This window comes from Gobius niger (assembly GCF_951799975.1).
Source record: "Gobius niger genome assembly, chromosome: 20".
In the NCBI taxonomy this organism is placed as follows: Eukaryota; Metazoa; Chordata; class Actinopteri; order Gobiiformes; family Gobiidae; genus Gobius; species Gobius niger.
Window position 1 is genome coordinate 22,556,185 of NC_136871.1, and position 288,358 is coordinate 22,844,542.

At 41.2% G+C, this 288,358-nt stretch overlaps 6 protein-coding genes across 11 annotated transcripts; 4 read left to right on the forward strand and 2 right to left on the reverse strand.

The window, feature by feature from the left end:
- Positions 1 to 7,185: 7,185 nt before the first annotated feature.
- Positions 7,186 to 16,448, forward strand: LOC306979633 (uncharacterized protein; the record flags this gene model as incomplete). Its single annotated transcript, XM_079578656.1, has 11 exons — positions 7,186 to 7,570; positions 7,653 to 7,821; positions 7,908 to 8,073; positions 8,341 to 8,580; positions 8,996 to 9,085; positions 13,604 to 13,611; positions 14,146 to 14,531; positions 14,606 to 14,774; positions 15,283 to 15,448; positions 15,862 to 16,101; positions 16,254 to 16,448. The coding sequence occupies 11 exons, from the start codon at positions 7,186 to 7,188 to the stop codon at positions 16,350 to 16,352; spliced, it is 2,118 nt and encodes a 705-aa protein (XP_079434782.1). The 3' UTR covers positions 16,353 to 16,448.
- LOC306979661 (green-sensitive opsin) lies at positions 10,692 to 12,967 on the forward strand (the record flags this gene model as incomplete). The annotated part of the gene is made up of 5 exons (XM_079578699.1): positions 10,692 to 11,076; positions 11,154 to 11,322; positions 11,433 to 11,598; positions 11,883 to 12,122; positions 12,869 to 12,967. 5 exons carry the CDS (start codon positions 10,692 to 10,694, stop codon positions 12,965 to 12,967), a joined length of 1,059 nt encoding a protein of 352 aa, XP_079434825.1.
- Positions 16,449 to 21,360: 4,912 nt separating the features above from the next.
- Positions 21,361 to 23,272, forward strand: LOC306979660 (green-sensitive opsin-like). Its single transcript, XM_079578698.1, has 5 exons — positions 21,361 to 21,898; positions 21,991 to 22,159; positions 22,235 to 22,400; positions 22,502 to 22,741; positions 22,837 to 23,272. The coding sequence occupies exons 1-5, from the start codon at positions 21,514 to 21,516 to the stop codon at positions 22,933 to 22,935; spliced, it is 1,059 nt and encodes a 352-aa protein (XP_079434824.1). The 5' UTR covers positions 21,361 to 21,513; the 3' UTR covers positions 22,936 to 23,272.
- A 2,377-nt stretch (positions 23,273 to 25,649) lies between these two features.
- Positions 25,650 to 30,776, reverse strand: LOC306979687 (synaptoporin-like). Its single transcript, XM_079578771.1, has 5 exons — positions 30,647 to 30,776; positions 29,803 to 29,927; positions 28,750 to 28,948; positions 27,521 to 27,712; positions 25,650 to 26,666 (listed from the first exon to the last, which is right to left on the reverse strand). Exons 1-5 carry the CDS (start codon positions 30,668 to 30,670, stop codon positions 26,289 to 26,291), a joined length of 918 nt encoding a protein of 305 aa, XP_079434897.1. The 5' UTR covers positions 30,671 to 30,776; the 3' UTR covers positions 25,650 to 26,288.
- Positions 30,777 to 39,437: 8,661 nt separating this feature from the next.
- Positions 39,438 to 99,825, forward strand: cadpsb (Ca2+-dependent activator protein for secretion b). Of its 5 annotated transcripts, XM_079578185.1 has the most exons (31): positions 39,442 to 40,188; positions 56,305 to 56,418; positions 57,077 to 57,409; positions 68,117 to 68,197; positions 68,625 to 68,858; positions 70,324 to 70,445; positions 72,687 to 72,798; positions 74,180 to 74,319; positions 74,560 to 74,626; positions 74,754 to 74,862; positions 74,987 to 75,199; positions 79,866 to 80,002; positions 80,075 to 80,262; positions 80,929 to 81,030; positions 81,101 to 81,164; positions 81,247 to 81,370; positions 83,042 to 83,074; positions 86,089 to 86,195; positions 87,925 to 87,954; positions 88,485 to 88,496; positions 91,076 to 91,232; positions 91,701 to 91,842; positions 92,496 to 92,657; positions 93,815 to 93,970; positions 94,104 to 94,251; positions 94,673 to 94,747; positions 94,840 to 94,923; positions 95,012 to 95,044; positions 95,165 to 95,272; positions 99,262 to 99,366; positions 99,566 to 99,825. In XM_079578185.1, exons 1-31 carry the CDS (start codon positions 39,856 to 39,858, stop codon positions 99,737 to 99,739), a joined length of 3,999 nt encoding a protein of 1,332 aa, XP_079434311.1. In that variant the 5' UTR covers positions 39,442 to 39,855; the 3' UTR covers positions 99,740 to 99,825. The 5 variants fall into 5 exon arrangements, with proteins under 5 accessions (XP_079434313.1, XP_079434315.1, XP_079434311.1 ...); XM_079578187.1 differs by lacking the exon at positions 83,042 to 83,074 and having other exon boundaries at positions 39,438 to 40,188; XM_079578186.1 differs by lacking the exon at positions 88,485 to 88,496 and having other exon boundaries at positions 39,444 to 40,188.
- Positions 99,826 to 100,438: 613 nt separating this feature from the next.
- ca16b (carbonic anhydrase XVI b) lies at positions 100,439 to 240,551 on the reverse strand. Of its 2 annotated transcripts, XM_079578180.1 has the most exons (30): positions 239,797 to 240,551; positions 210,895 to 210,996; positions 160,120 to 160,299; positions 153,841 to 153,989; positions 145,428 to 145,523; positions 143,027 to 143,093; positions 138,581 to 138,738; positions 136,522 to 136,714; positions 127,508 to 127,692; positions 124,346 to 124,454; positions 122,560 to 122,609; positions 121,713 to 122,436; positions 121,070 to 121,208; positions 119,860 to 119,898; positions 119,015 to 119,106; positions 115,914 to 116,005; positions 113,453 to 113,549; positions 113,258 to 113,340; positions 112,894 to 113,028; positions 112,214 to 112,348; positions 111,129 to 111,301; positions 110,882 to 111,017; positions 109,085 to 109,231; positions 108,039 to 108,132; positions 107,114 to 107,190; positions 106,896 to 107,024; positions 105,253 to 105,399; positions 104,818 to 104,960; positions 103,536 to 103,671; positions 100,439 to 102,986 (listed from the first exon to the last, which is right to left on the reverse strand). In XM_079578180.1, exons 1-30 carry the CDS (start codon positions 239,879 to 239,881, stop codon positions 102,840 to 102,842), a joined length of 4,239 nt encoding a protein of 1,412 aa, XP_079434306.1. In that variant the 5' UTR covers positions 239,882 to 240,551; the 3' UTR covers positions 100,439 to 102,839. The 2 variants fall into 2 exon arrangements, with proteins under 2 accessions (XP_079434306.1, XP_079434307.1); XM_079578181.1 differs by lacking the exon at positions 119,860 to 119,898.
- Between the last annotated feature and the right edge of the window lie 47,807 nt (positions 240,552 to 288,358).

The window sequence follows — 288,358 nt, forward strand, 5'->3', positions numbered from 1 at the left end:
GCAATGCAAACAGGTCTCTGAAGGGAATCACGCAATTGTTAACTGAGATGAGATGGAAAATTTAAAGAAAGTGTTAAAACTGGCTGAAACATCAGAGAAGTCTTTGAAAAAATAGGCTGCATGCGGTAAGGGAATGGAACTCTCCAGCAAAGATGAAAATAAAGCAGGGATGTTGATAAATTGATACATTTCAGCAGTACATATTCACAGCAAAAAAAAACACGTCTGCCCTTTGTGTCATTGAAATGGAGGTCAGTGGGAGAGCGTAAATTGAAAGTGACATTTGTCAAGCCTGGTGGTGACGTTCAGCTCGTGCTTTGACTTCCTCAACACCTTGGTATTAAGTACAAAGTGTGAATCCAATTTGTGCATCCTGTGGATTAGAATGGACAAACCCCTCCGGCTTAACAGGTTTCTAGTGACAATTTTTGGACCCTAAGGCGATGAAAGGAAAGCTTCTTGGTCTGAAATCCCAAAGCCGAGAGACAGATGGTTTCCTGTTTGCAGAGCTGGCCTATAGTCACATACACTGTTTATTAAGGAAGACATTCACACTTTCTCAACTACAGCAGTGTCAATCTACAAGCACAACCTACTGAACACAAGTGGACTTTTTATAAAACACTTTAGAATAGTATGTAATAATGATTAAACCTTCACTTTGTAAAGGTTATCTTAGAAAAAACAAGTATGGACTCTATTCATGTCAACCTGTTATAATTGTGTGCCTGTGTTAATTATAGTACTTTAAGTAAGTACTATAATTTTGTAATTGGCAATATTTGTTTTGTGTGAATGTTGCAATGAGAAAATGTCCTGGTGTAGCATGACCTGCATTGCTTTTAAAATGGTTTTGTTTTCTATGCTTGATGTGTTGGAAAATGAGTTACTGATGAGTTGGATGAGTGTTTGTTGATATTATTTTTGGTGCAAATAGAAAGAAGAGGACTGGAAAAACCATGGCAGTGTCTGTCTTAATGTTTTTATACAAGTGTCTCAATTAAAGGGTGACTTTATTGGGTAAATAAGTATAAGTGAAGCCACTTAACCCCGGGGTGGAGCTACGCAGAGAGGCTGTAGTCACATGACAGCTTATGTTTCCTTTTAGAGAACGACTGACTCCACCCACTTTCAGAGGCCTGAAAAGTGAAAATAAATAAATAAATAATACACTTGTCATCTACTCTAGAAAGGCTATACAAAATTGTATTCTGGTAAAACAAAAAAAACAAAAACAAAAAAACTATGTTTAGAGTGGTGTACTGACTTTAGTTTTTGATTTTTGTTCTTAGACCTCTTTAATGTTCATGTGCCATTTAATTCTGTACATTCAACTTGTAAACAACAATCAGACTGCTTTAAGATATCTTATTATTGTTACATTTTCTCACTCCCACAACAGAACCACCATGATCTGTCCATGATATATGTTTGAATTTTTCCACAGTTTCTATTTGAATTCCCCATGTACAGTGATTTTAGAGTTCCATCATTGGGTGCTTGTAATTTCCTGTAATTTTCTTAATTCAGATGTATGTATGCATGTATATATATATATATATTAAAAATGAGACATTATTTATTATAACAATTTAAAGGATGCTAAATGGATTGTGGCTTAATGACAGTTATAACTGTTTAATTTGATTTCCTATTGTTCCCTAATATTTTCCCTCTTATTGTGTCACCAATGAAATATAGAATAAATAAATACAAAATTACTTTATTTTCAGGCAAATATAATATGATGGACATCAACAGGAATAATAGAAATAAAAACCTGTCATATGCACTTTAGGCTGTGTTCGACACATATCCAGTGTTAGTGGTTCTCCGTGAAGGCCCAGCCCCTGGTCCTCTGCCCCTTTGTCCTCTCACTGACTCTTTAGACTAAACTAAAGTCTGAAACCTCTGTCAGGACTCCCAGCCTAACGTTTACAATGTGCTGATTCTACAGTGGGTCATTCACCTGAAACACAGCGAGAAATGCATTGCGATTGAATGCACAAACATATCTGTTCATTAGCTGTAACTCCATGTAGATGAGACAGATTTTCACAAAATAAAAACTGGATGTGGAGAGCCTCTTTATAGCACCTACAAAGTTCCTACAACCATTATTCACTCCCTGTTGAAGACCAGCACCAAGGTTTAAACTCCAGGGAGAGACGACATAATAAAGCAATGAGTCATGAATCATCCCATTAACACGTATTACCCCAGAGGGACTACAAAAAGGATTTATTAAAGTAAACCAGTTACTTAGTACTACTTTTAACATCATCAGAGCTCATGCGCTAATCCACTTTTAGGTCTACCTGCTGTCTGTGCGAGTAATTGGCAAATTAGAGAAGATCTTGTTAATAATTATGCATGCAGCAAGCAGTTGTCTGATTTCTTCACTAAATTCTGCTTCTATGAGAGTGAGAATACTTTTAGGTTACTTATAGGGCCATTCAGCAATATTTTGTTTTATTATAAATTGTCTTTGCCATCATATTTTCCTCCTGATAAACCATTTATTCCTTCATTTAGTATATGTGCAATGAACAAACAAGTTCAGGAGGAAGTGGATTCTCGTCTTGGATTAAAATGTGACTTATAATGTATTTATTATTATTTTAACTATATGGTCAGGAGTTTGTGTGCACACATTGGCCGTGTGCATAAACATGGCCCAAAACTCTTACCTTGTGAAAATATCTGTTTTGGTTTGTATTGAACTTAATTCATTCATTAAACCAAAGTTCTGTACATATCATGATATAGTATTAGCAAAGTTAGTTTATGTGGAGGTGGCTTGATCATCTGTGTTGAATCCCTCCTCGTCACCTCCCTCCCCCTCGCAGAAGACCGAGGACACGCTGGAGGGACTATGTCTCTGAGTTGGCCTGGTGTCGCCTCGGGGTCCCCCCCAGAACAGCTGGAGGAGGTGTGCGTGGTTTCGGAAATCGGCGCTTTAAAAATAAAGTTTGATTTGATTTGATTTTGTGCATCTCTGCTGAGACTGATGCCTCCATGACCTCGCCCCGGATAAAGCGTTAGACCATGGAAGGAATGGATGGATGGCAATTTACTCCAAATAAGTAATTTTATGTGGTTAGGAACAAAAATGTAAATTTTCCTGTTTAATAAAACAAGTAGCATTTCAATTGAATGATTTATGGTATTATTTCTGTTCGTACAGCATGTATGTTTTTTGTCTTGCATATGTAGTTGTCAACTGATTGCTGAAACCTACTTTGTGTTAGAGGAAAACAATAAATCGCTATTTATCATACTGGGTCAGGCTGTACAGTCGTGCTATCTCTGTCATAGCCTTGACTGTGGTGCTCAGGCGCCCACTCTCAGCCACTGAATGTTTGCTTGCGCATCAGTATGACGCTCTGAGCGGGTATTTATCCCTTTTCTGTGGAAGCATGGACAGACTTGAATGGTAGGACCAGCGCAATGTCTCGGGTCCCGCACCGATGGTAAATCAACTTCTCCTGTATAAGATATCCAGACTGCTGCCTATTCTTCATCTATCCTTTCAAACACCATGGTTAATTCTCTAACACTTAGCTCTTAGCGTGCAACTCTAGCTATATCTAAATACAATATATCACATGAAGCAGAGTAAAAATGTTTCACAGTGAAACTCTCAATCTTCCTTAACAATGTTAAAATAGGCCTGGAGTTCTTGCTGTTTCACCTCCTAATCCATAGGTTCAAAGCAGAATTACCAGCGATGCTGAAGTGTTGATGGGCTCAGTGATTGGATGAAGCCTACTCTAATTTAGTTAAAGAATTAATTAGTGCAATTTGCACTTCCCTACTGCTGGGTCAGACTGAAGGATACAGATAACAAGCTCTTTAGTCGAAGGAGCTTTGTTAGTGTTGCGAGGGCAGCACCTTAAACTGGCTAACGCCGTGCTGCTGTGTGCGCTCGAATCATTTCGAACTGCACAACAGCCTGGGGACCATGGCCGAAATTTTCGCATGGATTTGGGAACCAATCACAGAGCGAGGAGGGACGGCAAGACGATGACGCACTTCGATATACGGAAGCTTGTAGTTTATTTACGGATCCAACATGACAGCAGCAGACACATGGTATTTTGCGATCAAGCTTTAGACCTTGTTCTAAATAGTTTATCTCAAAAGTTTACAGTGGGTACGTCATACGTCATCTCATACGATGATTGGCTGTGGCGACGTGCAGACGCATGATGACGCATGACTTTTTTTTTTTCTTCGTATCGCCCAATAAACGACTATGGACGATCGTAAACCACACCTCTCCTACGAGAAAATGAATTGGTGTTCCCCAGACTAAATATCACTTGTGATTTTAGTCTGGTGTTAGCCAGGCTAGCACCACCCACTCACACAGGCTAATTTTGAGTCTCAGGCCCAACTTCAGACAGTGTTCATGAATTGAACATCTCCCAAAACTCCCAGTCTTCAGGAAAAACAGTGTTCAAGCTTATGACCGCAGTGTGAAATGCCTGAGGTCAGTTGGGGGCTGTTTGCATTTAGTGTTTAGGAATTTACTGTCTTACTAATTGAGAAAAACTGCAAAACCTTTTGAAGGGCCAATTTAAGCCCCGTTAAGCCGAGTCTAACTTGGATTTCTATGCTCTTTATACGTACCATAAGTACAGTTGAAAAACAGAAAATTAGAATATCGTTCATTCATTTCTGTAATACAACTTAAAATGTGAAACTAATATATGATACAGACTCATGACATGCAAAGTGACATATGTCAAGCCTTTATTTGTTATAATTTTGATGATTATGGCCTACAGTCCATTTTAAAAATATTCTAATTTTTTTTTATATTTTATTTGGGGATTTTACAAGCTTAGCCATAATTATGGTAGTGTTTATTTCAGTCTTCACATAGACACGATTAACTACAAAACTTAAAAACAATGAAACAATGACTGAAAAGGGGTTTTGTTGAAGTGAAACACTTATCTAAAACCAAACCCTATTACAGTTTAATTACAACTTAAAGCCCTAAGCATGTTTAACATCTGCAAGATGAGGACAAAATAATTTGTGTCAATTGATCACAAAGTAAATTAAAACGAGTCACACATTTCATCAATAGATTTGGCTTGAATCAATCATTTATATCGTGAAGACAAGATAGACTTTACACAGGAGTGTTTATTTGTGATTTCGTTCTAGTGCTGTATAACTGCTAATTACATTAGATTTTAACTTTTTTTTTTTTTAAAGTGTTTTAGGATGTAGAGTTTTTTAAGGTGTCATTCAGATTATTCCATACATTTACTCCTCTGACTGAGACACATCTGGCTTTGGTGTTTGTTCCAAATATACATGAATTCCTCTTAGATTAGAGCCAGTCTCTCTGGGTTTAAGCCTTTCTTGAATACATTTAGGAAGCTTATAGTTATGAACCTTGTACATAACAAGAGCTGCTGAGATCAACTAAATCGTTTTTTTTTTTATATTATGATTTAATGAACAAGGGATTTGTTCGGGCAAAATAATCTGCATATCTGACTATTCTGACCACTTTAAATGCAGAATAAAAATGGGTTGGATTGTACTTTCATAATTATTCCCCCAAAGATCCACATCATAATTTAGGTATGGAAGAATGAGGGCGTTGCATAATAAATGGAGTGATGCTTTTGATTTCACATAATTTACATGCACTTTCCAATTGAGTGTTTCATTAACATGCACTCCCAAAATGTTGCATGACACACTCTCTCAATTTGTGCATTTGTCAGTATGATTTAACCAAAAATGTAATCTCAATTCACAGGAATGCTCCTGTCCTGTTTAACACAATCAGTTGTTTCCAATTGGTTTCAGGTGACGTCACAGCGTGCTAAAGGCCTCTAATATTATATAGATGTAGAATTATTTTGCTTTTGAGGACGTGTTCTCAGAGAGATCATGGACCCAGTGACTGATATTAATGATAATTTTTGTAATTCATGAATTATCTTTTTAGATACGACTTCTGAAAGTGTTATGCAGTTAATGGGAAAAACTGGCTCCTGCCCCGAAAGTGACCTTGACACCAATAAAGGTGTCAAGGTCACTTTCCTTTTACTCCGTCCAAAACGTAAATCCATAAAATAGATATTATCCGTGCATAATCCACGTGAATTAGGTATCCAATCCATTTCCACGCGTCGTCAAAAAGCAGATAAATAATCCATCGCCCCACACGCTCAAAGTTTGTTTGATTGCATAATTTAAACTCCAGTGGAAGACAGTAAGGTCTATTCAGTATAAAAAATAAAGGCTTGATATATCTCACTTTGCACGATGATTTTGCCTCAAAAACAAGTTAAAAATCTCATAAGATTAGAATATTGTGAAAAGTGGTTATACTGTCGGCACAAAGTTTCACCCTTTCATCAGCTAATTCATCCAAAACACTTGCAAAGGGTCCCTGACACTTTAAATGGTCTCAGTCTGGTTCAGCAGAATTCACCGTCATGAAGAAGACTTTTTATTTCACATAATATTCTAACCTTCTGAGATTTTGAATTTGGGGTTTTTACAAGCTTTACGCCAAAATCATCATAACTGCTCACAAATGCTTACCATAATTATGTCATTTTGCTTGTCATGAGTCTATATCCTACACTAGTTTCACATTTTAAGCTGAATTGCAGAAAAAAATGAACTTTTTCACGATATTCTAATTTTCCGAGTTCCACCTGTGTTGCGGTGTGTGTTTGTTTTGACAACAAATTTCCCAATCTCCTTACAAGAATCTTCAACTGACCCTAACTTGAACTATGGGTGAACTATCCCTGCCCCTTCCCTTACACTGTCTGCTCTTCAATCCTCTTAGGAATGTTTGATATCTTCATAGCACTGTGGGCTGTCTCTTTTTAACGGTTTCATGCTTTTATCAATGCTCAAGCAGTTAAGCAAGATTTTGTTTTTTAGTGTCCCTACTAGAACGGGTCATTTGTAGGCACATTTATGCACCAAAGCAATCTTCAAGTAGGTAATTAAAATGATTATCCTTACTCACGCCAGATTACAGGCTAGTTTAGGATCCTCTTTGGTCATCTTATGGGGCTGAGTGGAAACTATATAATGATCACACAAGTATTTATGGGGTGTCAGATGGTCGTCAGGAGACAGACTCACTGTAGCTCTGGCCGTTGAGAGAGCTTCACTGAACAGAAAGCAACAATGGGCTGGGAGAGCGGAAACGAGCCAAATGGGACAGAAGGGAAAGACTTCTACATCCCCATGAACAACCGCTCTGGGCTGGTCAGAAATCCCTATGAGTACCCACAGTATTATTTAGCCGAACCATGGATGTTCAAGATGCTGGCGTTTTACATGTTTTTCCTCATCATTACTGGATTCCCCATCAATGCCTTGACACTGGTGGTGACAGCACAAAACAAGAAGCTAAGGCAACCTCTCAACTTCATCCTGGTCAACCTGGCAGTGGCTGGTCTCGTCATGGTGTGCTTTGGACACACAGTGGCATTTTTTACTTCGTTTATGGGCTATTTCGCCTTGGGTAGAATCGGATGCACCGTTGAGGGATTCATGTCTACACTCGGAGGTACGTTGCTGAATCATTTCATTTATGAATGTTTTTTTTTTTGTTTTAAATAAATTATCAAATACAATTTCCAAACGTTTAGGTCAAATTTCCCTGTGGTCTCTGGTCATCCTGGCTATTGAGCGCTACATTGTGGTTTGCAAGCCAATGGGTAGTTTTAAATTCACCGCCACACATGCTGCAACGGGCTGTGCATTCACCTGGATCATGGCGCTGTCCTGTGCGGTCCCACCTCTGGTTGGTTGGTCAAGGTAATTGAATCAACCAATTAACTAATTATGATGTTGTCAAGGTCAGAGCGGTCAGGGCACTGTCTGATGTATGTGTGTTTTTGCAGATTCATCCCTGAGGGTCTCCAGGTCGGGTGTGGACCTGACTACTACACTCAGACTCCTGGATACAATAATGATTCCTTTGTTATGTATTTGTTCACCTGCCACTTCCTCGTGCCTGTCTTCATAATACTCTTCAGTTATGGAAACCTGGTCTGCACAGTGAAGGCGGTGAGACATCTGACAGCATCTGCACATAAAACACATCAGAATCAAGCACAACAGCTGATGATGCGCTAATATGTTATTTATTATGGATATTCCTTGAGGAGGTCAGGTTTGACTTGTAGTTTTCAATATCACCAACACACTTCACCTTTCCTATACCTTTGTTCACTCTATAAGTCTTGATAAGATGGGTTTAAAGTTCTAAACCAAGCAATTGACAAAGTTATATTGTCCATATTGAACTGGTGTCTCTGTCACACCTGCCTCCAGGCTGCAGCCCAGCAGCAGGACTCAGCCTCCACTCAGAAAGCAGAGAAGGAGGTGACCCGCATGTGCCTCCTGATGGTGCTGGGTTTCCTGGTGGCCTGGACTCCTTATGCCGCCTCCGCTGCATGGATCTTCTTCAACAAAGGAGCTGCTTTCTCTGCCACAGCCTTGGCCATTCCTGCCTTTTTCTCCAAGAGCTCTGCCCTGTTCAACCCTTTCATCTATATTTTGATGAACAAACAGGTAGATTATTGTCCCTCTGTATCTCTCCATATCTGTGTTACAATGTACGGTAATATGGCTTAGTGCCTCTAGAATACAAGAAGCTGAGATTGATATACTGTAACCCTTACACACTGTTTGTCTTTTTCCAGATACTAATATGTGGTCATGCACATTCAAATGGTCCTCTTAATAACATCTGAGCTCTGCTCACTTATAGAACCACTCAAGTTAAACCAATTACAGCATGACCTGGGATTTGGATTTTTCTATTTCATTTCTTTTTCTTTTTAACTTTGAGCTCCTTGTTGGTTAAAACAAAACAAAAACGGAATAAAATGAATCTTTATCTAAAATAAAAATGTTTACAAACAGATCTTTACTCGAAAACAATGAATAGCGCTTTAATCACTTTTTAAACCCCTTTTTGTTTCAGTTCCGTACCTGCATGCTCAGCACTGTTGGTATGGGAGGCATGGTGGAGGATGAAACCTCCATGTCTACAAGCAAGACAGAAGTGTCCTCTGTCTCTTAAACAGAGAAGAACTACAGCTTAGATGGATTTCTCTTTTGGACTATCCAGCTGCAGAGGCTCAGTGCTGCATCTCAGTGAAATATTTAAACAAATGTATTTATTTTAGTAAAGTTTCCTCACTGTGTTCCATTGTACCTGTGTCTAGCCGATTACAGACTGTTACTTTTAACTTGTCTGTCACAATGGAGCCTTTTTAATAAAATGATTCAAATCATTTCAATAATCTTTGTATAAATGTTTCTCTTCTTGTATACATGCTGTATAATTATACTCACATGGTTATGCCGTCCACATCACTCAATAAATATCCCAAAGATGACGTGATTACAATGTTTTAACATTCATAAATGTTTATTGTTTATTAATGGATCCCCATTAGTCTTTACCATATAACAGTAAAGACTACTCTTCCTGGGGTCCATGAAACATCTTGACAATCTTGGTGAAATTGTCTGATTGTTTGTCCATCATCTCATTGTAGTAGGCTTTTTGTTGACATAATGCCTCTTTTATCATATCTTTAACTACATTGAGAGAAACAAAGTCACTGTCGTCATCTATCTTGTCAGGATGAGTAGTCAAAGCTCCCTCATGCCCGATGGCTAGTCCAGAAGACTTGTCCTTGTTTTTAGGCATTTTTCGTGTGATTATACACTGATATCCAGAAACACAGGCCTGAGGCCTGTCCACTCAAGCAGGAAGGGAGCCCAGGATAAAAGGAATCCCTTCAGTATCAGCACCAGCACAAGCAATCCGTCTGCAATTTTTACTTGTCTAAGCCAGATGAGAGTAGCCAATACTTTACTAAAAATATTAAGGCAATTGTTAGATAAAAAAGGGTATAAACAGGTCTTATACAAAGAGCACAAAATCCGGCAGCAGCATACAGGATAACCTTCCAATGTAATCTTCCAATTGTTTAAGTGAACAAGGCCTGAAGATATTACTGTTTTAGCTCCAAGCCCTAACAGAATTACCAGAGGCGTTGAAGTGCTGATGGGCAAATTAATTGAATGAAAGCTACTCTAATCTAGTTATTCAATTCTCTCACAGTGTGACCGGGCCAGACTGAAGGCTGATAACACAGCTCTTTACCAGCAAGTCACAATCCCTAAATTCAAAACAAAAGAAGAGCAAATATGACACGAACAAATCTTCTTATAAATCTTAATCTGACCCTGACTTGAACTATGGCTAACCTTTCCCTGATAATCTGTCCCACCTTGTACTGTTTGCTCTCCAATCTTCTTAGGTTTGTCTACTAACAAAGCAAAACCTTAACCTTTAACTTTTTCAAATTCTTTTTTAACAGACATTAGGATTTCAACAAGTGTCCACTCTAACTGTGTTTAGGCACATTCTTTTTGCACATTGTTTTTGCACAAAGGTCAAACTCATGTTGGTTATCACAGTACATGATTATCCTTACAGCTGCCAGATTACAGGCTAGCTTATGATCCTCTTTGGTCATCTTATGTGGCTGCCTGAAAACTATATAATGATCACACAAGTATTTATGGGGTGTCAGATGGTCGTCAGGAGACAGACTCACTGTAGCTCTGGCCGTTGAGAGAGCTTCACTGAACAGAAAGCAACAATGGGCTGGGAGAGCGGAAACGAGCCAAATGGGACAGAAGGGAGCAACTTCTACATCCCCATGAACAACCGTTCTGGGCTGGTTCGGAGCCCTTTTGAATACCCACAGTACTATTTAGCCGAACCATGGATGTTCAAGATGCTGGCGGTTTACATGTTTTTCCTGCTTTGCGCTGGATTCCCCATCAATGCGTTGACACTGGTGGTGACAGCACAAAACAAGAAGCTAAGGCAACCTCTCAACTTCATCCTGGTCAACCTGGCAGTGGCTGGTCTCATCATGGTGTGCTTTGGATTCACTGTTACACTTTATACTTCGCTTATGGGCTATTTCTCCTTGGGAACAATGGGATGCGCTATTGAGGGATTCATGGCTACACTGGGAGGTCAGCTGTCAAACCATACAGTTTTGTTTTTGCACTTTCTTTAAAAAACTAATTTGCATTATTTCCGTTTCGTTTAGGTCAAGTTTCCCTGTGGTCTCTGGTCATCCTGGCTGTTGAGCGCTACATTGTGGTTTGCAAGCCAATGGGTAGTTTTAAATTCACCGCCACACATGCTGCAACGGGCTGTGCATTCACCTGGATCATGGCGCTGTCCTGTGCGGTCCCACCTCTGGTTGGTTGGTCAAGGTAATTGAATCAACCAATTAACTAATTATGATGTTGTCAAGGTCAGAGATTCTTGGTCATTTTGATTAGTATATCTCATTCACACACTGGTTTATAATATGTTTTTGCAGATACATTCCAGAAGGTATCCAGGTCTCGTGTGGACCCGACTACTACACTCAGGCTCCTGGATACAATAACGAATCATTCGTCATGTACATGTTCACCTGCCACTTCTGCGTGCCTGTCTTCACCATCTTCTTCACGTACGGGAATCTGGTCTTCACAGTGAAGGCGGTGAGACATATGACAGCATCTGCACATGTCATCATAATATCAAAATATATCATCATAAACACATGAGAATTGAGCTGACGTACAGCTATAGCACAGTGCAAGTTCTCTGGGTTTTACCTTCACTTTAATAATTGTATTTTACATGGGATCACCTTGTTGTGCATACAAGTCTCAGTATACTCTACATGTCTTTCCTTACACTGACAAACTAAATTTTAAACCAAGCAAATGACGTTGTTATATTTTCCACATTGAACTGGTGTCTCTGTCACACCTGCCTCCAGGCTGCAGCCCAGCAGCAGGACTCAGCCTCCACTCAGAAAGCCGAGAAGGAGGTGACCCGCATGTGCATCCTGATGGTGATGGGTTTCCTGGTGGCCTGGACTCCTTATGCCAGCTTCGCCGCATGGATCTTCTTCAACAAAGGAGCTGCTTTCTCTGCCACAGCCATGGCCATTCCTGCCTTTTTCTCCAAGAGCTCTGCCCTGTTTAACCCAGTAATCTATATTCTAATGAACAAACAGGTACAGTATACTATTACCCATTCATCTTTGACGTATATGCTACATCACAGGTCACCAACATTTTATAGTCAAGGGCTACTTCAAGCGCATAAAGTTGAACATTTCCCTTTTAAATTGTCCTTAAAAAGATTTAATGTTACATCATTTAGGGTGTTTGCCATCATATCACGTTGCACATTCGTTTTACACAGTGTGTCGCAAGACTGTATTCAAGAAATCAGATGCAAGAAAGTGAACAGTCCCATGGGTTTACTGTGGAAGCCGAGTTCCTGTGAGACACCTGTTGTGCAGATTTCAAGAACCAAAGCTTTACACAGCTTGACCCAAGGCAGTGGCAATCCTTTAACCCACATTTTTAGACATAAGTCTTGCTCTTTTATACAACAGGACAGGGCAAGACCTTTCAAGAGTGTATGACCCTTTCAAACGGTGGTGCCCTCTTAAACGTGTGTGTAAATAACATTATTGTGTTTTAGAATCTGCTGGAGCCGGCCATGCAAGCTAAAACTTCAGTGCAGCTTTACCCTCAGTATACTCAAATATGACATGTGCTTGATATCTTTAATATTTTATTGAATTATAAATTTACAAATTACTTTTTGTTCAACTGGAAAATAAATAAATAACTTATAAACAACCTTCAATCCCTACCTTAAAAACAAAGTATGAACTTTTTCCCCCCTTTTTTTTAAGACTGTGGCTTTCATGTCAATCTGACACCAGATCCTTTCGTTTTGTGATTTCAGTTCCGTAGCTGCATGCTCAGCACCGTAGGTATGGGAGGCATGGTGGAGGACGAGACCTCAATGTCGACAAGCAAAACAGAAGTGTCCTCTGTCTCTTAAGCAGAGAAGCACAGCGGGTTTTGGACTAAGATGGTTTCCTTTGATTGTAAATGTAGATTTGTTTTATCATTGCAAAATGCAAACAATTTAATAAAAATAACTGATTGCATGCTCATGCCGTGTGTCATTTCTCCTGTGAGAGTGTTTGGTCATTCCTTGTGTGTGTCAGAGTTCTGTTCCATGCAGTCCACCACAGCCACTCTTTTAATATTGTCAAATCATTAGGAACAATGAGTACAGTATGTGTACTAATAGTAATTTTACATGTTGTCTGCAGTACCTCTGCCTCTGTTCCAGTACAGGCCTCAAGTTTTAGGGGGTGGAAATTGTCACCAACGTGTGAAGTGTAAGTAAAGTGTTTTTGAAATAAAACTTAATTTTGATCATAACTGGTTTTGAGACAAAAAAAACTAGTGTAGAATGATTGTGATTTTGTGTGATTGTGTGACATTGTTATTCCATGTTAGTAACAAAAAACAATTTCAAAGAACTTAAAACAAGTAAGTAAATAAAAATAACAAATCAAAATTGAATAATATTTACCATGTGGATATTTATACATACCAGTGAAACAGTGTATACATTGCTACTTTGGTAAAGTGACTTGATTGTTGTACATTGTCCGTCATGTTTTAGTTTCACAAGTTAGTTACATTTATGTGCTTAATAGAGTATGCACATCTAATTTTTGATTCTGAACCACCAAGTGTCAAAACAAATAACACTACTATCCTCATTGACATACGCCTGTTTAACCTAACTACAGACTGTTAAACCAACACAGTATAATTCACCACTCAAGACAACCCGAGCTGAGGTTGAGGCAATTATGGGGCAGGAAATCCCGTCAAAAAAAACAAAACAATTGTGACTTTTAACCAGTGGCACCTTTGCGCATTGTTTTAACCTGTTAAGGACCACCTATTTTGATGTAATGTTTGTGGAACTGGAATCAGTTCCTGATCAGGGACGACGGTCCTGACCAGGTTAAAGTCTTTAAAGTCTTTAAGATTTAAGATGAATTATGGTAAGTTGGGAGGGGCAAAAGCTCCCAATCCCTCTTATCCCCTCCATGGCACACTATATAACCACCACCTGACAATGAGCTGAACTGGAGACAGAAAATCAAACTCCAGGCTGTTAGTTCATCCACTTGCCACCACTTCTGCGGGTGTAAGGAAAGAAATGGGCTGGGACATGGAGCCAAATGGAACAGAGGGCAAAAACTTCTACATCCCCCTCAACAACCGTTCTGGGTTGGCGAGGAGCCCCTTCGAATACCCACAGTACTACCTCGGAGCACCATGGATGTTCTATGCGCTGGCAGCCTACATGTTTTTTCTCATCTGCACCGGTTTCCCCATCAACTTCCTCACACTTTTTGTGACAGCGCAGAACAAGAAGCTACGGCAACCTCTTAACTTCATTCTGGTCAACCTAGCCGTAGCTGGTCTCATCATGGTGTGCTTCGGATTCACAATCACATTTGTTACCTCCATAAACGGCTACTTTATTTTCGGGCCGATGGGATGTGCGGTCGAAGGTTTCATGGCTACGCTGGGAGGTAAGTGGTGCAGAGTTCGAGTTCCATCTTAAATCAAAACATCTGCTTGCTTTATCATGCCTTTCTGTCTACAGGTCAGGTTGCCCTCTGGTCTCTGGTCGTGCTGGCCGTTGAGAGGTACATTGTTGTCTGCAAACCAATGGGAAGCTTCAAGTTCACTGGAACCCACGCTGGAGCTGGAGTTGTGTTCACTTGGATCATGGCCTTTTCCTGCGCTGCTCCTCCTCTGGGCGGCTGGTCGAGGTAATGACTTACAGATGCAGATTACTTTAATTAGACATGTTGGTGCAAGTTGTCCAGGTATTGTTAAAGCAAGCTGGTCCAGATGACTATTTAAGAAAACCTTTCGCTATGACCTTTGCACTGCACCAAGAAGACAGAGGAAATGAAATTAGCTTATGGAGATATGACAGAATCAAATGTATTGCCTCAAAATTCCCTCTAGCTAAAGAGCATAAGTTGTTAAAGCTTGACCAAAACCTCTGTAAATAGAAATTCCGATGACAACGATGACAACAACGATAACAACCACAACCACCACAACAACCACCACCACCACCACAGAAACAACAACAACAACAACAACCTTTAATTTCCATACAAATAGAACGATATTGTATCAAAAGCTAGGTCCCAAAGGATCTTGTCAGTACTTACAAAAATCAAGCAGTTATCAAGCAGAAAAATGTGCGTAACTGTATGACATGACATAAGCAACAAATTTGATCCACACTGTCTGTTTTGTCTGCAGGTACATCCCAGAGGGACTGCAGTGCTCATGTGGACCCGACTACTACACCCTGGCCCCTGGCTTCAACAATGAGTCCTACGTGATGTACATGTTCGTCTGCCACTTCTGTTTCCCAGTGTTCACCATCTTCTTCACATACGGCAGCCTCGTGCTCACTGTCAAAGCGGTAAGTTCTGATGGACTAGTGCGCAGTTTTTCCATTGCAGACCAACAAATGTACATTTCTCTTCTTTTGTAAAGAAATCTGCACTGATTACCCAAATACATTTGAATGAACATACTTAACAGTAAAGTTTATAAAAAGTTCATAAAGTACTCACTCTACACAACAGCTGCATATCTAATCCATTGCATTGCTTCAGCCTATTCCTTTAGAGAGGTACAGACTCTTATCAGATTCAGTACTGTACATTAACATAATAGAGAGAATAAATAGTGGTAGAAATACTTCCTGGACACTGTATGATAAAAAAAAAAATGCTTCTCTCCATACAAACTATATCAAAGTAACATAAACATGATAAAACCTATAGCCCATGAAACTCACTGAAGCAAAACCTCTGTCTTTTCTATCTCCAGGCTGCAGCCCAGCAGCAGGACTCAGCCTCCACTCAGAAAGCTGAGAAGGAGGTGACCCGCATGTGCATCCTGATGGTGCTGGGTTTCCTGGTGGCCTGGACTCCTTATGCCAGCTTCGCCGCATGGATTTTCTTCAACAAAGGAGCTGCTTTCTCTGCCACAGCCATGGCCATTCCTGCCTTTTTCTCCAAGAGCTCTGCCCTCTTCAATCCTATTATCTATGTGCTCTTTAACAAACAGGTCAGTACAATTCACATATTGTGCAAAATTGCCTTTCTTTTTTTCCTTTCATGCATTTCTTTCATAAAAGTTTCAGCAACCTATCTGCTGGTGGCATATCGGTTGTACATGCGAACTGGACTAATCTCTAACATATGTTTCTTGCTCCACAGTTCCGTAGCTGCATGCTCAGCACTGTGGGAATGGGAGGCATGGTGGACGATGAGACCTCAGTGTCAGCCAGCAAGACAGAAGTGTCCTCTGTCTCCTAAAAGCTTTCTACGGGACGTTTTACACTCATTTGTGCTGGATTACTGCTCCAACAAATGGACTGCCTATTTTCTATTCTGAGCAAGGTAGCTTGGCTTCTCATGGTTATACGTCACTGTGACCCAAACTGTGTATTTCTTTGATGATGTGAATGAGCAAATGAAAAAGCAAAATTAAAAGTAAAACTGGAAGTTGTTGGTTGATATGATGTACATATTTTGTAAATGTAGAAAATAAATGCATTCATGAAAAAGATTTATTGCTGTTTCTGTGTATTCCTAGAAGTCACTTTTTGTATTGCTATTACACATTTGAATGCCCTTTTACTCTTTAACAAACAATAATCACCACTGAAGTTGGTGATTTATAATGGTTGCACTAGCAGCCATGCAAAGTGACCTACTTAGACAAGGACAGTCTTATTTATACATAAACGCTAGCCTCATGAAAATACATATTCTGTCTCTTTGAATAAAACTAAAGATAAAGTGGCTACAGACTCGATCGGAATCGGACCACACCTCCCGATCAGGACTCGGATATTTATGCGTGTCCATTCTCGTTACTTTTGATCAGATTTCGAGCTACCGCGACCCACTTTCTGTCCTCTCCCCCTGGCCCTCTCTTCGCTTATCCCCGCGCTATGTTCAGGAGGTGAAGTGAAGCACTTGTTGTCACTCCTGGTTGTCTTAAGCCTTTGGTAAAACACACGCACTCTGTACACGCCCACAGTTGGTGACACGACATGTGGTCACCATATATCTAAAGAGACTGTTATCATGTTAACATGGCACACTTAGCTTTTGGCCAAATACATTGTGTTATTTAACCACATTACTGCTGTGTTTTTTTTCTGTGCTGCCAGACAGTTTTTTTTTTTACATTGCAGTGCATAAAAAATGTATTGCCCAAGTTTTGTTTTCATTGCCAATCAACAAACACATTTAGTAACAAATGGGATTTTAGATCAGCCTCTCTGTGTAAAACTATATTACACTGTACAGACTAGTCTTGCTTACTTGAGAAAAAACGAACAAAGTAGAGTTACTCTCTATATCCAAAACCATGAATGTAAACAAGTGGAATAATATAGTTTTTTTTCTTAATTTTTAAAACAATGTATTAGGTATCGGATCGGGACTCGGTATCGGGCAATTCTCAAAATCAAATGACTCGGACTCGGATCGGGGCAAAAAAACCTGATCGGGACATCCCTAGTTGTGATGCACAGTAAGAGTTGCACACTTGCAGGCACCATAAACCTGTACCAAATTATATAGAAATAATGTAAACATATATAGTAAGGTCCGGACAAAACAACAAAACAAAAACGATCCTAATAACCTAATAATCATAATAACCTGTCTAGAAATATAAATAATAAATATATATATATATATATATATATATATATATATATATATATATATATATATATATATATATATATATATATATGTGTGTGTGTGTGTGTGTGTGTGTGAGTGTGTGCGTGTGTGTGTGTGTGTGTGTGTGTGTTGTGTGTGTGTGTGTCTAAATAAATAAATAAATAAATGTAAAAATATATATATACAGCATATATTTTTTATTTATTTATTTATATATATACACAACAACACAACTCTTCCTCACCCTCACCCTATATATATAATTTTATATTTTATTTGTATTTTTTTTTATTTGTATTTTTATTTATTTGTATTTATATTTATAGACTCAGGTTATTATGATTAGGTTATTATTTGTTTTGTTATTTTGTCCGGACCTTATTATGTTTATATTTTGAAAGTCTAAACTTCAGGCTTTTACCAGTCTGGTCGCTTTACCTTTTAACTCCCACTAGTGGGCGCCCGAGGACAAAGGACCCGATGTTCTGACCAGTGTTGCTTTCTTTTAAGTAGAAGTAGTGAGTAGCCGACCTCCATGGATATACTACATCAAGATTTACCTTACAATAGCACCAAGTATACTTGAATTACGACAAAACAGTAATAAAACCAGGTTCCAAATTTAACGGAACTGAATGTATTAAGTTCATGCTTAATAATAATCATAATAATCATTATAATCATAATGCAATAGTTTGAAGTGCATGAGACAGATTTGACTTTTCACCAGAACATATTTTACATAATTATATTTAAGATTTTTCATAAAAAATAAATAAATAACATTTTTTGTGATTTTTATTATTTTATTGATCCTTGGGTACAGGACAACATGCATAAAGGGTTGCTAATGTTTTAGAACATTTTAACTTTAAAATGACAACATTGACTGGTAAAACTTTAATCATTAGTCACAATAATGGTCATAATCTCTTAACTATAAAATTGTTAGAAAAACACAACATATCATAAGCATTGAAGTGTGTTTAAAGCCAAGCCAATGCTTGCTTTGTTTATATATAGAGTAGTATGTACAGCAGTGCAACATATGCAAACGTTTTGTAGCATTATTTTGCTTGGCCACTTTCAAATACATATTTTGTCTTGGGCACAGCATACTGTCTCTGTTGGAACTGATCCTGCTGAATCAGCTCCCTTACCAAACCCCTAAAGATATCCACGCCACTGAAGCAGAAATAATGCCACTCAATGAAATAAAGCTATTGTTTGAACCCATCACAAATTAAAAATTATTTAGCCTATAAATTCATAATCTTATGTATATCTCAGACTGTAAATGGGCAATTTTCACCTCCAACCTATTTGTGGTCGGCGGTAAAAAGTGTTGGTTCCTACTGTAGTTACAGTAGTTGTTTTATATCCAGTTGTATACTAAAATGACACCGTTAACGTTGTAATAGGATTATAGTCCTTGTACTTGAGCAGATATTATCATAGATCTATGTTTCTGACTTTTACAGTCTACAGTTTTGCAGGTTACATACGATACAGCAAATGATTTGAGTAGTAAGATACACTGCTATTGTGAAACGCTCTCGAGTTGATTAATGCAATTACATGTTACTTTTTTATTTCATTTTGGCTTGTTAACACTACAACAATCTAGATACATAGTACACAAAAGTGTTATTGCACATTGATGTCTTTGGGAAGATTTTTTTCTATAGCTTTTGCCATTTGTCTAGAAACAGAAAAATCCAGCATCGATTGTGAAATGTTTAAGGAGGTGTTAGAATAGGTCCATAGATTCAGTCAAGGAAATCAGGATTATCTCCAGTAATGTTATTGCATCCATGGTGTGCAAAGACATCCGCTGCAGTGGAAATTGAATTAAGGAAAAGACAGGATAAAAGTCGATAAATGATGATGAAGAATTTGTACGGTCCAAGTCCTAGTTTACGTGTCCACTATCCATGGAGGTTTTGTCATGGAATTAGGTTCCAAAATGACGCTCTCTCCCCCGCAGCCACCTTTGTTGAAGACTGTCCGAGTTGCTGCCCGTCTTTTGCATTCTCTCTGCTGTCAAAATTAGATTGGAGGATTGTAAAGTGCAGTAGGCCAATTATTTCCCTTTAATCTAATTTAGTAAACTCCGGAGAGGGAATGTTAATCCCAATCAAAAGATTTGACTGCAGGTGCTATGAATAAGCTTAACCTGATTCCAAGGTGCCTGAAGGGGTTAATACAAAGTGTCATATAAATAATAAAATCAAATGAGGTGTTTTGAGACATCAGTTTATCCACAATATACAGTCTAGCTAGCACATTATTGACTCTTGACTGTAAACAGAGCTTTGAGAGTGCACACAGACACTGACTGTTCATACGTCACAGTGCATCCATCTGGTGTGTGCTTCGGTCAAGGTGTGAGTATCCTTATTGGATTACTCTTAAGTTTATTGCCCTGACATGCCCTGGCTGTTAGACGACAAAAGCTTACCGTCACTCTAGGAACTGAGGCCAGGATCCTGCTTCATCAACAATCTTACAGTCCAAAAAGAAATTGATATAACCTCCCGTATACTGATGGAACAATAAGTACATACAATTACTAAAAGAAATGTGATTGCTATTTCCTGTCTGAAATACTATGAGACTATGAAGTTATACAAAAATAAAAAAAACAAGTCATCTGTGACATTCTTAAGGATCATGAGGGTCATCTACTGTTAAATCATAGATCCTAATGATGAATAATAGAAAATATATATTTCTCTTCCATTTTTTAGTAATACATTGGTTGTTTTGCAAGGGGTGGCAAGGCACGTTTATTTGTAGAGCACAACAACTCATACACAAGGAAATTCAAAGTGCTTCACAAATGACCAGAAAGTGTTGAAGACGATGAAGAGACTTCGGGAAGCCAGTGCGGTGGAGTGACCACCTGTCCCTCTTTTGGTTGCACTGCACATATGTTGGTTTTCTGATAACAAATTGAACGTTGCTTTGTTTACAATAAAGAACATTAACTTGTTTTGAATTCTCAAACTTATCATCCTGTCAGAGAGTGAAATTAGGCCATTCTTTAAATGGTCATATATATGTCTAAAACCAAGTATGAACATATCCAAACAATGACTTTAAACATTTCCCCTATGCAGTATGAATGCTAGTGCATTAGTTCAGTTCAATGGCTGTATTCATGAGATTGAAGCCAAACTGTCTTTCCTATTTAATTCAAAGAAGTTTGAGATCTCTACCCTCGGCGTGATTGAAAAGTGGGTTGACCAACCGAAGCAAGACATAATGTACCAATACAAGCCTGGTGGTTTAAAAAAATGAAATAGATTATACAGATAAGAGAGAGCGAAGCATCAATACTGTTCATCAGAGGTGAGTGGGCCCTGCATGATGTGGAGATACAGGGATGATACTCTGCATTTGAGAAACATATTACAAATAAACTGTAATTGGATGCCATAATATTATGAGTATTTCAGATGCTCCTGCTTTTGAACAGAAAGTAGTGGCTGGCCAGCTAGGCTAGAGGCTTTAGCTTTGAAATTATCAATCTTCTGTAGTTAGCCAATTTGCTCACTCTCTGTCCTGCCTAAGAGTAGGTCACCTAAAGTCGATTAGTCTTACGTGAGCCGTCCATTTCCACTGAGCCAATCCACTTATCTATTTATCTAACAATTTAAGGATAAAAGTAAGAGAGTATATAACGACACACACCACAGCCTGTGCTGTGAGGACTTACTGACACCTCTAGTTTCAGATCGCTGCGGACTGTAGCTGACTTAGACATCTCGATATGGGCTGGGACGGAGGCTTTGAGCCAAATGGCACAGAGGGAAAGAACTTCTACATCCCCATGTCCAACAGGACAGGGATTGTTAGGAGTCCTTTTGAAGCCCAACAGTATTATTTAGCAGATCCTATAATGTTCAAACTGCTGGCATTCTACATGTTCTTCCTCATCTGCACTGGGACACCAATCAACGGCCTGACCCTGCTGGTCACTTTCCAGAACAAGAAGCTGCGGCAGCCCCTGAACTTCATTCTGGTCAACCTTGCAGTTGCTGGTCTCATCATGTGCGGTTTTGGCTTCACCATCACTATCACCTCTGCTATAAGTGGCTACTTCATCCTGGGCGCGACTTTCTGCGCAATTGAAGGCTTCATGGCTACACTGGGAGGTATGTTTACAGATGAAGAAGGCAAAAAATGCTACATTAATGTTCAGTGAATTTGTTTCAAAGACTTACTCTTCTTGTCTTTCTCTGATCAGGTGAAGTTGCCCTCTGGTCTCTGGTTGTGTTGGCTGTTGAGAGATACATCGTTGTGTGCAAACCCATGGGGAGCTTCAAGTTTGGTGCAGGTCACGCTGGTGCTGGAGTTGCCTTCACTTGGATCATGGCTCTTGCTTGTGCTGCTCCTCCTCTCTTTGGATGGTCCAGGTACAAGCAGACTTATTCTCAAAGCTTAAATTATAAAAAGAAAAAATCTGACTGTAATATTTTTTCATGACATAGATACCTCCCAGAGGGCATGCAGTGCTCGTGCGGACCTGACTACTACACTCTGGCCCCAGGCTTCAACAACGAGTCCTATGTAATTTACATGTTTGTTGTCCACTTCTTCGTTCCTGTCTTCGTCATCTTCTTCACCTATGGAAGCCTTGTGCTCACTGTCAAAGCAGTAAGTGAAATATTTTAAACTATTAAGTAAAATTTCAGTAATCTATTACTTCAAACAATAGTCATAGAAAGTTGCTAAAGCCTTTTTATGTTGAACTTTAGGCAGCTGCCCAGCAGCAGGACTCAGCTTCCACTCAGAAAGCAGAGAAGGAAGTCACCCGCATGTGCGTCCTGATGGTCTTTGGCTTCCTGGTGGCTTGGACACCTTATGCCACCTTTGCTGGATGGATCTTCATGAATAAGGGAGCAGCATTCACAGCCATGACTGCAGCTATCCCTGCCTTCTTTGCTAAGAGCTCAGCCCTGTACAACCCTGTCATCTATGTGCTCATGAACAAGCAGGTGTGTATTTTGTTCCATTCCAGTAACTTTACCTTTTTCTTGTGTTATGTTATCATGAATTACAATCTGCACTCTCTTTTTCCACCTAATTTCAGTTCCGTAACTGCATGCTTGGAGCAGTTGGAATGGGAGGCATGGTGGATGATGAGACCTCAGTGTCTGCCAGCAAGACAGAAGTGTCCTCTGTCTCTTAAACATCCTCACAACATCAAACCTTTGGACACTTTAATAACGGCTTCCAGATTGAAACAGATCCCAGGAAAGTCTGTTGCCAAATGGAAAATGGGTTTTGGAATTGGAGAGTGGACAACACACAGGACTCATGTGTTTATTTGTGTAAATATGTGTATGTGCAGAGAAAATGAGACTAAGTATGTGTGAAGGAGCCTCAACTCCAAGGTACAGCTTTGATGACGACACAGACACTCCTGACGCTCCCGTCACACTGTGGATGTGTGATCACCAGAGCTGTGTGCATGTACTTATGTGAAGCGCATGTGTAGTGCTGGAATACCAGTGCTATGATTTTTATGTACATTCAATGAAAAAAAATCCAAAAAAAATCAAGATGATTAGATAAATTATCATGCATTGAAAAAGAAACATGCTGTGTGTCTTTTCATTATACTGGTTTTGTGGTCATCTCTATGACAAACAAGAACATTATTATGATGATATCTTAATGTACCTAAAAAAAACTTGGAAACACCTTATCTATCAAAAGGGCCAGGGAAAAATATCGTCATCTGACTCGTGCGATCATGAAAATTACAAAAAGCGAGAAACATGTGTGCAACAACAAATGGCTAATGTCTTTAGCGATTATTTTTGGAATTGTTGCTCCAAATGATCGGCATCACATTCTGATTTGTCTTTTTATACTTCTTCTGTGGAGAAGTCTTTTTTCTTTAACAATGTTACTCCACTCGAGGTTCAGCAGATAATTGACAGCTTTAGTCAGAACCTAGAACTGGCCAAGATGAATTGGAGGTTAAATTCTTAAAAATGGCCTCATATGTCTTGGACGACCCATGTACAACCCCGCGTTTTAAACTAAACTTTTCCACAACAAGCGCTCTTGTAAAATTTTCAAATGACATATTCCCTTCATTCAATTCAAATGAGAAAACAAGCACCATATTCATTGATTTATCCAAAGCACCTTTTTTTCGAATTGGGTTTAAAATACAAAGAATCAAGATTAGTACTGGCCAATATGAATCACTATACTATGCTAATCTGGAGCTCTGCACTAAGACTGTGCTAATCTGAAATCCTGTAACAACAACACCCTCCAAGACCTAGTGCAGCTTCAACGTAGTAAGAGGTCTTTCACTTAGGCTACATTAATACCATGTCTGTTGACCAGCACTAATCTTGATTCTTTGTACTTTAAACACAATTCGAAATAAAGGTCAATTAACTACCCCCATTCATGCTCCATTGTTTGTGGAGGATGATAGTGGAGTCTATACGCCGAAGATACTACTGTAGGCAGCCTCGTTCCCTACACCAATATGTTTGCGTTATTTAGCAACAATTGTGTTTTATAGCGCAATTATTATTGCGATATAGCGCAATTATTATTATTGCGTTATATCAGAAGAAGAAGAAGATCTTTATTTATATAGCACCTTTCACAGACATGGTCACAAAGCGCTTTGCATGAGACAATTGTACATTCACTCCATACTGGGTGGTGGAAAGCTACATTTGTAGCTTCAGTTTCCCCAGAAGCGCTTTCGCAACTACACACGTCAGCGCCAACGGACCCTCTGACCACCACCATACATTCACTCACACACATCATTCATCCTGGCCTATTGTGCATGTTTTTAGTGGTAGGGGAAACCGGAGTGCCCGGAGGAAACCTACGCAGACACGGGGAGAACATGCAAACTCCACACAGAAAGGCCCCGTGCAGGTGGGAATCGAACCTTCTAGCTGTGAAGCGAGAGCATAGACTGTAGAAAATAAGAGCGAGAGCACTAACCGCTGCGCTACCGTGCCGCCCATCACAATAATTATTGTGTTTAATTGCAAAACTATTGCATTATGTTGCAATACTTTGCGAAAAAAAATCTCGTAATGTCCCTTGGCGGTCTCCATACCATTGTGTGTTGAGGAATACAGCATAGACTTACAGTGTCCTCATGTGTACCTTTGTTTGTTTGTTTCACCACCTGTAAGCTGGCTGACTTAACGTCTGCAAGTCTGCTTCTACCTGGGCTGTACTACTTTTTTTATTTGAGGAGGAAATGAAGCATAACAAACAATAAAGATCTTGTCCGAATCACAGTTTATTCATACGTCGCTTTCATGAATTTCAGTAATTCTACATGTGTTCCTCAACAAGTAACACCCACAAGTCTTCCTGTCAGTTTTACACATAAGTACATGCTGGAGCCTTAAGTAATAATTATTGGGAAGTGTGGCCTTCTTTAGCAGCTGATAGGCGGCCCACTGATGTAACCCTTTATTTCCTGCTGATAGCCTGACCTAATTGCCATGCTCTGTGCTCATCCACTGTAATTAGCTTCAAAGCACTGGCATGAACACCTGCATGTGCTTAGATTCTCTGCATCGCCTTTTAGGTCTTGTTGCCCTTTAGATAAGAGAGTGCCTATAAGAGGGCTTAAACTTACTTAAAGAACGCTGGTATGTAGGGCAGCAGCAAACTGGTGTGTTTTAGGCTAATTTACTCTGAAATACCAGTACTTGATTTTTCTAAAGTAAATTTGAATTGCATAGAGCGAGACATGACTATCTGCTCATACAATAATTGTTAAATCAACTGCTAGCAATAGTGATTGAAATACATTTTGATGAATCAAAAGCAGTTTATTAACACAAAACCAAAAAACAAACTAATCCAAACATGTTCTTATAATTCTTGAATAATACATTATAAATATTAACCAGCACGTGCACATATCATGAAGCAAACATTTTAAACACCTTAATGATTATTTTACATCCTTCAGTATTAAGTCGAAACTTGGACACAGCTCGGGAGTCACCAAACACGCAACAAGTCTTTCAACCAAGTTCAAGTGATTAGTGTCTGAGCTGGTATTGAGTTAACTGGCTTAGACAGGATCCAGGATTATCCCGTTGGCCTTTCACGCCATCTCAGACAGAAATGTCTAAGATGGCACACAGAATTGAATGTGATTATTTCACAGACGCAATGACTATTTGCATTTACTATATTATATTACTTCAGGGAATTACTAGTTATAATCAATTTAATCCTTTTTCTTCCCTTGATTGCTCTCTTGCCTTTATGCCTCAATGCTCATTTATTTGACTTTCCCTTTTTAAGCTTCCTAAATCATTGTAACCACTGAAGAGGTGTGTCTTGTGTAGCTTTGTGAACAACATCAATGCACAAACAGTCTCAATCAATTGTGGTGAAACATCATCAACAATGCAATACTTAAAATTTCACCAAGTACTTTCACCAATTATCAGAAACCACTTTCCCAATCTATACTTGTTCAACACTGTTTCTAGAAAACACCTGACGTTGTTATGTGTGGCCTGTTCATATCTCATTGACAAATATGACTGGCCCTTTTGTCCTGACCGTATTGTCTCTCTCTTGGGGTTTGCTCACAATTGTCTGAGGCAGGCTGAGGCCCACAGGAGCCTGGTGCATGCTGCTCTGCCTCTGCAGCTCTCTGGCCTGACTGAATGGGTCAAGTCGGACCTGGTTGAAACTGTCTTGTCTCAAAGGTTGTGGTCCAAAGTCGTCCGGCTGATCAAAGCTGCTCTCGCTGTACAGCCTCTGCCGCATCTCACTGGCTCGTTTCCCAGAAGCACTCCTGGTCGGGTATCTCTGACCGCTCTTGTACCAGCCTGTCTCTTTGAACACAAACCAAATGTTTCCAGCCCACAGGACCAGGTTCACAAAACCAAATACCTGCGCACACACACAAGGGGTATAGTTATACTTTAAAACATTGATAATATGAAACAATATTGGAAATCTACATATTCTGAAAAACGAATTGGCTTCCAAGTACGGGCTGTGGATGGGCTCACAAATGCATTTGTCACTAAATGACCTAGTGGTAATTATATTGTACAGTTTCATCCCTGTGTTATTTCTTTTTTTTCCCGAACTGCCTCAGAAGCACAAAGGTAGTTATTCACCCAAGGTCACCAAACTAAATTAATGTAGAGGGCGGAGATTTGCACATTAATTTGTCTGTTACCTTTTATGACACTAATCACAATGTCCTCACAAACCCTCTCCATCAGAGACTGAGAAAAGCACAGTACAGCTTTAGTACTTATCTTGCTTTATATCCATTTTATAGTATATTATTTATTATTTACTTCGCAGATATTCTACGCAAAGGAAGAATGACAGACACTAATAGACAATACCAATATTGCCACACATAAGAAATACTGAATGAACAAAGCTCTCTTTTTGGAGCACTTAAACCTGGCAGTTCCACGCTCATCTTTGACCACTTCCTGTACTTTTGCCTATTGACCGTGACCCTTTCCAACTGTCGATGCCATGGTAGCTGTGGATTAATAAGTAGCTTGCCACCATTGAGGGCAGGAAGAGAGAGAAATAATTCACGATATCACAAAAGCCTGTAAAGTCTGTGAAGGATGGTTCCAGTAGCTCCAAAAATATCCCCAAAATCACTGCCAAAGAACTAGAAATATTAGTTTAATTGTGGGAGTCATGAAGTCATCACTCTGGGTTTCATGCCAATATCAGTCGAGGGAGCCTTAAAGGTGAAGGTTTATATTTACCACAGAGGTGTTGAGGCGGGACCAGCGTGGCTCCTGTGTTATGGTACACTTGTTTTCTGGAGCTCTGCAGGCCGAGATCAGCCGTAAGACCTGGGACGGATTTGTCGCACTTTTGAGGTCCGACAGTGCTTTGGCCCAACAACACGTGCACACCAACCACATGAAGGAGAAGACCACTGTCACCACGAAATCCTGCAAAAAATAAACAATGACAATTAGATTTACATCTACAAATAAAACTAATTTACATTTGTAAATCATCCCCCATTGGGAGTGATGGGTTGAAAGGGCAAGATTAGATTAATGATCATATTGGCCAGATTAAGAGGAGGCAAGATTGTTTAATGATAAAAGAATAAAGTGAAGACACAGACCACACAACAACCCAAAGAATTAAAGTGGGTCTAAATAAAACCCTTCACTTTGGGAGGGCAGTGGAGTGTTACAGAGCTTGACCACAGAAGAGACCAGGTCCCCCAGGCCTTGGTATTTTAAAACTTGTCTTAGGAACCAAAAACTGGAGCTGGCCCTTGGACATGAGTGTTGGTAAATTTGGATGAGGTCAGATATACAGTATCTTGTGGCTCAAGTCATGTGACAATCCTTTGAGTGTGCTCGCGGCGTGCAGGTAATTTGAAGTTAATTTATCTCTGGCTTCCAAGTTAGACAGATGAAAAAAAAAACATATTCTATTTAGAAGTAAATGTATGCATTACAACACTTTTACATTTGTTGTGCACCTAAGCCTTTAGTTAGTCTTCTGTTGCCCACACGCTTAGTGTGAACCGGCTCCTGCTCAGCAGTTGAGCCTCTGTGGTTCTTATGTTGTTCTCTCATTGATTTATAACATAATTTGTTCTCTCATTGAACATTTGACAGCACCAACTTGATTTCCAGCCTTCAAGGACACCTGGAAACACTGCATATAAATACAGTATATTAGGTCCTCTTCCAAATGCTTCATACTGATAATACACTGCAAAAAAGTCAATCATTATGAGTATGTTTGCTATCGCTGACATATTCGGTTATGTTGTACACCAATTTAGTCAAGCACTTATGACTCAGCAACTTTTGTGGTCCGCAGTGTGGCTTTAATATGTTTGCAATATGATGAAAGAGGTCATGAATTTTGTCTGGTGGAAGGAGAGAGGGTGTGTAAGGTTAACTAGTACTCCATGTAACACCTAAAGGGAATCACCAAAAGAAGAAAAAATGTATAGACTAACCACAAGTGGCCCTCTGTTGTTCCTCACGTAAGTGTTCTGGTAGAACACGTACACCACAGTTGCCAAGAGTGAATAGAGAAAGGCAAATACTCCAACCATTACGAAGAACTGGGCTGTCAGAGACATATCGCCGTCCAGGAAGTAGACCTCATGTCTCCTAGCTTCACACAGGGGAGCTCTGAAATGCACCTGCTGTAGTCTGGAGGAGAAAGTGTGTTGCATCAAATATTGGCGAAAAAATAGAGGCAAACTTATGTATGGAAACTGAAATATATCTTACTGAGGGGGGTTAAACACAGGCAAGGGGCCGCCCACACTGATGCATTAACCCTACTGAAACTGACCTAGTGGTGATGTTCCTTAATTATTTTTCTCTTTCTGAATGCAAGTGTGCAAGCAGGACCCTGGGAATTAATATGCATGGTCACATGATCACACATCAGAGACGCCACAGCCTTTGAAGATTGCCCAATTTAAAATCAGGAAGCTGTGCCGCCGAACAGGAGGTCACCCCAATATAAAATCCCTTAGTAGAAAATGTCTCATTGCATCATTACACAGCGGAGACTCTCAGCAATGGAGATTTTCTCGTTAGTCATTAAGCCGCTCTTGTCGGAAGCCTACATCTTTTTTTCTTAACACAATAATTTGTTTTTGATGTTTACTTTCTTTGAACTTAACGCCTCTCACATAATTTTATTCATGAGATTCAAGCTAATATTAGCGAAAGGAAAAAGTTCTTGTTTAACCTGTATACGGCAGCACAGTCCACACTCTCGTCTCACAGTAAGAAGGTCCAGGTGGGGAGAATGGAGTTTGCATGTTCTCCCTGTGCCTGAGTAGGTTTTCTTTGGGTGCTCCGGTTTCTCTCCTAACCCAAAACATGCACAGTTACCTACCCCTCCAGCTACTCTCCCAGGGTGCTGCACTCCAGTTGCCCACTGCACCTGACATGCTGCCCTGAGAAACTGACTGAAGAGGGATGGAAAATATTTCCCCCAAAGTCTCCAAATACAAACATGATGAAATGAGAAAGGTTTTGCGTTCAGGCACCTGAATGGATAGCTGAAGTCAATGTTGATGGTGCGATTGCTCGGTCTTCGCTCAGCACAGTCCACTTTAACCTGGAGATGACCATAGTAACCTCCGCATGTTGCAAATGCGCACACTGCAAAAATCTACACAACATGAAAGAAGCATGATGAGTGCGTCACCATACATAAAACATGCTTAACTTCATTCACTTCCCCCCCAGTTCAAACCATTCGTATAAGCTCTAGATTTCTTCGTGCTATAGGCCTGAATAAATAGATCTAATAATTGTGTTGTTGTGTAGTTCAAGTTGGATGTAATCATTTCGTTTTCTGTGAAGCCCCTCAGTTATAGTGTTGCTGTAAAGTGCTGTATAAATAATCAATAATAATCTGATTGAGTGATTGATTGAAGTTAATGGTGGTGTTAGCTTAGGCATGTTATGTGATGTAAATAAACTCTACTTACAATGTTACTTAAAGGCAACAATAAATGAGATAGATAAAAATGAAATCAATAACTTTTTGCTGCATTTTCAATTGGCCACACTGATAGTACAGAATTATAGGCTGTGTGATGTAAATAGGCCAATACAAAACGTGAATAATTTAAAGGTAGAGGCAGAGGAGCTAACTGTGCTCTGGAGGGTGTCCCAGCTGTCCAAGTCACCAGTCTCTATAGTCCACACGAAATCAAATCCAATTAGAAAATCCAATTATAAAGTTTTTTTTTTGGGGTCAAAACTCCACCACGTGACACAAGCCGAAAAAGCTATATTTTTTGTTTATTTTTTGATATTAAGAAAATATTAAGCAGTTTTGATAACATCCAATTACAAAAAATAAATCGTAAACAATGCACTTACCGGAGCAAATATGACCATACACATTTAAAATGTGGATCGGAGACAAATCCTCAGCGTTTTTGGAGACTGCAGGTGTTTGGTCAGATGCGATGCCGCGGATGAGAGGGTTGAAGCAGCACTGGTGCCAGTCGAGAAGAGAGGGGGGCGGGGGGGCTGTGGGGGGGTGGGGACCTTTCTTACGGTAGCCTATTCTTGGTATTATGATTATTTTGGCAACTGTTGGCAACTCGACCGATGGCCTTCGCCTGGTAATGTTTTCTTGTCCCTTTTGTGGTTAAAGGTAAATCACGGTTGTTTAAACATTACTAGTTTTGAAATTCTTCCTTAAAAAAAGAATAAAAAGAAATGAATGAATGGCAGGGAAAATAACAAAACTATTAGGCCCAGCATTTCGATCATGTTACATTTTGATGGAGTCTAGTGCCCTCTTTTGGTCATTTGTGTCTACTACACGTTCGTCACAGAGATGGAAGAAATGGAAGACTTTATACAAGCAGGGGTGGACTGGCCATAGGTCCATTCTGGAGGAGCACAGAAGGGCTGCTGGCTTGAGGGCCATCAGCATGTAAGGGGGTGCTGCTATCCGGCCTTGCAATTGCACAGGGAAGCAGCAAAAAAAAAAAAAAAAAAAAAAATCTCTATTCTATTTGTTTAACAGCTCTATTGTTCATTGGTGAAACAGCAATTGCGCAAAAAAAAAATTATGCCTATTATACATTGATGTCAAAATATGTCTTTGTGGACGTGTGTGTTTACACTAACTTGAGTCCAGGGCCATTTTTTAGTCCCAGTCCGCCCCTGTATACAAGTAAATAAATTACTTTAAAAAAAAGAAAAGAAAATGCTGTTGTGAATTCAAGGCTATCGTAGCATAAAGACAAAAACATCATTTACATAAATGAGTTTTTACAGTACATAAAGAGGCAGTAAACCGCATCATTGTCATTCAGTCAGCCAGGCATTCAGTCATTCATGCCGTTTTCACACACAAACCCTTTCAAAAACAGCTGGGCCTGTTCAGGCTCCTGGTAAAATCATTGTAGGAAATACAGGTAAGTTAAAGGAAAAAGGTGAAAGGAAATGAGCGCTAAATTCTGCTTTTTGTTGTTGACTGCTTTGGTCTTCATCATCAAAGCAACATGTTAGCTGAGGAGGTCTGTTTAGACCACACCTGAGCCCTAAAAGACTATGAAGGGCTCAGGTCATTACAGAGATGCAGCCCAAACCAAGGGACTTGTTTGATCATCATACTACAATCCACTCGATATCGTGAACAAAAACTCAGTTTTGGAGTCAGTCCACATATCACAATCCATCCAATTCATGTGTTTTCTTCCACTTTACCCAGGGCTGGGTCACAGAGATAGGCTCTCCAGTGTTCCTTGGTTTTCCCCAGGGCCTCCTCCCAATAGGACATGGCAGGAATACCTCCCCAAGAAGGTGATCGTGAGTCATCCGAAATAGATGCTCAGTGCCACCTGAGTGGCTCCACTCAGAGCTCCAACGCCACTCAAAGCCCCAGCGTCAGGCCTGGCTCCAGGGTGAGGCGAGTATGACACATACTGGGATTGTTCATGAACTGTTCATTGGCGTTTTATGAACCGCTCCTAGTCTGTCCCGCCAACTAGGACATGTTGGGGAACCCAATGCCCCTGACAACATAGGATCATTTGGATGTTCAAGCTCACCGACCACCATAAGGTAGCAGTTCTGTGGCTGTTCAGTGTCTGTGTGCCAAAGATGAATGAAAAAGGAAAAACCCTTCAAAAAGAAAGAAAGACAGAAACAGCCTGCATAAATTAAACAGAACGAAATAACTCCAAAGATGTGGGGGGACAATATTGTAACTGTTGGGTACAGCCAAATTTGGGCCCTTTACACCTCTTTTTTTGACCATCCAAAATGAATGTATTTGTTTGAATTTAAGCAGTGCATGTATGTCATTTCACACCCAGATGGAATCCACTTGGTGTCTTGACTGAAACAACAAAGCTTTGGTAATTGCCTGGAACTCCCCAGGCAGCCCTTCGACGCTAATGACACAGTAGCCAATCATCATTTGTTTTCAACAAGAACAGATTGGAAAACAGACAGAGGGGGCACTGCCACTGCTCAATATCCTGTTATAACTCAGGCTCGGAAATGGTGAGGTGAAAGTATTTTATTTATGGTTGAAGTTACATACGTACGGTGAAGCTCGGAAAATTAGAATATTGTGCAATAGTTCATTTATTTCTGTAAAGCAACTTAAAATGTTAAACTAATATATGATAGCTATAAACTCATGACATGCCAAGTGACATAATGTTGAGCCTTTGTTTTCTATCATTGTTATGATTATGGCTTACAGTCCATTTTCAAAATATTCCAATTTTCTCAGATTTTTAATTTGGGTTTTATAAGCTGTGAGCCTCATAAATCTAAATTATAGCAAATAAAGACAATACATATCTAACTTTGCAAGTAATGAGTCTATCATATATTAGTTTCACACTTTAGTTTACATCATCCCACGGTTAAATAGTGAATCTCCGCTCCGCCACTAGAGGGCAGTACCCACCCACACCGCTAATGAAGAACATCACAGGCGCTGCAGTGATTAGATCCTTTTTGCATTTGATTTCTTGTTCATTTCATTTGCCAAACGTCACTATTGTCTGGTTGCACAATCAACTTAAAACATCCAATCCAGATCTACTGCTGTCAACAGTGAAATTAAACCATACGTAATCTGTAAGAGAGTCCAAAGCATGTTGGACAGAGCTGTATGAGGGTTTCAGCATGGTTAAGACTCCAGGCAGCCTTCTCGTGCATTATTGATGAAGTCTATTTGAGCGTCAACTCCTCTCCCTATCCCGAAAAGAAATAGATATTGTACTATGGTTGTAACTGCTCCACTGTAAGCAAAAGCACAACTGGACTGCCGGAATGTGTCTTTTCATCTATAACGTTATCCTCATAGGACTTCAGGCCCAGGGCTGAAATCCACACAAGTGTCTTATTGGCAACCAGATGGGACAAAAAACAAACAAACACAAGAAATCAACTTCTAGATTGCGGTGGGTAAAGCACTTAATCCACATTTACACAGTTTCTAGTTCCTATGCATGGCCTTATCCCCTAGACTGTCAGCTGCGCCATTGCTTAATTTTTGTGCAAGCAAGGACCTCGTCTCTACAGCTTGGCAAGAGAGTGCTGAGCTTTTGTGTTTGAAAGATATCCAGAGTAAAAGCAAAGCGTACGAGTATACTGGCGCATCTGAGGGAACTACAGGCCAGTGTGTTTTTTGAATGCGTTGGATTTATTACATCGTATTTGTATTTGTAGTTATAGACCTATTGTCCCCAAAGGAAAAGTGTCCTCTGCTTTTGACCCATTCATAAACTAGTGCCTCTGTGCAACCTGTCAGGAGCAGCTTGCGGCTTTATCCAGAATTTGAGCCAAGATCTTTGTCGCTTGTAAGGTTGGCCTCATTTGTGTGTTATGGAAATGAGAACAAAAAAGGCAAAACATGTTTTTCAAGTATTTGCTTTTGTTTTGTTTTGATTTTCAGTGACACTTATCCCTCAAAAAGCTTGCGTGACTCTCTCCTTCCAGTACATACTCGGTCCTCGATCTAAAGGCATTCCTGGGGAACAAATATTAAGTGGTATCCCATGGTATTTTGCTGGGTGACGGCCTCTTGGAGAGCCTGCTGTAGTAGCTACGTTGCTGACCTTATTCCATCAATCTCACATTAAAACGCTTGCAGCATTTAAATATTTCAAAGAGCTCCCCAGTCTAACTCCAAAGAAGCCGTGCATCTCTCTCTCTGTATGTGCGTCTGCTCTGCCTACAATCAAACAAAGCCAAATGAAAGATTAATGGGGAAAATAGACATCAATATCAAGAACTAAATGCACATAACTCATGTGTACAAATGCATTGCCATTGTCCATGTGTTGTTCTGGTGTTACCAGGCAGTACTTCACTCTCTGTATTGTTCTTTTGGCTGGCTAATACAATCTATACATACAGTACATATCATATAAAACACTCACCATTTTGGTTGTGTTATATTAACCTGATTTGTTTTAGCTCCCAGTGGCCAACTAAATGTTTTTGTCACTGCAAATATTCTTGCCGCATTATTATCACAGCATAGGTTTCCAACGGGTGCTCCGGTTTGGTTTTCGCTATACCTCTAGATAGAACGATAGACAGATGAATACTTTATTGTCAGATGCGAGGATCTGAAATTTGCTTCCCAGTTCAGCAGCTCCGTATCAACACAGAATACAGACAAGACATACAAATGTAAGACAATTCACAAAGACATTATACATAATTGTCTACTCATCATAACACACTTTGATTTTATGACTTAGCTCCTCATTTAGTTTCAGTTTCAGGAAACAAAGGAGTTCCTCAATCTGACCTTAAAATGTGGCACTGATGGCAACAGCACATATTCAGGGTTCAGAACATGGCTGGAGTCTGAGGTGATGTTCTTCGCCAGCCCTAATGTGTTGTTTTGCTAGGCGGCATTGTACAGTCCATCCAGGGGCTGTCCTACAATCTTTGAGCAGATTTTAAACAAGTGTCTCAGTCCAGATTTGGCAGTGGCAGAGAGACAGCTGCACCACACAGCGTTACAGTACTGCAGGACACTGAGAATCACAGAAGTGAAGAACATAAGCAGCACCTGACCAGACGCTCTAAAAAACATCTTTCTGCCCACATGCCTGGCTCCGTGGGTCCCTGGGCACCAGCCTACACCGGCTGCTCGCTGCTCCTACAGGTTGCCCCGACCGCATTGAGGATGGGTCAAATGCAAAGAAAGAATTTCCGTACAGGGAAGTATAACTTAACCTATTCTAGCTGTTTGTTTTTATGCTGTATATCCACATGTGCAGAGCTTTCCTTCTAGCCTCTTTAAGAATATATACCTGGTAAATTAAACATTACCTGTATGGTGCTTATAGACTGGCTGGAAAAGAGAAAGAGATGGGGGAGAGGCGTAGAGAGAGAGAGGAAGTCATGAATATATTATTGTGCAGCACTTGTGATGGTTGGGCTGTGTGCAGGGCTGTACAGTCTGGTGCGTCACTGTGTACTTTACATATGCCGTCTGTATCACTCCCCAGAGACGCACAATATACACATGCTTACTGTATATTCCCAACACCAAAGAAAAAATAAATATCACACATACATTTACTAGTGCTGCTCGGTATCTAATCTATGCTTGGCTCAGATGAAGAAGAGACTAGCGTTAGATATGGGATTAATAATGAATCTTCTAGCCAGAGGTCACGCTGAGTTCAAAAAATTCACTTTTGATCTGCCTGGCCTCGTTTTATATAACGTTGTCCAACAAAGCAAGGATTTACTTACAGGTGTGATGACTGATAAAAAGTTGGAATACCACCAGTAGCCTGATTCCTTTATTTGCTTGACACACTTTGGATGATAGATTTGCTGATTTACATGGCCATTTGGTAAACCTCTTGTTTTAGCCTACTACCCTGTTTTTAGCTTGATAAAGATGTCATTTCTTCATTCAAATCAACTAAAGTCCAACTTTATGAGGTTGATGCAAAGATTCTTCCCCAGAGCACAAACAAAACATAGTGACAGAGAGCAGAAAATGAGGGAGTGTTTACACAGTGCAAACACATTACCCTTGCTTTAGGCCATACTTGTTGTTGAGTGATCATTTTCTTATGAGAAAGTGGGCTGTGATGTAGGACCCAACATGAAGATTTAATGTGTACACACTGTTGAGTAGGCAGCAGAGCACGTCAGTCAATTATTCATGTATAATAGGTTTGGAGGGGCCTGCTGCTGAGGTTAGAGCTGGACCTCTCACTGGTGTATCAACAACAAAAAAGCGTACTCTAGTTAATGTACATATGAAGCCTTGGCTATATGACCATGTAGTAGGGTAAAGCAAAAGACCAAAGCAACTCACTATTACGTATTACTAAACCTCACAGCATTGCTATTATTTGTATTCATTGTAATGGAAATGAGAGTAGTTTGTGCTAATCAAATAAAAAAAATAAAAAAATCTGCTCAAGTGTTGGGTTAGTCATGAGCCAAGTAGCTTTTACTCAAAGGCTTGTGATAAGGTCGTTTGTCTGTAATGCAGCCTCGACTCCAAACAATCATAAGGATGGGCAGCAACACAGCGTTTCCATCACATTAAAACAACATTCACACACAGATAGTCTGGACAGGACTGACATACCAAGAAACTTGAAACAATTCAAAGAAATCTTCATGGACATTTCTCCTTAGAGTCATGCCATGTGCCAGCCTGCTGGTGCCTGGACTTCCCAGGAACCTATATGCCAGGATCCTTTTTGTGGACTTCAGCCTGCCTTCAACACTATTCTCCCTGGACTGCTACGAGACTCTGCAGGTTGATCCCTGACTTCCTGACAGATCGGAGGCAGCACATGCGGCTGGGGAAAGTCATCTCGGACACTCGGACTACAAACAATAGAAACCCTCAGGGCTGTGTACTTTCCCCCGGGCTCTTCTCCCTGCTGCATTTCCAGTCACCAGTCCATAAAACTGATCAAGTTTGCGGATGACATCACCCTCATGGGGTCTCGGATGGTGATTAGTCTGCCTACAGGAGCGATTCTCTGATTCTGCACTACGCTCCATGTGAATTCAGCCTGCACTTTAGGAAAAACAAACTACAAGATTTCTTTAGAATGAAGACTACGTTGACACTGCTTCATGTTAAAAATACAAGATAAAGCAGGCAGCTTTCCAAGAATCGTTTTGTAAATTATTATTATTATTAAAATATACAAATAAAAGAGTCGACGAGCCCAAAGTTCAACCCATTTCCCTTTGGAATATAACAAACAGTGGTGCGTAAGAGGCCTACGGTTGTGAAGCACAGAGCTCCATGATGCATGCTCCAACATCCCAAGACACTGTACGGGAGCAGTGAAAGAAAAACATAATTTATTTCTAGAGTAAAAATGTCAACGTGTTGGATAACATTACTGCCCTGACGAAGGCCCAAAACGGCTGAAACATGTAGGCAATGTTTTAACCTAATAGCCATGCTGCAATAAAGGCCTTTTCTTTGAGTGCCTCAGTTTTGTATCTTTTTAAAGTGTTGGATAACATGTTGGATCTGCAATATACATAAAACTCAATACCAATTAAATTTTATGGCCAGATTTAGAATACAGTAGATTGACTCGGACACATTGATTTTCTCTTTAACAAAAAGAAAACTTTTGTCTTTTTCTGCTTACGTAGATGGCACAATTCTGCACTTGATCAAAAGCTGATATTTTAAAGACCTTGGCAGAACTGTGAGCGGAACAATAGATCATTATATCATCAGCGAAAAAGTAAAATTTATCTTTCATAATATTTTGTCCAATGCTATTTACTGTTTAAAAAGCAGGGGCCCAAGCATGGACCCTTGATGCACTCCCTTTTGGGCGAGCAGAGCATCAGAAGCCGAATCCTCCAATTGAACACTCCGGGTTCTATTAGACAGATAATCTTTGAACCACACAACTGCCAGGTCTGACAAACCACACAGGTTCATCTATGTTCATTCACACACACACATCAAAAATAGGTGAAGTTGGGTCTCACCGTTAATTCATTCAACAATCCAATCACGTGTTATCTCACTAATTCCTTCACCAAAATAACCGCAAGCGAAATTACATTTACAGAATTCAGTGTTGAACACTGAGAGCAGGTAAGTGGTTCATATTATGAAGATTTAAGAGTGACGTGTAGATAAGGTGCATCTCATGCTGGCTACTTTTCAAGTGTCTTTATTTGATTGACAGCACAAAAACAAAAGCAAACACCAAAGGGCGTGTTCAAATAATCTAGTCTTTGTCCTGGGATGGAGAAAAATCAATAAATCCATGAGCAAATCAATGAAATCAATTAAAGATCAAATCCATCAAATAAAGATCATTTAGTGAAATACACTAACAATAGGCTCTATGTGGCAACAATTCCAGCAAAAGTCACATATTTACATCAACTGTTAAAGCTTTTATTTTGTTTTTTTGTATTTTTGTTTTACAACAATACAATTAAAATGTAAATCTGAATTTGCTAAAGGTATGGGCAAAGGGTCTGACTTCTTGTGGACAGTGGACATGGTGCTCGTACATGTGAATCAACAAATCAACAGGATGATTGTTAATATTACCAATTAATTCACCATTGTGTGCTAAGTCCTAAATAGAAGACTCTTGACTATGATCTTTCATAAAGTCACAAATGGTAGTGTTATGTCACTGCCTTATGTGCTGTATTGTAGTATTTGGGTTGCGGGGATTTATTTTTGTTGGCTACGGATTTAGTCTCACGTGACCACTTAAAACAACACATGACAAATCCTACTATCCTGGGTCATGATCCACAAAAAAAAAGTGTGTGTGTTTTTTTTGGCCACAAAAACATTTCTATTCTGTGTGTTTCAGCAGAAGACCCTCAAATAACTCAGTTAAAACTGCCCCGTTTAAAGAGTTGTCTTTTCTGTGAAGAGAAATTACAGCGTACTGCAAAAGTAGGTAGTGTATAGCAGCTCGCAGGCGGATAATTAAACAGTATTTTATGGTCCACCCCACCCTACAATCGAGCCACGGTGAGATTGACTGTGCGATCAATGGGACTTTTAACTCATCTATGTTCACATCCTGTGCACCCCCAATAACGCTCCCAGTCTGAATGAGAGTCCCGTGGCAGCCATCTTAGGTGTAGCTCTGCAGACCGTGGTGAGGAGCTCCAAACAGGACGCATCCTTCACTCTCCACCCTGTGCTCCTGCTGCTCTCATTTCAGCACCGCGGCCAGCTCCCTGCGCCTGCGTCGTAGCGTCACGCTTTCTCCCTCTCTCGCGCTCACTCTCGGCAGGCTGGGAGAGGCCATCTCCCGCTTTAACCTTCCCTCATCTGTGCACTGGCCCCTCCCATCTCTTCTCACATCCGCAGCGCTCTGACTGGACGCTCAAACATAGAAAGCACGTAAGCGTCGACGAGTGCTCGACGCAGGCGGAGAATGCTCATTGTGAAGCAGGCTACGAGTACTGCTGACATCCACCAGCGAGCTGCTACAACCGGGGCCTGTATCTGCTACTCTTCAGGCTCGTCCCACTGCCAGCACAAGCCAGCATCACCAAGAGCAGCGAGCAGTAGAAGACGGACAAGTCGCCCGTAGAGCAAGATGCTCGACCCGTCGTCCAGCGAAGAGGAGTCTGATGGGATACTTGAAGAGGAGAGTAAGGAGGCGAAGGCTCCCCAGGCCGGGTCCCGTGTCTCCCCGAGCAGGACCAGCAGTAGCTCAGGGGGCCTGGCTCCGAGCAGCAGCCGCAGCAATGCCCGTCCGACCAGCCCTAGTCCCTCGGCCGCCAGTGAGGAGAAGGAGGACATGGAGAAGATGCAGCGAGAGGAAGAGGATCGCAAGAAGAAGCTGCAGCTGTATGTTTTTGTCATGCGGGCCATCGCTTACCCTTTCAACGCCAAGCAGCCTACAGATATGGCCAGGAGACAGCTGAAGGTAAGGACATAGTAATGAGCACGCTCTGGTAAAGCGCGTCTTTGCGTTTGCAGATGTTGTCATTGATGACCTACATAAGGCTGAATACACCAGGCCCATCACACAGCCCATAAATCACAGGCATGCCACTTCGAGCCTCATGCAGCTGTGGATTTGACGCAAAATGTTGAATGTCCCGTGCATGACAGTGGCACAAAGCGAGAGAGAGGGGGAGTAAAAAGGCTCACATGGCACTGCAGAGCTCCATTCACAAGCTCGCACTTAAATCAATGCCAGCAGCGGTAGAAGGGCGTTCTGGAGCTACTCTGAGCAGGCACTTTGAAACAACACACTGTCCTTGCTGGCCTGCTCCTCCCTAGGCTCCTCATACATGCCTGCCTACTGGGCTGGCCCTGTCCCAAGCCGCTAGCGCCATCACTTATCCCGTCAATCTGGCCTCCCAAGGTGACTTTTAGGCACAGACCTCAGGAGGAGAGCTGCTTAATTGCCTGTGTCCTTTACAGAGGAGAGAATGGCCGTCCTAATGGCACAGAGTCAATTACCCGCAATTGCACTCTGCACATACATGTTTGGACTGTGAGCCTCTCCTGTGCAAGACCCTCTGCATGCAGGGGTGAAGCTCCTCCTGGGGACAGGCCTACATCCTGGTTTCATGTTGCTGCTCTGCGCCTCGCCAAGGAGGGAGCCACTTTTGGGTCATACTGTCCTTACTGTCAAAGTCACCACTGTAGGAGCCAGTATATAGTACACTCTGCCAGACCTGATTTAAATGCCCTGTGTTTTTCAGGAGCAGCAACCATTTATCTTCCCACTGCCTTTTAATGAATAGCTTTTTGGACAGGCCTCAGTGCAAACAGTCCGGATGCCAAAAAAGACAATGTACTATCGGTAGCAGATTTCTGAATGACTTGAGAGCTGTTTTTTTCCGCCTCAGTTTATTTCACATTCGTCATGCCATACTCAATGCATATAAGGAGTAGATTTGTCCTTTGCGGCAGCTTCCTTTTGTGTAACCTGTAGACTATTTGTCTTTCCTTGGACACAGTTAAGCCATATGGTCATGTATTTCTGCTGAGTCATGCACTGGAGCGTGTGGGAGGCTCAAACTACTGCCTTTCCGACTATTGGTTTATTTCGTAGTGCTGATCCGAGTGGGTTACTGCCTGGTGGACTTCAACATGGTTACGTCTCTAAACTAGGCATGGAGGTCCATTGTTTGAGAGTGAAGGAGCTGAAAGTGATGTAAACTCCAAAGGGTCTGTTTCCAACAACAGATAAGACCTTATATTGTACACGTGTGACCGAAACCCACATTTGTCATCAACATATTTAAGTGCCTCAATTAAAACGCTAATGGAAATCCTCACAAAAAAAGGGAAATCAATCAGAGAAGATTATTGAGGAAAAGTGACATTTTGTCCATAGGTTGGTGCGAGAAGTATTCCATGCATGAATTATTTGTATTGTAAAGATTATAATTATTATGTCATTTGTCTATCAACAAATAGATCCAACACTGGAATAATGGTACTTGTTGTAGCTGCTGTAAAAAGTAGGACTAAAGAGTTTTGAATTTCTGAACATATTTGATGTCCAAACCACAACGTTCGCAGGCTGTTTAATTGCTTTTTGATAATCGCAACCCTCATATTTCGATTATGATAAATTATGAAGCCCTACAGCAGGCCTTGAACTTTCACAGTCTGACTTTTACTAAACATTTACTTTCTTGCACTTACATGTGAAAACCCCGAATTTTCACATTACTTTGCGTTGTTGTGTGACTAGTGTGAGATTTCGTCATGTCTTCTAATAGTCCTACGATCCAAAAATGTATCTCCACCCGTTCAATTTCTAGGCAAGACCCAGAACTATGTCATTGGGCTAATAAACAGGCTTAAAAGCCTAGCAGAACATGCAGAACGGCTCCACCATAATCCGTTATTAGGGACTTTGGCATCAAAATAACATTGATGGTTTAACACAGCCAACCCACCCACCCACCCAAGTGTGTAGTGGGCAAACCAGTTCTATTCGTAAATGGTTTAGAGTTGGACAATTCAGACAACAATAAAGAGCTCTTTCTTTTCTGTAGCCATTGTTACCAAACATTTCTACACAATGTATTGCCGAGCTCATATTCTAGTATTGCACAAACACATCACAAAAACCTTCTGAGTAACTAGATGCTGCTGGTTGTTGTTTGCATGAGGAAGGTTTCCCGTGACTGTAACGCTTTAGACGAATGGCACTCTTTCTCCAAGGTTGTTATGTAGGGGAGAAATTAGGTTTATTGACACTTATGGATCGTTTTAGTTTAATTTATGGAAATATACACTTATTGGGATTGTTCCAGAGGGCATAGTAAGGGTATGGCGTGGCGTTATAGTCTTGATAAGTGCAGTGTCTCCGCAGAGGGACGGACAGCCTAATGTAGTGAGAAAGTTTAATTTCATTTTGTTTGATGTTGGTTTTGCTCTCTTATTGCATTGTTCTTCCTTCCGGATTAAAACTCCCACAATGAAATTGATCAGTAAAAACTATTCACCGGGATTATGCTTTGCCAACAACGAAGTATCCTGACTGATGCGAGAATCATATGCAGGTTTTATAACACTCCATCAGTCTTGTCTCAAATATTACTGATGTAAATATGTCATAAATTAGCACAGTGTACTGAATCTTACAAAGTCCTCGTGTGTATACCTTTCTTTGTGATAATAATGATAATACACCACTTAAGGCTGGTAGTTGTTGTCTTACTTTTCTCCGGCAGGTGCCTGTTGGATCTGCGTTTGAGCGTGCTGTTAATGCCTGTGGTGCAACGCTGCAAAGTGCGCCGCTCGTGTTGTGACGTGAATGCTGCGCAGTAGTTGCAAATCGGCGAGAGTCTAGGTGGAAGTTTGCGGCTTTATTGTTTGAGGATGGCTTCAGTCCACAGACGGAGCAGACAAAGTGCTTCGTCGCTCAGGGCTGCGTAACCTTGCAACCTTTAGACTGACTTTAAGTTTTGAACAGAATCATCTTCAAGTTCTGCATTAGTGTCACATTACGTTTGAATTAGAACTTCTTCTCATTCGCTGCGATGGCAAACTATCGGTGTCCTCTACGCACACGAGTCTATCGGCAGAAGGGTCATCCATCGCCAGTTCGTCCATGGGAGTTGAATCTCCCCTTCAGTGTGGTTCTTCTTGTCGTGAATTAGGGCCTCAGGACAGAGAACCGGCACTGCTGTCCATCTCAACTAGTGCCCATCTCAGCGCTGTTCATTTTCATTTCATTTGTCTGTTTTATTGTTTAATGTCTGTGTCTTTGCCTATTTTTAAATCAGTAATATTCCTGCAGCCGTGTGAGACAACCTATGTTCAGATCAGGCTGTAACAAAACAACTCGATTTGAATTAAGTGTTATTTTGCCACTAGATTTGCCAATGATTTTTAAGTAAGTTCAATGAGAACAGTTTAGTTATCAAATTAGTGAAGGCTGCAAAATAATTCCAGTACAGTTTAAAGTAGAGGATTAAATGATTTGGGATGGTGGGTTTTATATGTATTAAAGGGACTAGATGCAAGTTGGTCATTTTAATACTCACTACTGCCACCTCTGGTCTTACGCGTAACTGCAGGCTCTATATTAAGCTTGTGCATGACGGCACTTCAGACCCAAATTAACACCTTTTTGAGTGACAGTGCAGGATTTTAGAGGTAGTTGTGGTGAATATGTCTGAGCTCATTCACACATTAGGACATTGCTGGAAAATTTTAACTCTGTATAGTCCCCTTAAGACTTCCCAGAAACATTCAATCCTTGTGTTACCAACCGCAACGTTACCTTTCCTGACTCTTCACTTCCATTCCAAAGAACGCCCTTTGTGAGTCTTTGTGGCTGAATCATTTTTCCAGGTATATCTCACCACAGCAGTGTCAGACTGGATTTGTTGTTTGGTTCAGTTATAATGGCTACGGGTCATTACAAATTGTTAAAGGAATAGGCCACCGTTTTTACATAATGAGATATGTCCGTTTAGCCTCTCCCAGCATGTTCCTATAGCTCCAAACTGGGGTGAAGTTAGAAGCTACTAAGTTCATCCACATGTTCCCTATTTATATACAGTTGAAACGTGAAAATGTATAATATATTTTACAATATATTACTCCTTTTAATCCGCTTAGAATATCGACATGCTTTATTTTGTGTAACGAGACTCGGATCGTGCAACTTTTCGCTTCTAACTTCACCCCCGTTTGGAGCCATATGATATAATAAGGAGAGGCTAAATGCTAACAACGTCTTTGGTCTATTTGTGTGACTGAGCGCACGCACAAAGACCAGACAGTTACGTATCAACTCGTCTAAGCACAGGTAAGAACATTTCTCAGTATGGGCAAGACGGTGGCCTGTTCCTTTAAAAGCAAGTGAATGAACTGTGTCAAAATTAAATAGTAAAATATAAGGCTTGCCACCTGCATAAACCCCGTTATTAGAAGTGTTTTGAAGTTCCCTCGATGTGAACACAGAAGATAGGGATAAATGGAGACTGTCACATAGTTTAACACTGCTCGATTGTAATAAATTGCTTTCCTCTGGACCTTTCACTTTTTTTTCTTCTTGATGCTGCTGCCAAAACCAGCTCAGAGCCTCACTGTGGGGACATGGCGTGCATGTGAAGTTCAAAGAGTGGCAGCAGAGAGCCAGCAGGACCTCGTGTCCAGGCGCCGCAAGCTTCTGCTCAATGTATAAATAAATATATTAGATCAATTAAAATCCCTCACACTCACACCCCTGTCCGTATGTAGGAACACTCTGTGGTTTGTTAGAACTCCATTTCCCAGAAGCCACTATGAAGGCAGCAATCATGGTCGGGATCAAAATGACCCGCATTTGTTGTGTGTACGCGATGCCATACAGCTACCTGGCGTTTGGTGTGCACAGAAACAACTGCAGCTAGCAACAAAATGTAAATGCTTAAGGATGTTAATGAAGGCATGCTGATAGAATTTATGGAAAGAGCAAGGAATCATACACTTTCCTGTGCTTTTATGGCAGCACAAATGAACTGCTTTTCTTTAGAATCATACATAAAATGACATCGCAGCTTCTCCCACAACTGGTTCCTCTGCCATACTTTCGACATTTTTGTAGTTGAAGGTTTAAGGTTTATGTCAAGGTCCTGTGGAAATCTGTACACTGCCTTCTTTGCCGCTGGGGCAAACTGTCAGGAGCAGTAAGCAGTACCCGGGGACCCACCTCCAGATCTTGAGCTTGGTTTGCACCTCGCTGGAGAATTCGTCGATCGTGCATGCACTGGGTCGGTGAGAACGCAGAAAAAAAGTCGGGGAATCGTGTGACCAAAGACTGTCTGTATTAACACTTCAGCCACGGCGCTCACACCAGTCTGTCTCAGTAATCAGTCCTGGCTTTTATTAGTGCCTCTTCATGTTCATTACAGTCCATTGTTCCTCACAGACGCTGCTCCCGTTCAGCTCAGTTGACTAAATCCAGTGATCTGTGCAAATGTGTCAGCTCAGATCCACTGCGCCAGAGCTGCCTTTGCTGGGGACACATCAATAACATTACAGACATGACACACACCGGCCCCGCTCTGCATACATACATACATACACACACACATACATACACATACACACACACGCTGATGAAGAGATTAATCTAAAGGTCTCTCGTCTACTTTTCCCGGCGCACGTTGAATAATCCCTGCTCCCATTGCTGGTCTAAGTTAATCACATGCTGGGAAATGACTTCACAATGTCAGTGTTGCTGTGGTGGTGTTTTATACATTTTTGTACCAAATTGTTAGATATATCAATTTTGTTAGAAAATAATCCTGTAAATTAAAGCAGTACTAAGTAACGTGTTTACCTTAATAAATCCTTTTCGTAGTCCCTGTGGGGGTAATACAAGTGTTTATGGGATTATTGGAGGGTCTTTCATCTCCCCCTGTTGTCTCTGGCCAGAAAACCATGTTTAAACACCGGAGCAACCAATACACACTAATGGAATCACGAAGAAGAAGCTGGCTAACGGGCAAAGCTAACTGCGGGCTAATGTAACTTTAAACAGTATTTACAGCTAAGTTTGACTGAAAAAAAAAAATTCCATTATATAATTGGATAAACAATATCCCTCTCCCCCTTCACCTTTCCAGTCAGCGTAGTATTTACTCTCCAAGACATTTATAAAGTTAAAAAATCGTAACTTGCCACGACACCTGCAGTTGCGCTTATGGCCTCTAGGGACAAGAGATACTTAGTACTGCTTTAAAATGATTTGCAGTGATGTATTCTTGTGCGTGCACAATTCTGGAAAAAGAAATATGTGTGCAAATGTAATTTGTCGAGTTTAGATTTATCTTTTAAAGGAATAGCTTCTATTGACGGAAGTGAGCGGGGAAGTCTTTAGAAGTTACTGCGCGGACGTTTTGCTCCTCGTATCATTACGCCTCACAACATATAGTACCCCTTTTTATCTGCTTATAAAATCGACATGTTACATTTCTGTGTAAATATACTTTGCATGAAAACACTTCACGTAACTTTATTTAAATAGGGAACACGTGGAAGAGCTTGGTAGCTTCAATTGTGAGCTTTTTTGGAGCTATATGACATGTGGGAGAGGCTGCGTATGTGCTCCGTTTGCGTGACAGAGCGCACGGACAAAGACCAGATGGGGATATATTAACTCGTCTAAGGTTAGGTAAGAACATATCTCAGTATGTAAAAACGGTGGCCTATTCCTTTTAGATCAAGATTCCTTCCATCAGAAAGTGATATCTAACTCTAGAACATGAATGCTTCCTCTGATGTGATTGTTTTATCTGTTTATCTCTCTCTTCTTCCTTCTTTATTTAATGACTTATGTTTAAAGTGATAGTCTGTAAGTTTGCAATGTGAGGATAGAACATTTTACCATTTTAAAGTAAGCAATTAAATTCCTCCCCTCTTTAACCAGAAAGCCCTTCTTCATTTGCCAAAGGAGGAGAGCAGGAACAGAACTTTCAGTAAATGATCAAGCTCCTCCCCCTCCCCTCTGATTGGACCTGACAGGCTGGTTCTCAGGAAAACCTCGTGTTATTGGTCAATGCGGGAGGAAACTAGAGTATGATTAGACGCTGAGATCTGGGAAGGAGGGACTCAACACTTAATAGTCACACAAATACGATTGCAATCATCACTCAAGTAGTAATTTGACTTTATTGTGACTAATTTTCCCAACCCACACTAATGGAGATGGCTGTCTTTGGAAGGGCATCTGTTGTATGATGCTACCAGTGCTTAACCTTTGGACCGGTGTGATGGATTCGGGAAACAGGCCAAAACACTCTCATCATCTCAAAAAATCTCAAATCTTTGCTGCATCCTCCAGAACAGTTCCTGGATCCTTTACCCTGAAATCCTGAAAGGGGGTGAACAGGGGATCAACTTAAGCACTGGATATTACCAAATCAATATGTCAATCACGAGGCAAATTCATCTCTTTAACGACGCATTAGGGGAAAGCTGCTAGAAAGAATAAGCCGCAATCATTATTAAGCCATTCAAATAATCTCTCTCTAAAAATAACCACAGCGCAGATCAAATTGCGATTTTTTTTAATTTTTATTTTTTTAAATTTATGAAGTCATTTTTTGTCACATTCAGGAGAAATATGTCGCTTCTAATTTAAGGGAAAGCAAAACAGGCAATACTTTTCCACTTTTCACCAAATTTCCATTTTCCATTCTGGCATTGCACAGGATTTTGAAGGATTTTTAAACAGTTCAAGTGCATATGACACATTAGACACATGTTTTAACACAATTGTATTTAAAATTTTGCTATAGATTGCACCCGGCTTCCTTTAGTTTGGCCATTTTTGTGATGTTTATCGTTTCACTTCCTGATTGGACAGGAAGTGACATAGATGGAGGCAAACAATGTTAAACTGTTGCCGTGCCAACCATGCTATGTCAATGGGAAATGAGTCAAACGGCTATGGAGCTTTACCTTCTTCATCTATGTCACTTCCTGTCAGCAGCTTAAACATTCAAATATAAACAACTTTTCTGCCCAACATTTCTTCATTAAAATTGCTGCTACACTGAAATATAACGATAATTATGCAACTGACAAACTTGCTCCTGATGTTATTCTTCTAAACAAGTCATATTGTCCAAAACCATTAAATCCTGTCATGTGCACTTTAATCCCTAGATTAATTTATTCACCTTTGAACCCCAAAAAACACTGTGCAACATGGCAAAACGTTTGCATTTTTTTTCCAGTTATAGCAAGTCCATTCGAAGACCAAACCAGATCATTAGCAAATCTTTACATGTCAACAAAATAAACCCATCAGTTTAAACTTGGCTTGATCAATTATTCAGATTTTTTTTTCTTTTTTTTTTCATGCAAACAATGCCTTTTCTCTAGATAGTTTATTTCCTCCTGTCGAAGTTAAGGCTTGCAAAACCATGTCACAGCATTTCTGTTATATGACTATCACACGTGAAAAAAATCAGTGAGATCTTTTTTAATTTTCGACATCAAACGAACCACTCCCCTGTGTGTGTGTGTGTGTGTGTGTGTGTGCGTGTGCGTGTGTGTGGGAGGGAAGAGGGGGGGTGGGAGGGGATTGGTGCACAATGGCAAAGACAGTAAGTGATTTGTGATGGGGGTGCAGATTAAAAGGATTTATGCCTTTTCCTTCAGAGAGTAATGGACTGCTACAAACAGGGATACAAGCCGGGCCCCGCGTGCTCACCGCGCTATGAAATGACAGGCAGGTGCTGCAGATTTAAGAGCCAACTTTTGCAAATGTCAACATGAGCAAGAGGGATATTGTGTGGCGTTTCGGCTCAGAAGTTCATCCGTTCTTTCACAACATGCTGAAAGCTACTACAACATAAAAAAAAAAACACAACAAAACTTGCCAGTCAGGAAATAATCAAAATGAAAAATGAAAAAAAAAAGAAAAAAAAAGAAATAAAAAACGAATCCGTTTCCTGTCGTGATTTCCCATTTGTGAACTAATTTATGCTCCAGTCTAATGAGAAAACCAAATGATGTTCATGTATTCTCACAGTGGCCTAATGTCTTTTCCATTTCAAACATCTAATCATTAACAACAGCAGCATTAAGGAAAAACTCCCAAAACACCCACACACAAACACAAACACAAACAGATTGCCCAGTACTAAAAACACTAGTGTAATTGATCGAGTTTTGTGCCACTATGACCATGAAATTAGGCTAGACAATACAGCAAATTAATGGCAGGTTAAGCTCATCTGATAATGTAATATAGGCCCCAGAAGAAAAGATGATCAGGGCAGGATCGGAGTAGGTTTTGGGGAAAAAAACCTGGAAAAAACAATATAGAACCCTTGTGACTTAGACAAAAGGGGTTTGTAAGGGGATAGTAACAAGCCTTAATTGGCTGAGGTCAAAGCCGATGATCGATGAAGATGTAGTGTTGCTTGGGGAGTAGAATGAAACCAAAAAAAAAATGGTCCTAAAAAAATGTGGGCATTATACAGGCAAAACGGTATGTCTTTCTGATCTGCAGGTTAGTCTCTACGGAAAGCAGCTTAGGAGAGAAAGACAAGTTCAAGAACATCACATTTTGATTTGTCCTTATTGAAAGATGTCAGAACAGAGTTACATAATTCGGCTCCACGGGCACACACTGGGTGTTATTGTGTTATGCCCTTTTGGTGTATTTTGTTTTACATTACACAAGACCGTTTTTCAGATTTGCCAGCAACAGTTTTGACCTTTTACCTTGAAATGTTAAGTGTCAAACTGAATTGTGTTTTGTGGAATGGGAAAATATTAGCACATAAGCCTTTCTTTTTTTCTCTCCAGTGGCGGGAGAATCCCTTTAACATATAGGGGAGATAGAAATAGATAGAAAGAAATAGAAAAAATGACTTGAGGAGTGCATGACATGAGAAAAACAAGTGATGTTCGGTAGCTGTCTTAAACATCAGGACGTCGCAATGCCATGCCATGCGGTAAAAGGAACCGCTATATGAAGCCCTTCATCCCTGACGCTATACGACTCCTGAACTCTCTTTAACTTGAGTTTGTCTTTTCCCGGTTGTAATCTGTGAGCACGCTCTGCTTGTTTGTTTGTGTGACTGTTTTTATATTGTGTGTTCTGAAGGAATAGCCCCATGTGGGATGAACAAAGTCATGCAGTTCGGAACATGTTTGCAGAGGTGAAACGAGACCGAACGAAAGTCTATAGATAAAATGGAAGTCCAGTAATTTGTTAGATGCTTCCTTTACGGTCCTTGCCATGTGCAGCCCTACAGTATCTAAGGATCTTCTCCCTTTATACAGACTAACTACAGCTCAGTGCCTTAGATACATGCTGAAATCCAGGGATCAGGGCTGCTAAAAACAGACTTCTGCTTTCAAATAGAGTAGGTGCGCCGGACAAAGTGGCGACTGGGCGTGTGTGTGTGTGCCTACGTTGTGTGGGGACGGTTTCTCTGAGCTCACTGAAAGTCCCTGTTTGTCATGGCGCTGCATCTGCACACTGTACACCTGGATGTTTGCTAACCCGCCCTGCGCTATTTATCCACTCTGTTTGTGCGTCCCCAGAACAAATTGAGCTGAATGTCTGGCTCTGGATAACAGCTGGTGCATCTGTCTTTGTACAGTGGTGCTTTTGACCCCGCGCAGACACTATAGGACATTATGTTTGATGAGGCCAATAACCGGCAGCTTTCGAGCAGCTGTCAGTCAGGATGAACTTGTAATTGCTGTTTACTCAGATGGAGATGATGGTGTCACGTACAATAGGGCGGCATGAAGCCGGTTTGCATGAAGTAGCAGCAGTTAAACCCTACCTGGAGCGTTAAGGGGATGGGAGATATTCCAACAATGTTACTTAAGTCTGTAATGATGTGATTCTTGAGCTAAAGAAAAATAAAAAGCAGTCAGTTCTCAAAGTTCGCATAAACACACTTCTTGCTCCACTACTGCCACTTTTACGTACTAATTTTTCTGCTGCCTAGGGGTTGACTCAGACCAGCTACGAGGCAGATCGCTCAGAAAGAAGGGAGTAATTCGATAGAAAAGCAATAACTGCAGGACTTGACCCAAAAATGTTAGAGTGGCCTCACCTGCGAAGAAGTCACTGAGGCTCTTTGTAATGGGCTGCGGGATCTGATCTTTGCTTGTCATATCTAGGAAGATGTTCAGTGACACATTCAGGCCCCCGGCGTCTTCCTGGATTTGCTTCATCCACTGGTCCACCCTCCGGTCTCTTTAGCTTCCGTTCTGATATAACCTTTCAGATCCTTGAATCTAGTGAACCTTTCCCCCAATACATCGCTCCACTCTTAGCAAAGACTCCCAGGTTTTTGGGGGCGCTTGCATTTCTGTAAGTTCTTCAGATGTCACATGGGCATTGACTGGGACACCGGTTATCCTTCTGAGCAGAGGATTATGGAATGAGCTTCGTCGCCCATGTCTTTTCTCGATGCTCCATGTTTCCGAAACATAAAACACGACGCTAAGCACTAGAAACTTGTATAGGGCTATTTTTTGTTCCCTATACAATCAGTGTTGTGTCCCATTGGCTATTTTGTTCATTATTTGTAATGGTTTTGAATTCTTTTTTCTTCGGATTTGCCTCTCTTCACTTTTACTCACCAAACTCGGTTGTGAATTTTATACGGAAACACCTCCATCTACCTTTCCTATGTGCTATTATGTAACTACTAGAGGAAACCCAAGAGTGAGTCAGCAGAGGCTCTTCCTGTGCTGAACTTTGCCAGCTCTACTACTGCTTAGACGGCATCCAATTAGCTGATTACTCCACTTATCAAAGCAGTGCTAGACCAGCTGATTTGGACTGAAGCTACCCGCATGCCATGGACTTCTGAATGCTAATTCTCTTCTGATCCTTTTATTTATTGGATTTTGGCTCTGCATGTTAATGGGCATACAGGCAGCACAGGCAGCACGTGCCAATGTCGGGTTATATCCCTGCTTTTCACTCTCAGTTTTTTTTAGTTCACTTATTTTGGCACTCTCAGGAACAGTTCAAATTTGACATTTTAATGCACCTTTTCCCCACATTTGAAGGACAATAAGGGATCACGTGAAATTTGTATTGGTGTTTCTAAAGTAACAGCGGCGGTGGCGTTGCTAGCAGACACTAGGATCTTTTGTATAGGCTGGACAAAAATGTGGCTCCGGTGACAAATTTCTGACCTCGGGAAAAGTGGAGCATAACGTTCCTTGTATTGACAGGGCGATATGAGAGAGACCGGTCTGCGCGGTCCGTTGAAGAATCACTAAAGACAGCTTACATTTAACTGCAGTGGTGCCGCAGGGGCTTACTTGACCCTCCATTGGAGTCTCAAGTCGGCTTTGGGCTGGGTGAAGGCATATTTTGCAGAGCTGTCGAGGTTAACTCTGCCCCCCTTACATAGACTGTACAATCAAATACACTGCTAGAATGAAGCAAAGTTTTATAAAAAGGGATTGGTTCATTTGCGCTCTTTATGTGTTGCCATTTTTTTTTTTATGCAGACAAAACTTTCCCAAAGTCTATTAAGCTTCAGAAAAAAAATTACCAAGTGTTTGCGTGGGATCACTTTCACATTTACAGCGTTATTGCGCCTCTGCTCTAACCAATGTGAGATCGTCCGGAAGCAAAGTTACTTGATAAAGCGTTTTATCACAGTCTATTATTAGCCATCATCAGAAATGCATAGGAACTGTAATGACCTTATTGTACAGTACAGCGGCCCCTGCACTGTGAAAATGCGCCGTATTGAAGTATTGATATGTGAAGGGTGATTAATGTTACCGCCTACTCCATCTCGAGCCAATGAATCACGGTTACACTCCAATCTTGATAAGAGCCACAGAGAGAGAATCAATAAAAGCAAAGCAGAAAAGTATGTCTGGGGGAGTCTGGCCCATTCTGATGGAACTGGACACGTTTTCTTGCATCCATCAGAGTTGTAACTAATCAGGCTGCTCTTTGAGTCAGCAATCAGCCTCTGCCACACTGCAAATGCTTTATGCAGTTGATTTGGTAATTGAAGGCTGCACGTCAGGTCCTCGCGCAGATATTTTCTTTTTTCTTTCGCTCATTAAGCCAGTCGGCACAGATGATCTGGGTTGAAAATGAACTCCTATTTTTTCCCCCAACAAAGTGTACGTGCATATTTCCTATATTGGCGTGAGTCAAATCTATCATGCATTGACTTGCAGAGCTGCACAATTAATGAAATTGTTCTTTGGATAGTTGAGTGCAGGGTAGTCTTTGTTTTAAGACATTCTTCACAAATCTAAACACAGTCACAGTAGTTCCTGTCTTTGTGGATTCAAAATAATAAACCTTATTCCTTTGTAAACCTCAACATATACTGTACATACCATTGAATAAAATGTAGGGATGCAACAATCCCATACCGGTGTTGGTTATCGGAGCCGATACTGGAAAAAAATACGATATTGGGTACCGGCGGCAACAAATACCTGATACTGAACCAATACCAGTTTTGGCTCTCAATGCCTTAAAAACACAACTTTTACCAAGTGAAAAAAAGTGAATATGGGCATGCGAGTTTCAACCCCCGCATTTTTGATCCCCGCGCAAAATGCCGCGGTTAGCATCAGTATGCTAAAGCTAGCATGCTAGCAAAAACGATTCAAGGCTGGGACAGAAACTAACATAAAAATACCTAAAGTAGCCTAATAAAATAAAATAAACCACTGCTGAAGCCAAATGTTTGTATTTTAGTTTAAGAAATAACTGATCTAACATATTTGTAATGATCAGATCACTTCATGTGAGGTGTTTATATTATTGTAACCTAAAGCCTGTCATATACCCAAGGATAATTAGTGTAGAAAAGTCTAGTGGTTCTTGTTAAATGTTTATCCAAGAGTTTATCAATACATGTAATTGACTCTTGATCCGACAATAAAATATGACTTTATTGATCTTAAAATGGAGAAAAGAGTCAATTAAATTTTTCACTCAGAGGAAGCCACTTTTAAGAAAGTGGTATTGGTATCGGCAGATATCGGTAGCAAAAAAGCGCGACCGGTGCGTCTCTAATTAAATTCATGTTTGCGTAATCTCTCGGGAGCTTTATATTTGTTCTCTATTGTGGAGGTGGGTTGTTGAAAAATATCCCAAGGCTAAGGGAAAAGGGACATGAGCCTTACGTTGATTTCCGAGACACCAGAGTAAAGCTGCATAAATAGAAGTCCCGGCCTGTGCTGAAAGATGACTTGAGAGTCTCCACAGACTCGTGTAATCTGCACACTGTCGTCAATATTATCACACCTTGCCTGTAGACGCACCTCGAACATTATGGCGTCTTAAACCGAGCTCAGGCGCTTCTTATTTGCCTTTAATCTCACATGTAGCTGCTGCATGAAGAGGAGAGCGCGAGGCAGGAGCCACCGTATTGATTGCTCATGTGTTGTGATGTGCTTTAAGAGGACAATACTTTATGGTCGGACGTTAAGGAACCAATTTACAAGATTACAAATGTTGCGTTGGGTTTACTGTACTGCTCAGTGACTGCCTGACTTCCTGTGTGATTGACGGTGGGTAGGAAATCTTTGCTCTGCTCATCTGGGTTTGCTACAGCTCTCATGCTGCTGCTGTTAGTGGGCAGTAGAACAGTTTGTACTTGGACGCCTGGTCAGCACAGCAATTTGTCTTCATATTACAAGAATACACACAGGCTGCTGCAGTGATTGCTGACTATTGCTATGAATGCAATTTTTGATTATGATTTTGATTGGGATAAATTTTGCAGCCCTGATTGTTTGTTTGTGTTGCTATGTGTCCCGGGGGTTGAAGTTGGCAAGTCCCTGACCCCATTAGCGCCCTTTTTGGTTCCATGATGATGGGCTCCTCCCGTGCTGCTGCTGCTAGTGCTGCTGCTGCTGGTGGTGAAGGGAACAGTGATGGACACACAGATGGTGCAGGGACTGCCTCACAGGCACATGAGAAGGATTTTTCCACTGCACTCCTACACTGAAGTCTGTCACTTGCTATGTGCGGACTGTGCTCACACACCAACACGCTTCAGCAGCAGGTTCCTGTGCCGGCGAGATGTGCTGTATATAACATGGCTAACTGGACGGGGAGTTTGGCAGGAGCCTGGAGACATAACGTCCTGGGCATTTGAGATGGGGTGGAAACTGTATGGGGGAAAACAGATTCTATCATTACTCTGTCAGTTCCCTGTATATACGTCTTTTTCTTTTTGTAAGGCAAGGCGAGGCAACTTTATTTATACCGCGCATTTCGTACACAAGGCAACTCAATGCGCCTGTACAATTGGAATCGTCCCACCGCTCAGGAAAGAAAAAAAATGGGACACAGAAATATGTCCTTTCTGAGTCAACCCTCTTGATTTATCTTCAATCAGGGGACAGTTCATAAGATAAAGCTAATGTATTTCTTTGCATCTGAAGCTTCAAAATACACAAACCCAAATGGACTGGCCTCATGAGACGACTCCTGCCAGCTTTTCTATTTGTGATATTTACAATGGGCCATAAATAGCTGTGGCGTGAACCTGGCAGTGACACGAGTGTGTACAGTAATGTCCGTGTGCTGCAGCGGTTTACTTCTGGTGACATTTACAAATTCTCAAAACTTCTTTATCTTGCAATGCGTGGTTAAAGACAGTAAAATGTGTGCCCGGGACGTCTACCAAACTGTTTTATTATGTAAATACTTTGTGACCCTCAGAGGCATGCTTTATGCCTAAATGTGTGTACAGTAGTAGCAGCTTCCTTTCCTGCCATCTCCATAGATCATCAGCTAGTAAACCCAAATTATTTTCTGCTTCCTTGCCCCAGAGGATTCTAAACAGAAGAAATATATGGTTTCTGTTTGCAGTGCACCCATGATTTCTTAAGACTTCAGGGACCTAAATCTTTGGGGAGAGTTAATCCATAATACACTACAGGGATTACGTCTCTCTCTCGGGGAGTCCTCAGATAACCTGCAAACTTAGGAAAGGTGTCACAAAAGAAGACTCAGTACGCTCATGTTTGTGGTGATTTTTGTCCTTTGTTGAAATCCTAAATGCGTTTCCTGTTTTCCTGTTCCTTTCAGATAACCAAGCAGCAGCTTCAGCAGACCAAGGACCGCTTTCAGGCCTTCCTCAATGGAGACACACAGATAGTGGCTGACGAAGCCTTCATCAACGCCGTGCAGAGCTATTCTGAGGTACAGTTTGGTTTGACCACGTCGCCGCTTCACAACTGGACAGAAAAGGATTCAGACGTCCGTATGTCGCTGCATCTGTGCCCAACCGACCACACCATCAGGGCTATTGTTGATGTCTGCGCACAGATTAGTTAGATTGCGGTAAAAAAGCCTGTTGTGAATGTGACATGTTCAAAATGCCTGCTTTTCCCGTTTCTGAACGTGTGTATTGAGAGGCTCCGGAGTGAAATGGTGCTGAAGCCTTTCACAGCACAGATTATGAGTCAGAGCATGTGGCTGACACAGCTATCCTTCCAACGTACTTTTTCAATCCCAGATGAAAAGTCCCTATTACCAACACATTACCGCCATATATCCTACAAAAAAACACAGCTGATATCTTGACATGTCTGGGCTTAATCCACCGGTAATCCGTTATTTTTTTTTAAATGAACTGTTGAGGGGAGAGCCGTTTGGAAATTACTTTCAGATAATTAACTGCAGAATAACCCGCAGTCGATGTGGCAGCTGACCTGAATTATGAGTTTAATATACATGGCTTTAAGTGCGGGATGAAACTGTACATTTACTTTATCTGCAAAATGAAAAAAGTAATGACACTGCCCCCCCTCAATGTGTTCCCCTGCATTACACACTGACTGCTCCTCAATGCCCCCAGGTGTTCCTGAAGAGCGACCGCGTGGCCAAGATGGTGCAGAGCGGGGGCTTCTCTGCGGCAGATTTCAGGGAAGTGTTCAAGAGGCACATTGAGAAGCGAGTGCGTAGTCTGCCGGAGATCGACGGCCTCAGCAAGGAGACGGTGCTCAGCTCGTGGATGGCCAAGTTCGACACCATCTACCGCGGAGACGAGGACCCGCGCAAGGCCCAGCAGCGCATGACGGCCAGCGCCGCCTCCGAGCTCATCCTCAGCAAGGACCAGCTGTACGAGATGTTCCAAAACATCCTGGGCATCAAGAAGTTTGAACACCAGCTGCTGTACCAGGCCTGTCAGGTGAGATGGCGCGAGACCGGTGTCCGCCATTTTCTAATTTGTTTATTTCATTCATTATTGACACAAAATACACACGGCAAAAGTGTGAAGTCAGTCCAGGTTGAATGAAATGGAGCAGACACAAGAGCCATCTTTGAATATCTGTCACAACATTTTCTGAAAGCATATTGACAAGTGAGGTGAGTTTATGCACAAATGTTTGTCAAGTCATTGGACACATTAATATATACAGTTTAGCAAACACCCATATGAGGAACTGGGACATTATAGCTTACATATCCTCAGCTTTCCAGCATTATTGGAAAATAAATGTTTTGGCCAAGTCATGCTCATTCCAGGCTCTAAACACAAGTAAAAATTAGCACCATCTAAGTCAAGTTTTCCCCATTTTAAAAAAAATATGACTTAAAGGGGCTAGATGCAAGTTAGCCATTTTATACTCAATACTGTCACCTCAGGTCAAATGCGTAACTGCAGCTTCTATATTGAGCTCGTGCATGACGGCACTTCGGACCCGAATTAACACCTCTTTGAGTGACAGTGCAGGATTTTAGAGGCAGTTGTGATGGACAGGTCTGGGCTCATTCTACACATTAGGACATTGTTGGAACATCTAGGGGGGGGGGAATACTTACTTTTAACATTTTTAAACTCTGTATAGTCCCTTTAAGCAATCATGCAAGGAGGCTAACAATATCAGCTTAAAAAAATCGATGACAATTCAGAGTACATGGCTCTAAATGTGTAGTAGTATTTGGCCTGAATATTTAAGATTTGATTAGATGGGACTTTCATTCACAATCATCATATGTTTTACAGAGAATGGTCCATAAAAATAAAGACACAAACAGTAAACAGTTCTGTGGCCCCTTGAAGAGAAAAAACACTGTGATATGTTCTGGTTTGAAGCGTTCAAACTGTATCTAATAAAGTGGCCTGTGTTTGTATTTTTAGTATGGCCTTTTTTTTTAACATAGTGTCTGCGTGTGGAAGCAAACCCTCACTTACCCAGCGTGAGCTAGATTTTACAGGCCTGCACAGCCATTGCAGTGATCCCCCGTAAGATAAAACCTGCTTTATGTTTCCAGAGCATCAATACTTGATTAGATGGCGGACTGTGTAGAGATTGCAGGGAGACATTTAAGTGCACATGTGGAACAGTGCAATCCTTCGCCTTATTGTCTTTAGTGCGGGGGTTATAGCAGCAGTAATGGTTTCTCTCTTCAGGAGCTGGATTAAAAGTTTAATCACAGCAGGGTAGAAAGGGAGCCTTTCTCCAAATTTGCATCAACTAGTCATTTCAAGTTCAATGAAAATGGCACTATTTTGTTTCTTTTATGACTCCACAGTCCTGCAGTTGAATCAAACTCTCTGGTTGTTAAGTTAAAATGTAAACACTCCCATCTGCTTCTAAATGTGGAGTTAGCCTGCAGAAAACAAACAAACAAACAAAGCTCCTCAAACCTAGCATAATAAGCCTGAATAACTGTCCCTTTAGCAGAAACTATTTTCCTGCTCTGCCTTTAAAGAAGCTTACGTCAGTTGTGCCAGCTGCAGATTTTCTTGGAGGTCAGAAATATAGAAGAGGAAGAAAAACAACAACTAGTATTTCTTTTCACACATCCCACACTAAACATGGAGACACGACTAAAGAATGGCCCAGGCTAAACAAACAGTCGCAAAACATATGCAGTTTTCTGGCCTGTTGTTTAGAAGCGAGTTTAAAAAAAGCGACTTTGTGTTTGCCTTCATGAATGATCTAGCCCTCAGTTAAAGCTAAAGAGGCGCAGGCGGTCGACAGGCGGGTGTCTGGGAATTTGATGAAAGGTTTCCAGGGATTGGCTCAGTTTCAGAGGCCATGGTTATCAACACTGCATTTACATTTATGCAGTTACATCAGAGTGGTGTGACTGTGGTAACCACCCTCTGGACTCTTGTCTCCAATGACTATGTATTTTGCATTTGTTTTGTTTTTTAAGTATTTCAGTAGTGCAGGTTCGAGGTGGCAGAAATAGCGTCCTGCTTTGCTGTTACACTCTCATTAATCTCTTCTTTCAACCTGAAGCATTCAGATTCAAGCCACCATTTTCATTTCCCATAATAATGACCTGTATGGATATAGATAGAATTGCTTCCTCCTGTGCAGCTGATAGCCCAGTGGGTGAGTTTGCTGCACATAACACTGTTCTGTCCTGAGTGTCATGGGCTTGAGTCCCGGCCCTCGATCCCCATCCGCCCTTCTGTCAGCTCTAAACCATGAAAGCAGCTCATTTACACAAAACCCTTTTCATTCAGATATGGGGCTATTAAATTACCTTGACCAGACTGGAGTAGGCTTCATCATCGGGTTCAGACTTCCCCTAAACGAGCCGTAAAGCACTGCCTGTGGGCTCTCCGCCTGACAATGCATACTCAAATCAGCTTTTTCTCCGGGGCATTGAAAAAGAGCCCCCCCTTTCCACTTTAATTTGTCTTGTCAGCAACTGTTAGTTGGGAAATGAGGCTTGAGCCCTTCCTGGTTTAGCCCTCAGCTGATATAATTGTGTAATGGAGCCCCTTCGCTGCACACAGGATTGGGAAAGGATGAACGCATTTATGCCTGCCCAGCCCTGTTCAAGCAAAAAAGAATCATGCTCAAAATGCAGAGGGATACATATCCTGAAATCTGAACCGTGGGCATCGGAAGAAAATAACACCGAACTCATTTGTGCAATTTTAAGTAAGAATGTGTTATTTGATCTATTTAACCAGGAAATGTCTCATTGGTATGAAAATATCTTTTGCAAGAGCATCCCCTGCCAAGGCAAGCAACAGCAAAAATTTCATGGCACTTACAATCGGCACTCTGTCACATTCACAGAAAATGTGTTAAAAATTAAGCGCTACTGTATCTGATTCTTAAAAGTAGAAGCAAAATGAAAAATATTCTGTGTTAGTTTCAGTATATTATCCCTGCCTAAAGAAAATTGCATTAATGTTGTTCTGGGTTTAAATATGTTTCTTAATTATTATATATATTATTAAACTATTGGCTCAATTTGGGTGGAATACACGAAAGTCATTTAGAGTGAATAATTCTATATACGTTTCAGGGCGTTTTGAACCTGCTGTGTTAGGGCCAAATGGAGGTCAACCGTCCCGCCAAGGTTCAGGAAGTAATAATTCTATTCAAAATCTCCATAGACCTGTCATACCTTGTGAATGTCTGATCTCGTCAGATCTCAGAAGCTAAGCAACAGCAGCCGTGGCTACATACTGTAAGTTACTTTCCTCCAACATGTGTAAGAGGAATGACAATCATTCCTTGTAAAGTTCTTTGTGACTGTGTCTGTGAAAGACGCTACACAAATAAAGTACAATACGTACCGTTGTATTAAGTATGCTTGAAGTATTCTGGAGAATATTATGATCAAAGTTTCAAATAACCTATAGGCTAAATATGTTAAGAATTAGTAATACAAATTTTAGTTACTTAAAGGAACAGGCCACGGTTTTGTCCATACTGAGATATGTTCTTAACTGAGCTTAGACGAGTTGATGCATAACTGTCTGGTCTTTGTGCGTGCACTCAGTCACGCGAAAAGACCAAAGATGTTGTAAGCATTTAGCCGCTCCCAGCCTATTCCTATGAGCCCAAACGGGGGTAAAGTTAGAAGCGACCAAGCTCTTCCACGTTGACCCTATTTAAATATGGTTATGTGAGTAGTTACACGATCCAAGAATAGAACAATTTTCTAAGCAGATAAAAAGAGGTACTATATTGTAAGCTGTAATAATACTTTAGGAGCACTTTGACGTTCGCTATTACAGCTCCCCGTTAGGAATAGGAATTATGAATATGCTTGGAGAGGCTGAATGCTAACAACATCTTTGGTCTTTTTGCATGACTGAGTGCACGCGTTAAGACCAGACGGCTACACATCAACTTGTCTACTAAGAACATATCTCAGTATGGAAAAACAGGGGCTTGTTCCTTTAAGCACTCTTATATATATAGAAGCTGCAGTTACGCATAAGGCCTGAGATGGCAGTAGTGAGTATAAAATCCCAAACTTGCATCTAGCTTCTTTAAATATACTACCTTTTGGCAGGGGATCATAGAAGAACAGTCAGAAATGTCTTGCTTTCTGTGCCAGTGGCTTTGTTGAGTAGAATTACTAATTTATTGGTTCTAACAGATTCTCCATGTTTACCATTGCAAGATGCCTTATTCCCAGTTACCTGCCTCGGTGTGTTTGAGCGATCTGTTCTGTTTGATCAGTTTTTGAAAATCTTTGAAGAACATTCCCTGTGTAATATCCTAAACAGAGAGGACTATTTTGTTGACAGGAGCATCATCTGACGGTTGAGCACATGCCCTAATTAGCATGTTGTGCTTGTGGATTCAACTAAAGCATTTCCAAACAGAGACATCACACAGAGCGCACATCTAAATATAGCACAGATGTTGAAATTCCAGCCCTCGTTCTGGTTTACCCAGGCACGGCATTGCCCACTCTGTCAGCCTTTGTTTTTTATCCTTTGTATGAGCTAGCTGCTAATATTTCAGTGTCCTCCAATTATGCTGCCGCGAGCTGCGCCGTTCAATAGCGCCTTGTTTGAGCTGTGTCACCTTTAACCTGCTGTCAGTTTGGTTAATTGTGAGCCTGTGTCACATTTATTTAGCCACTGTCCACTTTGGTTAGTGCAAAACCTGTATGATTTTTATTTTTATTATTATTTTTATTATGGTAAGTCTGGCAATTTGGATCAGAAATTAAGAAATATTTTAAAAGCAAGGTTAAAAAATCTAATTGACAAGATTATGTGAAAATACTAATAATGCATGCCATTTCAAAAGGAAATATAGCCGCAAAGTAGGGCTGCACGATTTTAAAGTAACATGCGAAAGGTGACACAGCGGTGCAATATTTCGAAAATGATGTTATTGCGATATTTTTCTAAACCATTTCAACACGACATTTCAAATTAAACACAAATCACAACTTCTTTAGCTAGGAGGAATGATCACAAAACACAAAATCAGGATCACAACAAGGACAAATTGTTCTGTCCATTGTTTGCTCTTGGCTGAGTTTGCATTAAATGTGTCTGTCTCAGTCAGATGAGGACTTAAGTGATGTTGTGATATATTGTGGCTTCTTGCGATACAGATCTTGCATCACCCAACATTGTGATACGATATTTTTTGCGATATATTGTGCAACCTTACTGCGATTATTGTTTTTTAATGTGATATCATGGTGATTGCAGAGTTATTCTTTTAGCTAGCGCATCCTTTCTGTTCCTGACGAAATGGAAACACGTTTTTTTTACACTGTTTTGTTGACCATATACAGGGCTCTCAGTCGTCCATTGACCTTTATGGGCTCTGTACAATTATAATGTTGATTTTTGCATTACACATTATGTGCACGGGAAGTGCATGATGGGAAGAGTGTTTGAGGGGATAGCTTAACACTACATTTTTCCATATATAATTGGACAGCAGTGTGCGAAGCGAAGAGCTGCTTTGTGCTCATTTTATGCGCTCCGCACACTTTGGGCACTGTGCAGAGTGAAGCGGAGAGCACTGTGCAGAGTGAAGCGGAGAGCACTGCTGTATTATAAGAGCCCCTTCGCCAATCCTGATGGCGCTCGGGCCTGAATATAGTTGCAACATAGGCTATTTTCCAGCTTGCTCTCACAATTTAGTAGGTCTTAATATATTACCCCCAAAGTAATTAAAAGTGCTTTACAGAGAAAGAGGAAAAGAAAATGTATTGAAAGTACATTATAAAATGCTCAAATTATAAATCGTACATTTGGGGGGCAAACCTACTGCGCCTCACCTCTTCAGATGATTAACTGACGTTTCACGTTAACCTCAATGTATGTAATTTGATTTCCAATAGCATAGTGTGTTATCAGTTCCTCCACAGTCTCCCGTTATTCTCATGCCACCGCCATTAAGTAACACAGGGGTAACAACAGCAGGAACAAGCCCATCCCCCCTTTACTGTACATTACATGCTCACTTCCCCCATCTTCCTATAAGCTGCAACATTCCAAACTGCAGTGTAAGGCTAAAAATGCTGGCTTTCCGGACAGAACAGTGACATTTCTTTTGGGATTCGGATGTCACCCGCTCAGCGGCCCATTCTTGCCCACAGTTTTTTGGTAGGATGTTTTGACAGTTAGTGCAGTATCGCTAGGAGCAGGGGAAAAGGTCAGCTTTTACCACATACTCGTGGCAGAAACGCAATCAGCATCAGTCACAGTTATAGCTTGGCTTGAATCTGCCTTTTATGGTGTGAGACAGGCAGGGAAGTTGGTTGTAAGGGCTCCCCTCGTGAAGATGCCTCGCGCCGTTTGCGTGTGTCATTGTGTGTAGGAAGAGCTCAAGAGCCTATATTCTGTTGCAGCTGGTGGCAAAGTCAAATTATGTGCTCTACTAAACAGGAACTCTGGGCTTTGGAGCAGAGTGGCGGAGGACTGGACAGCATTGGTTACACGGCAGAAGCAGACTTTTACAGCCTCCTTTGAAAGTGCCATCTGGTCAACAGTATTCTACAGTATAGCTAACCCGCACGTGAGAGGGCAGAATCAATTACATAAGTGCTCCAGACAGAAAAATATATGGATTTGAAACTCAGAAGGCTACTTCTCTTACTGCCTTCAAGTGGATCAATATCGATTTGGGTTCACATATTAAGAATCTGATGATGCTAAATCTCAGAAGGGTGGGAGCTAGTATACTGTACATAGATGTTTTTTGGAAGATATCACCAAAAGGAAAACTAACTTAAATCTTATGTCAAAAAGTTTTGTCAACTTACTATGATTGACCCTATTTGATTTGAGGCTATAGCGTCTTCCTCCAAAGAATCAAGTGTCCTCCATCTGCTTAGCGTCCGTCTATAACATCATGTAGAGTATGCACGCACACGTTTGTCATTCTAAACAGAACCCTCAACAATTCTGCCTGAGAAGGGCTGCACAATTTTGAGAATTTTTTATTTTTTTATTTTTCTGAAAGATATTGCTATAGTGACTTGAGTAGAGGCAAAAGTGGGCAGGGCGGAATAAGGTGAATAGAAAGTGGTGAACGAAAGGAATATATTTTTACCATAGTTTTAATGCTCACCAATCCGTGTATCATTCGTTCAATCATTATCAATGACATTTCCTCCTCCACAGTCTCTCTGTCCACTGGTGTGCCACAGGGTTCCATTTTAGGTCCGGTTTTATGTTCACTTTACATGTTGCCCCTGGGTTCAATTATCTATCGACATCCTTTCACATGTATGCAGACGATATATATGATTTTAAAGGTTCTAATTGTCCCATAAATGTATTGTAGAAGTAACACATACATGTCCTTTTTACTATGTGCTATTGAGGGATCAATACCTTCACTGATCTCTTTGGGCCTCTGCTCTCACTGTTCCTTTTTGACCGTCCTTGCTCCCCCTCCCCTTTGTTAACAGCTGCCCATGGCCTTTTTTCCACTTGCTTCTCTTTTAAAAGGATCTCCGAAAGGGGCAGATAATCAATATGATAAATCCAGAAGGACAGGCCTTTTTAAATGTAATCAAAGTGGGTGAAACACCACAAAGCCGAAAGCCAATGAGAGGTCAACCCTGGCTCTGCTCCCAGTGTCAAAAACTATTTCAACAAAAAGAAAAAGAAAGAAAAAGCCAAGTACAATAACTTTGACCTTGCATATTTGGACATTTTATTGTATTACGAAAAACTGATTTCTAATGAATGAACGAATTCTGAATAAAAAAGTCATTTTTTTCATAACTGCATTTCTTGGAGCTAGATGTCATTGGAATATCCTTGTCAAGTTGGAAAAAAAAGAAATGCTGAAGTACACTACAAGCGTTGTTCCCTGTTTGCACATTCAGCAGCATTCAGATGTAAAAATGTCGGATTTGCTGTGTACTGTGTCGTGTACAGCACAGCTCAGAAACCCAGCTGTGGGTTTTACAATGCAGTGAAAAAGCATTTATAGGCTGCTTCATGTGGCATCAGAACCTTCTAAAGAGCCCGTCATATTGAGGCCAGAAATCTATGGTAGCCTAAAATGTGTCTTTTAAATTAACTAAGGTGAACTCTCTACAGCCTACTTCAAAAACTGGGAGCATTTGTTCTCAGTTGAAAGGAAAATAGAGAATGGGAGTGAAATAAATTGAGCATTACCATAGAAACCTGCCATTTTAAGGGGATATTGCAAATGTCCATAGACCAACGTAATATAATTTTGTAGGTTCTTTGTCGTCCAGGAAAAAAATATGTGAGTGGAGAATATTTTTCTTTATGGCAAGAAGAAAGCTTCTCCTCGCTCTTGTAGTTAAATGCGTGTGTACGTGTAGGAGATGGCAGTCCTGGCAGAGTTTTAGGCCTTTCGCTTGTTACAGTGTTATTACTGAAAGAGCGAGAAAGAATCTTCTAAAGAGAAGAGAAACGTTCTCTGCTCTGTCAACCCTGTACAGTTGATGATATTTTAAATCTCGGCAACGATAAGCTAAAAACAACAACAGGCAACAAGATTTAGGGAAAACAGGATGCTCGTAGGGTCAGTCGCTCAACTGGGCACCCACAAAGAACAACATCACTCGGCACCTATGATTTGTTTTAATCATGTCGACCGTCTTGGATAAATGAGACAGCTTGGCTTGGGAAGTAAATGAGCCACAATAAAACAGAAGGCAGAAAGTCGAGAAGAAGACATGAGGGTTCTATTCTGTTTCCTTGTGTCAGCTAATATAAAACTCTCATTCATTATTGATGTGTCAGAGGGGCCTGAATTTCTCTGCGGGGCAAAAACTAGGCTAACTGATGTCAGATGTCTCCTCATGAGATACGGCTTTGTCCAACATCGGACAGCTTTTTTATTTAAAGTTATGGTACAAAAATTACATTGGATGATGGATTCAATTGTTTCAGCACATTCAGTGATCTTGTAAACTTTTGGGGTTGTAAAATGTATATTGATTGTGCATATTAGTTGTTATCTAACTTTTACTGTATTGAATGCTGGTCCAAGACTGGATAAATACATGAAACGTGACACATTAATAGTCTTATTTTTAAGGTCCTATTGTTCCTAATTGAAATGGAACTGTCAAAATGCATTTTCAAACACAAATTCCAAAAAATGAATTGATGGAAAATCAATGAAAGAACTTAAAGCCACAAGAACAGTATGGAAAGTGCAGACTGAACAATGAGGTACACTTGAGGCTTCTCTTTTAAAACAGTGCCGACAAAGCTCAAAGCCCCTGTCCTCCATCTGTAACTGTGGCATCAAATTCTATCATTTGTGAACACAGCCTATTGCATGAGGAAGGGCATCGACCTTAAAAGCGATACCACAATAATATGGAGATGGCTGAATGCTGGGAGGCAGATGATTTGACTTTGTGGGGTGAGTGAAATCAGCCCCAGTGCATTGGTCCATTCATGGTCTCTATGGTGATGGTCCCTGCGAGGCTTGAGTCACTCATGTGCACTGCCACACCAGGCTGCTGTGATTACAGCTTTCAACAAATCATTTTGGAGCTTTCAAAAAAGCACTTCCAATGTCAGACTCAAGGCCTGCTTTGGTTTATCACATGGTTTTTTTGGCCATCTAATTAAAATAATATTTTAGCCTATTCATCGGTAGCTGATTGTAATTCATCGAACACTTTATATTCTTCCACACTTTGACACAAACAGTAAAGTTCACCAAGACATTTGTGCCATCTTAGTTCAGCAGTATTTTAGAAGCTTTAATAGCAATATCAATATAAATGTAATATATAAATGGCTCGAAAAGTGTCTTGTTCTGACAGTTCTGTGTGTTTACAGTATACATTTCCTACAGTCCCTTGTTGTGTTTAGAATCATTGAATTGAACGGTTGGGTTATACAGGAAAAAGGCGCTGAATAATTTAAATGCAATAATTAACTTGTTTGTTGTGTTACCTTGTTAGTCTTACATAATCTTCATGAAAATGCTTTCTAAATATATCACTGAATGCAGTACATACATTGGAATCGGCTCAATCAGCTATGCATATGGAGATCCTGTGTGGAAATGCAAGCTCTTATTTATGCCAGCTACTTCTTTTAGTTAGATATAGTTCACTTCACAACAGAAAAAAATACAGATCTGTGTTATGTGAATAATGTACAGTAGTAAAAAAATATTCCAAGTTTCAAACCAGATGTCATTTATTTGGACTGATTTTTTCTTTTTTCATCAAATAATTACAGGTGGGTTTGCTGCTGGGATATTGAAGGCATCAATAGTTAGTCTCACACAGGGCTATTGCAGACACTGAACATTTCACTATATCATAAATCTGCCAGTCTGCGTCTATAACCCCCTCGACCACCGCCCGTCACTAACTTGCACCCCACGTTCAAACATAGGCGAGTCCAGTCTCCCCTGAAAAATATGCAAAGCGCTTCTTAAATTCTGTGGAGTTTGCACGTTCTCCCCAAGTTTCCTCCGGGTACTTAAAAACAGGCCGGGATGAGTGAGAGTGTGAGTGGGGGACAACGGATGTGCTCATTAACATGCGCTGCCCCGGCCAAACAAACAAACAAACCTATAATCTGCCCTATTTGGATCCACGGACAAAACGCTCGTTCACTTGCTCATCGTCACCGCCGCTATTGCCCCACTGTGTGACCCCCGTCGGCCTCTGCCTTTGTGTTTTGTCTCTGCAGTTGGACAACCTGGACGAGCAGGCAGCACAGATCCGGAGGGAGCTGGACGGCCGTCTTCAGATGGCAGACCAGATTGCCAGAGTGAGTCAGGCTCTGCAGGAGACTCTTCACATTCCTCTAATAAGCTTTGCTATGTAGTTGGTAGTATGTCAGTAATATGGTGATGCTTGGTGTTTGCGACATGCTGCGAGCTGCCGCCCACGGTCATGCTCTGCTTCGAAACCGATGCGGCTATTGCCACATGACACACAATTTCGAAACCACAAATATTCGCAAACTGTTTAAAGGAACTGAGCACACGTTTGTTCTGCAAAAATGGCACCTAATCATTTTTCTTGGGACAGCACTAATGGATGCTACAAGTACACGATTTCCATTTTATTGTTTTATGGTCACAGTACGGTATATACTACAAACTACCAACCACTTTTGGTATTGAAAAAAAGTGCAGCACTAGATGAAAGTTAGAAGACTGCTTTTTAAATTTCTTCCTTTATCTTGTCACCAGGGCGGCAAGTTTCCAAAATTTGTGTCCAAAGAAATGGAGGCCATGTACATCGAGGAGCTGAAGTCATCCGTGAACCAGCTAATGGCCAATTTGGAGAGCATGCCCGTGTCGAAAGGAGGGGAATTCAAACTGCAGAAGCTGAAGCGTGGACACAATACCTCCATCATCGACATGGGACAGGAGGACGAGAACACGCTGTCCAAGTCTGACGTGGTGCTGTCCTTCACACTCGAGGTATGCACATTTTGAATTCGGGCTGCATGATATAGGGGAGAAATTAATTCGATGGCAGTATTATTCCAATCATTTACTTTTCGCACATTTTAATATAACATCATTTGATTCAAACAATAGATAATAAGAAAGTGTCCATTACCAAGATACTTTTTTTTGTGCTTTTTTTTTTACTTTCAAACTTAGCATTTTTATATTGAAGTAAGAATTTAGTGTTGATACGCTCTGAGATGATCACCCATTACACATCACTCGTATCTGCTAGACGCCGGCCGTGTCTACACTTGTGAAAAGTAGACATAGACACAGCCCTTTTACCTGCTCCCTCACTGTGGAATGTGAGTCATCTTATTATCGGCTTGTCTGAGAGCAGCCATCACCCCCGAAGAGGAGCGATCGCGCCTCCGTTCCCCCCGATGCAGTGTGATTTCACTATAATCTCACGTGCAGGGAAAGTGACGCTGATCTCAGCCTCAAATACACCACCACGAAGTCAAAGTTTCAAAGTGACTGGTGTAATTCCACCAGCAAGTTTCCAAAAATGACTTTTCTGGTGGAAATCACGCCGGTCAAGCTCTTCGATCATGTGTAAAATATGTTCTTTGAAGCAACATTAAATGATATAGTATTAAGGATGGTATCTTCATTGCTTGGCCGAGTCATTTTAATCAGCCTTACCTTAGAACATTGTATTTTACAATTTGGTTATGCCGTGACTGGCTGATTTTCCTTGGATATTTTACTTCCCTAAAGTGAGCATGATTCAACTACTTTAAACTGAAATTACAAAGCCAAAATATGAATAAAACATCTATCTACTGCTTTTGCATATTGCATTTACTCTGGTGATATTTTGCAACGACCCCATGTGATATTTGTCATTATGTTTCTGTTACATTATTCATGGGGCACGTACAGTTACTTTTTGTGAATGAGGTATGAACAGACAGCATCATCATTTCTGCAAATATGTCTCCGGCTGGTCTACCTTTGCAGACTTTGCTGATCTTCACAGTCGCACAGTGTGTTCTGGACCAACTATTCACTTTACAGCACCATAGAAACAAAACAAAATATGGAAATAAGATGGTAACAAGAGATAAATGATCTGTCACTATCATAATGTATTTTGAATCCCGTTTTTTTTTTATATATATACATTATGACCTAGGATCTTTGAATTGTTTTTCCTTGTAACTCACAGTCTATTCTGGGTTATGGTTATCATTATTAAGTATTACCTGGAAATAAAAGAGTTACTATTTCCACCCTCTTACCATGCTGTGCTGTGCAGTGCTACTGACTTATGTTTTGGGGAAATTGGTCAATCTAAATTGGCCCCACCCAACCTGATGCCCCAAGCAGCAGATATAAAGTATGCTCCAACATCTAAGCAGTGTAATATGAGTGGATGTGACATGACATGCTGGGAGTGAGTCATTGCTTGTGGCGTGTGTGTTTGTAGGTGGTGATCATGGAAGTGCAAGGGCTCAAGTCACTGGCCCCTAACCGGATTGTGTACTGCACCATGGAGGTGGAGGGAGGAGAGAAGCTTCAGACCGACCAGGCCGAAGCATCTAAGCCCACGTAAGCCTTCATTCCATAAGCATCTCAAATCAGGCCCAGAACTGCTGTCAAACGGAGGAGACCATACAGTAGCATTAATAAATAAATACATCCCGCTCCCTGCTGCCCATGGTTATTGCATGGGCAGCAACAAACGCAAGGGGTTTACTAGCACCAGCAGTGTGTCCCATTAGTCACTGCAGACACCTGAGGTTAACACAATGTCATCTTTTCGTCAGTCCACCTATGCGCCTCCTGTGAAATAGTTCAAGCAGAAAGGGCATCTGGCATTCTGCACCAGATCGCTACGGCAAGTTATTGCTCGCTGGAGGTAATTTTCTGTGGGGACCCCAGAGTGGAAAAAGGCTAAAAGGACAGAACATTCTCGTCGGCTGAAAGTTTAAAGAGCGAACCTCCAGGACTGAACGTTTTCTGTTCAGCGAGAAAATGTGACTTTTCAAAAAGGTCTCCGTCATTTTTCTCGAAATTGAACGGCAGTTTCTATCTCAACTTGCTTCCTTGACCTTGAATATCTTGTGTCGCTCTTTCCATTCAGCGTTTGCTCTCGTGTGTTCCATCCGATTAAAAGTAGTTTTTTCGAAAACTGCTGCCATCAAAATCTAAATGCTAATTACAGGTGTCATGAATCAATCAGAAGGTCAAGGTACTAATTATTTAAAGCTGAAATGTCCTTCAACATCAAAATGCAAATGTCTTACTATGATTTAGTCCATTCAAACCGTACATCGCACAGATTCTATGCCATGACTGGGGAGGGGATTAGATGTGTAAGAATAAAGGGAGGAGGTACAGCGTGGGAGAATACGTACACGCAAACAACACTCTGGTTTGGTATAGCATCTAAAAAAGACTTCACATGCACATCTTTTCCCTTTGCACAGTCCGTAATTGTGAGTAATTTGACCCGCTTGAGCTTCAATACCATTTAGAAGAAGAGTTTCAGAGCGATGTCACGGCTATTAATAGAGCCCAGATTGATCCACAAGGTCACCTTCATAGTGTTACAATGGCTCCATTTGAAATGAGCACAGTCAGTGGCTGCTGCTCGCCATGTGGGAAACTGCAGTGTCCGGGGTTTGCATTCATCACCATTACAAAAAAACACCACGCTGCAGTCTCCACAAATACATTTCACATAAAAGCCAGCGTCATAAGTGACAATGGAAGATGAAATTAAATAGGCAGTCTTATACAGTAGGCTGTTTATATTCATGTGGAAGAGAAATGACGGTTATTCAAAACTAACAAATAATCAAACATAAAAAACATCAACGTCGAGTTATTGTTTGTACTGACACTTTATATTTTGTATTCTTTGCTGTCTTGCCTACAGCAATGTTTACATGTGTATGGACTGTTTTATTACCCAACCTTGTCTATTGATCAAGGTTTAGTACCGGTACAAAACCAGCAGTGTGATCTTTAATGGCCTCACATTATTCTGTTTAGGGTATTCTTTTAGCTTAGTTCTCCGGTAACGTCCATACCTTCAGCCAGTGCTAATAGTACATTAACAATTCTGAATTCGTCTTGTTCCTGCAGTATGTTAAACTGCTGCAGGGATACAGTATTCTTTTAATTCCCTGTCTAAGCATCTTGACTTGCTTTCATTATAAGTCATGGGCGCACATGTTTCAGTAATGCTGCATAAGTTGACGTAACAAGTAAAGCAGCGAACATGGAACAGCGGACTATGCCATACAGTCGTTATCGTTACCGCTTCACCTTATAATGGTCTTCATTTTCTTTCCCAAGCGAATCGTAAAGTATATAAATAATCCTACCATTTTTGTTCCAAAACAGAACATTAGTGACATTCTTAGGTTAATTTTAGGATCTTTGTCGACGCTTGTTTTGTTCTTTTTTCTGTGGCTGACACATTCAATAGATCTTGTTGATAGGATGAGCGCTTTGTTACAGGGAAATCATGCAGGTTCTGAAATGCTTGTCTTATAAATAGATAGGAGATGGGACGGTGTTATCTTTCATTGTCTCATCCTGCCTCTACCGCCGCTGCGGTGTGCCTCCGTGTGACATGAACTACATAAATGTGTTATATCTCTGGTCTACTGCAATGTTAACTGCAGTCCCCGCGTGTCAGCTGCTGTTGTGTGTTTGTGGAGATGCTCTTGTCTGTTCCTTTTTATTTATGAGTGAAGCAGAGCCATACAGTAAAAACATATTCGCCTTGTGGATGATGTCATGGAATCTACGAGCTCACGAGAGTGTTGTGTCTTTCAGCTGGGGCACACAGGGCGACTTCACCACCACGCACCCCCTGCCTGCCGTCAAGGTGAAGCTGTTCACGGAGAGCACTGGAGTCTTGGCGCTGGAGGACAAAGAGCTGGGCAGGGTGACGCTCCTTATTTCTGCTTTTTACATGCGTTTACATCTTACAGGAAACATTCCCAACGGGAGACATTACCACTTGTCAATCGAAAACAAGCTTATAGAACCTATCTGTGGAAATCCAAAATCATGACTTTAAACAGTTTGGCTGAGTGTATAAAAATAGTGCATAATCTCTCTCTTTTGTGGCGCAGACACCGAAGGGGACAGCAGGACTCTATTTGTTTCCTCCGTCCTTAGGCAAATGTTTATTTTTGGCGAGTTTTCGCATCTCCTGTTGTTATAAGTTTATCAAAACTAGATCTCTCTGATAGATAGAGCCGGACGGATCAAAAGGATCCTAAGGACAGAGTTCAACAATTCACTGTTTATGAATTATGATCATGTTTTTCAAATAATCGTCTACATTTTACACAATAACAATATAATTTGGCTTAAAATAAAGGGTACAGACGTGCAGTTTTATTTGAAGGGATTGCTTTCCCTCGATATATTACAAGATTACACAGGTTTATACTGAACATCTCCGGTTCCATTGGAAAACAACATGTTCCTTAAACCTGAGGTAAAAAAAAAAGAGTGAGTGTAGCAAGTAGGGGGCGTAGTGAGGAGTCGTAGTGGATGGTAGTGGCAGTTGCAGTAGCTTGGAGCGGGACTACCAACTCCCACTCCCACTACTAGTTGCCGTGTTAATCTTTGCTTAGTCCTAAATTAGTCCTGCTCACTATTCTCTACTTTGCCTGGAAGCCTTTAGGCAACGTAGAGCATAGTTAATATTTACTTTGCCATAGCAACGTTTCTGGCATTCTTTAGAATACGTACAGTAAATATCTTTGCCTTTAACAGAATATTTATGACTACACTTAGTTGTATACACCTCATGATTATTGCAATAACTGTAACGGTTTGTATGTACACTTATACAACAAAACTTTATGAATGATTTGTTAAACGTGGTTTGATAAATCTAATATTACACAGTCATATGCACAAAATAATATAATTACATGCAGTGATAATCTGGACAGTAATTTATTAGTTAATGTCGTAGAATGAGACTCAATGAACGCACTTTGTCAAAGCTGGCGTTACTATTGTTTTCAGTGAGTTGTATGAGTCGTGACTCTGACCTTGTCTTTTCCTGTTTGAGATCCCGTTGCACCAGTGATGGCACAAAGGCAGCTTTCCTGAAAGCTCTTTAACTTGGCAAAGGGAGATTAGGTCTCCTCTTCAGGAAGCCACAGCAAAGCATCACTCCCACTTTAACACTTTACCCATAAAACTCAAATACTCACATCACACAGCTCTAAAGCAGCCTCCTTGCCGGAGAAGGTCGTTTATTCAATCTGTAACCTCAGCTTTGTCTGATTTGTCTTTGAGTGCAGGTTGTGCTCCACCCCACTCCGAACAGCCCCAAACAATCGGAGCTCCATAAGATGACTGTTACCAAGGCATGTCCGGACCAGGACCTTAGGATCAAACTGGCCATTCGCATGGACAAGCCTCAGAACATGAAGCACTGCGGGTGAGACAGGCCTTTCTACCGGAGCTACGGCTCACACTGCTCCTTGGCCTCATTTTCTAGTCACGTCCCATGGAAAATTACTGTCAAGTGCACTACACCCCCTGGTGGATGCTTGTGTGTACTGTAGTCGTTTTAAATGAAGGTCTTCATCATTAGAAAACTGAGAAACTATTCATTCACAAAACTATTTTACAGATAACCTTAAGTAAAGAATTTTAATATCGGAATTTTCTGCTGCAGGTATCTCTGGGCATTTGGGAAGAATGTTTGGAAGCGCTGGAAGAAGCGTTTCTTTGTCCTTGTACAGGTTAGAAGGAAAAAAAATCCAATCTGCTACTTCATTGTGAAAGTCTATGTTTGCCCCAATGTGAAGGCTGCTTCGTTGGGTCAGATTTGTAGTTTCTCTCATTTTTCAATGCCGTCTTTTTTTTTAGGTAAGCCAATACACATTTGCCATGTGCAGCTACAGAGAGAAGAAGTCAGAACCACAAGAGCTTCTTCAGCTGGACGGGTACACTGTCGACTACAGCGACCCACAACCAGGTGCGTGCAAATAACATATCCAAAACTGCAACTTGCCTTCTGTTTTGCAGTATAACGTCAGCTGGTCATAACTTATAAAACAACAAACAAACAAAAAACATCTAAAATAAATGTACTTGTTCAGGTTTGGACGGGGGCAGGGCCTTCTTCAACGCGGTAAAGGAAGGGGACACTGTGATCTTTGCCAGTGACGACGAACAGGATCGCATCTTGTGGGTCCAGGCCATGTACCGCGCCACGGGCCAGTCCCACAAGCCCGTGCCGCCTACTCAGGTCCAGAAACTCAACTCCAAAGGCGGCGTCTCCGCTCAGATGGACGCTCCCATTTCTCAGTTCTGTGAGTAGTCCCACCTGTTTGCCTCACCCATAATAAGTTCACCTAATGTAGACAGCTGTGTCCATCCACAAATCAATGTTAAGGTCTAACTCATTGTTGTCTCACGCCATGCGCTCCACACTGCCGTCACCTATGTGCTGGTAGAACTAACACACAAGCACGCACACACAACTCACGGCAATCCCATAGCATCTGATGGACCTCTACTGTTTACGGTGCAACCCCATCATTTATTTACCATCACGAGTCTTTATGAATTCGCCTATCAGTGTGCCAAACGTGGATTTTGTAAGAACTGCTTGAAGCGAATGGGGTTGGATTAAGACAGTACAACTTTTATTCATAGCTGTAAAGAGAAGTTGTAGCACATGCTAACCACTCTGCTAATATACCCTTAGCAGCGCCACTCATGTAGCAAAGGTGAAGGTAAGACCGTGTACAGTACTGTGGCATCTGTACAAACCTCTGTCTGTTCAGTCTACTGTGTCCTAGATCACTACAGAGAGATAGACATTTAGCAATAAAAGTAATCGCTAGAATAATATTTAATAATTAAAGAGTAATACTAGCTCGGAACAGCTTTTATGCTTTTTTTTTGGTTTTGTTCTTTAGTTTGTTTGTTTTTATCAATTGGCTCTCCGTCCCATTACGGATCCCTACGATTGCGTTTACGTACTAGTAACTCTAAAGACATGAACTGTAAGAAACTTAAACCACATAAAATCTATGTTGTTTCTCCATTGGTTTCTTTGTCCAGTATGTGATCGTTCTTGTGGTTAGTTGACTTCTCTGATGCCAGCTGTTGCCATTCAAAGCGTCCTCCTCACAGTGGCACAGACCCTCCTCTTCCTCCCTGAAACATTGTGGCACACCACGCAAAACATGTTTCAACCCCGGTGTTCTTGAATGGCACCGGGACCATAACATACACAGCCTCCTCACTCTGCTGCGGGAAGTCTATTGAGACATTCAGATGGGAAATAATGACCCCCATGGCCGCCGGTGTTGCGTGCGGTTAATATGACCTTGCATTTAAATTTCCTGGCCTTAGAGTCGACTGCTACAAATGGTTGGTTTACGACTATTCATCGGATTTTCAGTCAAAATTCATATTATTATCTTGCATTATCTTATATTTTAGTTCTTTCAACCCGCTGTGTCAGTATAAGTGTATACTTCCACACCTTTTTAATGCTATACCGACATACACTATTACCTTCGTCAAAATATGTACACATTAAATGAACACATTGAACGACATTTTAATGATTTGATGAGCCCGGACAAAAGTGTGATAGTCGCCCTGGTTTACATACATGTGCCTTTGAAAGTTTATTTGTCAACTTGGTCTGGATAATGCATGTTGATGAACACACATGGGACTCATGCATTTAAAGCATGCAATGTCGGATTGTAACCACAAGCTTAAAGAAGAACTAAGTAACTTATTAACCTTGATAAATCCTTTCCGTAGTCCCTCTGGCGGTAATACAAGTGTTGATGGGATGATTGGGGAGGTCTTTCATCTCCACCTTGTGTCTCTGACCAGAAAACCACCCATGCAACTTTCCCCGCGCGGAGTCGGAGGCGCAATACACACTTATGGAATCACGAAGAAGAAGCTAACAGGCTAACGGGCAAAGCCAACTGCGGGCAAGCGCCACTTTAGCAGTATTTACAGCCAAGTTTGAGTGACAACAATTACCTCCATTGTGTAATTGGGTTGTGGCACAATGTACAACACCCCTCTCTCCCTTTGTCTTTTCTGTGAGCGTAGCATTCACTCTCACGGACAATTAATGAGAAAAAAAAAGCTGCAACATGCTACAACATCTGCAGTGGCGCTTATGACCTCTAGGGACATGAGTCACTAAGTTTTGCTTTTACTGCAACCGTTGTCCCACAGTCGCACACACAAAACACTCGCATTCATCCTGGCTTATTGTCCATGTTTTTAGCGGTGGAGCAAACTTACCAGCTCCAGACAGAAATGCCCTATACCCAGGCAGAGAATCGAACTCGGGGGGGCCTTTCTGCTGTGAGGCAAGAGCGCTAACCACTGGCGCGCATGCAAAGTAAAAGCACTTACTTTGATCTTAGGCTCAGAATCCTACTTAGATCCTACAGATTCATGTACTGCAGCAGAGTGATGAGGACGGCACATAGCTTCTTCTCTTTCTGTCTCTGTTGCTCTCTCTAAATCTCCCTCTCTCTGTCTTTTCGTCTCTATAAAATGTCTCTCGTCACATGTCCACCACACACTCTCATGTCGGTATTTAGGCTGTTGTTTTTTCAGTTGTGTTTTCTACTACTTTCTCATGCTTTGTGCCTGTTACCCTTCTTGAGTGATGCTAGTAGCTGCTAGGTCAGGGTTTCTCTCGTGACTGCTCTTCCTTCAGCCTTGTTGCTAGTCTTTATGTTATATTCTGGTTTGTCCCTTCTTACCCTGCTGTCTTCTAGCTGGACTCAAGGGTAAGTGCTTCCCTGTAGCCGGCACAGCTCAGATAATCCCCGCTGATTATCTGACCAATGCAACGTTCTCTATCTCTCTTGACTTCCCCCCCTCCTCCTTTCTCTTCTCCTTTCACGTCTCGCTTCATGTCTTCTTACTAGATCTTAGTTTATTTCTTTTTGAATTTTTGTTTCTTTTTTTCCCGACGACCTCTACTTGAGGATCGAAGTATAAGCATCCATTTGTGCCAATATAGGATGCATGTAAGAAGTTTTTGGTTTGATTCAGCAATGGTTGAAGTTGATCTTACAGCTGTTTATGCATAATTGCCTTCTCTCTTTATTCTCATTGGTGAGCGGACCCCTCAGAGTAAAGCGTTACGTAATGTTCTCCCTTTGGCTTGTTTGTTAAAAAAAAAAAACAAGAAAAATGTCTATTAAACTTTCAGCTGCTTTACTTCAGAGGGCTCAATCTTTTTGCGATTATGTTTTTCTTTGAGAGTCGGCAAATATGTACGCGGAGTATTCGGAATGCCCCATAGAGAGAGTATAGCCAATGCCGCCCCCTTCTTCCAGTACAATACTCCGGACCTAACCCACTAGTAGTGCAGCCGCTTGTAGACATAGAAGCCACAGTTATACCTCCTGCAAAGGCCAGAACTCATTTTTGTTTTTTGACTGCCCTTTTGTTTTGCCTGTACAGGACCACACCTGTGTCATGTGACCATACAAAAACATTATCAAAACTCTTATCCTCCCCATATACCCCCCGGAGAATGTCAAGCTTCATGCTATTTTTTTACCCATGCACCAAATTGTATTGCTACCCCCTTTGATAGACTTTCTCCAGTAGTGGTATGCCTTGTTACTGTGCTCTGTAGAGAACCATGAATACACCGCAACATATTCCAAGTATTGTCAACTTGCAAATGCGTATAGAAAACAAAACTAAAAAATTAAAAAAGGGAAGGAATGCCAGAAAAAAAAAGAGATATCACTGAATCTGCAAATGTGCATGGTGTTTAAAAGTTAATGAGAAGTCACACTGAGCTCTAGCATGTAACGATTTTTTCAGAGTATGCCAACAGTTTTTTTGCCTATTCACAATATTTTACTCATGGGTGATCATTGACAACTGTTCATTTCACTGTAGTATTGACTTGTATTCTTGAGTGCTATTTCTCCCCCCCCCTCAACCAGCCAGAGGAGTGTTTCAGCCTATAGTCTCTTGTCTCATAGCTCATCCTTTTGCATTTCACTCTATGGACGTGTCCCCATCTCCATCACTTTTGCACCACTTCCTCTTCAAGTATTTCTTTGCACTCACTAACACCACTTTTTAATCGAAATGTTTTTGCACAGTAGCGCTTTCTACCTGTCACTTGTCCATGTTTTACCTGTTGTCACGTTTTCTGTGTTCCTTAGATCAACTAAAACAACTGACAGCTCATACTCTATTGTAGACATTGCCCCTGTAGTTGCCGTATGACTCTCCCAAACCTTTAGGGTAGACAGATGCTTGGTGCTTGATTTGGTCCATCAGCCTATAGCCCCCTACAAAGAAATCTTTCCGCCTCCACGCTCCAGTCATCGTCATTCACATTGAGTGTTTCATGACTTGACGCCTGTCTCTCACGGAGGACGCCACTGCATCTCTCTAAAGTTTGCCTGAATGTCCTCATCATCTTGTGTATTGCTTCAAGATATTGATGTTAAGCTAATCTTCAGATGTGCTACTAATTTTCATGTTACTGAGACAACAAAAGATTTGTAGAATTAGACATTTCCTAAACCAAGACTATTAACTTGTTCTCTTTCCAATCACTGTTTGGCTATGTTCTTTAGCAAATCAGAATGGCAGATCTGTTCCGTATAGTTAGAGTGCATTTCAGCTTATCTTAGAGTGTTTTTTTCTTTTTTCTGAACATGGATTTTGACTTTTAAATAACGCCCTGAACAACTTCAGGCAATGAGAAAGTCAAGCATGCACATAGCATCCAAGCAGCTGTCCCTTGTAGCGTAGTTGTAGATATCTAATCTCTACGCTGGCTTGACACAATGCAAGTTGACAATGTAAGCTGTAAGTGTTTATAATTTGCCCGTAGAAGTAGCCAAATAGCTCCCTGGTGTTTGTGCTGTGTTGAACTAACTGTCTGGCCTCACTCATGGCTCTCCTCTGAACCATGTGCTTCTCCCTGTGCCGTTGGCCGGATAGATGCTGACAGAGCTCAGAAACACGGCATGGATGAATTTATCTCGGCTAACCCATGTAGCTTTGACCACGCCTCCCTATTTGAGATGGTGCAGCGGCTCACTTTGGACCATAGACTCAACGACACCTTCTGCTGCTTGGTAAGAGCCTGGACTAATCCTGGGTCATGGTTCATGTGTAGATTACACTAATATAAAATCTCTTTTCTGTAGGGATGGTTCAGCCCAGGCCAGGTCTTTGTGCTGGACGAGTACTGTGCCAGGAATGGGGTGCGCGGCTGCCACAGGCACCTGTGCTACCTGCGGGACCTGCTTGAGAGGGCAGAGAATGGGGCCATTATCGACCCCACTCTGCTCCACTACAGCTTTGCTTTCTGTGCGTCCCATGTCCATGGGAACAGGTGTGCACAACCCTCTGACAGAACACACTCACATGGCACACAAATCAATCCACTGACCTCTGCACATGTCCTCAGTGATTTGAAAACCCAACATAGGACAAGCTGCTACCATAAAGCAAACAGTCTTCTGTGTCATTGTTCATCTGTTTAATTTATGATTTATTTTTGTTCTGTTTTTATGTTGGTGTTTTATGTTGCTTTTGTGTTATGTTTTAATCAAATGCATTTTTCTACGTGTTCTTGTTTCTACCATTTTCTTTGTTTTCTTTTCTCTGTATTCTTTGTTGACATAGTTTCTTACTGTCCATATTATTCATCCTCCCATGCGTCTGTAAAAGTCAGAGAGGGCAGCTACTGGGGGCCGCTGGGCTATGAGGCCCTCCAGTCCCCAAAGTGCAGCCCCAGTCCAGACCCCAGCACTGCCACTAAACCGGCACGCATGTTCAAGTTTAGAAAGAGAAAGGATCTCAAATTTCCTTTCTTTCAAGTGCCCAAAAGGTGAGCCCAATCATATTTTCTGATTGTTACTAAGAGATCTCATCACTCCATGTGCTCCTGTGGAGTTTAAAGCTGGCAGCACATTGCTCATGTCAGACTCAGACTAAGTTGCATAACCGAAACCTCAACGGGACGTCTGCTCACTTCAAATGTGTGTGATCTTCACAGGCCCGACGGGCTCAGCACAGTCATCGTGGATGAGAAGGACCGCTTTGAAGACATCAAGGAGCGGTTGCGTGTAATTTTGGAAAACCAGATTGTAAATTTCAGGTGATTAGCTAATCACTCATCTTACAACTTTAAGCCCCTGAACGTTCTCAACCTGTGGCCTCTCTTGTAGATATTTTTTCCCTTTTGGCCGTCCAGAAGGGGCGCTGAAGGCAACTTTATCTTTGCTTGAGAGGGTTTGTAGATTTGGTATTTTATGTTTAGCATGGGTCGTAGGGGAATCAAATAATCCAGTTGCTGTTAAATTGTGGTCTGCAGGTCCTGATGAAAGACATAGTGACTCCAGTTCCTCCAGAGGAAGTGAAAGGAGTAATCCGCAAATGTTTGGAGCAGGCAGCTCAGCTCAACTATCAGCGGATTAAAGACTACGCCACAGTTGAAGGTAAGGAACATACAGTACATAATGTTATGTTTAATGTATGTACCGCAGCTCAAGAGTAACTGTAATTGCCTGTAAGGGGACATTGTTTACAGTATAGTCATGGTTGAGTAAAATGACACGTTTTTACAGTTATTCTTGCAAAGTGACGTGTTCTTGTCATGACTACTTTCTGAGCACGTAGTGAGTTCACTTGGCATATGGTATTTTTGTGTCCATATCCCAAATGACCTGCTGTGACAGTGTGTGGGTCCTCTCTGTCTCTCAGTCCAATAACTTTCTCCTTTGTTTCAGGCCCACTTTAGCTCTGTGCTGTTCTGTAGGTCAAGTTGGCTTTTGTGTAGAGGTGTGTGAGTAAAAATGCATTCAAATCCAAAGCCCTGAAATCTGTTGATTGATGTGCTGATCTCTCATTGTGCCTTGACTGTATGGACTCCAGCTGTGTCTTTGGCCCTTAGACATTAGGTGACTGGACTGCCTTTTGCCCCTTTGACAATTCTCTCTCCTTTCACCTCTGCCTTCACTTCCTTCTACTTGTATACGTTGCTTCCCTCCCACACAAACTAAAGAAATGCTGGGATTTAAAAGCAACAGACCAGCATCCCTGCACTGCTTGCATGTGCTTCGACACAACATGACAGCATGGATTACACATAAAAATGATCAAAGACATTTTCCATGTCTTTTTTAAGCTGCGGGGTGCTAAAGATACTAAGGACTTTAGTATCTTTTCTAATGATTCCCATGTTCACTGTGAGGCCACTTTACTAGGTGCCTCCTGAACTCAACTTCCCATTATCCCCCTCACTTGTAGCCTTCTCTTGTCTGACCCTAGCTTCCTCTTGCATGGTCCCATCCTTTTTTATAGGCAAAAAGAGGGAAATGTTTGAGCACCCTGTCTTCTGCTTGGCGTCTCAAGTGATGGATTTAACCATCCGTGAGTACCTCCATCATCCTGCCCATGCACCTTCTCAACCTCAAGTTTTTTTTTTTCCTTTCCTTCCTTTCAGTTCACCTCATATCCCTCCCTCTCTCTTCCCAAACTCTTCGACATACAGTATGTGTTAACATGCGTCTCTTGCCTGTGAGAGTGAGTGACGGGGGTGAACTGCCCAAAGAGCAGCACTAGTCAATCAGTGGACACGAATGAGCATGTCTGTAAGCTTTTTTGATTTTGTTTTGGATTCCACTGTTACTTTGACTTGAATGCATTTTTACATTGCTTACATTGTGATCTCCTTCAGTCATTTGGTTCGGTTCATGTGTCAGTGGCGTGTTGTGGCCAGCAGGTAGGAAGCACAGTACTTCTACAATGATATTTATTCCATCACACAGAGAAGACAGAATAGGTATTATTATTATTTTGAAATATCACTCAGTGTCTTGTCTCTGATGCCGACAGCTTTCCGTGTGTCTCCTGTGTAAATGGACGAGTCCGAGCTTCTTTGTGTCTGTGATCATCTCTTTTAATTTGACTTTTCACAGGCGCTGTTTTGATTGTATGTTGTGTGACGTTTGTTGTCTGTTGCCTAGAAGCCCCACTCTCCCCGGATCAGAGAGCGGTCCCAGCAGATCTCAGTGACTCTCCCCTGTAACCCGACAGACAACCCTAGAGCGTGCTAATGCTAAACATCTCCTCTTTATCTTTTCTCTCTTCCTGTTCGGTCGCTGAAGTTGAGAAAGGGCAAAAGGATCAAAAGGATCCAGGTGAAGATATGATTAGCTTGTGGTCTAACCCCAAGCACACACTATGTATTTAATGCACAAAACACGTCTAGGTTATCCCATGTAACTGCTAGTATTTGAACTCAAGATGCATGCTTAAAAACAAAACAAAAAAAAACATACAATACATGTTAATACAGTTACCGTATTCAGCACACATAAGCTGTTTGTCATGCTTTAAGCGTTTCCTACAAGGTATTTATGTTGGAGATTGTATTTTTGTATTATAAGAAATCCCCGTGGCAATATGGTACACCAGCATTGAATATACCAGATGATCAAATCAATTGTATGACTGTAAAGTAATACAGTCCTGCACATTTGCAAATTATAAAGCAGCACTATGACAGTTACCTCTGGCTACTGAGCTTCTTATGGCATCTAAATAACATTGTGATTGAAGTTAGTTGTAAGTCATGAGGCTTGCTATCATCTAGTGTAATGGAAACTTACATAGCCTTGTTTTAAGCCGACAAGGAGGGCAGGGCATACCGAATTTAGTAGATTAGTCAGATACAAAAATAGATAATGTCATAGATAATAGATAATGTCATGATTGCACACGAAAAATTGTTGCAGTACTGTACATTATGTATTGCAGCTTTTGCAAATCTAAGGCGCTTCCATGCAATTTACAATACAAAGTGAGCAATTGTATTTTTGTGAACCATGGCTTAAAAATCAAACTCTATGTGAAATCCTTGCAAACGCCTTTATAGACTTATCCCTAAGCCCTCTATCCAACGACACATCTCAAAGTATTACCACATTTATTCTCCTGCTTGTGATGTACAGCAGCTGCTATCATAAATACCCAAGTTTACTGAAACATAAAAAAAGAAAAAAAAAGAAGCCCCGATCAAAAACAACAACAACAATGAACGGATTTAGTGCCAGAGCAGTTACTGTTTCATGTAGAGTTATGTATATTTGTGCTTTTGATTTGAGATGTGTGTAGCCATCTGGTCTCATGTCCATGTTCCAAATTACACATCTGCCATTTTACAAAGTTTTACGATCTGGTAAATCATGTTCATGTTCAGCTGTGTCATTCCACATTCTGTCAGCGAAAAACGATTTGGAGCTTGATTTAGCAACTAACACGCAGGGAAACAAAGATGAATTCTCAGTTCTGGTATCACAAACAACTCGCTGCATGTATGTCAGTGTAACAAATGTGAACCTTCATTTGTCAGTCTCCAAATAATCAACCCTAATTTCTGTCAGTTCCAAGCCTGATAGAAAAGAACAGGATTTTGTCGTAAGGGGGGAACTAGAATCAAGTCTAAGGCAAATTGATTCGCACAAAGCAGTTCAATGGAGTTACGCATATTAGCTTTTTTTTTTTTAAAGGGTGGGTGTTAAGAACAATCTTTGAATCTTGGCCTTCTGAGGTGATACGAACCCAGGAAATGCTTTGCCCACCTCTTGATCTCTTGCTGTAGTGCAGTGTATTATTTTCTTTTCTTTTTTGAAACAACTGCACAGCAAAGAGGAGCAAGAGGACAGGGTGGAAGGGGCTTATTTTAGCTGGTTCAGAGGGAAGTGAAACTACTGGACATTCTGTTTCAGCTGTTTTAGATCAATAGTGTGTTTTCTAACTAGAGGTATATGGACGATTTTTTGGGATTTTTTTGACTGATGCCTATATGCTTGGCCGAAATTTTTGACCAATATTTTTGGCTGACTTTTCCAAATATCCAATCTATAATCCTGTAAAAACATAAATATTTGGCCACTCCACTCCAGTGACCCATTTTGTTTTATTACTTTAGGTGATTCAGTCATAGTTTCTGTCCCAGCTTTGATTAGCTGCCGTTAGCATTATCTTGCTGCCGTTAGCATTAGCTTGCTGCCGTCAGCATTAGCATACTGTTGCTAGCCGCCGCCTTTTGCGCGGCGACCAAAAACACAATTGTGGAGATTAAAACTAACTCAGCAATTGGGTTATCCAGGTTCTGAGCTTCAAAATGATATGCAGCATGTCCATATTGACTGAGGTTTAGTGAAACGTATTTAACAAAACCTGTTGCTAATATTTTCATTGAGACGTTTTTCCGTTCCCCTGAAGCCTAGAGAGTTTTAAAGCCATGACTTTGCTCTTTCCAATGTTAAAAAAAAACCCGGAAATCTCTATCACCTTTGGTCCAGGAGATATCGGCTTTTTGCAGTGCTAGATTGTCCGATAGCCCATATTGTAAAATCGTCAATTATCGACCTCTATTTCTAACAGTGTAAGATAGTGATCAAGATGTGTTTAACATTATTACCAAATACCAGGAAAAAGCATAAACTCCCCTCTTTAACTATTTGGGAAAAAACACAGAAGTGGTAAAGTTGAAGTTAAAATTCCTCAAGTTAATCGACTGACAGTGATTGCATTCATTTTACACTGCTAGACACAATCAATATCTTTATATTAAATCCCATATAAAACAATTTCTTCCTTAGAAAGACCTGACCTCTCTGAGTATAGGCCAGATCCGTCTAAACCATAGGTATTTCTAAACAAAGACTAACTCAAAACAATTAAACTGGTCTTATTGAATTACTTGATAGCCAGGAACCGCCCAAGTACAACCAGCACTACCCACACCACAGTTTGAGAACCACTGATTTAGCATAGCGTCGCTCTGCCCAGAAACGACATGCCACCAATCACACTATTGGGCATCAAACAGCTTATTTAACGCTGCTCCATATTCTGCATGTATTCTCCATCTCCATTTCAATGCCACTATTTTTGTGCCTGCCTCACCTCTGAATCGTATCAGCTCTATTAATGTTACTACAGCACACCATTTCTACTTGTCCAATAGGGCTGGTCAAAGCTAAACATCACAGTGTAGGTGCTGTGATGCTGTTATTAGATCATTAAATATAGAGTAAAAAAAACTTTAAAAAAAACTCATGTGAATAGTCATACAAACCCCCCTGGAAATCCTTATGTGTGCTTGACTAACTGCTCATCCCTCACCCTCATCCTTTTGTCTCAGAGAACGTAGGCCGCTTAGTCACGCCTGCCAAAAAGCTGGAGGAATCAATTCGCCTGGCGGAGTTAGTCATAGAGGTCCTCCAGCAGAACCAGGAACACCACGCGGAGGTGAGTGAGCCCGCCCCTCCCTCTCACCCCCCTTTCCCCCAACGCCTGCACTCTTATCGCACTCTACCCAGTTAGCCTTATGATGATCAGCCTTTACTATAAATAAAGCCGCTTTCATCTACAGCTAAGTTAGGGGGGGGAATAAAAGAGAATTTAATTTAGAGGAGAGGCTCTAATTGCTGTGCAGCCGACCGTGCCAAAATGAGCCGCAGTAATGTGTTTGTGCAAAGAATGTAAATTTGCTTCTGCATGATAACACGTGCGCAGTTCTCTGCCCTGATTACAGCGCAGAGCTCAGGAGCGCAGTTACGTAAGCCGCTAAAAGCCCAGGGTGATGGCTGTGTGTGTGTTTTAAAGATATGAATAAGTAAAAGTTCGGAAGGTTGTGTGGTAGAAGAGGTAAAGGAAAGCAAAGCACAGGTTAAGCCATGCTTGCAGATTAGCAGAATAGCGCAACCCGTTTCGTATGTTTCCCTGCAAACTACAAACCTGAGTTCATACGATAGGGACATTGAAAAAAATTGTCACATGATATACACTCAACAAAAATGTGAACGCGACGCTTTTGCTTTTGCTCTCATTTTTCTTTGGGTGAACTAAAAGACTTACAGTATTTTTCGGACTACAAGTCGCACTATCCAAAGAATAATGAAGAAAATAGTCACTCTGGAGTATAAGTTGCGCCAACTATCTGGGTATGGAGGCGTAACTGCACCGTTGACAAGCCTCTCCCGGCATCACGTTGTTCACCCATCTGCTAACTAATTTCTCTAGCTGTGGCATCAAGCTTTAAGCCCGTGATTACCTTTTTTTGTTTTCTTCATTGGAGTAAGAGTTACCTCTGCTTTTTGACAGTCCGTCACAAGTTTCTTGCTCACTCTAAACGCTACAGTTTTTAAAAAATATATATTTTCAATGGTACAGTAAGTAAATAAGTGCTTTATTTGTCATCGTACAACCATAAAAGAGTAGCAGATACTGGTACACAAGCCTAGAGCGCCCTCCAGCGGCTGTCAGTGTGAAAATAGCACAAATTATATATTTTGATATATAAGTCGCACTTGAGTATAAGTCGCACTCCAGCCAAACTATGAAAAAGGTGCGACTTATTGTCCGGAAAATACAGTACAACTTTTTATATGTACACAGTAGACCCATTTCTGCCACATATTGTTCACAAATCTGGCCAAATCTGTTAATGAGCACTGCTAGAATATTGCCCATCTGTCTACAATGAAAAGAGGCGGCTTTCAGAGTGTTTCAGAGTGTCCTTTTTATCTTAGACAACCTCATTCACACCTGTGTAATATCCATGGGGTCTAATCAACATAAAAAATGAGAGCAAAAATAAAAGCATTTACATTATTGTTGAGTGTAACTCCAACAACATACCAAGTCGTTGGCCTACTGTTATTTGACAGCAGCAACACCTCTCAAAGAACTTGGAATAGGGGAGCAAAAGCGCCATACTTTGCAAAGATTTTAGATTAACATTTTTTTTGTTTCTGTTCTACCGTTTGTTGTCCAACTCCTTGGGGACATGTTGCTCCTGTTAAATTGAAATGAATAGGTTCATGTTGTATTGTGAATGAAATATCGGAACTGGGTTTGTACTTTCCCCTTTAGCCCCTTAGTTAGCTACAATGAGCATGTGTAGACCTGCCTAGAATAATCCAGTGTGCTCGTAGATAAAGCAGATTTATTCTATCTCTTTGAATATGCTTGACAGACGGCAGTCACAAGTTCTGGAGATCAATCGGTACAGTATTTTTGTTTCTTTTTTTCCTCTTCTGCCCCCCATCACGACCCCCCTGAACGGCATGTTGCGCCACTACTGCTAAAGGCACTTCCTTGAGCACAGATTCAAGCCATAGACACTGCCATACAACGTAATGGGTTGGGGTTTTTTGTGTAGGCGTACGACTGAGACAAACTGAAAGAAATTGAAAAGGCACTGTAGCTTGCACCGACATAATTGTGACCATAAAGCATGTTCATCGGGCCATAAAAGAGGATTTTCTTCAAGCATGCCAGACCAATATATATTCTGACGTATGCTCATGTGAACCTGAAGTTTGATCTTCCATAAACATTTCTCTGCCTCCTCCATCCTGACAATTATTTTCACAGTCCGCCCTTGTTCAGGCATTACCTTCCCTTGGCTTCCCCTCCATCAGTCTCTGCTGTCCGAGTTTTACGATCCCTGTTTCGAGAAATGCCTCAAAGATACATATTTGTTTGTACGTTTTCTTGTTGTTCTCACTGTCATATGAATGATGACTATCCCAGCAGGGAAAAGAGGTATGTAGTGAAGTTGCCCCGCCCTAAATGCTCTGTGCATGTCCCGTAGATGGAGTTATGATGTCATGCCCCTTATACCCACCGGCACTTATACCGCCCCCTGCAGACTGCTCCCTATATGACACTATTGCCTTGATAACAGCACTGTTGAGCGTGTATGGCTGAGCACAAGGTCAAGGGTCCTGAATGTGTTGCCCCGTCTGCTATCAAAGGTCACCCCCTTTCTGCCCCTTCTTGACCCCTCATGACCTGACTCTGATTGAATCAACTTTCAATGTGATGGAGAAAGAGCTGTGTTTGCTGCCTGTTTTTTTTTTTTTTTTTTTTTTTCTACATTTGTGTGTGTGTCTCAGGAAGGTAAGTAGTAGGTAAGTAACAGTTTGTGATGGTTTCACACGAGGGTTACATAACGACAGGTCAGTAAATTAAAATGTTGAAAAATTGAAATAAAACATCAATTCAATTCAAGTTTGAAAAATAAAGCATCATTGCCTCTTTAGGTATTTCATGGTTTAATCAATTTATTCAAATTACTCTGAATAATTGTAATTATGAACTTCCAGACCAAGCGATTTTTTTGTGACTGTGCCAAGCCGGGATAAATGGAGGTTACCCCCATCACCTCAGTGTACAGTGTAAAACCTATTACTTTGATGTGCCAGTTAGACCATTTGTTTTTGTGTCCCTTTAGTGCAGGGATGTCCAAAGTGCGGCCAGGGGGGCAAATGCGGCCCTCAGACCAATTTTTGGTGGCCCACTGCCTTCTTGGACACATCATCAGAGATAGTCCTTTTTATTTGAAATGTAATAATTCTACACAATTCTAACCAAACAACTAACCTTGTACTGTGAGACAGAGCTGGCATGAAGGTTTTGAGCATAAATAAAGGTGTGGGGCGCAATTTAAACCTCTGCTAGTCAAAGGTTTTGCGGCACTAACCACCGATCTATGGACCTTCACCCTGCGTACGCTTCAGTATGCGGCCCCACAGGAAAAAAGTTTGGACACCCCTGCTTTAATGGAACAGCTTGCTATCAGGGATAAAATTTGTTTCATTTCCCCTAAATGCAAAAGTAGTTTAGATCCCTTTCTTTTTAAATGTGTGTTACATCTGCATTATATACTTGAATTGAAGCACTATAAAATTTGACTTTTTACAATGTTCTAATTTATTGACCTGGGCCTGCCTGACAAACAAAAAACTATTAAATGCAAGTATAAGCATGCGGCACCATTCAAAAAGATTAAGTTTGGATTTTTGAACTTGGCAGCGTGAATGCACAGCAGCCAAGCCGAGACTGTCAGCAAAGCAGCTGCTGTGCTTTAAAGGGCGACGAGGCCTCGGCTGTGCCAGGACACAGTCAGCTGAATCTCAAACACTACTTTGTTAATTGGAATGGACACACTATAAGAAATTATGCTATGTGCTGCAGTCTTTGGCGTGCCTAATAAAACGTGCATGACTTACATTCACATCAGGTGGGAGATGCAGAGTTTGGCAGTGATGTGAATGGTTGAAGCCTTGTCTCTTAAATGACTGAGGAAAGCATGGAGCATTTGCATGAGGGAAGCAAGCCTGAATACAAAACATACAACCACACTGCGATTCTCATGTTCCATATGCAGCAGTGCAGTGATTTACCTAATAATCCCTCCTTGAAGTCTTAATCAATGCGAGCCGTGAATTCAGAGCAGAGTGGGGAATACTCCGTGTACATGTACAATGAGAACATGTACATGGAGTACAGGCTCTTCCTCTCAGTGGAGATTTGTTTAAAAGGAATAACCCTAGCTTAACGCTCACTGACAGAATGCACTTCACAGATCAATGCAAAACAAAAACACACAGTATTTCCGTAAGGTTTTAAACATTTAAACACAGGGCTTGTCATGGACTTTTTATTTATCATCACTGTGGCTGGACTTTTCAAAGGACACTAGCCACATTGTGTCCACGCTGCAATTTAATTTGGTAGTTACATTTCTGCTTACTTATAATCAAAGCCTATGCTTCTAAAGGAAATGTTGGCTTTGGTTTTACGGTGGGATCTAGAGTGTTTCAGTTGGTTCAGTGGTTAGCTTGCCTATGTATGAATGAGCTGAGTGAGGGATTAGTGGTGGTTAGAAAGGCTTCTGCCGGAGACTGACAACTATGTTTGCATCAGCCAGCCCCATGGCAGCTTTGGCTACAATAGTAGCTATCCACCAAAGCGGTTGAGGAGTAAATTATTAATGCTACTGAAATCCTTACTGTCTTGAAAGGCCCTATAACTATAAGGCATTATTATCATACTTAACAGAGATTTGGTCTGTCCATTAGTAGTATGTTTTTTCCTTATTCTAGTACATCGGGTGGGGACACCATAAATTTGCAACTAACTAGAATGTTCATATCTAAGGACGCACAAGACTGAATTGGCCAAGCGGTTAGTGAGAGTAAAAGAGTTGTAGCCAACGTGTTGCTTGTGTTATTGTCGCTCTATAGAACAGACCAAACTTTAACTTTACAGACGCAGTGCTCCCATCTCTGCGTCACATGTGTCACATTTCTCACGAGTCCTCTCGTGTATCCCTGCAGGCCTTTGCGTGGTGGACAGACTTGATGGTAGAACATGCGGAGAACTTCCTGGCCCTCTATGCCATCGACATGGATGCTGCGTTGGAGATCCAGTCACCCGAGAGCTGGGACAGTTTCCCCCTCTTTCAGCTGCTCAACGACTACCTACGGACAGACTGTGAGCTTCAGAGGCTTTAATATCACTCAAATATAATTCAGTCCTCCTATTATTATTATCATTATTATTATTATTATTATTATTATTATTATTATTATTATTATTATTATTATTATTATTATTATTATTATTATTATTATTATTATTATTATTGATCTTGAAGTTTGTCTTCATTATCTTTATTTCTTCAGTTTGAGAATTCTATTGATATGAAGGTAGCCTGTAATTTACAGAGTGGTGCAAGTGCTCTATCAAAACCAATATTCAAGCATAATATGTAATTAAAACATAGACCAACAACCTTGAGCATCGCATTTCTACCAAGGCTAATTAATCGTTTCCCACATTCTCAAACTCAAATGAATATGCAACCATTTGCACTTTAAAGCCACGATGTAAAGCCCCTATAATCTTGTTTTGAGCTCAGATCTCTACATTATTTAACAAATGCGTTTTGTTCCTCCTCAGTCCATCTGTGCAACGGAAGGTTCCACAAGCACCTGCAGGACCTGTACGCCCCCCTGGTGGTTAGATATGTGGATCTGATGGAGACCTCCATCGCACAGTCAATTCACAAAGGCTTTGACCGCGAGTCCTGGGAGCCCGTCAAGTAAGGAGCCTGTAGTTTCTAGCTCAGCTTTGTACTGCGATGACAGGCCGACTGCATGGAGGCGTGAGAAAGTGGGAGAGAAGATTCACCCAGCCGGTCTGTGGGTTCACTTCTTAATAACCTATTTTCTTTGCCTGGAAAAAGAGGAAATGGGTTGTTTCGTTTTAAATAGCTTTGACTAATGTATATATATATCGCACACCGACACATTCAGGTCAGGGAAATATTTCAGTTGTTCTGTTGTGTGCACTTACTAACCTTCATAATGTGTGCTTTGACGTGTTGCCAGATACAAATGGCCTCCTGTAGTTACGTCAGCGCTCTGATTTATTTGCTGTTGCTTTATTTGATGTTTTTCCTTTTGCATATTTCATCACGAGTGTTATTCTAAGATTGATCAGGCAAGAAGCTAGTTCGAAATGCCTCATATAATATTATTATCTGTATTACTACCTGTTCTCATCCAGTCCAGCCGTTTTTTGACCGTGTTCCTCTCTGCGCAAAATACGTACGTCTTTCTTATTGTCCCGCTGCGTCTCTGTCCTTCTGCTTTGGCCTCACGATGAATGTTTTACATAGCTTTGTGCCGCTCTCACCTCACTGTTATGGATTCTTTATACTTTTTTCTTTTTTGTCTGTCTTTTTTTCCGCAGGAGTTTAACAAGTAATCTGCCCAATGTGAACCTACCAAATGTGAACCTCCAAATTCCCAAAGTACCAAATCTGCCCGTTCCAGTAGCAGGACTATCAGTTAACCTTCCACAAATGCCTAGCTTTTCTACCCCGTCATGGATGGCCGCTATATATGACTCTGAGTGTGTATTCAATACCAGTTCACTTGATATACAGTGGGTTTAGGAACTATTCATACCCCTCTATTTATTCCCATCTTATTTTATTGATGTTAGATTTCTATCATTATTATTATTGTATATATTGAACAATAATGATCGAGAGCATAACAGTGGGTCTGCACTTGTTGTGTAAGAAAAGTTTGGATTGCGGTTACTTAAATGCTTTATTGACGGGTAATAGAAAACACATTTTTAGCATCACACTGCTACATGATAAAATTGAAATAAATATGAGTGGTCTGAAAACTTTCTTAACCCACTGTAACACAACCGGAGGCATGCCTTGGTATGAAGATGTCCCTCCCAAAAAAAAACATCAAGTACTGCATAATGACATTGAGGAAATCACCGAAGCATGTTTCGAAATGTACACCACACGTCTTCATGCCAAGGACTCTCTGAGAGGTGCTGTAGACTAGATGGGGTTTGGGAAATGAGTGGCTGAAATGCGCTCATTTGCCTCGACTTGCATGCTGCGTGGAGATAACGTTCGGGTTTTTTCCAATACACTGCACTTGTGTATCTCCAGTGCTTTAAAAAAAAAAAAAAAAAAATGAAGCCTGGCAATAGAGGCACAGCTTATGACCTTCCTGGTAGTGGTTTGATCAGGATTGTTGGAAATGACGTACGCCTCAATCCAACCTTCCCGAGCAGCGCTGCGCAGGGACGTCAAAAAGACTGCATGATTTCTCTTTTTTCAAATCTATCAGGAGACTCCACCAGCTTTTAGAGACATGGAGAATGAGAGAGGGCTTGTGATATTGCGAGTAAATTCTTCACGAGTTGAAAAAAAGATCAGCACGTATTTCAGTGTTTTTTACATGCCCTCGCTCACTGCTCCGTTCACTGTTTTCCCTTTTCTGTCTTGGCACACTGTGACTCGAACTGCAGTGACTTACCTGCATGTGGCCACTTCACACCTCATAACAATAACCATCCAACTCAGCATGGTTATTGTGTTACACTGAACCCCTGCCAACTCGTATTCACCCATACGCTGACTGTCAGAGAAAGAGAGTCAGTGTATGGCGGAAATAATGCACCACCTCCACTCCCATGATCCTAGTGAGTTACACAAATGACTCTTTGTGACATAATGTGTGTGTTGTTGCTGGCAGTAACGGCTCCGGGACGTCTGAGGACCTCTTTTGGAAGCTGGATGCCCTGCAGACTTTCATCCGAGACCTACACTGGCCCGAGGACGAATTCGCCAAGCACCTGGAGAGCCGCATTAAGCTCATGTCCAGCAACATGATCGAGAACTGCGTCAAGCGGTGGGTTGCGCCAATACCAAGCCAAACAACATAATCCACAGCAAGAGTAACTTTGCTCCGAGGCAGCTATGTCCAAGAGTGAATGCATTTTTCATAGCACAGTGGACATAAATATTTTACTTTCACACTGCAGCACCAGGATGGCCTTCGAGTCAAAGCTGGCGAAAAGCAGCAAGTCCACAGATTTCCGCATCTCCCCGACATTATGCACCATGTTCAACGTGATGGTGGACGCCAAGGACCAGTCAGCCAAACTGTGTGCCATGGAGATGGGTCAGGAGGTATAAAAAAACCAAATAGGCCACTTTATATTCCACAAAAGATTTTATACATCAGCAGTATGCGCTTCTGTCTGTATGTGTAAGCAATTGCCACAGCAGGGAGAGATTCTGCCTCAGAAATAGTCATTAATGCAATGTTGACTAGTCAATAATATGGTAATAATTTACACTACATTTGGGATAGTTTGAGACCATTTAGCTTTTGCATCATTCAAGTCCATGATACAAATTTAATTAAATCCATCACTCATTGGGTTTACTTGGGTACTTGAGGAACAACTACTATTATTTCACTTTCTATTTTTTTTTGCTGCTATTTGCCAGGAATCATTTTTGTCAGTAGTAAACACTGTTCTGCTCAGAGCCTTAATCATTGTGATGTTATTGTTCACAAATCAACCGTTTCTCTCTTGTTTTGCAGAAACAGTCTGCCGCCCAAATAGATGAACTGATTGAAGAAAGTGTGAAGGACATGATTCAGCTTCTCATTGCAAAGGTTCGACACTTCAACAACATATCAAAACAGTTCAACTGCAACTGTAGGGCAATGGTCAAAGACGTTTGTTTTCGGCCTTGTTTTTTTTTTAGTTCGTTGCAATATTGGAGGGTGTCCTGGCGAAGATTTCCAGATATGATGAAGGAACACTCTTCTCCTCATTCCTCTCATTCACGGTGAGACTTCAGAGTACAATATTCATCACAATGTGCTGATAAACGAAACATAAATAATAGATCAAGCTAAATGGTTGTCTAATTTCAGGTGAAAGCAGCCTCTAAATATGTGGATGTACCTGTAAGTTGCTCGTTGCGTGCTCTGACACAGCATGTCGCTCTGGTTTATCCCTCCCTGCCTTTTCAATACAGAGCTCAGTGATGTGCAGCCTAACTTACTCTGTTGTGTTTGCGCCTGCAGAAGCCGGGGATGGACGTGGCTGATGGCTACGTGACCTTTGTGCGGCACTCTCAGGATATGCTTCGTGATAAGGTCAATGAGGAGGTGTATATAGAAAGGTTATTTGATGTAAGTAATGCCTTCTCCTCCTCACACAAACGGGAGGGGCCTTCCAAAATGTGGCAAAACAATCAGGGCAGAGAGGGATAAGTCCCATTTTGAACAGGAGATGTTTCTGTGAGCTCTACTTCCTCTGTCTTTCTCTGTCTGTCTCTCTCAGCTCTCTGCTGCTGCCCTCTACATTAATGTTGTACATTGCCACAGTGCTTTTGGGCCTTTGTGTATTCGAAAAGTAATGACTTTTATTTACAAAGAGTCCATAAAAGCATCCTCAGAAAGGATTATCACAAGCAGTGCTTTCTGGAAAGAACAGAACAACTGTCCATATAGTGAAGCTCTGATAGTGCACCACTTGTACCCCTCTGTGCTTTCACACCTGTATACAGCAAACATGGCAGCCTCCAGGAGAGTAGACCGCCCACAGTGGAGCACCCAGGCTATTTGTGCCTCAACTCAAAATGCTGGGTGACCTACACACTGCTGGACACTCCTGGTGCAACACAGAGAGGCTGACATGTTGTATACCCTCTGTCATGTGCTTCCCAACCTGTGCAGTCTCAGATGCACTTTGCTAAGAGGCTTCAGTGGTTTTTGGCACTAGTCTTATTTTGTCTTTTTGTAACCACACCTTGTTTGTCCTTCCACTTAGCCACATAACACTGAGATTGTCTTCACCCACGGCTGCTCATACAGAATTACATCAAAAACAAAAAAATATGACAAGTAAAGTAAAGTAATGCACAAATCAAACAACATTTGCTAAAAAGCAAAGCATAGTACAAAGTGTCATTATCCAAAAACAGAACAGACTGAACTGAGCTGAAGGTTGGGAACCCCTGGCACAGAGGGTCAAGAGAGCACTGTCTTCCTCCCACATAATCCTGTCGGGATACATCATGAATGTGTCCTCCATGTGTACTACTGCGCATACAGCTGTGATGTCTGTGCCTCATGTTCATCTGAGCGGCCCGCACAGATCCGGGTCTCTGTTTTCAGACCTGGTTCTGTGAAGAGGCCTCTGAAAATGCCGTGTTTGGTTTGATGTTTTGTCTTCTGCACTGGGAGTTAGATCACTGGTATGTCAGAGTCAGGACTGTTGTCTATGACGCTTACTGTATGTCTATGAGGTCCACTCCTCTCATTTGCTTTCTCCCCCGAATACCTCGTCCGCACTGTCATGTTTACTTTGGAGAAACACTCGATCTTGTCACTGTTTTAGGTTTAGACAATGTTCTCCAGTCCGTCGCTTCCAGGATTTCATTTGAGTCCATCCCTCCATCTGCATGCCGACTAAATGTTGCACTAAATGTTGCATAAGGCTCTTCCTGGTCTCTCTTTCTTTCACTGGTTTGGATCTTTTTCTTGATTCTGTTTCTTATTAACTCCATTCCTGCTGCCTCCTCTCTTCAAAAAGTGGCACTTATCTCTAGTGTTGCGTTGCGTTGTTTTATCACATTATGTTGGTTGGCATGAGTTTTAGAGTCAGATAATCTTCCTGTGTACATCTCTTAGCATGACCCTCCTCCTCAGAGCATTTTGTACATACTCTACATAGAACAGTGTTTCCTGCCCGCGTGTGGATGGCACCCCTTCAGACGCAAGGCTGCTGGAAAAGTCTGTCAGTCATTTGGGCTTTGTTTGGGACATAAATAGACAGTCTTTGTGCTGTTAAAATGGATGCTGTGAGTCTTATGGCAAGAAATACCATATGCCCTAATAAGACCTTTCATGTTTAGAAGTTCCACATCTTAGGTAGTTGTGCTGGACTCAGGCTTTAGAGTTTTGAGCTACATTTTCTTTGTGGAATTTCCCCCACGGCCACTGTGGATCACAGTACAAATGAGTTTTTGAGAGCTAAACAGGGTTTATGCTCTGAACTATCCCAAATGGCTGAGACACTCCTCCTGTAGCTTTCAGTTTGCTGGGGTGACTCTTTCATGCAGGTGTTTCCTCTCTCTTCCGCACGTCCCACCTGCCAGGTCTGCATGCACTGCACGCTCAACTGGACTGTGAAGTGGACAGGCATCAACCAAGTATCAACTAAACTTAACACAAAAAAACACACCAAAGAGATCCGAAATCAACTTCATTCATATATTTGGGCCGTAAATATTTGCATTCCTGCCTACTCACAAGTTAAAAGTTGACTTATTTTATTCCAGTATGACAGCGTATGTTTCTTCGACTTTTGATGGTGCTGTTCTCTTGTAACTAAATGGAGCTGATAGATCATTAGTCTGGGGGAAGCTAAGCCAACCCTCCAACAATTCTTAAACAGGACCTATACAAGAAAATAGCACCTGTGCTCCCTGCCTGCCGACCATTTGCTCACTCATTCTACTTTCTTTTGCTAATGAACTCTTGTTAAAACTACAGTTTAATTTCAATCCCCGGTAAAGGTTTTCCATCTTTCACATAGATGAAATATATTATAAATAAGAGCTAAGTTTCCTACCGCCGTAGGTCTTAAGCTATCACAAGTTCAGACATACTCTGATCAGGCATAACATTTGTGACCAAGGACAGTAAAAGTCAATAGCGCAGAAAAGTCTCCTTTGTGGTGCTAATCCTTTAAAGACATTGTTTTATACTGGACCTGAAAAGTTAAGGCCACAAACATAGAGTCATACTGTAATGTTTTGCCTGATCTTTGTATTTTAAAACCATATGTTAATTTTCCCCTTGATATTTAGTTGTTGCATTGTTGCTAAAGTTGTTAAAACCCCTCTCTTCTCTAGCTCTTTTCAGTACAGTAGAGGTCTGTGTGAACGAAAAGTCTCCTGGTATGAGTGTGCGTGTCTTTGTGTATGTTTAGAGGAGCAAACAGTAAAATTTCAAACACGCCGCGGCAGAACTCTGGAGAAGTTTGCGTTCTCCCACAGGTGCAGTCCCAGAGCTATAGGCTCTGATGTTTTATTTAGTCAGAGGAGCTGTGCCAGAGATGAGAAGTACCGGTTATAAAATAACGCCATAATAAGCAAACAGCAACATCAACATTAACACTATTCATTTGCCTCTGTTTTTTGGAGAAGAAAGGCGTCACTCAAAACTCAATGTTTCTGTTTTTTAACATGCCTTTGTGTTATTTTACAAATCAGAAAGTATTCATATTATATCCCTCTATTTGTTATGTTGAAGTCCAATTAGGACAATGATCCAATTAGTATTTATTTATTCTTTTAAAAACAAATCCACTCTCCTTTCTGCATCCAGAGCAGTGAACAGAATTTACCACAGACATTAATCTTTATAAATGTCCCAAAACTGCATTCATGGAATTGATCTGCATTTGTTGTATTGGGTCTGACAATGAAACTTTACTATTACTTTTTTTACATTATCCCAAAAACATTTCGCAAAACATTTTAAATGTAGGGTACATTTTCTTCTTAGGGAGTTTTTCCTCCCAAGAAATTGATATCATGCAGCCACATGATAAATTGACTAAAATATAATTAGTTTTTTAAGCCGCTGAAATCAAGTTTGTATAATTAGGTGAACTAAACTACGGTAATGATGCAATTTTATTTGTTGGATTGACAAGCCTTAACAAACAGTCAGTCAAAAAACGTGACATATTTTCAAAAACAACTAAACCAAATCCTGAATAACTACCTCAGCTTCCTGGTTCCCAATGATGTAGTTTAAGAGATGTTATAAAAAGCTGCTGCCCATATAGAATTTAAATTTCAACTAATAAAACATTTCCCAGGTTGACCCCGTTAGTATATCAACGTTGTAGTTCCTCATAGCGTTGTGTTAATTGTGTTGACTATATATAATATTTCAATCATTGATGTTCCTCTTCCTTAATGTTCATTTGGAATATGAGCCTAGTTGTGTTGCTTTACAATTTCAACTTTCAACTTCAGCCTTTATTCCTGCCCCATAAAGTATTCTTTGCTGTAGTGTGTGTAGGCCTAAAGCTGTCAGTCTGTTGTGTCCATGTCCTGTGTGGGGTGAGTGTTTTGCTGGAGAGTGTCATGTTTGTGTTGCAGCAATGGTACACTGCCACGATGAACCTGCTGGGCACCTGGCTTACCGAGCGCATGGACCAGCAGCTGCACGTCTACCAACTCAAGATCCTCATCCGGATCACCAAGGTAATCCCAGAGCGCAGTATGTGTTTTATCCCACTGTCAAGCACAAATACAATATTAAAAGAAATTGTACTTTTAACAGTAGTTCTTGAATGCACTGCCTTTCCGTGACTATACAGAATATAGCTTATTCTCCTCTGCTCAAGTTTCTTGAAATGCCTGACGACTCACTTTGATTGAACCTTTTTTTTTGTGTGTGCAGAAAAAGTACCGGGACTTCCGTCTGCAGGGCGTGCTGGACTCCACTCTGAACAGCAAGATGTACGACACAGTGCGTAACCGGCTGACGATGGAGGAAGCCTCGGCATCGGTGCGGGAGGGCGGCATGCAGGGCATCTCCATGAAGGACAGCGATGAGGAGGATGAAGAGGACTAGACACAGCCCTGCCCTGCCCTCGCCCTCGAACACCCCCCACTTTTGACTTTAGCCTGGTTACCGATGCATGTACCAACTCAGATAGCCACTCTAGGACCTCTTTGTCAGCTCGAAATGCCTATGAAGGAACTAATAACTATTAAAAAAAAAGTACTTATACTGAGGAAATAAAAATGTAAAAAATAACCATGATTGGCAGTTTAGCTGTGTCATGATAAAGATAGCACCTATCTTTGATTCATTCATTTCTAAATTCATTTCTATGTGTTACTAAGCAATATGGAGAACCATTTGTTTGACGATGTTGAGTGAGATTAATAGTGTCCCTGTCCAATGCAAACCTATATGGCGCTACTTTGTCGTATCTACATTCATAATGGTACATTGTCGTGAAAATGAGTGTGTGGACCCTTTTATTTGTCTCGTCTGTTTTAAGTGAATGCCAACTGCTTCAAACTGAAAAAGAAAACTTCTGTATTTATTTAAGGCTGTCGCAGATAAACTGTCGTCTACTGTTAACATCAACAGTAACTTTTTATCATGTGTCTGCGCTCTGTGCTCATCTCGATGACCAATTAGATACTGAACTCCAGTTCTATATGAGATGCAATATTGTCATAGCTCCATTTTGATAACGGGAGATTATATTTTTATTTCAACATGTAAGTTGCGTTGCACTTTTACAGAGAAAATGGCAAAATATTTTTTTTTTTTTTATGAAAAAAGTTGGTCTGTCTTTGTTCTGTAACTGTGTCGAATGAGATGTCTGGCATTTGTTTGGGTCTCACTGTTGTTTTGTATATATGATATAAATATATATAAATATAAAATGCTGTACATTGCATTCTGAGCCATTGCTGCATGCCTGTGGGTCCCCGCCCTCCCCCAAACGCTTTCTGTTTTCTGTGTCAACTAGCTGGTCCATTCATTCTTGCTTTTGCCTTATGAAAAGCCAACAGTTGTTATATGCAAGAGCTGTGGCCTCAAAATAAAACCATTGTACATGTGCATCTTCTCCTTTATGTTTGCTGCCAGCAGGGGGCGCCAGAACAACAGGCTGGAGGCAGAAGTGCCATTGCATCGCCAGTACATTGACGCATCCAAAACTCTTTATTTCGTGTACAGCGGTACAAATGACCTTTCAAATAACACCAGCATCATATCTCATACCATCTCTGTATGAACAATCTGCTATTATGTCATAAAAACGGGAGATATTAAGGAGAAAACATGTACATATTCATTACAAAATAGACTTTGAACCTGGCTCAAGTACTGGAAATCTGTGGAGTCATTTAGGTGGTCGATCTAAGGAGACCTGTGGACAAGGTACATTCTGTTAAGGTCCACATTACAAACAACTGCTTTGTATAAAAATATAAACTGATAAAAGCGTAAATTTACAGGTAAAGCCACCAAGAATGCACAAGTCAACAAAGCAACCAATGTTTACTGCAAAGTGGGAGTAACTATATGTTGAAGAAAATAAATTAACTGTGGACAAAATTACACAGGTGCCAATAGAAAGGAATGCTTAAGGTTAGTGTGGATACAGACTTTTAGCCTAAATAAATCAAAAATAAATCAATAGCATGCCAGCTTCCAATATCTGCACTAACATGAAACTGTTTTCAATTGTTGCCGATAAATAGACCACATAATAACCACATCTTTGGTTACAAATAAAGCATAAACCCGAGTAATAGCAGCAGTGCCTGTGCAAAATAACTCCTCTCATCGACCAGTCCTGGGCTCTTTGCAACGTCAACTTACAATGGACGTCCATAATCCAAAAAAATGACATGGAAAGCGCTTCCTTGTGATGAGGATCAATAGAAAGTAGATTGAAGGTGATTTTTGGCCTAAGCAAGCACCATAAATGTAAACAGACAAGGCACTGAATATTTCCAACGCAACTTCGAAAAAGAAACACGTCACAGCAGAGAAAGTAAGAATGAAGCCAGTGGCCAAAAGAAAAAGAAGAAAGCAATAGCCATGCAGAAAAGACTCGGTTACTAATAGAAATGTAGGGCTCAAAACAGAGTGGAACAACCAAAATATAATCTACAACTTGGAAATCAGTGACACTGACCAACGTAAAGCAAGACAAGTATTTGATTATATCATGTATGTACAGTAGCTTGTGATAATATATTAAATGGATTAGTAGCATGAAAAGAAGCAGGGATTACTTTGTGCTGGCCGGATCTCATCCGAAAACAGCGACGTTTGTAAAACCACATGATATGTTGCCAAAAACGAACACACTGTAGGCGTTGCGCTTAAACAAGGTTACATTTTGCATAGGCACTGCTCTGTGTAAATAGGTGACCATTGACTGTTGAGGTTAGTAACGTGGCAAAAAAAACATTAGATAATTAGATATATTTATAATGAGTTACAAATTAGGACTTTACAAAAGGGTCAGTGGACAAATAGATAAAACTACAAAGAAAAAAATACACTGGCTGAATATAATAAGATATTATATATATATGTATATATATATAATTTACAAAACAAGATAACAATATACATAAATCCCTGCTAAAGCAATAAATGTTCACATTAGATGCAGTAACACATTTAACATAAGCAATAATAATAATAACTACACGTTTTACAAGACAGTAGTGAGTTTTGGACCATATTTCCATCATATTAAGTGACATGTGATAAAACGAGGAGTGGCTGTGACTGAATGCATGCGCTGGGCTGCAGTGGTGAAGTGTGGTTAGACTGATTTAAATGGTCCTTCTGTGGTCCTCGTGGGTATCCGGGTTTGTCATTTTGGGGGTCATGAACCCAGATCTGTTGCCACGGCGATTGTTTTTTAGGCAGTAACACTGATAGGATAGTGCAAACTGGACAAAGTCGTTTCATCCTCGGTCGATCTTCAACTTAAAACAGGTGCAAACGCTCAGCAGGGTTACGCTTAAGACAAGAAGTAAAGGACGAAAAAAAAAAAAAGCATAAATATCAAAAAACTTCATCAGTATAAAAGTAATAAGGTTATTTGTTTTAATCAATAGTCTGGCAAAAAAAGGCCTCCGAAAAGTCATTGGATTTTTTTTTTTGTACAAATAAGTGCGAAATGTCCTCAGACGAGTGACTCCATGCTCTCAGCAGGGTCCGACTCATCCGCCATCACCACCAGCCCGTTAGTGTCCATGTGTAGCGGGCTCAGGTCGCTCTCCCGGTGGCTCACCAGGCTCAGCATGGCTTTGTATAGGTACTGATACTGCTCCTGTACACAGAAAAACACTCATCATTATTCAGCAGGGCAAACCTAGATCAATAAAGACACAGCTTTGGGTTGCTTGTTTAGTGAGGTTTGCATGGAAAAAGCAAACAACTTTTGATGTAAATCTACTTGTTTTTGTGCTGCCAAACAGAATGAAATATGCAGCTCGAGGCACTATAACGTCAGACAAAAAAAAGAAAAAAAAGATTTCAAAGTCAACTCTACTACAAGTAAAAAAGATTCTGGCAACTTGAATAATGACTTAAAACATTGTCTGTTGTTTATGTGGAAAAGTAGTTTACTGTTGTGTCTCAATCAATCAATATTTTAAGCAATACAAACAACAATCAACTGTTAACCAATGACGTGATGTTAGTATTGCACTAAAAGTAAATTATATTTATTATACAGGAATGATCTGCTTTTGTTATGTTTATTTGCCCTTAATTCTGTTTTTAATCGCCATAATGGTCCGTAACACCCCAATGTGGAGACAACCTGTAATCAGTAACTATTAATTCTACTAATGCTGCAGAGGAAGTAACTTCTTACTATATCAGTGAAGACGCCCGGTCTCATGAGGTTGATCATCTTGGCGACCTGATAGATGTCCACCGATCCCTCATTCTCCAGCTGCTGAGACAGAGTGGTGAGGGCACACAGCATCCCCGCAGACACTGCCCCATACCTGAAGCAAAAACATATCACTCAGGCTGTGCAATGCATTGAATTTGACTCAAATCATGGTTAAATCTACAATTAATATTCATTATGAGCATGGAAGATTTCCCCATTGACAGGTCTAAATCTATTCTGTAGCAGCAGTTGCTTTTTGGAAGGAAGTTTGGACTTTGGAGGAATAAATTGGAAACTACTTTGGGTTAAATGTATTACATTTTTATTCAATTGGTTTAGCTTTTTTTTTGATAAGTTCATTACTAAAGTTCTACAAATTCAACTAAATCAATTCAAATTGAAAACTGAGATCCATGAATAAGAGATAATAATAAAAACACATCTACAATGCCTGCCCTCCCCTTTAAAATCTTTACTGTCCTGTTGACCTTTTATGGTTGCTAGAGTTGTCAGCATCCAAAACATTCAGCAATTTTCAAATGAATGATCTGACAACTCTTTTTGCTTTTCCTGTCTGGGACCGGCACGGGCAGATTGTAACCCCCTGTTGCAGGACAGATCCCAAGATGCCATTATCTCATGACATTGATGAAGTCATTTCCCAGCCATAAAAGATGGCAAAAGTTTAACGTCTAAATTAAAACGCAGATTAGCATCTCGGTGTGCATGTGGCGTGTTGTAAATTACAGCAGAAAGCAGCCTGGTGGTTTAAATGGAGCACTAATTGTCAGGGTATCCCGTAATGAAGACAACATGCTGATGCTGCCACTAATCACGGTGGAGCACTGGGAGAAAGTACATTAACTAAAACTAGAGCTTGAGCACAATTACACGCAGGCCAATGCTGATTAGGCAAATGTTGGTTTTGTTAATAGATCAAATACACTATTCAAACGGCATTATATCCACTACGGTATACACTCATTCAAAAGTGCCAACGAATATAAAACAAAACTGAAACTATATATTGCCAGTCAATCACTACAGGACATTACAATTGCCCTGCACAGCGTCCTGACCCAGTATCTTTGGATTAAATTATAGTTGAGACTTCAAGCAAGACCGTCTCATCCCACATAAGTGACCTAACAAATGCGCTAAGTGTGAGTGATGAGCAAAAATCCCCACAAACACACCCCTTCCTCCGTCGGGACTGAGAGAGTACCCGCTTGTAGGTGCCGGGATAAGCTCCACTTACTCGTCATGTACAATAGTGGGACCGTCCCGCGTCATGGCCTCCTCCTTGATGACACTGATGAGCTCGAATGCGCTGCTGAGCGGGGCATCGGGGTTTGGCCACTTAGGGCACTGGAAATGTCTAACCTCTAACACATAGTCATCCTGCAAAAGGCACCAAATACATTTCAGTAAATACAAAGGGGATACAGCATTTACAGTTTTCAGACGTCTTGATCCTTTTAACTTTATTACGGATAAGCCAAACATTAAAATCACAAAATCTAAACCCTTCAGTGATGCATATAATATAAAAAAGGGGAATAAAAGACTTCATAGAGATAGAGAATCTTAAATAAACCTTATACAACTACAGCAAATCTCTTTCATTTACTGGAGGGGTATAAATAGACTTCCTGCATTCCCTGTAAGAGCGGCGAGTGAATAGATTGTTTACCTGCGTGGCCTCCAGGATGAAGTCGTGGATGATGATCTGCTCCTCGTTTGACAGGCACAGTCTGTCTTTGCTGATCAGAGTGACGGTGAAGGCAATACAGTTCATGGCCTCCTCACGACTGGGCCAGTACACAAACTCATCCTCTGCCTAGACACAACGCACGCAATGCACATTAACCGATACAATGAGCGTCAAAAACATTATAAAGTCAATCAAATAAATGTAATTTCAATCCAGGGGGAAAAGTGCGAATAAAAAATCAATACATGTGATATGAATAAACTGTCACCATGTTTTCACTGTTAAGTTATTCAGTTATGCAAATTGTATTTCACATGCGAAAATGCACTTTACAGCACAGTAATAGCATAGTAATAGGATGGAAATGGAAATTTACATAAAAGTAATTACATTATAACTACTAGAGATAAAGCACTAATTCAGCGTTGTTTGCTTCCGCTATCGATACTGGGGATTTGAGTATCTGCCGATATCCGATATTAACCAATAAAGTAAAAGAGGCTGCTGTGAGTGAAAAAGTGAATATTTCTCTTTTCTCCATTTCAAGATCAATAAAGTAAATAAATAAATAAATAGTTTCTTATGATGTTACAGATCAGTTGTCAGTTATATCTATTAATAAACTAACAACGATCATTGGACTTTTAGGTTGCATTTACATAAACAACTCACATAAAGTGATCCAGTTACTACAACTTGTGCATTAAAAATATGTTAGATCAGTTATTAATCAACAGCACATTGTGAACTAAAATACCAACACTTGACCACTCCAGCAGTGGTTATGTGATTTTAGTAGACTTCTTTAGGCATTTACATCCTGTTTTTTGACCCAGCGCTAGCATGCTCCTGTTAAGCATTAGCATGAAGTTTCTAGTCACGGTTTTGCGCAGCGATCAAAAATACATTTGCGGAGGTTTAAACTAACTCAACGATTGAATTCTCCGTGTTCTAAGCTTAAAAATGACATAGCCTGCAGCACGGGTAGGCAAGTTTGTGTCATGGAAGGACGATTTTCTTCATTTCCAAAACGCCAAGGGCCGAAACTCACAATTGTAGCCCAAAATAAAGCCTATTTTTTCTACAAATATACTTTTTGCACATAATATATGACCTAATGGGGTGTTTTGCTGGGAAATGTGAAAATATTGACATTGACACAGTCCTTTTCACGTATTTGGTCTCTGATTTATGAATAAATGTTTCCTCAAAATTCTCTTGGGGGCCAAATGTTTTATGCTGGAGGGCCGAATTTGCCCCCCGGGCCTGACGTTGCCTACCCCTGGCCTACAGCGTGCCCATATTCACTTGATGAGTGCCAAAAAAGGTATTGGGTCAGTATCAGATATTGGTAGCTGATACCCAAAATCATGTTTTTCCCAGTATCAGCTCAGATATCCAATTCCAGTATCAGTGCATCCCTAATAATTACAAGGAGAAGGGGCACACCTAATCTATTTCAAGGTCATGTGATTTTAATAGATTGTAAATGATCAGTAAACACAGTAAGCGTTCTCCCAATAAGAGCATTAAGAACAATACATTATCCCTCTTTATCTTTAGTTACTGTGCTATTTACTCCCCCCCCCCCATGTTATTCAAGTGTGACCACAAACACATACCAGTCCTTGGTTGTCAGGCAGCATTACAATAATCTGAGCATTATGGTCCCAAATCATCCGCCAGAAGTCCGTGGTGGTGTGCGGCAAAGGATGCTGGGTAATTATGAACTCATTACTGCGGTAGTAGCCCTGAGAGGTAAGAGGTGAAATGTCAGCAGTTAGGTAAGGGGCTCTATTATGTACGGCACAGTAAAAGCAGGGGAAACTGGGGACTGTACCATTATGTAGGACGCATTAATATAATCTGTTCCCTTCATCCCGGGCAGAGTGGTGAGTCCCACCCTGGCTCGCTCCGCTGTGGAGACAACGCAGATTGAAGAGAAAAAAAAAACAAAAAAACTCCTCGATATTGTTCGGCTGATAATGCACACATTCATTACCGCTCCTGCTGTTGCTATAGAAACAAGTATCTCATTCTTACCCCGACCAGGGTTAGAGCCGAGGACGCACGGAAAGATTAACTTATAGGATTATGGAAATGGTTTCTAATTTAGGAACGGTCCTTAAAGATTTAGGCTGGAAAAAATGGGAAAGAGCGGGGAAGCTATTCTTAGAAAATCTCGCTACCTCTTACGAATATCACTGCAAAAATGATAAAGCGACAATAAACAGAGGTGTACATATCCTGAATTTAAGACACCTGCCTTTCACTGATGGTCATGTATAGACACCCATCCTAATAATTAACATGTTTTCCATTCGAACTTGATAAAAATGTGCCTACTATATGACTTATGATTGTAATGAATATGTCAGCCCTAGCTCTATCCCTGTGATCTAGGCTTTGCATATTGTCAGACTAAAATAACTGCACCTTCACATATTCTGTCAATGTCTGACTGTTTCGTTGTACTTTAAAGTGGCAATCATACACCAAACCACTGCTGACTAATCCTTTGCTAAAACCGATATGCTTTTGGCGAGACATTTTCTCAATCAACCTGTTTATTGTCAAAGTGAACATTTGCAGTTTAAATTATGTTTTTTAACCTTGTAACACTATCTAAACAAACCTATGTTGCTGTTTGAAAACCACCATCAGAGATAGCTGCGCGTCTTTTACAGCTCAGAGCGTTGAACATGGCCTTGTATGCATAAACCGCAGCCTATACGCTATAGTTAATGTGCACACACTCCACTCACAGGGAACCACGGAGGAGTTGCGGTTCTTCTCCTTGTTACTGTCTTTGTGGGCGCTGAAGCACTCCACGAAACGAGTGTTGCACTGAGACAGCAGCTGCAGAGAAAAAAAACATACAGGGGGAGAAAAAAAAAAGATGAGAGGAAAGAAAAGTACAGTGTTTGAGTCTCCAGAGTCACTGTTTAAGCACCGTGCTGCCAATATGTCAACAAAAAAACAAATGAGGACGTGCGTGTGGCTTCTTAAAATAGTTGAAATAGATTACTAATTAAAGTACAATCCCATAGTTTGTGTGCTTCTGATAGACACAGTGATCGTAGACGTGGTGGTATAGCTAACTAACGCACTGTATTAGAAGAATGTCGAAGGAAGCAACATGAATTGACTTTGATAAAAGATACTGAGTCAATCCCCAAAGTGCATCTAAAGATTCAATAGATGTCAGCTAAAAAGAAGCAAAGAAGACTTTAATGTTCTGAGCTTGAGTGCATGGAATATTTCCTAATTAAAACGACCGTGTACAACCTCTCATCTCAGGTTTGGTCAAAACATAGTATACATCCATTTAGATAGACTATTGTTGAGATTAATTTGTGGTACAAAGCAGTGAATATATAAAGCAAAGATATCAGTCAAACGACTTCAAATACTGCTGTTGGTATTTGGTCTCGGAAGCTTCACAGCATCAAAAGATCAGCGTTTAATTAGTTATTCCTGATTTTGGCGAGGCTCAGTAAAACATTTATTAATGCCGTAGCTCATCATGCCAGAAATAACTCAACAGCTACATATCTTATCTGTGTTTTATTCATATGGGGTGTGGTTCAGTCTAATAAGGTCATTTGGATATATATATATTATGTATCTATATTTCTGCTGTTGTAGCATAGTTGCAAGTAAAAATGAAAATAACTTTTTTCGGTATTGGACTTGAGAGGTGCTTCGTGAAACCATTGAGCACGCTTCTAACAAGGCTCAGATCTGAAGGATACCTCTCCTCTGTCAGTGGTGTATGGACAGCTTATCTAACGCACAGCAGAGCACTCACCCTGAACTGCTTCTCCAGTCGAGTGCGGCCGGACGAGTTGGGCGTCAGGATGCTGTTGACATAACTGTGCAGCTGACAGGCTGGCACCTCCGTCTCCAGGCCCAAAATGGCCTCCATCAGAGCATCGTGGATAAAGATGTACTGCTCCTGTAGACAAAATATACACGTTTTGAGAGTGGCACGGAGCAAAACCAGAAACGGATTCATAGGAAAAAATAGAGTCCAAAATTGAGATAACATTAATGCTTTCAAAACCCCCCAAAACAAAAAAAACTTACTAACCCACCTTACTAAACTTACTAACCCAAGCAACACAGTAGGTAATGTGGCTCTTTGGACACTGTGTGCTACAAATACAGGCGGATTAGACTGAAAATGGATAATGCTTTTCTTTTTTAACCCATACGATTCAACGCTCAGTCCCAACAGAATGAAAAGCAATAAAAGAAGATATTGACTTTAAGAACTTCTTTTGAAGACAAACTGCATACACGGCCATGTTTACATAAATAAAAAGTGAGCACTGAAAGAATTGGTTCAATATCTCGGTAGGTTAGAATCAGGGCAACTAATGAACTCTACAGAGACCCATTTAGGAGTAGTGAAAGTGCTTATACGTAAGAAATGATCGCTTAAAAGGGGTATATCTCACAAATGACTACATTGTACTACGCAGATACAGAAGAGCCTCCACCTACTTGAGTGGAAATTGCTCAGTGGAAATGTATATAATCCCTTGTAGAGTTGACTTTAGACTTCATTGTCCCCGTAGTGAAACTGAACTGGCTGGCAAAGCGCCCATAATTAGTATGTAGTGTAACTAATACAAAATGCGGCGATAACAACATAATGGCTGATTGACATTTCTCCAGTTTACTTCTTTGCCAAACAGTTGAAATGATGATGCACGAGATTTAGCCTAAGCTTACAGTTTTCATTGTGCTGTTTAAGCACACACTTGTCGGTTAAGTACGTGTTTGCTGTAAAACAAATTCTGCTGCAACACATTGAGTAATTACGAGATGATTAAACTCAGAAACATCTGTGTATTGTAAATGAGAGAATGCAGCGCTCGGCAATGACTTTTTAATGCTTACAGAAGTATCCGGCCTAATGAGGACACCCTCCTGACAGTGCAATCAAAGTAATAACGGATGCGCTGATTCATCAATTATTTAAATCAGCCAATAACAATGATAACTTTAGAGTGTATGGTGTGTGCAACGGACGCAAGGCCCAATCATTCTAACCAACACAAAGTCTGGAAGTCTCTGGCAATTTTGTGACACAGTTTGTACTTGACTTGTGAAGTTTGTCTACATAAAATATGCCTCAGCAAATCACGTACATAAGAAGTGGTTTACAGCAATATAAAATGGGTGTTGTAAAGTAGCCATCTGGACTGTACAGTTTACCGAAGCTTCTAGTAGTGTTGTGACTCTTGACTAGCTTTTCCTTGGCACCTTTTCCCATCTTGCGCATTCATGAATTTGTAAAACATCGTCTAGCATGTTAGCAGTAGCCTTGATCTTTGGACTTAAGTCAAATAGCTGCGACCAACGCTTACAATCACAAGAAAAGAACGTTTTCCTGACCAACCCCCTGGGCCAAAATGTTTCTGTTCTACATTCCGTTGCTGTTTGTTTGCAACAGAACTGGTGCAAGCGTGACCTTTAGCTGCGCTCGGAGCCTTTAACGAAATAGCTTTCCAAAGCCCCACATCCATCTTTAATCACACATGACCTTTTCAGCATTAAAAGCAGTAATGTGCCCCCCCCCCCAGCCTGCTTCTCTTACCTCTGTTTGGACCAGGTAGTTGCGTTGTGTTCGGATGTGTTTTAGGAAATCCAGGACGCTCACTGTGCTTTTGTCCTTGATCTGTTGCAGCATGCTGTCAATGACGATGTATGTTCCCGTGCGGCCCACCCCTGCACTGGAAAGCACATAGGAAAGCTTTTACGCACCAGAATGCACCTACAGGGGGAGCTCTTAACCACCAAGTGCGTTATATTAAGAGGGGAGTTAATTTGTCTCCGGGGGGTACCTGCAGTGCACCAGGACGGGGCCCATGTCCGCAGTGCGAGCCGAAGACGAGCGCTGGATGAAGGTGAGGACGGGGAGTGTGTACTCCGGGACGCCCATGTCAGGCCACTGTGTGTAGTGATACTGCACCACGGTCCGCTCGTTCTGGCGCCCTTTCGGGTTCCCCTTCTGACCCTATGAACATAAATATACACACAACTTAGACTGGAAATGAAGCTGTTTTGTATTATCTTAAGTGAATGTGCTGCTACATAATGAGTCAAGATTAAATACAGTACTATTTGGATACAATAATTCACTTATTATATCATTATTATTTTATCAAGGATGATGCCATCAACATAGTTACAATTCAGGTTTGCTGCTGATGCGACACATAAAGAGCTTCTAGGTTCTTCTGGTTGGGCCTTTCTACACATTTAAAAACACTCTAGAGAGGTGGTTTTATGCTTTTTCCAGGTATTTAGTAATAATTCATCTTTATCACTATCTTACACTTGTTGGTTAGAAACTGTAGTAGTTTAACTTCACAATCCTCTGAGCGAACAAAAATAGGCTACTCCCACTCCTCCCCTCCTCTTGCTCCCCTTTGCTGTGCAGCCGTTTCAATGAAGAACGAAGACAAACCACACTGCTCGGCACGTGTGGCTGCATTGATACTACGACAAGTCTTTTCATTTTGCGAGGAAGGAGATTAAACATAGCAAGAGATGAAGAGGTGAGGAAAGCATTTCCTGGATACGTGCGACCTCAGGAGGAGCTTTTTAGAAAAACATGTTTTTTGGGAATTGCCGCCGTGATGCTAATAAAAGCCACTGGAGGAGATCCTAAGATCCAGCAGCTCGAAAGACAACTCCTGGTTTGTTTTTTTTGATGAGAGAACAGAATTGTAAAAAGCTCTAAAAAGGTCTTTTGCAAAAAAAATCCTTCTCCTTAAAAACTAAATTTCATGCAATGTGCAAGAATAATAAGTCACAACTACAACCTATCTACAACAATAACAGACAGGTATTATCTTGTTAAACTAAAAACAACAACAATATAATATCAGAGCAAGGGTTTACAGATTTCTGATAAAATCCTTACCTTTTTCATTTTTGTGTTCCTTATAAGGAAACGCCTCAGTGTGTAACAGGCGTGGACTTTGGTGATCTTCAGTGTCACTACTATGTTTCCATATTGCTCGCTGTTCTCAGTTGGCCAGTACTGGTCACATTTCCGCTACAAGACGAGAAAAATGAGTTAAAGCTAAGCAGGTTTCAATATGGCTCTACACTGGTCATACATTTTCGCTAGTTTCAGCCAAAATGTCTGGCATACCAAAGAACACAGCCATACGCATTCTGTTTGGACAAATGGTGGGAGTCTTAAGGCTGAATGTGTAAAAGCAATTCACTCTGTGCATAACTTCAAATCATAACAAAACCGCCCAAGAAGTGACTTCCTGTTTCGATCAAGCATGCTAAAATAAAAGCACACATCGTCTCATTGACTGGTTCAGCAGGTACTTGCAACATTACAAGGATGTAATTAAATACACAGATTTTAAGTGTGTTGTCTGTTAATAGTTAGGCAGAAAGAAAGTTGAACTAATGAACTGCTGAACTAATGAATAAGATGGTGCTTTTATTTTGGTGTGCTGGATAGAAACAGGAAGTCACTTCTTGGGCGGCGTTGTTATGATGAGGTTATGCAAAGAGTCAATTCTTGCTTGCCCTTCCATAACACTATTAAGCATGGTGAGAGAAACTGCAACTAAAACATACCCGCCCTTTTTCCACTAGGTTGGTGATCATGACAATAATGCAGGTGTTCTGCTCCCAAACCATCCTCCAGAAGTCTTCAAAGGTCGACTTCAGGGGGCCTTGAGCTGCGATGTAAGCTCTGGGCTGGTTGTAGCCCTGAAACGAAACATAACAACTGATTTTCAGAAACATATGTGATCAATAACCCGCAAACCAAAAACTGCCAGTGCATTTCCAAATCCGATGGTGAACTTCTGCAACTTTCAAAAACCGCTAAAAGACACGCTCGATAAAATAACTCAAGCGAAAGTGTTTGTAGGTGTCTGAGAGCGAGACAGATTCTTCTCAAACTAAAGTCTGGGTCATGTTGATAGTCAGTACTCACATCCACATAGTTGCCGTTAATATAATCTGAGTGCTTGGCATCTTTTCCTGCTAGAGCCCGCAGCTTCACTCGGCTGTGGTCGTCTGGGGACAGCAAAGATTAGGGAGAATAAGTGCTTCTATACAACATACTGTGGGGCGCCACTTGTACATAATTGAATTTTGCCGAAATAAAGGCGTTTTGCAGCCGACTCACAGGCCACGATGTTGATGTATCTGTTTTTGTGCTTGTTGTCGAGATGATTGGAGTGCTCCGCTGTGATTTTCAGGTCTGCTGTGCAGCGCTGGACCTCCTGGCGAGAGGAAAAACACACGTATTAGGAGCATTTTAATACTGTTAACTGTTATGAATCAAATCCGCCAATGTGAACCGTAGCATAAAGCTCTGCACTGCTGTTTTTTAATACCATGGGTCCAGGATTAGGCTCCCTCATTAGCTTGGATTTAGTACATGAATTAAAAGCTCCATTCTTTGCTAACGTTTACCTTTTTGAGCTTTTACGTAATGCTTTATTCATGTTTGAGTAATCTTGCATATTCAGTCACCTTCCCAAGAGACAGGGAGACTGAATAAGCATACGTTCTTTGAGATCCATTTTTATCCATAAATAAATATTGGGATTAAGTTAAGTTTTTTTTTAATCATTATCATGCAACAACCTGGCCCAAAGCATCATTCATCCTCATCTTGGTCAATGAGATATTGTGCGGTCCCTTTTGAAAATAAACATCACACCATAATATGGGCCGAGAGGTAAAGCCACAAGAGATTTGAAGTTCTGAACTATTTCGCCCCTTTTCTTTCCATAGAACAACTCAGAAAACAACTCGACTGCATCTTTAACAGGAGGTGTGGAGCACGTGTTGTTTTGCATCAAATGACCCCAATTAGCAGGCCTCCCCTGGGACGGGCCTTGTGCCCTTGTTTCCTAACCTGGTGGAACATCGGAGTGTGTTTTCATCCCGAAACACAGCAGACAGTGCGGCTCTAATTAACCTCCGTCTCTCTTGATCTTTCTCCGTGTCATTCTAGCCGCCATATGCTAACGATCGCTAAATGTCCTCGCACACGAGCAGGGTCTCCAAACCAGGCCAAATATGTGCAGTTTATGTATGTATTGTGAAGTGAGGCAGGATACTGTCAACTAAAAAGCATTTAAACTGTAAATATGTAACGGCTGCAGCTACTTCTGGTTTAATGACCGTCAATTGCAGCTCATTTACTTTCAAACCAGAGCTCAAAGATGTCATTTGAGCTATAGAGACGACATAGAATCAAGATGGGGAAGTCACTGAAAAGAGAACACAACTCTTCACCTGCCATGTATTTTAATGCCAGTCTCGAACACAGGGCGGCACAGTGTGAAAAAAAGGTGGTGTACGATAACTTTAAAAGGAACAGGCCACCGTTTTTCCATACTGAGATATGTTCTTATCTGAGCTTAGACGAGTTGATGCGTAACTGTCTGATCTGTGCGTGCGCGCAGTCATGCAAATGTTGTCGGCATATAGCCTCTCCCAGCAAAGGTGTAGCTCCAAACTGGGGTGAAGTAAGAAGCGACCAATCTGTTCCATGTTTTCCCAATTTAAATACAGTTACATGAAAAGTTACACGATCCAAGTCTAGTTACACAAAATTAAACATGTCGATTTTCTAAGCGGATAAAAAGGGGCACTATATTGTAAGACGTAATAATATTAGGAGCACTTTGATTTTTTTTTTCATCAGCTTAGAAAATCAACATTAATTTTGTGTAACGAGGCTTGGATCGTGTGAATTATCATGTGACTGTATTTAAATAGGGAAAACATGGAAGAGCTCGGTCACTTCTAACTTCACCCCGTTTGGAGCTATAGGGATATGCTCGGAGAAGCTAAATGCTGACAACATCTTTGGTCTTTTTGCGTGTATGAGCGCACGCACAAAGACCAGACAGGTACGCATCAACTCGTCTAAGCCCAGGTAAGAACTCAGTATGGAAAAACGGTGGCCTGTTCTTTTGTTTTTGTTTTTTTGCATTTAAACAATTTCCAATATTATGTTTTATTGAGGCTTTTTTCTACAATTTAATACCCCCTTAGCCTTCACATTTCTTGTACTGCAACTTCAAAAACAAAAACAAATTCTTATATTTAATTACATTACTCCTCCTTTTGGACAGCGATGCCCAGGGCAGCAGTGCAGAAAGGAAACTTAAAAGAATGTATGTGCCGGCAAACATGCCAATCAGTGCGTGGAAGGAAAAAAACAACAACTTCTAAAACAGGACCGGGGCAAAAATGCAAATAAATTATGAAAATCATAAGAACTGAACTTTACAAAACTTTTAGTCAGATGGAAGATGATGTAATTTTGGAATACATGATGAGCTAATATTGCATCAGCTGATATTGCATTTTAATGACCACATAATTAGAAAAGACTAGTCAATTTACATGATCATAATCACGTTATTCCAGGAATTTTTCCCTCTAATAAAACAGGCAAATCCCCCAAGATAGCAAAACTAGGGCTTAAACTGTGAAAGACATCCATTTGATAAAAGAGCTCTTCTTTCCCCCGAATCACTGACCATTGAACCACGTGTCAGTGAGATCACACCAATCCATCAGCCGCCAAACAAAACCACAGTGTAAATGTTACAGACGGGACGTACCTCAAACTCCTCGGAGAAGCCTTGCAGGTTGTTCTTGTATAGCTCCATCACGTGTTTAACAAACTGCTTCACAGGGACAGCCTCCATGTCATCTGCAGCATACACACATACAGTTAGCGTGCTGCAATGTGCCAAATCCTCGCAAGCTATGTACTGTATTTTCCTTGTTGTTTGCGTGCGTGACTATGTCTTCTGGCGACACACAAGAGTCTGACGCCATAAATCATTTTTCGATTCTTATGCAACCAGCCAGCAAATGTACAGCACGGTTTGTTAACCCCTAATCAGACGCCCGCAGTGACTTGAAATGAAACACAGAGAAAGAAAGAAAAGAACTGCTGTCATTTTGAGTGCAGCAGGCGCTAGCTTCCAAATGCTGCCGACTCATAATGGAACATAATATTAACTTTCAGAGCAGGATCTAATGACAATACTTCAATCATAAAGGACAGAGAAGACAATGAAACTGCTTTAAAGGGATATTTCAGGATTTTTGACATCGGGCCTCATTTCCTAGTTAACCAGAGTGTTGCTGATTTCAGGAGATTTTATTAATTTTAATTCATGCAGTCCTTATATTTGAAGATTTTAGTGGCGCTAGGCTAGTGCTAGGCTAGCGCATGTCTATGGTAACTAGTAGCCTGCATTAAAAACCTCTTCAAAATCATCGGATCGTCCTCCAAACGTTAAACTGATTGGTAGAAAGCCATTGTAGTGTAGTAATGCAAACTACTGTACTGTAGATCCGGTAACCTAGCAGATCACTCCGCCGCTGCGTAGCTTACAACTAGGGATGGGCGGATCGATACCAAAGTATCGATATATCGATACCAAACGGCTACTTTTTAAGTATCGATATTGGGCAAAAAGTATCGATACTAATTTGCATATGTAAAAGGAAGGCGGGGCAGCAATTGTCAACACAAAAGGAGGATTTATTTCTTTGTTTTGAGCCAAAACAGTTCACAACAGCAAAGGATTGAACTGAGCCAGGCATATCATTCTGGTTTAGGTTCTGTTTGTCATTTAAGTATTAATTTTAAATGTTGTTTATGTATTTAATTTCACATTAACATTGTTTAATTAACCAGTTAAAGTAATATAATTTTAATTGACCAATTAATTATATAAAACAACCAGTTTTAGAAATGTATATTGATTGAAATACATTCACCCATATGAAATGACCAGTATTGGTATCGGTATCGACAAAAAAGACCCCAAATATATCGGTATCGTATTGATTTCAAAAAATGTGGTATCGCCCATCCCTACTTACAACCAGGAAGCTGATGCTGCTCAAATATAAGTTCTTCTAAATGCAAAATGGTTATATTTTTAAAAATTATTCAGTCAACACAGACATTTATATCGGTAGTCTGCTGTTGTAAGTGATTTGCCTCAGGTGCTCTGTGCTGGGGTCAGACTGTTTTAATTCTGGCTACTAGTTACCATAGACATGCGCTAGCCTAGCAGTAGCCTAGCACCACTAAACTCTTCAAATATAAGGCTGCATGAATAAAAAAAAAATAATAATGATCTCCAGAAATTAACAACACTCTGGATAACTATGAAATGAGGCCCTGTGTTAAAAACAAACTACAATGTGGGAAATCACTACATGAGCATCAACTAGTAATGATGCATGCTGTACATTTCTTTAATATTATATAACTGCAGAGCATGTGGTTGCGTTGTTTGGTCTACAATATACACCTTCCATCTTCAATAAAATGTGAACTGCTCTAACTTTGATAAAACATAGCTTAGTTCTTGCTTAAATTTGCTCCGTGCACATTTATCCTATTTGCATTTTGGCTTTACACAGCATCTTAACTTTTGTCAAAGTAGATATTTGAAGCATTCATAGCAGGGATCATCTGGAGCCATCAATCAAATACGAAGGTACATTGCACAAAAGCCGATGTTTGATCAGTCTGGTCATCATTATTCGAGCTCAATAACGCAGAGGACCCAGGTGCCGGTCCTGGGCAACGCTTAAAGTAATACGTCCACACAGCTGGGCCCTGAAGGACTCCTGTTTGCCTCAGCGGTTTCAATAGAAAAGGTGACATTGTGGTCATAAATCTGTTCATTTATCAAAACGTCTCGGCTCTATTAGAATAAAGGGCTTTTGGAGTCTGATGAGTTCACAGAATCACATAGGGTGAAATGTGGCTCCAGGACTAAGACATTAAGACGAACTCGGCTTCATTAGTCAGCTAAATGCTTTACAATAGATAAAATAGAACCGCACTATGTTCTTCACACTTCAGGAGGATCATTAATTCACTTTATTCTGTCATTGACTTTTCCAGTGTCTGTCATGAATAAAGCAAACCGGTGGTAAAAGCCGTGACAATTTTACACATCAACATTCTTTTTTCCTCCATGAGCTCGGACTTAAAATTGCTCTTGCCCTGTTGAACTAAAAAACATGTGAAGGAGGATAAAAGAGGACAGATAATAAAAGGTATGGATGTGGAATCGATACGGGCATCATCACCACTCTGATATCACTGAGCCGAGACGTCCCTGAGCACAGGAGAGTAAAGCTTCATATTGACCAGCTGCCTACACTTGCCTTTCTCAACACTAAAGCTTAGAGAAGACACTCGCCACAGCTACAAAAGAGGAATTCTCTGTGGAGGCAACAAAGACTTTGTGTTTCAATTTAGATCTAACATAAGTTTGTTATATCCCTTTTACACATTATACAAGTGGCGTATAAACTTTTGCACAATTGATTTCTTACTGAACTAAAGAGACTGTCTAATGTTTAGTTTCCATGAAAAATTAAAGTAATTTCACTTTCATCATTCTCAAGTAGATTCTTCTGCTTGAAGTAAGTTTGACTGAAACGTATGCTAGTCGTTCCCCAACATAAATAGAGAAGACTTCCAAATAATTTACACACAAATAGGAACTCGCATGTGATTGAGAAAAAGACAACACCAAGCACACTGTTGAAATGTATTCAGTTTTTAGCCACATCACTAAGCTCTAGCTCAACGTAATATAATAATATTGAAAGGAGGGCATAAAACATTAAAACAACATATTTCACGATTCTCCAACTGCAAAGTAAAAAGCCGTCTTACCTGGGATCGGGATGACAGGTATGCTCTCATTGGCCACCACCCGCGGGGAGCTGCTCTCCTCCACATAAAAGTGAGCAGTCTGGAAAAACCTCCTGCAGGGACACACGGAGAGACGCAGTGAAACCAACACCCGCAGCCACGCATGAAGTAACAGCTAAGTCTATTAGGGATTCGTTATCCCATTGTTCTCAGATCTGGTCTGTCAACATGAGCAGCTGAATGCTGAGTACAATGACATGGGAAAGGAGCAAACTGCTAATGAAAAGTCCCCAGTATGCAGGGCACAGCTGATTGGGCACAGATAGGGCTGTTGTCGATAAGGAGACAGAAGGAACGCTTTCTGAGCCACTACAGGGACCAGGTAAACAAACCACAGCCACACAACAACGCCGCCGCTGCTGCCGTCGCAGCTAAAATTAGCTTCTCTCAAACTAATCCAAACACGATCTGTCTGCAGGCCATCAACAACCCACTAAGAATGTGGCTGTCTGGTCCATGAGGAAAAAAGAAGCATTTCAGCTGGACAGTTCTTTTGGACTGCTCAGTGATGCTCAAAGAGGAGAATTAGAAAGTTAAAAGGTATGAAGTTTGAGATAAAAGTTCATGATGTGAACCTAACTTCAGGCAAGAAATAGTAGTCTCTAAAGTGGGATTTGCCAGATGGATTGCAAAAGCTCAAGGGAATTTCCCGAAGAGCAGAGTGCAAAGACCATTCAAGCATTCCAATAAGTGAACAGATTTTGACCAGTATGAGACAATACTTTCTCTATCTCCAAGTATCTAATTGTATATACTGTACATGCAAAAGACTTTTAAAATATGATTCTAATCTGGTGCAGTCCTACCTGTACTTGATGCAGAGCAAGGAGCAGATACTGGTCATTCTTTAAAACAGACAGGACAGAAGGACGTAGAGGAAACAGAAAGATAGAAAGGAGTAAAGGGAGGAGGGGGAACACAGTGGTTTGCATCACTACCTCTGGTCTAATGGCTCCCTGTGGGCGCACATGAGCTGGTGCTAACTAGCTGCACACGCTACACCAGCTCCTCTGAGGGCAGAGGTGCAGCATGCACAATGAAAACTACAGAATGTCTCACTTTGCATGCACAGCATGTCTGATCTATAGACACCAAGTTCATATCAGGCCACTCAAACTATGAAATAACAAAGTAGTCCACTTCAGACACGGTCAGAGAATGTATAAGTTTGTGTTTTACAATAGAAGGAGTGAAACATCTGTGCACAGCTGAAATGCTGCAGTTTAATGGCTGCACTGTCACCAAGGAAGGCTTTCAGAGCATGAAGAGAGTGAACGAGTTATTTCATCCTCAATCATGCTCTGGTCCCTGGGGGAAGCGCACGTTGTCTGAACTGTCTGGACTGTCACAACAACAGCTGTGATGGCCATGTCTAATATCCCAGCAGCCCCGGCTCTTAGCACCACTACAATCTAGTTTGCCAGTCATGCTGTAAACTTAATTTTTTTTAATCATAAATTATACTTGAATAAACTGATGTATTTGTAATGATCATAATTTCTCAAATCTTAGGCTGAAGTCATTAGTTAAATAAACAGCAGTTTTCCACAGACAGAGACCGGCTGAGGAAATGGTCCGTAGTGCTGTTTGTAACTCATTAACAATCCCACATGTGCCAGTGGCTTGGCCTGTGTAATCACTGGGCGTCCAATGGCAATGCTGGAAAGCAGCCCAGCAGAAGAAGACACAGCTGGGTCGCCAGTGGAGAGCCTTCAGGACTCTGTGATAACTGAGGTGGATGATCGGCCTCATGCTCAGAGTGCAAGTCAGTAAACAGATAGGTGTGAATACGGCGGGAAAGCTGGAAAATCCGGTAATTTAAGCAGGCATAACACTTTTGTCATGAACACAATGTATGAGCAAATCAGTCACTGATACCACAGTTAGCTGTAATGAGAATAGGGCTACGAGGAGGCTCTGTGTCTGGGATGAGCGCCAGTTTGTGGCCCTTCAGGTTTGACTGTAAACTGACCTCTGTAAAATCAGGTTAGACATACACAGAGTTTGTACACTTACCTCCAGTAAACCATAACAACAAGCAGCATTATGAGGCAGAGTAGTGTGAGAGCAGACACCACCACGAGGGGCACAATCCACACCATCCGCCCCATCCCAGGCTGTGGGATCCGGGTCACATTCGATAAACTTGTCCTGTCTAACAGACAAATTCAACCAAATATTCTGTTGAATTTGTTGGTAATGTGGAAATACATTGTTGTAGCTGTCAGATATTGTACATTCCAATTATTCACACAACATTTGATGGAAGACCGACGTCTTGTGATAATAAGTAAATACATTGTGTAAAGCAGAGGCAGCTTCTATGCAGAATGCGTGGGAAAAGTGGGTATTGGAAGGGCTATAAATAATTCTGAATGTCATAGTAAATGATTTGTTTGAAAGTGCTCTTCTTGAAGTGCACTCTACTAAAACACACGGCAGGCTGAAAGGTATTCCTTGCGGCACAGTGCCTCTGGCACAGCTTAGTTTTGCCTGCAGGCCTCAGCGTTATAGTGACAAAAGCCTGGAGCAGTGTCTTTGACTGGAAGGGGAACAGTGAAGTCATACTCTTAAATTGAGTTATTAGTTGTGCCATGTTGGCCTGTACATTTCTGTCAAAAGAAGTTGGGTATCGCATGCATCAGTTTTGTGCTCTTACCGGTGTGCACTGAGAAAGGCCAATTGTTATTGATCTTTGGGGCCACAGTGGAGCTCTTTGGGATCTGCATCTCTCCACTGTCGCTGTGCGTCTGGAGGCTGGGCTCGGTGTGAGAGACTGTAGGCTGCAGCTCTTGCCCCACAGTACTGTCCCGTACAGAAGTGGAGGGTTCAGTTGTTGGACCTGGTCCTTTCTGCTTGGCAGTGGGAGCAGGGGGGGGCGCAGCAGGCTCCTGGACTGCAGTGCTGTTGTCCTGTCTCTCCTCATTGGTGGGCGCAGGTTTGGGCTTTTTCTTCTTCTCCTCTTCCTCCTCGTCCCCCTGCTCGCCCTCTCTCTCTCCCTCATCGTCCTCTTCTTGGTCACCCTCCTTTTTGTGCTCCTCTGTGGGGGCGTCCGTCTCTGGGGCCGTCTGGGGTGGCACCTGCTCCGTGCTGGAGTGTGTTGTGGCTGGGGCCCTAGAGGTGCTGGGGGTCTGAGTGGCCTGGGGCGCGTGGGTAGGCCAAGCTGAACTGGGCAGAGAGGAGATGACCCCTCCGCCCACACCCAAACCCGCCAGAAGGGTGCTTGTCACCACTGATGCCACGGTGGCCTGAGAGCCACTGGAGGAGGGCCCCATCCCTGTTGCCATGGAGACGATAGAGAAATGGATGCCAGAGGACGTCCATGTGGACGAGCCTGAACTTATAGGAGCCATGTCTGCTGAGGAGGCTGGAGACAGGGTCGGCTGTGGACAACAGGAGAACAATGTGTGCCAATGATGCAAGACAGAGTGACTCACTGTTATGCAACAGTGACAAAACTCCCTTAAAGAACCATAACTAATGTCTAACTTTACTTTCCAACTCACCATTCCAGTTTTGACGATGCGAGAGCCCTCAAAAATTCTTGTTGTATTTGCTGTAAAACATATGAAAAAAGACAGTAATTAATGTGCAGAATGTGCAGTAATGAAACCAAGTGAATTATAATTAACATTTCCACAGATATAGAACAGATTCAGCAACGAGAAGAATTAATGAGGGAAAGGTAACAGTATATATCAACCCAGCGAACTTATTTTTGGTCAGGGCCTTTTCAAAGAATCATATTAATTGACATCAAATACTTCATACAACTTTAATAACTAAGAACAGACTTTCCAGGAAGTTGTTGAAAGAGCAGACATGTATGTGCAGACATATACATATATATACATATATACATATATATATATATATACATATATACATATATATACTCTGAGATTATGAGTTATTACAAAGTATAGGCCCTATATCCCGTCACTCAGTATAGCTGTAGACCCGCAGTAAGTAGACCAGTGGTTCGCAACCCATTCCAAAAACTATGGCCACTACAAATGTTTAAAAGAATGAATGCTAAAAAATAATGTCAAACAAACTGCAATTGGAGTGTTTGATGCACCCGTACTCCTCTCTTATATTTGATGATTGTTACTCTTGACCCTTTGACCAGACAAAGCTCTGAGCCTGTGCAATCCCAGAACCACTGTAGTGACTGTATAGTCTAGTGCAAAGTTACCTACTCCTGCATTGTGTAGAATGGAGTGAGCCCGTTGTCCAGAACACCAGCAGAATGAGCGACTACAACAGCAATATGTTTGATAAACTCAGGGAATAGAATTCAAGAGACAGTGGAATATTTATAGATAAATATTTGGGGTTCAGCTGTCACGGTCCGGTTCACGGTGCAGGACCCGCGGTTTGGAGCATCATGGTGCAAGTATAATGTAAAAAATAATAAGTTGGTTTTGAAATGAAATAGCCTAATGATCGTTATTAGACAGTATTTATATCCCTAGAATACAATTGGCAATGCCTTCAAAGCTGCTTTATAAAATGTAAAGAAAAAAATAGAAAACAAATGGTACAGCACCAAAGTAAAAAAAAAAGTGCAGGCCATGCGCTCGTTTAGTGGTAGTTTCATTTTCGCTTTCCGCACACAGAGGCTGAAGCACTCGGAGCAGCGCGTCTGATGTGAGGCTCGTGTTTGGCCAGTTGTTTGACAACATTTTGCGTGTACTTTTGTTCGGAGACAAAGCTTTGGAGACGGAATATGGCCAGGATTGGATCTTACGCATTTGTCTGCGCCTCTGACATTACGCAGCACTGGATCTATAATGAACCACAGCCACGGTCACTGCAGGAGAAAGTTAAACAAAGACAAGCAGATGTTTTGGAGGATGTATCTGTACTGGTGCGGCGTCTACAGAGGTGAGTAACGATGACACACGTCGGGCCCGTTTGGATGCGTGCACACGCAGGGCAGTCAGATCTCGTTCACTCGCGTTGTTGTGATGCCGGGTTGTCCCTGGTACAGCAGTACAGCAATGCACTGCGGTCCATATGGACGCGTGGCCAATGCCCGCGGCCGGTGGGACAGCCACGTGGTGGCCCCTGGCCAATGCCCGCCGGCGGGGATATATATATATATATATATATATATATATATATATTTTCTGTGTTTTTTTTGGGCTTTTAATTCCAAGAGGTTCAACTAAAGAATAATAATGTTGTAGTATAAAACTTTCAAAATGGTTGGATGTGAAATATTTCTGCCAACGCTTATGTAGTACAAATTCAGCAACAATAGCACATTGAAGGTTAGCGGTTTACCTCTAAAGAGCAGTGTCTGGCTGAAGTCGCTGCGCAGGTCGTGCTGACACACTGCCTGTACTCTGAACAGGTACAGGACGTCAGGGGACACGTTGGTGATGATCGCTCTCTATAGAAAAAAGGAAATAAAGTCATATAAATAGATTAATAAATATATTGATTGTCTTAAAAGAGCATCAATCTTTCCAAATAATTGATTTAAAATCTACTTAAATTATTTGGAGATATTGATTCAAAGTAAATTCTGCAGAGTTGCAAAAGGCCCAGCATCTGCCGTAATATGCCTGATTCATACACAAACCACTCCATGTAGGTAAACAGGGGATTTGCAGCATACATAGTTTATCCTCCTTAACGTGGTGAAGGGGTTTGAGCACCCCGAAGAGCCTGGGACCTCTGTTGTCGGGGGCTTCGTGCCCCTGGTAGGGTCTCCCAGGGCAAACAGGTCCTAGTTGACGGGTCAGACAAAGAGCGGTTCAGAAGCCCCAGTTTGAATCATGAGGCCGTCCTTTCGGTGAACCCACCACCTGCAGGAGGAGCCACAAGGGGCTGGTGCAGTGTGATTTGGGCAGCTCCAAAGGCTGCTCCCACCACCCGGCAACGGACAAGTGGAAGAAAATGGATGGATGGATGAACATTTCCAAAGATAAAGAACTATGACTGACACACCAACTCCCATCTCTAAAATATACATTTAAATTCAAAAGGAAAAATCTCAAATTTGGAAATATCTAAACGGATGAAAGCAATCAGTTTGTGTACAGCTGCTTTCACTTCCACATTCTTCTGGAAAGACCAAGATGTCGGAAACAGTGACAACACAAACAGGGACTCGAAAGCTGACGATAAATGATCAAACTGAGTTGATAGTATTTGATTGTGGGCCTACTGATCAACGCAAGAACGATAACACAACAGAGTCAAACCACTAAATGTTTCAATTTAGACTTACGATTTACATTTTAGGTAGATGTTGACTTGTGATGCAAGGTTAAAGGTCAGTCCTCTCAGTGTGTGAATGAATTCCATTTTCCATCATAAAACCTTCATAAAACTGCTTTATATACTCCCTCACAAAGACACTGTCTCTTTAATTCACCTCCTGTACCTTTACAATGTCATATACAGAAAGACAATCGAATAGATGGAGTCTGGCCCACTGCACTGGCTTTGGAGAAAAGGGAGGGGTAATTGAAAAATCACATTACACGTGGACGCTGTTCCTTTGACCCACCAGTAGAGGGTGGTAGTGTGGTGCCCATGTCCCCACATACAACATGATGGGACTCAATAAAACGTATGATGGAGCAACATGCACTGCCACTAGGAACATGATATGCACCGTCGGAGGCTGTTATACACAAGTGTGACTTTTTCTTTTTTATTATAAGGACGCGGTCATGCACATAGCAAGGACAAGTTAGGGGTCAGCAGGCTTTCAGATGGTGCACAGATGGGGCCCTAGAATCCCACAAGTGGAAGAAGATATAAAATACAACTGCTGCCTGAGTGACTGTATGTTCGGTGGCGTGAAGACGAGGTGCTGGAGGTGTAGCGTCTTCCTATAGCGAGAATATATTTCTGAGTCGATCAATGTTGTGTTCAGCGTATAGAAGCGGACAGGCAGAATCCAATGATCGCTGGTGTCAAAAAGTGCACACGGATCTGAGAGACTAACATCTTGCTTCCTGCAGCGATCAGCTAAAAGACAGTGAGCCTTCAAAAGGACTCTTCAGGCGAGGGCTGTTTCTTTAATGATTAAGGAATTTGGAGCTAATATCAGAATAGAAATTTGCCTTTGAGTCAAGCGACGCGACCCTACAGTATGCAGACTTTGATGAACAACAACAAAAGACCGAACAGAAAGTATGCAGTTGTTTTTCTTGTGTTAAAGGAACACGGATGAGAACACATTTTTTGTCAAGACAAATGATGAAGCAAATTGATTTGCCTGCACTAGTGAGACCCAACAAATGGCTCAGATCCAAAAAGTGACTCATGGAGAAAATACTAATTTGCCATTAGGTCAATAAACAGGATGATGAAGAGATACATTGCTGGGACTGCAGCAATTAGCTCAAAATGGCACAAAAAACAATATACCTTTAATCATATTGATGAAAAGTACACTCATTTCCAAATATTATTCATCAAGAGATATTCAGTTGGCATATCTTAAAAAAGAAGAAGAAAAAAGGCACAACAGAAGTAATTGACTTGGTTGGCTGCTGAAATAGTCATTAATTGCAACCCTATTGATTTGACAGAGAAAGCGACAGCACATACCTCAACAGAAATAACCCAAACAGTAAAATTAGAGGCTGGGGGGGGGAGATATGATAGATTTTCACGCTTTTAATTGCAATGTGACATTTTCTAATGGTTGGAGTTTTTAACTTACGCCGTATTCAATATCAGCTAATGAGTTCAGTGCATTACAGGAAGGAAATGTAGTTAATGAGGAACGGGTTGTATCAGGGCGCGTAGAATGTGGCAGTGCTAATGTAAATGGCTGGATGGATAACGTGGGAGCAGCAGGTGTTTTGGCCGCTGCTTAAAAGGTTTGGCCAACACTGACACGTCGTATTAGAGAGCGCAGCGTGTGGCGTGTCTATTTCGGGGCGGACGAGTGTCGAGCCCTTGTACCGCGGCTGCATGCAGAGTCCGTCACCAGCTGTCACCGCTCCTGCTGCCCTCTGATCCTGCCAACCACATCGCCACCGTTTCAAGTCCGGCCAGTCGTTCAACAGAAGTGCGCCGAAAACTTCCCCCAAGTGAATACGTTCCACTTTTTGGTTGTAGGGATGTAAAAAAAAAAAAAAAAGTGTTGTTGTGACAGCATCAAAGGAAAACAAACAAAAAAGTGCCAAGTGACAACCGCAATGAATTACCATAATGTGTCTTGTTTCTTAGTTTCAGCACAGCCAACATGAAGCAACTATTGCGGGTAAACCATCTTAATCTCTTGAAATACGACAGCAACAATGACTACTTAAAAGAGCTGTCTAACAGTGCCGAGCAAAGTGCAAGCATTCAATTGTCCACAAGGGGTCAGTGTTCAAACGCAACAAAGCAGCTCTGAAGCTTCCAATCCTTAGTGATAGTTTTGCAAGGAAGGACCATTGAAGTGCCACAAGGCTTCATTCGCCCGTCACTACTCACCATGCTCTGGTCGCCCGTCTCTGTGAAGGCCTTCTCATCGGGGACGTCGCCCTTCACCCAGCTGTAGGAGACCATGTAGCTATTGATGGGCGCGTGGTAGATGGTCAGAGGGCGCTCCCAGCTCACCACCAGCGCAGTCGTGTTCAGAGGCTGGATCTTCATGTTCAGCGGGGCACTGCTGCACACTGAGAACATCGAGTGAATAAACTAGTGAGGAATCGGTCTTGTCATGTTGGCACCTGTTATATGGAAATAGAAGCAGCAAGTGAAACATTTTGTCCTCAAAGTTGTGCGTTAGCAGCAGACATAAATTGGCACGCATGGTGTGTTGAGAGAGTTTCAGACGACGCCCTCAGTGATGGCTTTAATAAGGGATGATCAGTGGCGCTTCACTAGAATGGAGAGGTGTTTTAAATGACACATGCTACCACAAACTGGAAAGTTATCAGGTAGTTTTTGTTGCCAAGTAATGAATGTTACTGAAGATCAAACTGCTATGTCTGTGAGGATTTCTACAGTAAACAGCTGCTTCCTTTCATACACTTCTTTAAAACGTGTGATAATAAATACAATTAAATCATATATGTTGTAAGAAATGTAGAATGTACACTCATTTATTCACAATTTGTATAACTAGTTAGTCCATTCTGCTGCTGTGTAAAAACTCAGTTTAAAGATAACAGAATAGAAGTGTCAGTGAGTTTAAGTGTAACAGGAGAGACAGTAGAGAGGCACTTGACCATAAAGGTTTATGTCTGTCCAAAATACGAGTCTTTTTAACAATCCTATCATTACTCTGTGCTGCTGACTCGACTTTAGCCCTTCAGTGGAGGAGCCTTAGAGGATTCGCAGATACAGTAACTCAATAACAGAAACACTCCAGGAGGCTTTGGCCCGGGTCACTCACAATCTTTGCTATCTGTCAGCTATCTGCACGCCTGTCTGCCGCGCTCAAGGAAACGGCAAACAAGAATTTGGAGAGGCGTGTGAGACAATGTCTTTTGCAAACACAAAATAAATTCTGAAAAAGTTGTGAATTTCGCGTAAATGCAATGCTGTGCACGACTTGTGAATCGAGGGTAAATCTCTATACAACACAAAAATCGAGTTGATAGAGGTGTAGAAAATTGAAGAGGTGCTTTTTTATACTCAAAATACTTCCTTTCTTTCTTGCTTTCTTTAGCTGTTGTAGCAGTTTCAAAATAATACAAAAATACAAAGCATAACGCAATATCTATAGAAAACATAGCCGTTTAATATTTCAAACTAGTTCAATCTTTTAGTCGCCTTGAGTTTAAAACACACATTGCTTCAACTTTTTCCATGTCCAAGTCGATGTTAACGTGCAGTTTATAAAGATGAGACAGTGTCGCCTGTAGGGGGCAGTATTGTCTGGGGCACCGGCACACACATGAGGGTCTGTCACTCTGACTAAGGGACAATCTGGACACGGTTGCCGGCACATCAGGGCAACAGCAATCAGAATATGTGTCGGCTGATTATGCACATTCGGGGGTTAGTGCCAAATTGAAATTGTCACCACAATTTTCTCCATTTGCGCAGGGAAGGTATGGTGCGAATGATGTGACTCGAGATGTGCAAAAGAGCCATCAGTCAGAGGAGCGTAGGGGACTCAAAAACAATCGCAAAGGAAATCTGGGGGTGTTGATGAGGTGTGAAAGGTGTCAAATGCATTATAACACATCAAACGGCAGGAATCAACAAGACGCAATGAGTAACAGCTGAAGATATCATCGTGTGTCATTATGGATAAACCAGCCAACAGGCTCGGCTACGGCGGCACCAAAATCCACATCTGGCAAGGCACCCAGTGTAGGCAGAACATCTCTAATAAACAGATGTTGTGCTAATCTCCCAGCACATTAATGTTTATGCATCTGGTGACAATTTAACAGCCTTTGTAAAAAGAAAATACATTTCCGGTGAAAGCCCATTGTAAAACTTTTGCAATGATTTAACAAAGACGATCCACGGGGCCCGTGCATTTTAATGTTGATGGAACATCTCAAAAGACTTTGGACAAGGGCTACAAAAAACTGGATATTGCTTTAGATTAAATATCAATAAGCATTAGTAATCATTTTAGGGTTAGGGTAAGGGTTAAGGTGAGGTTAAGGATTGTCTATGAATAAGCGTATTATTCATTGCTTAATACTTAATAATTACTACTTTACAAGCATATTATTAATGCTGATTAATACCTTATGAATTAACTTAATGAGCACACCTTAATATAAAGCGTTACTGAAAACGGTAAATAAAATGACAGTCACAGAGCCCATAGTGTAAACTTCATTCAATTTGACAATATTTAAACGTACACCTGTATAAACAAACTACTACTTTTAGGGCTGTATAATATCGAGACAAAAATGCAACTTTTGGGCAACTGGCCTGATCATTGTGATAATATTATAGAGATGTTACCATTCCCATTAAATAAAAAAGTAATTTGTTCATTCATTAAATTGTGTCAAGAGTAAATAAATAAATATAAATCCAAGGCTTCGCACATTATCAAGTTACTATGCAGTTTGCTTTCAGGCTGTAAGTAAATCTCAGTCAGTTGGAAGACCTTAGCGAAATATCGTGGCTTATAAATCATTGCTGCAACAATAATTTGGACATGTTTTGCGCCGCTCTATTGACAAGTACAGAATCAAAACTGTCCACAACTTTGTTCCCGCTTTGTTCAGGCTCAGGCTTGTAAAGCGCGTGCCGGTATTATTATATTTTGTAAAACATTCCCCTTTACGGTAGCGCAAGGCAAAAGCAGAAGAAAAAAACAAATAACAAAAAGACTATTTCAAAAATATATAAAGTCAGTACAGATTCCCGGCAAAATGCACAGCTCCTGTTTTATGCACACCCGTGTCTGCGTGTCTTCACCTCAGCAGTACTCAGAGCAGAACACAAATCCTTCTCCTGGCAGGTTTTACCACACGGGGATGAACCCGAACCCACTGTTGTCAACAAGCACATTCATTCCCTCTCACTTCTTGCGCTGAAAATGCCACAAAAGCTAATACGGATCAACAGTTAATATTTCATGCCTTCCCTTTTCCGGCTGTGTTTTCCCTGATACTTATTACTGTGGATATAGCCCGGTGCAGCTCTCCTCATTCTCCTAATTGCATGTGTATTTCCTTCACTTGTGTCATTCTCTCCCACAAGCGATAGATGGAGAAAAAAAAAAAAAAAAACATGCCGGCAGAAAGAGAGGGATTCTTTTTTTAGATAAATAAGACGTCCTTGTGGCTGTGTTGTAACACGAAGCGGCGTCTCTTAATGACAACGCCTGCGCGGCTGATCAGCTGTCATTTGGCTTTGAGATGCTCTCTGGAAACAAGGGAAATGATCTCCCAAAGCACAGGCTTCTCGAAGAGGCCTCCTGCAGAATCCACTTGGGAGACTTCAACTAGGGACGGGTAGTGGTGTTAGAGGTAAAAGGCATACTTAAGCTACACGCAATGGTAGTATGCAGACCGAAAGCTTCGAAAACAAGAACAAGCAGCAATTTCATAGTCCTTACTCTAGATAGACGAGTTAATGCAAGTAATACAGCATTTTTCCTTTAACATCAAATTTCACCTATGAATAGATTTGCAATTTATGCTTTGAAATCAACATTAGTTCAAAGTGCTAATTTGAAACATGTGAGTGTGTCAAAGTTGATTTCATTGCGATCAATTGTGCATTAACAAATGAATCTATTATGGCTACTTATTTATGCAGTAGTTAATTAGTTTACTACTAATAATAAATATGTTATAATATAGATGCAAATTTGGTCACGGGGTTAGAAGGTCGATGTGCCCGCGTTAAATCAAAATGAATAAACTACCGCGAGACAAACTGTACAAACTATAAAAGTAGATGAATAAATCTCAAGACTAATGCTAAGATAGCATATTGGAAGGCGCTTCAGTGGCAGAACTTGCTGTTGTTCACGGAACACTGTCCAAACTGATATTGTAATTACATTGACTGAGGCAAGTGATTTCTTTCCTCCTCATCTCAGTCTTTCTAACTGCGTACGCAAACTCAACTTTAATTGCACCCATGTGCTTTTAAATGCAAATATGAAATACACAAGGCAAGGACAGGAATACATATGCATCACTTTCTGCCGCCATTGTATCAAAGGTACGAGATGTTACGAATGTGCTGTTCTTGTCCCAGTCCCGACACATCTGCTGTTTTCTCAATATTTACACAGGGACTGTAATTACTCAACAGCACCAATAAAAACTACCACTCAACCTTCACAGATGTCACCCCTGACGACAAGCTCCGCCCCTCCCACTTTTCACAGCTTATATACAGTTTTGGGCAAACTCGTAGAGTGAGAAGAGGATAAATGGGCTTATTGTTCATTTGAAGAAGGTTCCCAGTAAGTAAATGCCTTTGTATTCTGGTTGCTCTGATGTGTTTGACTTTGATTCATTAATTAAGCATTTTGAAGTGGTTAAATGTAACATGACTAGGAAAAAAACCTGCAATTAAAACAAATAATGGTAACTAACAATTCACATCACTATGCTGTTTTAGGAGCTTCAATGCTATTGAGCGGTGCTGTATTCACCTTATTCCGGAGGTTCGTGTGGGCGCCGCCATGAATTGTGCCCGCCCCTTTTCTCCTATGTGTTAACATGGGGCTGGAGAAGTCCACATATAAACAGTCACTACACGAAAACAAAGCCGTTTTCAGGCCGCACAGAGAAACGGTGCAATGTTGACTTGTTGGTGCAAATGAACATTGGCCATTTTACACAAATCAATCGACTAAACATCAGATTTGAGCGGAGAATATTTTCCCTCGTTCTCCGTTAAAATGAACGGGCTTCGCGCTCCACCGGAAGTGTCTGGAAAACGAGGTGCCGAGACAACGCAAAAAGTGGCAAAAGTGGGCGGGGCGGAATAAGGTGGATAATTGCCTCGTGGCTCAGAGAATTTGTCCCAGAACTAAATGATCTTTAAGAGATATTTTATTTGTAAAGGACAATTAAATATGGTTCACAAGGGACTAGGGATGCACCGATCCGATACTGGTATCGGAAATTAGAGCTGATAGTGAAAAAAAATGCGATATTGGGTATCGGCTACAAATATTCGATACTGAACCGCTACCAATTTGGCTTTCACCGCTTTAAAAAAAACAACTTTTACCACCGAGATCTAAGTGAACATGGACATGCTGTATCATTCGCTGAGTTAGTTTCACCATTTACAAATGTATTTTTGATCGTCGCGCAAAATGCCGCGGCTAGCATCAGTAAAGCTGCTAAAGCCAGCAGAGGCATAATAATGTTAACGTCAACTAATCAAGGCTGGGTCAGAAACTATGGTACAAATACCTAAAGTAGCCTAATAAAATTAAATCGGCCACTGCTGAAGCCAAGTGTTTTTATTTTAGTTTAAGAAATAACTGAAATTATAATCTAACATTGGTAATGATAAAAATCACTTCATGTGAGTTGTTTATATTGATATAATCTAAAGCCTGTCATATACCCAAGAATATTTAGTGGAGAAAAGTCATCCTTGTTAAATGTTTATCCAAGAGTTTATCAATAGCTATGATTGATCATTGATCTGTAACCTCATGACAATAAAAGATGACTCTTTTCTCCATTTTAAGATCAATAGAGTCAATTCAATCTTTCACTCAGAGAAAGCCATTTTTAAGAAAGTGTCTTGGTATCGGTAAATATCGGATATCGGCAGACACTCAAAACCTAGTATCGGTATCAGTATCAAAAAAGCTGGATCGGTGCATTTCTACATGGGACCGTTTTTTAATTAACTCCAGCCCACACTTGTCACACCAGGCTATATTGCCCTGATGGAAGCATGACTGCTCACTATCGAACACGATTCATATAAGGTGGGTCTTGCTCAAGGACGAAGCAGATCGAAGATAGATTCAAACGGCCAACCTTTGGATCCGTGAAGGACTTAGCCCTGACCTATGAGGCCTCTCGGCACGCGTTTCTATTTTTCTATTTCTGAGATCATGTATTGTCATCTGCAGCCTTTCCTAGAACAAGCTGTGAAAGGTTTTTTTTGTTTTTTTGCGTGGCACTAAACAACAGACACCAACAGCGAGCAGGAAGAAAGTGTGAGAGCTACAAAATACATATCTGGGGTCGACATTTCTCCAGCTGCCTCCTGACACAGTGCCACAAAAGCAATTTCACGACTTAATTTGTACGGGTCTATTTTAGCCGTGCCACGTATTAATGATGATTGCTGATCAGGCTGGTTCGAGTGCTTCCAACTTCATCACACGCATTCCCAATCAATTTTACGCGCCAGACACCAACAACACCACTTTAAGAAGCAGCAGCCGTTCTCATTAGTCTCCATATTTCCTGTACGGTTGGCTTGAAAAATGAACCCCAAAATGAACACAACAAACCAACCAGACAAACAAACGAACGAACGAAACCAACGAACGTGCGCTTATGAAGGTCCTGCATGGAATTGTTTTTAATATCACACGTAATTTCGGATTAAGTCTCGACAGAGCGAGACGAAAGGAATTTGCTTTTGCTTGCCCTCTTGATTTAGCATGCTTATCCATCACAACTCGCGGAGACTTAAAAAAAAAAAAAAAAAGAAAATGAAAAAAAAAAATGCTATCAATATGCTCATTATTCATTCCCTGTCCTGACCGAGAACAAACAGTGCAGGAAAAAAGCCCCAGAAAAATATAACTTGAGCTTGAAAGCTAATAGGGAACCAATTAGGACGAATACTGAAGACCGTGAATTTAACATTGGGCGGAAAATAATCAGTCTTTTTCGCTTGTGACGCAGCGTGAGATTTGGGAGATTAGATCAAGAAAAGACGTTGGCTATATAAGCTACAGGCTACAAGCTTGAAGTCGCAGCATAAAAACACAAACTGTTTCTTTATGGCTGATCAAAACATTACTTTAAAGACGAGTGCAGAAGCGACCATGCCATGCCTTGTTTTGTCTGGGTGAAACTTTGGATTTACAACCCGCAAGTTCCATGTTCCAAGAAAGTAATGACACGTTAGGTTTAATGAAGGTGTCCAGAGTGTAACAAAGGTGTGACGTTGCAGATGTTTTGGTTGTAATATAGTTTCATCAATTGGGAGAAATTACAGCAACTAATGCGCAAATTACACTGTACCTAATACAGGGTTTATACAGGCAGAAGCAAATGTAATGCTTTTTAATGCCATTTCTAAAGCCTATATAGTGAATAAAAACGCAAACGCAAGATTTGCAAAGATTCTACAGAGAAAAGAGGATTGGACAAAGCGGGAAACCTTTGAGCAACAAAAATATGTCAATTTCAGCCCAAACTGTAGTATGGATGTGTAGTCTGTGTATGGATTAGTTTAGAAAAAGTATTAGTTTTCATATTTTCAGTGAAATGTAGATTTGCGGTCACAGGCAACAGCCACAACAATCAATCTTAAGACTGATTTACAACAGAGCATTAAAAGTATTAGATAAAACATCTGTCAGAACGCGGTTAAACTTTCTTAACTTTGAAAATTGTATTAAATTCTGTAATTTTAAATGAATGTATAAATGTTTGGCTCATAGTCCCACTTCGATCAGTGGCTCCATCACACGAGGAGCTGCTAATGGAAATGTGAAAGTGCCCGTAAGAAAAAAACCTGGACAGTCGGCCTTTATTGTCGACTCTGGAACTCCTTGTCTCCTGAGCTGAAACAGGACTTAGACCTGGGGGCTTTTAAAAATGAACTAAAGCATGTTTAAAAAAGTGCACTAATTGTATTTGCACTTCCTTTGTGTAATGTCGGAATTCATTAATGTTACTGCAAATGTATTTTCTGTATTTCTGTGTGCGTTTGAAAAGCCCTTCTAGGGACGGACACTGCAAATTAGCCTTGGCTATAAATGTTGTAGTGTGATACATGTTTATTGTTCACACAGGTCCCAATCAAATATGAATGAATAAATAAATAAATAATCTAAAGCACCTTTAATACACCTTGTGCCCCCTTCTTACTCATACACCTACATGTTTATACACCTTCATTACTCCTTTACATTACACCGTTATTAAACCTTGCACTTTAATGTGTAATTACATGTACTATGTTACCCGTATCCCACACATGGAACTTGCGGGCTGTATATAAAGTGTTACCTTTGTCTTTAACACCCTAGTATTGTTTTGCATGTACAAAGCAGTACTAAGTAACTCATGCCCTTAGAGGCGCCACTGCAGGTGTTGTAGCATGTTATGCTTTTTTACTCATTAATTATCCGTGAGAGTAAATACTACGCTGACAGAAAAGACAAAGGGAGAGAGGGATATTGTAAATCCAATTACACAATGGAGATCATTTTTTTCACTCAAACTTGACTGTAAATACTGTTTAAGTGGCGGTGGCCGTAGTTAACTTTGCTCGTTAGCCTGTTAGCTCCTTCTTTGTGATTCCATTAGTGTGTATTGGTGGCTCTGTCCCGGTGGCAGGGAAAGCTGCAAGCGTGGTTTTATGGCCAGAGACACCGGGCGAGATGAAACCCCCTAATCCTCTCATCAACACTTGTATTACCCCCAGAGGAACTAAGAAAAGGATTTATTAAGGTAAACAAGTTACTAAGTACTGCTTTAACTTACAGTAATGCAGGGAAAACTTGCAGACGTTACTATGGAAACTGCCAGCTGTCAGATACAGAATCATCACAAAATGATTTGTAGTAGAGGCAATTTGAGTGTTGAAAGGATCAGAAGCTTTCTAAACCCTGCCTAACATTGGGACATCAGCGTTTGAGAGAACTGACTACATACGTGAGTGAAACAAAACATAGAAAGAGCATTTGGCATAAAACCATGTGAGACTGGCTCTCTGTGGCAACCCTGAAAATAAGTGGAGAGATTAAAAAAGAAAAGAAAAAGTCATCTAAAAATATTCTCGTCAAACGGACTGGGATCGACTGCTACAATCAATATCAAAAAGCACTTATGAGCTTGTCTCACCTTTGGAGGCCTCTGTGCTTTGAGGATTTCCTCGGATCTCAGTCAGGTCCTTCTGCCAGGCGTCTTTCACAGCAGACTTAAAAACCTTTCTGCCGTCCAGAGCCTGCTGTGGTCGGAAGTTGTTCCTCAGATACTCCACAGACTTCACATGGTCCTGCTGCTCCGTGGTAAAAATGGAATAAAAGGACTCCAGCTAGAAGAGAAACAAAAACAGCATTTGAAGAACAACACTTGAACGATTTAGTCAGTGTGAAGACGCCGCTGTATCCACATGCTAGACCGAAGCTCTGTATTTGCTTGGAATATGCACACCACAGGAAGCGATGGGCAGCAGCTCCATCATTCTAGCTACTGCCCGAGCCGTAACTTCTCAATGGGGCAAATTTGTGGCCATCGATTGCCGTGAATGATCCCCCGCCGTGTGCCGTAATGACTACACATTACCAATACTGCAGAATCAATGTGTCCTATGCGAGGCTCGGCGAGAAATGAATTACAGGTTCATAAAAGACTATCTGAGAGAGTCACCAACACAGCGGCCCTGGTCAATATTCTGTCGCGGCGCAAAGTCATTTCAAAACAAAAGATGTGTTCTGCCGCCGCAAGCTGATAGATATTCCACCAAGCCCTGCACTTTTCTGTGGCACTAGAGGCTCTGCAGCTGGAGAACTGGATGCACTGTAAGAGATCAGCAAAAAAGCACTGGGCATGATTGAGCATATCCTGTATTAGCCCAGCAAACCGCAAAACACGGTGAGTCTGAGGTGAGCTAGCCTTGTGGCGTGATGGAGAAAAGTTCATAAAAACAAGTCCTATAATTGCTAAAAAAACAAACAAACAAAAACCTTTAAGCAAGTGCAAAGAAATGTTTCAGATCCATGCATCTGTACGAGACTTTTTAACCATTTCACAGTCAATCCTGTCACAGCAACAGCTTGTTTCATTGAATACAATGTTTCCTTTAAGGGGAAAAAAACAACAATCTCAAATGGTTCTGCAGAGTAAACTGTTCTTTTGCTATTTGAGATGTGTGTTTAAAACATCCATTTGTCTACGTTCTTAAAATACATTAGCAACAAATTCATTTGTTAAATTAAGAAACAATAAATTACCTTGCTGTCAGCTGAATGTGGTTTTAGAAGATTATAAAATACTTAGTTTTCTAATGTCAAATATTTTATATTATATTTATATTTGATACAGTTCTCTACTTTCCACTGTGTGTCTACAGCAGGCATGTCCAAAGTGCGGCCCAGGGGCCAAATGCAGCCTCTGACCCAATTTTTTTCTTGTTTTATCACCAGATATGGTACTTTTGTCTGCAATATTAATAATTCCACACAATTAAAACCTCAAAAAGCAACATTTATTGTGAGACAGAGCTGGCGTTATGGCTCCAAGCCTAAATAAAGGTGTGGGCCATGGTTTAAACCTCTCTTAAATACACCCATATTTGAAGGCACTGACCACCATGCTGTGGCCCTCCATGCTGTACACATGTCAATATGTAGCCATCTGTGAAAAAGGTTTGGACACCCCTGGTCTACAGTCAATATACTGTATCATGGTACATAAGGTACATATTTGCCAACACTTGCGATCTGTTTTCATTTATATTTCGCATAGCATCTTTTTTGGCATTGAAGCAGGATTCATCTCAAACATGTGCTCTGCAATCATGCAAAATGAATATTTAAATTAATATTAACAGAGCCAACCAACTTTTAAAGCCATTTCATATGTAGGAGCTCGCAGGCATCGTTTCAGGCCAGCAGTATATGCATATAAGCGTCACAGACCCACGGTGCTCGCCTTTTCCCCCATTGTAGAGTGATCATCCACTACACATTTGCTTGTGACGTTGTATACGCAGGAGCTGCACTGGAATATAGGGAGATGGGAAAAATGGAGATACTGTATATGGGGGGAAAATTACAGTATTTCTTTCAATGGGTTGGCGAGTGGTGCACTGACAGGAGACAGATGTTATCTCAATGAATGTGTGTGCAGCAGACATGGGCTTTTGACTGTGTTAGTATACAAATATAGTCTAATGCACCTGTGAATGGGAGAGATAGACCGGCCGGGAGAAAATGATCCATTCCACCACTTTGCTGCACGGAGGAGTGGTCAGAGAGCCGGTGTATCTGTAGTAGCTGTCCACTGATGACGGCAGTAGGTCCCTCAGGACAAAAGACCGCAGGTTGGTCTCTTTCTCTGCAGAGAGAAAAAAAGGGTAAGGGATTATAATTGTACACAAATATGGTGTAACTTCCCCTCTCTCCCCATGAGACTTGTGCACTAGAAACAAATAGCATTACAACATTTATTGGGATCAGTGTGTATTTCTAGCAAAAATTAGTTAAACGTGATATTTGCTCTTTACAGCAGTACTAGGCTGTACAGGGGAGCTGTTGAGATGTGTCATCTATTGTTAAAATAGATTGTTAAAATAGATGACACATCTCAACAGCTCCCCTGTGCTTGCAAATACAGAGACATAAACAGCATTGTGTGGCGTCCACTCAAATTGTCCACATTTTTTTTAGATTACTACAGGTGCTATTCTCTATCTAACACATCCGCATACATTTGAGAGTACACATTTGCATATAATGGCCATACTTGTACTTCTCATTCACACTCCTCGCTGCTTTTATCCTGCAAGTTTACACTAAGCTACGTTTCCACCAACAACAAGGTCATTCAATTTAAACTGTCCCAGTGGCATTTCACAGCCCTCCCTGCGCTATCCCGAGGAATGCTGGTGGCGACGTTTAAAAGGCTTCAGCAGTTGTTATCACCGTGCCTAGATCAGTGTTCCCAGATGGGCTGCACAGAGGAGGGGAAGGAGGGAGGTGGAGAGGGACAAGTAGAGAGACAGGGCGAGAAAGAGAGAGAGAGGGCGATAGAGCGGGCGGAGGGGAACGTAGATAGATAAAATGGCCAGACAGACAGCTGATCTCTTGTTGGGTGGCATCCCGCACCGCTTCATGTAACAACTGTGGCACAGACTGCCGGGATTTCGCCGTATTCCAATGATTACCACAGCGGTTCGGGGCAAAGCCGTGTAAACCAGACAAGTCACCGGGATCACCGCATCATGCTGGGCATAGACCTTATGAGCAGTTCAAATTAGCTCTTCTACTTGGGATGGGAAAAATTCAGTGATGCAAGAAAAAATGTCCAATGGCAGTTCAAGATCACAGATGAGAACCAAACTTGTATTAAAGTAGAAGTAATTATGTTAAAATGATAATTACACATGGTCCTTATGAGTAATTGTTTATGTACAATACATAAACAATGTATTGCAAGTATTGTGTTGTGAAATATGACAAGTAGAGTTTAAAACTAAGCATCTGGGATGTTCCCATTTATTTATCACATTTCACATTTTTTTTATTATTTCTTCATGGGCGATACCACATTTTTTGAACCGATATGTTCCTAACACTTTCGCGGTCATTTCAGCAGATATCCATCCCGATACTAATCATTTCATACGTGTCAATGCATTTTAATCAGTATACATACTGATTATTTAACATTGTTAATGTGTACATTAAAATGTTGTTTAACAATTGTTAAATTAATTGCATTAAGTATAAAATAAGTATGAAATTTAAACTTTAATAACAAACAGAACAGGAACTTGCCCTGTTATGTGATAGCTCAGTTTAACAGTCTTCTGCTGTGGAGGGTTTTAGTACAGAACAATAAAGTCAATCTACACATGCTATGTAACGGAGTATTGATACTTTTGTCCTGGTCCCCAAAAAGTTACTTTTGAGTGACTGCTTATTGATTTTATTGATAATATTGGCAAAATGTTTACTTAAGTATTGTTGAAAGATTTGTGGGGAAAAAACACACTTTTTTTTTAAGCTACAACATGTAGCAAAGTAACAGCCACTTTCTACTATGCCCTTATCTCAAACCTGCAGAAGCCAAGGGTGTGGTTTGATAGCGGCACTACTGAGACACTGGGCCTCAGATTGAGTATTCACGCGCTTTCTCCTCCTCGACTACAGACAGCGTACGTGCCCTATCGCTATCGGGCCAGAGAGATGCTGATGGATGGATGACTGTGGGATAACGAGCTTGTGGAAAACCAAACCGTTCTAACGAGGGAGGAGGCGAGCAGCGTTTAGCAGCCAGCATGAAGACGGCTATCCAGAAAAAAAAGGAAAAAAAAGCACCCCTGCACCCACACGCACGCACAGATGAGAGATAGTGGGGGGTGCTAGGACAAACATCTGTGGAGAGCTGCACTGCATGAGTAAAAAAATGCAGACTTAGCCGGAGACAGATAGGGCTTCATAACAGGCTATAGCATAAGCAATACTCTTCATCACATTCATATTTAAGCTCCGCTGTGCTTTTGGCAGCTGTGAAATTAAAATCACATCCAAAATGGCCTCCCAACTCATAATCAGCGAATCGTATTAATCAAAGCAACTCGCTATTACGTTCGGTACTTCCAATTATCTCCATATAATGTTAAAGGTTGCCTGTGAACCTTGCTGTTGAGGACAGACAAACCATTAGGGGAAGTGCAGCAGCATTTCTCCTTCATCTTAGCTAAGTTTTTGTTGGAGACCGGTTTGTTTGGCTAATGATATCTGGCCCAAAATGCATTAAGGCACTTAGAAGAGAGTTTCCCTCATTATTTACTGTGACAAAATGTATTCACACACAGCATTATTAGCAAATTTGGTTGAATAAATAGTTTAAGTTTAACAATTTGATGTTTTATTTCATGGTCTGGAGCTGTTTTAAAGCAGTACTAAGCAACTCATGCCCCTAGAGGCCAGAAGCTGCAGGTGTCGTAGCATGTTGCGGTTTTTTACTCATTACTCACCGTGAGAGTAAATACTACACTGACAGAAAAGTCAAAGGGAGAGAGGGATATTGTACATCCAGTAACACAATGGAGACATTTTTTTTCACTCAAACGTGGCTGTAAATACTGGTGCTAGCCCCCCGCTAGCTTTGCCCATTAGCCTATCAGCTTTTCTTCATGATTCCATTAGTGTGTATTGGTGGCTCCGATCCGGTGCAGGAACGCTGCAAGTGTGGTTTTCTGGCCAGAGACACCAGGGGGAGATGAAAGACCCCCCCCAATCATACCATTAACACTTGTATTGCCCCCAGAGGGACTATGGAAAGGATTTATTAAGGCAAACAAGTTACTTAGTATTGCTTTAATATTGTATTCTCACTAAAATACATTTCTATTCATGTGAGAAAAAAAACAAAAAACTCTGTAAAGTAAATTTTGAGATTGACTTTTGACATTGATACTTCTTGGAGCATGAACTATCTAAATATAAGTGTAAGCTCTGAGCCAAGGCGAGCCCATACAAGGAGAATTGTCAAAAACAAGAACTTTTTTCTCTCAAAACCACTGGGCAAGCCCGGTTCTTCAGCTAAACCAGGAAATCAACAATCGTTATTCAAAGTGCAGTTCCCGTTAATCACCATCAGTGTCTCATGCATAAAATCACACGTTAGCAGCCCTCAGGAGAGGCGCCGCGACCAACCTTGATATTATTTAATCGGACCCAGATACGCTCCTTCAGTTTATGATGCCCATGTTAAAAGTGCCGACAGCAGCTCGTCAAGCGAGTGGTTCACATGCATGTAAACACGCCGGCAGACCCCTGGATGCTGTGAAGGATTACACACTTAGGACTAAAACAGATGCTTATGGCCATATAAGCAGTAATGCATAACACTTTGCCGTGAAGTACGCGCCGCAGCATAAAGAGCATCTTAAACAAAAAGGTAATCATAATGAACATGAAAGATGCAAAGCGAAGGCATCTACATACACGGCGGGATAAACCAAAGTGCTCTCTAATTGATACACCAATGTAATTAATAGTTGTGTCTTTTTGAGCGGTGCTCCTTGGAGGTCTACGTAGGCAAAAGAAGAGGAGGTATCTCGCTAAATTTGCCTCCTTTTGAAGTTAAATTGCTGCTCGTTGCTTTCATTTGCATTCTAATTTGTGATTTTTTTTTTTCTTTCTCATCGCTAATCTCGCTGCTTTTGACTGAATATAAAAATGCCTTTGTTTGGGGATCTGTCAAAACGGAAGAGAGGAAAATAGTTTTAGATTTTCTTTGAAGCAAATGCAAATATTTTCCGTTTATGGCACAGCACAGGCATAGCTTGCATAATTGTGGCTTATAAACTTTCTTTTGGGGACCTTGATATTTATGTTTCACAATTTGAAATAATGTTTATGAACGGAAAAGAAAGTTTAAGACTCTGCAAATCTGAGCATCCTCTGCAGACAGCATTGGGAAGACATGCAATAGAACAGTACAAGCTTTCATTTCGAGCAAATGGCGTGGTAACAATGCTATGGCTCTGAGTGAGGAATGACGAGAGAATACTTCTGTGTTTAAGCAGCAAAAACGTGGATGTACCGACCACAGAGCGAATCTAAAACGGATCTAAAATGATGCTACTAAAACGTTGTGAGCACAGTGTTACCATGATGGACGACTCCCTTCAGCCCCTGGATGATAGGCTCCACAGCTGGATTGTCTTTCTGTCCCAGCTGCAACAGAAAAACGGATTACATAGAGATTACAAGGCCAGGCAGCATAATCTGACATAATAACTGAAGTGGGTCAATATAAACAAATCAGAGTGTCAACACAATATGAGCAACGTCCTGGCAATTCAGGCAACACTGTCGGCAGCAAAAGAAATGAGGCATTTGCTGTCAATTTAATGTTTAATGGTGCTTTGTTCGGGGAATCATTCACGCAAGTTGGTTTTGGAAAAGAATTGCATCCATAGTTAATTGTAATATTTCTTAAGAGATACAAAAGGTTGCAAAAGGTGAAACAAAACAAAATGTATTTTTAAAAGCAACACTTTTTTTGGTCTGTTCGAGAAAAAAAAGTGTATAAAGAAAGCTATTTACTATGACAACATAAATGTTTAATTGTGCGCCCATTTGTGGGGCCTATAGCATCAATTTGCTTTAAGTAAAACGAAAGTGGGAAAGCTTATTTCAATATACGGCATCATTACTAATGTTGGACGCTTGGAATAATTTTGCATTTCCCCCCAAATGTATGATTTTTTCAGATTTGTCATAATGTGCTGGTATAATCTTAATCTTCCAAATAATCTGCAATAATGTTAATCTTGCAAAATGTAACAATAACACACCCGGAGCTAAAGTGTCTCCAGAGAGCACCAGCGGATACCTTTTAAGTCTCTTTATGACTCCCTCTACTACACACCATTACTGTTTAGCCCCATATTTTACATTATTCCCAATGTCCTACTTAATAGACAAGGCTGGACAAAACAGTGCTGGGACGTGGGGACCCACTCTCCCCTGCCGAACATTAATTCAGGTCAGTCAAAGGAGAATAATTGTGTGAGAATGAATGCTGAATGTGGATAATATGCGCACCTTAGAGGCCATTAATAGGCCTTTGGGGAGCATCTAAAGAAGTCCCTCCATTGATTAGAACTGGTAAATCTCAGTCCATGTGTGTGTGCTGGCTTGAGAGTGTCCCACAGTAAACTGCAGCGCAGCGGATTGTGTATGTTGGTGCTAATTGCAGTAAGCAATAGGGCTGTCAGGATCCAGCGGAGGCATTTAGGTGCTGCTTACGTGCATGGTCCATCACTGTCTAAGAGCAGACCTACATTGGAAACACCTGTGTCCCCATTCCAGCCTCGCTTTGCAGGAGAGCTGACCTCGGCCCGAGTACCATTAAGTCCAATAGGGGCTGCTATTGATCACATGGGATTAATCTCACACTTACTTTGAACAGAAAATTAGGGGGACAGCCAGGGCTCTGTACTCGCCACGGTTCATGAATTGCAGAAGTGGCTTAACTCAAATTGGGAGTGCTCGTGTCCAACTTGGGAAAAGACCTTTCAGGGCAATTTGTAGTATTTTAGATATGCACTTATGGGCTACAAGAGAGCAATAACAATATAGTTTACTAAGCTGTAAAGGATAATTAATATTATTCCTGTGAGGGAACACAAGCGGCTGAAGCCTATCCAATCATGGGCTGTCGGAGGGGTGCACCCTAATGGCTATGGCCAGTTAATCACAAGGCTGATCCAGAATGACAAGTTTACTCTAATGTATTCAATAGAGAAGTCTAAAATTCACCAAAGCATGGATGTATGTTGGTGGTGGCAGGATGGGAAGAAAGCTCAAAGAAATAATAGACAGGACATGTTAATATCATAGATGAGGATTGTGTAATCTGAAATACATGTGAATGTGCTGTACATCTGGTCCCATCTCTTTGTAATCCAGCCCGAACCAACCCCAGCCCCACCAATTAACTTGAATCTTAGGCCCGAGCCTGAAATAAACGCGACATAGATAATTATTTTATCTAAGCTATTAAGGCCGGTCACACTCGCACAGCGCACTCAGCAGGCAGCTGGTGGTCACATTCTGCTGCACCAGTGCGGGCCAAAAGGTGCACGACATGTGGGACAGGTTACATGCATGCCGCACGAGTAGGCAGCAGTACAGGCAAGGGTGCCTCCTCTTTGCAGTCTCTCTTCTCATCTTCGCATCCCTCGTTGTTCATAAATATGGCAATGGCATGACATGGCATTGAATTTACAATAGGCTACTTTACGCACTAACCGGAACAGCTGTTTTTAGCCTACTGTGAGTTGCATTGTCCACAGAGAAAGAGTATATAGTGCTATGCTACTATGGGACAAATCCTCCATTTCATAATAAGAATAATAATTTTGCATCCAATAGATTTCAGGTTCAAGATCTATTTAATTCTAATATATTGTAAACCTATATGAAGAAACCTGTATTTTCTCTGCATTAGATGTGAATTGTTTCCCAGCATCACTTGTCTCTGGCCTAGATCTCGTCTTTTACCTCAAAGAAGATGGCCATGGCGGCGATGATGCGTCTCTCCTTGATTGCTGCGCTGAGGCTGTCGAAGTCGTCCGAATTGTACAGGTAGATCTGCATCTGCGAGAGGGAAGAGAGCAGAGAGTAAATAAACAGCTGAGCTAAAGGAATGGACAAGGAGAGGCCCGAGCCCTGCCATCAATCACCCAGACACAGTGCTAAGGAGCTGATGAAAAGCTCTTTGGAGGGGCATAAAAGGGGCTGTATTTACCACTGTTATAAATCTCCCATAATCTGTGTCATTTCTTTTTGTGCTCTGCCACTCCAAGGATGCAGGAGAAATACGGCTCCAGTGTCCTCAAACGCGCCGAGAGTCAGGAGCACGGCGCACCATTTTCTCTGTGATCAGATCTGAGAGAATAATACCCTTCTAATCATTACCTAAAATCCTCCAGCACACAGCCACGCTAAGGATGTGTAAGTACAATGCAGCGAGCACAAAATAAATTAGTCCTGTCACGGCATTGGATATTTTTTGAAAAATGCATTCCTCTCCTTTCAAAGCAGATATTATGGTAGAGCTGATTAGAATCTGCAAATGATTCTAAAGCCAGCAATTGGAGCCGTCTATCATGCCACAGGCGCACCCCTCTCGAAATAAAAAATCCCTTCATGTCTCTAAACAGAGTTAATTGCCAATAAAAAAAAGGTCCTAGATGTTGATTTAATTAAAGCTCGCCTATTTTCTCTTTCAAAAGGAAAATTGCGATGACAAGTCCTCAGTGAAATGGCAGAGCTAACGACAAAAACGCAAATATTAAAATACGAACTGTTGTCTAAACCGCGGACAGAGCAACTCACGCCACAGTTTTTTGGGGATTAAGGCGAGACACTTTAGGTGAAAAGGGAGAAAATGTAAATTTACAGATATCAATTTGAAACTTTTGCTGTAAATCACTGGCATAAATGTGAGAAAAAAATACATTGCAAGTTATCTGTCATTTTATCTTTTCATATAAGAACAAGGTGTTTTATGCCTAAAAATTCCCAAAATTTCCAAAATTTTCGGCGACAAAATCTGAATTAGATAGAGCTACATTCAAATTTATGGTTTCATTTTATTGATAAATGAGTTACCAATACTTTTTCAGAGGGGATTTTGGATTTCTTGTTTAGTTTTAAAATAAGCTGTTTGTTAGTGGAAAAATGTGTAAAAATTTAATTTTCGCCTTATTTTTTGACATTCAAAACTCAATAAATGGGGCTTAAGGGATTAAATAATAAAAAATCCCTCTGAAAAAATCTTGTAAAATCTTGTTTAGTCCAAGGCTGGAAAATGTGAAGTCTTAAGGTCGTACTGACGTGGACATGGTGTCGCCACAATGACAGAAAAATGTGTTTTGAGAAAAAGGCCCTTGAAATTGCATTCTCCCATATAAGTCTATGGGGGAACATTGAATCAGCGCAATATTTAAACATGTTATTGTGAAGATTAGGTATATTTTTGGTTTCCGGGTGAAAGTTTATATGTTCAGAGACCAATTTGGCCCAAAACCTGAAAACTGAAAAAATTGAGTTTTGCCTTAAGCCCACTTTGTGAGACACTCAAAGCAATGGACCACACAGATAGACAACATAGAATGAAACAATCACTCGCACCCTACTTTGAGAACCCACCCATATCCCATATTGATTTAATGCCTCGCGCTCGCACAGTTAATGATTTGCCAACAATGTATGCAAAGAGCCACCGTTACAAGCACACGCCGAGCATCCATTAACTGGGCCTGAACCAGCTTCACATGGCTTTATCCAGATAATTTGGGTTAATCACTTTCTCCCAGAGTTCCTTTAACCGAGCTTTTAATGGGACTAATTTGTTGTGTGAGAACTCAGCAAGAAAGAGCAGTGGCCATTCATCAGCCTTCAGATGTTATTAACTACATTAGCCAATTACGCTGCCCCCCCCTAAGGCTTCATTTACTCTTTCAGAGTGACTCACGTGACCCGTACACTGCAGCGCTACGGGGGGAGGAAAAAAAAATAGAAGAAGGAAAAAAAAAAAAAAGTGACGTTTAATTATCAAACCGTTTCAGAGAGCAGCCACTAAAACTATAACCGGCTGCCAAAAGCTTCTCTCAATAATAACTGCAGTTCATTTGTCTCTGCCATCTCGACATAAAAGCGATCGAAAAGAGGAGACGGTGAGTAAAGTGCCGGACATAACACACTCTCAAATCTTTATGGACATGTTTATGCGTGATTAGTTTGCGCGGATACGATCTGCACGCGCCGGCTGTGTGACTGATGTAAAGGTAAATTTGAAAATGATAAGCGGAGATAAACAACGTCTGCTTGCAAGGAACAGGTGGAACGTAATGACAGGAAAACATCATTTAAGCTTTGTCATTTTGTCAGAGATTTCTCCACGGACCGCACACAGCAGCAGCCTGTCCACGGGCTTTCTCTGCAGTTGCCGTCGAAAATCGTCTCATTTCTTTCCGCTTTCTTGTTGTTGTTTCTCGAGAACAAAGTGGAGGCAAACTCCAAGCCGAAAGCCGTTCTGCATCCCCAGGTTCGATTTAAGCACAGTCGTGTTTAGCATGATTTCCCCAGACGACCGAAATATTGAGGCAAAACAAGAAAGTTATAAAAAGAGGTTTTTGGAGTAGGTTTCGCCAAGGCAGACGTGTCCTCTTTTACACTTTTATTCCCCTCCATACGGTACAGCGCGGCAGAGAACATTCAAGGTTTCCCATGTAAAATGCAGAACTTTTTAAGATTTCATGAGTGAATATCTACCAGCTTCTCTCAAAAAATGAAAAAAAAATTATGAAATTAAATCTCCAACATGTTTTATTTAGCGGAACATGTAGCTGCTTGTCACTTCTAACACTTTAATTTTAAGAAAAAGTAAAAGTTCAGTAAAATCAGGTCAAAATTGACTAATCACAATCACACTGCACAAAGTTTAGTTATATTAGTTCACACCGTTCACACAGCAAGCCTTGTAATTGACCAGTCGCAAAAAGCCCCGCCCCCTTTAAGAAATGTTAGCTCGCTCCGAGTTGAGCATTTGTCATAACTGGGGGAGAAGCGCGTGTTAGTGACTCTTTTTGGTGCAATTCCCGCGCGTTGTCCTCCATACTGAGGCAAAATGGGTTGCAATGTGCAGTAGAAGAATATATTTAATATATGCAACGAAGGGGAAACTAAAATTATCGAGGCTAAAGCGCCAGCATGAAAGGAAATCAGAAAATATCCCGGGAGCTTCCTTAAATGCAACCAGCACTGTGATGTGGACTAGTAATTCTCTTGCACTATTAGCACACATTAGTTTAGTATTGATAAAATGAGCGTTCTTGTTACGCAATTCTTACTTAGATCTGAAAGCTACGACTTCCTCATTTTTACGACCTGTCACCACTCAGGCTTAAGCCCTCTGTGCCCAACACCTAAGTAAAACAGACCGATACCGGAGGAGACTGCCTCGTGCTGAGAAAATAATCGTGCCAGATATTCCAGAGGCAAAAACAGCTATTTGTCCAGCAACGAAAGCTCATGAAAGTCTTGATAAACGACAAGATGGATGGCAAATGAGTCTTAGCTGGGCTCCAAAGTTAGCATGTGGTGTTTTTCAGCAAATTTTATCGGCTGTGAGAGGGAAGAAACAGGCCCCGCTCCCCTGTGGAGACTAGTAGCTGGTATCCCACCTCATGAGGTCTGTCTGCCCGTCTCTTGTAACAACTGAGTTTGCCATTTTTAAATCATATTGAAAAAAGAAAGCACCAAAATGACCGTGATTGAAAGTTCACAGACCCCAGTTCTTAATACTGTGCATTTCCCCCTTTAACATCAATGACAGCTTGGTGTCTTTTGTGGTAGTTGTGGATGAGGACTGGACTGTCTTGCTTGAACTGCATGTTTGAGCTCTCTCCACAGTGGTCTAATGATGTTGAGGTCAGGAGACTGAGATGGCCACGGGACCCTCACTTTTGATAATTTCTTTTTTCATCATCATTTCAAAATGGCAAACTCAGTGGGTGTGTGAAGCCATTTATGGTCAAACAACTAACTATGAGTGATTTTTGTTTGTTTGTGTTGTCTTTCATATATTCTGGAAAAATAGCCAAAAAATAAATAAAAAAATCTGCCAGGGTATGTAAACGCTTGAGCACAACTGTATATTATATCTGTGGGTATGATTGGACAATGAACAATGACCATTTTGGGGCAGGGTTCAGGTCAATTGCATTGATTGGCTGGAGAAAAGGATTGATGAACTAACCTGGATCTTCTCTGAATTATAAAATCAAAATGGTAAAGAATAATACAGTGAAATAATAAGGATCCTCAGTTTAAGAACCAATGCTTCTTGGTTCTGGTATTTCAAGCAAAACTTCTCGAGGATGTCACACTGATGGGATAGTGACTAGTGGGACAAGTGATTTTATACATAAGGGCGAGACACAAATAGCTAATAAAGTTGTGGTTTTGGAAAAACTGGAAAAAAACGTTTTTAAAAAAGTAAACATAACACTAAATCTGGCCATATAAGTCACGATGTCATGAAGAGGAACAGTTTTAAACCAATGAATGAAAAATTAGAGCCATGGAAATACATGGGCATGCGAACCAAACACCAATTAAGCGTATCAGAATACTTCAGCCTAAATGTTTCTAAAACGTTCCCATTATGTGAAGTAATGTCCCCACAGTCGAACCTCTTAATACATGAACAGACCAGCCTATCAAAGTATGATTTGTAATCCATGTATAATTAATCTAACCCCAGCGACACCATCATATATTATTAGAAAGATCTCCCCGCGGTGGCCTAAGGGGGGAAAAATTCAGCGCTTTCATTTTTCATTACGTTGTTTGTGCGAACAGGTGGTCTATCTATCGATTTCCCCACTTCACTCGGGTGGAGAGAGCGCGTGCTTAGATTAATGTTAAGCTTTAGAGCCACAGCCCCAGTCCACTGCTGTTCGGTTTTAAATATGATCAGGTGAGGTGACAAAGAAAACACAGTTCAAGCTGCACTTTAATACAGTCATTCTCAAACTACTCTATCAAATACCATCTCCAGATGTGTCAAATAGTGATTTTACATATACATTTTTGTAACAATATAATCCTTAGCAATTCATATTTAACTCTATATTATTTGGTCTGATTTTCTCGTTCGCCTTTTATGATTTAATATTAACATAATATTGTTTGCAACATCAAAACATCACAAAAATTAAGCTATTTAAAGGAGAACTAAGTTGTTTACCTTAATAAATCCTCTCCGTAGTCCCTCTGGGGGTTATACAAGTGTTAATGGGATGATTGGGGAGGGTCTTTCATCTCCCCCGGTGGCTCCACAGAAAACCACAATTGCAACTTTCCCTGCTCCGACCCGGAGGTGCAATATACACTAATGGAATCACGAAGAAGAAGCTAAAAGGCTAACTGCAAAGCTATCTGTGGGCTAGCGCCACTTAAACAGTATTTACAGCCTTTGAGCGAAAAAAAAAAGATCTCCATTGTGTAATTGGATGTGTAATATCCCTCTCTCCCTTTGTCTTTTCTGTCAGCGTAGTATTTACTCTCACGGACAATTAATGAGTAAAAAAAAAAGCAACATGCTATGACACCTGCAGTGGCGCTTATGGCCTCTAGGGGCACAAGTTACTTAGTTCTACTTTAAAATTTTATGAAACTTCTTTTTATACAGAATTTTGACAGACTAAAATGAGCACCACAACTCAATCAGAACCACAAAACCACCACTTAACTAGAACTAAGTCTAAAATTAATATAACGCCAGGCTCACACCAGGACTTGATCAGCTCATTATGAGTTAATCTTACTATCCAACTCCACCAGGATTATATAGAACACCAAATCGGGCCCTGCCAAACTACATAATATATGTGTATTTAGTATCACCAATAAGACGCTGGATAACACTAAAGTTACTTTTAATCCCGTTTGAGAACCTCTCCTAAGAGACACATAATTATGTGACTCATTAGGATTCAAAAACTTCCAGGGAGGTGCAGATATTATAGTATTACATGGAGCTGAAGGAAATACTTGAAGAAATCCATATCGCATGGGACTGCATGTGACTCATTTGTTGAAAAGAGAAAATTAGGCAGCAGATGAGCAGATTGGAGTGTGTCTGTTTGCTGTAGACAAATGAACCGAGGGGCAGGCAGAACCTCCAAGGTTAGACGGCTAAACCTTCTCCAGCAGGCAGCAAAACAGACCAACGAGCATGAAGCATCTCCCAAACATAAACAAGACCTTTGGAAACGCGCAGAGTAATGGTGAGCCCGAATGCATCGTGCTACATTAAGGTACACAGGATGGAACAGATAAACAGCCAGCGGCTAGAGTAGATCCATATTACTACGTTCCCTTCAGCTATCCATCATTCGTGTTCACTTTCACCAGGACCCTGCTTCTCAATAAGAAATAATGCATCACACTGGATACATGAACGTGATTTATTAATGACGAGAATAGTATAAAGGTAGAGCAATGCGAGCCATTTCTCTGAATCCAGGCAAAACAAAAAATATATACAATATAATACTTTTACTTATTGCTGGTGTGTGTGTGTACAGAATGCTCCCAGTTTCATTTTCTACAGAAAAGGTCAAACCCAGTGTACATTTGAATACGTCACTGTCTGACACTGGGCTGTTTTTAAAGAAATGGTAATATCTTTCAGCGCGGGGTCCGTGGCGTTTCATATAAATCTCCAATATCCATCATACGTCAGGCCTGGTCTATGTGCCTGTTCTTGGCGCTGATGTTAACAGGATAAATGGGGAACGCAGGCCTTGCGATTATGAAAAATCTTCCTAAGACTTTTTCTTCTTTTTTTTTTTTGCATCCAAATAGAAAAGCTTCAATCACCACCAGCAGAAGGTCAGCAGGTTTGTCTTTACCTTTCACATCCTGTTGTCCTCAGATCTTTGATAAGGATAAATGTCACCCAAACAAATGAAACAAATGAATGGAAGTTTTCTTTCTTTGGCCGTTATTGGTCAAAGATAAGTAATAGCACAGCTGTAATTAGGGGTGGCTGATACGGTTAATCTCAGTTTTAGTTGTGTATTTTTTTTGGATTGGCAATAGACCTGTCCGTCAAAAAACACCACGCCAGTATTTGCATCTGACCACCATTATACCATTTTATAACGTACATATTTGACAGGCTGGAGGGCATGCCTTCTTCACAGCTGCAGAGTTGATCATTAAAGCTAAAACCTGCAATCTTAAACAGCCGCTCCCCGTCACAGCAGCCATATGCACATCAGCTCTATAATGGCCCTCTATAACGCGGTGCCCTTTAACACAAGGCTGAACACAAAATGATGTGGTGATAATAAAAGTAATTACTCAGGCATTTGGCAGAAAAAGACGCAGTGGAGCCAGAAACAAACAATTATTTAGGCTGCCTATGTCACGTCATGTTGACCAAGTATATTACTCATAATATTTAATTTTTTTTTATAAAAGTAGAGCTACATGGCAAAGAAAAACTACACAACCAACTTAAGTGGCATGCTAGTAATAAGAGGGATTTGGTCTTAAATCCTCATTAAATCCTTACATGAAGTAAGAAAAGGAGGAACAACATAAATCTTTAAGTCTTAATAACCTTTGTATCGGGATATAAGCCTTGGCGATGTCTATTGACTTCACTCTCCTCCTTCCCTCAGTCAATCTCTTCTGCTTGTGTCCATCCTTTTACTTAAACTAATCTTGGGCAATAAAAAGCATTTGAAGTGACAGCTCTTCGCTTCACTCTTCTTATCAAAAGCTATTTTTTTCTATTCATAGCCTTAATTCGCCACTGTGTTGTTCTTGATGATTAAATATCTAATTGCTTGAAATGATTTGACTTCAGACAGTTTTGAACATCCCACTTGTTAGTGAGTACTTCACATTAAGATTGGTTGTTGTCAGATTCCCACATTGTGTTCCTCTTACAGACGGACAGCAGAAGCCGGTAATTCAGCATCAATAATAATAATAATAAGAAACTATTTTTTTGTATCTGAAATATCTGAAAGGCAAAAATATGCTGAAATGGACATTTCTGTGAGCAAAAAAACAATTATTCCACAATCCGTATATCAACACTGGATTTCTTATTCCTCTTTGTCATGTCAATCCCAGCAATGGCCACATATGGGACTGCATGATTTGGCATCGTGAGCATGATTGGATTTATTCTTAATGTTTTAGAATCAATATTAACAGATACAATAAAAAACAGAACATATAAGCCATATCTAAACTACAGCAAGTTTTATTCAAAATGGATAACACATTTTTTTAATTGTTTTGCAATTTTGTGTTGTTGCCCTAGTATCATAGTCCAAGGATGATAACAGTATAATAAGAGCAACAAAGCCAATGGCCTTACCTCGACTGGAAAGGTTTTGCCATTGATGCTGTGCTCAGAGCCGGCCGATCCATCAGCCTGGCCCCAGTGAAACTCCATCTTCTCGGCTTTAAACCTTCCTGGCAGCCCCGCCCCGAACACAAAGAAATCATCCTTCAGATGAATGGCAACTAAAGAAAGAGAGGAAAAAGTCCATATTAATGATGCGTAACATTTGTGCACTTACACAGTCTATTGTTCTTGGGTTTATAGAGTTTCTGGTCAATAAACAGCCAAATATTTTCATGAAGGAGCAGCAGAATTAGCTAAAATGTCAATCCTATCACATGTAGTGCTCATTGGCTACTGTCGATTGACATTAAGTGCATCAAACCCTTGGTGCAAAAAGACAATAGTTAACTCTATAAGGGAGCATCACCAAGTGGATGAGAAGCTCATCAAGTTTCTTTGCCTTGTTCAGAAACAACCCTGCCACCACGGACACTCGCTCTTCTCCCTGCCCTCTGGGCAGCGCTACCGCTGCCGCAGGACTCAGACTGAGTGATTAAAAAGGAGCTTTAACCCACACGACATCCGTGCAAATCTGAGGCCTAAACTTCATAACCACCAATATTGTTAAATTACTGCAAGGACTGCACTATTTACTATCACACTGTCCTGACTTGCACTGTACTCCTGCTACGACAATTTACTCCATTCTCTATTGTATCTTTCAGTCATCCTAAATACTGTATTTTATATATTGTGCATTTCTGTATGCATATTTATCCTATTTTTGCTATTACTGTGCGCTGTGGGATCTGTTATACTTATTGGGAGAAAAGTACAAAAACATATGTACAATGTATGATAAAGCATGTGACAAAAAAACTGCAAAGGGAGGGACGGGAAGACTTCAGCTTCTTGTCAGCCTTATGGATGAAGCAGTCTTTTAATTAGCTTTTTTTTTTTCTCTGAGGTAGGTCTGAAGACCAAATAAACAAACAAATAAATACAAAACTAATGTGGTATCTCCCTCCGGCTTAGCGGGCCCTTGTTGAGCCAAAACACAGCAGTCTTTCAAAGTCCAATGAGAAGAGTGTAATCTAGACTGATATCCAAAAAGCACACTCTACAAGTAGGATAAGCCACTGGACAGACTCAGATACTGTATCTCTGCTATTTACTCTTCCTTCGTTTTCGGTCACACCACTTGTAACTTAAATGTTAAATGTTGAGAGCCTGAGCTGGTGACATACCCATAAATCTTACACTTAACTGCACTTAATATACATTAAAACATTTGTTTTGCTAACAAAGACATGGCTCTCCAGTTCATAAAGACGTGATGAAACACCACAAAATAATTCAGAGGCACAAACTCCTTGCAATTCACTAGAAAAAAATGGCCACAAAAACATCTTAGTTTTTTGAGAGAAAAGCAAATTCTTGCAATGCCATGTTTCCCTGTTGTCTAGGAGAGTTCATATTTGGGAATTATAGAAAATATGCCATACACATTAGCCTCAAAACATTTCCAAAGCTTCAGAATCAGCCATTAAAAAGACAAAACAACAAAACAAAACATCTCGGTTTAGCTCAAGCAGCGTGTGGTTGATCTTCCAAGAACTACTTGTAAAGGTCACGTGTTTAAAGCATGTACTGTGCAGTCTTCATGTTTGCCTGTTGCCCTTACAGTCCCAGCGCATCACCATCTTCCCCTGCCATCATTAGCCAGATTAAACCACTGCTCTTTCCACTCATCCCCAGTTATACGGAGGGATTTAGCCTGGCCTCAGCGGCACATAAGGCCCGCCTCTCCTGATTGCACCACAAAGCAACCTGCCAGAATGAGCATGTGTATACAGCCAGAGCACACAACAGACAATGAATCCGACAAGGAGGGAGCCATGTTGGTTTGGAGCAGTGGGACGCGGAGGAGCGAGACATGACAATCTGGACAGAAGGGGGGAAAATCTGTAAAGTACGTGGAGTGATGAGGATGGACCCTGTAGTGAGGAGGAGAGCATTAACATGCCAGCGCTGCTTAAGACCTCAACATGAAAGGTTTAGGTACAAGATGAAAGAGATTTGGTTAGGGCTGTGCAATATTAAAGGAAGGTGTAACACACAGCCAGGCATAATAATATGATCACACACTGTTGAAGTAAATCACAAAGATTACCTCTAGATGGGACACCTGTTAATGGGTGGAACTACATTAGAAAACAAATTAATACCTTACCGTAGAAGACAAAAAAAAAGCTTAATAAATTAGTCCAAGATGTGTTTTCTGAACACAATCTAAATTAGCAATATATGCCTGAAAAATGGCTATTATCTATCTTCCAAAATTGTGCAGCTCTGATTCAGAAGCTTGTTCATTTAATCATTTCACACTCATTTGTTTTGTGCACAACATTCACTCACTGCCTCATAATATACATCTGAATCACAATGAAGAGCTAGTGTGCGCTATTCACTTCACCTGTCAGTGGTCATATTGTTACGCTTGATGTGTGCATTGTGCATTGTGAGTCTCACTTCAGAGAGATAATGAGCCTACAAGGGGGAGAAGGACTAGCTTGTCACTAGAGCCTAAATGTGCATCCTTCTTGTATACACAAAGCACATTTTAGAGCGATGCCCTATAATAATCCTTGCAGCTGGTATTGTCAGAGCAATGTAATCCAACGCAACAACACAGCGAAAGTCAAGTAAAGGGGATACTCATTGGCCTTGGGAGTGTTTCATTAGGATCAGGCCCAGGGTGCGTGTGAAGCCCTCCAACAGCAGTGCAGGAATTAGACGCTAAGCCAAAAAGACCTTGAATCAGAGGCTGCGAGAGAGGAGTAGTGTGTGTGAAAATAAATCCGTGATCAATGCACACGTCTCAGGGGGGCCTCGCGATTCCTCATGAATTCAGTTGAAGTGGTTGTTTGAAAATTTCATGGTGAAATGTTTTGTTAAAAGAAAAGGCTTGCCTGAATAGGCGGCCAATCAACTCGTGTTTAAAGCGGGTCAAGGCACAAGGGAATGCTGGGAAATCAATCCCTATGAAGCCGAGATCTATTCACTCCGTTTTTAATTACGACATTGGCTTTTAAATAGTGTGGACCATGTCGAGGCCCCTGTACGCGTCCTGCTAATCAAACAGACTAGTGTTTGTTCAAATGTTTATTGACATCAGGTAAATAAACAGGGCAAATGTCATTGCAAATGCAAAGCCATGTGGCTGTGTGTGGCTGAAAAGAGAGATAAAAGACCCATCGCGGGTACAGGCCTTTTGTCTTTCTTTTTTCCCCAAATACTACTATGTTACCTTAAAGCAGAACTAGTAACTCATGCCCCTAGAGGACTACGCTGACAGAAAAGACAAAGGGAGAGAGGGATATTGTACATCCAATTACACAACGGAGATCATTTTTTTCAGTCAAACTTGGCTGGAAATACTGTCTAAGTGGCGTTAGCCCACAGTTAGCTTTGGCCGCTAGCCTGTTAGCTTCTTCTTCATGATTCCATCAGTGTGTATTGGGCCTCCAACCTGGAGGCAGGGAAGTTGCAATTGTGGTTTTCTGGCCAGAGTCACCAGCGGGAGACCCCCCAATAATCCCATTAACACTTGTATTACCCCCATAGGGACTATGAAAAGGATTTATTAAGGTAAACAAGTTACTTAGTACTGCTTTAAACCCACCCCTACATCTGCGTAAAAATGTTGGGGGGGTATTAGCTTAGCACTCAAGACTTCCCTTTCGGCCATTTCTGTTTCTAGAGTTGTCACAGTGAATCATCTGCCCCGATCTCAATGCAAGATCTCCATGTGCAGTTTGACCAATCGATCTCCTGTATATGGTCTTCCTCAGGCTAATGCTTGTCTATTTATGTTCCCCATATTATCCCCCTCATTGTTCCCTATTTTTCTACATTCAAACCATCTCAATTTGGTCTCTCTAACGTCACTCCAAAGCATTCTAGAGCTGTCCTGGTGATGCACACTGTTTGAAGTAGGTGAGTAAGTAGTGTTAGGCCAGTTTAGTAAAATCAAAAACAAAAATGCAATTCTTTTCTGACAAATATTGCAATTACAATTAGTTTCTGATCTATATTTTTGATCTTTGTTTTTGAGAGGAGATTGAACCATTAGCTGCACTCAATAAAAAGAAGGGTTTATACAAAATAAGATGCCATTGAGACTTATATTTGACACTGACACTATACTATGACCCAAATGACAACTCAATTACCATGAAGCATATTCTGCACCATATGCATCCAAGTCTATTATTGCTGGTCTGTTATAATTCTGAACAAAATCTATGAACTCTAAAAGAGCCCGTACGGATTCTTGAAATTGTTTCATAACAACGTCAGACTACAGAGTGGTTTGTGTGGCAAACAGCGAAAGCTAACATCAATTCATTTCTTTTATTTCCACTCAGTCAAAGCTGACATTTTTGATGTAGAAAGCTTGGAGGGAACTAATCGCAAAGCTTTTGCAAAACTGTTGAATTCCCTGCGTATTGGTCCAAATTACAGGCCACCGTGTTATTTCCATCTTTGTAAATAAGCAGCCTAAAGCATGAGTCGTCTGTCCCAGTGGCCCTGGTTGCCATGGAAGCTAACAACTCTCATTATGAACAAAGAAAAGAAGAAAAAAAAAAAAAAGACAGGATTCTGAGCAGCCCGCGGCACTCTGGATCAATTCAGGTCAAAACGCTCTGAGCATCGGTTCAATAAATAAGTGAGTGTGAGATGTGTGAACGACCAAAGTGTTGATGATACTGTAGGTTAACCAATTTACTTTCTAATTTACTACTTTGACAGAAGCGCGGCCAAAAAGAAACAGACCAGGCAACTGTCAAGGGCTTTGCAACTACTAAAACATGATCAGAATTAGAACATTTTTGATGACACTGGTTGTTCCGCGGTAGAACATTCCAGGTTAAAAGGTGTGTCACAGGACTTGAGTGACATGTCAGCGGTACCAATGTGACTCTAATGGTTGACTAAACACCAACAGTGCTCATTTTGCAGTGGGTGTGTTTGGCTGCGCTTAGGGTATGTGTCAGGAGTCGGCAAGTTTGTGTCATAAAGGGACTATTTTCTGTATTGCAAATGACCTCACAATTGTTGCCCACGTAAAGCACCTTTTTCTACAAATATCAGTTTTGCCCATCATTTATGACCTAATGGTGTCTTTTGAAATATTGACGGTATTTTCCATATCTTTAGAGTACTTTATCACCATATTGTACCATATTGGGGCCTCATGTCGCCTACCCGCGGAGTATTTGATCGAATGTTAGAAATTGAGCATTGCCACAGAAACGTTCTGAAAAAAATTGTATAAAAATCACTACAGATAAATACTTATTCCTTAAACGTAGCTTTTGCTCCAGTCCAGACTAGGAACACCTCAATGACAACAAGACGGTAATGTCCAACTGCCAAGCCTTCTCACGGAACAGACACGTTGATTATTTAGATGTATTTTGCATGTGGCTTTAAATTTAAAATAAAAAATATCACCCTGTTCTATTTTACTCTCTCCCGCTTATGTTCATAAAGGCCCAGAGAAAACAAATGTGTTTGTATATATTTTCTCAACATCATATTGTTTTAGAGCCATCAGGAGATATGGTTTTATTGCATATGCCTCAAAGGCAGCTGTGGGAGCCAGTTTCATATCCTGGCACCGATTCATATCAGGTGTTTTAAATTCAACAAGTCTTGGATAAGCAATGACAACCTGGTTACTTTGTGATCTGGCAACATCCTATGATACTCTAGAGTTTTTCTTGTTATGCCCCCACATCTGGGCATATTTTTGGTAATGCCAGGATTTGGGGAAAATGTCCTGACTTCAGGGAACATGTGTGCATTTTGGCTGATGAACCATTTTGTTAGTGCTACATGACAGGATGAATAAATGTGGGATGTGGGTGTTGTTTACTTCTTACTTGTAGCTTGTTTGTAACCACATTTAGAAACGGGCATCAAAATGTGTAATGTCTCAGTTCAATGATGACATATGAATTTCAGGTCACAATGTGTCATAAAACATTTACAGCAGAAAGAAGATCCACTCATGGCACATTAATGTACTTTCACAACAGTATGGTTAGAATGTAAGAATGTAAGAAATGCGTTTCTTAATTATTCAGAGGGCAAGTGTCATTTATAAAGATATGCCATGGAATCTAGCAAAGTAAAAGCTGACTCCTGTACAAACTAACCACAAAGGTTAAGAAAATTGACTCTTAAATACTGTCAAGGCTAAAACAGAAAATGATTTCATTGAGTTTCAGGGTACCATACCTGTCTTGCCGGTGTTCTTCATGGTGGTCTGGTTGGATGACTCCTTGTTGAAGTTGTCGAGCACTAGTTCTTGGTACTCCTCTGAAGTCAGCGCTTGCTCGTCCGCGATGTCCACTGGGGATTGGTTCTTTGCTGCACACTCAGGGTATAAAGTCAGCCAGCCTCGAGGCCCATGGCTCCCTGTGCACACACAAAAACAACAGATCTTACAGCATGCATAAGGTACGGTTGGCTCACGTGCCTTATCAACTTTCTCAACTGCAAATGACTGGGCTGGAGGATGAGCCTCATGTGCAAACGTTGAAGGGGGAATGTTAGCTCCTACGTACTGTATATTTTTGATTGAACATGATTACTGCCCCCTTTTTCATTTGTCACTCTGCATATCATCCTCACAAACACAACTGTTATATAAAAAGGCCAATTAGCTAGAAGCATGATGGTGTGCTGTGGTTTCCAATGTTTGTTGTCAACCAACAGCCAGCAAAAGAGGAGTGGCTTCTTGCCAAATTTGGTGAATACACATGTTTCATTACACAGGTGCTTAGAGTTTATTAACGTGCAATGTGCCCCTTTCAAAAAACACAACGAAAATAAATCAGTAGAGAGTTGCTAAGCCGGAATTTGTAACACCTGAAAAACAGGCCGTGGTTCCACTCGAACACACGTGGCAGATTTAGACGGCGATGGCGAGGCCGAGGTCCCGACTACGCGCGACCCTCTAAAGCTTCACAACAGCTGAGAAAACATGTCAACACAATGAGGATTCGACAAGAGGCGGCAGGCAATTTCGACGTTAATTGAGGTTGTTTTATAATAACAATGGGAAAATGTGACGCTTGAATACACCTCCACTGTATTAAAAGGAGCACGAGTCCAATTATTTTAGGTCACGGTGCCAATCTCATCTCCCAACCACATCAAAACACGGCGACGACTTTTGCTTTTATCGAGAAAAAAAATTCTACTGCTCAAATTAGCCGATGAACATGGAAGGGAATTGTTTGAGTATGTAATGTGTGCAGCATTGTTCTAAATGTTTAGTAACTGTTGATTGTTTTTTTTAAATTGTGTTTTGATGTCAGTGCGTGCTGAAAAACATGATCTTGGTTTGCCCCTAAATCAAGACACAAAGACAGAATACCATAAATGCAAACAGTTTATGTCAGTTTTTGTCAGTCAAAGAGAATGTTATGGGATATATTACCTGATTTGATATCAAAGCAGAACTAAGTAGCTCATGCCCCTTGTATATAGAGTATACTACACTGACAGAAAAGACAAATTGAGAGAAGGATATTGTACATCCAGTTAAACAGTGGAGATACATTTTTTTCACTCAAACCTGCCTGTAAATACTGCTAAAGTGGTGCTAGCCCGCAGTTAGCTTTGCCTGTTAATTTCTTCTTCGTGATTCCATTAGTGTGTATTGGGGCCTCCGGATCGGAACAGGGAAAGCTGCAAGTGTGGGAGATGAAAGACCCCCCGATCATCCTATTAACACTTGTATCACCCCCAGAGGGACTACGGAAAGGATTTATTAAGGTAAACAAATGACTTAGTTCTTCTTTAACTTGGGTGTACCATATCTGACAGGACAATAGGAACTGCCTGGTTGATGACCAAAAATACATTAGTGGGGATCCGATCAAAACGTTCGATTTAACCACTTGACCTCCACCTGAACTGAGCACATTTTCTGAACTGAGCACACTTTACCCAAATCTAAAAGCGTCTTGAAAAAAAAAGGGTCAAAATAGCGCCAAAAATAAAACGAAACCACGGACAAACAAACTGATGTGACAAAAACGCCGCAAAAAAGCGATAGAAAAGTTACGAAAACGCAACAAAAAAGCAATGAAAAAGTGACAAAAAAGCCTTGAAATAGACACAGAAAAGCGACAAAAGAGCAACAGGAAACAAGTGATGAAAAAGGGACAAAAAACGATACAAAAAAAGGCCAAAAGTGACGACAATGCAAGGGGAAAGATCGATTTAGATGAGTCTTGTAGGTCTTAGCTGTCAGATGAGGCGTTACTCTGGCCTATAGGCAGTACACTTTTAAAGCTGATATGAAGATCATAAAGGAAATGCACTTGGTGAAGGTGCAGGAGCTAGCTAGAAAAGTTCAGGTCCCCTCAAATCAAGCACTGTTACACAATAAAACACGTTTGTTTTGTTCTGGGGGAAGGTAATTAAACATTATGACAAATATGAAACACGAGACTTCAAACCCCAGGGCTTCATTTTTCATGTGCTTCCAAACAGCCCTCAAAGGGAATTGTTATTAATAATTGTAATTAATAAGTATGCCTTTTAGAGTAATTTACAGCAATCAAACTGCATCCTCATACGAACAGTTCATTTCAAATGTGCAACAAAATGCACCTACTCCCCTCCACATTCGACAGATTAGGCAAATTGACTGTTTCAGTACAAAACAGTTCGCATTAACTATTCATGTTAGGCTTGATGCGGCAAACTAACTTCCTGTACACTCCCCGCGCGCTGTCTGCTCTTTTAATCCGGTGTCTCCCACAGTGACTCCGACACAAAAGAATAATCCACAGACAACAGGGGTCCTCTTCATCGGCGTGCGGCTACAATGGCCCGACGCAACAACAAAAGCGCTTACGATAAGGGCTACAAGAACGCAGGCATGCGGTTCAACTTTTCTGGGTTAGCGCAACATCACAGTTCCCAATAGAAATGCGGCGACTTGGGGTCGTCCGTCCCATGAAAGGGGGACAAACTTAAAAGGGCAGCTCGTGGGTTTTTGATATGGATAAACACCTCGAAGCCAAAGACACAGAACCCTAGTCCTGGGTGGATTCCAGAATTGGGTTTGTTGTGAAAGATTCTGAAATGGTTGCTTTGTTGTCTAGCTGCACAATGTAAGGAGTTTTTATGGGTTGTATACAGAACTGAGGGGTGAACAGAAATGTAATCATGACCATTGGATTCTGTTGCTTACAAATCTATAGCTCTGTTGTCAAGCATTTTCTATGAACATGCGGCTTCTTGTGTTTCGTTTAGCTTTCTCTCGAGATGTAATGTCTCTTAATCAACAACAGCAGCCAACAACTGGGAAGGTGGAAAATATGGCGATGACTTTGCAGCATCGTCTCACATTAGCACAGACAGGGCGCAGACCAAGCGCCAACAGCCCCGTGCTTTATCAGGCTGATAAATACAGCCCGAGTTCAGGAAAAAAAGAAAAGAAAAAAAAGTGCACTTAAAGTGGTAGAATTGCTGGAATCACTTGTTTTTGAACTTTTATTAAGATCAATGGTTTACCAGAGACAGCTTCAACTGCGGCGCCGGTCTGACTCCTGCAAAAAATAGAGCAGCAACTAGGACATTATCATCAGCAATCTGTTAGATGAGGCTTTGGATTCTGATTGTAAAACGTCAAGTTACACTGGCGGTGTCGAATATAGAAATCACCGTTCAGCACAATAGCACTGTTCGATGTGCCTCTTAGACTACTAAAGAAGTGTATTCAAACATTAAATCAAGAGGCATAATGTCATACCTGCTATGCAAAAATGTTGACATATGTATAATGCTTTTCATCTTCATCTCTAAGGAAGACTTTGTCCCTTAAGTGCCATAATGACAGAGGCTATGGGTAAAGAGAAGAAACCAGCCTTACTCCTAAGGAAAGGCAATCAATTTATGAAAGAGCCCTTAAGTCTTTTCTTAAGTTTATACAAGTTAACTTTGTCTTGGAATGAAAACAGCAAATTCTGAAGACAGTCCCATAAATCTGAAATTGTAAATTTGCCCATTCTGGTGTGACGGACTAAAAACTTTCAGCCAAAGCAACTCTAAGAAAATGCCTAATAGCACTCTGTCCTACTTAGTTCCACAAATAAGTGAACATTTCCAACTATGGCAGTTTTACACTTGAAGCTATCCATGTTTTTGAGAACTGTCCTTTTGTGTTGTATCATAAGTGAGAGCAGGCTACACTTATTTCCTTGGGTCACATCCTTGAACTAGAATATGCAAACCTCGAGGCACATTTGTTTGGATCTGCAACAACAAGCTATATATGCCCGCTGCAATATTTGAAGCATGTATCGTGAGTTTTAATGTGGAGTGGGATTCGCAGCACACAAGAGGCACGTCCAACAGCACTGTAAATGGTATAAGGGAATCTGTTCAGAACCATTACACTGTGTTTGGCGTCATGATGAAAACATCCATCCTCAGAAGAAACATCAGGCTTTTGGTGGAAGATATTATTGTACATTAGTAAACTCTTCTGAAACACAACTCATTGTGAACAAAGACACATTTTAAATGCCTCTGACATTGTGTGACGCTGTTCATTTGTTCTCAAGTCTGTGTTTTATTATCATTATTGTTTGTTTACTTGATGAATACATTGCATGTTAATGGATGTGCAAGAGACTCATGCCTGTAAATATGTCACGCTCATTTTTCCACAGAAGAAACTGCGTTTCCATCAAACAACCAGTACGTCTACATGTTTTATAATAAATGGGCAAAACAAAAGTAAACTTGCAGAGGTTTACAGTCTGAGCAAAGGGAGGCCGTGGGTTACCTGGTGCCATGCAGCATTTATCCTGCAGAGGGCTGATGGTGCTCATGCTCATGCTCTGTGATTTGGTTTGAGGTGTGCACTTGCTCTGTTGGCCACATACATGTTTGTCTTCTCAAAACAAGTTAGCTGTTTTTGAACTGATACCATGTGATAAAGAGATGGTCCCGTGTACGTACTCTGTCAGCAGTCTGAGTATGTAGTCGAGCGGTACTGCACTTCTTGTAGCTGATTAGATTACTTTGTTTAATTCATCACTCTAGTTAAAAAGGAAGGTCATGATGTGTCTTTTATATTTGCTGCCTTGCTCTTTATACATAGTCTTTGACCAAGTGTCTTGCTCAAAGACACCACAACTGCGTGATCTGGCTTGAGCTGGAGCTGAACTGCTGACCGTAAGGTTGGTGGGCAAAAACCGAGCCACTCCTGCTCCGGTTTACAGCGTCTGGTATTTCCCATGGTTTTGGGTCTAACCAGATCTAATCCGACAATCTCAAGGTGACAATATGAAGAAAAAAAAATACTGACTTGTATCTACCATTATGAACACTCAAGAAAATACTGAAATATGTTCCACCATGGTATTTGAATTGGTCTTTCAAATTACTCACAGCTATAGCATTTTTTATTTCACTTAGTATTTCATAAATACTTCTATTGATAAAAGGTGTAATCTTGAGCTAATTTTCCATTCAAACACATGATTACATCGGATTTACCGTGGCTGATAATGCTGTCGGTCACAGGGAGAAAGGGAGGAGCAGCGCTACTAAAATCAGATAAGTGAGGGGTGCACAGCAGTCCATTAATCTGTCTCATTGCTATCCATCAGAATCACTATAATCCCAAAGCTAAGCCGTTCCCACTGCCACTCTGTAAGCAAATGCTCACAAATTAAAACCAAGTACATGGGTACGAAATTGATTGAAAACATTACATACTCTTCTCATCTTGTACACCATTAGTCCTTGTCATATGTCGTGTTTCTATGTGTTGCGTTCCAGGTCCCTTCTGTAAATATGCACTTTATATGTCCATCTCTGTTGTGAATCCACAATACGCAAAAACAAAGAAGGAAAAAAGAAAACATTTCAGGCTATGTTCAAGTCTCCCCCTGTGTTGACACTTATAATATACAGCAATACAAATTACGGTCCACCAAGTAAATAACACACAAAAGAATGTACTGTACAGCAGCGCAGGCAAATTGATGCTCATTACTTGTTGTCAAATGTTGGAAAAGCAGCCATTTCTTATCCATTTGCACAACAAGAGAAACAAGAAATAACTTGTGAAAATAGAAGAAGGCGAGTGCATCAATCTTCGAAGACTGGGCTGAGCTTTAGAAGAATACATTTGCTGAGACTGGCTTGTAGAGTAGCTTGTGCTAAGTAGCGAACGCAGTCAAAAAAAGCAAAATAAAGTCTGAGGCACTCGAGTCATAGCAAAAATAAGAGTCCTTTATTGAGTATGGGCATGGCTGGTCCATACTCAATAAAGGACTTTTATTTTTGCTAATTTATTCTTAGGAAATAACTTGTGTTTTCAGCATATTTTATGAGAAAACCGACAAGTCAATCAATCAATCAAACTTTATTTATAAAGCGCTTTTCATACAAAAATGCTACAGTGCTTTACAGATAGAAAAAAACAACAACTCCCCAAATACCCAAAACACTCACACCCTCCTCTCACTGACACACAGGCAGCCACACAGATTAAAATAATGAGCTAAAATAATGGACATAAGGCAGAGTACAGATCAGCCTTGGTGCAAGTCAACCTGCGCACTCAATAACAGAAAATGACACAGCCTTGAAAAACCATTAATGCTTTTCTCTTCGTCTGGTTTCTGATTTTGGTCAACTTCCATGCTACTTAGGCCGAACCAAGGAGAAACTTCCATCGGCAACTTCCAGATCTAATAATGGCTAAACCGTAGAATGCTCACTTTATTGATTACAACAGTTTCTTTCATCATTTGTTACTATATCGATGTCGAAGCCTGGGATGATAAACTTGGGCCAGTTCAATCTCAACCAGGCTATAAAGAAATGATTGTGTTATTTCAATTTGAAGTTATATGCAATGCGAAAGACCGGGTTTTAACAGAACACCCATTTTGCGTGTTATAAAATGTGATAAAAAGCATATAATCGTAATGCAGCACAGAAAAGCACATAACAGTATAACTTTTGAACATTTTTTTTTTTCATCTTTAAGCACAAAACAAAACCTGGTCATATAGTGAGGCTCTCGTACAAGTCCCAACCCATAATAATTTAAGAGGATTGCATTTTCCGTCGGTGAAAAGGCGCAATGACATAATGGACCCGATCTTGTGTTCCCAAACGCAGACTGGTGGCTGATGTTTGCCGCGGTGAAGCTACCGGGCCACGGCTGTCTCTGGGTGGGAAATATAGGACTCTTCTTTAGAACTTTGCCAAAGCGGAATCATGTGATCTGACAACATCTGGCAGCTCCCTGTTGCATGTCACCTTAAAACGCAGATGAGGTGTGGTGTTACTTGAAAGCGTGTGTTGCTTGTTTATATATAAAAAAAATACACTGTTAAGTAGCTGTTTTTGACTGAACTGGGCAGGATATTTGAAGATCTTACTTTGTTGCTGAGGCCAATGCTATAGACAAGCACTCCAATTTAAGGTTAGAATGTTGATGATGTGAAATGTTCAAATATACACCCCCTACTTGCTCCAGCAATGTCCTAATGTGTAGAATGAGCCCAGACCTTTTCACCACAACTGCCTCTAAATTCCTGCACTGTCACTTAAAAAGGTGTTAATTTGGGTCCGAAGTGTCGTCATGCACGAGCTTAAAGAGATATTTCAGGATTTTTGACATAGGGCGTCATTTCCTAGTTATGTTGTAGAGTGTTGTTGATTAAAAAAATAAATAAATATGACTGCACAACACAGATTAAAAAACAAACAAACAAACAAACATGTGTCTTTGCAGATAGCGGCTCACCTATGCTAAGACCTGACTGTATTTTTACTGGGAAGGGGGACGTCTCCAGCTCGACTCCTTGGAGATGTTGACTAATGTCAGCCAAATATGAGAATTAAATAGTATGCGTCCAAATTCATTCTTTGATTACCCACAGCAAGCATTGCCTTATCTGTGTCTAGTTGGTTATTAGGAGAATGCTCTGTATTGATGGTAACAGCATCCAAAATGTTACACAGTGCGCCTTTAAATAAGAATAATAATCATTTAGTGCAGTGCCAACTGGTTTGTTATGGCCAGCAGCCTCACTGAACAATGTCTACACGACCCAATTACAGTTTTACTTTTGTTCAATAAGTTCATAGTTTTCCTTAGTCATTTTGAAGTTGGGTAGGATTTCGGTTTGCCCAAGCAGAACAACAACATTTGGATGCTTAATGGCAGCCACCAACAGTAAAGCAAAGACAGTTTTATCACTAATTAGTTTTGCTTTGGACGAATACATGAATGAACTGTCTATTTCTGCACCCAAGTTTTTCCTAAATGTTACACCAGCGATGATTGAGTGATCCATAACAGCAGTCAGTGCCCGTCTCCTCTTACATTTCGCTGTGTGTCGGAGGGGATTGTGTGTCTCTAGTGAGTGCCCGACGCCACTCTGTTCTCCTCCTGCTTTAAGCAACACAGGCACATGCTTCTCTCAGACTGGCAATTCTGGTTTCAGCCGTCATCCCATTAACCTTGGGATAAACAGCCGAGACTGCGCTGCCATGACAATGCTGACAGACTGGCGATTGCCCTGTCATTTCCGTTTTGTCCTTCGGCAAGAGTGTCCACGCTGTATGCTGCCTGGCACGCATCCCAGGACCGGCAACAGAGGCTGCTGTACAAGAAAAGGGAAAACAAACCACGCAAACAGCCCAGAGTCCATATGCACTACCACGGGGCCTTGAGAACAAAACATAGCAAGCAACACAAGGGCCACTACTGTTGTCCTTGTGGAGAGATCAAAGCTTTTTGATTTGCAAAAAGGCTGAAACTACCGTTATGGCAGTAGTTGATTGGTCAGTAATTATCTTTCTGAAAATGCAGGAATTGTTAAACTAAAGACTCATGGGTTTATACTCAGTCAGGCGTTGACGACAAAACCACAGCTGGAAACAAGTGACACAAAAGCCACAACTGTAGTCCTCGTGGAGCGGCTGCAAGGGAGATCAAGCAGTGAATCTCTCCTGTGAATACAAGGGCATCGGATAACTATTTGAGCCCTGTCGCAACTGTCAGTTTCAATATGCTGATAACACTCCAGATGGGAGGACACATGCATCGCCGCGCTGGGGGTATCCCATGTCCAGGTTAGACAATAATGATCTCAAGGCCCGCCACTGCTGTGGGACTGGCCTCATCCACACCTCACCACACAAAGTAATCCGTCACCTCGAGCTCTGCTGCCTCTGTTTTATCTGTGCTTTCACAGTACATGTCCAAGCAAATGACAACAGAAGTTGGAAACTACGACTTAAGACCCTTGCATCTATTGCAAAAAAAAACTCTTTGGAAAAAAATAATTAAAGCGAGAGCCCTAATGATTTGCTCTGGTCAAATAATCAGGAGGTAATGTAAACATTGAGAGCGTGTGGGTGGAACTCAGAACTGTTCCAAACATTATTATGCAGTGCATGTTATGCAATACCACTGACATTTGAAGAAACTTTGGTTCCTTCTTTAAAGCCTTGGCAGGGGGGCACAGTGGTGCATTGAAGATAGCAAATGTGATATCTTTCTACATCTATCACAGCATAAGCAAACAAAGCACCACCAGTACAGGGCAGGCTGTGTGCCCTCTGTTTTGTATTCAAGTGTTTTTTTTTCTTGAGGATTCTCATTAAATACAGTAGTATACCGTATATAGCCGAGCCCATTATGCTTTTGGATTATAGTTCATGCACAGATGTAGAGAGAAATGCATTCTTTAGGGACACTAAATGCACAGTTACTTCAAGGGGACCATCCATAAAGACTCAGCAGTTTATAAATGGTGCATGGTGTGTGAGTGTGAGTGATTAGCACTCTCTTGCCTCAACGTTGGTTTGCACGTCCCCTTGGTGTTTTCAAAGTAAACCTTCCTCAAAGCTAGTCATTTTTTGTACAATTGTAAGTAATTACAAATAAAACATTCTCCCGAAATCCGTAAGACAAAAAAAGATTATGGGCCCAATCTTGCGTTTCTAAACACAGACTTAGGGGGAGCGCTGTGTGTGATCTTGCAGGTCCAGACCTAGTGCTGTAAGTGAGCAGGACAGACTCCCATGGCCAATGGCGATGTCACGTAGAACAACCTTTTACCTCCAATCAGACTCCGCGGCTGTGAAGGGGCAAGGGAGAGGGGTTTGGGGGGCGAAGATATACTTTTCTTTGAATTCGTGTTAACTACCGCTGAATGCAGACTGGCACCACAGCAGGACTGGCTGGACATCTCTCAGGACACCGGACAGGGACAATGTTTAACTCAAGAACTTAGTTTGACCGATAGACCTTCTAAGGAAGAACACAAGGGAAAAAAAGAAAAGAATGTGAGGCTGCCATAGGAGCAGCACTCAGTGCTGCTTGAAATAAAGCCCGCCTCAGTCGACCTCTCTTAGTTTTGCCAGTGGCACAGTCAAATAGCGCAACAAGAAGATGACAACTGTCTAACGTCGCGTTTGGAGCAGCGCTGTCCTTGTGCCAGGCGAAAGATCTGGCCCCTAAGTTTAGAACTGACCCGAACTTAACAAGATCTAAACAAAATGGTACAAATGTGCAGTACACTCTATAAATATATTTATATAATGTAAAGTTCTAATTGTTGAAAGAACATTTTGTTCTTCTGGCAGCAGGAAATGTATAGTTGACCCTCCCAATCAGAAACAATGGACAAATGAACTGCATTCAGTCGGGGGGAAACAGTCACTTTGAACAGAGATGGACTCTTTTTCTGAACATTTTGAGTTGACCTGACCTCGGACATTTATTTTGCAATATATTTTTATGTTGGACAAACCTTGGCTTTATTTGGTTTCTTAGAGAGAAGCAATGTGATGCGGATGTTCTTATTCTTATTATAAAACATACCATGTAGTTACCTTGCATCCTTTTTTTTTCTAGTTGAGTTGCTTGGTCTGTTGAGGACAAAAATGTCTGAGCTTAGTGCCCAGACAAATCCAAATGGAGGAAGAGCACAGCTTACATTGACTCAAAAACATCAATGCACTAAAGAAAAACACTAGACTCCATCTCCCCCATGTGTGAGCAGAAACTAAAAATACTGCCTCTAGTTTCACAGAACAGAACAGTAAAACATGGCCAGTGTGTCCCAGTATGTAAATGGGTGAAAATATTGGACTGAAACAGAATAATTTAGTCTGAAACTACAATCAGAGTAAAATCAGCCTGGCAAAAAGAGGACAGACTGTTACATTCACACATACAGTATCTACAGGATCTATCAAATGATGGTTAATCAAATCTTGTTAATTTAACACAAGACAATTGGACTTACATTTTTCAACAGACACCAACATTTCACTCTCCTCCTAATGGCAGTCGGTAACTGTCACACCCACCAGATATAGATGTGGGCGTAGATAGTGGTCCGAGGACAGGACCTGGAGCCAAGCCATGTCCAAGCCATGTCCATCTGAATGGTTTGTCCAGCATGACAGCTGGAACCGGAGTCCTTTATGTTTGTTGAGGGCTGGGTGCACTGATCTCTCATATATAGCCTCCTTCACCCATCTCTCAAAGCATCAACAGCGTTCAAACCACTTTTATCCAACAGACATGTGTCCTTGAAAGAGTGATTAGTTGATGTTTTACAGCAGAGGTTTCCCCAATGTTGCCAAAGTAGCTGAATAAAACAAAATAAAATAACCACTGCTGAAGTTTCAGTTTAAGAAATAACTGATCTAAAAATGTGTAATGATCAGATCACTTTAGGTGAGTTGTTTATACTAATGTAACCTAAAGCCTGTCATATACCCAAGGATAATTAGTGTAGAAAAGTGATCCTGGTTAAACGTTTATCCATGAGTTTATCAATAGATATAATTGAAAATTGATCTGTAACATGACAATAAAACATGACTTTACTGATCTAACAATGGAGAAGAGTCAATTCAATGTTTCACTCAGAGAAAGCCACTTTGAAGAAAGTCTCTTGGTATCGGTAAATGTCGGATATCAGCAGATACTCAAACCCCGGTATCGGTAGCAAGTAAGCTGGATCGGTGCATCTCTAGTCCTCAACAAACATGGAGGAGGCAAGTTCCAGTTGTCGCACACCAGGCACAAATCCGTGTTTGCTTGTTTTTTGTCCCTCTCTTTGATGAAGAATGTAACTATTATCAAAAAGGCAGTTTTAAAACCCAGAAAATGTGTCAAATCTTAATTAAATTAATAGCTTTACTGATTTTGAATGCTAACATATAAAATGAAAAAGGTTTCAAGCATCCATTGGAAGTATAGACAAGTGACGTAGTTTTATCTTATATAATAAAAGTAGTTTCAAAGACGGCGCTTGTCAGATGTCTACCAGTGACTCCATTATCAGTGAAGCGTGAAGGTAAAAACTGTGATGTCCCCAGTGGATGTCAGCTGGCTTCAAAGATAAGTCAAGAAATATGCAATGAGCAAAAGAAAATGATTCCAAGAACGCAATTATGGAGAGACGAAATACAGATTAGAGCGAAACATCCAGACAGCATTCACGATCTTACGGAAGCAAGTCTCAAGGATGAGAATTGATGCATACTTTCTGACCAAACCATGATGTGGGACCCGATTTAACTCGAGACAGAGTCAGAAAGAAGAAAACCCCACAAACAGTTTGCCCCTCCAATTTAGCAAAGCAAATCCTGTATTTCTTTTATTGCCTCTTGCAGTTGGAATCAAAATAACTGGGTCTGTCATGCAACTTTGAAATCTCTAAAAGTCAAACCACATTCTTCCGAAAGCTAAATATGTTTGTAAAGGGGAACAGTGTGTTACATAATTCTTTTTCACAACTGGGACAAGACACTCTGCCTCAGCATATTATTAGCAATGTAGGATATGTTTTATTAATAATTACGGGGAATGATGGAGCCAAACAAAATGGCAGCACAAAAGTTCACTAAATTGTGTTTGATGACAGAGAAAAAAAAACCTCCATAGGAAATTGGCATGCAAACAAATATTCAAAACATACTGTATTTCAATCACATATTTTTAATAGTTTCACAGATATATTTTTTATTCTTGTGCTGTTTTTGTCGGCAGATGTAGACAGTAGGAGGTTGAAGCAATGTCCTTCTGCTCAGGGAGAGAATTTTCCACAAATACACCAGACAAGGAGCAGACAAGATCCAATCAATCCACTGTCCAAGTGCGCCACTGGAAATCCTTTGTTATTTCAGGTCAGATATTTGATAGACGCATTTTTCTTTTTCTGATATTGTGGTTAACTTCTAGAGCCTTGTATTTGTAGCTATGGATTGAGGAATATAAAGGCAATAGAAGAAAAAGGAGGGTAAATATCGTATTTGCAGCAGGGCTAATAACCACAGGTGCTGTTACATTAGACCAATGAATTGCGACAGAGTCATTTTTTAATTGCAGCATCTTATCTTTTTATGACACAACTTAAGTCATTTTTTTCCCCAAATGGGACCCAAGACACTTACAGAATGCTGTTCATGATACAAATCTGGTCATCTGTCAACCTACAAACCATCGACACACCACATAAGTCATTCACTCTCACAAGGACCCAACATGTGCACTTGAATGAGGTCTGGACTGGACCCACAGCCTCACGTTTCTCTGTACAGATGCAGCTTGTTAATGTGTTGGCAGAGCATAACTTTGCCCTGGCATTGTTTGTCAATCCATGTTTTACTTCCACAAACAACAACAGAGCGCCGTGTGTGACGCCGTGCCCTCTTCTGCGCATGTGCGTCACACTGAAGTCGCATTTCATTCAGAAGATCTGATTCCAGTTGCATTTCATTTGAAATATGAACAATCTTGCAGAAAAATTGGATTTCCGTCAGAAATTCGAATTGCCCTTTCAGACCTGAAGTCTGCCGAGCATCAGCCAAACAGGACTAGACACTGCAGAAATGCCCATACCATATTGTTACTATTTCACCAGGAATCACTCAGCTGATGGCAGACATGGCAGAGTGATTCAAAAGCAATAAATAGACAAACCTGGGCAAACATAAGGCTGAATCAGATGTGGAATAATCCTGAGTTTTGAAAAGAGCTTACGGGGAAATAGCAGCTCAATTAAAAGAGCATCTCCTGGCAGGGCTGCATAAATTGGCGAAAATATCTAATTGTACATTTTCTGACAAGTAAAAACTTAAGGTTACTCACGTAACCCCGGTTCTTTGATAACAGAGTGAGGTGTTTCACTATGGGAATCGCCTCGGGCGTGACCATCCACGGAAGCTCCAATGGCACCACGTCTGTCTATGACAGACAGGATGACTGTACCTTGGGCTACGCCCCTTCTCCTAGGTACAGCCAGCCTCCTCCTTCAGTAAACATTCTAAAGCGATTTCTGACCGCCTTGCAAGGAGGGCAATGAAGGTGAAACACCTCACTCTGTTATCAAAGAACCGGGGTTACGTGAGTAACCTTAAGTTCTTTTTCTAACTTCGTTCGGTGTTTCACTATGGGAGATATGGCCTACTCCCGGATTGCAAATAAAGCTCCTGAAGCAGCAGGTCACAACGGTGACCTCAAAAGGAACCAGCAACCCTTGGCTGCAAGACTGCCTGGGCCAAAGAGGGACCAGAGACGTCCAATCTGTAAAACCGCACAAAAGTGTGTGGTGACGCCCAGCTTGCTGCAGCACATATATCTTGAACAGAGATACCTCTGAACAGGGCCCATGAGGTAGCCATACCCCTTGTGGAGTGAGCCCTCAACCCTTGTGGAGGTTGTAGGCCTCTACAGGTATAAGCCAACGAAATGGCTTCAACAATCCAGTGAGAAAGTCTCTGACTGGACACAGGCTTCCCTTTATGGGGAGTGGCCCAGGACACAAACAACTGGTTAGCCTTGCGGAAGCCAGCTGTCCTGGCCACATACTCATGTAGTGCCCGCACTGGGCACAAAGTATTAAGCCGCCGCTCCTCTCCAGAGGAAAAAGGCGGAGGATGAAAAGCCTCAAGCTCGACCGTGGAGGAGCTAAATGCAGAGTCCAATACCTTCGGCACGAAGGCTGGATTAGGACGTAAGCGGACTCTAGAAAGACCAGGGGCAAACTGTAGACATGCAGGACTAATAGATAAGGCCTGCAGTTCGCTCACACGCTTTGCTGAGGTCAAAGCCAGAAGCAACACTGTCTTGAAAGCAACATACTTCATGTCAACAGCCTCCAAGGGCTCAAAAGGATGCTGGCAAAGTGCGTCTAGCACAACCACCAGATCCCAAAGGGGTACCAGGGGTTTAACCACTGGAAGTTTGCGGCGCGCTCCTTTCATGAAGCGACATATCAGAGGGTGTTGGCCGACTGATTTGTCCCCAAAACCAACATGACAGGCCGAAATTGCGGCCAAATAGACCTTGACAGTCGAAAACGCTCTGCGCTTCTCGACTAACTCTTGCAGAAAACACAAGACGTCAGCCACAGAGCATTGAAAAGGAATGGTCTGCCTTGCCGCACACCACTCCTCAAATACGCGCCACTTACAGTCATACAAAGACCGAGTGGAAGTGGCCCTGGCACACTGAATAGTATCAATAACATGTGCAGGGAGACCGGCAGCATTTAAGTTCCACCTTTCACGGGCCAAGCCCAGAGAGCTACTCGGTCTGGGTGAGGATGATAAATTTCTCCGCCCGCCTGAGATAGGAGGTCCCTCCTCACAGGGAGGGGCCAAGGCTGTCCCCGAAGGAGCTGCATTATTTCCGCCATCCAGGGTTTGGACGTCCACCGCGGGGCAATCAGGATGAGTGAAAACCCCTGCTCCCTCACCCGAGCCAGGGTGGGTGGGATTAAACTGATCGGTGGAAAAGCATAGAGCAGGACGTCCGGCCATGGGTGGGCTAGAGCGTCCATCCCGAGGGGTGCGCCCACGTCCGTCATGGAGAAGTACAGCGGACACTTTGCGTTTTCCTGCGAGGCGAATAGATCTACGTCGGCCTGGCCGTACATCTGCCAGAGCTGCTCCACCACTTGAGGGTGGAGAACCCACTCGCCGTATAGGGGATTGCCCCGCGACAGCAAGTCCGCCCCCCTGTTCAGGACACCTGGCAGGTGTGTTGCCCGGAGAGACAGCAGCCTGGTGCTGCTCCACAGAATCAATTTCTGTGCCAGCCTGTGTAGCTGCAGAGAGCGTGTGCCGCCCTGGCGGTTGATATACGCGACAACAGTTGCATTGTCCGTTTTTACAAGGACATGCTGGCCCTGAATATACTGTAGGAAGTGTTTCAGAGCAAGGAAAACAGCCCAAAGCTCCAACATGTTGATGTGTAACAGAGCCATATGCGGACCCCATGTCCCGTTCACCGTCCTGCCGGACAGGGTGGCTCCCCACCCTGACAAGGAGGCGTCCGTTGTCAGGGTAACCCTTGCGGACACTGTGCCCAGTGGGACTCCCGCAGCCAGAGCGTGCGTGTCCTGCCATGGGCGAAGCGCCATTACGCAGCGCTTGTCCACTTCCACCCTGCGGTAAAGGTGTCGGCGGGGGCACAGACGTAACGCTGCGACCCAACGCTGAAAATCTCTCATCATTAACAGACCCAAATGAACGACAGATATTACAGACGCCATAAGACCAGCTAGGCGGAGGCATGTTCTGAACGTGACCCGTGCGCCCTGGCGAAACAATGAGAGACACTGGCTGAGAGAGCAGAGCCTCTGAGCCGTAAGAGTCACTCTGAATGAGAGGGAGTTTATGCTCAAACCCAGATACTCTGTATTCTGCGCGGGTTCTAACCGACTCTTCGTCCGGTTTATTCTGAACCCAAGAGCAGTGAGATGACAGACGACAGTGCGCGTGTCCGTGAGTGCGCGCTCGCGTGAGGCGGAGCACACCAGGTAATCGTCGATGTACGAATAGATCCTGATCCCGCTGCTCCGAAGAGGAGCCAGTGCGGACTCCACACATTTGCTGAACACCCTCGGAGCTAATGACAGCCCGAACGGAATGACTTGATATTCGTAAGCTGTCCCTCCGTGCGCAAACCGCAGATATTTCCTGTGCGCGGGGTGTATTGGAATGTGAAAATACGCATCCGACAGATCGATTGTGGTAAACCAATCCTCTCTGCGTATCGAGCGGCAGAGCACTTTGTGAGTGAGCATTCTGAACGTAAATCTCCGTAAGTGTATGTTTAATACGCGGAGATCGAGAATGGGACGTAAGGCTGAGGACCCCTTCTTCGGGACGAGGAAATAGCGGGAGTAAAACCCCTGCTGACACTCGCTGTGTGGAACAGCTCGTATTGCTTGTTTGCTCAGTAGAGATGTGATCTCGTCCGCTAGGACAAGAGCTGCATCCCCTTTCGCCACTGAAGGCAGAACCCCGTTGAAAGTGGGCGGTTTTATTGCAAACTGAAGCCTGTATCCTCGAGATATAATGGAAAGAATCCATGGATGAACTGCGCATGCGCGCCACTGCTCCAGCTGGGCAGTGAGCGGCCCCATGCAAATGCTCGGTGACGTCACTCCCCTGAGAGGAGTCTCGACGTCTGCATAGGAAGGAGCGTGAGCTCCCTCTTGTGGCGTAAGCCGGAGAGTTTTCAAATTTGATTGAGTTCTTATTTTTTGAACCAAACTCGCCCTTAGCCCATGGCCTGGATGCGAGTGTGAAAGCTTTATTTTTGAAAAATGTGCTTTGTGACTTTGACATTGCCCCCGACTCACCTCCTGCAACATATGCGGGGTGAGTGAACAGGAGAGGACGCCTGGCAAACTGCACAGGGCCTCTGAACTGGGGCTGGGGTCCAAGGACACTCTCCGTCTTTTGCATGGAGGGGCGCTGAGAGAAGACACAACTGTTAGGTTGTGCGCTTCTTCTTGCCCTCCCCGGGGTGTGAGGAGCGGTTTTTAGCCGCTGCTGCTGCAAAAGAGTGCTTGCCCCATGGTTTGGGATTTCCTGACCGCTGCTGTTCGTTCTGCTGTCCAGCCGGTTTTTGCTGCTTAGGGCCAACTCTGTAGCCCTTGGCACCGGTTGCTGCAGTGACACCTGGTCGCTGAGTTTGTGCAGGACGGGAAGGCTGCTTGCGGGGCAGGCACAAGTTGAAGGCTTCGCCCTCCTGCTTACGGAGGGTGCTTGTCTCCTTCATTTTGTCCAGTGCTGGCCCAAACAGACCCTTGGTGGGGTCATAGGTCGCGTCCATGACGTCAGCCTTCTGTGTGTCGGTCAGTCCTGAGTGGTTTAGCCATAGACCTCGCTCACCTGCCACAGCCAGTCCCATCACGTGGCCGCAGCCCTGGACTGCCCCTCGAGCTGAGCGCAAAATGAGGTCATTCACCACACAGATTTCATCCCAGAGGACCGGGTTGGGTGCCCCCGAGTCCAACTGCTGGCCCATTTCCTCAAGTATTTCCCCCTGGTAAGCGGAGAGCAGAGACACTGTGTTCAGTACACACACCGACTGAGCGGCGTATTTGTACGTCCGCTGAAAGATGGAGGATGTGACCCTCTCCATCTTGTTAGGCAGGGAGATGTTAGCTGAGGCTGAGACGGCACGGCGATTAGGGTGTAGGTGATATGCCAATGAAGGCTCCACCGCTGGGGGTTCGGCCAACCCCAGCTCCTTCATCCCATGTACTTCCAGCTTTGAGTAGCCCTGGACTGGGAGCTTGCTCTTAAGTGGGCTGGACCAGAACCGGCTCATCTCCTTCATGCATGCAGGTACAGCAGGAAGGAGCTGCTTTGGAGGTGCTTGGGCCGGTGGGAGCCGCTTGCCATCATAGAGGTCCCTTATCCCTCCTTCTGCGTCTACAGCCGCGGGCCAGGGTATGTTGAGCCTGGTGGCGGCGCGTTTGCACACTTCGTACAAACTGCTGTCCACAGGGGACGTCGTTTCTGACGCACTCGGGGGTCTGGATTGGGACAGTGGAAATGTGGAGTCCTCCTCCACATCCTCCATATCCACAGCCTCGAGGAGGTCAGAGGCAGCATCGCACTCTGCGTCCTCACTGCCTGGATCCATGTCGAGGAGGTCCTCAAACAGTGGCGGCATAGCGTCTGATACATCCAGCGCGCTGCCCCAGCTAGTGGCAGCTCGCTGATGGGTATCGGCTGTGGGCTTAGCGGTGGCCTCTGCCAGGCACGGGTCCTGAGAGTTAGCCACCGCCACTCTAAGTCTCCTTTCCAGTATTTTCTCCGGCATTGATGTACAGTGATGGCAAGAGTCACGGTCCGCCAGCGCTGTCTGAGCGTGTTTAGCGCCCATACAAGCGATGCACATCGGGTGAGGGTCCCTCCCTGAAATAGTAGCCCCGCACGACGCGGGGCAAGGGCGGGATGCAACCTCCTTGGACTTCGGGTCCGACCCTTTGGCGGGGGTAAGAGCCGAGGACATAATGCCTAAAACCGGGAAAAAAGACCAGGTATAAGTGCAGTGCTAGTCGTGTCGTGAAGTAAACACGACCGGAGAAGCCGGGACACGGGTTTCAAACCGTAGCCGGGTCCGGGAAGCCTGCTCGCCGTAACGCGTTAGCAGAACACTGCACTATCGAATCAGTCCACAAATTAATGTCAACCGATCAAAAGAGCGGGTAACAAGTAAATGTCACCCGCAAGAAGCTGCCTTGACGGTAGCCGAATGCAAAGGCTAAGTTAGTCGACAAATAAATGCTAACTAACTTGGCTTATTATAAGCTATACGGTTAGCGGTGCGTAGTAAACTAATACAAGCAGCCTAACAAGCAGCTCGCCTCGACGCGGTCGCTGCACAAACTAACCGTGTAATAGCGGTATCAAGTCCGTGAGAACTTACTCAGCGTAAACGAGCCAATGCCGGCAACTGTGCTCGTCAACGATGTCCTTTACGGCTCGTCTGTGAACAGTTAAACAGTAGCTAGCTTGCTGGCAAGAAAAGCGCTGAGGGAGCTAGAAAGATGTGGCTTCCACGCGGGAAGAAAGCGAGAATGTTTACTGAAGGAGGAGGCTGGCTGTACCTAGGAGAAGGGGCGTAGCCCAAGGTACAGTCATCCTGTCTGTCATAGACAGACGTGGTGCCATTGGAGCTTCCGTGGATGGTCACGCCCGAGGCGATTCCCATAGTGAAACACCGAACGAAGTTAGAAAAAGAACTGTGTTTTGAAATGCACATTTTGAACACGTCCAGGAGCATTTACATTTCCGAAAAGGCTGAAATATGAAGTGCTAGCTAATAAGAATCCCACACATTCCAGAACAGGCTTGTAGACATTAGCAAGGTTAGCAGCATTATTATTTGTTTCTATTTATTGGTTCATTTGGTCGGGACTGTGCATGTTAATGAACACACATGGGTTTCATGCATGTAAACCCACCGCACTAGATTGTAGCCATGGGCTCATTTTCTTCCGTCGTCCTCCACTCGCACTCTCAAACACACTCTCATTCATTATGGTCTATTGTACATGTTTTAGTGGTAGGGGAAACCGGAGGGAGAATATGCAGACTCCACACAGACAGGCCCCGTCCGGGCTCGAGCCCAGGACCTTCTAGCTGTGAAGCTTAAGCGCTAACCGCTACACCGCCGCTTGTTTGATATATACAAAGCACTTTTTATTTTGTATTTCACAGTACAGTCTAAATTTCAGCCTTGGCAATTTACCCATTACAACAATTCAAATTGCATTTAGATTTGATTTCCATTAATTGCACAGACCTAGAATCTGACTTTTATTTAGCTTTATATTGCACTAATGCAGGTTGTGTTCATCACAGGAAAATGTGGAGGGCTGGGTATTTATCAGGAAGTGACAGGAAAAGGGTGTGAGTTGTGGTCCTGCTTCTGAAATTAAGATAAGTCGTATTTATCAAACATTCAAATGTGAAACCAAAATATGACTCATTACTTGCAGGTGACATATGTCACAAATTTATTTGTTATAATTTTAATGATTTTGGCTTACAGTCTATTTTCAACATATAAACATTTTCTGAGATTTTCATTTGGGGTTTTTACATGCTGTGGGCCAAAATAATCGAAATTATAACACATGAAGGCTCTATCTCACTTTGCATGTAATAAGTCTGATCATATATATTAGTTTCACATATCGTTAAAAAGTGCAGTCATTTCTGTTATTCAAATTTGCCAGTTTCACCTGTGAAGCTGAGAACACGATTTACAATACTGATGCTATTACTGATACTAGGATCTGCCAAACATCAACTGTGCATTTTGCACTTTTATGCTGCGGTGCATCTCCATCCTCCTGCTTTGTTTCTCTGGATCAGTAAACATTGACACGTGAGAAAACATGAGTGTGTCCGGATTTGTCAACAGTGTCATGTGATTGCTGGTGACTGGCTCCCAACACAGTCCAATGGTGCTCAGGAACAAGTGTACCTGCGCTTGTTCTTTCCAATGGAAATTAAAGAGGCAAAGAAGTTGGGCGAACTAACTGATGGCGCTGACCAGTGTCTCATGACTTGCCATCAAAAGGGCATCCTCCTGCAGCAGCCACTAATCACATCTGGAACAGACTAATTTCCAGGGGACTTAATAGGACAGAAAGGCTCTTTAACAAACATCAGCCCCTTCACAGTGAGAGAACAAGTAGCTTAAGATGAAAGCCATGGGTGCTTCTATAGTTTGCGGTTGAGAAATGCATGTAATCATTTACATTACAAACAGCAAATTGGTGGAAAGAACAAACAAAATGCGTAAATTTTTAGCTTCTAGCTACTATGCTGCAGACACGTTTCTATTGTAGCCATCTATACAGCCTGGGGCTTTTGGACCATTTGGAGGGTATAATTATCTCAGTTTTTCTCAAAATATCAGGCACTGTCTGCTCTCAGCACAGCTAATATGTTGAGTGTTTGTAATGCAGCTTGCCTTGAACACTTGATTTGGTATATAAAATTGAAAGGTCCAAATGCTGTTATGTACTGCTGCAACTTTATTATCTTTGTGATATACTATGACCCACCTTAGCCTCTATACATGGCCGTGTTTCCAATAGGTTTTAATGTATAGTTTATATAAAGTAGTACAACTAATTTTGAGCTTTTACACTATTGCGCTTCAGTTGTCCTGCCGGATATTCCGAGTTTCAAGCTGTACATTTCAAATGGAACACTCTTCCAACTTGAAAAACCCACTCTGATATCCGGGCAACATGAGAGACCTCCGAGTTAGAAGACTACATGGCACAACCCTGCATATCAGTTCTGTGTACTTTATCCTGCCAGTGAACCTGCTCCCTCACTGCAGTTTACTGTTCTAAAAGTGTATGGTTCTTTCTGTGATGCTAACGTTCACATCTATTTGAGAAGAGACAGTTCCACTCGGTCATTGATATTAAACATTTATAAGATCAAAATACCATATTTTCTGGACTATAAGTTGCACCTTTTTACACAGTTTGGCTGGGGGTGCAACTTGTACTTAGGTGCGACTTATATTTAAAAAAAAATAATTTCACATGTTTGTTATTTTCCCACTGACAGCCACTAGAGGGCGCTCTAGGCTTGTGTACCAGAATTTGCGGCTCTCGTACCACTGAAGATTTAAAAAACCTTAAATCGAGCAGCAGAAAGAAAGTTTAGAGTGAATGAGAAACTTGTGAGGAACTGGCGAAAAGCGGAGGTTATTCTTACTGCAGTGAAGAAAACAAAAAAAGCTAATCATGGGCTAAAGGCTAGATGGCCACAGCTAGAGGAACAAGTTCATAAATAAAAACTTGAACAATGTGCTGCCGGGAGAGGCTTGTCAACGGTGCAGTTACGCCTCCGTGCCCAGGTAGTTGCCAAGGTTGGTGCAAATTATACTCTGGAGCGACTTATAGTCTGGGAAATACGGTAACTACACTGTTTGTGTTTATGGAATAAGTTGAGGCCATGTTTTGTCTGATTTTTTTTACCAGCTTTTAGCTTAAACTGTGTGTCTTTATATCACTATGTTTTACGACCTGACAACTAGAAAGCAGTAACTTAGAGTTTTGACCTTCAAAGACAAAAGGAACGCAACATTAAGTAAGGTGAGCGTGGGAGACTTCATGGAATCCCACTGAGAGAAAGTGGTACATGTCCAAATGAATTAGACATTAGATTTCCCACCTCCAAATGAATGTACTGCAAAACCCACTTCAAACTTGCTTTACGCAGTACCAAAAAAGTACACGGTATTGTAAACTATTTGGGTCTACATAACTGTACACTTGAAGCGTTATCAAAAGCCTACACATTATACATTATGCAATTAAAAGGGAATGACCTCAGCGCCTGCCTCCGCTTGGCCCGCTCAGATCCGGTCCGGCACTTCCACCAGCCCATGTCTACAGGAGAAGGGCGGAGGCAACACAAACAGGCCCCCGTCTGCCCGAGTACAACACGTCCCAACTCAAGACAAAGGGCTCTTAGATTGTGCTCTGCGGCGGGTCTCACGTCACGTACAGCAGAAAGAATCCACTTGAAAACATCACAATGGAAGAAAGGGCAAATCTGTTGAAACTAAAACAATATGGGAATGATTTTTTTTTTTTATGATATAAGGACAGTGTGCAAATTTGCATCAACCCTGTTACCCTAAGCTTGTTGTGGCATTACCCAAATCTAAAAGCTTCTAGAAAAAAAGATGAAAACATACAAAAAAAAGAGTCTTGAAAAGTGAAAACAAAGGGCCGACAAGGCGACAAAAAGAGTCTTTCAAGAGGTTAAAAGACTTTGTGATTTAAAGAAGGCAAGACTGTTTATATTGTTTATACATGTGCTCGTTTCAAACCATGATAAATTAAGAGGATGGCAAAAAGGAGGGACATTTAGCCGGGGCACATCCATCTGCTGCTGACTGCTTAACTGGACAATACATTTGTTCCGTTTTGTCATTGTTTTGTGCAGCCCTGGAAGCCAGCTTCTGATATTAGGCATTTCAAAAACAACTTGATTTGATTTACTGCAAACACTTGAGTCTTCAGTGATTCTTTTTTTTTTTCCCAGCAACAACAAAAGGAAACACAAAGAAGATATTTTGATGGAATATGTTGGTGATTTCCAAAAATGGATCGCCCAAAAGGGACCGTCTTCTCAGAAATACAATAAGGATATCAAATCCAAAAATCCTCCAAATGAAAATGGTTGGAAATACCGCTAAATGATTTGGCGTTTGACATGTGCAGTGCTGGGGACCATTGATTTGAGGTAGGCCCGCTGAGTTGTGAGCAGCAGGCATCTGATAAGAATGGCGCCACGGCCGTCTGAGGCTGCAGCGTAAAATCTTTAATCACGGGTCATTGTATTCCGCACAGTGGCCCCGACACATAAAGCAGGTAGAGGAAGTGCTAAATCATACAGGCATCGCGGGTCTAATTGGCCGAACCAGACTGAGCTCGTCCAAAATATTGTTTTCTCATCACAATCGGTTTCCATCTGGTGGTCTCTCATAGAAACTGTGGCTTCCTGTTCTTGGGTGTTGGCCGCAGCATAAGCACAACATCCCCTTGGTCTGTAAAAATAATCTTTGAGGGCTTGGGTAAAGAAAGAGACGGACTGAAATACATTTTGTCCCACGAGGAAGCGCTGCTGCCCCCGCCGTTTCAGAAACATTTCCTTCATCAGCGTGGCAGAGTCTAGACTTCTGCGCATTGAAATCTCTAGATCAATTATTAATGCACAACACATTTGTATCTGTGACTATGTCTTATCTTTATAATTAGCTTTTTGTGCATTGCATCTTTTTATGGTACAAGTATGCCACTGTTTTACTTTTGGCTTTTCATTTCACAAATATCACGAACAAATTTTGATTTCAAATTTCAAAATGTAAAAAAAGAAAAAGAAAAAAAAGTCCAGGTCAACTGTGGTGCACATTTTTTTTTTTTAATTGAGTGCAGTGTCAAGCAGTGATATTCAGGAAATATATTGACATCTCTTCTACTTCGGATAATACCCATTTTTCTTCTTAATGATGGAGCTCTTTGACATCTCAACTATTTTTTCCATTCTTTTTCTCTTATCAATATCAAAATACAAATCCAGACAGCACCTTTCCATCAATCATTTTGTGATAACTAAAGGCTAATTAGTTTGAACACAGGAACATTAACATTTGATTTATCCTTTGAAATAAACTGATGTGTTTAATAATTATGAGATCTGATGAGGTTGAGGGTGAGCGTAATTGTAAAATATGTCAGATGAGCAAGGCAATCCCATTTCATCTCCCATTATTTCAGTCTGGAAATAAAATCATTTGACATCCGGAAGAACTGTTTTGTACAGCCCTCCTCCGTCATTTTAAGGCAAACTTTAAAACAAACAAAAAACAGATCTAAAAAGTGACAAGAGTAAGGACAACTTGATCACAGCAAATAAGTAGCTTCAACGAGGATTCTGCTGCCTCTCCTGACAGACGCGTCATATCGTGTGATTTCATGAAAGGCGGAGCTCGATTTTATCTGTTGTTGTTTTGTTTTTTAACAGTCATGTGTAATTTTAAACATTAAATCTTACTTTAGTAAAAAAAAAAACAGCCAAATCAATTTTAAAGAATGATTAATACCGCACTTAAACCAATCCGAGCGCATTTTCTCTCGTTGGCTCTTTTTCCTCAAGTTCTTGCCATCACTTTTTTGTCACGTTTTTTAATCGCAGTTATATTGCTTTGTGGTCCGTTTTGGTCTTTTGTGGCTTTTTTAAACAGTTTTTTATTTTTTTATGCTTTTTTGTTGCTTTATTGTAGTGTGTTTGTGGCTCACTTTTGAATATCATTTTTGAAACATTTTTATCGCCACTTTTGTTGCTTTTTTTACGGCTATTTTGCTGCTTTTTTTTATCACTTTCTCATTGGTCTTTTTTTGCTCTCGTCACATTTCTTACGCTTTTATGCCACTTCATAGTCGCGTTGTTTTTTGTCACTTTTGTATCACATTTTTGTTGCTATTTGTTCAAGACACTTTTACAGCAGATGTGCTTGGTTCCGGTGGGGGTTAAGAGGTGAAGGAAACGCCTTGCACTGTGCCACGGTAGAACACTGTGGCCCTACGTGCGGGCTAAGATTAAAAGATTCTATTCTCTTCATATTATCGGTGACTGTAGGCTACTTCTACAATTGACAAAGAACCGTCTTTCCTTTGTGAATTTACATCTTCTCTCTACAGAATTGGGTAATTATATGTGACAGTAACTTATTTCATGTCATGAAGGATGAAGATTCCTGGCATCAGTATTAAAGAGCTGTCAGTCCATCTCTAAATCCTGCCTGACATCTCCAGAGCGTCCTGTCACAGCGCCCTCCCCTCCAGTCTGCCATAACAATGGGAAGAGCACAATTAAGTGATACACGCTGCTAAAGGGGGGGGGGAAAAAATAACCAAAAAACCTAACATTGGCTAGAAAAATGGAAATGAAAAAGAAAAGGCTTGGTTTGAATGAGGCTTCACGCGGGTCACTTTGCCACATATCACCGCGGCTGTCCTGCTCCATACAGGCAGGTGATTGGGGGAAGATTCAGCGGGGAGGACCATCAAACAGCAGAAGCAGACACATCCAGAATAATTAGCTTTAGCAACACAATAATGGGCTTCAGAAAAACAACGGGAAAAGGCTGTCCGTGCATAATTTGTAGAATGTAAAACTATTGCCTTCGATAATGCATTGTGCACACAGAGCTAAATATTAACACTAGCCAAAGCACTGGTAGATTTGTTTCTTGGATGCAAATCATTTTACTCTTTTTCATAATTGTTGTTTGTTTCGTTGATTGGTCAAATATTTGCGGAGATCTTCACATTTTTTGGATCACAACTGAGCTATTGTCGGTTTATGGAGCCTAATTGCATGCGCCGTGTTGTAAGTGTTTGGGGAAAAACCCGCAATATCTGTAGTTAAAGTAGGTCAGATCTTTACCCCAAAACAGGAAATAGTTGGCATGCTTTTTTCCATAATTTAGTTTGAACTTTTATTGTCAAGTCAAGAGCGAGAGGAGAGCCGCACAGGTGAATGATGGGTTACAAAGATATACTGACTTTTACTAACCAAAAAAATCCCGCTTGTATCCATAGTAACACCTCACCCTGCCCGGGTCACGTTCATATAGCGTGAGCAGGTCAGTCGTGTGTGTTATCACTCTTTACACCGGGAGATGATTAAAATGTCGCCCTTTGTAGAGCATGTATTCCTGAGCATGTAAAAAAAAAAAAAAAATGAAGTCTCCAGCCCATTCCTGTGCGGACTTGTAATGGAAAAAAAAGTAAATAATTCCACATGTGTCAAGCAGAGGACGCTGACATGATAAGAGATCAGGACATAAACAGGACATTATATCTATGGCAGATTTACCTCCTACCCTGCTCTAACGGAGCAGCGGGAGAAGGGGTCTTGTAGTCTCGGCCCGTGCGGGGCTCATAGTTCGGTCGTAACCATGCCCGCGCGGTCAGCTCTAATGCTAATGGCCTGTCAATCAAAGTCCGGTCCTCATTAGTATACAAGATTTCTAAAATGTTCCTTACGAAATCCCGCCTGGTCCCTTTAGTTGTAACTAACTCAGCGTTATCACAGGAGCAATATCTAGCTGCAGAAAGTTTAAACCAGGCTTTACAGTTGTTTAGAATGTTTGTAAAGTACATCCAGGCAGTTTTTCATTGGTATTTCTCCAGTTCCTGAGCGTCTTTGATCCACAGGACTTTGTCTTCTTACGGTTTTCCATTTAACTTGACAAAAACCTTACAGTTTAATGTCCACGTTGCTTGGATTATCATTGCCTTCTTTAGCTCTCTGGCCTGTCTGGCAATATCCACGTTTTTCTTGGTGAGATGTTCGTTAACATAGATGTTTGCACCCTTGAGTTTTCTTCCTTGTTTTATCACAGCTGTTTTCCGTTTCCTGTTAACAAATCTTACAAGTACTGATGGTTTTACTTGTTTATTTTTCCGAGGGAGACGATGACATGCCTCAATATCATTTTCATCCATATCAATCCCCTTGTCGTTCATAAAGTCAATCACTTGTTGCTCAACAGATTGCGTCTCCGTGTCTTCGCCCTCTCGCAGCCCACTGACGGCTCGGGCGCAAGTACGGGGTTTAATGTCGAGTCCTGTGATGACAATGTCATTAATCCTTGTGTATTGTTCCAAACCCGCAAGGCGTCCTTCCAACCCTGAGATAATCTTGTCCTTCTCCTCATTTTGCAGTTTTAGATATTTGATTTCCGCCATCATGTCCACCAGGGTTTTCAGTTGCTCAGAATGTTTCGATATTTCTTGTGACATGAAGTTTAAGGAGTGCTTTATTTCCTCCATTTCGCTCTTCGTTGCCGCGGGGTTTCTCTTCGGTCCCATGCAGATGCTGCGGCCGAAGTGTGTAGCCTATGATGGTGAGCGGTTACGGATGTATTGTAGCTGTCTGCTGCCAGTGATCCTCTTATTCACAGTTTATTGTGCGACAATCGCACATGTTTGCCAAATTGGCTTTCCAATTCCACCTTGGTGGACAACAAAGTTTTGGTATCCGTATTAAAGTTTTGGTGATAAACTCTACTTTTTGACGGCGATGGCAAACATTGGCAAACAGTAGCAACCACTGACCTTTGCAAAAGTCTCTACTATCAATTACAGCATTAGCATGAATGACATGGCATGCATAGTTAAGGTTGCACTCTATTTTCTGTGCTGCAGGTGCAACCTATCAGGAGCATTGCAGTGCTCTAGAACCATTTACAGATCTGAAGCAAGGTTCATCGTGGTCACCAGTTGTAGATTGTGACAATACTATGTATGTCATCACTTAATTTCCAGAAATTCCACTAAATTCCACTATGGTGACTTTTGCAAATACAAACAACTACAACATCAGTGGATCTCAACAAACACTGTTTTAATAAGTGGTAAACGCTCTGAATAGTTTGTATTTGGCGTCATGTCGATAACTTTGCCACAGCATCACCGCAGCTGTTCTGCTCCAGCCCAGGCAGTAGCCTCAGACCCCAAAATAATTAGTGTCAGGATCACATCGGGCGAGTTTGCCCACATGCAAATTGCAGCACGGTATAATTATCAAATTCAGATATAGCATGTTGAGCAGCGGCCTATTAGTATTAAAAATATGAATGTATGTGATTGGAAACCTGTTTGAAAAGCAATGCGGTTTGGCTGTGAAAGATGCAGTTTTCAAATACAACAAATAATCACTGCATGCTTCCTGCTTGCTTGATTTGATCCCATTTGAGCAAAGTGCGTTTTGATCAGTTTGTCCATCCATCTAATAATGTAAGCCGCAGTCTATCACATCTTACTTTAATTATTGTTGTATTTCCTTAAGCTATTTTATGCACAACAGTGCTTATAAAAATAAAAATGTGGTCCCTAAAACCCCTAAGAGTCCTAAATTTGATGAATGACATCGTGCACTTGCTTTTAATTCCCCTCATTTGGTGGTGGATTACACCCCGCATGTTTGTGTAGCTAATGACTGGGCTTGCAGAACGTGCCTTATGCATAATTAACATAAATAAACTCCATGAATGAGTGATTTTGCTCCCAAACTTAATCGCCGTTTTTTTTTTTTTTTCCTCCACGCATAGAAATAAAGTTGCATAAATACTTCATGTACTTTTGTTTTTGCTCAGTGAGGAGCTGGCGATACACATACAGTGCCTGCGTGGTCTTTTTTTCTGGTGTTCGGCGATTTCTTGTTGGTTCATACATCTATCTGTCCATCCATCCATCCATCGAGGTAACAAATGAGTTGTCCAGCTGCAGCCATATGCAGTTAAACCATATGCGACCAAAGTCTGAGCACAACTGGTGGAGTCGTTGCCACTGTTGCCAAAGAGGATACACAACAAAAGCATATGGTTAGTGCAGATATTGACTGGTCTGTTTGCTTTGTATTTGCTCCAATGACTCAGATTGATCCAGATACTTTCTATTTTCTCCATATACAGAACCTTACTTTAGCATCGTTTGCAAATACAAGAGCTTCATTAAAATAAAGAAAAAGATCCAGCATTTCTGCAAACTTTGTTGACCCCACAATGGAGAAATAAGCTCGGAGCGTGATTAAGAAAACCACAATACCTCATTTCACAAGAAAGTAAACTGTGGGATTAATTAGAGGTGAGCAATAAATGTTATAAATAAATTTACTTTGAATTCACATTAGGGCAGCAAAATGCTTTACTAATATTTAGTCAATTTATCGTAATCTTGTCTAAAGAGAAAATAGAAAAGAGAAATGTTAAGTTAAATCTCTCCTACCAAATACATATAAATATTGCACTAGTTTAGTAACACATACTTAAGTTTTATATTAACTTCTTGAAGCAGTACAAAGTAACTTGTTTACCTTAATAAATCCTTTTCAATAATCATCTCCCCCTGGTGTCTCTGGCCAGAAAACCAAACTTGCAGCTTTTCCCTGCTCCGACCCGGAGACCCAATACACACTAATGCAATCATGAAGAAGAAGCTAACAGGCTAACGGGCAAAGCTAACTGTGGGCTAGCGCCACTTAAACAGTATTTACAGCCAAGTTTGAGTGAAAAAAAATATCTTCATTGTGTAACTGGATGTACAATATCCCTCTCTCCCTTTGTCTTTTCTGCCAGAGTAGTATTTACTCTGACGGACAATTAATGAGTAAAAAAACGCAACCTGCAGTGGCGCTTATGGCCTCTAGTGGCATGACTTTCTTAGTTCTGCTTTAACTCCCACCTGAACTGAGCACATTTTCTCCAGTTTGTGACCAAAACACAACAAACAAGCGACAAAAACATGATCCAAAAAGCAACAAAAAAAAGAATTACAAAACAAAAAAGTGCAGGGGAAAGCAACAATAACAGAATAAAAAAGCAGGGGGGAAAAACAACAACAATAAAGAGACAAAACAGGACAAAAAATGCCTCAAAATGTGACAAAAATGCAGCAACACCACAAAAAAAGCACAATCAATTTCGTCTCAGCTTTCAAATGAGGTGTTACTCTGGCCTATAGCGTGTAAGCTCCAGTCAAGAAGGTTTTACATTTGGGTAAAGCTGAACTTGAGAAAATGCACTCGGTTCAGTAAGAGGTTTATGCTCCTGGGCGTCCAAAGTCCAATGTGACCCAAGCCTTGATTTCAGTTGACGACTCACAGGTCGAGTCACCGTAGCAATCTGCAACAGGTGACCGTCTGCGTGACCATTTAACATCAAACTTTCTGAAACTTTCTGTCCACAACATTTACACACACCCTTTCAACATGTAGCCAGACCCTAATACACGGCGCCGCTCCACCAGTGTTTTTCTTTTCCGGTCTTGTTGTCAACAATATTGGCGCGAGGTGAGCACTTTGCAGGACCAGAAGACAGACGCGCTTCTCCTCTGTGCCGACCGCAAAGTGAAATGCTGATTAGTGACGCTACATTACTCCGCTTTGTCCAAGGGCAACTGCCTCATATCAGCTCCAGCGTGGGAAGTGCAGCTCATAAACGGCCTGCTCCCGGCTCCCTGATAGACGCTTTATATCAGGATAAAAAAAACTATTGTGTTCATATCACAGTCTAAATTACATTAGGGATAAATAGTGTTATGTTTCTGCAATTAATAGAATCAGTGGACCTTTCAAATTGAGAGGCTGACTTCACTAAGATAGGGCTTTGTGGGAGCAGGAAGAGGCTAACCAGCTCTTTTTTATGACTCTGATGACGCGTCATGGAAATGTAATATGTAATATGCACTGCTCAGGAGTTCATGTGGCGGCCATGTTAGCAGAATGTGCTAGTACAATAGATCCCATTGCTACATCTAGCCATACTCACTTTGTATTCACTTGCATCTTTGCTCCGATCTCATGTAGTCGAGCAGAGGAAGGACATTTTTAAAGCACCTACTGTTAAATGGCCGGGTGTCAGACCCTTGATGCTGATATCTTATTTTAAGTTGAAGTCTTAATCATCAATCATCATCAAAGCCTTGTTTTAACTCACCCCTGTTTGGTCCCAGGACCCAGATATTGCCGTTTTTGGAGCCTGCTTTTGAACATTCAATCAACTATTATGGCACAAAGGGAACAATTTCCTGCCTAAACTGGTCCGCTAATGTCCTGCTCTAATACATCCATAAATCTCCTGCTTTGTCTTCCTCCAGGTCTCTAAGGTCAGTTTCCATGCACCCGTATAGTCTTCTGTATTACTGAGCTCTCTTTACCTTTAAAATACTGTCCAAATTATGTACTCATTTCTTTTCCTATCTATCCCTCATATTGCTGAATTCAAATTTTTTATTTGATTTTTTCCCCCATAATAATAAATACAGCTTTTTATATATTCATGAACAGACATGACAAGATTTTAAAATGAAAAGAAACTCATTTTAAACAACATGCTCTTCCATCGTACTCCAAACCGATGATTGTTGGACTTAACCAATGAAAAGCTACATAAACATTGAGATTTGCACCTACAAATAATCCTTTCCATCCATTCACTCACAAAAACATGTACTTCCAGCGCTGCTACTGTACGCTCCAAAACACCTCCTTCTAAACTTTTCGAAAATGTCTGCCACCTTGAACTTGATGGCGCTGAACATAAATGAGTTTCCAGTTTGTTTAGTGTACAGCGTCGAGGCCAGCCTATGACATCCAAAATGACTGTGATGCAGAACTCCCAAAAGGAGTACGTCTGAGGAGTAGCAGTTGAGGTATCTCCAGGAAACAGAACTGACATTTTTTCAGCCTCAGATTTCATGCTTTTATCGCAGTGAACACCGTTTGTATTGTTAATTAATCCCTCATGATATCTCAATAATACCGCAATTAGAAATAAACGTGAACAACAATCTTTTAGCTCCTTTCAGCTCCCTAAAGACATTGCGTAACTGCAAAATGTGTGGGAATGGTGTCAGTACTTTCATTCTGATTGCTCTTTAATATACACAGTCTAAGCCTCTAAATTGGCAGATCTGACTTCTGATTGGCCCCTGCAGTTAGTTCTTTTCAGGGCACACATAATCTCTACAAAACCATCATTGGGATTTGAATCGACACCTTCTCCGCTCATTACTTTAATTATCTTTTACCTTTGCCACTGGAAACTTCCGCCAGGACTTTTTAACACCTCACTGTTACAAAAACTAAAGTACTTTTGTGGTCCTCTTTTTCTGAGTGCCGCTTTAATGAGGACAGAGCTATCTGCCGAGTCAAAATGTCTCCCTCTCAGGTGCACAGGGGTCAGCGGCAGACGTTAGCATTTCGTACGTGGATGCTCATAGATTTGCTGCAGAGATTGACGCATTAAGACCATTCGGTGGGGATACACCGTGGATAGGACAGAGCGATGAGTTGACTGAGGGTCACGGGGGAGATGTATAGATACAGTTTAGCGCTTACCTGTCCATCACTCACAGAGGGTGACCCCGCAGCACGGGGTCGGAGCTAAGCAGGCTATTAGCCACTGTCAGCAGATGGGGGTGAAAGAGCTCAACCCACACACACCACAAAAACACGTCTCGTCTGCAACTTTATTTATACCTTTTATTTTCAGTCTTGCACTTTAGTTGCCAGAAAGAGTTTTTAACAATCAGAGGTAAAGTTCTTCTGTTGAACTTTTGTTGCTTGCGTTCCACTCGATGACTTGGATATGATGCATTTGCTTGACCTTAAATGACCATAAATTGACAAATCGACCGTTGATGTACAAAGTTTTGTATATGCGTCAGCTTGGCCTGTTCCAGCTAATGTCTAAAAAAAGGCAGACGTCACAAGAGTTTGGAACAAGGCCTCTGACATGAACATTTTGGACCATGAGAACAAAAGACATTTGGTTACAAGGGAAAATGGCACGCAGATTCATGCCAGAGATTGAGAACAGCCCAATGCATGAGACTCATGCACCTACATGTTATACCAAGGAAAAAAACAATCAGTATGTCGAATGGACGTATTAATAAACCAAACCACAAATGTTAAATTTAAATTTATAACGTAAAATTCCTGGTCATTAAATGATGTTTTAAGTGGCTCTTTATTCCACTAAACAGTAAATTTCACACTTTCAAAGAAATGACCCCGTCTAACAGACGGAAATGTTTCCATAATTAGTTTAACGTTTTCTATGGCCAGATCAGGCTTTGTCATTTCAGTGACATTAACTGTCTGTGATCTAAGGCCGGTTTGACCTCATCGGGACAGACTCCCTTACTCACCACTAAAAAAAAGAACAAAACACCCAGTATAACTGTTATCATTTTTGGTAATGTTTGATTGAAAGTTTCAAACAATACTCTTTCTTGGCCAACAATCTTTCTCCACAGCAGTGCTTCACCGGCCAAGTGCAATCATTTATCGATTTTCTTTAGCCCAAAGCAGCCAATGCAAAGCAACATATGAACTCTCAAAGTCAGTTTACTCTAAAATGAATAAGGAGTCGAGGTGTAGATGTGCCTATAATAGTCGATATAGGTTAACATTCAAATAAGAAATATGCAAAGCAACGCAATTTTCAATCTCTCCCGCAAAGATTCAAAATGTGTGGCTGAGTGCAAATATACGGCTTGGGACTGCATTAGTGAGGCTGGGATGAAAAATTGTGTGGAGTATTTTGAAGGTACTGAAAGGATTTTAGCTTCATATTTCAGCCGAGGCAAGGATCCATGGACTGGCATCAAAGTGGTTTATTTTTGAATCGAGAAAACATGAAAACATCGCAGTTTGAGGGCTATTAAGCTGCATCTCGATCTGAGGGGGAAGTAATTAAAACAGCACTTAACGATGTAAAGCTTTCACACGCCACTAATGAGCCTGCCGAGCTAGCCCTTACCTTCACATTCAAACATTCTCATCTCGGGCTTGTGTTGAGCAAAGCGATCAGTCGACGGGGTAAGCTTGTTTACCTTCTGTTTAACTTTATTCATTGCACACATTTTTCCTCAAAAAAAAATGTATGACAAAAAAACATACAATGGCTGATTTAATGGCTGATCACGGGTCCATGATGCAACTTTACTAGATAAAGACGCGTTGACTATAAACCCTGGCAAACCCCGCCTTCACTCACGGCACACCTGAAAACTTTGACCTCAGCTGAACCAAGTGCCTGTATTTCCTGCGGCAGTAATAAAGTCAGTGAAGCTGGCATCGATCTCACAGCTAAGCCCTATGTCCACCGCTTGTTTATTTGATTTTTCGCTGCCATCTTTGTGCTTGTGTTTTTATTTTATTTTTATTAAGCTTGTGTGTAGTTGTGACAAGTCGGCAAGCAAGGAAGAGAACAAAGTGCTGTTTCCTAGCCTTGGATACCCCAATAGCAACTAATTAGGCCGCAAATCACAGGCCAGCACATGACCACATATCCCCCTAGATGAGTGTCGGACTAAACACAGCCAGCAGCCATTTTAAATCCAACCCTAATCCAGTGAGCGCTTCAGCCTCCTCGGAGCATCAGCAGGAAAGGAAAAAAAAACACTGCCTTTGACAGGGATGTGGCCAGAATCGCTGCAGCTCATGGAGATACAGTTTATATGAGAGAAACTCGAGATATATTACAGCCTCTGATGGAAGCAATGTGCACTTAATATAGAGATGGAAGTAGTGGCACTTGCAGAACATTAGTAAGAAAGCAGAAATATACTGAAAAGAACCGTTTGGTAAAACATCAGAAATGATTTCATTGGTTAACATGGCTTTTCTGCAAGACCAAAACAAACAAAAACAAAACTTTGGTAAAATCTATGTCACAATATCAAAAAGAAATATCATGATGTATTTGACGATATAATTGACAATAGACAAATTACTTACACCTATTGGGATGATTAATTCACTATTTTTTTTTTCTTTATCTTTTAAACGGCATACTAATTACTTTGCTAACATGATCTACTCAAGCAGTCTACATTAGGGATGCACCGATCCAATACTGGTATCGGATATCGGAGTCGATGCTGGAAAAAAATACCATATCGGGTATCGGCTACAAATGTCCGGTACTGAACTGATACTAGTTTTGGCTCTCAACGCCTTAAAAACACAACTTATATCACCTAAATCTAAGTGAATATGGGCGTGTATATCCTTGTAAAGCTAAGAACATGGAGAATTTAACCTCTGAGTTAGTTTTAACTTCAGCTAAAGCTAACGGGAGCATGCTGAAGCTAACGAAAACTATTCAAGGCTGGGTCAGAAACTATGATAGAAATATCTAAAGTAGCCAAATAAAATAAAAATCAGCCACTGCTGAAGCCAAGTGTTTGTATTTTGGTTTAAGAAGTAACTGATCTAACATATTTGTAATGATCAGATCATTTCATGTGAGTTGTTTTATATTAAAGTAACCTAAAGCCTGTCATATAGAGTTTGGGAATGTGATGTCATATCGCTAAGCATCATGGGATTAGCAGCAATTATAAACTAATGGAGATTTTAAAAGTTAAAACACTGGAGTTATTGTTCACATTAAAACACTTGGACACCACAGTGTAATAGATGTATTTACCAGCAGTAACTCAGCAGCTAATGGAGTTGTTCCACGGCTTTTTTCTTCACTTTTAATACTGTTTTTGGCTAATGTTAGTCAATGGAAATGTATGCTAACAGCTGCAAAGATGGCGGATCTCCATGGTAACTATGGACTTTCCCGAACTCTATACCCCAGGATATTTAGAGTAGAAAAGTTCAGTGATCCTTGTTAAATGTTTATTCAAGAGTTTATCTAAAGATATAATTGATAATTGATCTGTAACATGACGATATGCGATATAATATGGCCCACAATTATCAGAATACATTTGTGTATCCTGCATCTTGTTTTCAGATTATGTAGGAATTGTTTGACTTGCTGTGTTGACGGCTTTAATTTTTATTTTGTTGGGATAAAAACACTACTTCCAGTTTGCCTTGTTCTCTGGTACCACCATCTCGAGGCTGTTACTCCAAAAATCTACAACGAAGAAGAATCCCACTCAGCAGAAAAAATCATTAAAATCATTTTCAGCCCACTCAAATGTATATTATGTATTTCAAAATGTGCAGCTAAAGACAAGCTTTTTGTACATTCATGTTTCTAAACACTAAGTGAAGCCCTACAATGGACAATAGCATGTCTATCCAAGCTATAAATAACTCAACCCATCCTGGTTGATTTGAGCTTGATTTCCAAGAAGGGAAATAAATTGACACAAATTGATGCATTTCTGAATTCAATATACAATCCATTAGACAAAAGAAGCAACCACGATAGCACATTGACATTGTGTAAACCGCCTCTGGAGCAAAGCTAATTTAAAAAATAGCAGGAAAAAAAATGCATAAGGACATCAGATCAATCTTCAGAAATAAATGGGTCAGGGTGACCAAAAAGGGTTTTAAAATAATCATTCTCTGACTGACTGCAGGCGCAAAGGTAAGGTGGAAGTCTAAAAATAGCCCCATACACGCTCATATACAGTATCGGTGCCTCTGGGTTCCCAGTGAGGCCAGCTGACCCCAGAACAGTTCAGTGTGGAGGGTTAGAGGTTCACAGTTGGTTATAAATCGAAAAGAAGGCAGAGTCTCGGAGTAGTAGCAGAGCCAGATAGAGCTGTGCATACAGAAAAGGTCTTTATAGCAGCAAAAATGTCACTGCAAGTCCCCACACACCAAGATAGAAAACTGACAACTTCTATTTAAAAAGTGCAACTGAGACAAGTCTCCTGAAAATAAACTGGTAAGTTCAAGTTGTTGTACTAAAATCTTTAGAGCTCTGCCTAAACATCTAGCATGAAGTTCAACAATAAATACGAAGACTTTCTGAGAAGATTCCACCACAAAAATGAAGGTACATTTTAAGTGGTATTTGATGATACAAACTCACTTTTTCTTTGCTAATATTGTGTTGAAAAGCTCAGACAGAAAAGACATGGGTAGAGCTTTATTGATATTTTAACATGCGTTGCGAGAACAGAGCACTCCAAACCTGGGGATGATCTCTCCAGCTTTGAAGAGTGAAGCCATGAGTGAATTGCGTGCGAATGTTTGGACAGTGCACAAAAGCTCTTGACTATCACACGTCGGTGAATGCAGCGAACGGCGCCTAACTCAATACTTTTCATGAGCCTTGTGCATTATTTATGAGGCCTGCTCGCAGGTATATGAGCTCCCCTTAAATGAGTCATGAGAGTGTACAAGACAAAAGATGACAGGCCTGAGTGATCTTCCCTCTGCTGCAGCCCGGAGAATCAAAGTGTCATGATACATCAACATTTTACTGTTTGACGCCGCATAAATATTGGAGTTTAGTAGTGATAATAACGTGGGGTAAGAGAAAGAATTGTTAGTCTTTGAGATTTTTCTCATTGGAACACGAAATACCACAATCACTCCCCAAGGTTAGCTGCAGTGATTTGGATTGAAATATGGCAAGCATGCCTTTTTATCTTGTCATGCTTTTGAATTGCAACATATAATCCAAGACAGTAAGACATTCAGAAAGATTTGGAAATGCTTGAAGAAAACACACCTTCTTAGATAACTCAACAGTTACGAATCATGGTTAAAAATAAATAAATACTGCATAAAATTAGGGATGCACCGATCCGATATTGGCGTCAGATATCAATTTTGGCTCACGCTTTAAAAACACAACTTTTACCACCTAAATCTAAGTAAATATGGGTGATATACAAGCTGTATGTCATTGTAAAGATAAGAACCTGGAGAATTAAATCGCCGAGTTAGTTTCAACCTCCACATATGCATTTTTGATTGGCGTACAAAACGCTGCGGTTAGCATCAGCATGCTAAAGCTAGCATGCTAGCAAAAACTAATCAAGGCTGGGACAGGAACTAACATAGAAATACCTAAAGTAGCCTAATAAAATAAAATCAACCACTGCTGACGCCAAGTGTTTTTATTTTAGTTTAAGAAAGATAAGATCAGATCACTTCATGTGGGTTGTTTGTATTAATGTAACCCAAAGACTCATATAAGACCCAAGGATATTTAGTGTAGAAAATTCCAGTGATCCTTGTTAAATGTTTATCCAATTTAGTTGGATTTAGAGTTTATCAATAGATATAATTAATAATGAATCCGTAACATCATGACAATAAAATCTGACTTTATTGATCTTAAAGGGACTATACGGAGTTTAAAAATGTTAATATTGAGTATATTTCTCCCCCTACATGTTCCAGCCATGTCCTATGGAATGAGCTCAGACCTGTTCACCATAACTGCCTCTAAAATCCTGTCACTCAAAAAGGTGTTAATTCTGTCCAAAGTGCCGTCATGCACAAACTTAATATAGAACCTGCAGCTACGCATAAGACCTGAGGTGGCAGTAGTGAGTATAAAATGACCAACTTGCATCTAGTCCCTTTAAAATGGAGAAAAGAGTCAATTAAAACTTTTAAGAAAGTGGCATGGGTAAATATCGGGTATCGGCCGCTCAAAATCCAGTACCAAATCAGTAGCAAAAAAGCAGGATCGGTGCATCTCTATATACAATTATGATGTGGGAAAAAGATTAAAGGGGCTACACTACTGCTGCAATGTAGAGGATGGCCACTTCACAGTAAGACAATCTAGTGACCTCAAACTATGAAATAACTGATCGTTTACTGCAGGGCAACTGTCAGGGCAGTCATAAAAATACAATAAAATGTTAGTATTGAACTTACTGCAGTCAAAAAATGGGTACTTTTGGCCAATGCTGCAGACAGGTTATTCAGGACAAAGGAAAAAGCCTACAGCTACAGTATATGCTAGTTCCAGCACACTCCCTTCCTCCAGCCATTACTCTTCCCTGTTGCTGCCGTTCTTGCAAGCTAAGCAGGGACAACAATGGGCACATGTTTACACAGCAAGTGTCCTTATAATTTAGAATCCAGACAGAAATCAATAGTTAGTGCTGTAATTCTGTAAAATAGAGATAGTGGCACAGCAAAAAATAAACGATCTAACAAGCCAGGGACTGTCAGTGATCTAGTGATGCACTGGGGGGAGCCATCTATATTTTCTATACAGAGGCTACTTACAGCTCCGGATGCAATTTCAGATCAACATCACTCAGGGCGTTTGCACATACTCATCAGTCAAGCATTGTTCTATAATTTAGGCAAAACAACCAGCTTTCTCCCACCCAGAGCACATTACGCCGCCATTAAGGCCCTTGCACCCCTATAGTTAACGCTTCACCTCTGGCGGTGGTGTACTCATTACAAAGTAAGTCGTTGTGATTATGAATTTGAAAATTTGCTGAGCTGCTTGCTTCACTCTCTCCGGCTCATCAGCATAACCACATTAGGGGGGGAGACGGAGGAGAAAGCGGTGGGCTGGCAATTGCACACACCGATATTGCAGTCCCAGCAGGCTAAACATGTCCACAGTCATTAGGGCCGCACCTCGGACAAAGCAGGTCTAATAATCCCCCATATAACCAACATATAGAATTAAATTAGTACTTTTTAATAAAGAAAATGTAAATAGTGAGAGGCGTGTTGTAAATAGAGAATGAGACTAAATCTAAAAGATAATTAAAAAAAAGTGGCTGTGATAGTGGCTTCTTCTCTGTATTATAATGGCAATGGAATTAGATATCAGTGAAAAGTTAATAAAAACAAATCCACTTTATTCATATAGCACATGTTATTCACATCAAACGGTTCGAAAGTGAAAGAATACACACCTGATCACAAAATCAAGACCAGTTGAAAAATTACAAGAAAACCCGTTTTGCACGGTTGGTTTTAAGATCTTAAGGTTTCAAGTAGAGCTTCAATATGCAAAAAGAAATGAGAGTGTGATGGGGGAAAAACAGGGGAAAGCAATTCATTTGAAAACACTTATTTGAAAAAAAAAGTTACTTTTTACTGATCTAGGGTGTTGTAAAGTTTAAGACTATGGTGTAAAAAAACAAAAAACAACAACCTCAAAACAGAAATCGTATTATTGCATTATTCATTTCCACCATGGTAAGTCACTGTTGTAGCCACAGCTGCCCAAGGGTTGACTGTCGGGAGCGAGGCTGCCAATCTGCGCCATCGGCCCCTCCGACCACCACCAACCACTCACTCGCTACATTCGCCCAGGCTTCCAGGCGTTACCGAACGGTCTCCCATCCAAGCACTGCCAGGCCCTTCCCTGCTCAGCTTCCGAGGTCTGACAGGATCGGGCACAGCAAAGGCGGCATGGCCACGAAGACCGAGTCCTTAGTCTCCCTCCCATTTATCTTATTCATTTATTTAAAAGAATAGGCCACATCTTAGGAGCACTTGGACTTCCGTGACGTCAAATTCTTTTTTGCGTGACTGAGTGCACGCAAAAAGACCAGACCGGTACGCATCAACTCGTCTAAACTCAGATGAGAACATATCTCAGTATGGAAAAATGGTGGCCTGTTCCTTTAACATGCAAAAATCTTCTTACAATTTCTCAACTTTATTTAGGAGAGTATTTGCGTGAGAGCAACAGAAATAAAGGAATCTGCTTTTTGTGACATGGTCCTTCTTGAATTTGCTTTTCAATCCAAATACCATTGACCAAAGTAATAAAGCATCTACTTCCTTTGCAAATACTTTCTCAAAGGACATACTTGGTTGATAAAACCTATTTCTACTTTGATGTTTTTTCCTCTAACTCTCAGCTTTGCTTGACGCCTGGTTTGTGAGCTCACAAAAGCGTGAGGTGTGAGAAGGAATTTAACAGACACCGGCCTGGAATCCGAGCTTTTTTTTTTTTCCTGAACTATTCCTTGGACATACTAATGTGACAATAACAAACAATGGACTCAGACCCAAGTCTCTCATACAGTATTAGCTGAGGACACTGGGATTCCTAATTTATTTTGGCCCTTAATATATTTACCTCGTTTAGAGAAAGGAAACAGATTGTCAGAGGCAGTGGGACGTGAGATGATTTGGAGCTCAATTTTGCTAAATTGGTGGCTGCCAGCACGATACATCATGGAGAATTAAGATGCCTCTCCCCCAGCACAAAACTTCAGCTGCCATATTGGCACATCTGTCAAGGGCCCGCCCCTGACAGAGACAAATGGACCAATTCTGGCACACAAGAAGCCCATCCGAACGGCTAGCAATAACCGCAATGAATAATGAGTCCGCTCCAGCTTCAGGAAAATTCATTTTTAATAATTAGTGTTCAAGCACCTATCATTTTGTGTGGAGATGGGAGAGCAGGTACGGCTACAGGATGGTGGCACATTGACAGCGCTGGGGAGATATCGATGATGTTGTGTTAAGCTCCTCTCATCACACAGAATGGTGTGAGGAGAGCGATCAGGTCAGACAGATGGATTTGAACAAGGACGAAATCAAATCACAAGGAGGAAAGCACAAAAGCAGCTTACAGTGTGACAATGGTCTGTTTAAGATAACCAAATGGTCACTGAAAGTATCCATTTCATGTGTTACTTATATTTTATTGAACTTTTAAAACACATCACAACAACATTAACATGACTGGGTATTACATGTTTGTTAATTCACTGTGTTATGTTAAAGAGGCATATTGAATTTAAAAAGCATAAACTAATAGTACTATACACTCATAAGGATATGAGTTGCCATGGGTTTGTCACTGGCTACAGTAGCTCCCAATAACTCAATATAGTACCAACCACATAAACAGCAATAAAGAAAGATGAACTGAAATAAATGTAATGACCCACACTGAACTAAGAACCTTCAGTTACACTTATACCCCAATCAAGGACAACAGTCAGGTTAATAAGTCAAAACTAGCTGAGGGTAAAGAGCAGGGTAGGGCTATGGCAGATCTAACTCCTACCCACTGGGGGAGTGTTTAATATAGAACACAGCACAGTGAAACCTCCCGGGGCTGAAAAAACCTCTTCTACATGGGCGGCTTCACAGCAAAAAGGTCCCGGGTCCGATCCCCATGTTGGAACCAGCCCCTGTACAATAGGCCGGGCCCCATTGAGGAGAGGAGGAAACGCTAAATGCTAACAACGTCTTCTGTGTTTTTGCGTGACTGAGACCAGAAAGGTACGCATCAACTTGTCAAAGCTCAGGTAAGAACATATATCAGTGTGGAAAAAACGGTGGCCTGTTCCTCTAAGTAAGTGTTAAACTGTTGATACAATCCGGATTAAAATATAATATAACATAATGCTGTAGTGTGGGTGTAGTGTATCGGTTTGCACAGATGGGTATGTGAACTTCTGAACCTTTAAGCCATATTCATAGAATAAAGCATTTAATTTAATTTAATTTATTTCATTTTTTGTTTTTACAACAATGTGTAGGATTGATTCCAGATGATATTTGAAAGATAAAAAAGGGGAAAAGACACACCAACATGTGTTAAAGGAGAAAATAGTGGAAATAGTCCCCAGTGCAGCACCTAAGCCAGTTCTTTGAGGCTCTGGGATTACAGGTAACGGCCGGGGGAGGGGCACAGAGTTAGAGTAGAGCTTTAACGGAACAGACTAATGTAAGGCGGGACTATTTAGGCTGAAGGCTGCCACTGACTGCAGCAATACTCGTCATGTGATATTCACGCTCAGCCGGTGAGGCAAGTCGTTCTCCAAAGACAAGCGGAGGAAGCTTATGACTGGGCATGTGAAATGAAATCTGTAACCGCTAAATTTACTCCAAAACAATTGTCACTAAATGGTGCCGGGTTTGCGGAGATTTGGCAAACGTCTTGGCACTTTTGTATGAATCTGCACATAACCAAGATATGCAAAAACATCTTATTAGCTCACCAGAAACAGAAGTTAATTTGCGATGAATTGGATTTGGTTAATGAAAGCCTGGCCGTGTCTCTAGTGCTCTTGTCAAAGTGAAGCTGATAATCCTTGTAGGAAATAATGGTGCTGACTGACGTAGCCCAGTGTCTCCCAGAGGTGCGGGTCCCTGGCTGCTGCGCTCCATCCTTTGCTCTCCTCGCTCTCCTCCGTGTACCGCCGTATATTCAGGGAGTTTTACTTTAAAGTCAAGTGCTTCTCGTGTGCAGAGGTCTAGCGGGACCAATCCTCCTCTCGATTCATTACCTCCAGGAGTCAGCTCCTTCTGTCGGGCGCCATGACAACATGGCACCATTCTCGCCGCAGCCTTTAGGGGGTGTCAAACCACCAGAGACAAAGTGCACAGCCTTCGCAAGCGCCCAGCCAATTTCCACTTGTATGAATCATACGCTTTAACATGTCAAATCCCACTAACTATTTTAAGAGACACATTGGAAGACAACCCCAGACCTGCATCCAGGGTCCATGCCTTTAAATAACTCCAGGTCTAAATCTAACAACTACCTCTGCTGTGTTTCAGACGCCTGACATTTGTAGCTCATTTGGCAGAGCGTTTCCGATTCAAGTCATTTTTTTTTTGGTTGCTCACTTTTAACACAAAAATGGGTTTAAAAAAAAACAAACAAACCTATCAATCAATTTGCGGAGAGTAACTTTTGTTTTGTTCCCTGCAAAGCGCCAATTAAGTTGGATCAACATCGCAATTGATTGGAAATGACACTCGGTTCACTTCATTATGCAGGACATGAGTGGGAAAGATTGCTAATGATGACGGCTAAGAGGGAATATGATATGTAATTCGCGCGTTTGCACACAATCGCGGCCCTTCTCTTTTCACATTCAGCGGCTTGTCAGCGGAGGGCTTCATCCAGATCGTCTTGACAAGCTGTGCATCTATTTAAAGCGTTTATGGAAATGCAACAAAACAAGCCGCACGTTCACGGCTAGATTATTTTATTTTTCCAAGGTGTCTCATTTTTTTGCTATCATGTTGCAACATAAAAAAAAAGATCAGCAAACACGGGCGGAAAATTATTTCTTCAGTCGCCAGCCCTCAGGGTATATAGCATAGCATACCTTCATATCTCGCTATTACATCTTTGTTTTGCCAACCTACGTCCGTCTACATACTGTGCAGAAGGATCATCGCGAGTAATGTAGCTCCAACTGCAGGGCTGTGAGTAAACGTGAGAAATAAATCAACAATTAAAAGTGAATATACAGGGCGCAGCATAAAGCGCGGCGGCATGAAAAGGATGTGCAAACCTATGGAGATATAAAAAGGAGAAAAATGATGCATAGCTCCGCACCGGTGGGAGTCGTATGGTGAGCGTGATATCATCCCTCTTATGAAAAATGTCTCTATGCACACACGCACACACACACACACATGCTCGGGGTGCCTTAAATAACTTTTAATCAAATTTCAAGGTGCAGCTTTCGACACCAAGGTTCATAACCAAAGCACACAGAGAGCCGTCATGTCCAGGAATGATAAGAAGACCCCGGCTTAAACATTAGAAAGGCCGTCAGAGGAAAAAAAGACAGTTGTTTGCCAGCTCAGGTGCGAGGTGGCAGAGAGGTTTGCCCTCCAAATGTTAGTTACAGAGGGTTCTCCAGATGAAAAAGAATGCATGTATGGTGAAGTGGTCCTCGTCAGAACTGCTACGGTCCTGAATAACCACAAAGGGATGTGAGATTAACAGTGAGGAGCGACAGTTGAGTGTTCGAGTTGCAGACATTAAAATATGAAATAAGCAAAGACTGATTAATTTGGACGCATGTCAAAACCAAAGATGTTTTAAGGGCTGGAGCTTGTTTGTTCTCAAAATAAAAAGCAAATACCACTGAATTAGAAGAACTGAATTCTAAGGGACCCCTGTGAGATGAGTCTAGTGTCTTGACAGAGATTTGTGCTCTCTAATAGATTGGTGGTGTGCTTTTGCATTGACGGTAAAAAAAAGAAAATATGTGTATGAACTTGAACTAACCAAACTATAAGGCATAGTTACGGTCATAGGCTCCACATATAGTATTAGGCAGAAGATGAATAAATGAATAAGAAACAGGCAAGTTTCCTGAGTGACAGGTGAGGCACTGCTTTGCATTATCTGCTGGAAGCTGCGTGTCGACCACCTACCGGCTTTATGTAAAAAGCACTCGCTCACAGAAAAACCCTTAATAACCATTTAGCTGCTGAGGCACGCTTGTCTGTCTCCCAGTCACAGTCCTGGCCACTAATTACCTTCTGAAACTATAGACATTTTTGTGCTTCCTCGATGCATTTTTCTTTTCCTCACAACAGTCTGCCAGCCGCTTTGACTGACGGCAGTCGGTGCCCTTTCGCAGTTCTAAAACCATTTCAGAGACTCCAGGCAAATCAAATCTTTCCCTGCTCTGCAGCCACTTCAAACTTGAGAGAGAAAACATCTTGAGATTCTATCACTTTTCACACAAGTCAACTTCTATAAAAACTTCTACCTCACACGCTCAAGCGTCTTATTTCCTCTGAACCATTACAACTTAATGCCAATCCTTAATCCTTAGAACCAGCACTGACCCCGAGGAAGCTACTGATTTCTGACTCCACAGTGAGTGGATTGGTGCACACCAGGTCAAATTCTTGCATAGAACTTCACTGTACTGTATATAATGTCAAAGGAGGAATTTTGAGTCCTCTTCTCAGACTCAAAAGATTACAAAATGAACACTGCAAATACATTCTTATAAAAACTAAGCACACTATGGCAGCAAAATGATTAGCAAACGAATTGTAAGCACCACTTGAATAGTCGCTTTAACCAAATCGCAAAAAGGGCAATTAAGTGGGGCAGCGGTTAGCGCTCGTGCTTCACAGCTAGAAGGTCCAGGCCTCACCTGGACGGGGCGTTTAGAGTTTTCATGTTCCCCCCCCCCATCCGTGTCTGCGAAGGTTCCCTCCAGGTAATCCGGCTTGCCCTACCATTGAAAACCAGGGTGACTGAGAGTGTGTTAGAGAGAGAGTGGAAGACAACACTTACACTCTAATGCAAATTAGCCCATGGCTACAATCATTAACATGCACTGCCCTTACCAAATAAACCAATACAAGACTAAGGTGAGTCACTGCAGGCCAATTGGGAAAATGAATAAATAGAAGGCATCGCTTTGAGTTTCAAGTTTTCTTTTATTCATTTATTGTTGTGGCAAATTCTGAATTTTATTATACAAAAAAACTGCAAAGTAAACTGACAATTAGATCAGTTCAGGTTCAAACTTTTTCAGCCTACAGTATGTGACACCTTGCTATATAAATAAATAGTGAAAAAAAATAAACTTCAACAGCAATTTCAGTTATTCTGTAACTTACCAGAAGAATCAGGCCACACTGGCCGACCTTCTGATAGACAGTAATGACTCCCAACCGAGAACCACTGCAGTTTTGGTGACAATCCAACCATGTCCAGCCATCACAATGTGGCGCTTGTCAAACTTCCTCGAATCTAGAACAATTTTCTTTCACATTTGCTCTGGCTTCAAAGACAGGATGCTCACCCGTGATAAATACTAACTCTTCCTCACGTATAGGCAGCAACAAGCACCTTCAATTTTTATGACATGCATGCCCGAACACTGTGTCTGGGGCCGAATAATTGCATACGAGAGAAAAAAAAAACTGTTTGAATTGACGCTTCACATACAAACAAACTATTGTCAAGCTCGAGTAAATTTACACTTTGATCGAGGGACACCGTGTAATTTCGAATATGGACAATTACAGGGCTTCAGAAAACAAGTGCAAATTCCATAATGGACTAAACACACACCTTGTAGAGAGTGAAAAAGCAATCGCGGAGAATAGTCACAGCAGCCCACTTCTGAACGTTCAAACAAGACAACCAAAAACACTGTCTAACACGAGTAGCAATCCAACTAAACAATTTCTTTTTTTGTTTGTTTTTTAGCATTTTTGCACATTTTCTTTTTGTCCTCGCTGTGCTCTGACTGCTACAACACAGAATCCTGTCTCAGATGCAGTTGAAGAGCAGAGGGAGCGCGCTGGTTATTTGCTTGGTGCCGTTTCCGGACCTCTAACCTGTAAATATCATTTTGCACCCCTCCCCTCTGCGCGCGCTCCCAGTGAGGTGCCCCGGCTCAGAGCACATAACCCCCATTTCCCAGTGGAGCACACAATAGCCACTGGTGCGCTCCACTGTGGGGCTGAATGTAAAGCAGCAGCACCAGAAATAACATTTGAGCTGTCACCGCGCCGCCTGCAGAAAAATCCACTTGTCAAATAATGTAAAAATGACCATATTTATATTATAGCTAATGGGCAGATTGGGATGAAACCAGTGCAGGGAATGAAGAAAATATATTGCTTTTGGGACATGTCACTGGCTTTCGTGCTTATTTAGATGAACGCCTTTTGGATTTCATTCACGTACAGAGGTCACTTCGACCAACAACAAAGTATCTGGCAAATCAATTCAATGTAGCGCTAAAAGTGAATAAATAAAAGCGTAATAATGCCCTCACACCTGCCCAAGCAAACCAAGCTGCACAGCCTGATGACATCATCACACAGCACTTTTTGTTCATGTCGGACCAATCTATGTGCCAGTAGCACGTGAAATGCGAAGGGGCACAAAAACATTCATCCCAGCAGCATGAAATAATACGAGTTTGCTTTGAACTGCATTTGTGATATCTGCTCCTGAAGAAGAGTTTTAGACTTTTCTGCAACAACCAGCCCTGGGCAAAGGTTATAGAGGCTTCTAAACTTCGGTTTTCCTTTCAGCAAAAGGTCAGCACTTATCAGTAGCGTTATCTCAAGAGCTACGTATAAAAATAATACTATTATTTCCGCGGGTGGTTCAGCCGATCAGCCGCACTTACACAAACCGCAGAGGATGGACTTTCTGCACTTTGGATGGACAAGCGGGAGGACATCCTTAATAATCGTTTTTTCTCGATATGCCATTTTGGTAATCATCTAGTGTAATAATTGAAATCGTAATTGAATTTCGATTAATTGCACAGCCCTAACTCGGCATTTATTAAACAAACTTCTACAGTTTACATACACCACTTGACCAACACTCTTCATTTGAGCCAAAATATTTTCATGTCTGATCATTTTTCCCTTTCCTCCCTTCCCAATTTCTGCAGTAACCAACTTTCAAGTGCTTGAGAGTGCTCGCTTGCCCGTCGTGATGCCTGGATTTCTGGACCAAATTTCAACATCAATTCGCCACTTTTTGCTGGAGAAAAAAAAACATCCCACACTCAAAGTTTACAGCTCAATTACACATAGGCAAAACTCAGGGAACTGGGAACGTATTTACAAGCGTAAAAGTGCACATAATGAATCATCCATTAGAGCTCGCATCTGCACGCTAACTTTGGTCTGCCAGCACTATCCATCTGTCCAATTTGTCGAGGTGCACGATGGCGATGGAGAAATTACAGGAGGAGCCAAGCCCGGAGCACTTAGTTGGCATAAAAAGCATGTATATTATCAATAATGGAAGAGGCAATTTAAACAACAACTCTGGCTATGTTTTCACAGGGACGTCTGCTCCTCTGCTAATACCTTATGTTAATGCCAATGCAGAAGTATTCTGAGCAGGGTTGTTTAGGCAGGTTTTATAGTGCAAGTGCCGTGTGTTGACACTGTTATTGGATCTTTATTTGTTTCTGGAGGTGGGCTGCGTAGGAGGGATTTATGTGCCTCTTGGTGTTTATAATACTCACTGAGAACAACAATTTGTTTTAAGTGACACTTTATGTTTACACAGGGATAAAGGCTGTCCACAAATGTCAGTAAATTGCTACTTACTGTCCACTATGTTAGCATTTTGTATTTCAAGTTAAAACCTGGCACTTCGCAAACTAAATGTGATCATGTACTGTAACCATATGATGTCATATTAAGAATAGAAAAGACTGACAGATGATTTGAAAGTGTGAACTTGAGAAGTGAGAAGTCACTGTATTATGGGAAGCATAGGTGTTGAACACACGGGTGCAGCAAAGCCAGAGCACCGACCCAAAACTTTTCTCTGATCAAAAAATGACTCCAAAGATACAACAAATCACAAAAGTCGTCCACTCTCCTCCCTCAGTTGATCACAGGTCAGTAACATTAGTAGGGTTGCGCAAGGGTTACTGAATCTGAGTTCGAGATGAAAACTCTAAACATTTTTGTTTCTCTTATTTTTAGGAAAACATAATATCTGGCTAGAAATAGCCAAGCTAAGACAAGCACGGTTGGGGTGACAAACAGGCAGCATGGGAAAAAAGGGAGGGCCAATTCTATGCACCTAAAAAACCCAATGTAATGAAGCTTCTGCGCAAATTCAACATGGAAGACCTACCAGCTGCATTCATTCGTCACTTCATCAACGGCAGCGCACTCCAACCATCCAATCACAGACCCTGCTCAAGCCGCACCTGCACGACAGCCAATCACCGCTGCTGCTCATCCCTGCTCCAGCCACTCATGGCTCAGGATCCCCTTTTTAAACTTCCTGGTCAATCACTCAGCCATTTCCCAGCCGTGTTACAACCCTCCTCCACCCCTTTCTCTGCCTGGCCTCTCCTTGGCTCTGCTCGTCATCAACTGGCCACCAGAGGTCTCCTCTTCTACCACCGCCAGGGTCCAGGCTTCGGGGAAGATTCTGACAATCATTCTTCAATGCTGTGTATTTCATAGCACCGGGGTCTGAGCCCCAATAATGATCATGTTCGTTAATAAAACACTCATACCGCCATTCTGTCTGAGTCTTTTCCGGTTGAAATGTTGCCAATTTACCATAGCAGGAATGCATAAACACTGATAAAGCATTGTGTATTGGGTCCAATACCCAAAAATGACCTGATTGGGCACTGGTTCTGAATATTCTATACTGAACAGTTACGATTTCTGGTTAAACTTCAGTGTCTGAGTATCGGAGCTAAAAAAAAGCTGGACTGGTGCATCTTTAACCACTTTTTATGCCATCAAAATATAATAAATCCACCAAGTTTAGTGTAGTTCATTTGAATAACATGTTATGGGAAACATGTGGTGTGTGAAAACTGTTGAATATTGAGTGATATTGAGTGATAATATTGAGTTGTGAATTCAAAACGTCCAAATTGGCATGCTTCCTGGCACTGGATTAGCGTAGCTCGGTACTTTCCCTGCTTGCCCAGGAAGGTGCCAATTTGTTTGAATTACCGGCTAATTGGTAAGTTCTTTTGATATGTAAATGCTACAACTGCCACATAGGGAAAACAACACCACGGATTCTGTGGCATGTGGACATTTCGTTACTTGGCACTAAAAGTAACAAATGAATCTTTACCCTGAATGTAAGTGGGAACTCACCTGAATACGACCAGTAGGGGTCGCTGGCCGATCTCCTCTCTCTCCAGACGCTGGTGTGTCCATGTTCGTCTGCCGCTTGGCTCAGCTGGCCTCCTGACGCAACTGTGGACCAGCAAAGGCACAGTCAGTACAAGCAGCTCCGAGGAGAAAAGCAGGCGAGGAGAGCTGTTAAGAGTAAAAATTCAAATGCCCCGATCTCCCAAAACCGACTCGCAGCATGTTTCTGACATACTTCATCTGCAAACCAATAAAGGCTACACTTGTTCAACTAAACATTCATTTTGTGACTGGGCGCTCCCAAATGGCACTTGTGGCGGGAGCTCTCAGCAGTGCCTTTAAGCCCTATAATTCACCAAGATTAACTTTTGTCCTTTGCCGCTTCTCACCTATTTGTCACACAGTTTGCCTATCCGTCGGTCGGGGGAAGCAGGCTGCGACTGTCTGGAGCCAGCCAAGAGGCCCTAGCTCCAGAGTCGAACTTGCTATCCGACACATATGATGGAAGAAATGGGCGGTAATGATCGCGCCTACAGCGATCGCTGCAAAAATGAGAGGAAGTCTTTGTGCTTTGCTTCTCCTTCGACTACTGTTGCCATCAGTCAAGTGTTTTGCAGTAGCAGCAGCTGGTCCGGAGCAAAAACACAAATGTACATGGACTGACTGGCAAGTGTCTTTATGATCGAGCCAGAGATAAATAAATAACGAAGTAAAATCCGGCTTGTCATAAGCTTGTGGGTGAAATTTGGAAGGCAGCAATGACAGTATTGGCAACATGGTGGAGTATGAAAAACAGATTTGGACAAATACTGGACATGTGGCTGAATGGAAAATATTTGTGTAATTTCAACCGGGCAAATCAGACCTACACGATTTATTTTTTTTAAGTGGTTTGAAGTATAATACTAAGACATACGCTACAATATCCACAGATATACAATTTGAGACCATTTTGTGCCATTGATTTACCTCCTTTAAAATGTAAATGTAATATTTATTTACATCTTTGAAACTACTATAGACCATTGTCAGTCCTGTGACTTTTTGTTGGCAATCAGCTGTTTGGAACTGTGCCGATTTAAATATAAATCAAAATGGAACCTCAAATGAATGGACAAATCAAATAAAAACATGACAACAGGCACCCCGTAGTGGTGGGTGCAGTTCCAAACAGCTGATTGCCAACCGAAATGACAGACACTGAGAAGGTCTATAACTGGGAGAAAAAAATGTGTGCCTAGAAAAAAATCCTACAAGTTTGTCTCAAATATACCCCTACAAGTTATGTATGTTATAAAACCCGCTCCACGGTGAAGCCGACGCCTTTCAAACTGCATTAGTAGGATCGACGGACACACAGGACCAAAGCAAGTTTGGTGAAGGTGTTTGAATGTTCTCTCTGTGTCTGCGTAGGTTTCCTCCGGGTACTCCGGCTTCCCCTACCATCAAAAACATGTACAATAGGTCAGGAAGAATGATGTGTGCACGTGAATGAATGGTCAGAGGGACCTTTGCCGCAGATGTGTGCAGTCCCACTTCTGTCAGTCTACGTGTGAGAAAAAGGTGCAATAATAGTGCTAAAAACATTTATATGGGAAGTAAAAAATGTAAACGAAATTTGGAAGAAAATTCCATTTGGTCGTTCTAATCAAAAAAGTCGCCGCAGCGATGACCAGATCTCCCCATTTACTCTAATGGAAAAATTGTATAATTGCACAATTTTACCAAATGACGAGGGCAAATGGATTGTTTTTCTCATTGCACATTTCCAAAAATACATAGTTTTTATACTCTCCAGGAAAATCCCACAACAGTGGAAATCTAAACATAGTGAACCTACACACGTAGCTCACCACCACCCGTGTGTGTGGAGTGAATGAAGAACAAATCCCCTTCACAGTGTGACCGGCGTCATGTGAAAAGAGCTATACAAATACTTTCCATTTCATTCTAACATAGTTTCAAAAGAAAAAGTGCTCTGCACATGGACAGATAATATTCATTCATCTTCTGTACCAGTCAAGGATTTTTATAGCCAACGACGGCTATAGGATTAAAACACAAAAGAATACAATCACGACCTTTCACTCAAACAATTCTTTACCAGAAATACTTTAGATACTTCCTAATTGATGTTATGAATCCCAATATTTCATGAGGTTTTCAAGAATAATATGTAAAGGAAAAAAATGTGAAAGCTTTAGCAATAGCGATCAAGCAAAAAAGTAAAACAAGAAAAAAAAAATCACAACACATGCTATTTTATACATGTCGAGGAGCATTAGCTGAAAAATGATCCACTAAACCAACAAATAATTTCACTTGCACTTGTTGTTTGTAGAGGGTTAATGAAATGTGAACTTTCTGATATTTGTAGAGGACTTTACCGTGCCCAAATAACTGCAGCCTTTGCAATTTACTCATTTCAATAATTCAAATTGTGACTTTGATTCCAACACAATTCATCTTAAAGCCTTCCCAGAAACACAGCATCCCTCTTCGCCCAATTGTGTGTGTCATAGAACAATGACAGGCAGGTTTGTGCATCAGCATACACCTCCACAGCACACAGCTTTAGCTAAAATTGCTCGTCTTAATGCGCCTGCCCGCTGCACATCCCCCAAGCTTCAGCAGAGACAAAATCGTGGAGCCCTGGAGGCAAAAGCACGCTCATTTTTGCATTTAAAACACACAAAAAATGCCTCAAAGAATCTTAAGGAGAATAACTGTGAATGCTAGAGGTGCACACTTGCCGCCAGCACTGTCCCTAGAGCACATGTAGACAGACATACATAATTTGAATCATTTATAAAGCACTGCATGTACCAGCCAGGGAAGAATGTCAAGCTTCTATCAGGTACGCAAGATGAACAGTCCAAACCCAGTGCACAATTTAGAAACATGTACATAATAGTACCTTCCTTTTGGCAGACACTACAACCACACTGTAAAAAAAAAAAGTATGTAAATTATACAGTAAAAAAAACTGAATTTACCTACAGAAAAAGTCTGTAAATAGGTTCATTACTGTTTATTTTACAGTGTATAAATTTTTTTTGAAAACTGACAATTCTGTACATTTTTCATACATTTTCTGCAAATATTACTGGTTTACCCTGTTAATATTCAGTATCTGTACTTTTTACAGATCAACTCTGTAATATTATTTACAGTTAAGAATGTATGAAAAATGTAAGTTTTGCACCATTCAATTTATGGTAAAAACTGGCAGCTGTGGTTGCATAATTTACTATTAAAACCTTGAAAATACTTTTTTTTTTTTAAATAATTCTGTGAATTTTACGGTCAAACCACAGCTGCCAGTTTTTTACCGTAAATTTTACAGATTTTGTTGTACAGCGCAGAAATCTGCAAACAAATGGTGTGCCAATAGCCTTTTGAAATTCACCTCCACTGAACACACAATTTAAAAAATATCTTTAGAATTCAGTAAATTGGGTAAACTAAAATGACTGATGGAAAGAGATGATGGAGGTAGATGTTAGAGAGTGGTCTTTTTGTGCAACTTGTTCTGGTGACCACTTCCACCAAATGAAACTAAGCAAATCTTGTCTGCTGTGATGCACACTTCGAGTTTCCTCTTTGTTAAGTGGCTGAGATTACGGCGTACAAAACAATTAAGATGGTGTCCAGAGCTTTGCTGGTTTATTCACTGTTCTCAAATCTAACAACCAGGTACATGTTTTGCTAATTCATGCTGCCGCGGAGATGTGGATTTAATTACTTGACATACTACTTGTGTTTGGCATTGCTAGAGTTGGGCCTGTGTGTTGCCGCTACAGCGAGGAGTCTGTCTGTGCAAGGCAAATGGAGCTATGCATAATCACCCCACTATCTTGTGTCATCATTAGCCACCATTATTACTACTACTAAATATTCCCCTTAGTACCTCACATGTCAACAATGTCGAAATGGTACATTTTCAGAATTCGTCGTGGCAGGTGCACAGTCAAAGAAAACGTTGCTTATCAGGTAATATTGGCTTCCTTTTACAGAAACCAAAAATAATAAACAGGAGAAATGCAAACAGATGCGAGCGGATCATGTGCCAAAGCTCCCCCCCTCCGCACCTGGTTTCTGGTTTGTAATTCTGTTTGGTTCACGCGGCCCTAAAATAACAACTGGATATGGACTCCTCTCCGCAACTGCCGGTACATTAGTGCGCTGTGGTTTTCTGCGGCTTGGCACAGCATGTAATCACGCACCCAAAACGCTCTCGAAAACTACTAAAACACTTCACGCCTCGAAAATCAATCAATTCTCTTTCTCCAGCACAAGGCGCCGGAGTGCACAAAGCGGGGACGTATAGGAGGAGGAGGGAACAGCACATTTTTAGCAGTCTGATGGAAATAATTCGTACTTCCTATATATGTGCTTTTCGTACGTGTTGGCAAAACAGAGAACAACATCTTTAAAACAATGGAAACGGAGATGTAGAAAAGTTCACACATTCTGAACATCCACTTAACGTACTCTCTCAACAACACAAACGGCAAAAGCAGAAATTCTTCAGTACAACTTGAAGTGGCTTATAAAACCATGGTCAAAAATAAAATCTACACTGGATGGCACTGTTAGCGCTCACAACATGACGGTCCAGGGACTTTTCTGTGTGGAGCAACACCATACAAGATTGGTCCAGCGTTGACCTATAAATAAACTAGTGAAATAATACAAAAAATAAAAACGCAAAGTGTGTGTGTAAGCTGCAGGTTTGAACTCATCCACTCTACAGAGAATCAGAAAGAAAGAGAACAACCTGAAGACAACGAGCAAGCTTACGTACATTATACATACCAACTTTGAGAAGAGAGAGAGGAGTTTAAGGGCTTTCTGTCTGGCCAACCTTGCCGTTTATTGCAAAGCGAATTGGTCCAGTTTATTTACGTTTTTCCTAAGAGCTTAAGATGCTACGGTATTGCGGGTGAGAAAGAAAAAGGAGCGACTGAGACCGTAGCTTTTGTCGCAGGTAAGCCAATTGCCTGGATGACTCAGGCTAATTCACCAAGACCAGGTTTCACTTCAGCATCCCCAAACTCCTAAGTGAATAAGTAAATTACTTCCAAAGCAGATAACGTTGAAACAGAGGGAGTCGAATGTGTGCTTCCTCCACCTTTCCGCATGCTAATTTCCCCCCTTCCCGTTTGCCATATGCAGGTTTGTGTACAACCCTAGTTTTAAATCTGCACATCCAAAAATAATATCAAACATGCACCAAAACAAAACGCTCCTCTGAATTTTATGTAAGCCTTCCTTGGTGCATGAACGCGATTCTGTTTGATGTAAGTAGTTTGCAATGCCCCGTGCACCACACGCCGCTCTCTCAGGGCCAGATAAGCTCCGAGACATAAGGCATCCAAAAGCCATCTGACAATTTGCTTCTCGGCGGGAAACGTTTCTTGATTCCCAAATCTAAACATGTCTCCCCATCCCGATGATGACTCGGTAACCATGACGACTGCCGCATGTCACACTCGTTTTGGGGAAGTCATAAGGCGTTACAAGGAAAGGTTAACTTTGGCTCCAGAGGGGGTTCTCCTGAGAGCGCTGACGAGCAGCAGCGGTAGTCGCCTCCAGATTCGAAGCGCACACACAAAACACACAAAACACACAAAACACACAAAACACACAAAACACACAAAACACACAAAACACACAAAACACACACGCGCGTCGGGCATGGACGATTCTTACTGGTAGTTGCATCATTACGGCAGATTAATTAAACTAAGCACTACATCAGACCACATCAAGGCCGTGCGCACTTAAGACAGAGGCGCACTTTAGCCCAAAATGCTCTCCATTACAAAGAAGAGAGGTCGATGATTAGTCGACCAAGCTGTTGCGCAGAGGTAGGGAAGGTAAGTTTAATTGCACTCAGACAAGTGGTTGAGATTCAGAGCTGCATTGAATTTGATAATTACATTTTTTCTACTGCCATTTATAGCCCACTATTACTACGGTCACTACCACTACTACAAGTACAAGTAGGTAAGTAAGTGCTTTATTTTTCATTGGACAATTGTACAACAAAATCGTATCCAGGTGTTGGGTTAGTCCTGAGCATAGACATGCATGGAGGATTTACAGACTCCCCCTCCCCAGCTCTGACGGAGCATGTTCCTAAAAAGAGCATACGGGCGGGATTTTCACTGTAGACTCGGCCCTTGCGTGACGTGTAGCTCGCGCTGCTCCAATGCTAACAGTCCGAGCCTCATTAAGTACGAGATTTCAAAAATTCTTTTTACGAAAACCAGCCTGGTTTCATATATTGTGATTAACCCAGCGTTATCTCAGGAGGAATATCTAGCCTAGTCTAGTGTTGAAAAAATTGAAACCAGGCGTTAAAGTTGTTTTTAAGGTGTCTAAACGCCAATGCTTTTCAATAGGGGCCTAGCGGCGATATGGAGGTACTACAGCAACGGCGGAGCAATGGCAGCCCCCAGTGTCGTGGTCATAAAGCAGAGCAGCCAGCGGCCATTGGTCCTGAGCCGCCGCGACTGAGCGCGCTGCCATTGTGGGCCAACCCCTACCAGCATGTTTTTGGAGGTCGGGGAAACCGGATTACTTTCCTTCAGTGCTCCTCTGAAATGGTGCACCACCTCCTGCGTTAAGCCCCATTTCAGAGCATGGTGTCCTGCACTGGTCCGCTCCTCCACCTCCTCCTTCCTCTTCCTCCTGCGCAGCTCCCTCTGCTCCCTCTGCTCCACAACAGTCTTTCACCATCTTCTCCGCTGAACGAACATTAGTCCGAACAATAACAGGGATAGAAGATTTGTGTAGCTTAGCTGCAAGTCTTGCCCGGATACCTCCTCGTTTGTTCCTTTTTCCCGATTTCTGTAGCGCCTCTACAAATCAGACCAATTTTGTGATTAAAAAGGCTTGCGCTGATTTGCAGCCTTGAGTAGAAGCACCTGGAAGAACCTTTTTCACTTTCGAGGATCCATGTGCTTCAGGAAACACATTTTTGACTCTTATTTTTCAAAGAGTCATTTCTTGTTACCCAAGAGATAGTAAAGGGATGAAGCAATAGATTTTAATGGAATTGCTCTGACCTGTAACTACTTTATATTCGCAGATCAAATGTAACCCTCTTTAAATAATGCAAAAGAAAGGTATGATGTCTAGCAAAATGGCAGAGGTTCAAGCAGGCTCCCTTCATCAGACCAATAATAACCCTACCTTCCATTTTTGCCCATTAGTCACAGGTAGACAGAGAGCCAGAGAAAGAGGCAGAGAGAAAGACAGGCAGATATAGATAGAGGAGAGGGAGAGACGTGTTCGGAGGCAGGTTGTGAAGCAGGAGGGTTGCACCATCTTTGATCAGAGCGCCGAGGAGACAGCACCATGTCAACAGTTTACACTCCTCATGTCAGCGTCCCTGTGGGCAGAGGATTAAAGCCACAGCGCTGCACACACCCAGGGAACAAGCGCAGTCAGAGCCAGCCCCACGGACACCATATCACACACAATCATGGGGTTAACCAGGAATTTAAACCCTCAGCCTACCCATCAGCAATACGATTCAATATCCTCCACCTGTATAGCCTTAAATTTACATACTTATTAAAATATATGCCCCGTAAAGCCGGATAGAACAACCCAGCGCAATGGCAGAGAATACACAATTGGTTTCCCCCTTTCCTATTGCTCTAAGGGAAGTTAAATCATCTCCTTCAACCATTAAGGCCTGCTATTTGTTCCATAATATCACACTCGACAACAAGATGAGGACCCCAGAGAGCCCTTGAAGAGCCGAAGCCTTACAAGCACCACAGGAGCAGTTAACATGCATTAGCCACTGGGGGCAAGGCTACAGTATCAATCACCGGTCAGTACGGTCCACTGCAGCCAGGCCAGAGAGCAGGGCAGAGAGGGGACATCGAGACATAAGAAGTGGCCAGAGCACAGTTAGTTTAATTACAACTTATTTGAAATTGATTAAAGCTCCATTTTTTTTTCTGGTTTAGTGTTCAGGGACCAGAACCATTGGCATTTGTCGTCTTGCAGGAAGAAGGTCCGGGGCTCGAGTTCTGGGGCGATTGGGGCTTATCTGTGAGGAGTTTGAGTAATACTGCCTCGCATTAAGTGTAAGAGGGGATATTTGAAATGGGTTTTCTTCAGGTACACCCCCGTGCACATTAAACCTTCAAAATATAAACTAACAGGCACGGTAATTGGGACAAAACCTAGGACGAGATCTGGAGATATCTTTGGGAGGGAACGCCTACACACAGCCACGTTCAAAGCTGCTGTGTGGTTGAAAAAACGTGGGGACAGAACTTCTCTTTTATCGACTGCTCCACGATTACTTCAACAAACGCTGAATTTGTGTATTCCACCAAATAAAGATACAGAGACATAGACCAAATCTGTACATAAAACAAGAAAATGCTAGCCTTGATGCTAACAAATGCTGCATACTGAAGGGGATCAGCCCGATGTCCCCCAGTGCCACTGTTCCCGGAGCATCCTGGGGTATCAGGGACCAGCTGCACCTCCAGGAGCCAAAGATATCCATGTTCCCGAGCTAAACAGCTTCATCGCGGATTTCTCCACAGACTTAGCACTGAGGTGAGGAGTGAAGGTTATAGGATAAGGATTGGGATCAGGACCAGAACCTTGGTGTGAAGCATGCAAGAAACATGGTCTAGGCTATGGTTACTGTTGGGATCTGGGTGTGGGATCAGAGCAGTCAGAGAGTACAGAAGGTCCACTGTTCCCCAAAACCATGGCGGGACGACACGTCCCACTGTCCCCTCATTTCTAAGGACAGGGGAACAAATTAAATAATGTGCTAATCTTGAACGTGCTAAATGCTAGTCCACAAGATAATCAGAAAGAGAAACAACTCTCCTGCCAGGCCACACCTATAGGTCTATGGGTCCACCTTTCCTGACAGACAGCGTCCAGCGACAAGATATCCCAGCTTCTAGTAGCTTAAAATGACTCTATGGTTATTTAGGGAATATTAGGATGGAGCTATTACATCAGATTTCCCAAGCAATATGCAAATAATTTGTAACAACATATCTAGCTTGAGCAGGGGGCCTTTGGGGGGCGGAGCGTTTATACAGCGATTGCAGACCAAAGACACTGCCTGAGAGTCTGTTGGTGCTGATGCATGTGGTTCTGGTTCATGTGGGAGCAGCAACCTCTTGATGTGGCTGATTTTCCCGGAAGTCTCCACGGTCACACGAGGAGCGCGGGATCTGATACACACAGAGACACAGAGAGCAGAGCCGCAGGGCCACAACAACAACACGCAACATCTAAGAACTAGTCCCATCAACAGAAAAAAGACTGAAATATGCATATATCCGTGAAAATGTGGAAAGAGATCAGAGAGTACAGGTATACTCACTTCATCTGAACTTACTCTAAATATACAGAATTCTTTAGTACACATAAAACTTTTTTTTATTATTAATTGCACACACTAATCATGCAAGCTCCAATTCATGATTTTTCTCGTGGGAGAAAAGCGACGAAACCGATCCCCCCCATGACACTTCTTAAATGGTAAATGGTCTCAACTTATATAGCGCTTTTCCACCTACATTAGGCACTCAAAGCGCTTTACAGCAAGGATCCACTCACCCATTCATACACCAATGTACGCAGACAATGGGGGCAATGTGGGTGAAGTGTCTTGCCCAAGGACACAACGACAGCGTGCACCTTCTGGAGGTGGGATTCGAACCCCCGACCTTCCGATCATGAGACGACCCACTCTACCATCTGCGCCACTGTCGCCCTGTTCTTACAAACCACTCACATTTCCGGGAGAAAGCTACAACTTATAATGTAACCACAAAATTATGTTAAAAAAAGACAGATAGGAGAGACCAGTCAAGACCAAAGCACGTTGAATGCTTATTTAACTGAGTTTAACAGCTCTCTTCAATAGAAGACCTGCACTAATGCAGGTGTGACTGACAGATACACAGAAAGAGGAGAGAATGAGAAACGTGGCTTGTTATATTCATTTAACGGGTGTCTAAAGCTTCAGGCGGGTGCGCTGGCTCTGTGACACCCATGGGATTGACACCTGTGGGATTAGTTTCAGAAGATAATTTGTGGTTGTATTATTGTTGTATAAAAGTTGGACATCGGAGCTGATACTGGAAAAAAATATGATATCGGGTATCGGCAACAGCTATCCGATACTGAACAGATACTAGTTTTGGCTCTAAACGCCTTAAAAACAACTTTTACCACCAAAATCTAAGTGAACATGGCCATGCTGTATGTCATTGTAAAGCTGAGAATCTGGAGAATTTAACCACTGACTTAGTTTTAGCAATAGCATGCTAAAGCTAGCGGGAGCAAGCTTTAGAAGAAGCTATTACGGAAGCTTGATAGAATAAAATAATACAATAAAATAACCACTGCTGAAGCCAAGTCTCTGTATTTTAGTTTAAGAAATAACTGATCTAACATATTTGTAATGAGCAGATCACTTCATGTGAGTTGTTCATATTAATGTAACCTAAAGCCTGTACCCAAGGATAATTAGTGTAGAAAAGTCATCCATGGCAAATGTTTATGCAAGAGTTTATCCATAGCAATAATTGATTATTGATCTGTAACATGACAATAAAAATATGACTTTATTGATCTTACAATGGAGAAGAGTCAAAAAAAAAAAAAACACTCAGAGAAAGACATTTTTAAGAAAGTCTCATGGTATCGGCAGATACTCAAACCCCAGCATCTGTATCAGTACCAAAAAAGCTGGATCAGTGCATCTCTAGTGACAAAGTAAAACTATTGTAACGCCATGTGCTTTACTTAGACCTCAACTTAAAACGTAATGTAAAGAGATTAAAATGAAATGTTTCTTTCTCGCACGAACAGCCTTGGTACCTTGAATTAAAACTGCAATCTACAGCCCCCAACTTGTTTCTAGCTTTCACCTTTCACACTCCCGAACATCCAGATTCTGTATATGAATTAATGATCTCTTCAGTAAAGCTTCAGCAGGCGGCGATATGAACCTGGGTGGACCACATCACTATAACCTTCAATGCTAGCGATCGATAAAAATGTAAAGTATTGAGATGTGTGCAGATTGAGGCACCTTGTCGGGTACTTTTGCTATATTATTTTGATTATTTTTTCTACCGCACATTCCCACCGCTTCCCAGGGATATTTGGTTAAAATAAACACAACCTCGAAGTCAAACTTTTCAAAAACAAGAACAATTCTCAATATCTCAGTTCGTCATATATGCACGACGAGTGTGTGTGTGTGTCAGGACCCGTCTCCTCTTTGTTCATCCGGTTAATTGACAGGAGGCGCAGCAGCACATTCTACTGTAACTGTACCGCTGATGGCTTTGTCAATGGCAGGGGCTCAACGCCAGAAATACAACGTGCCAGTGCGAGACAGAGGCAGGAGTGACAAAAACTCCCCAACTTTTAAATAAGCTAAGAAAACTGTAAAAAAAAAAGCCTCACACATACAGACCCGGAGCCATTGTCTGCAGTGGGGCACCCCTCCTTGTCCTAAACATTCATATTTGTGTTGCATTAAGGAACTGCAACAACAGAGCCAGGAGAATAGCAGGAAGGGCGACAAAGGCAAAGTCGGTGCTCATTATGCCGGAGTTCAGTGTTCTCAAGCGTTTAGGAAATATTTGGCTTTAAAAAAAAAAGTACCATTTAAGAAATACCAAGGAATGCAGAATTGGTGGAGTTTAAATTGTCACGCTTGAGCGACTTAATCCATCTTCCATTTCATTAGCAGGTCAATACATTCTGGTTTAATCCTATCGTTTAAATGTTGTGACAGACGCTTGAACAACCTGCCTGAAAAGAAAAAGAAAAAAAAAGGGGGGAGAAAAGTTTAGCAAAGCTTGTCTGAGGCACATACTGTAACATTTTTAAGCAGTTTAGGGTAGAACATTAAAAGCTGGCCAGTCCTGCGTCATACTCTTGACTGACATGCGTATTGCACTTGAGAGGGCACATGAGGGTCCCCGGAGTAGCCATTACCATTTCTTGTGGCTAATTTCTGACGATAAGCCGTTCTTCCATTATGTTGGAAGCACAGTTACACATCAAGTTCGCCACAGGACGTCTTGCCGTTTTAATTCATAAGCCTTTTAGACAATGGAACAATGGTTTCTGCGGCCGCATGAGCGCGGGACAAATGTCAGGATGTGTGTGTGTGTGTGTGTTTTTTTTTTTTTCTCTATTCACGGAAGACTAAATACTCCCGAGACTTTCTCCCGAGACCTTTTGAGCCCATCCGATTTACTCTTTTCCGTTCGTCTCCCTCATATAAAAGGTTGAACGAACACAGTAAGATGTAACACAGCTCCTGCTTAACCCTTGACCTTTTGCTGTCACACTATAGCAGACACGGCTACGGCTCGAGTGCAGTGTGGGCGCATCTTTTGAATGTGAACCTAATGAGCTTGCGCAACACTCCCTCCTGTGCACCTTTTGTCGAGTAAACGCTAAGAACTATAGCACAGCAGAGGGTCTCGCACGGAAGCAAAAAGGGACCGTTTGTGATTACAGAGGGATGGTTTACAATTTGCAGTCGGCACCTCTGGTTTATTCTTTGTCCAGCCCTGGTTTTGTCCTAGTTAATATTTAGTCTCAATACGATCAATTTGTGTGATTTTAGCAAATGACGGATCGGCGGTGGTCAGAGTGGCCCAGAGGGTAGAAAGTGAATGAGTAATGGCCCACTGTTAGCGTTTTGAGAGGCTTGTCAACCTTGTGAGCACAAAAAGTCATAATTACATACAAATCTTGATTTAGTCGGCCTGTCTAAAAACCGAGGAAAAAGTTTGAAGTTGTTGCAAGTACCGAGATAAAGTAGATTATTAGCTTATTTGTAACGAGAATTGAATGTGTGTGTGTTTTTTTTTTTTTTCAATTAAACGCATTTACTTCATTAAAATTGTTCAAGTAAGTATTACAAAAATAGGATAAATAATTAAGGAAAAATGTAAATACATGTACTGATGATAATTCTTGATTTTTTTATTATTTTATTTTTAAATAAATTCGATATAACAGGCCTCGCGGTAGCACTTAAAACTTAAAGCAGAACTAAGTAACTCATGCCCCTAGAGGCCATAAGCACCACTGCAGGTGTCGTAGCATGTTGCGATTTTTTACTCATTAATTGTCCGTGAGAGTAAATACTACGGTGACAGAAAAGCCAAAGGGAGAGAGGGATATTGTACATCCAATTACACAATGGAGATAATTGTTTTCACTCAAAACTCAAGCTGTAAACACTGCTAAAGTGGTGCTAGCCCGCAGTTAGCGTGTTAGCTTCTTCTTCTTTGTAATTCCATTAGTGTGTATTGCGCCTCCAACCCGGTGCAGGAAAAGTTAGTCAGAGACACCGGGGTGGGGGGATGAAAGACCCCCTAATCATCCCATTAACACTTGTACTACCCCCAGGGGGACTACGGAAAGGATTTATTAAGGTAAACAAGTTACTTAGTACTGCTTTAAAGGGATTTTTTGTCCTCTGCATTTGACCCATCTGTCAATGCCACTGGGGAAACCTGTTCGGGGAAGTGATCTAAAGGAGACCCAAGTCCAAATCTTGAGGAGTAATGTTTTGGGCTGATGGGGGAAACCGGCGTCGCCAGAGAAAAGACACCCAACGAGACATTAGATTTACAGAGAGAATGACGAATTATCCGCCACCAGTTGTGGTATAATTAGGCCCATAAATAACGCTGAAAAGCATTAAAGTTGTTTAGACAAGGCATTAAATCTACAGCTCTCGATCTGTTGCGTTTGTTTTTAAGAAACTACACGTAAAAGCCAGGACGATACAGTAACTACCAAAACTGAATTTAAAAAAATCCAATAAATACTTGGTCTTATTCCGGGACCACTCACAGTGCATAAGGATACAATACAGTTTCTACTCATGATAGGGCGGAAGGCTATTATGACTAAATGGGTTGGGGATGAGCCACCTTCAAGACAAATGTGGAGAGCCATGGTATTGGATATCGTTCTTTTGGAAAGGCTGAGATTCTGTATTAAAGGTCAATATGCAGTTTTTGTAGAAAAGTTTGGCAAAATGGTAGAATACATTAAAACTTAGTCGCATTGTCTGAACTACAACAATTTGGAAACTCACTGCTGTATGCACACTTTATTGTTTATTTTTGTATTGATTTACTTAGATCTGCATGGAAGTCATCTTTTATATAAAATGTATATCTGTACTGGACTGTTAAAAACTTGAAAATGTTCAATAAAAAAAAGTTCAAAAAAAAAAAAAAAATCCAATAAAGAAGTGCCCGCATGTTTCAGTGCATCACACAGTTGATACATAGCAGCTCTCGCACTAGGTCTGCGTGTTGTAATAAGTGCATTAACCAGCGTGCTCTGCTCCTGATTGAGTGCATCAGGGCCGTCTGATGAAAAGCATTACCCAGATTAAACAAATTCAAACCTCGTGACCTGCGTCCACGCGCGGCCGTAGCTTATCCCATTCGGCGCACAATAAACAATCTGCAACATGCCTTCGGACACAATGTCAGCACTGTACACAACACTGGCCACCGTGTCAGGGAAATTTACCGTGCAAAGTGGGCTTTTCAAATTTCAATATGTGGCAATTGGATAGCTTAAGTGCCGGCGGCTTATGAGGTCATTGGTGAGGACAGAGAGAGGAGCTGTGCAGGAATTGTGCGCGTATTGATTTGGTCATAAATCCAGCTGCTGCGGCGGCTACTTTAGATCATTACACATCTCTCCTGTTCATGAACGGCGACGCTATGTTACCGGCAACGTGTGCGCTTACATATCACACCGTAAGTGGAGGTGACACTGGACATGGGGCGAAAACAGCTTTTGAGACGTACTATTGGATTACGGTGTTCTGCTATCTATCTGCCCAGTCCCAGTATTAGCAAGTGACATTTTTAATGTGAGGTAAACAAATTATAGTGGTGAGTTTAAGAATGATGTGGTCATAAAGAGGATAAAGGAAGAGGCAACTGCCACATTATTCCCACGCAAAGGATTCTCATAACATCCACGAATAAATGGAAGCTGCAAAGTAGACTTTTATTTTTGTCATGAAAAAAATATATAAAGCATCCAGGGAGTCAAGAAGCCTAGTTAGCCAAATGTTGCACCAAGAAATTCTTCAAGCAAAAAACTTAAATGAGATCATATTGCGTATTGATACAGTATAAGTTTATATAGTCTAGCATCTCGCCTACAGTCTTCCTCAAAGTGAGCAGTCAAAACTTAAAGAAACTTAAAATGGCAAAACGACCAAATAAATAGAGATCAATATGCACCTCAGGCTGGGACGCAAATGATTAAAATGACATTAGCATAAAAAGTCAAAGGATAAGAGAACTGAGCATTTTCAAGCAGCAACACAAAAGTAGGTTCGCCATTTGATTAAGTGGTCAAACTGAGCATTTTAGTCAAGGTTCTTCCTCCTTTCTGTGTCTTTATAATCACGGCTAACACTTGACACCAAACTCCCACCACTGATACCCTCTTTGAATCATTGTCCCACTTGAACAAGATAAATCTGCAAATATAAACACGCCGTCTTGGACACTGTGTGCAGAAATCATTTATGTGTGAATCTTTGTAATGAAGGTCGAGCCCAGTGGAAGCGGTTGCCAGATGCTGATGAGAAATACCAGCTAACAGCAGCTCACTGGCCAAATGACTCAGTGTTGTCCATAAATAATAGCGGGCAGCGGCGGCAGCAGTAGCATGCATCACTTCCACAGGCCCGCGGCCATACAAACAGGCACATCTCCTCCTCCCTCTTTACATGCTCTTTGATGTTGGACTCTGATCAATACTTGAAGGCTGAATTTAGAACTGATAAATAAAACCGCACACTCAATCGCTCAGTAAAAGCCTCATTATTGAATGTGTACTGTACACAAATGGGCTTTTTGAGGACGAGAACCGCATCGGTGAAAGTAGAAAAATAAACCATACGATGTCAAACAATTTACAAATACTACTATTACAACTGCATTGCAGGAATATCCACGATAATATCTTTGAAGGGTTTAGTGTTTTGTTGATGGAAAAGTTGGTGAAACTGCTGCAACTCAATGTAACAAAATGCTTTCATCTTTTTTGAGATGTGCTCAAAACCCAATAACAAAAGCATATGTGTAAATTCAGACTGCAAACTTTATTACGCAGAAAACTATTGTATGATTTGTTTGTTTTGTATGAAAAAGAGTCCTATGCAATTATTATTATTATTATTATTATTATTGACAATTATGAGTTAGAGATGGACTCAAACTAATGCCATTAACTTTGGGCTTGTGGTGGATAAATATGGTCAGTAATGATGTGCAGATCCATCATGTACTGACAAGATAATACATCCATTAAGTATGGGCTATTTAATCTGCACAGATTTACCATAAACTCTATTGATTGTAGTGAGTCCAAGTACTTCATTTTTTCACTAAGTGATGGATTATAGCCGCCGATGGGCTTATCTGTATGTTACATAGGGCTACAAGATTAGCTGCAGTCAGATTTGAAGGCAATTTGAATGGCTGTAAAGACCCAGTCGCAAAGGTCACATTTCTGGAACATATATGTAAAAACATGTACAAAAAACCTCCATTATCAGTATTGATTAAAAAAAAAAATCATCACCGTTAAACTATAAGAATTAAAAGTGAAATGCCACACTGATTTAAGAGTAGCAATGTGGATAAAGCCATTGGAAGTCAGTTAACACAGTCACTTGCAGGAAAATGCTCACTTTACAGTGAGTCAATCGCTGCCATTATTCTCTTTTACACCATTTATTGTCATCAATCCTGTTTTATTGTACAGCGCTTAAGTTTAAGTATTTCTTTACAGCTTTATGAATTGATTATTACAAAAACACCCTGAAAAGCAATGAGGACACTTTATTACCTTTGAAAGAACTTTGATGGAGAAAATTGATTTGCGTGTCTTAATGAGGCGGGCACTAATTATCCAAAAGGGATTTCCACAGAATTACATTTAATTCTTGACAAATGAAGACATCTGCTTGTTCGCTCTCACTTTGGCCTGGATTTTAGTTTGTGGTTGCTTACAGTTATGCAAGTTAATATTATTTCTTGGCGTTGCCATGGCATTTTTCTAGATCAGTTTAATAAGGGTTATATTACACACGGTCATTGTGTCTTCTTGTCAATATAAGTTTTTGGTTTTTGTTTAGTACATCAATGTCTGGTTGATCATTAATAGAGACGAGCCTTCACCCTGGTGCACACAGGGGATTCAGCTCTCCAGAGACCACGGCAGGTCTGAATGGCAGCATCATAGGCATCATACATACATACTTACATGCTTCGCTGAAACATGTATGGTAAAGCATCAGCTTTCTACTGAAATATTGATATCTTTCTAGAGGAACTAAAAACATATTTGCTAGGGGTTGTCGTTGACAAACTTGCAATAGTAACAGACTTCGAAGTTCGATATATATAGAGCCACGAAAAATATTGCGATATTATTAATGCGAATAATAATATGAAAAATAAATTATTATTGAAGATAATGACAAAAGATTTGAAAAATGAAAGTAAGCTTTGTTTGAAAAGTTCTTAAAGCAGAACTAAGTAACTCATGCCCCTACCACTGCAGGTGTCGTAGCATGTTGCGTTTTTTTTACTCTATATTTTACATTTTACATCAATTTTACACAATGGAAATAATTATTTTCACTCAAACATGGCTGTAAACACTGCTAAAGTGGTGCTAGTCCACAACTAGCTTTGCCCGTTAGCCTGTTAGCTTCTTCTTCATGATTCCATTAGTGTGCATTACGCCTCCGGGTCGGAGCAGGGAAAATTGCAAGTGTGGTTTTCTGGCCAGAGATACAAGGGGGAGATGAAAGACCCCCCCAATCATCCCATTAACACTTGTATCACCCCCAAAGGGACAACGAAAAGGATTTATTAAGGTTAAACAAGTTATAGAAATATCCACTTCATACATGAAACACAACCTACTCAAGGTAAAAAAGAAAGACTTACATGAGAATAATGTAACATAAATGTAGCAATAAATGTACAGACGATACATTTTAAGCCCAAAAATGAATTGTTTATCTGTGATGTATTGAACGATAAGTTGATATAGTAATTATCGTGACAGCTCAACTTAAAAACTCGCTTCAACCTACTGCAATATCACCAAAACCAACTGCTCCCATTTCAAAACATTCACAATAAAAAATGTATTTATATGAACGGTCATTTTATTATAAAATGACCGTTTACAGCGCCATAAAATCCTGAACCTATTTATGATTTTCCCGTGTGATCAAATACAGTGAAAACCCGTCAAAGTTAAAGGTCCTATATCATGCAAAATCGACTTTTTAGAGCTTTTAGCCATGTTGTTATGCTATTTCCTTATCAAAAACACCCCCAGAGTGGTTTGTGGCTTCATTCACGCAGCTCTCCGCAATCCTCCTGAATCCTGCTCTCTGAGCAGCTGCTCCGCCCTCTCCTGGTGAACGACTGAGTGTTCAGTTGTGTCGTAACAGCGGAACGGAAGTGCTCGACATCTGTAATGCAATGTCTTACAGCCTGATTTTAATTTGTAAAACAGCTTTTTCATTATTTCTGTTGTAAGAGAGAAACAAAGAGAAAAAAAAAAGTAAAGGAAAAAAAAAAAAAAAAAAAAAGGATGTGCCCGAGGTGCTTCCAGGTCAGCTGAGGCCAAAACAAACACATCCCTGAGCGTCTGAACAGATCAGTCATGTTTGCGCTGCAGCTGAAGATGGAGCTCGTTATAACTGGACACACCTGTTCTTTATTCTTACCTAACGATCATGTCACGGAGAAAAAGAAGCGCGTTTGGCTACGAGGACGGGAGTTTATTCAACCTTTTTCAAGAAGAGGCCACTGTCTCAGAAGCTGTTTTTTTCTCCGGGATTCAGCGACTATCACCAAACTGGTGTTTTTCTGTGACTGTCTCTTATGGATGTTTGGTGAACATTCGCCAGAATCAAAGTGGATTAACTTTTAGAACCAACGCAAGTCCCATAATGTAAACAGCGATGGACCAGAGCGGTGAGTCAATCCAAACGCGGGTTAGCATATTAGCATGTGTGTTAGCATATTAGCTTGTGTGTTAGCATATTAGCATGTGTGTTAGCCATTTATGAAGCTGTGTTGCAGATGTCAACTCCGTATAACTGCATCGTGAAGTGACTTCACTTATTGTTGTTTATTTATATTACGGTAAAGTATGTGCGGAGAGAGGGGGCGGAGTTAACTGAATCGAAGCGTTTTGTCTTCTGGGTTTGAAAAATACCTCCAGAAAACACTTATATTTATCACAAAAATGAGTGCTCCATAATGGTAGAGGTACAATATATCATATACATGCCTATACTTAACTTTGGAATGGCTAAAATAGCATGATATAGATCCTTTAATATTACATTTCTTGATGACACCTTGGCATTGACTTGTCCCACCTACATGTGTTACACAAGGCTGCAGCAAACAACATGTGTGATACAATGCAGACAAAAAAAAAAACAAGGCCAGAAAAACAGCTTTCAACTGAGCAGTGCTCGGCATTGAATCAAGGTAATGGTTCAAATCAAGCCACACCGAGCTCAGCAAAGTGTTTCATTCAGCTTCATTCCAGGTTCTGTGGAGCTCATCTTGCAGCTTGAACTTACAATAAACATTTCACATGTAAAATCATTGCTGCAAGTTTGGTTGTCCTTTAAGATGTGTTTTTTTTGTTTGTCATAAAAGCCTTTGGACTCGCATTAGTGCAAGGACAACAAAAAACAAAAATTCGGTGTATTAGAGCCATGACTTTTATCATCACAGCTGACACTTTTTCCGGACAGAGTGTGAAATGAAACCATTTAAAATACTTCTTTCATTCCAGTATCAGATATAATGCACTGTATTCAAATGGAATGTTTCAATACGCCATAAAAAGAATTAAGCCAAAGCAAGACAGTCCAATAAAAAACAATAAAAGCTTTCTGAGCCTTCTGCCTTCAGTCATTTCCAGACATGCCATTTGAGCAGATTTGGAAGCAACAATTCGTAATTCAACAAAAACCAATATCAGGGATTTAAAACCTCCTTTCATTATCCTTATGACTTGGCCCCGCTTTTCATATTTTCAAATCTGTCCGTTTTATCTTTGGCAGAGAAAAGTGGTGAACAAAGGGATCACGTCAGAGCGGCGAGTTGTGCTGCTCTAAGCTTCACGTCCTCCTTATTGCCCTCTGAATCCTCTTACCCCCCGAAAAAAGAAAAGAAAAAAAGACTTTAATCGCACCGTTGGCAGGACAATTCTATAAAACTGAGAGTGTACAAAATCATTCATGCTGTCGTTCTATTGAGATGTCGCCAGAGTCCGTCGGGCTGCAGATATAGACGTGTAGTGAAATGGCAGGAGACACAATCGCAGAAGAACGAATGGACATTTTAGTGTCGTCAGGTTATTGTAGCAGTAGGGGCTCGTTTTTTTTTTTTAAAGCTAAGGTCATGATTTCCATTTGATCTCGAGTCAAGTCCTTTGATACATTCTGAATACTTCTGGTGACCTCTAAGCCACCCCTTGTACATGGATTTTGGGAGGTTGTTAATTACGCCTGTCTGTGTTGGGGACAGATGACTATGGAGCTCCCCTGTGATTAGACTGTACCCAGGGCTCGGTAAACACTGCTGTTGGGGAGGCAACCAGATATCAAATAATGTTGTGGATTTGATAAGGGAGGACTATTAAGTGTCTACAAACACACAAGGTCAAGAGCCACAAGTACTTTTTCAGCCGGTCCATTAAATAGAGAAATCAAATAAAGAGGGCCATCAAAGAAACGTCAATTTGTAACAGTATGTCACCATAATCAAACAGTTTCTTTTTTAGTGTTCAGAAAGTTGTTAATCAAATAAGCTTAATTCTTGCCATCTGCCTTTTGTTTCTGTAATTTAAAAAGAATTGCAACAATCATTTTATAATGACTTTTTTTTTTGCTCTGTTCAATTGAGAGAACAGGGTGAGGAGATTTAACTAATGTTTGACTAATGTGAATCTTAGTCTCTCTTGTACTTCCTATCCAGTAAATAGAAAAGTTGTCTTTGTCGAGGGGGGCCTGTACAACAGTGTCTTTGTGAAATATGGAAATGTCAGAGGAAAAGGCCATGGTATTCAAATCCCTAGTAATTAGGGTTCCACTACCAGGAGGGTTCGGCTGTTTGTGTTGAAGAACAGAAACATTTGCATTCCCCAAAGGGGCGCACGTCAACACGATCGATAGTGGAGACTCCAAACTCCTGTTTGGCCTCACAAAACTCTCCGGCTCAGCACATACAATGCCTGATATTAGCCAGTGCCAATGCTCCAAACTCTCTGGCAAACTCGCTTCTCTTAACAGCAGTTTCATTACAAAGCGCTAAGGCAGAGTTCTCATAATGTAGTATAGAGTTGAGGTGAGCGGCATGCACTGTTGTTTTAAGGCAGGAATAGAGTAGGATCCCGGAGAGACAGGCGGCGTGTGTGAAAGAAACAAACACAACATCAATCTGAGGAAACCCAGAGGGAGTGCCAGGACAGCCGTGTCACAGGATGTTAACTTGGGAAGGAAATACAGGACACTAAATAAATGGAATGGATTTAGCCGCGGTTGAGCGGAAAACAAAGTCCCAACTCAGAGCTGCAGCGTGCCGCGCTCATGTGGGATTTGTTAAAAGGCACAAAGACCACTTCAATACTGTTGATTAATAATTGTCCATTTTAACTGTTGGCTAAACAAAAGCACCGACGCTTAATTTCATTGTGGGTAGATGAAATCACAGCATGTGTAAATTCCTAAAAGCCTTTAATTACAATACAATAACCATATAATAATCAACATTAGCCACATTTTCTGTTTCTGGTGCGCACAAGAGATTTTTAAGGATATATGCTATAAAAGACAGCAAAATGTACAGTGCACTGGTCAAAAAGTTAATTACTTGTAAAGTTCATTTAGTTAAACACCGACTTTCCTCCACTTTAGTTTTTTGCAACATGATGAGCATCGATGATAATTTAAATGTCTATTTACCATATTGTTTATTATGCAAATCAACTTATCACTGTGATCTTCAAATTATTCTGCACTAACTTTCTGTCTCGAAGCTTCTCCTTCACATACATCCACATTCCAGGCACTGAATGTATAATAGGAACTTATCAAAATATAGTTTTTGCATAAATTTAAATAATGACAATGTTGAAAGTAGCACGCTGACAGTGAAACATCTGGCGGCATAAAAAGCAGCATGTTTAACAAAAGACACGCCATGGATCGGAGCATTGTCAATTTTTTTTACGGGTTTTTTTTTTCTTCTTTTTTTTCCCCTTGCACCTACTCCGCTTCGGTTACCTCCAATTTAAAGATAGATAGGAGATTCTTTAACACAATGCGACAAACTTCCATATCACGTAAGCGCTATACTTCTCCAGGCGCCGGCAGATAACAAGGAAATAATTAATGCCGACGGTAAAATGTAATTCATCACACCACTACCTGACTATTATTGAAGCGCCTTATTTTGCATTCAGCCCGGCACCTAGAGCTTGATAAAATAACCGAGGCCTAATCCTATATCTTCATAATTGACGACGGGGCAAAATGAGTCTCACCGAAGGAGGAGGAAGAAGGATATAGCCTACTTTAGTTAGAATTTGTTTTATGCCTTGCCTCTGGATCCCAAGCTGTGACAAGAGGAAGAAAAAAAAAACAATGGGGCCCAGTGCAAACACATGCTCTGTTGACCCACAATGGCCGCCGCAGGAAGAGGAGGCCCGGAGGCGCTCCTGCTGTGTCGAGGGTGAAGCTTTGATTGACGGATCAAGCAAGGGAGAAGCCAAAATCACATCAAAGAATGTTTAAAAGACAAAAAGGATGTGACAATGCACAGAGGCCACACGCTGTTTTGAATCCACTCCTTTGCCATAGGCTGTTCACTATCATAATATCAGGAAAAGATGTTTGTGATCTGTTCAATCACACAGCGGCAATTGTCAGTTGCATGATGAGGCACGTTTGACGGCCAAATCAATAATTTAATGATCAGGGAAACATTTGGAAGGACTCTGTTTGGAGTCTTCCTTCCAAACCTATACTACTCATATTCTCTAGTACAATTTTGACAACATGGCTCAGAGCAGCACCCTTCACACCCAGCACTATTTCATTAAATATTTTTGACATGCACCAGAGTTTGAGAACCACTATTCTAGAGTGTGAATGCCCAGCACACCATAGCTTTCAATTAGAGGTCGACCGATATGGGTTTTTCCAAGGCAAGTGCTGATTTTTATTGGTCGATACTAATATTTTTTCCATATGTTTGGTAATCCTGAGTGTACGAGGCTTCAAAGCTGTAAAATGTGTCAGCGGAGGCGCTTTAAAAGGAGCTAGATGCAAGTTGGCCATTTTATACTCACTACTGCCACCTCAGGTCATACGTGTAACTGCACCTTCTACATTAAGCTCATGCAAGACAAGGCAATTTGGACCCGAAGTAACAACTTTTCGAGTGACAGTGCAGGATTTACATGTAGGGGGAGGAAAATACATAATTTTAACATTTTTAAACTCCGTATAGTCCCAAAAAGTAAAGGGACTTCAGAGGGAGTTTGTTTTAAAAGACAACAATCAGCAGATTCCACAAAAAAAAAAAAAAAAAAGTCTTTATCTCTTATGGTTCTTAAATGATAAGCAAAAGTCTGCAGCATAACATGTATAAAATATGATATGAGGTGTACAAACATGTGACTGATTGTTATCACCATGTTTCTCAATTTCCCTGAGGCCTCGGAAGTTGTGGGTAGATCTGGGTGATAAATCGATATTTAAGATAAATCAATATATTTTTAAATGAGATATGGAATTAGATTTACCGCATATATCGATATAGTTCAATTCCTATTTAAGTCTATTCTTATTTAAGATTTTTATTTTTATTTAAATGTGCACCTTACAGAGCTTTGTTATACAGTGTAATGTTTACATTTTATAGTGTGTATTCAATAAAACTACTCCAATTTGGCTTTGGCTTAACATTTCATTTCACAGCTCTCACTTTGCAGAAAAAATATCAGGATATATAATTTAGCGATATTCAACCTTAATATATCGGTATATGACTGTGTCCATATCGCCCAGTCGAGTTGTGGGAGGGCTCGTTTTAAGGCTGTGAGCTGTAAGTCTCTAACATTTCTCCGGTTCCAGAGATGTCAGCCTTTTATCGGCATTGAATTGGCCAAATAAATGCCCAAATATCAGCCCGATATATTGGCCGGCCGATATATCAGGCAAGCACTACTTTCAATTAAATGATGTTGACTAAAATAATTAAGCCCTTTTTCAGTGGCTCAGTTCAATCCTGATTTTGTTCTAGTTCAGAGTAGACCCATTGCATAGACTGTGCAATATGACTCAGTGATTAGTGCAGTTTAATGCTGTTCAAATACGCTTCTTCTTATTGGTCAATCTCTGATGTGTGAGTGACGCATAAACTTTATACCAACTCCGTCCTTATAATTCAAGACTATGAATATGAAAGGGTTTATGAAGGGAGACGGTGTTTACAAAGGCTCGTGACTCTCCATGGTTGTTTTTCTGCGTCCCCTTTCAGATTGAATATTGAAATCCATTATAATACATTTTCAAAGACGCAGAAAGCATACATTATCTGGAGAAAAATATAATCTGTCTTGTATGCCTTGGCCATTTTGTAAGCATCGCATTTACTCGCCTTAACAATGGCTTTGTGCAGTGCATTTCTACACCTTGTGACTGACAGCTCGGTGTGAGTCAAGCCACCGCTGAGAAGGCCAAGATATTGTTTAAGAAGAGAAAGGATGGAGTAAAGGACATTTATTGATACGGCCAAGTCCTTGAGCGCCGGAGAAGATGTCCTTTGGTGACAGTAGCTTATTGCCTGGACATTAATCACCATTGTGACGAGGCACGGCAAATAAGTGCACTTGCTTCCCCCAGCAGCAATCGTCTCCCCTTGTTCCCCTTTTTCTGGTATTTTTTTGAGCATGTGTGCATGGCTGGACAGCTGAAATGATTCGGACTGAAGTGGAATGAGTCATCATGAATTAAAATGATTAAATTGCAAGAGTGACCAGCGGAGACTGTCTCTTCTTGGCTGATCGAACTACGGCGCAAACACACATCAACCAATAAAGACTTGAGTGATTGCTGCGATTAGCATAAGTTACCGAAATAAACTGCTTCATCTGAGTTAGCGTCAAATTACGCCACTTATCATAAACACTACACTATTGTTCCCATAATGTTGAGAGCAAATAAAAATGAAACACTCCTCCAATATTTAGAGCTCTGCAGACTCCGCACAGAAATCATACAACAACTGCTATGGTACCGGTAATGTAAAGTGGATCCTAACAAGCTAATTATGCAAATTCATAGGAGATTATGGATTATAGACATTATAGAAAAATCAAACCTTATTTCAGAGAGAATGTTGTAGAGAACAGTGTGATGAGTAGTATCCATTTCAATCCAAAATCGTTTTGCTTATTATTGTATTACTTTGTTATCGTGACAGACCTAGACAAGAGAAAGTAGTCTACTTTAAAAACTTTGTATACTATACAATCCCACATTCCAAATTGATGTGAGTGTCTTTTTATGTCCGTTTCTACTTAAGGCTCACAAAAAAAGAGACCATTAGTTTCAGCAGTAATTAATAATTAATACTGCCACAGTCTGGTTAGCGACGCCTTGTATTTATAACATACGAGTAAACCATAAGGCTTTTCACATTGAACATACAGATGATTCAATATTAAATGATAAAACAAAGATGTTGTGCTGACAGTCATAATATAATATCTTGAAACCAATGTGAAAAAAAAACAAGTTGTAATGAATCGGAGGAGTGCCATAATGGTAATGATGGTGTCCAGACAGCTGGCTCCCTGCTGGCACATCTGCACATCAGGGCTTCAATTATCCAGCCTGCATTAATAACCTGTTTGCTCCAAACATTGTATTTGCAGAGAAAGTAATAGAGTTATTTGCAATAGACAAGATCTCAAATCGGTAGTAATCATACTCATTATCGGAGAAGACAATTATTTCAAATGTATTCTACAGGGGCATCACACCTGTTCTGTCACGCCAGGCCAGTTCCACATGACCAGCATTGTTTCTTTCTCTGCTCCAATACATTTTCAGCAAAATGATCAACAACACATGGCTGTGACGTACAAGGAAAATGTGCTATGCCTTATCCTGGATTCACAATAAATGCGTGTAACTTGGAGGGTCAGTCAGGACGAGTATATGGCAGGTGAAAATGACTTTCAAAGGCACACTTGGGGGACCGAACTACGATTATTTCATACAATAGACAACTAGAAAAGTGTGTTGGCTGAAGAGAAAGTCCGGTTTAATACACTCCATCATCAGATATGACCGCTTACTGCAACGTTTGATGACAGACAGGGGTACTTGTTGTTGCCCATGACATAAAAGAAAATTGATGTATAATCCCTGGTGACCTATAAGCTGCTCTTATGATGCAGAATACATGTGAACTGCAGATTTCAGTGATCAGTGCATGTCAAAAAAAAAGGCACATTGCCGCCTCTTTGGATAAAAAATAATCTCGTCATCATCAGCAACAAAATCCTGTATGCAATAAAAAAAGCACGGCTCTGGTTCATCTCATATGTTCATGTTGATAAAGCGATTGCCGCTGATGGATGTTTACATGAAGAAGATGTAGGTTAAATCATCAGGACATGAATGCTTAAATTGGATTAGTCCAAGCAACACCATATTATTTGTACCAGTCTGTTTTAATCAGGAGTTGTATGTGATATGCCTTGTAAGAATCAGTGTCCGTGTCTAGGGAGCGGGGGAGAGCTATAGGAAAAAAAAAAAAAACTGCAACCAGAAGAGCCTGGAGTGGTGGATTTTGGGGCAGCGGGGGTCGAACTGTTCTGATGCGTTACATCACTGTGCCTCTCGATGGGGGATGATTACTGCCACTGGGTACAAGCCCTACTGCCCACAACTTTGAGAGCTACTGTGCACTTGACCAAGTTGGCAAAAAAGGAGAGCGAACGAGGGCTTCAAGTTTACTCGCAATCAAATCAAAATTGCAATTCGAATGGTCCCGATTACCAGATCAATTATTTAAGTACTATAGGCTATTATCCACAACAAAATGTAGGGTCTTATTGGGTATAAAACCTGCTGACCGGGGTAGTTTAGACCTCTATAAACGGGTTATGAAATGCATGCAGCTCATCTGACCTTCAGACAGGCCGTGATTTGCATTTGATACACTTTTCAAAAAAAAAAACAAGTCTCTTTTTGACACGCAAAGCACAACATTAAAAACACAGGTACATTTAGGGGCATTATGTCTCCGCAACATAATAAGCTTCCTCTGTGCCAACGCGCCGTGGAGCAGACGGACTTTTATACAAGCAGGTGAACAACTAACAACCGGAACACCTAACCATAGTCACCGTCGCCATAAAACACATGGCCAGTGTTTACCTAACCTTCATTATTTATGAAGGACCGATGCCTTGGGGAGGAGGAGGTTGGCCAAGGATGACCCTGCTGCACAATCACCTTCATTTCACTCAAACTAACCTTGTGTAGATCAGAGAGTATAGACTGTGCTGTGGACAATGGGGGTTTAAGATCATAGGAGGGTATGATGATCTTAGGTTTAAGATCATCATCATCATCAGAGGATAGAAGTGCTATGTGCCGTCTCACTCAACCTGAGAAAATCTATGCAATAATTACAGGCTCGATTAGGCTTTCTTGCAGCTCCTCGCCTACATGTTCAGTCATTATTATTACAACGTAGAGACTTATTGGTAAAAAAAAAAGTGTTTTTGTTTTTGTTTTCTTCTACATTGACGCACACAATGCCAGTCTTCTGTTATCCACGCAAAGTACATAAACTATGCCCCAATATGCCCTGATACAATCCCACAGAAAGCCTTCAGAAACATCCTCCACAATTGACTGCCTGAGATATGAGGTGACGGTGATGTGGTGGCTTTAACTGCATTCATCCCGAGGAACAACAGGATCACAAACAAACCCAAAAGCAGCACAAGTTTGCGTATATGCTCGTGAAACTTTTTTTTTTATTATTATTTTTGTTTCTAGGTTAAGTTGCAAAAAGGGAATCTTCACTTTTCTCTGTAGTGGACCCTCTACAGTCGACTACATGCGGAACAAAGTATCGCCTTCATCTTCCTTTGCCTTCCCCTTGACATCCTCCGCGTGCCAAAAAAGATTTTTGGCACGCGGAAAAATAATATAAACATGAAATAAAACTAAGGCAGATAAGACGTGGCGCTTACTAGTCCCCCCCCCCCCCCCCCCCCCCCCCCCCCCCCCCTTTATATACATAGATATAATAAGACGCAAGAGCCGACAGGAAAGTGTTCAGACAAATTAACTCGTGTACGTTTTAATAATCACCAATGTTGTGCGTCTGGGGCGGTCTGGACACGGGCTAGACAACCAGAGCCGGCAGCAGCGGACGCAGAAAACGGGACCTCTAAAATGACTAATCGAAAACGAGCACGAATCACGCAGGAAGAAAAGGCTCCTCTTTCCCCCCGGTTACTGTGCGTGTTGACGCGGACTCAAACCGGGGCGCAATACCCCGCTACAACCGAGCAAAGCGCAAAATGTCCACCATCCCAATTCGCCTTTGCCCTTGGTAAGAAGAGACGAAGGCGAGAAGGAGAAGACAGCTGAGTGCACAGTGTGGAGGCAGATCAGTAAACGCGACTGGTAAAACCCCCCCCGCGCCTCGGGGAGCTGGAAGTACTTACCAGGATGGCAGTCTTTGTGCTTGGGCAAGGTTAAAATCATCAGGGATAAAATCCACCAGCAACTCGGTTCCCGGATTCTCCGCATGTTAGACTACTCATGGAGGGCAACAATCCGGAGAAAGGCGGCGGGTGACAAAGTTTCCGAGTCTGTTCTCTTTTCACAAATCACACGCGCGCACACACACACCGGTGGATCCTTCTTCAAATGGAAGTTGACGCCGCCGAAAGCCACGAAGGCAAGAGCATCAAAGTCGCGGGTTTGCACGGCCAGCGACGCTCTCTGCTTTATAATCGACTTAATATATTCGCCTCCAGCCCCCCCAAAAAAAAAGCCTAGGCTGCTTTTCGCTTCGAGCAGTGACTACCGCGACTGTGCAGAAAGTGTTGGAAATCTGCTGGACTCCGCCGTGCCTGTAGAGGGCTTCCAGATAGCGACATTCCCGAAGTGAAAGCGAGGGGGTCAATTCGTGATCAATCCAAAAGCAACCCCGTCGTTAACTACGCACAAAAGTGGTCGAACAGTATTGATTGCACGTGCTCATTATGAAGTGATTATCCGCGGGGGCGTCAGCGTGGCGAAGGGCGAAGGGGAGAAAAAAAAAGCGCACGAGGGAAAACTGGCGGCTGGCTTGGAGAGGAGACGTCCCGTTCCCGTTCCTCCATCCAGGAAGTAGACTCTGGCGGTCAGGCACGCATGAGTGTGTGGGGACTGGACACGCTTGCTCTGTCTGTGTGTGTGTGTGTGTTTGTGAGAGAGAGAGAGAGAGAGAGAGAGAGGGGGGGGGACGAGAAAGCGGGAGGAGCAGTGGAGAGGAAGAGGGAGGATAAGGAGGGCTCCTCTTTGGATCTGTTGAATGCAAAATGACTGGGAACGGACCCAGAGGCTGGAGCGGGCTGCTGCGGCTGCTGTCTCCTTGTGTACGTCGCCGGGGTGAGGATGACAAGGAGAATCAATGGCGTGTGTCAAGCCGTCATGCGTCCTCTTTGGGGCGAGTGCGTAAAATTCTGCAATCGAATAGGCCCGGGCTCTCCGGGTGGTTAATTACGAGGCTCGTTTGGAACCTTTTAGTCTTTTCTTGCTTTCGTGGCAAACTTTGTTCATATTCAGTTCCAGCCTAAGTTGATTCGTTGAAAGGTGACCCCCAAGCCAATACAGCCATTTTTTATTTTATTTTTTACAGAAAATGCCGGATTTAGTCAGACCAGCAAGTTTAGCATACTATTTTTTTTAACAATTTTTTCTTAATTTTAACCTCTTAAAGGAATAGTTCACCGTTTTTCCATGCTGAGATATGTTCTTACCTGAGCGAAGTTGACGCTGTCGAGTTGATGACGAGTTGATGCGTACCTGTCTGGTCTTTGTGTGTGCCCTCAGTCGCGCAAAACGACGCATTTGGCCTCTCCCAATGTATTCCTATTGCTCCAAACGGGGTGAAGTTGGAAGCGACCGCGCTCTTCCACGGGCACACACAAAGACCAGACAGGTACGTGGTTGCTTCTAACTTCACCCCCGTTTGGAGCTATAGGAATGTACTGGGAGAGGCCGATGCTAAAAACATCTTTGGTCTTTTTGCATGACTGACGGCACACAGTTCTTCCATGCCGAGATATGTTCTTACCTGAGCTTAGACGAGTTGATACGTACCTGTCTGGTCTTTGTCTGTGCCCGTGGAAGAGCGTGGTCGCTTCCAACTTCACCCCGTTTGGAGCTATAGGAATACATTGGGAGAGGCCAAATGCTAACAACGTCTTGCGTCGTTTTGCACGACTGAGGGCACGCACAAAGACCAGACAGGTAAACATCAACTCGTCTAAGCTCAGGTAAGAACATATCTCAGCATGGAAAACTGGTGAACTATTCCTTTAACCCCCGCCTGAACCGAGCACATTTTCTCTTGTTTGGCTTTGCCCAAATCAAACAGAGCAACATAAATGTGCCGTAAAAGCGACAATAACACAATTAAAAAGTGGACCAAAAAGAGAGACGAAAATACGCCAAAAAAAGTCACAATCGGTTGCGTTGGTCTTATGGCAAATAGGCTGTAACGTTTTAGTTTTGGGTAAAGCTTAAAAAATAATAAATGTAACTTTTGTATTTTGATTTTACACCTTTTATGTAAACTTCACCTCAAACAAACGGTGCAAAAAAAAAAAAGAAGCAGCTTTCAACTTTAGGATCATTTCACTAATATCTTTCCTGGCACTCCTTCAAACCTGTTAACCTTCACAGAATTGGCTGTAGACCTGATAATTAAAAAAAAGCCCCATGACGATTATTGAAATTGACCAAAGTTGAGATTGCAATTCGAATTCAATTTTAATAAATTTCCCAGCTCCAGTTGAGGTTCGTTTTATTGTCTCAGTTGGAAAATGTGTTCTCTTTTTTTTGGGGCTATCCTTCAGTGCCACTGAGGAAACCTGTCAGGAGTATTGGGCAGCCGCACAGCAGTGCCTGGGGACCCATCTCCACATCTTGAGGAAGTTTCAGAAGCTCCTAACTGAAGGGAAGGCAACCAGTATCTCTCTCTTTAAAGCCTCTGGTGCAGCTTTGATGGAAAAGGGGTTGTTAAGCAATGAATTCTTGTCAATATTAGATTATTTGAGCAAGTCAGTTTTCAAATAAAAGTAACAAGATTTTCCAATAAATATGTCATTTTAACTCATATAAAAAATGTGTATGCTTTGTTGTTTCTGGATTTAAACATTTCATTTGGTTTGAAACGAGAGAGAGTGACTGATTTTATGTTGTAGGAAGGAAGACCCCTGAACTGGACAATTAGCCCCCTGTGATGCATCTATAGACACAGCTTGGAGCGGGCAAAATCCAAACAGTAAGGCCCACAAGTTGTTGTTGTTGTTGTTGTTGTTGTTACAAGTTTAACCTCTTTTGCAACCTCAGGCGAAATTAATAGCGTAGATTTAACATCGATATAAAAACATCATTACAAAGTTTTTTTCTTTATTTGTTGGTAAAATGAACAAATTCCCCGCAGCCAGCTTGTTACTTCAAACTTAAGATTAGTCACACTTATCTCGCGTGCTCTGAGAAAACTGTTAGACTGATACCAACACGTAATTACCAAAGTTTGCAGGGTACACACGTAACATTCACATTTATTCCAAAGCATTGGTAATAAAATCTCAATGTTCTTCCCCCCCCCACACACACACACGCACACACACACACACCGCTTATTTCAATATGCTGCTGAGCTGTTCGACTGTCACCCCTTAAAACCGCAATTTAAAAATACATTCAAATGTGCTTTAATTTTCTTTTGATCCCATTTCCCATCACCACCTGTTCACCTGTGCGGCTTCACACGCGGCGCACGTCAACAATTACTGTGGGCAAATTCATTTATTTTGACAGTCCTATTCCATTTTGACAGTACAGTACACAGACTGTACAGAGAATTATTCTTTCTTCGGCCGATGTACTTACAATGCAGACAAAATGGTGTGTCTGAATAATATGCTCACATAATGATATAATTATCCTAATCACGCTTAATGCATTCTTCCCAGTCCATGTAATTGGCCCATAGATTTGAAAACGAATGAATTGAATGCCGCCATAATGCTGTAATTTATTGATAAGTGCCTGTAGTGCTAGCCCTATGGAACATTCTTCTGAATAATGTACAGACTTATTACAATAAAAATGGCAAATCCAATTCTGGAGGTGGGAGCCTTGTATCTCTATTTATGGCCCCTGTCGAGATCTATATTGATAGGTAGCTTTATGCACAAGCCTACAAAATTTTATAAGGCTAGGCTTTGTGCCGGAGTGACTTTTGATGTTGTTCTCATTCCCCTCCTATGTCTCTGATGTTGTTTCAAGTCATTGGCCGCATCATGCTTTTATAAAACACCCTGTAACAGTGTCTTAGTGCAGCCATGGCAAGCCCCCATCCTCTTATCTCTCTCTCTCTCTCCTGTGTGTGGCGTCCTCCCAGGTCCCATTATTAAAATGACCCAGAGTGGCCACACAGTGCTGTCCTCTTGCCTCCTGCTGGCAGAACTGTGAATGGAATACTTTAGCAGTAATCATCACCTGCAATATTATCTGTGCGAGTGTGCAGTGATTGGAGAATTGTGCATCCACTGTCCCTTAGGTAAGCGCTCGTCGGCGGTGTTTCGGCAAGAACTATCCAGCTGGACATTTAATTTGAGGAATCTGATTAAATTTCACATTTAATTATCCAGTTCTCCGCAGGGCCATCGAGGACAGTCACAAGGGTCCTCTGCTTTAATGTAGCCCATCTGCTTCCTCTCCACAATCCCCACCTTTTCAAAGTGCCCACTGCCTCATGGGCATCCTCGTACTATTCCTCCCGGCTGCTTTAGTGCCACGTAAACGCGGCTGAAACCACCGGCGACGGCGGCACTCCAAACCGCGGCGAACTATCAAGCACAATTAACCCTGGCCAACGTAGCAGTATTTTCCTGATTTATGTTCTGCCAGTCTGAAAAAGCAAAGCGTTTTTTCTTCTTAATAAAGCCCGGTTTAGTCCATCGCGCCAGATCCAGCACATTGACTGTTGAGTCAGAGGTCAAAATGAAATGTTACTGCAGAATAAGACACTTGGATCTTTTGTTGGACTTCAGTGAGCTGGAATTGGTAACAGATGAGGCTTACAAAAATAGACCCAAGGCATGATGGGTAACCACTTCATCACCTCTCCACTCATACCAGCAGGTTATATCTGGACTCGGCAAACCGCATAATCACACTTAGTCACCCATTTCTGCAAAGCCTCGATAACAAGTGTTTTCAGAGTTAACCACACGTTTAGCATTCAAACTAGCTGTGCGAGGGCGTCTTATTGAGCTACTACTTTAAATTCCCCCACTGAATAAGTGAATAGTGACTGTTTGTGTGTGTGTGGGCCCTGCAACTGTTCACAGTAGACCTCACCGAAGGCCAGAGAGAGCACCTCAAATATTGAAATAAGTGGGAGAGGGTGAGCAATTTTGTGGGACATGGAGAAACAGACTTGCGAAGGCGAAGCATTCAATTTCTAACTGTCTGAGTGTATTAGGCTGCTGTAGGACTTGGCCTGCAAACAAGCTGCAAACAAACTGTTAATTTGCTGTATATCCCCCAAAGCACCCACATTTTAAATTGTAGTGTACTGAGAATGAGATGGTGAAAAACTCGATGTATATTGTACTGTATATTTTTGCTGGGATGATCCTCGGCCACTTTCACCTCGATGTGAAAAAGGAAAACATGAATCATGATCCTTTCTCTAGGTAATGACATGGTTTTATTGGTTGTTGATTTTGAAGACATCTTCGGAAGTGGCCAGTAATGAGTCCAGAAGAGGTGATTTGTCCATTTTGGGGTGGATCCAAACACCACATAAATCCAAAAATCGTTTAATGGCACCAATAAAATGCAAGATGCTGATCCTGAATGCGACACCAAGAGATTAACCCCAGCCTCAAGGCTTCTGTCATTGGTTAATCACAGAAGTCACAAAACCTCATGTCCAAATGCCTTGTTTTTTTTTCTCTCGCTTTTTTTGTCTTTTTGTTTTCGCTACCGTTGCCAATTGAGATACAAAGTAATAACGAGGAGTGTAAGAGGTCTGTTGACATTCTAAAGCTTATATTCAGTGGTCAGTACAGCTGATTAGCATGCCCCACGTATATCAGGCCACCAACGCACGCTGTTAAGAACAGTATTCAGATGCGCCTGAGTGTAAACCCAGCATTAATGTTAAAACTCTACCATAGGTGCCAATTACCTACGTATTAAAGGAACAGTCCACCGTTTTCCCACACTGAGATGTGTTCTTACCTGAGCTTAGACGAGTTGATGCGTACCTGTCTGGTGTTACGCGTGCGCTCAGTCATGCAAAAAGACCAAAGATGTTGTTAGCATTAAGCCTCTCCTCCTCTTCTCTATGGGGCCAAACGAGGGGTGAAGTTAGAAGCGACCAAGCTCTTCCAGGTTTTCCCTATTTAAATACAGTTACGTGAGTAGTTACACGATCCAAGTGAAGTCACACAAAATTAAACATGTCGATGTTCTAAGCGGATAAAAAGGGGTGCAGTAATATCTTCATAATTCTTCAGGAGGGAAGATATTACTGGATCGTGTAACTACTCGAGTAACCGCATTTAAATAGGGAAACCGTGGAAAAGCTTGATCGATTTTAGCATCAGGGTCTTTGCTTTACAATAGCTGAAAATACTCTTTATTTTCATCCACAAAGTAAAAGACCAATAAAAATCAGTTTACAAATGGCACAAGTCAGGCACCGCACCTTTATATGGGCTCTTGAGAATGCTATGTCACTTGAAGAGTTTGATGTCATCAGAATCCAGCAAGCTTTTTCTTTTTTTTTTTTTGCACTTACATTGAACTAAGAATGGTTCATCACAATCCAACTGGTTTTAAAACATATTTTTTTTATTCTTAACCCACCTCTGTATTGCATCAGTAAGCTCTCACGCTCTCAGCTGGAACACATAAATAACTGCCGTCATTATCCGGTATTTTTTCTGGGATATTTTTGGCCAGGCAGTGGGTAAGTGACACCTAAGCAATCTGGAGATGTCACCTTGGAAAAGTGCAGTGGCATTATTGATCAAACAATTCATCAATTAACACAAAATCATCCGCGGCTGATCAATAGAGAGGCCTTTCACACTCCTGCCACACTCAGCAGATCGCACCTCAGAAAAAAGCTTGAGATGAAACCAAGCACAATTCCTTACAAGTGCTTTGAATTTATTGTAGTTTTTTATGTCTATTTTTAGCCTTTTCTTCCACCGAGGAACTGCCTCCTTGCCTTGCATGTAGGGATTTGTATACGGTAGTTCATTTATGCAAAAAACAAACAAATAAATGAACCAAACACAGCGTGATGAAGGCTAATCCGCTAATCTGCTGAGAAAAATGACTAACTATACCTGGATTCTGTAACTATTAAACCGTATTTAAATAGGGGAAACGTGGAAGAGGTTGGTCGCTTCTAACTCCACCCCAGTTTGGGACCATAGGATTATGCTGGGAGAGGCTAAATGCGAACAACATCTTTGGTCTTTTTGCATGACTGAGCACACGCGTAAAAAACAGACAGGTATGCATCAACTCGTCGAACATATCTCAGTGTGGCAAAACGGTGACCTGTTCCTTTAACACTGTCACTTTAAGTCCTCTTGCTGTTTATCGTTATTGCTTTTTACTGAAAAGGTGGGTCTGGTAATCTGTGCTAAGGTAAGACATAATTTACATAAAGACTTATTGCTTTTTCTTTTAAGATAATTCAACTCAAATGCCAAAACACAGAATATTGGTTATGGGCGTTTTTTTCCTCATATGGTGCAACTACAGATAGTGCAGATTATAAGAACATTTATGGAGCTCCTGTTTTGAACTCAGTTCCCACAGACCTCTATACTGTGAAGTAGCCAACTCTTTGTTTGTGGTACAAATCAGTATTTTCCCTGTTGCGTTTGGCCTTTGATGCGTTCTTTGTAGCCTCTTTGGTTCTTTCCATTGTGTGTGCCAGCGTGAGTCTATGTTATACAGAGGTCTGGCTGTCTAAGAAACTATAATTGTCTCTTGCTCTCCTCATGCAATTGCTGCTAACTAGATACTTACCTGAGTCACACAGTCATTTGGTTCTGGCTTCGCAAATAACTGTTTTTTTTATTAGAGCCTCCTGACCAAAATGTATTGGACTCCATTGGACTCACATTCACACCTGAAGAAAGGAAATCCATGTGGAAATCTGGTCTTACAGAACAACAATAAATGATTTCATTATCTACAGTGGCGAGAAAAAGTAAGTACACCGTTTGGAACTTCTCACATTTCGGCCTAAATTGGTCACTAAATGTGGTCTGATCATCAAAATCACAGGAATAATTAATTAGTGTCTGCCTGAACTAATACCACCCAAACATTTACATTTGATCGTACTTTTATTGGCCACAACATGTAGACATTCACAGGACAGGGAGGAAAAAGTAAGTACACCTCCTGAATCTCACTGAACTGCTGCAGTTTTGTAAAGAGGAATGGTCCAAGATTCATCCTGATGGTTGTGAGCGTCTAATCTGCAATCTGCTATTCAATACAGGGGTTCACTTACTTATTCCACGCATGTTGTGAATGTCTCAGGTTTTTCTGAAAAATGTTTGCAAATGCAAAAATTCTGCAAACAGCATCATGCGTGGAGGAAAAATGGAACAGCACACCAACATGGACCATTCCTCGTTGTAAATGTTTGGGTGGTATTAGTTTAAGCAGACACTGTGTAATCATTTCTGTGATTTTGATGAAGATCAGACCACATTTCTTGACCAATTTAGGCAGAAATGTGAGAAATTCCAAACGCTGTACTTTTTCGGCCACTGTAAATACTGATGTGGGGTTTGCACTTATTCCTGTGTGTACACAATGATGAAGTAGAAGGAGAATATCACATTGTTGTACTTTTTATCCCAGTGTTACAAAACTTCTAATTCAAAGGTTGGTGATTGTTAAACATCTGTCTTGTTTTATTTCCCTGATGTTTTATGTAAGATGTTAAATTCAACCTACACAAGCTTTATTTGCTACAAAGTAAGATTATTATTCAGTGCCACATGCTTCATTATTCTGAAATACTCCCTGCAGCTCCTAGTTAGGAAACTACATTACACATGAGTTTTACAGATCCCTTTTTAATAGTTGAGTTGAGATTGTAGGCATCTGTTTCTTTTAGAATTTTAGCCAAATAGGAGTATGGACGGCTGACTTTTGATACTTGACTCCCCAGGCCAACATTTTTCATTTGAGAGAATATGGGCCTGTGCTCGTAATGGAACCTTACCTTTACTGACCGAGCCCCTCAAATAAAAACACAAATAACATTTCCCTCTATACCTGGAAGCTCTCAGCAAAGTGTCCATTATCCATCATTTCTATGCAATTTTGAGTTGTTTCGCGGCACATTTGTCAAGTCTGCAGTGACATTTGGCATTATAACACCCCTTTTTACCTTTTGGGGTTTGCGGACCCTCGAGGCATCCGAAGATTCCCTGTGACAGTTCAATTGCACTTAAAGTAAAAAAAAGGGAAAAAAAAAAGATAGGGAAAGTGGTGAGGTGACAATGGCCCTCTCCTTTATCTCTGCCCTTAAGTGGTTGGCTCATCTGGCTCGTATCATTTTTTCAAACAGACTTCACATGTTGACGGTTGGTACATTATGTAGAGCTGTGAGCATTAATTATGGAGCGCAATTCAGGCTATGACCATATATAATTTATCCAATTCTCAATCTTCTACATTATTAAATCTGTAAGCTATTTTTACCATTCTACTCTTCGCACACAATACTTTTTATCTTGTGTTTGGTGTGTCCTCTTAGCCCCTTTGTCATGCTCGTATGTGGGCTGAGCTCCACATTAAACAAGTGTTGGCAGTGGCTGTCATGCAACTCCAAAGATGGATCAGAACCTTGTCTTCCCTGTAACTGTCTTCATTTACGGTCCTCTTTGAAAGTGCGCTTTTGAAATTGGAATAGACACAGGAACAAAATACGAATGTCATCTCCGAGACAGTTTGGAGACAAGTGGGTTAATAAATGGTGAATAAGACCAATCGCTAAGACTTAATGTGAAGTTACAAAAAGTGTTGTAACAGATGGATGGCTGGGACTGGATTTCTATGGTTACGTTACTGAGATTTTGCTTATAGTTGTAGCTGTATTTGCGTGTGTAATTTGTGAAAGTAATACCCATATGTGTTTTTTTATGGAAGAAAGACTTAATGCATGCATATTAATTTGATAAATAATCATGATGGATTAAAGTTAGTATAAGTATATACAACAGAAGCCAAGATTGAGTTATGAAATCTATCTGTTTATTATTTGACCTTTCATTTAACCAAGTCCCACTGAGAGTAAAATCTCTTTTCCGAGAGAGTCCTCCTGACCCTAGAGGGAGGGAGGGAGGGAAACCTATTGTACATATTTTTAGTGGTATAAGGGAAAGAAGAAGAAGAAGAAGATCTTTATTTATATAGCGCCTTTCACAGACATATAGTCACAAAGCGCTTTACATGAGACAGTTGTACGTTCACTCCACACTCGGTGGTGGAAAGCTACGTTTGTAGCTTCAGTTTCCCCTGGGGGAGACTGTCAGAAGCGCTTGCGCGACTACACACGTCTGCGCCAACGGACCCTCTGACCACCACCATTCACTCACACACATCATTCATCCTGGCCTATTGTGCATGTTTTTAGTGGTAGGGGAAACCGGAGTGCCCGGAGGAAACCTACGCAGACACGGGGAGAACATGCAAACTCCACACAGAAAGGCCCTGTGCAGGTGGGAATCGAACCCGGACCTTCTAGCTGTGAAGCGAGAGCACTAACCGCTGCGCTACCGTGCCGCCGAGAACCGAAACCGGAGAACCCAGAGGAAACCTGCATACAGAAAAGCCCCGTCGAGATGGGAATCAACCCTGGACTAGCCGCTATCCGCTGCGCCACCGTGCCGCTCAAATATATTGCTATTTGTTCTCACACTCAGTAAGTGGAACGTTGAGGGTTCTGTTTGAATGACAACGATTAAAGTAGATATACAGTGTTGGCACTTGATTTTGTATTGCCGGGGTAACAAATGTAAAAGCAAGTTTTCATTCTCATCAAGTCTAAAATACAGCCGTATAAAATAGATTAAGAACAAAATGCAAATGTCGTGTTCGAGACGGTTCTTCATGTGGCTTATGAACAAATGGGTTATTAAAGTCTGAATAAGACCAACAGAAAAGACCTAAAGTGAGACTGATTAAAACGAAGTCATATAATGATAATTTTGAGAGATTCAGTTTGGCTCACAGGCAGAGAATTTGATATGTTTCAGTGGATGATTTCTCCAAACTAATGATCGTGATTAAATTTGGGTGAAGCTAGTGCGTGTTAGAGATAAGACAGCTCTGGGCTCTGGGACGAAATCAAACAGTGATTTCTGATTTAAGCTCAGACTTTGATTAGAGGCCATTCGCTGAATGTATTAGGTCTGTCGGCAGCCACTATAATTGCTGTTTTTCCATCTCTTTTATTTGGCTATGTAGCCACACATTCCCTGAGCTTTCTATGGTTTTCAATGCTTTTTCTTCTTTCTGTCATAAACAGATGGATTTTCTTTACTCGTGGGACTTTGTGTGATCATTTATTAGCAGTAGCAGGTATAGTTTTAGCAGTGAGTTGTCTATAGAGGGTGTTCACTTCACATCAGAATCCTCAGTGTTCTAGACTGAGTTTCACAACAAATAAATCATGTCATAAACTAGACATTGACACTCGGTTGACTTCTGTTTTCATGCTGTGACATCAGCTGCATATCCTCTATTAGAGTTGGCTCACAAGTTACAGTAACATCGTGATGCAATCACCTTTTGAACATACTAAACGCTGTCTTCAAAAGCAGAAAAACGGCTGGGAAAACCTACTTCTTCCAGTTAAAATGCTATCGAAGAGATTTTTAAAAGGTGGGACGAACCAAGTCAAATGCTATACCTTAAAGCTGTTCTAAGCGATCCTGTTTTGCCGGTCCAGCACCGATGCATCTAGATGCGCCACCATGTGCGCCACACACGCAAACTGTAGAAGAAGACCAGCGCTGCACCTCGCACCTCCCTCACCCGTTTATTATAATAGATCCATACCCTCACCTGACAGCACACCCCAATGACACTGCTTAAGGCAGTTTTAAGTAAACACGGAGTAAACTGGTCAACTTTGGCAAAATCTAAAAAACAAGACAACAACAACTTAAACTTGCTTGCTCTTATATTTCTGTCAAAGTTGTTTGGACTGTTTTTATCTGTATGTTTTACAGCCATATCTGAAATAACAACTTTAGAATTAGCAATATAATTTATACCACTCAATGTTGTACTTAAAAAAGTGGAAAAAGCTACTGATCAATAGGGTAGAAAGATGTTTGAGAAAATTAGCCTTTCTTGCAGACGTAGCATTTGTAAGGGCTTTACATTAAGCCGTTTACCCAAATGGATTCCCACTGCTGTTGCATCTTGTGTCGATGGTTGACATTTCTACAACAAGACTTTTTTTTGTTTTATTTATCTGTTTGTTTGTCCGAGTGTGATTGGCAGCCGCATGCTGAGCATCGTCAACATCATTGCGGATGACATTTGAGGCTTTTTAAACTTAATATATCCGAGAGTTGGAATATATTTGACGATTTTAACATTTCTTGACACAATCTCAAGTTCAACTTGTGTTTAATGAAAAGTAGAACCTAATGGGATGTTTTTATGATACAAGATGACATCAAGAAATTGTTGCCTGTGTACCAAAGGAGCGAGGCAAGATTCATTACAGAAATATTAGCCATGATACGAGGTAATCAGTCAATCCCTCCATCCCTCTCACTCTTGCACTTTTCTTAATGCTTTTTTTTTTTTGCTTGCCTCATATGTGCAAATGACTCGCTTCATCAAAGTATTACCAGCCTTTGCAGTGATGTAATGTGCTGACCCAGTTTTTTTGCACAAGAAGAATAGTCTTGTATAATATAGCTGTAATGAGAGCATGCTGACAGTTTGAACATGTGGGTGGCCAATTTGAAAGTGGGCAGTGGGTTATGTGAATGATTCCATATTGTAGTAGTTTCCGCTCCAAACCAGTAGAGGGTGTGTGCAATAAAAAAAAAAAGTGTAGTCATTAATCACAAAGGCAAGCACAAACCGTCCAGGACCTTTGTTAAAGCTGTTGCCGCGTGGGATCATTTGTTGTGTTCCCCATATTTTGGAGAGAATTTCCAAATGGCTTAAAGATAAATATTACTCAAGATGATTTAATGCACTTCAAGGCCATTTTGGACAATAGTTTGACCACATGATCAAAGCTTCATTCAGTTGCATTGTTTAAAGGGACTGGCCACTGTTTTTCCATACTGAGATATGTTCTTACCTGAGCTTAGACGAGTTAATGCGTACCTGTCTGGTTTTGTGCGTGCACTCAGTCCAAGACCAAAGATGTTGTTAGCATTTAGCCTCTCCTCCTCTCCACTATGGGGACAAACGGGGGTGAAGTTTCCCGTTTAAATATGGTTTTGTGCGTAGCTACACGAGCCAAGTATAGTTACACAAAATTAAACAAATTGATTTTCAAAGCGGATACAATGGGGTACCGTATTTTCCAGACTATAAGTCGCACTTTTTACATAGTTTGGCAGGGGGTGCATCTTATATTACGGAGCGACATGTAGGTGATTTTTTATTTTATTTTTTGTTCAAATATAGAATATGGAGTGAACAGAAAGCAGAGGTTACTATTAGCGCAGTGAAGAAAACAAAACAAAGCTAATCATGGGCTAAAAGCTAGATGGCCACAGCTAGAGGAGCGAGTTTGAAAAGCGTGCTGCCGGGAGAGGCTTGTCAACGGTGCAGTTACGCCTCCGTGCCCAGGTAGTTGCTAAGGCGATTGTCACAGAGGATGAAGATTTTAATGGATTTAGTGATTTGGAGTGAGATCGAGAGCTTGGTATTTTCTTCTTATAGTCCGGAAAATACAATACTATATTGTAAGGTGTACACCTTAGGAGCACTTTGGCGTCCACGCACTAATATTTTCAGAATTCTTTCGAAGTGGCGATATTACTGCGCAGATGTCGAAGTTCTCCTAAGGTGTTATTACGTCTTACAATATAGTGCCCCTTTTTATCCGCTTAGAATGTTCAATTTTGTGTAACTATACATGGATTGTATAACTACTCAAGTAATTTAAATAGGGAAATGTTGAAGAGCTTGGTCGCTTTGTGAAGGCAGCGGTTCTCAGCTTGGAACATCCATGGGGGTCGCCAGATTGTATGGAGGGCATAGTATTTCAGTATTTAGTTTTTTAAAAATGTCAGTTTGGTCCTGTAGTGGCACTGCCAGGGGGATTGTAATCGTGCATTAAAATGAGAAATTCGGAGATTGAAAGCTTCATAGTTATTTGATAAGACACTCTGTTTGATCTGTATTGCGCTAATGATAATTTTTTCATGCTTGTTTTCATTGCTATCATTGTGTCGTAGGGCAAGACACTTCACCCACCTTTCTTATGTATGAATGTGATGAGAGAGTGAACAGAGTGAATGAATCAAGTGTCTTTGAGTGTCCAAAAATCACCAAAAAAGAGTGTGTCACGGATTTTGATAACTAGAGGCAGGAAACCGCAATAAGTAATATCATTGTCGTCCTTATAATGCTACAGAATCAAACTCTGACGCTCAGAAAAATGACAGTTTTGTGTTACTCTGTTGAACCTAGTAGCGTTACTGCTGCTACTGCAACCACTGTAAATACCACCTTGACTTCAATACCTGTGTGAAAAAAAAAAAAAAAAAATTCATGCTAGGGAAAATCATGTTATTTCATCTGTATGTAGCTATTTTTCTGAAACCATCAATCAACGAGGTAATCATATGTGCTTTTCTACGGTAAACCATCCGCCTGTGTGCTTATGCTTGCGATATGAAAATGTAGTCAGGAAACCGGCAGTGACACTATAAGGCTTATATTTACACTTCAGATGACGCATAGCTGTTGTTTTTTTTGTGTGTGCATGAAGCTGTGAGATCAACGTTCATTTCCCAGGCGTTAATTTACAAATTCACAAAGTTTTTTTTTTTTTTTTTTGCTCTTTCCTAATGTGTAAAACTGCGGTGCCAGACAAAGACTGCATTACTGAAGCTACATAAATAATTGCCAGAGCTCTTCTCTATAATGAACAAGGGGTGGTGGAAGAAAAGTTAATTGTGTGTTACAAGTATTATTCACTGTAAAGATTTGTTTAAGGCGGTGCAGCTGTAATTTCTTAGTGCTGGGTCAGATAGAACAGCATTTCTGAAAAAAGCATACACGATTTAGAAATAATGAAATAAGCATCATTTGCAGGGCTTTAATTTAATGCATACTGTATAATATTATTATTAGTGCATCCTCTCAACTCAAAGAACAAACCAAAAAGCTGTTTATTTTCTATGAATACTGATCTGTAATGTAAAAATGTCAATGTCAGGAACAAAACACTTAACCGCTCTTCATTTGGCTCAACAAATAGGTTTATCAAGTCTGAATAAGGCCAGCAGAAAAGACCGAAAGTGAAACTGATTAAAAAGAAGTCACATAATGATCATTTTGAGAGATTCAGTTTGGCTCACAGGCAGAGAATTTGATATGTTTCAGTGGCTGATTTCTCCAAACTAATGATCGTGATTATATTTGGGTGAAGCTAGTGCGTGTTTAAGACAAGACAGCTCTGGAACAAAAATCAAACTGTGATTTCTGATTCAAAGGAATTGTTCACCGTTTTTTCCATACTGATTTATGTTCTTATACCTGAGCTTAGACGAGTTGATACGTACCTGTCTGGTCTTTGTGTGTGCCCGTGGAAGAGCGTGGTCGCTTCCAGCTTCACCCCCATTTGGAGCTATAGGAATACTTTGGGAGAGGCCAAATGCTAACAACATCTTTGCTCTTTTTGCGTGACATAGGGCACGCACAAAGACCAGACAGGTATGCACCAACTCGTCTAAGATCAGGTATGAGCATATCTCAGTATGGAAAAACAGTGAACTATTCCTTTAAGCTCAGACTTTGATGAGGGTTTTCATTTGACCGCATAGTTTCATACTCTTACAAGCCATAACTATCTGCATTTAAACAAATCTAGTAACTGGAGTAACTGTACTTTTGCAAGTTGCTTTTTTCTTTTCTTTTGCCTTCTACTTAAGTCAAATATATTGAGTATAATTAAAGAGGGGGTATTATGCTTTTTTCAATCACATAGCACCAGTCTATATCACACTACAATGATGACGAAACCTTCTATTGGTCTGTAAATGCAGTAAATTAGAATAACTGCCTTGTATAAAGTTGCTCTTTCAAAATGGCTGTAGCGAATGTCTTGAAATAGGCCTCTGTCTCTTTAAGAACCTCTGACCCTTTCCGACACGCCCCCTCCACACGCTGTCTGTGGCATCAGTGGGGAGGGGGTTCTGCTGAGGAGCAGTGGTTGGTTACTCGGCTGGTGACGAAAGCTCGGAGGCGTCTCCAGGAGGTGGGGGCGTTCCTAGGAGGACTCAGGCAAACCTATCCCTAAGATGGCCGCCATCAGAGGTTTTACAGATTACTCAAAAATACGTGAATGTGCCAAGGCAACACTTCAGGAATGTTTTTAATGAGGAAATTACACAATAACATGATGTAAAGCTTGAAAAAGTCGATTTTGCATAATACTCTTTAACATTATACCATGGTCTTGGTGAATACTCAATTCTGATTGGCTTACTGCCGTGTGTTAAAACTAGCAAACATTTATTATTTGGCTACTTTACCCACCTCTGGTTATACGCACCAAGCTTCTGAAATTAATATTCAAGGGCATGCATTACATTATTTCCAACCCGGGACAAATGACAAAAGGCAGTGGAAATACAGTTGCTTTGCGGCTAAGGTGTTCAGATCTTCCCTGAGGATTTTAACTGTTCAAAATAGACACAACTTAACTCATTGTTAAATTAGATAAGGCTTTTATGCCCAGGGTTTGATTGAAAAGAGGAATGACAATCTCCGATCCCCCTCCTGTCCTCAGTCATTAAAATTAAGGCACCTCGTTCTGAATAATTCACGTGTTGCTGCGTTGTGTCCCTGCTGGCTCTATAGCTGCCATGTTTTTACCCACACAATAAGAGCTGGAAGCGGCAGATGCGGAGCTGCCGTGTCCCTGCCCTCAGCCTGTCTAAACCGTCATCAGTGCACCACTTAACGCATACTACATGTTTGACACTATATGACACACAAGTCTTTAGTGTGACAACATTTCACATTATAAAGACATCGTGTGTTGTCAGACGTGCTGTTTATCATTAATAAGAAATAGACATTCACACGTTTTTATGTGGATTGCTCATATTGGTTTACATTCATTTATTCACAATTATGTGTCATTGATTACAATACAGAATCTTTAGAAATATACAATAATAATAATAATACATTTTATTTGTATAGCGCTTTTCAAGACACTCAAAGACACTTCACAGAACAACAATAATAAAATCACACATGAAAATGAGCACATTAAAAATAGAGGGCAGTTAAAAGCCTTTTTAAAGAGGTGGGTTTTGAGTTCTTTCTTAAAGGTGGGGAGGTCAGAACAGGCACGGAGCGGTTGGGGCAGTGAGTTCCAGAGTGTGGGGGCGGCGATGGAGAAGGCTCTGTCTCCCCATGTTCGGCGCTTGGTCTTACAGGGGAGGGACAGGAGGTTGGCGTTGGAGGAGCGGAGGGAGCGAGATGGAGTGTGATGGTGGAGGAGGTCGGTGAGGTATGGAGGGGCCAAATTATGGAGGTGGCTTTGAAAGTGATGAGGAGGACCTTGGACTGGATGCGTTGAGGGACGGGGAGCCAGTGGAGGTTCTGAAGGACAGGGGGGTGATGTGTTCACGGGAGCGAGTGTGCGTGAGGAGGCGGGCAGCGGAGTTTTGGATGCACTGGAGTCTATTGAGGGTTTTGGATGGTGAGCCGTAGAGGACGCTGTTGCAGTAGTCAATTCTGGATGTGTTGAAGGCAGGAATCAGAGTTTCAGCGGCAGAGGAAGTGAGGGATGGGCGAAGTCGTGATATGTTTTTGAGATGGAAGAAAGCAGTCCGGGTTATTTGCTTGACATGGGGTTCAAAGGAAAGAGTGGGGTCGATACAGTTACATATTAAAGGAATAGGACACCGTTTTTAAAGGGGGGGTATTATGCAAAATCGACTTTTTTAAGCTTTACATCATTAAAAACATGCCTGAAGTGTTGCCTTGGCACATTCACGTATTTTTGAGTAATCTGTAAAAACTCTGATGGCGGCCATTTTAGGGATAACTTTGCCTGAGTCCTCCTAGGAACGCCCCCACCTCCTGGAGACGCCTCCGAGCTTTCATCACTAGCCAAGTAACCAATCACACTACAAAAAGTATTTAACTAGATCAGTATAGACATCTCAATTTGAGCATAATAAGTTGTTGTTAGTTGTTTTGACTAGTTAAGTTCTTGGGCATTTGTCCTAGATTTTTTCACTTGTTCTGAGATGTTTCTGACTCGTTTCGATACATTTCGTCCTTATTTCAGGTCATTTTCTTTGCCAATGGGGTAAGAAAATTGGTCTTATCTCATTGGCAATTTTACTTTTTTATTTCAAGCGAGATTTACCCTAGAACTGGTCTGAAATGTCCTCAAACAAGCAAAGGAAACTTGGTCCGATCAGGAAAAGTGTCTAAATGAGTGAAAACCGCTCAAAATAAGATACATTTCCTCAATTCAAGTCATTTAAGCCAATGCTTGATATTTACTTTACTTTTTGTAGTGCAATGCTCCTCAGCAGAACCCCCTCCCCACTGATGCCACAGACAGCGTGTGGAGGGGGCGTGTTGGAAAGGGTCAGAGGTTCTTAAAGAGACAGAGGCCTATTTCAAGCCATTCGCTACAGCCATTTTGAAAGTGCAATTTTATACAAGGCAGTTATTCTAATTTACTGCATTTACAGACCAATAGAAGGTTTCGTCATCATTGTAGTGTGCTATAGACTGGTGCTATGAAAAAAAGCATAATACCCCTCTTTAAATACTGATATATATTCTTAGCTTAGACGAGAAAATGTTCCACTCTTTTTAGCCATTTTCTGACGAAATATGACCTTATTTATCACATACAAATGAAGTCAAGTCTAAATCGATGGATGTTTACTTTCAGCAGATTTTTCGTTAGAAGCGAAAAAAATGGCCGTCGTAGCTAGCGTTAGCATTAGCACGCTGCATTCTCCGTTATTTATGTATTTATGGGCTGTTGAACCACTTTGCTCCTCTCCTTGTCTTTGTATCTTTATTTAGTAGAAAACTATATTCATAATTAAGCATTTGTTAAAGCAGTTTTTGAATCGATCGAAGAGTTTTAATTTATTGGACATTAAATTGGTATCTACCTCGATTTAATGAATCAGGTTTTTTTATACATTTTGAGTCAATGTTTAAGTTACAGCTTGTGTGTCCTCTCTTTTTTCAGCTATCATCTCCCATTGTCCTCGCCCCTTGAAATCAGTAGGTATCTCAAGGACTTCTTGTCACAGCTTGGTTTTCAATAATTTATGCCAGCCCCTGCTCGACGGTATAATAACACAAACACCAAATGTTCCTCAATCCCTCTAGATTACTAGACTTTATTTATTCTGATTAATTGAAGCGCCCGCGGGTCACACATGTCGGCGCAGGCACATTCTCACAAATAAGGACACTTCCTGGACCGTTCAAACTTGGACTGATGAATATTTAACATACCGACCTTTTCTCAGACATGTTTTGAACTCTATTTAACAGTTTGAATATTCAACAAGTAACAAAACTAAGATCATGTGTGGTGCATTTTGTGGGGGGGAAATAAACTTGACTTTCTGCTTGATCCTGAGGTGAGAGTGAAAAAGAAAAGGATAGAGCTGGTGTTACTAACATCTTGTACTTGTGGGAAGAGTTTTGTAAGCCTTTTTTTTTTTACAGTCTTAATTTATCAACCATACAATAAATCAGGTAGATAAAAGACCAAAGCATGATTCAGTTCAGATTACAGTACACATGTTTGTGCTATTGAACTGCAACCCTTCTTTTGTTTCTCCGCATGACACAATAATATACTTAAACAAATGCGCTCAGTCACAACTTGTAACTCCAATATAACGTTTGTAAAAGTCTCAATAGTCTTTTGCTTCCCTCCCCTTAGACGCGTCCTTCGTAAGGTTAAAATAACACCAGGAGACTTTTCACCTGATGATCCACCTGTGATCCTCTGTCACCTTTCTGTGCATTTGACGTGACACTGTGGGGCGCGCACAACATCAGCAACAGCTCTCAGCGTCAAAGAGAATGTGCCACTGAAGCAGCCCGATCCGTTTATGACTAATGCACAGCCGATAATGAGATGTAAAACAAAAGGATGAATATTTTACTAAGCGGCTGTATTAAAATTCCCAAATCAAGTGTGCAAAATCACTAGCCTGGATCCAGCTCAGAGAGAATAAAGCGGCTGCAGCCAAATGGCGCTGCTGGGCAGGTGCCGGCGGTTACATCTGAGAAAGGCTATTATGAATATTGAAGTTATGCAGATTAACAAAAGGGCCGCTTTTGGGAACGCGTGCCATCATCTACAATTGCACATAACCAAAGCAGAGTATTACTTTGACATTACATTAGTCAGACTGGATGAACTTTCTTATCAACATTTCAGAGAGAGGTGACAACAGATCAACAATGGTATTATTATTGAAATGACACAAAACTAGTTTTATGGTATTTGTAGAGCACAATTCATACACAAGGCAATTGAAAGTGCTTCACAGTTGCATAAAATTACAAGAAAACGGATCAAATCAATCCTTAAAGGGGGCCTATTATGCAAAATCGACTTTTTCAAGCTTTACATCATGTTATTAAGTCATTCCCTCATTAAAACCATGCCTGAAGTGTTGCCTTGGCACATTCACGTATTTTCGAGTAATCTGTAGAAACTCTGATTGCGGCCATTTTAGGGATAAAACGCCTGATTCCTTCAGGAAACGCCCTCGACCTCCAGGATACGCCTCCGACCTTTCGTCACCAGCCGAGTAACCAACCACTGCTCCTCAGCAGAACCCCCTCCCGGCAGTGTCTAGCCCTAAGATGTAAACAGAGTCATCATGGAGGATTAGCTTCATGTGTTGTGAACCGGAGCCACAGCAGACTTTTACAAAGACACACATCAGTGTTTCTGTTACCGAAACACCCAGGATTAAAACCGGTGACAAGAACACTTATTTCAGTGTCTGGTTCTGCGCTGGGCCTTGATGATGCACAGAGCCTCCGGAGAAAGCTAATGCTAAGCTAAACCTCGAGTCATCACGTGGAAACGAGAAATATGCACAAATAAAGTCAATAAAACCACCACACACATAAAGAACCGTTTAACAATGATCACACACGGAGCCAGGCTTGTTGATTTGGAAGTTTATTGCTCACATTTCATCTACAATGGGTCATAGCCGAGTGGTTTTCTCCCGGAGCTAACAAGCTAGCCGCGACAAGCTAACGGGAAAATTCACTGAATACAAGCAGCATATTATGCATTGAAAACGTCACTAAAACAGGCAACTGCTTGAAGCAGCCTTTCTGATGATCACACACTGAGCCGGGCTTGTTGATTTCGTAGTTTATTGCTCACATTTCATCTACAGTGAGTCGTAGCCGAGTGGTTTTCTCCCGGAGCTAAGGCACTATTAGCCACGGCAAGCTAACAACCTTCACCTTCACAACATTCATTGAAAACAGGCAGCATATTATGCACAAATAACGTCAATAAAGCAGCAACTACTCGAAGCAGCCTTTACGATGATCACACAATGAGCCTGGCTTTACACATTTGTGGTTTATTACAGACTTTTCATCAACAATGAGCTGTAGTCGATTGTAACAAGCTAACGGGTAACCTCGAAAAACCATTGTCCACCTGCACAGATAATGTCCGTCTTTTGAATCGTATGGGCTCCTGCAGATCCTGGTGTCGTCCATGGGGGTATAGTTAGAGATCCATAGGGCATGGCAGATGCAAAGAGAGAGCCTCCAAACAGCAGTTATTTTTCAGGCAAGAGCCCCTTCCAAGCGTCCGGTGTGGAAGGTTCGTTTCCAAATAATATCCTGTGTGGCCATTGTTCACAAAGTGATAAACAGTAGCTCCTTTCCAACAATAAAAATTAAAATGCACCGATCGTAGTTTCAATACTGTTGAGACAACGAGCGGAGTGTTGACAGCGTTTGGAGGGGGCGTGTCGGAAAGGGTCAGAGGTTCTTAAAGTGACAGAAGCCTATTTCAAGTCATTTGCTAACGCCATTTTGAAAGAGCAATTTTATACAAGGCAGTTATTCTAATTTACTGCATTGACAGACCAACAGAAGGTTTCGTCATCATTGTAGTGTGCTATAGACTGGTGCTATGTGGCTGAAAAAAGCATAATACCCCCTCTTTAAAACATCAACATAAAAATGTATCTAGCACAGTAAAAGGCAAGACTGCAGATAAAAATAAATTCAGTGTGTCATATGCATGGGTAAAAAGAACTGGATTTGAACATGGTCAGAGTTGAGGCCTGTCTCACATGCTCATGTTCCAGATTTTAGCTTCGTGAAACTGAAACGCAGCCTCACCGTGTTTATTATTGACTCTGGGAACCACCAGGAGACCCCTCCCTGAAATTCTCAGGGCCCGAGATGCTTCATACGGCTGCAACATGTCAGAGATACTTTGGTGCTGAAACATGAAAAGACTTGTACACAAGCAGAGCTGTTTTAAATTCTATTCTCTGAGTGACAGGATGGACTAATATGGTCTTATTTCCTGGTTCTGGTCAGGACTCGAGGAGCAGCGTTCTGGATGTACTGCAGTTGTCTAACAGTGAGCAGGCCGTAGACTGACAGTAGTATAACCTGCTGGAGACAAATGCATGGATAAATCTCTCTAAGTTGGTTTTGACACTATTCCTCTGATCTTAGCAATGTTTTCGATTCCCACCAGGACAGGTGGAGTTTGTCTGTGTTTCATTCAGGTACTCCGGTTTCCACTACCACTAAAAACATGTGCAATAGGTGAATCCTCCAGCCAGGTGATTCTGACCAGCAGCCTGGCTCCACATCATGGAGATGGGCCCCCGGGCACGGCACTGGCGTCGACCAGTGCTCCTTACGGGTTGCCCCCGTGGCATCAAGGGATGGGTTAAATGCAGAGGACACATTTCCCTACAGGGACAATAAAGTAAACAAACAAACAAATGATTGATTATTGCTGTTTATTAGACCCAGTAAACAACAAGGTGGGGCTAATGGCATGTAACCCTGTTTCCCCACACAATGGTTCAGGTTTTCTGTGTTTTAAAACAGAGGTGTCTAAGCTTTTTTCCTTCACCGACACAACTGGAAGCACATTAGTAGGTGAAGAGCTGAACACAATTATGCATAAGCAAATACTTGATAAAGGAAAGGCAAAGCATCTTTATTCATAGGGCACATTTCATGCTGAACAGCCACTCAGTGTGCCGCACAACAACACACGCAAATACAATAAATAAATAAAATGCAATATAAGACCAATACAAAGGTACGAACGAAAAAAGAAGAAGAAAACATTGATGAAAACAAATATATTAAAAATATCACATAAAAATGCTTTCAATTACCAAAGGCAACAACAATGAAACTTAAATGGTTTAATATTCTGAAGTCATTGTGCTATTCTTGAAGACATACTGTTTGGGTGTCCCAAAGAACTATTGGTAGACTCTGTTCATTGAATGCATGAATAAAAGTAGGTACCCCTTAAAAATCTAAACATCTCAAGGGCTGAATCCCTCTCCTCGGAGAGCTCTAAACTTGGACCCCAGGCCCCACTTTGGTTTCCTTTGTTGTAGAAAATACATTGCTTGTTAAAATCTACAACAATTCCCTTTCCCTGATTTGACTGACTGACTGACAGACAGCCAACTTCCTCATACTTCTTCACTAGTGCATTTGGCATCTCTAATAAGCACTCAGAAGTGGAGGGGCTTGTTAGAAGTGTGAAACCTCTTCATCCTTGAGATGAAGTTAGAGTTATCTTGACGCCGTGGCTACTAAAGTGCATGTGGGCCCATTGATGGGAGCTGGCTATTTTCTTTATTTTTCTGTTTCTGAGGGGCTTGTCAAAACAGTCTGTGCGTATTCATATTCAAGAAGACGTCTGGCTTAGTTGGTGTCAGGCCAGTCAATGTTTTTGATATGGTCTGGTTTAACTTGACCCTGTCTGTAATTCAGTTTGAAAGTCTACATTGCAGTGCAGTGAGTAGTGCCTGGTCAATCAGAACGAATTCCACAAAACTAATAAAGTGAGTTTAAAAGCAACCTTGGACTTGTAGCCTCAGATTACTATCTAACCAATCGACATTGTTCAAGTCATTATCTTTACTCAGTACTAGTGGACATTTCTCATTTCAACACAAGGCCTTTGTCAAACACCAAAATTAAAAGTTGCAGGCAAGCTCATTCATTTACTGTGGCTTCATTAGAATGGGACGTAACCTTGTCATTGGCGTCGCCTTGCTTACTCTAGTTAATACTGACATTTCCATTGTTCTGTGGGTATTGATTCAGATTCAGAAAACTTTATTGATCCCAGAGAGTGATTAATTGGTAGCAAACCTCAGAGCATTTCACAAACACATCATCACAGTCACCGTGTGTCAGTCCCAACAGTTCAGACGAGAGTAGAGGCTCAAGACAAACAATGGTTAGCACATTTCAAATAATCTATCTTACTTAACACACTCCCTCCGGAATTCAACAGTTCAGTGACTGTTTGATTACTGAAATAAACGTTCTCTGTAGGCTATTATCTGCCGCCATTGATACCATGTATCCAAACAGCTAATATGTTAGCAATAGCTTAGCAAAATGTTTTCAATATGCTTAGCTAGAATGGCATATTAAAGGGATATACATACATAGGGCTTAATTTCCTAGTTATCCAGAGTGTTGTGGATTTCTGGAGAATTAGATTTTTTTTAATTCATGCAGTCCTTTTTTTTAAAGAGTTTAGTGGTGCTAGGCTAGTGCTAGTGCATGTCAATGGTAACTCGTAGCCTGCATTAAAAACAGTCTGACCCAAGCACAGTGCAGCTGAGGCAAATCACTTATAACACCAGACTACTGATATAAATGTCTGAGTTGACTGAATATGTTTTGAAATATGTCCATTTTGCATTTAAAATAACTTATATTTGAGCCGCATCAACTTCCTGGTTGTAAGTTACGCAGCGGCGGAGTCATCTCCTAGGTTACCGGATCTACAGTAGTTTGTTTACCTGCGGCCGGCGTTACTACACGTGGAATTCACAAAGGATCTTTATACAAATCAGATATGGCAATGTTTTTAATGCAGGCTACTAGTTACCATAGACATGTACTAGCCTAGCACTAGCTTAGCACCTCTAAACTCTTCAAATATAAGGACTGCATGATTAAAAAAAGAAAAAAAAAATCAATAACACTCTGGATAACTAGGAAATGAGGCCCTGTGTCAAAAATCCTGAAATATCCCTTTAAAAAATATCCAAAAATCAGGTTTTTACCATGAAACTATTTCATTGTGTCAGTAGCAACGCACCACATCTTCTGTATCTTAGTGCAGTATATGTGAGTAATTCATGTTGCCCTTGAGCCCTCTAGTATAGCTTTGAGACAATATGCAGGATGAGTGTTAACAATGATTTGTATAGCTGAACCGTATCTAGGATGACTATTCTTTTAGTTTTGCATTCAATATGAGCTGCACTCTCCTCATCCGAGTCCACGCACAAGGCCAGAGCAGGCCTCAAGATAATTTCCAAGGCCGGTGTAGTGGCTCCAATCCAGCTAGTGCTTTGTTTTGGAAAAAGAAAGAAAGAAAAAAAAAAAAACAAGTGCAACAGTCGACCAGAATTATACTTTACCTACACGAAAAGCCTTCTGCTGCAGCTCAGAATAAACAACATTATCCGAAGCATAGAAAAACGTGTCAAAACAGGGCCATTGTGTGGCAGAGATATGCTTGTCTCAAAGAAGGTGGAAATAACGGAGAAGCTGGGCCCAATATGCACAAGATTTACAAATTAAGACCGTACACAAGAGTAACTGGTGATACGGGTGGCACAATGGCGCGTTAAATCCTGCTGTCCAGATGAGTTCTGTTTGCTCTAAAATCCCCGACGACTGCAGGGAAGGAGGAAGACATGGCAAAATATTTTATCAGATTTAAGGTGGCTTTTATCTTCTGCGCTACAACATATCTGCCCAGATCAACAAACAAAGGATTGGGCAAAACATTATGACCACAATGAGTGTTCTACGAGGCAGTAAAATTATTCATAATAGTGATAATATCTTCCTTATTCCTTCAGACAAACGATGAACCCAGAATTACTTAGTCAGATGGTTTGTTAGGTTTGAAGGGAGGTTTATAATGATTTTGAGCAGGTGATCTTGAAACAAGATTGCCAATGGAACAAGCATTGTCTTGCATACAATCAGAGAAATTAACGTGCACACTTAAGATGAGAAAAACAGCACTTGAAATGAAAGTGGACGGCATGAAAAAGCATGCTTGGCAATCTTATTTCATGTTTGTCCAAGTATTCTCAAAATCAGCATATATTGTCTTCTATTCAAGCCTTTAATGTGCAATCTTTTTCTTTTTCAGAAACAATAAGTCACAGTCAGAACAGTTTGAATTTTGATTCTTTTTGTCTATTGTAATGTCCACTGACTCCACTCACGGCAACTACGGAGACCATCTAATATCATAATTACACCCTTGTCACTAGTTATTACAGTCTGTCTGTCCAGCTGCTCTCAGGCAGGACTCCGCTGAGATAGACCATGGGCGGGATATTTTATTTCTTTTAGGCTATATGGTGGGGAATTTGTGCACTATGGGCTGAGGAAAAACTTGATCACAAACATGCTCGCACTGCCACGTTTTGTGTTGTCGTGTTTAGTGCGGCACCACTCAAACCAAACAAACATATTGGACTCACATGTCGACGTAATACACTTTAACCCAATATAGTTCCGGGCGCAGTGTGGCTTCACTCGGATTTTCTCTAGGCCGACTCTATACTTCAGTTATTTCCATTACAAATACTGCTCTGTAGTCGCAACACGCAATACTGAAGGGAGCTAATACAGCCAGGTAAGTCTGTTGCCACGATGATTATACACTGTGAACAAATACTGTGGAAGACGGGCTCAAAATGGGCTCTGATCGCCCCTGGTCTGGCATGCCAGCACCAAATCAAAACGCCATTTAAAGAATGGTGGATGGCACCGTGTTATGCCAGAAAAGAAATCCACTTCAGCACCGGCTCCAGAACAAAAGGACTGAGGGAGCATCAGCGTTTCAAAAGGGTGCAAACAGAGATTCTCCCCATTTAATACTTGTGCTGGGACGATACACTTTTGTCACGATCCGATACATATGATACTCAGGGGCCGATCCGATACATATCATGATACTCAGGGGCCGATCCGATACATATTGCGACACAGTAAGTGTTCATGATAAGTCATATGTTTATCTTAAAATGTGTAAATAAAAACAGTCATGTTTCCAAAGTTTACACACCAAATGCCATTGACATTTATTGTGTTAAGATTGACACAAAATATAACAAAGTGCTGAATTTAACAAAGTATCGAACTTGAGACAGTATTATAATAATAATGATAATAATAATACTAATAATAATAATAATGATAATAATAATGCATTGGTTTTATATAGCGCTTTTCTAGACACTCAAAACCTTTACATTGCATTATTCATTCACTTCATACTCGGTGGTGGTAATCAATCAATCAATCAAACTTTATTTATAAAGCGCTTTTCATACCGAAAGGTATCACAAAGTGCTTTACAGATTACAACATTTAAAACAATGCGCCTGGGACAACCTCCCATATATATACATTTTATATATTAGGATGAAATAAATAGATTAGTCAGTTAAAGGCTAAGCTAAAAAGGTGGGTCTTGAGCCTGCTCTTAAAAACATGAACGTTCTCTGCAGCCCTGAGCTCCTCCGGCAGGTCTGAGCTCCTCCGGCAGGTGGTTCCAGAGGCGAGGGCCGTAATATTGGAAAGACGCCTCACCATGAGTCTTTTTGTTGACTTTAGGAATAACTAGGAGACCCCTGCCGGAGGAGCGAAGGGGCCGTGAAGGTTCGTAAGGTTAAAGCAGTTCTGAAAGATAAGAAGGACCAAGACCATTAAGACATTTAAAAACCATTAAAAGAACTTTAAAATCAATCCTGAAACACACGGGGAGCCAATGCAGCGATTCTAAAACCGGTGTAATGTGGTCCCGGCTCCTGGTCTTCGTCAGGACACGAGCTGCTGAATTTTGTAAAAGTTGTACACCTGAGATACTCTTTTTGGGAAGACCAGAAAGCAGGGCATTACAGTAGTCGATACGACTTGTGATAAAAGCATGCATGAGCGTCTCCGTGTTGGCCCGAGAGAGAATGGGGCGGAGTCTGGCTATGTTCTTTAGATGGTAAAAACCTATCTTTGTGATATTCTTAATGTGTGGAATAAACATCAGCTCAGAGTCAAAGATCACACCCAGGTTCTTCACCTGTGAGGAAGGATTCATAGACAGTGACTGTAGTTTGGGTAAAAGTCTCTCTCTCTGGGCCTCAGGGCCGATGATTAACATTTCAGTTTTGTCCTGGTTAAGCTGGAGAAAGTTTTCTGCCATCCAGAATTTGATATCTAAAATGCAGTTAAAAAGTGCATCTATTGGCCTGATGTCATCTGGAGACATGGAGATGTATAACTGTGTATCATCAGCATAACTGTAAGCTACTATTGTAGTCACGGCTGCCCTGGGGTAGACTGGTGGAATCACCGAGGCTTCCTGCTGTTCCCAAACGGTCTCCCATCCAAGTACCAACAGCAGTATTCACGTTGCGTGACCAGCAGACTTGATACAAGCTCTGGGGTGGTGCGTATGATTTACTTTGCTCAGTTGAGTGTTCGTTGTACACGCAAAGGGTTGATGTTGTTTTGTCCTTTGCAAAACACTTAAGCTCGGTTGATCGGCCAAACTGTCTGATTCAAATTGAATTGACTAACAAAGAATTGCAGCATCGATAATCAAAACAGATCAAGGACTTTTGTGGCTGAAAAATTAGATTGAACCCTGAACTGGGACCGATTCTGAGCTGTAAATATGTTTCCCCCGTAATGCTACGGTTAATTGAGTATTCTATCCTGTTTTTCTTCCATTTTTGTTCACTGGAATAAACTTACTGGAGTATTGTGTGTGCACTATACTCCTCGAAAGTGTTGGGGAAAGTGAGTGAGTAGGCAGACATTGTGAAATATTTTATCAGGTTTAAGGTGGCTTTCATTTCTTTTGCTGCAACATTTCTGCTATAGTCTGCAGATATACGATCCAGGCCCTGCATAGATTCAATATAAATGTGGGAGAGCTTGCTGACAGCTGAGACAACAATACAGTGGAGATGCTGCCGTTCTTATCGACCCCCCTCTTATAACAGAGAACACATTCCATAGAAATATAGGAGGGTGAGATGAGTTCCTTCGACCCTATCCTGAAATATTAGGCTGCTCCAGCCTAATATTGCAGGATAGGGCCGATGGAAATCAGTCCCAAAATGTCAATGAAGGAACATATAAACATTTATTAAGCATTTTGACATTGCTGCTCAGTTGATAGCATTAATATTACTTCTACTGCTACAAATACAACTGCCTCCACCACCACCCTCTCACATAACACAGTCATGCATAAGTAAGGTTCTGTAGATTAAGTGTTTTCTTACAGTCTATTTACCTGGAGCAAACCAAAACATGATTTTGGCCTGAACCTTTTTTTTTATATCTCGCAAACTACAAAAGGTACCGCCTCCAAGCTTTAGGCACTCACACTCACTATTGGGTATATCAACATAAATCAGGCCAAGTTTGAAGCAAATCCAAGATTGTTCGAGAACAATGCATTGTTGATTTGACATGGAATAACTCTTTATTTTATAATGGCAGCTGTTGTAATAATCAAAGCTTAGCAACCAAGTGATTATGGTTGCATTTCATACCTTGGCAACACGGTCAACCATAATGTACACTGTACAGTATTTCATTGTATATGTATGTATATGCCTCCACTGTGACCCAGAGCCAGTCAATCAAACCCCAAAACAAAAACCTTATGCCTTGAAAACCCACATGGTTTCATAAACTGTACCCACCCCAGAGGCATCACAGGCTAACTGTAAAGGAGCTTTAGAAGTGCTAACTTTCTTGGAACCAGGCTTTAAAGTTGTTTTTGGCATGTGTAAAGTCCCCATAGATTTTTGCATTAAGCTGGCTATTCTGAATTAGTGCTTCGCCATCTGGTGGTAGTATTGCCATGAGGGTCACGAAACAGTGCTATCCTTGCCCACTGGTGTTAATGTTAGCTATAGCCATTATTTCCAGATGATGCAACCCTCTCAATTTTTCAAAGTTTGGGGCTATCCCAAACTGTTGCTTGTGACTGCTCTGTTGCTATTTCTTATTACGAAGCACCAGTTGACTGACAAATCTGCGTACTCCCTTCCTCCCTTATATTGACCTCCCTCTCTCCCTCTGCAGCCATCATGGTGGAGTCTATCATAATAAAAATGCATTTGCGTCCCTGTCCTCAGCCCATACGCGTCACACCGGGGACGCCTTATAAGACCTTTATGAGAGCTAATGACCCACACCGGTCCCAGTCCCCCGGCTGTCAGTATAATTAGGTTCAACCTTTACGTTATGTGCCCTTGAAAGGCAAAAATGGCAAGAGGTATTGACAAATGGATGCAACGTTCTGAGTTTTGATGTTTTGAGGTGACGGTTGCCAGCGGCGAACAGCCCACTTGGGAGGAAATAGCTTTAGTGATTTTTCCAAATTCACTTTGATGGTAATTTATTTTAGCATCGGCTGCCATTTGTGTTTAAACAGTTGAGACATGAATACATTATGGGGTGGTAAACAGATACAAGGGCATGTTCAGGTAATCTATATTTTATTAAGCTTAATGTAGAGAATACAAATGCCAGTAATCACGTTCAGTAATATGGTTATGGCAGTTAACACATGCATGCATTCATTATTCACCTATAGCTTTTCTACAACAGAAAGCTAACATTTGCATAATAAGACTTTGTTTTGATAGCGGTAGAATTGATGTGAATTTCTTACTTGAAAATTATATTTATTTATGCTGAACTAGCATTTAAACTGTCAAACTCACTTTACGCAGCCCAGGTGAGGGGTGTCTGAGCATGATAGCTTTTAAAGGACATTGGACAATAAAGCTGCCGCGTTTGTTAGTATGCAAGCATTAGATCAATGGTTCTCAACTGAGAGGTTGGGACCCAGAAGTGGGTGACGGGATAATTTTCAGTGGGTCGCTTTTCCAAAAAACATTTCTTTCAATATTTAAATAAACCACTTACTATCAATATAACTGTTTTAAGATGAAAGTGAAATCAGTACTAATAACTTGTTTACCTTAATAAATCCTTTCCGTAGTTCCTCTGGGTTTAATACAAGTGTTTGAGGGTCTTTCATCTCCCCCTGGTGTCTCTGGCCAGAACACCACAATTGCAACTTCGCTGCCTATGGGTTGGAGTTACCAATACACACTAATGGAATCACGAAGAAGAAGCTAACAGGCTAACGGGCAGAGCCAACTGTGGGCTAGCGCCACTTAAACAGTATTTACAGCCAAGTTTGAGTGAAAAAAATGATCTCCATTGTGTAATTGGATGTACAATATCACTCTCTCCCTTTGTCTTTTCTGTCAGCGTAGTATTTACTCTCATGGACAATTAATGAGTAAAAAAACGCAACATGCTCGACACCTGCAGTGGTACTTACAGGCCGTAAGTACCACTGCAGGTTTCGTAGCATGAGTTACTTAGTTCTGCTTTAAGTGACAGGCAGATAATTGTCCCTCTGCAGCCCGCTGTCATTAGACCCTCCTTCTCAGCAAGAAAAAAACTCTGAAGTGCAAAAAGCCAACAAAGAAAATTGAATGGATGAATTTGAGAGTCCATCTACTCAAAACAAAAGGTTCTTTACCAGATTAGATATTTTGTCACATATAAGAAAATCCCATCCAGGGGAGTCTGCAAAAGACATCAAAAATGATATCACAAAATGTGTGTCAGCCAGAATCTGCTGCGACCGACATTGTGCAACACATCTCCTTCACATATACAGTAGTTGATCAGGTTGTTGATTGTCGAATGTTGGTTCACTCCTCTTTAAATGTTGTGCGAAGTTGCAGCCAAATATACACGTGCTGCACATTGAGCATTCCAAATGTGCATTCCAAACATGTTCAATGGGTGACATGGGATGTTCTCAGCTTCCAGGAATTGTGCACAGAAAACGCTGCAACATGAGGTGATGGTCGTGGATGCCAAAACAATGTGCCAAAGAATCTTGTCACAGTATTTCTGTTCTTTCAGAATGCCATAAAATGCACCGGTGTTTGTTGTCCATATCAACAACCGGATCAACTCTATGTGATGTGTGTTGCACCGCTTGAGGCACAAATTGGTCACACCAAAGACCTATTTTCTTCATATGAGGGTAGCAGCATCTTCTTTAATGTATCTTAGCAACACAGGTGGACAACACGAGCCACAATGGGGTTTTCCAGGCTAAGTCAACTAAATAGTGGTGTTTGCTAACTTCTAATTGAACTGAATAAACAAACAGCAGTGATGTGATGATGTTAAATCTGTTAATTCTCTCTACATTGGTTTCACAGCAAGCCGTTTCAAAGCCCAGTACAAACAGTCACCTTTGTATCCCCTTGGCTTTTGTACACGCTGTAATTTCGGCGTAAAGAGGAAGTGCTAATCCTTTCATGTTAATAGACGAAGAGAGTGGTTGCCATATTGATTCATTGAATGAACTAAACACACAACTCTGTGGCTGTGTGCTACACTCTTGACTGTGCTCCGTATGACGCCCGGCTAATTACAAGCATGACATTTCTCAAACCAATTACTGGAACGTGCATCCTTCTGATTGGTACTTCCAGCCGGCACACTTCATACTTAAGAATTAGCAGCCCATAGTAATCATTGAGTCACAGAGAGAACATTTAAGTGCAAGTATCATGTTTTTAGTTCAATAATGTGTTGTAACTCTAAAGTAATATACATTTCCCAATCAGAATTCAAGAGGCAGTGCTATCAAGAGAAATCCTCCAACAAATGGAAGAAACTGACATACTGACATAATTATCATAATGCCAATCCACTTGATGTTTTGCCTGTTTAGGTTACTTTGAATAATGAGTCAATACTAGCAATGGGACTGAACAGGAAGTCCACTCTGAATAATTATCATTTGACCCTAGATCCTGTAATTTCAGCTCATCATTGTTTAGAGAGAGAGAGAGAGAGGGAGAGAGGAGAGCATTTACACAGCCTGTGTGGCTCAGCTTCACGCTTTAGGAAATAGAGCTAGCTTGTGTCACAACTTCGTCCAGAAACAGGAATAGTGGCTAAAAGCGGAAAATGAATGTGTGGCGGAGTAATAATTGACAACAGAAAACACTGGGTTAGAATGGTGTATTAAGTACACAGCCATAGATTTGAGAACAAACACGTTTATACAACAAATGGAAGCCTGTGATTACCTCAACAAGCAACAATGCATTTTTACTCAGCAGCAATGTTTCCGTGGCTACAGCATTTGCATAAATTGTACATTTTTTAATTTAATTATTATTATTTTTTTTCTTTTTAATAAAGAATCAATACATTCCTCTTCAATCCCCAACGCTATTAAGGCTCTTGATGCTTTAACCTTTCTTAAGTGCTGCTGCTAAGGACTGCCTCATGTCATTTTTTTTGTTTCATTATTTGTTTTTTTTCATCCCCCAAGGGGGAAAATAGAATCTTTCGGGAAACACAATTTTCCACTCTTTTAAGCCATTTTCTGTTGGAATATGAACTTATTTATCACACATAAATAAAGTCAAGTGTAAATCGGGCCCATATGGATATTTCCTCACAGCAGATTGTTCAGTAGAAGTGAAAAAACGGTAGTCGTTAGCATTCTCCCTTATTAATGTATTTATTGAATGTTGAACCACTTTGCTCCTCTGCATGTCTTTGTATCTTTATTTAGTAGAAAACTATATTCAGAATTTCTTAAAGTAGCCTAGTTTTTGAATAATTACAGAAAATTTACCTTTTTACTCCAAATTGTTTACCCCCTTAACTGTTTTCAAAAATGACTATATATGGACGATTCCAGAGATGCCGCCTGTATCTGTAGTCCCAACCATATTGTAGTTTGGTACTTTTCTTTTTATGTGACACTACAATAAAACTGTGAGTTGTTTTAAGGAAAGTAAACCAGTGCTAAAGTCTTCACACTTTATCTTTCCATTTTTTATCACAAAAACGTGTATTGGTAGCACTTTACTTAACAGCACAGTTATAGCATGGTACCTAGTAAGTGTATGTCCAAACTTTCGTTTAATTGAGGGCCACATATTGAAAAGTATGGCGCAGCAGGTCACATGACTGATTAAATGCACTTATCAGCTATTTTTTGACTTGAAACTCAAATGTCTCACACTAGATATTCAGGTGATTGGGTAGAATTAATAAACATGCAATACCTTCTCTGCAAGTGGGGGCCAATTCAGCAAGAAGCCAGAGGGATAACAAAATTGGTCTGAGGGTTGCATTTAGCCCCCAGGCCTTAAAGTGGACACCGGTGATGTAACGTGTAATAACATGGTAATTATGGTAATTGGAAACAAGACCCTCACATAATGCAAAAAGCATTATCCCATGCTTTCCCAGGTTAGAATACTATTTTGATTCTATTAATGGGACTAGATGGAGTTTAAAAATGTTAGTATGTATTTTCTACCCCCTACTTGCTCGAGCCATGTCCTAATGTGTAGAGTGAGCTCAGACCTATTCACCACAACTGCCTCTAAAAGCCAGCACTGTCACTAAAAAGGTTAATTTGAGTCCAAAGTGCTGTCATGCACGAGGCTAATATAAAAACTGCAGCTACGCACATGACCTGAGGTGGCAGTAGCGAGTATAAAAACGCCAACTTCCATCTAGCCCCTTTAAAGCTTTGGTACCTGACTTTTTGTTGAGCGATGGAAGATAAAAGTAGAATCTCAATAAGTGCTACTTCGCTTTTTCAGGGATTTGTATTTGTATTTGTATTTGTATATTCAAGCACTCGTGAACAAAACCCCGAGATACTTGAGGGGGCAAAGCTCTCCATTTACCGATCGATCTAGATTTGGGTAATGACCGAAAGGACAAGATCGCGAATACAAGCGGCCGAAATGAGTTTCCTTCGCAGGGTGGCTGGGCGCACCCTTCAAGATCGGGTGAGGAGCTCAGTTACCCGAGAGGAGCTCGGAGTAGAGTCGCTGCTCCTTCATGTCGAAAGGAGCAGCTGAGGTGGCTCGGGCATCTGTTTCGGATGCCTCCTGGTCGCCTCCCGCGAGAGGTGTTCCAGGCATGTCCTAGTGGGACAAGGCCTCGTGGAAGGCCCAGGACACGGTGGTGGGACTATGTCTCCGAGCTGGCCTGGTGTCGCCTCGGGGTCCCCCCAGAACAGCTGGAGGAGGTGTGTGTGGATCGGGAAGTTTGGGCATCTCTGCTGAGACTGCTGCCCCCGCGACCCGGCCCCGGATAAAGCGGAAGAAAATGGATGGATGGATATTCAAGCAAATTATAGAAGAAATAAGGCCTCTTTTTATTCTTTTTTGAAATGTTCTTTGAGATCTCATTTTCGAGGGGGTCCATCAAATGCAATTGACAAAACAGGCACAGGCAGGTAAACATTGAACTATACAATAAACAAATTGACAGGATATATTAACATAAAACAAATTACACAACACAAGCCAACCAACACAGAGCAAACAAAGCAAACACAAGCAGTCTTGGTTCCCTGGTACAGCTCATGCACCTGCCATGACCCAGTGTCTGCCATCGGTGTATGAATGAGAGTGTGAATGGGTGAGAGGTTCCTCGCTTCAAAGGGCTTTGAGTGCCTGCTTTGAGTTGAGATCATTTACCATGAGCGGATCATACAATGCAGACTTACACAAATCGAATAAGGTTAATAATGAATGACCCTGTAAGAATCAGGTTTGTAAGCTATGCCAATGCATTCATTCATCCACTGATTTCGGTCATTGACGCTCGCAAGGTGGACTATCAAAGGTCGGGAAAGCGATTCATCAAAGTCCCACTTGGCAAGGGCTCTAATCGCACTTACATTGACTCTCTCACACACCACATACATACACTGGCAAGGTGGGTGAAGTGTCTCACCCAAGGACACAATGTCAGCATGGGCTAGACGGTGATAGATTCAAAACACATACCTTTTGGATCCATGGACAAATGCTCCAACCACTAAACTAAACAGAATGTAATAAATAGTTTACATGCAGTGTTCGGTGTTTTCTTTTTTTCTATCTTAGATTTGACCACTGCCCTTAATTAAAACATAGGAATTCTAAAGCTACATTTAATCACACACACACACACATACACATACACATAGAAGTAAAGGGCAGGATGATAGGGATGATGAAGAGGGGATTCTTGAAGCACAAATTGGAAATCCTGGATGTATCGCCTTGCAAGGAGAGCAGATGAAAGAAAGAGGGTGGCTCAGAAGATACTCCGATGCAATCTTGTTGGGAGTCGTTTCCAAAGAACTGGGAATTTACTGGGATTCAGTGGGCTTCTGGGTAAAAAAATCATCTCATCTGCAGCCAGCCAGTTTCTTTCAAAGATTCAAACTAGTTCTAGCAGTATTACACATACAGTATATTGTCCAACACTCACGCAGAGGTGGTAAAGAAAAAAAAAAAAAACTGGCAATACAAGAAGGTAATTATCAAACACAAATTGGCAACATCCCCAGATCAAAAACAAAAGACAATGCATGCTTTCCTGAAGAATAAAGTGAGTGGAGAGATCCTTGATGAGACAAAAAAAAAAAATGTACACAAATACGCCGGCATTAGAGCTTCGTTAAACTGGTGATTCGCGCTACGTTGTAAGTGAAGACAGCTTGGCAGGGGAGAGGTGACGGAGGGTGAAGTCGTGATGGTTTCTCAAATAGGGATTGATTGCAGAATTGGCAGGAGGTTTTCGAGAACAAAGATCAGGTGAGTGAAGGAACTGTTCTGCTTTTTTAGTTAGATGATAGAAAAAAATGCTGGGTAATATACAAGTGCCACGGGACAATACAGAGAACCACAGAGAAAGTACGTACATGCATAAACATACCTTTTACATATTGTTAGTCGTGTTTACTTTAGCACATTTCAATTGCTTTGTCTAAATGCCGATGCCCCATTTTGGCGTGTGTTCTCTGTATCTATTGCGCTGCCAAACTAGCTGTGAGACGGCAACATCTTTTAATTTACTGAAGACAACTGATGATACTGGATAGATTTGAACATACTTTAACCAAACAGCAAGAAGGAAGAAGATTAAAATAGATAAAATAAGAGCTGGATGTGGGTGAATTTCAACAACAAGATAGATGGCAACAAAAACTGAAATATCTCATGTACATTCAGTATTCACACCCTTTGCCATGACACTCAAAACTGAGCTCAGGAGCATCCGGGTTCCCCTCATCATCCTTGAGATGTTTCTACAACTTTTCTGGAGTCGACCTGTGGTGAATTAAACTGATTGGATTTGATGCGCTTGACCGTGAGAAACAAGAGTCTCATGGTCTGGTGAAGCCAAGACAGAACAGTTTGGTCTGAATGCCTGAGTGCCATGTCCGGAGGAAACCAGGCACCAGGCAAGCATGGTGGTGATAAGATGAATTCAGCAATGTACAATGCTCCCGAGCGCTCAGGACCTCAGACTGGGCGATGGACCATCTTCTAACAGGACAATGACCCAAAGCACACAGTCAGGAAAACGAAGGAGTGGCTTCAGGACAAGTCTGTGAATGTCCTTGGAGTGGCTCAGACAAAGCCCAGACTTGAAGCCGACTGAACATCTCTGGAAAGATCTGAAAATAGCTGTGCAGCAACACTCCCCATCCCTGCAAAGGAGAATGGCAAAAATACCCCAAATGCACGTGTGCCAAGCTTGTAGCATCATACCCAAGAACCCTTGAGGCTGTAGTTGCTGCCAAAGGCGCCTCAACAAAGCACTGAGGGTTTGAATACTTATGTGATATTTCAAGTGTTTTTTGTTTTTTTTACTTTGCCATGATGGGGTATTGTGTGCATTGCCTAAAAAAGAGAAGAATTTCATCCATTTTGGAATAAGGTTGTAACGTAACATAATGTGAAACAAGTGAAGGGCAGTGACTACTTTCCGGTTGCACTGTATGTCTGTAAACAATGTGAATTTTGCATTCAGTGACTGACCATGTGTGTAATGGATAGAAAACGACCGTGTCCATTTTTTGCGACATATCAAGCAAGCACACAGTCACAATCCTGAGCATAACTTTGTTGTCAAGTTCTGGTGAAAATGATCATCAGTGATGTATCGAGAGAGCGCGTGAATGAGGCGAGGTGCGGGATGTCACTCCTGATTATTATCTAGCTGTGGGTGTTGACATAAATAAAGGCGAACACTAATGTGCTTGAAGCGAGTTGGGAACAATTAGGCTTGGTTCTATTTTTACACAGCTCCTGACTGATCGGCGTGTCAAAGTCTTAAAGGGACATGATAAGCGCAGTGAGATCTGGTGGATTTACATACAGTAAGGTTTACATTACACCGATCACAAAAAACAACTGTAGATCTATTGAAGATAGAACTGAAACAAGGGTAAACTCAACCAACCCAGTCCAGTCGAGAATATTTCATCATCTCTACAATGGATGATTCCTGAGCCAACACAGTCGTATCATACTTTATGTTTTTCCGGTTCTAATATATCAATACGAAATTTTAAACAGAAATCAGACCTGTGCGCTCGCATATTTTTTCAGTACTCAAATGTATGGAATTATTTCGGTGGCTACTTTTTATTTGGTTTATTTGTTCGGGACAGTGCAAATAAACCAAAATGAACCAAAAATAACTTTAACTTTTGTTCTTTTGTTTGTTTTGAGAAATGTTACTGTTACATCAGTAATTATTTTGGCTGCTCTACTCACTTCTGTCTGAAGGGAATTCTGACATAGATCTACCAGGACATACAGTGGGAAGAAAAAGTAAGGAATTTCTGACTAAATTGGTCACTAAATGTGGTCTGATCTTCATCACGATCATAAGAATGAGTAAACAGTGTCTGCTTTAACTACCACCCAAACATTTACATTTGATCATATTTTTATTGTCCATAACATGTAAACGTTCACAGGAGAGCATGGAATAAGTAAGTACACCGCCTGAATCTCACTGAACTGCAGCAGTTTTGTAAAGCGGAATGGTCTAAGATTCTGATCGTTGTGAGCGTCTAATCTGCAACTACAGGAAAGCAGTTATTGCTGCAAAAGAAGGATCATCCAGCTATACAAATACAATGCAAAGGATCCCATGCTGTTGTGAATGTCTCAGGGTTTTTTTGCAAAATATCTTCATAAACAGTGAGGATAACATCAAACCCCTATCCTCACTGTGAAGTACAGTGCTGGAGAATCATGGTGTGGGTCTGTTTTGTTGCCTCAGGGCCTGGACAACGCGCTATCATCAAAAGAAAAAATAATTGACAAGTTTATCAAGATATTTTGCAGAGACATTCACAACAGCATGGAATAAGAAAGTGATCTCTTGTATTAAAGAGCTGGATGATCCTTCTTTTGCAGCAATGACTGATTTTCTGTAGTTGCAGATTAGACGCTCACAATGATCAGGATGAATCTTGGACCATTTCCTCTTTACAAAACTGCTGCAGTTCAGTGAGATTCAGGAGGTGTACTTACTTATTCCATGCTCTCCTGTGAATGTTTACATGTTATGTCCAATACAAGTATGATATAATGTAAATGTCTGGTGTATAAGTTTAAGCAGACACTGTTTAATCATTCTTATGATGTAAGAAATGTAAGAAATTCCAAACGGTGAACTTACTTTATCTTCCCACTGTAAGTTGTAACAAGTGATTTGTAGCTCTTTTACAAGAGCAGCATCTGTTCACCTATCTGAGAGGCACACTGAGATTAAAGTGCATTATGGAACTTTTTGTTGTTGGAAAAAAGAAAGCTTTTTATTAGTGCGTATTTGACCTTTTTTGTGACCCAGCGGCTGTATGAGTGGTTACCATGGTGCCTTGACTTTCCATCACAATGGCCCCTATGATGCTCCAGAATCAATTGTTTTCAGAGTTTCTGGTGAGTTTTCACTGCTGATGGACCCTCTCACAAGAAAAGATACAAAACAATTGATCCTGGAGCATGATGGAAAGTAAAGGCGCCATGCCAACCAGCCAGCCATACAGCCGCTGAGACATTAAAAGTCAAGTACGCACAAATAAGAGTTTTTTTCCTCCACATAACAAAAATGTTCCATAATGCCCTTTAGATTGAAATCCTTTGAGCTTACTTGGTTTACCCTTTGAAATGAGCACAATACATGTAAACAAAACTTTGTTCAAATGAAGAAAACAGGCAACAACTGCAATGCCGAAGCATTTCAAAGCAAATAAACATCCAGTGATGTTGCCTGCTCCGCTGTTGCGCTGTTCCTTGTTTTTTTTGTTTGCGTCCTGAACATCACATCACTAGTTTGAACAATCGCTTGTAAGTAGGATTGGACCATGCTCCTTTTCAGTGCCCACATGCTTCAGCCTGTCATTGTTCACCACTGTTCCTTCGAGGCCATATTTGATGGACACTGACCAGCGCTACACAACCACAGTATAGTTTGGACAATGGACATGTTCTTTGTCAGTTGCTGTCTGCAGAAAGTTTACCTCTAACAACACTATATATTCCTGCTACTACTACATACTCTACCTACTGTTACTGCCAGTTATTTTTAACTCCTCCAGAGATGTACTTCCACTATACAACACATTTTCACACTGTACTTAAGTGTGTGACAACAGATTTGACTGTCTTCTGACGTTTAGTTTTTCAAGCAAAATAGCCTGACAAGAATACGAGCTTGAAAACAAACTAAAATATTTTTGATAGCCGTCAGCACCGTTTGCTTAGAGTTTTTAATGGAATAAACACATTGAAGAAGTCTCTTAGCTCCAACCACGCTCTCGCCCCATGCTCGCTCGACATATGGTGAAGTTATTTCTCTGTCAGCCCACACGTTCTCGATGCTGCCTCATTTACTGGATGTGCTCCGCAGTTCCTTGCCACAGATGATGCCAAACGCTGTCGATCTTTCATCTTCTTTTATCCATAACATGACATCACTGCGCCGTGTGCCCGTCAGCGTGTTAACAAGGTCACTGGTAGAGCCGCAGGTAAACATCAGCGCAGACATGAGCGCTTTTTTGGAAGGGACACGTGTATTTTTGGAGTCTCTTCGCAGTGACAACCTCAGTCGCCTCTGTGTCTTAATCACATCCTCCTATCTAAATTTGTCAGCCAAAGTCTGGGCTTTCGGTCTTATGCAGCACAAATGAGCTCTCACGAAAAGACACTGCTTCTCCAACTCAAGTTTAGATCAGTTTCAAACTACATCTGGGTTTTGGTGACTTTTTGGAGACCGCAAAACAAAGAATTCCAACACTGAAAAGTGTGTGAAATGTAAATGTAACAGCATCTAGCCTAATGATAAATATATATTTTTCTTAGTTAAGCAATGACAAATGTTATGGAAGGTGAGTCCTTGAAGTGGAGGAGTGAAAACAGTTATGTAAGAGAGAAAGCATATTCCGAAGAAGCAATGGCTAATTATACAGTATTCAGTAAAGTTTCAGTAATTTATACTTTTCTCCCACATCTATAACTTTTTCCCCCCAAGGATTTTGTTGCTCTGCCCCAAGTTCTCTGAGATGTATTGCTGCGACCTTCCAAATATGACAAGCCTCAAAGTCAAGGCAGGACATTTTTTTTTTTTACATTTACATATTACAACTCAATGTGCCTCACAGCAACACCAAAACACACAAACACAATCCATCCATCCATTTTCTACGGCTTTATCCGGAGTCGGGTCGCGATGGCAGCAGTCTCAGCAGAGATGCCCAAACTTCCCGATCCACGCACACCTCCTCCAGCTGTTCTGGGGGGACACGGTCAAACGCTTTCTCCAGATCCACAAAACACATGAGGATGAAGGGTGTAGAGCTGGTCCAGTGTGCCACGACCAGGACAAAAACCGCATTGTTCCTCCTGGACCACTGATAATCTCCCTCGATCTGGGGCTCCACGCAAGATCTCATCCCGTGGGGTCACAATGATCATGAGAACGTTGAGCAAAAATCCCAGAACCACACGGGGGGACCTGGAATGACCTGCAGAGAGCTGGGACCAAAGTAACAAAGGTTACCATCAGTAACACACTACAACGACAGGGAATCAAATCCTGCAGTGCCAGACGTGTCCCCCTGCTTAAGCCAGTGCATGTCCAGGCCCGTCTGAAGTTTGCCAGAGAGCACATGGATGATACAGCAGAGGATTGGGAGAATGTCATGTGGTCAGATGAAACCAAAGTAGAGCTTTTTGGTATAAACTCAACTCGTCGTGTTTGGAGGAAGAAGAATACTGAGTTGCATCCCAAGAACACCATACCTACTGTGAAGCATGGGGGTGGAAACATCATGCTTTAGGGCTGTTTTACTGCTAAGGGGACAGGACGACTGATCCGTGTTAAGGAAAGAATGAATGGGGCCATGTATCGTGAGATTTTGAGCCAAAACCTCCTTCCATCAGTGAGAGCTTTGAAGATGAAACGTGGCTGGGTCTTCCAGCATGACAATGATCCCAAACACACCGCCCGGGCAACGAAGGACTGGCTCCGTAAGAAGCATTTGAAAGTCCTGGAGTGGCCTAGCCAGTCTCCAGACCTCAACCCCATAGAAAATCTGTGGAGGGAGTTGAAAGTCCGTGTTGCTCGGCGACAGCCCCAAAACATCACTGCTCTCGAGAAGGTCTGCATGGAGGAATGGGCCAAAATACCAGCTACTGTGTGTGCAAACCTGGTACAGACCTATAGTAATCGTTTGACCTCTGTTATTGTATATATATTACAAAGTATTGAGTTGAATTTTTGTTATTGACCAAATACTTATTTTCCACCATAATTTACAAATAAATTCTTTAAAAATCCTACAATGTGAATTCCTGGATTTTGTGAGAGACAGAATGTGAAAACATTCTGTCTCTCACAGTTGAAGTGTACCTATGATGAAAATTACAGACCTCTGTCATTATTTTAAGTGGGAGAACTTGCACAATTGGTGACTGACTAAATACTTTTTTGCCCCACTGTATATACTGTACACATATATATCTGTATTTATTAAAATTAGTTAAATTTGAATAAATTTAGTTAAATTAGTTCATTAGTTAAATTTGAATACATATTCAAATAAGTTAAAATAGGTTAAATTGCCATAGGCAGCAGAAAATAAGTACGTTTTCAACATGGACTTCAACATAGTCTGAGTTGAGGCCTGTCTCACATCAGCGTGGAGGCTGTTCCAGACCTTTGCTGCGTGAAACTGAAACGCAGCCTCAACGTGTTTAGTGATGACTCTTGGAATCACCAGGAGACCCCTCCCTGAGGTTCTCAAGGCCTGAGGTGGTTCATACGTCTGTAACAGGTCCGCTTTATATTTTGGTGCCTGACAATGATGAGGAGACTTCTACACCAGCAGAGCTTCTTTAAAGTCTGTTCTCTGAGTGACAGGAAGCCAGTGTAGAGACTGGAGCGATGGACTAATATGGTCGTATTTTGTTTAGAGAGGCCAGTGAGCAGGGCGTATAGACAATAGTCTCACTGACTGGAGACAAATGCATGAATTAGTCTCTCCAAGTCCGGTTTAGACTACAAGGAGTAGTTTTTACTACTCCAGCAAAAAAGTAGGAAGTAGCCCTGGTACTGTGCAGTACTTTTCAAGTATCTCCCAGTATGTTTCTCAGCATTATGACATTAAGAGATAAGATAAACCTTTATTGATCTCACAAAGGAGAAATTGACTTGTTACAGTAGGCATTCAAGAAGATCACTCAGAGTTAATAAAGTGCAGCTGATACAGAGATTATTGCACATGTTACTTTACAGTCTTATTGTACAGTCTGACAGCAGTGGGGATGAAGGCTTTGCGGTAGCGCTCCGTCCTGCACTGAGGGTGTCTCAGTCTGCCACTGAGAGAGCTGCTCAGCTCTTCTACAGTCCCGTGCAGTGGGTGGGAGGTGTTGTCCATGATGGAGGTGAGCTTGGCTAACACCCTCCTGTCACTCACCTCCTCCCACAGAGTCCAGGGGGCAGCCCAGGACGGAGCTGGCCCTCCTGACCAGCTTGTTCAGTCTGTTCTTGTCCCGCTCTGTGTCATTAATCCACATACTTTTTGTGAAGCTTTTACCCTGCATTAATTCAAATTTCTGAATGTTTCGGTGAATGCGAACAACAAAAATAAATAAATAATACAACCAAACTTTTTTTTATTTTACTGTGGACGCAGGACAAACAGAATTTCCAACTTCAGTCCTTAAAGTATGTTGAGTGCTTTTTCAAAAGTGTCTTTTTTTTTTCTTATCCTTTGGAGCACAGAAGACACACAGCTTCCCTGGTTCCTCTTTTACCCAGGATGAAAATACCACTGGTTTTGTTGACTCCACATCCCGGCACAGGACCTGTCATAAAATGGGTCATCTTACTGTCCACTGCAGTCTAGGCACATCCACTGTTCTTTCTCCATAGATTTAAAATTGGCCCGTATGGGGAGTTTTACATTCATTACTGCTCTGTAGGCAGGATTTGGGGAGCTGTAAGGCCTCCCATGTGCATAGTGAACAGTCTCAAAGCTATTGCAGTGTTTACTATCCCCCAGTGAAAGCTGTGCCGGCAGAGTGGTGCATTAGATGGATGGTCCTTTCCCATTGGTGAATGCTATATTTCCCTGTTGTTTGCCACTAGCAGCGCGCCCTGATCTCGCTGTAATTTGCCGGCTGTAGATGGGTGGAGTTTTGCAAGTCTAATTTGTGCCCTTGAATTGAATTACAAAAAAAAAAAAAAAAAGTAGCCACAGCCATATGGAGGATTTGCATCTGAATCATTTCATCTTTTAATCTCAGAGGTCATTCATCTTGTGCGGCGCACCAATGTGCCTCAAAAATAAGAAAGAATGAGGACATTTAGCAGTGTAAAAACCAAAACACTGAAACATTCTCCCCCCGAAATCATTTGGTGAGCTTTATATATACTCTAGATATGATGCCTCATTTTTTATCATTAAGGAAAGCAGTGTCATTAAATGAGAGCGACATGATATCTACTTTAAAGACACCCTCAGTTTGTGAAAACCAGTGTGCACAATCAACAACACCGCACAACAGCCGCGGCCCTGTGTTCTGTGTATTCAAATCCTCTGCCCGGTCGTCTCTGAACTGTTAGAACCACAGCCTAATCAGCACTGTCAGGGCTATGTGTCTTTTAGTCTGGTTTTCAAAGCTTAAATGTGACGCTTTGACAGAGACATTTCAGAAATTCCACCGCTGTGATCCAATTTCACTGATTTCCAGGGAGAATGTTTCTTTTTTATGTAGTGGGCTTTTGTGAGGCAGACCTATGTGAAATATACGCAGCTGGTACAAGCCAACAATTTTCATGTGGCATGTGGAAGAATTTTTTTCATGGTAAAGATAAACAAACATCAGACGGAGCACAAATGGTTTGAAAGAAGTTAAAGAATCAGCTAGCATGTAGGGCAGGGGTGTCCAGACTTTTTCACTCAGGGCCACATCCAGAAAAATATACAAACAACTGGGCCGCACGCAGTAGAGGTCAGATACACAGTATAACTTCACCTCTATTGTATTAAAGTTAGCAAATTGAATATGCTTAAAGTAAAAAAAAAAACAGCCTTCATCACAGCTTTCTATTAAAGGAATTTTCATTAATATATATATATTAAATTAAAGCAAAAAAACAAACAAACTCAATTATATTTTTACAATTTGCAGCAGGCCAATTAAAAGTGGGCCGCGGGCTGCAGTTCGCCCACAGGCCGTAGTTTGGACACCCCTGATTTATGGCATCTACAGAATAGATGCACATTTTAACCACTGGTGCTGGTTTGATGACTATACCTTCTAATCATACAACTAGACAGCTTTAGTTTTTAGACACTACTTTTAAACACATCATTCTCTCTTATACAATTTATTTTATTTCACGGGGCTTTGGATGCTGGGTCTTAATCTCACACTTAACGGCCAGCAGACACCCTGAAAAAGGCTGTCTGTAGGTCAAGCATATTTAGTATGGATTGTCCGGCCACAAAGCTTGCGATTCTAATTGTATTGTCGCTCATTAGTTTTAAACATCCACGTAATCTAGCTTAAAGCATAGCACCAGTCTATATCACACTACAATGACGATGAAACCTTCTGTTGGTCTGTAAATGCAGTAAATTAGAATAACTGCCTTGTATAAAATTGCTCTCTCAAAATGGCTGTAGTGAATGTCTTGAAATAGGCCTCTGTCTCTTTAAGAACCCCCTGACCCTTTCCGACACGCCCCCTCCACACGCTGTCTGTGGCATCAGTGGGGAGGGGGTTCTGCTGAGGAGCAGTGGTTGGTTACTTGGCTGGTGACGAAAGCTCGGCGGCGTCTCCAGGAGGTGGGGGCGTTCCTAGGACGACTCAGGCAAACCTATCCCTAAAATGGCCGCCATCAGAGTTTTTACAGATTACTCAAAAAAACGTGAATGTGCCAAGGCAACACTTCAGGCATGGTTTTAATGAGGGAATGACATAATAACATGATGTACAGTCGATTTGGCATAATCATAGGGCCTCATTTCCTAGTTTTGATTTCTGGAGATATTTATATATATATTTTTAATTCATACAGTCCTTATATTTGAAGAGTTTAGCGGTGCTTGGCTAGTGCTAGGCTAGCGCATGTCTATGGTAACAATTAGCCTGCATTACAAACTTCTTCAGAATCATTGGCTAGTCCAAATGTTTATATCTGATTTGTAGAAAGCTAGCGTAGTGTAGTAATGCCGGCCGCAGGTTAACAAACTACTGTAGATCCGGTAACCTAGCGGATCACTCCGCCGCTACATAGCTTACAACCAGGAAGCTGATGCTGCTCAAATATAAGTTCTTTTAAATGTAAAATGGTTATAGTTTAAAAATTATTCAGTCAACATAGACATTTATATCTGTAGTCTGGTGTTATAAGTGATTTCCCTTAGGTGCACAGTGCTTGGATCAGACTGTTTTTAATGCAGGCTACGAGTTACCATAGACATGCACTAGCCCAGCACTAGCCTGGCGCCACTAAACTATTCAAATATAAGGACTGCATGAATTAAAAATGTACAGTAAATATATCTCCAGAAATCTACAATACTCTGGATAACTGGAAATGGGGCCCTATGTCAAAAATCCTGAAATATCCCTTTAAGGACTGAGGCTGTGTGACTGCAACTCAATCCTTCTGCGTCTGGGTTCATGACTTTTTCTCAATTCCCCCACACCTTCCCTCCAGTCGACAAGCGGGCGCCCCTTCCCTGCCCAAGAAAAAAATCCTTAACCTCGAGTACTGTGTATTTCTCATGTCTTGATGCTTTTATACACTTTATATATTTTAAATGCCTTAACTTTAACCTGATTGTAGTTTTGCGTATCTTCTTCTGTACGGCGCACTGAGTTGCCTTGTCTGCGAAACGTGCGGTATAAATAAAGTCGCCTTGTCTAAATGTAGGCCCACAATGAAATAGAAAATGGTCAAATATTCATCCATGTAACCGCAACAGACTTTGAAGTGACTTTCCTTAGTCGCATCTAAGATAACTTATCACAAAAATGTAATTTGATCTTTTTTCCATTGTGTAGAGCTTCAACACAATAACGAGACCAACACTGCTGTATCAAACCACTGTAATCACCTGACACATATATTTCCTTGTTGGCGTATGCTATATTATCCGAATAATGGGGAGAATAAATCCTAAACCTGTTGTGAGGCCTAATCTCTAAATTATTCATTAAATGCCATATAAATAATACAGTGCATGCCAGTCTCTTATAAGCTGTTGTTTATTTATTTAACACATTGTCATTGTTTCTGGGGGGAATTGTTTTAAATATTAATGAGAATTAGGCGTATATTGTGGGCTTAGGTTTTACAGGTAAATCCGTTCTAATCTACGCTGCTCTGTCGCTTTCTCCTCTCCTTTGTACCTGCTTGGCTACTTTAATAAATATATGCTAATAATGTATTGTGTTTTCCCTACATTGGATTATGCGCACTGGAAGGCGTCCCGCGCTCATTAGCCGCTCCAGATAAATCTCAGGCGCTGTGTTTTGGTATTAATGTGATTCGCTTTATCTCGCATGAAAGCTGAGGAATTGGCCTCATCATAAAGACTTCCACCAAAGAGTGTTTTTCTAATGACTTTCAGGGAGATAAGTGTCTGTGTGCAAAAACGAGCTGTAATTATCATATATGACTCAATTGCTGCAGATGCCGGGGTCAGAATCGCTGTCTGGTCCAAATAGGCCAAAAGATCATCAACTTAATGCACGAGCGCAATTAGACGTACAATAACGCGAAAAATAACGGCGTGCTATGAAAGTGTCAGAAGTCCGTGAGGATTTCCAGCAAACAAGGTCAGGGCGAACACACAGCCCGCCGCCCGTGCCAGGAACCTCTGACAGCTCCGATCCGTTAGTTCCTCGAGAATCACAGCCCACAGCGAAGAGGGAAGGGTTGACCTATATTTGCCCCATCACAGTCGTTATCTCATTCAGTGTCGTTTCCTCTTCGGTTGGCACT

What these genes read in the sequence shown, in the direction of transcription:
- LOC306979660 (XM_079578698.1), top strand. Translation starts at nt 21,514, where the DNA reads ATGGGCTGGGACGGAGGCTTTGAGCCAAATGGCACAGAGGGAAAGAAC. An exon ending in CTTCATGGCTACACTGGGAG is followed by an intron (nt 21,899 to 21,990) that starts GTATGTTTACAG and finishes TTCTCTGATCAG; the next exon opens with GTGAAGTTGCCCTCTGGTCT. An exon ending in ATGTGCTCATGAACAAGCAG is followed by an intron (nt 22,742 to 22,836) that starts GTGTGTATTTTG and finishes ACCTAATTTCAG; the next exon opens with TTCCGTAACTGCATGCTTGG.
- LOC306979687 (XM_079578771.1), bottom strand. Translation starts at nt 30,670, where the DNA reads ATGTGTATGGTCATATTTGCTCCG. An exon ending in GTATGGTCATATTTGCTCCG is followed by an intron (nt 29,928 to 30,646) that starts GTAAGTGCATTG and finishes CATGTTGTGTAG; the next exon opens with ATTTTTGCAGTGTGCGCATT. An exon ending in ACAACAGAGGGCCACTTGTG is followed by an intron (nt 27,713 to 28,749) that starts GTTAGTCTATAC and finishes TATTTTTTGCAG; the next exon opens with GATTTCGTGGTGACAGTGGT.
- cadpsb (XM_079578185.1), top strand. Translation starts at nt 39,856, where the DNA reads ATGCTCGACCCGTCGTCCAGCGAAGAGGAGTCTGATGGGATACTTGAA. An exon ending in TGCTGTACCAGGCCTGTCAG is followed by an intron (nt 57,410 to 68,116) that starts GTGAGATGGCGC and finishes TTGTCTCTGCAG; the next exon opens with TTGGACAACCTGGACGAGCA. An exon ending in CGACTACCTACGGACAGACT is followed by an intron (nt 91,233 to 91,700) that starts GTGAGCTTCAGA and finishes GTTCCTCCTCAG; the next exon opens with TCCATCTGTGCAACGGAAGG.
- ca16b (XM_079578180.1), bottom strand. Translation starts at nt 239,881, where the DNA reads ATGCGGAGAATCCGGGAACCGAGTTGCTGGTGGATTTTATCCCTGATG. An exon ending in GCAAAACCTTTCCAGTCGAG is followed by an intron (nt 145,524 to 153,840) that starts GTAAGGCCATTG and finishes TCCCTCTCGCAG; the next exon opens with ATGCAGATCTACCTGTACAA. An exon ending in ACCTGTCATCCCGATCCCAG is followed by an intron (nt 116,006 to 119,014) that starts GTAAGACGGCTT and finishes TGTATGCTGCAG; the next exon opens with ATGACATGGAGGCTGTCCCT.